The sequence below is a fragment of the Pimephales promelas genome, chromosome 3 (genome assembly GCF_988280905.1).
Source record: "Pimephales promelas chromosome 3, fPimPro1.hap1.1, whole genome shotgun sequence".
Taxonomy (NCBI): Eukaryota; Metazoa; Chordata; class Actinopteri; order Cypriniformes; family Leuciscidae; genus Pimephales; species Pimephales promelas.
In genome coordinates this window covers 10,982,501-11,198,596 of record NC_142771.1, presented here as the reverse complement: position 1 = coordinate 11,198,596, position 216,096 = coordinate 10,982,501, and the positions used below count along the sequence as shown (strand labels likewise).

General features: G+C 37.8%; 15 protein-coding genes across 29 annotated transcripts in view; 8 read left to right on the top strand and 7 right to left on the bottom strand.

Annotated features, from left to right (window-relative positions):
• Positions 1 to 327: 327 nt before the first annotated feature.
• Positions 328 to 2,837, bottom strand: LOC120473180 (GTPase IMAP family member 7). The gene is made up of 2 exons (XM_039662883.2): positions 2,822 to 2,837; positions 328 to 1,385 (listed from the first exon to the last, which is right to left on the bottom strand). The coding sequence occupies exons 1-2, from the start codon at positions 2,835 to 2,837 to the stop codon at positions 361 to 363; spliced, it is 1,041 nt and encodes a 346-aa protein (XP_039518817.2). The 3' UTR covers positions 328 to 360.
• Positions 2,838 to 4,804: 1,967 nt separating this feature from the next.
• Positions 4,805 to 13,886, top strand: rsad1 (radical S-adenosyl methionine domain containing 1). Of its 2 annotated transcripts, XM_039662876.2 has the most exons (10): positions 4,805 to 5,055; positions 5,155 to 5,285; positions 7,512 to 7,716; positions 7,791 to 8,087; positions 11,043 to 11,111; positions 11,281 to 11,344; positions 12,411 to 12,558; positions 12,650 to 12,704; positions 12,876 to 12,979; positions 13,418 to 13,886. In XM_039662876.2, exons 1-10 carry the CDS (start codon positions 4,918 to 4,920, stop codon positions 13,575 to 13,577), a joined length of 1,371 nt encoding a protein of 456 aa, XP_039518810.2. In that variant the 5' UTR covers positions 4,805 to 4,917; the 3' UTR covers positions 13,578 to 13,886. The 2 variants fall into 2 exon arrangements, with proteins under 2 accessions (XP_039518810.2, XP_088984361.1); XM_089128235.1 differs by lacking the exon at positions 11,043 to 11,111 and having other exon boundaries at positions 7,791 to 7,967.
• Positions 13,887 to 16,218: 2,332 nt separating this feature from the next.
• rasd2a (RASD family member 2a) lies at positions 16,219 to 18,123 on the bottom strand. Its single transcript, XM_039662877.2, has 2 exons — positions 17,301 to 18,123; positions 16,219 to 17,207 (listed from the first exon to the last, which is right to left on the bottom strand). The coding sequence occupies exons 1-2, from the start codon at positions 17,926 to 17,928 to the stop codon at positions 16,699 to 16,701; spliced, it is 1,137 nt and encodes a 378-aa protein (XP_039518811.2). The 5' UTR covers positions 17,929 to 18,123; the 3' UTR covers positions 16,219 to 16,698.
• A 13,246-nt stretch (positions 18,124 to 31,369) lies between these two features.
• Positions 31,370 to 40,252, top strand: LOC120473038 (tripartite motif-containing protein 16-like protein). Its single transcript, XM_089128232.1, has 6 exons — positions 31,370 to 32,400; positions 32,748 to 32,843; positions 32,924 to 33,160; positions 34,842 to 35,001; positions 35,390 to 35,437; positions 37,461 to 40,252. Exons 1-6 carry the CDS (start codon positions 31,822 to 31,824, stop codon positions 37,982 to 37,984), a joined length of 1,644 nt encoding a protein of 547 aa, XP_088984358.1. The 5' UTR covers positions 31,370 to 31,821; the 3' UTR covers positions 37,985 to 40,252.
• Positions 40,253 to 42,715: 2,463 nt separating this feature from the next.
• On the top strand, positions 42,716 to 64,386 carry epn3a (epsin 3a). Of its 4 annotated transcripts, XM_039675274.2 has the most exons (12): positions 42,716 to 43,114; positions 44,090 to 44,158; positions 47,718 to 48,418; positions 51,379 to 51,497; positions 55,041 to 55,115; positions 55,241 to 55,354; positions 56,944 to 57,027; positions 57,439 to 57,577; positions 59,071 to 59,238; positions 59,558 to 59,653; positions 60,370 to 60,597; positions 60,688 to 64,386. In XM_039675274.2, the coding sequence occupies exons 3-12, from the start codon at positions 47,830 to 47,832 to the stop codon at positions 60,975 to 60,977; spliced, it is 1,902 nt and encodes a 633-aa protein (XP_039531208.2). In that variant the 5' UTR covers positions 42,716 to 43,114; positions 44,090 to 44,158; positions 47,718 to 47,829; the 3' UTR covers positions 60,978 to 64,386. The 4 variants fall into 4 exon arrangements, with proteins under 4 accessions (XP_039531208.2, XP_088984357.1, XP_039531207.2 ...); XM_039675273.2 differs by lacking the exon at positions 44,090 to 44,158 and having other exon boundaries at positions 42,717 to 43,114; XM_039675276.2 differs by lacking the exons at positions 44,090 to 44,158; positions 59,558 to 59,653 and having other exon boundaries at positions 42,717 to 43,114.
• A 2,105-nt stretch (positions 64,387 to 66,491) lies between these two features.
• LOC120481552 (uncharacterized) lies at positions 66,492 to 69,461 on the top strand. Its single transcript, XM_089128237.1, has 4 exons — positions 66,492 to 67,043; positions 67,388 to 67,519; positions 67,767 to 67,904; positions 68,181 to 69,461. Exons 3-4 carry the CDS (start codon positions 67,858 to 67,860, stop codon positions 69,211 to 69,213), a joined length of 1,080 nt encoding a protein of 359 aa, XP_088984363.1. The 5' UTR covers positions 66,492 to 67,043; positions 67,388 to 67,519; positions 67,767 to 67,857; the 3' UTR covers positions 69,214 to 69,461.
• Positions 69,462 to 69,524: 63 nt separating this feature from the next.
• LOC120481568 (uncharacterized) lies at positions 69,525 to 73,683 on the bottom strand. 4 transcript variants are annotated; one of them, XM_039675281.2, is made up of 3 exons: positions 73,641 to 73,683; positions 70,960 to 71,184; positions 69,525 to 70,700 (listed from the first exon to the last, which is right to left on the bottom strand). In XM_039675281.2, exons 2-3 carry the CDS (start codon positions 70,981 to 70,983, stop codon positions 69,852 to 69,854), a joined length of 873 nt encoding a protein of 290 aa, XP_039531215.2. In that variant the 5' UTR covers positions 70,984 to 71,184; positions 73,641 to 73,683; the 3' UTR covers positions 69,525 to 69,851. The 4 variants fall into 4 exon arrangements, with proteins under 4 accessions (XP_039531215.2, XP_039531217.2, XP_039531216.2 ...); XM_039675283.2 differs by lacking the exon at positions 73,641 to 73,683 and adding an exon at positions 72,164 to 72,604; XM_039675282.2 differs by lacking the exon at positions 73,641 to 73,683 and adding an exon at positions 71,341 to 71,383.
• On the top strand, positions 72,660 to 77,215 carry LOC120481570 (uncharacterized). 2 transcript variants are annotated; one of them, XM_039675284.2, is made up of 4 exons: positions 72,660 to 72,816; positions 72,889 to 73,130; positions 75,947 to 76,159; positions 76,372 to 77,215. In XM_039675284.2, the coding sequence occupies exons 3-4, from the start codon at positions 76,075 to 76,077 to the stop codon at positions 77,139 to 77,141; spliced, it is 855 nt and encodes a 284-aa protein (XP_039531218.2). In that variant the 5' UTR covers positions 72,660 to 72,816; positions 72,889 to 73,130; positions 75,947 to 76,074; the 3' UTR covers positions 77,142 to 77,215. The 2 variants fall into 2 exon arrangements, with proteins under 2 accessions (XP_039531218.2, XP_039531219.2); XM_039675285.2 differs by adding an exon at positions 75,717 to 75,760 and having other exon boundaries at positions 72,660 to 73,130.
• Positions 77,216 to 78,748: 1,533 nt separating this feature from the next.
• Positions 78,749 to 81,393, bottom strand: arl16 (ARF like GTPase 16). Of its 2 annotated transcripts, none has more exons than XM_039675253.2 (5): positions 81,209 to 81,393; positions 81,036 to 81,094; positions 80,458 to 80,574; positions 79,902 to 80,017; positions 78,749 to 79,213 (listed from the first exon to the last, which is right to left on the bottom strand). In XM_039675253.2, exons 1-5 carry the CDS (start codon positions 81,267 to 81,269, stop codon positions 79,045 to 79,047), a joined length of 522 nt encoding a protein of 173 aa, XP_039531187.2. In that variant the 5' UTR covers positions 81,270 to 81,393; the 3' UTR covers positions 78,749 to 79,044. The 2 variants fall into 2 exon arrangements, with proteins under 2 accessions (XP_039531187.2, XP_088984372.1); XM_089128246.1 differs by having other exon boundaries at positions 81,036 to 81,092; positions 81,175 to 81,363.
• LOC120481555 (immunoglobulin lambda-1 light chain) lies at positions 81,376 to 90,511 on the top strand. 3 transcript variants are annotated; one of them, XM_089128242.1, is made up of 5 exons: positions 81,376 to 81,463; positions 81,856 to 82,068; positions 82,153 to 82,477; positions 83,947 to 84,026; positions 84,099 to 84,753. In XM_089128242.1, exons 2-5 carry the CDS (start codon positions 81,960 to 81,962, stop codon positions 84,431 to 84,433), a joined length of 849 nt encoding a protein of 282 aa, XP_088984368.1. In that variant the 5' UTR covers positions 81,376 to 81,463; positions 81,856 to 81,959; the 3' UTR covers positions 84,434 to 84,753. The 3 variants fall into 3 exon arrangements, with proteins under 3 accessions (XP_088984368.1, XP_088984369.1, XP_088984370.1); XM_089128243.1 differs by lacking the exons at positions 81,376 to 81,463; positions 83,947 to 84,026; positions 84,099 to 84,753 and adding exons at positions 89,163 to 89,192; positions 90,085 to 90,511 and having other exon boundaries at positions 81,860 to 82,068; positions 82,153 to 82,485; XM_089128244.1 differs by lacking the exons at positions 81,376 to 81,463; positions 81,856 to 82,068; positions 82,153 to 82,477; positions 83,947 to 84,026; positions 84,099 to 84,753 and adding exons at positions 86,077 to 86,238; positions 86,311 to 86,630; positions 89,159 to 89,192; positions 90,085 to 90,511.
• A 1,913-nt stretch (positions 90,512 to 92,424) lies between these two features.
• gsg1l2a (gsg1-like 2a) lies at positions 92,425 to 102,413 on the bottom strand. The gene is made up of 5 exons (XM_039675244.2): positions 101,954 to 102,413; positions 100,382 to 100,429; positions 98,923 to 99,075; positions 94,375 to 94,486; positions 92,425 to 93,964 (listed from the first exon to the last, which is right to left on the bottom strand). Exons 1-5 carry the CDS (start codon positions 102,252 to 102,254, stop codon positions 93,688 to 93,690), a joined length of 891 nt encoding a protein of 296 aa, XP_039531178.2. The 5' UTR covers positions 102,255 to 102,413; the 3' UTR covers positions 92,425 to 93,687.
• Positions 102,414 to 110,362: 7,949 nt separating this feature from the next.
• rcvrna (recoverin a) lies at positions 110,363 to 116,694 on the top strand. The gene is made up of 3 exons (XM_039675277.2): positions 110,363 to 111,509; positions 111,832 to 111,943; positions 112,044 to 116,694. Exons 1-3 carry the CDS (start codon positions 111,129 to 111,131, stop codon positions 112,160 to 112,162), a joined length of 612 nt encoding a protein of 203 aa, XP_039531211.1. The 5' UTR covers positions 110,363 to 111,128; the 3' UTR covers positions 112,163 to 116,694.
• A 289-nt stretch (positions 116,695 to 116,983) lies between these two features.
• gas7a (growth arrest specific 7a) lies at positions 116,984 to 155,332 on the bottom strand. 4 transcript variants are annotated; one of them, XM_089128214.1, is made up of 12 exons: positions 155,216 to 155,332; positions 150,292 to 150,377; positions 144,811 to 144,879; positions 135,004 to 135,093; positions 132,647 to 132,759; positions 131,803 to 131,877; positions 128,770 to 128,848; positions 128,127 to 128,258; positions 126,660 to 126,783; positions 123,473 to 123,552; positions 120,743 to 120,841; positions 116,984 to 118,300 (listed from the first exon to the last, which is right to left on the bottom strand). In XM_089128214.1, exons 1-12 carry the CDS (start codon positions 155,241 to 155,243, stop codon positions 118,187 to 118,189), a joined length of 1,089 nt encoding a protein of 362 aa, XP_088984340.1. In that variant the 5' UTR covers positions 155,244 to 155,332; the 3' UTR covers positions 116,984 to 118,186. The 4 variants fall into 4 exon arrangements, with proteins under 4 accessions (XP_088984340.1, XP_039531206.1, XP_088984341.1 ...); XM_039675272.2 differs by lacking the exons at positions 150,292 to 150,377; positions 155,216 to 155,332 and adding an exon at positions 149,804 to 150,032; XM_089128215.1 differs by lacking the exons at positions 144,811 to 144,879; positions 150,292 to 150,377; positions 155,216 to 155,332 and adding an exon at positions 149,804 to 150,031.
• A 36,117-nt stretch (positions 155,333 to 191,449) lies between these two features.
• sco1 (synthesis of cytochrome C oxidase 1) lies at positions 191,450 to 195,964 on the bottom strand. Its single transcript, XM_039675242.2, has 7 exons — positions 195,756 to 195,964; positions 194,351 to 194,464; positions 193,439 to 193,529; positions 193,124 to 193,321; positions 192,146 to 192,238; positions 191,940 to 192,055; positions 191,450 to 191,802 (listed from the first exon to the last, which is right to left on the bottom strand). The coding sequence occupies exons 1-7, from the start codon at positions 195,918 to 195,920 to the stop codon at positions 191,668 to 191,670; spliced, it is 912 nt and encodes a 303-aa protein (XP_039531176.2). The 5' UTR covers positions 195,921 to 195,964; the 3' UTR covers positions 191,450 to 191,667.
• A 566-nt stretch (positions 195,965 to 196,530) lies between these two features.
• tbl3 (transducin beta like 3) overlaps positions 196,531 to 216,096 on the top strand; it is a 37,372-nt gene continuing 17,806 nt past the window's right edge. The window contains exons 1-16 of the mRNA XM_039675268.2: positions 196,531 to 196,699; positions 196,827 to 196,878; positions 197,340 to 197,435; positions 198,063 to 198,110; positions 198,196 to 198,337; positions 200,450 to 200,534; positions 200,628 to 200,798; positions 200,874 to 200,949; positions 201,053 to 201,149; positions 204,058 to 204,269; positions 206,821 to 206,962; positions 209,499 to 209,557; positions 209,663 to 209,769; positions 213,425 to 213,560; positions 214,528 to 214,758; positions 215,200 to 215,270. Of these exons, the coding sequence (XP_039531202.2) occupies positions 196,668 to 196,699; positions 196,827 to 196,878; positions 197,340 to 197,435; positions 198,063 to 198,110; positions 198,196 to 198,337; positions 200,450 to 200,534; positions 200,628 to 200,798; positions 200,874 to 200,949; positions 201,053 to 201,149; positions 204,058 to 204,269; positions 206,821 to 206,962; positions 209,499 to 209,557; positions 209,663 to 209,769; positions 213,425 to 213,560; positions 214,528 to 214,758; positions 215,200 to 215,270 (1,757 nt within the window). The 5' untranslated portion in view covers positions 196,531 to 196,667. The remainder of the gene's footprint in view (positions 196,700 to 196,826; positions 196,879 to 197,339; positions 197,436 to 198,062; positions 198,111 to 198,195; positions 198,338 to 200,449; positions 200,535 to 200,627; positions 200,799 to 200,873; positions 200,950 to 201,052; positions 201,150 to 204,057; positions 204,270 to 206,820; positions 206,963 to 209,498; positions 209,558 to 209,662; positions 209,770 to 213,424; positions 213,561 to 214,527; positions 214,759 to 215,199; positions 215,271 to 216,096) is intronic.

Genomic DNA, 216,096 nt, shown 5'->3' with positions numbered 1-216,096 from the left:
CATTTGGTTCATTCAACGAACGAAACGAACAAACTGACTCGGTAAAAGATTTGTTCATTTTGATGAACGAGTTCGAACAGAAGAGTCACGAACGTGCATCGCAGTACTGCAGTCTGAAATCGTTTAAAGCCCTTTGAACAGTTTTGCAGTTTGCACTGAAACTGTCGTTTGGACCTTGAACCATTTGGTTCCCATTGAAGTCCATTATATGGAGAAAAATCCTGGAATGTTTTCATCAAAAACCTTAATTTCTTTTCGACTGAAGAAAGAAAGACATGGACATCTTGGATGACATGGGGGTGAGTAAATTATCAGCAAAAGTTTTTTAAAAAGTGAACTACTCCTATAATCTTTCTGTACTCAGACTGGAGGCGCCCGAAAGAAGCGGTTAATAAAAGCTGCATTAAAGTTGGCTGTTTGTGCGCCCACCCTGTCATCCAAGTGTTGAATGGCCAGCTGTGCAGCGGCACCCGATGCCCCGCCCACAACCCCTCCCACAGCCCCTCCCACTACCATTCCTGCCGGCCCTTCCACAGAGCCCACGATCATCCCCATGGCTGCTCCAGCAACAAACCCCAGCCCTAGTCCCACAGCCAGTGTAGTCCTGAGCCGGCTATTCTGCAGTTCGGCCATGTCCCTGATTTCTGCCCCGACACTTGCATTGTAGTTGTCCATCTGCCAGCGCAGCTCATCCCCCCGAAACTGCTCCTCCAGGTCCCGGCACGTCCTCTTGATCTCAGAGTTTCTCTTCTTGCGTAGCTTTCTCTCCTCGGTTCTGATGCTGTCCTCTGCCCTCTTGTAAGATCGGTTAATGTAATATTGTCCACCCATTGCCTGCAGCATCCGCTCGATCTTATGCAGGAGCTCCCTGTTCCCGCCGTGGCTCCTCCAGTTCTTACTGAAGACGTGATAGCGGCCGTTGCACTGCTCCACAAGCTCCCGCAGGTGCCAGTCGGTTCGCGTGACCTTGTCGTTAAGCTCTCCGCCTCTCAGATGCCCATCGTAAACCAAGAGGACCATCGTGTAATTCAGAACATTCTCCCCAAATTTATTGGTAACCAGCTTGGGCGTCTTCATGTCATTAGGGGAGATCTTCTCCAGGTCGAACGCGATGAGTACGGCGTGAGGTCCGGGAGACGACAAACACATTGATCTTCTCAGCTCTTTCCTCATTTTGGACTTGGACAGGTCTTTGTTGTACATGTTCGGTCCGTTGATTACCGCAACCCGTCTTCCTACAAACTCTCCCACATTTTTCTGGCTGGATGTAATGTTATAAACATCCCCGGAGAACTTCTCCCTTCCCAAAATGAAGTTGGTGAGAAGGAACTGGGATGTACCACTGCTCCCGATAACCAATATCCTTAGTTCCACATCACCAAACCCTAGGAGAAAAAAAAGTGATTTGAATGAACACAGGGAATTGAAAATGAAAATGGTGGCATAATTAATTCACCCTCACATTTTCTCAAACCCATTAGCTGTATTTCCCGCAGTGGAACTCAAAAACACCATGTCAAGATGGACGCAAACACCATAAAATAATGTCCATATGAGTCAGGCTAATGACAGAATTTATATATTTTAAATAGGGTTGTGCAAAAGTTACTTGCGATTAATCGCATCCAAAATAAAAGTCTGTGTTTACATAGTATATTTGTGTGTGCTGTATATAATTATTTTGTATATATAAATACACACACATGCATGTATATGTTTAAGAAAATGTGTTATTCCTATATAAAATATTTTTATTTATATAATATAGATTATGTATTTATATATATATATATATATACAGAATTTAAGCGCAAATAATTCTTAAATATATACATGCATGCATAGGTATTTATATATACAAAATAATTATATACAGCACACTCAAATATATTATGTAAAACAGACTTTTATTTTGGATGCGATTAATCGCAATTAACTTTTGCACAGCCCTAATTTTAAACTATTCCTTTAATATCAAAAAATACCTTATATTATTTAACAGTGATATGCCAACAAGTTGAATATTTTACATTAATCATTTTTCAAATATATGTTTCTGTTTTGTTATACATGTATATTTTGTAATAATATAACACTAGTTGTGAATTAGACTTATTGATAAAATAAGAAAAAAATAATATGCAGTGCATGTGTTCAATGTAATTACAGTCAGAAATACCCTGGTGAAAAAAGTAAACATTAAAAGCAGAACTTATTACAGAAATAATATACTTTAAATGAAAGTATAAAGAATTAATCATTCAATGTTTTCAGATTAATAATGAATCACATCTTATTTACAATTAAATTAAAAGTATTATACATGTATAAGCAATGCAGTTAGGGTTAGGGTTTGTAATTTTATTATTCTATAATTTCATAATTACTTCATTGTCTTTAAAACATGGTTAAAGTTGTACTAAATGTATTGACAATGGTAAACTAAAATATACTTTCATGTGATTTCTATTGAAAATCTTTATGTTTATGTATTATACATAAATATTAAGTTGCAAATTAGTGCATTTAAAATATCAACTTCACATGCAATATCAAACAACACACTACAGTTAGAATTATAATCAAGTACGTTTCATGTATGATAACACATCGAAATAAGTGCACTTTTCTAAAGCATGCCAAAATGATTTTAAATTTGACATTTTTACACATATCACTTTTAAAAAGTGTACTTAATTGCATTAAGAAACAGACATGAATGTACACACTCTTTAAATAATATTTCATAATCTGCAAGTACAGTACTGTTATATTTACAGTTAAGCACACAATGCATGTTGTGAAGTAATTTCAAACTCACCTGGTCTTTTAGGCATGTTTCCAGAGGCTGCTTTGGTTTATTGTTTTTGATGTTTTTGTTGTTCTTGATGCAAAGAGCTTCTTTCTTAGTTTTTAAAAATAATATTAGTCCGATGCCACTTTACATTAGGTTTCTCATCTCTGTTGATTATGGACAAGCTCTACATGGATGGAATAAGGCCTGGAGACATGGGGAATTGAATTCACTCATGCACTCACCCAAAACCCCCACCCCACACAAACACATGACTTCGATTTTGACTGCATGAGTTGCATCATATGGCATAGGAATCACAGTTTTGACTGACAGAAAATACATTTGTTTAAATGGGATTCATGCTGGTTATAGTTTTTGTGTATCTAATATTTATGTGTTGTATGAAATGCATGTATCTTATAATCTTAAACACTAACTGTCCTGTCCTTTTTTCAACTGATGACAGTATACCAAAAAAAAATGTATAGCCTAAATTAGGTTAACAAACACAACTAATCAGCTATAGGGCACAAGACAAGTTGATTGGTCACGTGTTTGGTTTAATAGTTGATATAAATTATTCACACCAACACTATACAAAACTAAAGTTTTTTTTTTTTGTTTGGTTGTATAGCCTACTAGGGGTTGTATATGGTTTGTGGTCCTCTCTGTGGTTTTTAATTGCCTGTCCCTTTAAAAATCATGATATTGGGTGATGTCTGGCACTAAGGGTTCATGTTCCTTTATATTTTATGTGACCCACTACTATCAATGTGTATTGATCAAAATATCCTCTACAACTGAACATAACGGTCCATTTCTAAGAGATGACTGTACAGCTTATTACATCATTCTTAAAAGTACAATAGATGTAAAAGTGGATTTAAAGACATGGAAAAAATAAGTAAATAAATAAATGGAATAACAAACAAACAAATAAATAAATAAGACATTGTGGGTGAATAAAAATCTTCACCCACAATGTCTTATTAAAGTCCCCTGAAGAAAAATCTTCACCCACAATGTCTTATTAAAGTCCCCTGTAGTCAATAATTGTATCCCTTAAAATTCATCTTTGATCACCAAAATTACATATTTAAATTAATTTTTTTCCCCCCCTTTCTACACCGTTGACTCATTTAGTATACACGTTTCTATGAATAGGGGAGAGCGGGGCACAACGTAACACTTTTTGACTTTGTTAATTTGTGTAAATCTACTTAGGGTTTAGAGAATGTTTTTCCCCCACATTAATTTCCCACATGTCTAGTACATTCAACATTCATATCAAAGATATTTAAAAAAAATCGATTCACACATTAAGGAAAAAGAAGAAAAAAGAAAAGAATACATATAAAGAGGTATACGTGTATAATCAAATTAAAGAAGTGGAATTTAATTCTTTGTAGATGTCCATAGTTCTGGTTGATTTGCGGTTTAATAGTCCTTGCAATGTATGTTTCAAAGTAAATCTTCATGTCAGCCTTAACATGGTAGATGTTGGGTATCCTTTCAGACCCTTTACATTTGTGTATAAAACTTACAAAGTAGGCTAGTATAATGAGATTTAACATAAAACCGTGACTCTTGTCAATATCTTTTTTTGTCATAAGAAAAAAAAATAACATATCTAATTAATTTTATCTAGTTAATTTTAATTGCACATAACATATTAAATAAGTATTCCACATCAAGCCAAAAGAATTTAACACTTAGGCCTATATTCAAAGAAAAGATGCAAAATAGTTTCAGAAATTAACAAGGTCATTTCTATATCTTTTTAGGAACTGGTTTGGTGGATACATTTTATGTATAATTTTATTTCATTTTTATTTCAATCCAAAAGTAGTTATTTCGAGGTGTTGCAGGGCAATGAATCAGGCATCTGAAAAATGTATTATTACTTTTACTATCTTTAATATCCACGCCGTAACACAAAACCACATCTCTGCACAAAACAAACAAAGCCTGAAGTTGAACTTTGTGACGCAGCGTGTGTTGCAGGGAAATAACGCCGTGTAGGAAACATGACAGAAGTAAGCGCAGCACACATCATGGAAGCGTTTGACTAGTACCTATTTTTTACTCTATGATTTTTTACAGTCTATGACTAGTACAGTATGTCGCGAGCTTTCCTCAGACAACATCAGGCTCTGCAGTGTTTGGGAACAGGGCTCGGTTGTTCTGTACTGTTGAGATCTATCGCTAGTACTCACGGGCTGCCTCCTCACGCAGATGAAGCGTCACTTTATGTCCATGTGAGTGTCTAAATCTGACTGTCAAAGCCACTCACTGGCAAAACGTAAAGAAGTGAAATATAGCCTATTATATCTGTCTGTATTTCTCCTTTTCTACAGTGGCCATACTGCCTGAAAAGATGCTCTTACTGCAACTTCAACAAGTATATTCATCGGGGTCAAAATGCAGTGATGACAGAATGTCTGCAAAAAGAGACAAAAACCTTACTACAACTCAGCCAAGTGTCCCGGTCAGTACAGACATCCATCTACCTCTAGAAAAAAAGTACAGATAAGCATACTTATAAAAGGAGAACTTGTTACGGAAAAGAATGTGCTTTTTAAGGAATATACATGTTATTTGCAAAATCATGGCTTTGGGGGGTTAATAAAGATCTTCTGAAGTGAAGCAAACCAAAGCGAACCATTTGTTTAAGAAAAATATCCATATTTAAAACTTTATCAACTAAAATATTTAGCTTCCAACATGTGAAAGAGAGGATTTAGGTTAATACTCGCTACTTACTTGAATTCTCTGACATCCAGCTCTCAAGCCCCGTTCACACCGCCAGCGACAAAGCGACAAAGCGACAAGATCCCATTCATTTCAATGGAGCGCTGGCGACTATGAGGCGCCGGACTGGACAAAAGCGAAGCGAACTGCGCTAGAGAGAACGAGCGTTTCAGTGCGCGCGAGAAAGGCCGAGTGTTTTGCGCGCGAGAGAGACCGAGCGTTTCAGTGCGCGCGAGAGAGACCGAGCGTTTCAGTGCGCGAGAGAGGCCGAGCATTTCAGCGCGCGAGAGAAAGAACCGCGTGTGTGCGGGCATTAGTACGTAGCCTAATTAATTGTACATTATATAATTACTAGGCATGGAAGTTCGATTTATGGACAACAATAATCAGTACAAACGTCTTTTTAAACTATTAACATAAATAATTCGAGCAGATAAACTTTCATAAGGAGGATTAAATAAGATTGAATTTATAGCCAGTAAGATTTCATAACTAATCACTGAACCATAACCAGATTTTTCGTTTCTTGGGCGTCAAATAAAATAACAATGACTTTGAATTGTATTCACCAAAATCGGGATGTTGTCTGCTATGTGCAAGTGTTTCCATGAGAGCACCAAATGGATAGGATAATGGCATCTGTGAGAAAGATGGTTAAATCTGCAAAGACTGCCTTTAAAGAGAATGCAGGAAAATATCTAACTGCCCTGACTTGTAGGCCTATAGCTACAGGAAATGTTAGTGTTGTTTTTTTTTTTCGTTGTTTTTTTTTTTTTTTTTGTCAAAGATGTTATAATCTTTAACAAAACGTTTAACATTATTTGACAAGCACGAATACACAAATACATGGACACAAAAGACACCGATGCACAGAAACACTACACCAGTTAATTTTAATTGGATTTTTAATTAAATATTCGTTAAAATTTCTATTTTATGAAATTGTTGTGTTGTTGCTATATCACACTAAAGACAACCGTGTCAATTTACTGTTAAAAAAATAAATACAGAATTACATCATCAAAGTATGGTAAAGTCAGCTAAAAAAAGCCACGTTTTCTATTACCAATAAGCCATGCATGACATCTAATGATAGGCTATTATTATAAACTAACGTTATAGTTCGAGTGTTGTAATTATATGATGCACGTTAGCACTGCTGCAGTTCATTTTACAATTTCCCCTGCATTACATTGACTATTAGGGACAAGAAAATTGATTATTTGTCAAATTCGAATGACGTTTTTATAATTTGTGACAGTATGAGCGAGTTTAATTTGTTCATTGATCGATCGTTGATCTAGTAAATGATTTAATCCACTGAACACAGCTGTGGAGATATAAAAACAACATCTCCCAACATCATATGGTTTCTTTTTAGCCTTAAAAGTCATTTATTCCCAGTCAAATTAAAATTATGTATCACTTGTGATGGTCTTTTGTATAGATATGGCCAGACGTGCAATCTACCAATAACACAAGAGCGACAGCACTACGAACGCCCACAAGCGACATCACAGTACAGAGCCTAGCGACACACAGCGACAAAGTCGCTGGCGGTGTGAACGGGGCTTCAGTGCGCGTTCTTCGGATGTCTGCACTCAGAAAACCATATATCATGATGATGAAGAATTGCAATGTCACGAGAGTGACTGCGATAGAGATTATAATCAAAACCAAACATGTTTTAGTTTTTGGCAGGGTATCCCAAGCACAAGCTGTTAAAAGCCCCGCCCTCTACTGCATTTAAAGATACATGCATACTTCCTCTCAAAAACTGGGCATTTACAACATGGTAAAAAAAAAAAAAAAATGATATGTAGGGTATTTTTAGCTGAAACTTCACAGATACATTCTAGGGACACCTGAGACTTATATTACATCTTGTAAAAAAGGGGCATACTAGGTCCCCTTTTATTTGTGGGTGAACTATCCCTTTAATTTGTGCTGTACTGTTCCAAAGGATCAGCTCAGTGTTTTTTGGAGGAGGAACACCTAGCTTAGCTCAGCCCTCCACAATCGCTGCTGTCTTGGAGGCTGTTTCCAAAAACGTCCATCTCTCAGATGATGCAGAGGTCACCCTTGAAGTGAATCCGACACCTGCGGGAAAAGCTAGTCTGAAGGACTTCATGTTAGCAGGAGTTAACCGGTTTTCTGTTGGTATTCAGGTACGCTGCTTTCACACAGGCCACCATCTGTCCGACGTTATGTAGCTTACTCACACTTGAGCTGTTTTCCACAGTCACTGAATGATGATCACCTGAGGACACTAGGGAGGGATCACAACTCCCAGCATGCTCTCCGGACAGTGTCAGAGGCCAGGACGCTCTGCCCGGGACGTGTGTCTGTAGATATCATGTTTGCTCTTCCGGGTCAAAGCGTAAAGTCATGGGAGAGTGAGCTGGAGAAATTGCTGCCGGTTTGTGACGATCATGTTTCACTGTATCAGCTGACTTTGGAAAGGGGGACACAGCTTTTTAAACAGGTTGAAACCGGGGAACTAAACGTGCCTGGTGACGATGTCACTGCTGATATGTACACTGTAAAAAATTTCTTGTCAAATTAACAGTAACTTACTGGCAACAATTATCCAGTACTTGCTGTATTTCATTTAACAGTAAAATTACCGTAACACTAACTACAGTACTGTTAAGCATACTGCAAATTAAATAACATTATTTTACTGTAATTTCTTACCATATTAAAGTACAGAATTACACTGTTAATTTTTAATAATACTGTATAGTATGAAATGTTATTGTATTTATTTTATAGTGCTACTGTGTAACCTGTAGAAAATCAGTAGAAATATTATTTTAACTGTTAATGGGAAATAGAAAAAAGAACAATTGAAGCTTTAACTGCACAAGGTTTATTGTGTATTTTCAAACACATTAGTACATTTACATAATATACATTTAAATACATTAATACAATTAAATACATTAATAATAAAAATGTAATATAATACAATAAAAATCATGCATGACAATCATGAACAATTATGCATAAATACATGCAAGAATTATCATGAACAGGTAAAATAGAAAAGATTAAAGGGGTGCTATCTGATCAATCTATTAGAAAGATAGTTCATAACAACTCATCCACCCACTCCCTGCTGGGGTAAAACAGCTTAAACTAGTCTAAGATTGTCTATTGGTTTGAGATAGACTGTCTAACTGGTCAGTTGCTGATTTTAAAGGGTTTTTGGCTGCTTTCTATCTAAGGGACCAGATTTGCAGGGCTGGGAGACACATATAAACTTATAAACTATAAAAGCTTTGACGAGTAAACCACCAATCCAGATGAGTATAACAAAATGACAAGTTATCCAGTGTCCTTTAAAAAAAATAAATAAATAAACACAAAACAACCTCATCATGCACATGTGCCATGAAAAACTTGCATTACGGATATCAATAATTCTTTATATGCAGACTTATGTTCTAACTTTTGCAATAGGAAGTTTTCTATCCAAGCTTTTATGCAATTAAACCTTAAACTGTACTGTAACGTTTATTTTCACACAACAATTCTAAACAACTTGCAGATAGACAAAATTCACAGATGGATAAAAATCCGTTTAAAATGTTCTCAGTGGTTCAGTACTGGACCAAGGTATAGTAGTAGTAGTTAGATAAATAGAATAATTAAATTAGATTAGATTTACAATTCATCGGTCGTCAAGATGGATAGGGGTCTTCTTAACATGCACAGCTCACACCTGTGAAAAAGGAGAACAGACAAGACAGTTAAAATATAGTACGTTTTTGTTGTTGTTTTGGCTAAACAGCAAAAACAGACAAAATGATGTCTAAAGTGTAATTCACTTAATACTAAAATCTTGTTTGGACTGTTGTTTAAAATCAATTCATTTACGATCACGTGAAAACGTAGGCTAAATCTTGCTTGTGTGATACTAAGTTACATGACTTAAAAAAAGATTGACAAGGCATCGTTCCCTTCAAATGAGTACATGTCAGTTTACACATAGTAAAAAAAAAAAAAAAATGATATTATAGCCGACAATACTGTAGTATATGCAGTGAATGGTTCCTACCGGAACACCCCCAGGCAGTTTGTGTAGTTGGTATGACCCGGGGTTTTTTTGTTGTTGTTGATTCTAAGTTCGCTACGCTAGTAAAGTGTTCAACACCAGGCTAACTCCCTCGTGTATGTGTCGTTAATGATAACCAAAGATTAACAAAGACCACAACAAATACTGTAAATGTCACACATACACCTTGGGCGCTTTCCGCGGTCCAACTTTATCACTGAGGTAACGTTATAATGGCAGAACGCCAGGTCAGGATTTACACGAAAATAAGCGTGAAAAAATCAATAAGAGGAATCGGCACTTTAATTTTATAACAATAAATCCGAATCCTAACCTTGGATGTCCGATTTCAGGATACATTTATCGATTATCAATTCCTAACCCCTGTAAGTCATAAAATAATGAACGTGCAGGCGCTTCCACCGACTTAACGTGGTAAATAACAAAATGATTAGACCATTTTGACCGTATAAGAGGTTACATATGAAATATATGTTAATAAAATCACATTTAATCAAGTAAGGCTATCAACATAAAAGAAATCCGCGTCTGACTTATACAGACGTTATCGAACATTCCGCGGCCACTTCTTTCTAACGGTAATCTGTTAACTCATATGGTTTGCATAAAAATATGAATTACTAACCAGATGTATGGCGAAAACGTTGCCGACCGACAGCGACGCGATGCACGGCCTGCGTGTTCTTACAGAGGGAAGGGAACTGAAGAGTTCTTCATAAAATGGCAGCTTGTTGTGGTTATTTTTCGCGGTCATTTCGTACTAATGTATTTGAATTTACAGTAACATCCCAAATGGCTACATTGAAGAGTAGCCTATCATATACATATTATATTAAAATGTCGAATATATTAAATTGAATATAGAAATCGTGGTCAGCTATTCTAAATAACTTTAAAGTTATTATTAGCTAGAATCCGTTTGCATACACATTATAAGAATTATTACTTACCAGATGAAGAAGTTGCAGGTCGGCAGAAAAGACAGCAGCACCACTGACACGACAGAGAAACTCTTCCAAAGTCAAATATGCTCTCATGCACACCCCACTGACATAAATTATGTCATAAATTATGACTGTTAATGGTCAACCAGTGCTACATTTTTATTTTAAATGTAAGAATAACATTAGTAGGCTAGCAATTTTACCCGTGGAACTGTGTGTGGTGTTTTTCGCGGTCAATTGCACTGCTGTATTTAGATTAACAGTAACTGATAATTTCCCAGAATGCATTACAATTCTACAGTAACATACTGTCAACTGTGTGCACAGTACATAACTGTTGAAAAAACAATTTAATACTGTGAAAAAAACTAAATCTACTGTAACTTACTGTACATAGATTATACAGTAAGAAACTGTTGAGAAAAACAGTATAATCCTGTGAAAACAACAGAAATCATTTACAGTGTACGAATCAGCACGCAGAGTCTTAAAGAAGGCTGGGTTTCAACAGTATGAGGTGTCCAACTTTGCCAAAAATGTAAGTTATAATTCCTTAAGTTCTTAAACCTATATACGGTATAAAAAGTATCAAAATAAGAAGTAGCACTAGCAACACTAAAGTCATGTGTTTGATTCTCAGGCATGCACTGTAATATGCTAATTATTTGAAATGTTTTCTTGGTTTATTGATTATGTACTCGTTGTAGAACGCTGTCAGTGAACACAATGTCGGGTACTGGAGGGGACATCAGTACATCGGTGTAGGCCCAGGTACATTCATGCAAGATTTTTTTTTTTTAAAGAAATGAATACCTTTATTTAGCAGGGAAGCACAAAATTGATCAAAAGTGAATTTCTAAGGAAAAAAATATCTAGTTCTATTGGCTTTTTAAAAATCTATCGGCTTTTTCAGAAATAAGCTTGCGCAATTTATAAATGATAGCAAACAGGAGACGACAGGAAAACACCGATCATTTTGATATGATGATTTGATGCTCAGAAAACACAAATTATTATTATCAATGTTAAAAACAGTTTTTGCTGCTTGCCATTCAAACATTTGTGGGAAAGATAAAAAAAGAGAGAAATGAATACTTTTATTCACCAAGAATGCATTGGATTGATTAAAAGTGACAGTGTATATGTTTAGATTTCTATGCAAATAAATGCGGTTCATTGAACTTTCTATTAAAAAAAGTATCACCATTTCCACATTAATGTTAACCAGCACACCTATTTTCAACATCGATAACAATAATACATGTATCTTGAGCACAAATCATCACAATAGAATTATTTCTTAAGGATCATGTGACACTGAAGACTGGAGTAATGATGCTGAAAACTCGGCTTTGATCACAGGAATAAATTACATTTTAAATTCTGATTGTTTAAAAATTACTGAATCTGTACAGATTTTTATATAGATTTTTTACTGAATTTTCGATTAATCAAATAAATGCAACCTTAGTGAGCAGAAGACTATATATATATATATATATATATATATATATATATATATATATGAAGAGTTCAGATGCAAAAGCCTCTAAATGCCATTTGAAATTTTCTTCTTTAATGATGATTTTTATCAAACTTGTATATTTAAGTTCAGTAATTTCACTTAAATAACAATTAGGTAATTATCATTGCCATTTAAGTGAAATCACTGAACTTAAATATACAAGCTTGATAAAAATGATCATTCTAGAAGAAAATTTCAAATGGTATTTTTTGCATCTGAACTCTTCATATATTACCATCCTCAAACTTTTGAATGTTAGTTTATAGACTGATCTTACAAAGACACACAGTAAGATTTCTCGTGATCTGTCAGGGGCTCATGGGCGCTTTGTGCCGCGTGCAGTGGGAGGAGTTCAGAGGGAAGCACGAACACAGACTTTAGAGCCAGATGTTTGGATACGAGAGGTTCAGCGTCACGGTCACGGGACGCGCCGTCAGATACAACTTGACCACCGTGGCCTGTAAGTGTATCTGACATGTAGTCCACACACAACGAGCTGTGTAAGCAATCTGTTGCTCAGTTATTTATTCAGATCATAATTGTATCTGCAGGCTGGAGGAGGTTTTGGTCATGGGTCTGCGTATGAATGAAGGAATCACCCGGCAGGTAAAATCAATGGACCCCGCTTCTTAACACAACATAGTGCAGGTCACATTTCGAACCAATTATGTTTTGCTTTTTTTTTTAAAAAAGGCATTATGTTAATATGCAACTAATGCTTTTTCTTATATGAACTGGCCAATGCATTTGACCTTTTTTTCTTATGAAATGGTGTAGCACTGGGAGTTATTCAGCCCAGAAGCTGACCTCCAACACATTTTTGGGATGTCAGAAAACGTTCAGGAATTGCAAGCAGGCGGGCTTCTAATGCTTGATGACAGGTAATGCTTATGACTTTATTTTACTTTTAAAGTAACCCAAGTGCAATTCACTTACATTTTAATTAGGGATGGGCAACGATTAATCGCGATTAATCGCATCCAAAATAAAAGTTTGTGTTTACATAATATGTGTGTGCAGTGTGTATAATTAATTTAAATACCCACACATGCATGTATATATTTATGAAAAATGTGTTATTAATATATCAAATATTTATATTTATATATAATATTAATTGTGAATAAATATATATAAAATATATACATGCACATATTTCTTAAATATATACATGCATGTGTGGGTATTTATATATACAAATTAATTATACACATTACACACACATATATTATATAAACACAAACTTTTATTTTGGATGCGATTAATCGTTGCCCATCCCTAATTTTAATTCCCCCCTGATGCTCACCTTTATGTTTTAGGGGTTTGCGCTGTTCCTGGGAAGGATTAGCGTTACTAGACAGCATCTTACCCACAATGCTGCTTGAATTAGAGACGTTTTTCCAAAGTAGGGTTTCTGCACATCAGCAGGAACACAGACTTTCACAGAGACGGATGACCGTTTATATCGGAGAAACATGACACAGAGATAATGCGTAATAAGGTAAACATGAAACAAATGCATCCATGATTGAAGTTGTTTACGTATGTGTCAATAACGTGACGTGTTTTTACCCTTATCTATTAATTTATTCACAAATAGAACATTAAAAAAGCATTGCATATATGACTTGAATGCACCTCTTCAATGTGAACATGCTTTTAATCTCTGAATTAGAATTCAGTGTAATTTGTTAAGGGAGTTCGGGGTGCATAAAGTAAAAAGTCAGGTTGATGTGTTTCTGCATCTGTTTCATCACCAATATAAAGAAAAACAAAGTTTTCAATGTTGCCTGTGTGTCTATACGTATTATTTTATCTATACACTTTTTTATATATGCTTTAACCCTCTGGGGTTGTTCGGCCCAAATGGACCCGAAGAATTTAAATAAATTTTTTTTAAAAATCACAGCTTCCTCGGAATGGTCCGAAATTTGGTGACTTTGTTGATATTTGGTATTTGAAGACCCCAAAAAATTGGGGACAGGATGTGAATAGTCTAAGTGGTTGTAAAAAAAAATAGTCACACTTGGGGTGTTCGGGTCCAAATGGACCCACATGGAAAATGAATGGGAAATTGGCAAAAATGTGAAAATACTGAGTTTTTTTGTGCGTACAATCTACAAATCAGCCACGATCTTGAAAAAAAGCACACCACAGTGAAGGGGTGAATCTATAAAACATCAAGAGTGCAAAACAGACACAGCCAGACAAAACACTTTTATACACAAACACACCAAAAAAATTCAGATGCTCAGTTTGTCCACCAGATGGCATCCATCTCATTTCAAAAATTGCTTTTATGAGGCCTAGGCTTGACTCTAAAATGAAATACAGCTTTAAAAAAATTTTAAAAATATATATATATTTTTTTATATTTTTTCTATTATGTTCAATGGAGGGAAATGTTGTCATAATTATTGCATTAATACTAATTATAGTTTTTTTTTATTTTTGAAATTTTCTCAAAACACCAAAAATGAAAAGAAAAAATATTATAAAAAACGAGTAAAAAAAAATCATGATTTTTGTTTTTTTAAATATGAATCCCTTTCCCACCCGAACACCCCGAGTGTGACTCTGAAACGAACAACCCCAGAGGGTTAAGACAAACCTTGTGCAAATTCAAAAGTCAACACCATTACTGAGTATTTCTCCTTACAAATGCAGTGAACCAAAGACAGTCTCAAAAATGCAGTTTGAAAACACCCTTAATTTCTACTCAACTCGTAACCAATCCCGTCAACGTGCGGGCAGGGCTTTTCCAGTGGGTGAGAGGTAGTACACATCCATGAACCAAGATCTAGAGAAAATAATAAAAAAAAAAAAAAAACACTCTACCTGTCACACATGCATGTGGTTGTCTGCTATTTTTACTTAAAATATAATTCAGAAATCTTTGAAACGATTAACACAATGATCTTGGATGATTTTTTGATCTATGAAATCTGAAGTGATTCTTTGGTGGTTTTTGATTCGACGTGCAGAAATGATTTATTGGATCTGCCATTTAAAGTTACTCCTCTTCAAGCCACCCACATGATTGCTCAGTCAGAGAAGGTCACGGAAGAATCATGAATTGTTCCTGTTGCTCCCTTTAGCCTATTTCATAATATATATTGCATCAATTTAGTTGAGACATTATCGTGTCAAAAAGCTGTTGTTATGATCCCTATAAATGTCTAGGATTCAAGGGACACAAAACATAAGAGATGGACAACCGATGAAGTATTTATTTACACACAAGCAATGACAGAACCCCCTTAGAACTAAGTCCGCTGTCCGTGGTGCTGATCGAGCGCCTTCTGAATATACAAATAATTATGCAAATATGAATGCGCTAAAACGTCAATGCGTCTTTGTCTTTAGGCTACTATTGATCGAGTTTTGTCATTTCTCTGTAGGCATATTAATCACTGCATTCATAAATATTCAAAGTCTAACGGGATTCAATGTCTTTCTGCATTATGTTGTGTAATTATGCACAGCGTGATTGTATTGTCAGGGATTCACACATTCTTACTAATGCGAGAGGATTTAACGCCAGCACAGCGACTATGACTAAGCCGCACTGCAGACGATGGGAAGTAAGGCTTCAACGCCCACAACTTTCTTCGTTCATCCATAAATGGACATATTGTGTGAGGTTTGTTCTAAAAGTAGACGCTGCTGCCAAAGTGAGGTGAGCTGGGGTACACCTTATAAATATGTACAGTATTATGACTCATGAATATCACTGAAGTGGCGTTACATTCTCTTGTTTGTCATACGGTTTGCTTTTTAACTTTTTAGCGGATAATGACCATGAACACACTCACGCAAAATGAGGGAAAACACGACGCATTATTTCTTAAGGACAATTTTATTGTTGTCTGTTATACATGACAAAGTGGAAACAAGTTTGAGGTAATGAAGGTTTATTCATTTCCAAGAAAAAAGAGACAACAGCGCGTGACTGCGTCTTTTATTGTTGTCTGCCTAAGAAACGTGCAAACAAATGTGAGGTATAATGTCAATACAAAGAAAACATGCATAACTCCCTTATACAACATTTTCCAGTTGGAAATACATGCGCGAATGTGTGCGTTTTGAAACTGGTCCAAACTTGTCATGAACTGCACTGAAAAATTGGTAACAAATAGCTTTATTCATATAATATAAGTCATTCATAAGTCAAAATATAATTTAACAGCACTGAATCATGCGACAAGACCCATTTTATTTGTTAAATTAGCTATAAATTGCTCCTTAAGGTCATTGGTTACCACACTTTACTGCGTGATAGGTTATATTAACTCTTAATAAGTTTACAAGAGCATTTTGGCAAGAAATGCCATAGAATAACCTAGAACATAGAACCACAGATTCCAATAAAGTACCTTTTAACAGTTTAGCTGGTCTACCAGTTAACACCAGCTAATAATGACCAGTTTAGACCAATAATACCAAGCCTGCTTTTCCTGCAGGTTTTTAAAGACATCGCACAAATACTTTGAAATCTGTCCTCTGGTCCAGCCAGGGACTTATAGAATTTAATAATTCTTACGTAGCTGAATAATTATTATTCATAGGTTTGAAACAGAGTCCCTATAGCGTTACTCTTTTACTGTATTTGGCACCTCTCAATAGGTGTACATCTTTTAGGGGTGCTCGGCCCCATCACGCGCCGCAGATCGCTACTGAAACTCGGTCTACGCGCGAGCGGTTGCACCGCCCCACACGGCTCATTCACGGCTCTTTTGTTTCTCTTTCTGCTGCTCAGCGCTTGATACGTGTGAATGGAGATGTCTCGATGGAGAGAGGGTCTGGTTTCTGTGGGGAGCCCTCCCAGCACCGCCAGGGCTTCGAACATCTCCTCGAGGTTAGTGGAGTCTTTAGCAGACACCTCAAAAGAGACGCTGTCCTCCCCGAGAAACCGGCAGATCTCTGCGTGTCGCACAGCTCTCGGGGAGTTTAAGTCAGATTTATTGCCACAGATTATGATTGGAAGCTGTCTGTTTTCTTTGGACTTGGTCAGTTTGGATTTGGCCGAGACGATCTCCTCGCGTAAAGAGCAGACCTCAGTGAAAGACTCTCGGTCAGTCACGCTGAACACCAGCAGGAACAAGTCACCTGTTGAGGACATAATAGCACATTAGAACTTAGTAAATCATAGATATTGTTATTCAAATGAACAAAAAAATGGTACAGGCTATGTATACTGACCGGTCAGAATAGTCAGTCTTCGCTTGGCAGGGAAGTCTCTCTCTTTGGACGCGTCCAGGATATCTAGCTGGTATCTCTCTCCTCGGATGTGGAACAGTTTGCTGTGAAAGTCTTCAGTCGTAGGCTCATAATGTTCCTCGAATCCATCATCGCCGAGGAAACGGCGTATAAGCGCCGTTTTTCCCACTCGGGGCGCGCCGAGCACAACTATGCGCCTGTAATGACTGGGTTTCACGCTGACCACCAGATCCTCGTTTTTACTGTCATATCTCATATACTTTGTTTTATGGAGCTGAGAAGCGGAGACGGGGTCCAGATATGTCCGTAGTTTGCGTTCAGAGGACGAGGGTCGCTTTCCGGTGCTGGAGGAGCGCACCACCCTTGGATGTCTCCAGTGCGATGCGCATTGCAAATGCTTTTCAACTGTTGCGGTGGCTTCAGAATGATAACTGGAGAGCGTCGCGGTGCCATCAACTGAAAGAAGAGCTTTATCAGTTGTGTTCACCTCCATGCTCCTTGGTGTTATCATCCAGAACGGCTCTTGGTGCAGTGTGTTGTACAGTACGCGCATCCCGCAGTGCTTTTTATATGCTGAGGGTGGATGGGTTGGTGTCGTGTGGTGCGTCATTCAACGCTTATAGATTTGGTTTCTTCTGGTGAATCTGAACAATGCTGCTGCCTATTTAAGGTATTGCCCACCGCAGAGTTACTTGGATCTGAGCCATTCTTATGCAGAGCTGCAGATTTTCAGTATTGTCAGTTAACATTGAAGAAGTCAAAAGTTTTTCAGTTTAAGTTGGATTGAAAATGCCCGAAAAGCTTAAGGATTGACATTAATACGCATTTGTAAAAAGTTGATTGTTAGATATTGTCTTTCACCATTAAAAAAAATGTCGGTAGATTTTTGTTTTGTTCTTGGAAGACGTTTCTTATATGCCCAATACTGCATTTATTTGATCAAAAAGAATACAATATTAATAACTGTTTTAAAATAAATGTAATTTATTCCTGTGATCAAAGCTGTATTTTCAGCATCGTTACTCCAGTCTTCCGTGTCAAAGGATCCTTCAGAAATAATTTGATGCTCAAGACACATTTATTATTATTATTCATAATTTTATTATTATTATCAATGCCGAAAAGAAAATGTGCTGCTTTATTTATATTTATTTTTTTATAACTGAAAACATGTTTTCAGGACTATCTGATGAAGGGAAAGTTCAGCATTTATTTGGAATAGAAATCTTTTGTAAACAGTGTTGGTGTAAGTAACCCATTGAAAGTAACATGTAATCAGATTACTTTTTTCAAGTAACTAGTAAAGTAACATATTACTTTTAAATTTACAACAAAATATCTTCTCTTTTTTTTTGAGTTACTTCAAATAAGCAAATGCAAGAAATGTAATTTATTTGTTTGTTATTAAAACAAACATGCCCGCCCAGCAGGGAGTAACGCAATATTGTAATACATTAAAAAAACGTAACTTTCCCCAACACTGAATATAAATATCTATCTTTATTGTCAATATTTAATATGTCCCTTCTCTATGAATAAAAGCAGCTCCCAAAATTATATTTCATTGAAAAAATGGCCAGTTAGTTCCTCTCTGCTAATGAAAGAAGTATCGATAGTTCCTACCCTATCTCAAGAACCAATTCGTACGAATTCGTACGAGTGATTCAAAAGTGGCTAATTCGTACTAATTACGACCTCACTCGTACGAATTTGTACGATTTGTCTAAACCCACGTGACGGTTATGTTTAGGGGCGGGGTCAGGGGTAGGCCATTCGTACGATTTCATACGAATTGGCTAATTCGTAAAATATGTACGATTTAGCAAAATCGTACGAATTACGAATTAGCCACCTCGTAAAATTCGTACGAATTCCCGTGAGATTGGGTTCATAGTTCCAGAGAAACCAAGATTTGCATGTCAGAGAGAAACTCAGTTAAAAGTCCCAGCACTGTATAACACAGCTCAAGCAATCAGCACAGACCTGAACCAAATGTTGTATAATTCTGTCTTCAGTTTGATGTGATGTATATCTGCGTGAGTAGCATGTGGGTGGACACATTTTAGTTTATTTCCCTCAGTCATCTGGATAATTGTTGGGTTGCTAATGACTGACTTTCCAGGAAAAAAAAATGCAAATTGCATAATTATTGAACACTAGCTTTATTTTTATTTTTCAATTGCCGGATGATTTTCAGATGAAAAGCTTGTGTTGTTTGTGTGTGGGCGCACGGAAACATTTGGTCAAAGAGGTGCAGGTTTATCCGTGTCTGTTTTTTTGTGTGTGTAGATGAGACGGGTATACCTTGGGAATTGCATCTATATGAATGATTTCACATTCCATTAATCCCTGTCTGCGTAATGATGTTGATGGCTCTCTTTTGATAGAAATAGAATAACAGCTGACATTAATAGTGCGTTGAAAATAATCGAAGCATCACGACAATGATAACAATAATATATATGATCACGACCACAATTCACATGTAGCGGAAACTTCTGAAGAGTACTAATGGAAATCATAAACTTTAAAGAAATATACTTCACGGTGACGTGTGAACTTAATTGCATTTTATTTACAGTTAAATGAAGATTTATGTTAAAGGCAATTGCTTGAACTTAAGTAATTTATTCATGTCATTTAATAATTTCTTCATAACTGTCTTTGAAATATGTAGTTAAAGTGCACTGCTGAATGTGTGGACAAACATTTATATCAACTTTAAATTGAATATCAAATAACAGACATCCAGTTATTTTTATAACAAAGTACTTATCTGCACAAAAATAGAGTCATAATGCAAAACATTGGTCAAAAAAAGCACTACACTGTAAAAAAAAATATTGTTGGTTTAACTTAAAAAAATAAGCGGTTGCCTTAAAATTTTAAGTTGATTAAAATGGAAAAAGTGAGTTAATACAATGAAGGAGATTGATTTAATCATCAAAAACTCTTGTTATCTGAACTAAATAAATTATTTAAGTTGATTTGACAAAAGAAAAAATGTTGTGATAACAAATCTTGAAAATAGTTTTTTACAGTGTATTTTGAGGAGGAATATGGCAATGTTCAAGAAATATCGAGAACATTCTGGCTATACGAGAGCATGTCTGCACATCTTTGTATTGGGCAAGACATCATTACTTAACAGAGAGGACAAATTGCCACCTTATTCAGCGTGAACACACATGAACATATCTGAGTTCAACCTCATTCTGTCAAGGCCACTCTGAATGGACTGAATTGGTGAATGTGCTTTGCCTTTCTTTTACAGTGCTTACCTTGGAGTGCTTGAGACTAAATGTTCTCTGCTGAGAATGAAATATTCATCACCATGGCAACTGTGCACTTTATAACACTGGTTTACAGAGTCTAATCTAAAAAGCTGAGGCTATCTCTATTGAGAGCCATCACAATTTTACTGGACTTTTATTGAAATTGTGTGTATACATTGTTGTGAGATGTTCTTATAGAACTTACAAGCTGAAGACACGTATGTCACGAATGCTTTTTGTTTTATTGAATTCACCTAAATGTAAGCTGTATATATGTATTCACTGTCTAAAATGTTCCATCATTGTAACAATTATTAAATTAAGTCTTAAAATAAGTAATTAGTTAATAAGTAATTAATAGCTGAAAGTACATGCTGGAATTTTAAAATGTAAGTACAATGTAAAAACATGTATGTACACAATAAGTCCATTGTATCAAATTATTAATTTCAATGTAAGTACATAGCACTTAAAGCCACTTAATATAAAGTGGGACCATAATAACTTAAATTGTATCAGCTTGAAAAAAGTTGCAAAATTGTCTCTGTTCTAAATTTCTCTTGATTTCTTTTTCTCACATCATTTTTTCTCATTTTAATGCTCAACATGGAAGAGTGGATCAGCTTGCTTTGTGCAAAATCAAATGTTTTTTATTGAAAACAACATTGTCATATAGCCTACTTTGTTCAATTTCACACTAACATTCTCACTTGGAGCAAATAATCTCTCACAAAATGTAACACTATCCATCAATAAAAAAGTGAAAGAAATACTGACAAGGTCCTGATATTGATGAGGGGGCGGAGAATTCGCATCAGCTGTGTGTGTGTGTGTGTGTGCTTTGCAATCAAGTGTGTTTCAGACTGGACGTGCTGCGATTGATGATAGCTTCACAACAACAAAACACACAGATCACTTTGGTCTTGTCAATTCAACCATTTAAAGGGGTGATGAACTGAGAAATCAAATTTTGGATTCTGGATCTACCGAGCAATACAGAATATTGTGCAGTGCCTGGTTGTGCAAGACAGTCGCTGCATAAGCTTCCTCTGGATTCCAATAGGACTGCATGGATAAAATTTATTTTTAATGACGTTCCAGCTGATGAGGTAAAACATCGTCGTCTGTTCGCTTCATTTCACTGAGGATTGTTTTGTCAACAAGACTGGATCTGCAGACCGATTAAGAGTAAAGAACGGTGCTGTGCCGTCTATATTGGATCTGACAAGAATATTGTGCAACACACGGACTCTGGGTTGAACATGTATGGGCAAATCCGGTTGCCATTTGACAACATAGGACGTTTTCCCCCACGTACACCGACGGGTGAGTTAAACTCATTATAATATGCAAAACTGTTATCCACTCACAGCAGTGGGCGTTTATTTCCAAGTCTTCAGTGCGAGACGCCCATAAAAACCGACTGTTTTTTAGGTAGGCTCACAACCAGGGTACAAAATAGCCTATTACTTGTTCATTTTGATGTTTTTGAATGCAAAAACCAAGCGAACGCTATAAGTTGACCTCAGACAACAATATAATAACATTTAAAAAGCCAGTTTATGACCCCTTTAACATTTTTTTAGTAAAGTAAAGTTTCCATTCAGAATCTTATTGGCATCCATTTCGCGCCGAAAGCGAAAACGTTTACCAACTTTGGCTGGCTCACAAGCCCAAATAAGTGTGTGCGCTGTGCCTGTTGTTTTGTTTCCAGTCAAGATCCGTTTGCGCTTTGGTCGACAAAGCAACAAAAAGTCCTCCTCGCGCGGGGCAAGCCATTGAAATTGATAGCGCCACTAGTCAGGGAGCCAAAGTCTCAAAAGCTCTATAAATGGGTTGAACCTGACATGGTCTGCCATACTTTTTATTTGTGTTTTTTCTGTTAACTTTGACCCTAAGAACAAATAATTGGAGGGTCTGCTCTGCCGGAAATATCGCGGAAAAAAAATTGTGGCCATTTTAGTGTACGCACCCTTTATTTTTTATCAGAAAAATGTGAAAAAAATTTTTTTCATCAAATCCTTAGTGGGTTGGGAAGGTTCTCAATAAATGCATTCCAGATACACAGAACACATGTGCGGACAACATACACTGACAAAATAATTCTTAAAACACATTTCTACATGATTTTGCATCAATTTAAATTAAAAAAAACAGGCGTTTTTTCACTTTTTTTCCACTATTTTCATCTTTACTTCATTGGCAATCAACTATTCCATTAAGTTATGACAACAGGCAATATGCCATTCTTTTCACCAAAACTATACTCATTCCACAGAAAAAATGATAAAAATCCAAACAAAATCAATGGATCTGTGATGATTTCACTACTAGTTGGCGATCAACAGGCTCAGAATTTCAATAGAATTTTAGACTACTCTCAAAATTCTTAAAAACATGCTGTATATTTAGCATCATGGCTCACTTACAAACACACAAACACACACACACACACACACACACACACACACACACGCGCGTGATCTTAGTAATTTTTATGAGTTTGGAACAACCAACCAACGGTTACCAAAGGTTACCAACAGACTTAGACCGGTAGGTCTGCCCCAGAGTTTTGGGAAAAGAATGGTAATATGGATATTGTAATGGTAATTAACTGAAATGACCACGCAGTCTTCAAACAATAATATTTCTGATGATTCCTCATCCCAAATGTATCCCTGCAGCAGCAGCATTCATTCTCTACTAGTTTACTTAGCTAGCTTTAGCCGTTTTAGCTAATTTCGGTGGTTTCTTTACACGGCATTACTCCTCACAGGTATGGGGTAGAGAGTAGAGACTTACTTTTTTTAAATGATCAGAATATTATGCTCTAAGAGAGGTATGTGTCCTATATGTTCAATAAGCTTCGACCAGAAGTTGAAAAATTGCCAAAATTTCAACTGGACTTGTTAGGTAAAGAAATAGATATGAGAATAAATGCTGCTACAGGGATACTTTTGGAGCGAGGAATCATTGGAAATAAACTTGTATGAAGCCTGGTGTGGTCCTTGAAGTGTTTTTCATGTCAGACAGATAGTAGGCTTGTAAGGATAGCTAAAGGCTACACCAAACGTTAACTGCCATTAGCAATTAGCTACATGGCTAGTTGTTACAGGTTTAGAAAGTTTAGCTAATTAGCTTGTGACATGAATGGCCACACAGACAAAAAAACAACAACTATATAGCTATATTGGATATCAGATGTACACAATACTGAACAATACAAATGTTCTGTAAAATGTAAACATACTATAAATTATGCATAGTTTGTTTTTGTTTGTACAGTATATAGAATGAGTGATTTGTCAAAAGCTAGTAGTAATAATAATAATTCATTTTATTTGTGGGCGTCTTTCAAGACACTCAAGAACACCTTACAATAAGCAATAAGTAAACCAATGAAGGTTCCCTAAAACTGGAGTAATATGCTCATTCAACAGTGTTTGTGTAATGATCCGAGCTGCTGAATTCTGAACCATCTGAAGTTTATGAATACAGGATGACACTCAGACTCTTAACCTGAGAAGAAAGAAAGATAACAGAGTCGGCGATAGTAAGTTTAAAACTTCCACAATTCCGCAGTTTTGATTTAGTACCTACTAGTAAAATTTTAGTTCCCTTTCAGTCGATTACATGCGGCGTAACATCGACGTGACAATGTAATCGGGACCACTTCAGGGATCGCATCACGTGCCCCGCTCCGCAGCGTGGGTATAAACAGGAAGCGGGTGCACGCACACATTGTCTTTCACTTAGGAGCCAAGCTTTCATCTGACTGAGTTCTGCAGACTGCTGCAATGTTTAAGATTCAAGAAAAGCAAGACTCTGTATTAGGGGTGCGCCAAAATATCGATATGGCGATATCTCGCGATATTTACCCCCGCGATCGATTCTCGATGTGCTCTTGCCAAGGATCGATCTTAAAAGCCGTTGTAAAATGCTCTATTAGTATCCATTACATTTTGCCTTGATGAGACCCATCTCCAGAAGTAGATAGGGGGCGCGCGTTGCGAGTTTGGCTGTTTTGAGCGTAAAAAAAAGCGCAGGCTACACTTGAAAATGGCGGAGTCAAGCGAGGTCAGCCGAAGCGAGAGCAGAAATTAAAAGACGCTCCAGCAACATTTAAATCCAAAGTGTGGACTCACTTTGGATTTTATAGCAGTGCGGACGGGGCAAAGATAAAAAAGGACTACGCAATATGTAAGAACTGCTTTGCAAAAGTCCGCTACACGGGAAACACGACAAACATGCACAGCCACCTGTCGCGGCATCACCCAGAGCTCTGTGAGAAAGCCGCGCATGGTGCTGGGTCAAAGTCGACACCCCCCGGCGTAAACACCTTTTTCCAGGCAAAGTTACCACCTTCTTCTGCGAGGGCAAAGTCAATCACAAATGGGATCGATGTTTACATGTGTAAAGGGTTTGTTCTGAAAAATGTCTATTTTTGGATGCACTTTAAGTTGGGTACAGTTTAGATGCACTTTATCCCTGATATTTTTATTTATTTTATTTTTTATTTGAAAGCAGTAGCCCAAAGGTTTATGTTTCTTGCACTTAATAGTGTCACTGTTCATATTTATGAAGGACAATCAGTATTGTTTACAGTTGCACTGAATCTGTCCTCAGCCTTACAACTATTTTGCACCCAAATGGTGTCACCAGTTGTCAAAGACTACTGATTGCAGCAATTTTACACTAAAATAGTGTCTGACTGTTTTGTTGCAACTGATAAGACACAAGTTGTATTTGTTATTGTGTTTTATCCAAAAAATAAATAAATGGAAATTCATTTTACTAATTAAAAAAATCTTTTTATTTCTTAAAACATGATATATTGTGAGTTATTACTGATAATATATCGATTATCGCAGTATCGCCATATCGTGATATTATCGGTATCGTGAACAATGTATCGCGTATTGTATCGTATCGGGAAGTAGCCAGTGATTCCCAGCCCAACTCTGTATCCAGTGCTGGTGTGACTGTGCGATCAGTGGTGGCCTCAAGGATTTTACAGCTCACAACTGCTGTTTTCACAGCATTGCTTGTGTGTGTGTCGGTCTTGGTGGGCGTTCCTCTTTGAGAGTGTACCCCGATTATACCGCGGCTATCCTTGGGTACTTTGGCACTGAAAGAATTTCTATTTTTTTGTTTTCACTAAAAGAGCAACACAAGCGTGACCCTGCGTTCTTTTCAGGATGTCTTTCCGCTCGTGCGTTTATGGATGCGGTCATTCTCTGGCGCCAGCAGATGGTCACAATAGTTCCTTTTCGTGTTGGGCATTCAGCACGCTGAGGCAACTTTTGTGAATAGTTCATGTTTTCATTGCGGGAATATGACTATGACTGTGCTGAGATTGAGACTTGCTTACCTCAAGGGAGGTGCAGTCCCCTCGCCTATGCCCTGATCTAGCTTTTATTTTGGACCTCAAAATAAACCTACTTCTGTGCATGAGCAGGGTGATCTGAGGATTGATGTGAAGACTTCCCCACTGAGGCAATCTCCTTGGGTCCCTCACACCTTACAAGCGCTGCAACTACCAGCCATGTCCTTTGGGGCTCCGCTTGATGATCAGATGTCTATCACAGCATCGTAGGGGGAGCTTCAGTCCTCTGGAGATGAGGATTCGGGTGTGTTGCCCCCTTCGAAGGAAACCGAACGTTCCATTGGTCAGGCGATGTCCACCTTGGTGGTCCAGGAGCACCACCTTTGGCTCAACCTGGCCGATATGAGAGACACCATTAAGAATCGGTTCCTGGATGCCCCTCGGTCCCAGGTTGGGTTATTCGGCGACGCGGTTGAGAGCTTTGCCCCACCCGTTCACTGGTCGCAGACCCTCCATCCGCTCGTCACTGAGGTCGACCTCCTGGGGCATCCTCTGCTCCTGTGAAGCCCCAGCAGCAGCCACCATCCAGGCCTCAGTGTGGACTCCACAGGTTTATCTGTTTGCCGCCCCGGACAAGTCTCACTATCAGTTGTTCTATTCTCTGACCGAGGGCACTCTCGCCACGGATGCTCTGGCACACAGCTGGTCCCCGGACCTACGCAAGTATCCGTTTCCCCCAGTGAGCCTTCTTGCACAGACATTGTGCAAGGTCAGGAAGGACGAGGAGCAGGTCTTGTTAGTTGCACTGTATTTGCCCAACCGGATCTGGTTCCCGGAACTGGTGCTCCTCGCGACAGCCCCTCCCTGACCCAGGATCTGCTCTCTCAGAGACGGGCCACCCTATGGCACCAGCATCCAGACCTGAATGCCATATTCTTCGTTACAGCTTTGAGGGATGAATTCCATAAATACTTGGAAAGCCATGGAGTTCACAATGTTACCTCATACATATCAGTCCTTTATTGCCCACCTTAGAAGGCACTATGAAGTAGGTGGTATTTTTAAAATAATGGTTGTGCCACAGAAAGTATGTTCTATTTGCTCAGCATAAATGAATGTTGGCTGCATGCTCTCAAAGTTGAAGGAACTTAAGGAGAAAACGGAAGAGGCAGAGTATTCATTTACAGTTATCTGACGCTTTTTTTCAAAAGCGACTTACAATTGCTATATATGTCAGAAGTCACACGCCTCTGGAGCAACGAGGGGTTAAGTGTCTTGTTCAGGTACACATTGGTATCTCGCAGTGGATTCAAACCCGGGTCTCTCACACCAAAGGCATGTGTCTTATCCACTGCGCCATCACCACCCTAATACTCTGCATACTTCTTGCAGAATATGAAGAAGAAAGTGAGTTGACACCATAGTCTCTTCCTACAACACAGCAACTAGAATACGTTAGGAACTCCAGGACCAACATAAGCAGGCCCTGAAGGAAGCAAGACAAGCCAGAACAGCTTAAGCCAGAGGGAGTCACCAGATCGCTGGTAGTATGACTGAAGACCCGACACTGCAGCAAGATATCATACCTGCAGGCATCCCAAAAATTGAGCTCTAACCTGTATAACCACCTGGAATGGATGATAACAGATGCATCTCCAGAGTTAGGTGAAGACGGCCGGGTGAAAGTTAGTCCTAAGCAGCAAGAACAAGTTCTCAACCTTGCCCAGGATGTCTGCCAAGCAGTTGCCAAGATCCCTGAAACACGTTGGGACAGCCGTTAAAGAAACCAGAAGCAAGTCAACTGTGTCACTCCTAAATAGATTTAGGAACAGCATCAGCTACACAGAAGTACATATATATATATATTTTAAAACAATGGCAATGGCAGTTCAAGAGCAGACAACTAGGGATGGTGCCTTCATACCAACGAACCTGAAGGTTGGGCGATTCACACAGTTTGATAACCTTGACTTCCCAGAGTACACAAAGGATGGACGAACACTGAATGGCAGTTCATTCCAAGCATTTACCATCCCAGATAGAAAACCACCCAGAACACCTTAACAACAACAAAGAATCACCCTAGAAACCACATAGAACACCTTAACAACTACATAAAAACAGCCTAGAAACCACCCAGAACACATTAAAAACTACATAGAAACAGCCTAGAAACCACCCAGAACACATTAAAAACTACATAGAAACAGCCTAGAAACCACCCAGAACACACTCTAGAAACCACCCAGAACACATTAACAACTACAAAGAAACAGCCGTGAAACCACCCAGAACACACTCTAGAAACCACCCAGAACACATTAACAACTACATAGAAACAGCCTAGAAACCACCCAGAACACACTCTAGAAACCACCCAGAACACATTAACAACTACATAGAAACAGCCTAGAAACCACCCAGAACACCTTAACAACTACATAGAAACACCATAGAAACCACCCAGAACACCATACAAACTACATAGAAACACCCCAGAAACCACCCAGAACACCACACCTTAATAACTACATATCCTCTTTTTTCATCTACTATTCTTCTCTCTTGTTCAGTCCACCCCTGTCCTCTTCACTCTACTCTCCTCATTCTACTCTTCCCTTCTGTTCAATCCTCCACTCCTCTTTACAGTCCTTTCCAATTGTCTGATGCCTTCTCTTCTCATTACCTTTTCCTCCACAGCAAACCCAATAAGATCAGAACCAAATCTGCCAATGGAAAATATTGTGCATTCAGGTGAAAGAAATGTAGATGTTTGACACTACTAGGTAACCAGCTTTTGACAAATCACTCACTCTATATACTGTACAGTACTATATACAAAAACAAACTATGCATAATATATAGTATGTTTACATTTTACAGAACATTTGAAATTGTTCAGTATTGTGTACAGTCTGATATCCAATATAGCTATATTTTTTTTGTCTGTGTGGCCATTCATGTCACAAGCTAACTAGCTAAACTTTCTAAACCTGAATGTAACAACTAGCCATGTAGCTAATTGCTAATGGCAGTTAAGGTTTGGTGTAGCCTTTAGTTATCCTTACTAGCCTACTATCTGTCTGACATGAAAAACACTTCAAGGACCACACCAGGCTTCATACAAGTTTATTTCCAATGATTCCTCGCTCCAAACGTATCCCTGTAGCAGCATTTATTCTCATATCTATTTCTTTACCTAACAAGGCCAGTTGAAATTTTGGCAATTTTTCAACTTCTGGTCGAAGCTTATTGAACATATAGGACACATACCTCTCTTAGAGCATAATATTCTGATCATTTAAAAAAAGTAAGTCTCTACTCTCTACCCCATACCTGTGAGGAGTAATGCCGTGTAAAGAAACCACCGAAATTAGCTAAAACGGCTAAAGCTAGCTAAGTAAACTAGTAGAGAATGAATGCTGCTGCTGCAGGGATACATTTGGGATGAGGAATCATCAGAAATATTATTGTTTGAAGACTGCGTGGTCATTTCAGTTAATTACCATTACAATATCCATATTACCATTCTTTTCCCAAAACTCTGGGGCAGACCTACCGGTCTAAGTCTGTTGGTAACTTTTGGTAACCGTTGGTTGGTTGTTCCAAACTCATAAAAATTACTAAGATCACGCGCGTGTGTGTGTGTGTTTGTGTGTTTGTAAGTGAGCCATGATGCTAAATATACAGCATGTTTTTAAGATTTTTGAGAGTAGTCTAAAATTCTATTGAAATTCTGAGCCTGTTGATCGCCAACTAGTAGTGAAATCATCACAGATCCATTGATTTTGTTTGGATTTTTATCATTTTTTCTGTGGATTGAGTATAGTGTTTGGTGAAAAGAATGGCATATTGCCTGATGTCATAACTTAATGGAATAGTTGATTGCCAATGAAGTAAAGCTGAAAATAGTGGAAAAAAAGTGAAAAAACGCCTGTTTTTTGCATTAAATTGATGGAAAATCATGTAGAAATGTGTTTTAAGAATTATTTTTTCAGTGTATGTTGTCCGCACATGTGTTCTGTGTATCTGGAATGCATTTATTGAGAACCTACCCAACCCACTAAGGATTTGATGAAAAATAATAATTTTTCACATTTTTCTGATAGAAAATAAAGGGTGCGTACACTAAAATGGCCACAATTTTTTTCCGCGATATTTCCGGCAGAGCAGACCCTCCAATTATTTGTTCTTAGGGTCAAAGTTAACAGAAAAAACACAAATAAAAAGTATGGCAGACCATGTCAGGTTCAACCCATTTTTGAGACTTTGGCTCCCTGACTACACGTATACCGTGTCCTGTTGCAAAAGCATATGAAAAAAAACCTACAAAGTCTGCCAGGCCAAAAAGACCGTTAATCGCACTATAAAAAATTTGATGGGGGTTTGTGTTAACGCCATTAGTAATGCATTTAACTGACAGCCCTAATAATAATACATCAAAAACTGTTCATAATATGTGTTTTTTAAATCAAGTGATCAAAGTGCTCGTTGCGATCACCGTATGGCACGGATACGGTGTTTTCTCGTGTGGCTCGCGCACACTGCACTGTCTTCACTTGATCCGTTGCGTATATCGCCGTGGATATTGTAGTTTTGTATTGCTAAATCCCCCGACCACTTTGTCGGTCTGAGAAAGCGAGACCAAGACAAGACCGAGAGGTCTGAGACCAAAACAAGACCAAAGACTGTCAAGGCCGTGACAAGACCGAGACGTAGAAGTGGTCTCGAGACCAAGACCGGTCTCGAGACATACATCACCACTAGCTGGCACAAGCAGAGGGGACGAGATCAGAAAACAGGATGGTACCGGCTGACATGAAGGAACTAGCATGCAGGGTGGGATCATCAAGGGAGGAAGGTGTCTGGATGCAACCAGCAGCCAAACGGGACAGGCAGAGGAGGAGAAAGTTCAGGGGTGGGGACATGGATAGGAACTAGCTTTATGACCATAAATAAATGAGCCTGTGATCTGATCCTGGCTCAGGCATGGATTGGGACCTTGCGACAGACATGGTGACTGACTCCATAGCGGGAGTGCGCTCTAGCAAGGGGTCTGTGGCGAATGTGGGCTCTGCATCCGTGGGCTGACAAACTCAACAGATTCAACAGGTCCCTAAAGGACATACACTGGGCAGGTATGCCTTGGACTGCTGAGGTTGGTATCAGGTCCAAAAAAATCCTTGTGTGGTCCTCGAGAGATCAATCATCTTGATTCTTCCTTCTGTCAGATGTGAGTGGCGTGCATGAAGACCAGCCGGCGCTCCAAAAATATATTGTCTTTTATTTACTTAATCAAAAAAACTTGAGGAAACATAAGTTGGAAACATAATATGGTCGTATGTTGTATAGAAAAAAAAGATATACATTATAACCCAAATGACTATCTACTCTCTTCCTAACATCATTCCTGCTATTCTGGATGCCCTTCCTGACACAACCCAACACTCAAATGATAATTTGGCATATCCAATCAACCTAACCTGCATACCTTTAGAGATTATATGACTTATTTATAAATGGTATCACAACATATTTATAAATGGAAACAAATCATGTAAGTTGAGTGATTTACACCATTCTCTACAGAGCGCTCACTGATCTCTATGCTAGCATAGATAACCTACCAACTCGTGTATCATCTAGAATTTAGTTTCTCATTAATAAATATGACTTTGCTCTGTTATTTATGAGCTCGAAATTCATAAGTACAATTTTTTATGACTCTAAATGAAGTTGAGCATGAATGAGGAAGTAAGCTGCATTACAGACACGCCTGTTTTACAAACGTCACTCACACACAGAATCAGGAAACTACTTCAACTCCTCAGTTCAGAGAAACAGAAACTGAAGTGTTGTTGAGCTGTTGTGTGTTTGTGTCTCTCTGTATCCACGCAGTAAAATGGCTGAAGCCAGAATTTCAGTGGATCAGAATGAGTTTGTGTGTCCAGTGTGTCTGGATCTCCTGAAGGATCCAGTGACTATCCTCTGCGGACACAGTTACTGTAAGATCTGTATTTCTGGCTGCTGGGATCAGGAGGATGAGAAGAGAGTCTACAGTTGCCCTCAGTGCAGACAGACCTTCAGTCCAAGACCTGCTTTAGCTAAAAACACCATGCTAGCTGAAGTGGTGGAGAAACTGAAGAAGACTAAACTTCCTGTGGACTGTTACGCTGGAGCTGGAGATGTGGAGTGTGACGTCTGTACTGGAAGAAAACACAAAGCCGTCAAGTCCTGTCTGGTGTGTCAGGAGTCTTACTGTCAAACTCATTTAGACCGTCATGAGGAATATCACTCTCGTAAACCACACAAAGTGATTGATGCCACTGGACGACTGCAGGACATGATCTGCCGCAAACATGATAAAGAGCTAGAAATATTCTGTGTCACTGATCAAGAATTACTCTGTGTGCGGTGTAAGGAGTATGAACATAAAAACCACAACACTGAATCAACTGCAGCACAGAGGACAGAGAAACAGGTATGAGCTGAGAGAGATTGATCACGCAGAAATGAAAGTGCTGTCTTTATTTACTCACTCATTTACTTATGTTGTCCAAAACCGCTTTGAAGAAGATATTTTGAAGAATGTCTCATCTATTTAAGCCTAAACATTGAAAGTACAAAAGTTTCAAGCTCTAAAAAGGAGACAAAGTTAAAAGTAATTTAATCAACTCCATTGGTTTAAAAAAGTAGTGCGCTTAATGGTATTGAATGCGCACCTGTAGTGTACTTCAGATCTTTAACCACTCCATCAATTCTGGATTTATGTGACTTTAACTTTCTTTTGTGGTAGTAGTTTGATGTCATTATTGGTGTGTCCTCCAGAAACAGCTGAAGGAGACGCAGATGAAGATCCGTCAGAGAATCCAGCAGAGACAGAAACATCTTCATCAGCTGAGAGAGGATGTGGAGTCTCATAAGGTGAGTCTGGAGAAGAAGAGAAGTGTGACACGTCTCAGTTTGGACTCACTGAACTCAATGTGTGTGTGTGTGTGTAACAGCGCTCTGCAAACACAGCAGTGGAGGACAGTGAGAAGAAGATCTTCACTGAGATCATCCGCTCCATTGAGAGAAGACGCTCTGAGGCGACACAGCGGATCAGAGATCAGGAAAAGACTGCAGTGAGTCGAGCTGAAGAACGACTGGAGCGACTGGAGCAGGAGATCAATGATCTGAAGAAGAGAGACGCTGAGCTGGAGCAGCTTTCACACACACAAGATCAAATTCAGTTCCTGCAGGTAACAGAGATCTAGGAGAACTGGATCATAGTGGACTTGAGCAAGAGACTCACAGAGAAACATTTCAGGAGAGCAGAATGAGACCAACTTAAACAGAGCGACAAAAAACACTCTAAAGTTCAGATATTTGCATTTATATTTCATATGCAATCAAGTTTCTGAAAACATTTGCACTTATATATTTATATTATTTCTGTTATAAGTACGGTGCTCTTTTTAAAAGTGATATTTAAGTGAGTGTAAGTGACAAATACTGGAGTTTGTAAGATTAACGTTATAATGAATAAGACAAGAAAGTTTCTGATTGTGTGAAAGTGCTGGACTGCAGGGGCGCAACTACCCAGTTTCAGAGGGGTATGCAGCAACAATTTTGCAAAATTGTCATTTATTAATACAAATAAACTATAGCTACTCCACCTTGATGAACCCCTCTAAGAAAACTATAGGCTCCATTGGAACAGCAATACAAGTGTTTCTCACAGGATTTTAAGTAAAACTGTGGTAGGTCGACCCTTTATTTCTCTAGGGGGGTTCGGGGGCATGCTCCCCCGTAAGAAAATTTTGTGTTCTGTAATGTTAAATTCAGCAGTCTGGTGCACTTTGAGAGTTCAAAATTAAAAGCTCCAACCCATATTCAGGGTGCAAATTAAACAAAGAAAAATTTGAACCTCTTTTAGTTAGTGTCTGTCTACATTACACAACTAATAATAGTTATAATATTAATCCCATAGTAATAGCCATAAAGGCTATTGTAAAACAAATGCACTGAAAAATAAAGGAAACTTTCATAATTAGTTTTGCACTAATTTCTATACTTGAAAGATATAAGCGCATAATGACATGTTTCATGGGCCGGGCCAGTGTGTCAGAAAAAAAAACTAAAGCTGACTTTTTTTGACCAATGCATTACACCAGCACAGCGCCGCCAATTAAGCAAAGAACAAAAAAAAACAACAAACAAACAAATGGGCCGCCGATGTATGAGTTTTGTGGGCCGTTAAGACAAATAAATAAAAAAAGATGAGATGTATCGGCTGAAAAAGCACGTCGGCCCAGCGGGAATCTCAGTTCCGATGGCCGCCGAGATATAGATAGCCTACATGCCTGGATGTCACATTTTAAATCCTACCTGTTGGCTTTCAGCAATGCATCCAGTTATTTAGCTGCTGTCGCATCAATTGACATGCCATCTCCTTTTCTCTCTTTCTTTTTCTATTTTTAGCCCCACAGCATTTTGTTTTATCCATCTTTTTCCACGACAACTCACTACTCGTACCTGCTCGTTCAGCGCTCACGGCGCCCCCGCCCGCTCGCGGTATTACCCGCCCCCCTTCTCCATGAGGGCGCCTACTCTAGCCTGGCTGTTAGTCCTCTAAAATTTGATATAACATTGAAGGAATGCAGAAATGATTTAGAAACGCACAACAGCAGCTACATATAGAATACAATATAGCCTATATATATTTTTTTTTTAATTTTTTTTTTTACCATCGCTTTGGCGCCCCCCATTGTGCTGCGCCCCTATGCGCCGCATATAGCGCATACCCACTTTTTGCGCCACTGCTGGACTGAAGCGAGTCACTGAAGAGAAGTCAAGTCTACAAGAGCCGACAGATCTGATATAGTGAAGGTGATTGGCTGAAGTGTGGAGATGATGAGTTTTGATTTCTGTTTTCTGTAGAGTTTCCAGTCTCTCTCAGCTCCTCCTGAATCTACAGACGAACTCGACGTTTCCTTCGGTTCTCTCTCCTCTTTTGATGGCGTGAGAGAATCTGTCCGTCAGCTGAGAGACAAACTGGAGGATTTCTGCAAAGAGGAGATCAAGAAGATCTCAGACGGAGGTGAAGTCCTGCTCCTCCTTTATAAAGACGTGTGGAGAATGATCCCAAATCTGAACATGCAACAGTTTCTGAAATCTTCCTATGATTTATAAAACATCCATACGCACAAATAATTTTCTTAAATGAATCCCACTTTATAAATCACAGTTCATCTTTAATTCAAGTGCATCAACTCTACAGAACAGCCACAAACATCCCTTGATAGTTTAGAAGTAATATATACATATTTAATGTAGAATTGAAATTTAGGATTGAATCTGATACGAGTGTTTTATAAATGAGGAATCTGGAGATTAATCTGTTCTCAGAAATGAGTTCTCCATCATCTAATATCAGATTAGAAATGGACGTATTTGATCCGTCATTTCTCTTCTGTTTATTTCCACAGTCACATTCACCAACATGAATCCCAAGACCAGGAACGACTTCCTACAATGTAAGTCACTAAGAAACAAGCAGAAAAACTCACTGAATGTGTTCATGTTCTTCCTGTAGAAGGAGAAATTAATCATGATTGTGATATTTCACATTTCAAAATGTATATTTTCATATTTTGTTGTGTAAATTTGATACAATCATTATTCACGTTAATTAGTATTTTCCTGTTGAATATACTTCTTTACTTTATATTTGTTCTCTCTGCGCATGTGCAGTAACGTTCATTTTGTAGCACATGGAAGAAAAGTTAGGAGCTCATGCAATAAGTGCAGAGGCTCGTTGGAAGAACACAAAGCTTTTGAACGTTTATTGTAGCATAATTTAGTAGCCTATTAAGTTGGCTATAGTTTCAGTTCAGTAATTTCACTTAAATGGCAATGAAGATTACCTATTAATTGACATTTAAGTGAAATTACTGAACTTAAATACACAAGCTTGATAAAAATGGGCATTCTAGAACAAAATTCCAAAGGCACCTAGAGGCATCTGAACTCTCTCTCTATATATATATATATATATATATATATATATAAATTACTTCACTTCCTTTGAAATCAAATAATTATGATTTCAAGTTGCATCACTGCAAACAATTGGAAGAGAACAATAATATAAATTAAGTTCCAAGTGCCCAACCAAAGGGAACATCAATCACAATAATGGTGAGAAAGGGAAATCAACAAGTCAACTAAAGAATTTTGATGTTCTCCCAAAAATATTTAGGTGTATTGACAATAAGGGCCAATCCCAATTCTACCCCTTACCCCTTCACTTTCCCCTTCCCCTCCATTTTGCGCGTCCACGTGAAGGGGTAGGGTTGTCCCAATTCTCTTTTGGTTGGAGGGGGAGGGCTAGGGGGAAGGGCCAGATAGCCCTTCAAACGAAGATTTTTCGGGAGCACACTTCAAACGAAGGGGTATGAGAAGTGTCACTGCTAACCCAGGCTGGCTGCCCAAGCGACAAAGGAGACCCATAAATTTAAGTATTTGTGGCTTTAATAAGTATTGTAACGACAAATAATGATTTGCTTTATGTTACATTCAATATTGTGTTCATATTTACGGTCAGTTTCTTCACAGAAACGTTTGTAAAAAAAAAAAAAATCGCTAAAATTACTGTAGTTTGCTAACGATAGTCCCGCAACATATTTTCGTCGTCTCCGTTGTTTCCTGCGAACTTCACAAGATAAATGCAAGAAAATAGCTGTAACCCACGCGACTGAGATAACTGCAGCTGTCGACGGCATCTTGGAAGTTGTGATAAACATCAGCGCATCTCCTGTGACGTAGGCGCTATAATATAATGACGTTTAACGGAGCTAGGCGTAGTGGTGTCCCATTTCTTAGGGGAATATTTTCACCCCTACGCTTTGCCACTCTGTTTCAAGGGTCAAGGGGAAGGCGAAGGGGTAGGGCTAGGGGAAAGTGAAGGGGTAAGGGGTAGAATTGGGATTGGCCCTTACACTCAAGATGACTGGAAAATGAGCGAATACAAATTACAAAAAAATGGTACTCAAACCAGTCAAGTAATGTTTACAAGGTTTTTCTGAGTAATGAAAGCACACATGCAAACAGTACAGATTACTAAGAAATTTTAAGTAAGTTCAACAAATTATTGCACTTTAAGTAAAGTTAACAAAAAATTCTTAGTAAGAACAATGTTAGATTTTACAGTGTTGAGAAGACATCGCTAAACAAGAGGATTATGCTGTATGTAAAAAACGTGACTTTGTTGATTTGGAATTATAAACAGTGATAAACGAACTACACGGATTTGGAGTGTGAGTAACGTTTCAAGGCAAGAAGAACGCGTCAACACTTGTGGAATAATTAAAGACATTCACATGTCCCGTATACAATGATAAAAGAGTTTAATAATTAAATGATGATTTGCACAGAATATCTGATCAGCTGTGATGAAACACTGATGATACATTGAACATTGAGTCATGAAGAGTTCAGAGACATTAAAATATCAGACAGATTCATAATTCCTGATTCTGATGTGTTTCTCTCCATCAGATTCCCATCAGCTCTCTCCGGATCTGAACACCGTGAATAAATACATCCATCTGTCTGAGAGGAACAGAGTTATTACTAACACTTTCCCACAGCTTCAGTCGTATCCTGATCATCCAGACAGATTTGATCAGTGGTCTCAGGTGTTATGTAGAGAGAGTGTGTGTGGACGCTGTTACTGGGAGATTGAGTGGAGTGGGGATGGTGTGTTTATATCAGTGTCATATAAGAGCATCAGCAGGAAGGGATTGGGTAATGAGTGTGGATTTGGATATAATGATCAGTCCTGGAGTTTGTTCTGCTCTTCCTCCAGTTACACATTCAGACACAATAACATAGAGTCTGTTCTCCCTGTAAAGTCCATCAGCAGAAGAGTAGGAGTGTATGTGGATCACAGTTCAGGAACTCTGTCCTTCTACAGCGTCTCTGACACAATGAGCCTCATCCACACAGTCCAGACCACATTCACTCAGCCGCTCTATCCTGGGTTTTACGTTGGTTATAAATCATCAGTGAAACTGTGTTGATGTTTCAGAATAGACTGAGAGATTTTACCCATAATACTTGAGCTGCATGATAAATCAGTAACAGTGAGATGTTTCAGTCTCTTATTTTCTCTTACATTTTCACATGCTTTTTGTAAACCTCAAGATGTGAGTAAACAATATGCAACAATGTTGGAATTGCATCATCTACTATCTTATTGGACTAGTAAGTGAATTGAAAATGATTGAATAATTGTTGAGAATCATTACACACCTTTATCAAGCCTTTCAAAGCATTTACACACCAGAGATGTTAGTGAGATTGGTAGTTAGTCATCAAGCTCTTGTGTTTGTTGATCTCAGGAACAGAATGATGTAAGTCTTTAAAAAATGTTAAAAAATAATAATAAATAAATAAATATAGAAATTTTAAAAAATACATAAATAAAAGTGTCATTAAATAACATGCATAAATAAAAATTACATAAAACATTTTAAAAATAAAATACATCTAACATAAAAGTGTCATTAAATAACATACATAAATAAAAATTACACAAAACATTTTAAAAATAAAATACATCTAACATTACATTAGTGAGTAGATAATATATAATAAATGTAACTTAATAGAAAGTAATTTTTATACTTATAATATTAAACTTTCAGTGTATAAAGTTCAGGATGGGGGTCCCTCACGTGAGGGTGATCATATTTGGGGGTATATGACTATAAAATAATAATAAAAAACTGTATCTGAAAACTTTTTGTTACACTGTCCCTGATTATATCTGAATTTGAAAAGCCTATACTGTTTTACAATTTTGATTAATTGTAATTAAGAATTAATAGCCTACCAGAACTGACAAACCAATTACACGAAAGTGTTCAACATTGCTATATAATTATTATTAGTAACACAACTCACTTAATTTGTAGTAAACTAGTGCAGTTTCTGCAGCTCGTCATCGCCCCCTGCTGGTCTGGAGGTCTGGGCAATGGGTGGTAGATCTGTTTCTTTATCCATCTATGATACAAACAAACCAATGATTCAAATAACAATCATCTCAAATAAGCAGAATTAATTCAGTCACACACTCATTTGTTCACTAATTTGAGCTACACAACGTGTAAATAAGATGCGCAACACAGCCGTTTTAACTTTTATTAATTTCCATGATATGAATTCTTGATATCAACAATTAAATTTGCACTATAGTTCAAATTATAGTTATTGATATCAGGAATTAGATTAATACTAGTAACAATGGCAATTATTGATCTCAACAATTACATTTTTACTAGTTAAAGCAGCACTATACAGTTGTTGTTGTTTTTTTTTACCTTAACTGAATGACTTCGGAGTTATTATTATTTGGTTATATGACTATTTTCGGGTTAAATGTTGGGCGTCTAATAAAATCTCCCCTTCCCCTTAAATCACTCCCTCTCCGAGAACATCTTTAGTATATTCCCCAGCAATAGGCTATTTCTTGCTTTGAAAATACGGCAATTTGATATTTGATTAAATTGTGATATTTTAGCAATAAAATAAATTATAGTAATTTATAAGGTTAAACAAAATTAAAAACAAAAGTAAACTGTCAAATGGTCACAATGCAACCTTATTAATAATTCATGTCCTCAGGGGTGAGAACAAATGGATATACCATAGGGGGAAAAAAAGAATCAGTGTATATGTCTGATAGAAGTAACAAAAAAAGGCCTTAATCCAAATCACCTGCGTTTTTGTTGGTTTGACTTAAAGATCATAGTATAATGTAACAGAAAATCTGGAGATCCTTTACTTTTGTTACTGAAAATAAAATGCATTTCTTGCTAGATAATTTAAGATTTAATGTTCACTGTAATAATACTTTTTGACAGCATATTATGTCCACGGACTACTAATGTGAGAATGTTGTTATTTTGGAACTAAAACATTTGATCACATAATAATAAACATGGGAGAGAAAAAAAACCTTGTACAAACCAAGTGTTGCCACGCGAGGGCAGCAAAGGCGTGATGGGATTATGGCCAACTTTCTTTTCCATATTTCCTCTCACGTTTGTCACAGGCAAAACATAGATGTACATTGTCTGTTTATATATTTTCTAGATATTTCAATCAGGGAATCGTAAAAATACGTGGCCTGTCATGAGTGTGTGCGTGTCGAGTGAAAGGAAACAAAGGGTTTGGCCAGGACAGGACTGTGTGTAATGATTGACAGGAGGAAGGGTTATGCTATGTTAAATGCAAAAATACGCCATCAAGCAACAATGTAAAAATAAAACATGAAAAGAAGTTCACCACGTGGAATGCATTCTGCTATAATTTGCTCAAAAGAAATTGTTGTAATGACACACCTAGATGCACTAATATCATTCCTGCTCTCATTGCACATCCATATTGTCTAAAAAGTATGGCTTGAAACTCGTTATGTAGTTTAACTTTTTTTCAGCAATGGTTAGTGAAAGGATGTTTTCGTACTTTGTAAAATGTTGTCATCCACGTGAGGTCAAACTAATATTAGTGCTGTTTATTGGACATTTACACTCTTCGGTGCACCAAGGCTGCATTTATGATCAAAAATACAGTAAAAACAGTAGTATTGTGAAAAATTATTGTAATTTAATATAACTGTTTTCTATTGTAGTGTATTTTAAACTGTAATTTATTCCTGTGATCAAATCAATCTCAAATCTTACTCAAATCTTCAGTGTCACATGATCCTACAGAAATCACTCTAATATGATGATTTGATGCTCAAGAAACATTTTTTTTCTTTATCAAATGTTAATATTTTTGTGGAAACCATGATATATTTTCAAGATTCTTTGATGAATGCTAAAAAAAGAAAAAAATATTATTTCAAAATTTCAGAAATCGTGTAAAGTTATGTGTTTAACAGAACAAGTAACGCAAGTAACATTAATGACTTTTTAAAGTAAAATTTACTTAAAAAAATACTTTTAAAATTTACAACAAAATAGTTCCTTTTCAAATTAGTTACATTGTTTTCCCATGTTTTGACTGACAGCTCTAAAATCATAAGTGCAGAGGCATATTGTTTTCATACTATGGAAGTCAATGCCAGTTGTTTCACTACCAACATTCTGCAAAATATATTTTGTGTTCGGCACAAGAAAGAAACTCATACAGGTTTGAAACATGTAAATGATGACCGAATTGTCATTTTTGGGTGCGCTGCCCGTTTAAGATTAATCTCTGTTTGTCTTCTGTCTATTTTTGATGAGAAGAAATGGTAAGAATTCTATTTTGGCAATCGTTCAGTCTATGTTGATCCACTAGAAAGAGAGTATCAGTTTGGCAAGATCAGAGCTGGTATTTCCAGAAACACTTGCTTGGCCAAAAACACTCGTCACAAGGAAGCTTTGAATAGGAATTCTCTTCTTTCTCCTGCCTTTGTTCCTTATACTTACTTACTTCCTCACTTTTTGTGCATTTATGACAAAGAGTCGGAGTGTTACCAACCAAGGATATGTGTGCACTTGGAGAGATTTTTGGTTTTCCTTCATTGAACCCATTAAATGCGCACACACAAACACACGATTAGGCCTATACTAAAATAGATTCGTTTAGTTCCAGTTCTTTGTGAAATGGAAGAAAATTGCATAGGCCTAATATAGGTGCAGTACACTTCTAATGTGTTGTACACAGTATCACTTTAATAATAGCCTATCAATCATAATGCTAATTTCTATTGCACATTGCAGTTTGATCGATGAGTGTTTTTGATGGGGTACAGGAGAGTACAGAAGACAAAAGTTATGGGAAACACTTTTCTATAGAGCAATCACACTTTACCCCTCTCACTAGAAAATCATGAATAAATCATGAACATAAGTGGTAGGAAGGTTTGTGGGAAGAGTCATAAGTAATTTAACACACACACACATTAGACAATTTCACATGGAGTTTTTTTTTTTTTTTTGCTAACAAAATACAGCCTCATGCTTGTTTTGAGACCAATTAGATATTTTAGATAAACTATTATCGAATATAAAATGAAGCTAGAGTGAAAAGTAGCTATTTTATACACATTAACCCCTTAACTGCCCCGCCTTTTAGCATAGACATGAAAAGGATGAAAGGCTAAAAGGATTTTTGTACTCTTAATGGAATATCCAATTTAAGTTTTTAAGCTTTCGAATGATATAATTTATGATGATTAGCCTACTAAAAAAGTGATAGGGAAAAAGGCAAGTGGTTACATGGTTTTATTTTTATTTTATTATTTCTTTGATGTGTTTAATCATTTTTGGACATTTACTTATATGTAGGCTATTGGTAGACAAATTGTAAGAGTTGTAAACATTACAATCTGTGTAGACCTATTGATGCTTTTCACATTTATGTTTCCCAGAAGCGGAAGTATCTGAATGAGAGAATACATATGATACATACATTATATATATATATATATATATATATATATATATATATATATATATGCTATATATATCGTTCAAGTAGCTGCATTGTAAAGTAATAGGCTAGTAAACACTAAAAAAACACTAACAACAACAACAACAACAACAACAACAACAAAAACACTATAAACATAAACTAGGCTAGCCTACTAATGTAGTGTATTTTTTGTCTTATTTAATCAATATTAAACACAACCTTTTCTGGATTTATGACACGGATGACCGTTAAAACGCGTCATCACTGTCCCTGAAAAGGGTCCATTAGTGGAAAGTGCCATGATTTTTCCATTTGAGAGCACATTCCCAGCCCAGGCAGAGCTGCATATCTGGTCTGTCAGGCTCGTGTGTGTCTCGTTTCGGAGCAGAACGGGTTAAAGACCGACTCTGTCTGTGCAGTCCTCCTTTCCCTCCCTCTCTCCCTCCATCAGCCTCTTCCCTCGGTTCACTTTACTAGCCTTTAACAAGAGGGGGGCTCTGTCGTCCGGGACTTTTTTCGGGATGTGTACCCGTAACTCCTAACCGGATAAGGCCTCCTCCACAAAGCGAAAACAACACAAACACAGAGGCAAAACTTTGAGGCGCTTGACTGAGTTGAACGTGTGTGTTTTTGAACCAGATTCTAGAAACTAGCAACACTGGAAATATGCGGAGATGTCGAGGGCAGGACAACTACCGATAGGATCCCACAGTTGGGACTTTTATGTCAAGCAATGAGAGGTAAGGACACAAAGGACGTGCAGACGACTACGATTTTGTCTCTCGCGAGTTAAAATAAGATTTCAAATCTTACTCTATTATTCCAGCTGAGTCACGCAACAAAATGTATTATGCCGCCTTTCAACATTCACCTCTCTCTCTATCTCTCTCTGTGTGTGTGTGTGTCTCTCTCTCTCTCCCCTGCCGCAATACCGCATTATGAAGGTGCGAACGCTGCGAAAGCCTCTTTATTCTCGTCCCACGACGTTGAAAATAATTAGGTTTTATTTACTTTCTCAATATTAAAACTATGATAGAGAAATGAAATGTGGGAGAGCTTGTTCTCCCCACTGATTGAAAGTTGATATTTATCTTGTGAAGTAGTACTAACGTTACGATAAAAACAAATGTATGAGGGAACATTTGGTTAATAAGGCTTATTGCTATATGATTTATCTGAAATATAACGTGAATATACGCTACGCTACTTTACAGACAAAAGTATATAGGCCTAAAAACTTTTTATGTGGAAATTCTGTAGGTTACAGGCATCCTTTTCATTTTATGATTATTTAGAAATATTATTAAAGATTATTTCTTTGATTGTGCCCTTTCAGTCTACGTTTTAATATAGTACTATGCAATACAGTTATGATCAAAATCAATGCTGATCTACAAACTTAAACTACAACAACAACAACGAATATACAATAAAAAACCTTGGTAACTGGATAAACCCTACGTATCACCCTATATCAAGTGATAAAACCGTGATATTCCTGAAAGTATGATGTCAAATCACAAACCTTTTCTAGTTTATGTAGTTAGTTCATCATAGTTACAACTTCATATCCAGATATACTTGTGTGTAAACAAATATATGAAAATGTAGGCTTATTTTATAAATATGCCCATTGCCTATATGATATCACGTTGTAAGTGTGATTGTAAGTGTAAAATGACAGAATTTTGTACGACGCCTCTTTTTTGACCTAGCCTTCATTAACCCCCCTGATGGGTTGGATATTCAGACCTGAGAAAGGCTTGCAGATGCAGATTCATGAGGTAAATCATTGTGTATTGTGCCCAAGTGCCAGCACAGGGCTTGTTTTTGAAATTCCACCCTCTTAGCGCAGCGCTGTGTGATCCAACAGACTCTCAGCAGAAATGTGATGTTAAGCAAACTGCTGTTATTGATTGTCGTCTAAAGCCAGTTCAGCGAGAGCTGAATGTGTCACCACCACGTCAAGGTCATGGCCTGTGCGCTAAATGTATGAGATTAGGTTCTCATTGCTGAATGATGCATGTGGCTTTGATGTGTGCGGTCCTTTTTTATTCAGGGTGTGGACTTTATATAAAATTATTAATAATTTTTCAGAGGAAACTATACTAACAATGACTAAAGTGTAGACTTCTGCAATAACGTGTAATCATCAATAACATAAAACAAGCAGTAATATTTCCAGTCTAATAAAAATGAGTAATTATACCGACTGTCATCATTTATTCACCTTCATCTCATTCCCAAGTATGACTTTCTTTCATCTATGCTCACAAAGTAAGACTACACCCAGTGGCATTTTTCACAATATCTTCTTTTGTATTCCACATTGTAACGACATAAGTGAGCAAATGATGAGAGAATCAACATTTTTGGATAAACTATCCATTTAAGCTTTCAACTAGGCTTTTTCAATCCAACATTTGAGTTTGTCTCGACAGACTTTCATTAGAGTGTAACTGAAGCTGTGTTGTTTTTTTTTCCATGAGTGAGTAATGGATTTCCTATTCCTAATGACTTTATGTACAATTTCTCACGTTCCAACATTGAGATGAAACGCACTGAGAGTTTAATCCCTTACAGTATGCTTTTAAAATGATATAAGCTCATGATATTTTTACTTATAGTTTATCACATAGAAAAATAACACCATTATTTGCATTGATTAAGACTACAAACGAAAGTACAAAAATGGTAGACTGGCCATTACACCAACAGTTTCTGTTCAAAAACCCATTAAATTTGTTATGGGCCTCACTCTTGTCATTTTCCTTTTGTTAAATGTAGGTTAGTGACTCCTGTTTCACGTCGTTTGGTTGACTTGGGATGTGTTGTTTGTACATTTTTGTGTTTGACTAAATGTGTCAGTGACCAGGAGGATGTTCCAAATGGCACTTAGATTTTTGTTATAGTTTGTTCGTGGTTACAGAAATGACAGTGTACATTATCTTGCGTCATTTGTTGTGATGTAAGTCAAGTCCACGTGGCTTTAACACTGATGTAAGCTTATCATGTGAATTTCAAGTTTTGCTGGTTCTAGTTTAACCAGTGAAGTTGGGTGTCGAAGGTTTTGCTGACATTTTCCCCCTTGAACTTTACACTCTTGAAAATAAAGGTTCTTTATTAGAGAAACAGCGGTTCCATGAAGAATCTTTAATATCCATGGAATATTTCCATTCAACAAAACATATTTATAGTGGAAGGTGGTTCTTTAAAGAAAAAACTGTTCTGAGGGGTTCTTTTGGGAACCAAAATGGTTCTTCTATATGGCGCCACTGTGAAAATCCTTTTGGCATCAAGCAGTTTTTCAAACAGACTCCTCTGTCTTCTACGGGGCAGACAGGTAGTTAGCCTGAGAAAACCCAGACAACTTCCGGCAAATTTAGATTTGCTCTGAAAGTTAGTCTGGCTCATTCAAGCCCATTTCCAATCCGTCGAAATCGCGGCACCAATCAGAAACGTTTGGGCGGGCTTTACACGATGATGAGAGCGCTGGGATTTTGAAGCAGATTTTGTAGCCTACAATACAAAGATGGATGCCGACAATACATCGAACATCACTCGTTCAAATCAGCTATCGTGTCTGTTTTAAGCAATTTGAACATTTCCTTTTTGTTAAAAACCGAGCAAAGAACAACACTCGGAGATGTTTGGAGATGCTCTGATTGGTTTTACGACTACCCGCAATGTCCGTTGGTGATGCCCCTCTGGAAATGATTTGCTTTTGACGCTTTGCCAGACCATAACTCAGTTACAACTGGGAATGGTCTGGTTTTAACCAGGCTAACAGGTAGTAAGATTAAAGTCCCTTTAAGACAAGTCATTTCATTTGGCGGCCATCTTTGAAACGTCTCTCGGGCATGCAAGTGCAGCTCCTATCTCTTTCAATAGGGAATCATCAAATTCTCCTAAACTACTTGCCAAGATTCCGATTAAATTTGATATTTGAAATCACCAATGAAATCTGACGACAACTGTCTCATAAATTTTGTTTCTAAACTTTCGAATCATGACCGAAAACAAATTTCTTTCTGGCTGGATCAAGCTAATGCTTCTGTACAGTGAAAGCGCGTGTTTCTAGGAACCGGAGCTTCTAACGGCAGCTGCAGTCATGCAGTGACAGTGACTTTACCAATCTGCGATTGGCTCTTATTTACAGTAGAAGGCGGGACTTATTCCACCAGATTAAGCGTTGTACTTTTCATTCAAAGCGATACAAGTGACGTTATTCTGTTTCTGTTATTCTGTAGTCTTTGGTTAGCCTATCTCCGCCCTCCTATGTACTTTCGCTCAATTTTTATTTTCCTTCAGTACTACGTCTGGGATTGTGGTGTATTCTTTGGGTTTCTCCTGTAAATTTTTTACCGGTCCAATAAGCGAACAGAGGGATTGACTGAGAATGATGACGTTGATGTTGTGCGCTAGTTTGAGTCGTCGTCCATCACGACCAAAATTTAGGCTCTGGGCAGATCCAATAGTTTTAAACTGCAACAGAGTAGCCGCTTGTCAATGGAGCGAGGCCAGACTCTCTGTACAAATGAAATGTATGAGAGTCTGGTGGGACCAGGCTAATCTTTGGTAAGACTCTACCCACACTGGTATCTACTGGGTACTGATAGTGTTATAGACACTACACACTTCAGCTGTTTTGACTGAATGGCACATCTTTGATACCCAAGATTATTGGCACAAAAAGACCCAAAGAGCAGGATGTTTCTTTCCTCAGCTGTTGCTCATTACTTTGAAGACATGTTGGATGCAGATGATTTATGTTCCTTTGATTTGCATTTACTATACATTTAAACTATAATACATTTTAATTCAATTGTAAAATGCAATGCAATTAAATGTCTGAAAACACTGCATTCAGTTCACTTCACACTTAAGTACAATCTTAATTAAGAGAATGTGTATTTGGCATGCCTTCCAGGGGACATGTGGCCTGAACCAGAGTACAAAACCCCCTACAATTCCTGGCTGGGATAGGAACTGTTGAGAATTTGAGTTGGGATGGAGGAGGGATGCTGGAAAACTGTTGTGGGATGGGGGTGATTCGGCCATTTATATATAGGCCTCTAGCTGATTGGGTAGATTATCTGAAGGTGCTTTGAAGTTTATTTTTTTCTGTAATAAGTAATTTTTTGTTTGTTTTTAAAGAAGTTTGCTAAAATCTACTTTTTCAGAACACAAGGGTAGGCTTTGCCAAAAAGCTACTGAATCTGAACTACTGAACTGAGGTATTTTTCCAAAGAAGTCGAGGGAATCTAAAGTATGTTTCATTGAGATGAGGCATGTTTCTTGTATGAAATGCAACATTTTTATTTTCACCTCTCTTTTCCTCAGGTTAACAAATCTGTAGCACAAGATTTCTGAACATTTCGTCTTTGTGGCGAAACATCACACTCATTATAAACAAAAGTGCATCCATCGGCATCACCCCACACCCAAAGTCATCATGGCGACCTCTTCGTTACGGCGCCAGATGAAGAACCTTGTGAACAACTACACGGACGCAGAGATTAAGGTCAGGGAGGCGACGTCCAATGATCCGTGGGGTCCTCCAACCTCGCTCTTGATGGAAATCGCTGACATGACGTTCAACGTGGTGGCGCTCACCGAGGTCATGGGCATTATCTGGAAGAGACTCAATGACCACGGCAAGAACTGGCGGCACGTGTACAAGGCCCTCACTCTGTTGGACTATCTGATCAAGTCCGGATCGGATCGAGTGGCCCAGCAGTGCAAGGAAAACATCTACGCCATCCAGACTTTGCGGGATTTCCAGTACATTGACCGGGATGGGCAGGACCAGGGAATGAGCGTCCGGGAAAAGTCCAAGCAGCTGGTGGCTCTGCTCAAGGACGACGAGAAGCTGAAGCAGGAGCGATCACAGTCACTCAAGACCCGTGAGCGAGTGACGGGAAACAGCGGTGCCATTGGTTATGGATCTTTACCGCCCCCCTACCCAGGACGTCAACCCAGCATAGATGCAGTGTATGTTGAGGAGCACAGCAGGCCGAGGGGCTCACCTTCCTCCTTCAACTGTGAGTATGACTGTTCATACTGTTCATGAATGCAGAGTCACACACTCATGGGGCGTCAATTTGTTTTTGAAAAGTCCTGGAGACAGTTGAATATTAGGTTATGTTTTTCTTTCATGTTGTTTGTAATAGAGCTGTTTCTGATTATGAAGGTCTGCATTTTTTCAAAGATCAAAGTGCAGATACATGGAGTTATTGCCTCCCAAAAGAAAGAACTGATTCTGATGTGCCTGAAACAAGTCATCAGTGATTTACAGTCTTAATTCCTGCACAAACCTACGTAGGTTTGTAAAACATTTGCATAATGGCAGTCTGTGTGGGTCTTCAATGGCTGCCTACGAAAAATGACTACTTTGACTCTCAAACACTGTAGTTGTAGCCGAGACTGGACAGACTGATCTCATGAAATGGCGTATCTTTGACGCGCCAATCAAATTTCCATTTTTGGCGTGCTATCAACACGCATAATCGCTTTTCAGCGTGTTTATGAACGCCGTTGACTTAATGTTAAATTACTGTATGTATAAATATAAGACCTGGGGTTAATACCATTTATGAGTCTTCCCCTTCCATCCTAGGAAAAATAAATATCGCTCCCCTGAAGTAGATCTACGTTTTGCTTCGTTTCGCTCGGACATTTAATGGCGTAGACATACACGCATACACGCGGATAGCTCAAAATGCGTATCGATAACATGCCACTTGACTTGAAAGTGGTGTGTATGTTTACGCAAAAGTCATGATGTCATGTTGCACTGGAAATGTGATAATACATGGGACAACTTTTTAAACAATGTTGCTGTCAACTGGACCAATTTAACCATTAAAATGGTGAACAGAAATAAATGGAATCCAGAAAAGTTTTAACAGAAATTGGGGAAAAAATAAAACAGAATTTGTGAAAAAAAAATTAAAACGATTTCATAGGGCCATATATTAACAATGGATATTCATCTTAACAGTGTTGAAATTACTTGGACTAGTAGTAGTATTACTACTGTTACTAGTGTTTTCAAAGATCAACTTTAAGTGAGCGTTAGATGACGTCAAAGGTAACCCAGTATTTTTTGAACGCTCAATACTTTCTAAGCATCAAAGTTTTGGTGTAATGGACTTCCAATGAAGGGGCAGAAATCTCTCATGTTTCATTAAAAAAATCTTCATTTGTGTTCTGAAAATGTACAGAAGTCACTTTGTTTTTCAATTGATTTCACTGGAACGGATGGTTCCTTCTTTGACTAGGGATTTCGAAAATAAATCAGCTACTGAAGTTAACTAAACCAATGATTAATCTATGTCAACATGGAAAAATGTGTTTACATAGAGAGGTATATCACACATGGCCTTGCGCTTTTAACCAATTGTAAACATGCTTCATTCTTTTGGAATTTTATACTTCCTCATTTTTGTGAGCATGTGATTTCTACAGTTTTAAAATGAAGTGCTTCATGAGAGTGTGGATGACTCCATATAGACTCCACTATAGATGATGCATGTATAACTGTGGACCTGAAACGCATCTACATTCTTCCCATATTCATTCATTTACTCAATAGTTTGAGGCGTACAGTATGTGATTTTTGGAGGCTTCAGGTTAATTTTTGTCGTAAACTGCATTGGTAGTGATTGTGTGATCACCCTTATGTCTTTTCAAGCTGTATATTTCACCTGTTGGATATAAAATGCTACCTGGCTTCTTTTGTTTGGTCCACTGTTTTGAAACTGACATTGATGAGTTGCGCTGCATGTCAAAACTATTGAAATGCATTGCGGCGATCAAAGATGTCCTTCCCCGGTCTGCATTTTACAGAGAAACGGAAAACATTTTCTGTTATGTATTCTTAGTATGTAATTCCTTACATACTCCAAAATATGCATCTGGGGAATGTGTCTCTACAGCACTACTAGATCAGCTGAAACTGTCAAATGCTTTCACTGGCTGATGTATAAGCCATAAAAATCTATTTAAAAGATTACTTTCTATGAGTTAATCAGCTTATAATGTAGTTGATTTGATAACTATTTGTAATTGACTGACAGTTCTAAATTTAATATAATTTTAATTGTAAAATTAAAATGTTAACAATATTTTTTTCTAGACTACAGTACCTCTCTCATATGGTACAATAGACCACATATTCAGTTTCCACAAGGAATTATTTTATAATGTTTAATCCACTGAAATCAAGCCTTTGGGTATGATGTAAGGTGCAATGCGGTTTCACTTTTACTGACAATAGACCAACATGTTTGTCATGATGCCAGGTATTTTGGGAAAGTACAGAAATTTCCCTGTGTTTCCGTGTACACTATTTGGTGTTTACAGGGTCAGATGGTCATGATCCTGAGTGGATGATGTAAAAGGTTGTGATTTGGGCCACAGAGGTGTCCATGGTAATGTTGAGGTATCCGTATCTCTTCACCAGTGCATTCCAGGCCAGACGCCGCCATTCAGAAGCGCTGTAGTGGAAGTGATCGCAACTGGAAAAGCGCAATGGCAGTTTCTGGTTCATCCGCCTCTTCTGGTCCTGGGATGTTTTCTCTGCGGGCACACTGCCTCTTTCAAACAATTCAGATGAGGAAATAGAGACATATGTAGCACCAGCATATGTTGTCATGTACAACAATGAAATAAATTGAATCATTATATCCCACTACTAAAACTAATACAAACAATTAGTGATGCATTTGAATGACATGCCACAGATGGTTGAAACGCCAGATGAAACCTGTATGGGGGGGTTATTATAATGTAAGACCCATCGCCTCGTCCCTCTTCTCCTGCCCCACACAGACACCCCATTGTTTCGATCGCAGAGTTAAACAGGCACAGGAAAGTGATTCCAGTCGGGGCATGGAACAACAGTGATTTGGGTGCTTGTTTAACATTCAGTGGTTGTGCCAGGACTTTCTCTTCCAAACCAAAAGGTTGAATGAGGCATTTTCTCTTTTCTTCCTCCCAGCCTCCTCTTCCTCGCCTCATTTGGCCCCAGATTTGGAGCGGGCCCGGCCGCAGACGAGCGGGGAGGAGGAACTTCAGCTGCAGCTGGCCTTGGCCATGAGCCGAGAAGAGAGCGAGAAGGTGAGGTTCATACACACACACACACACACACTGGGTCATCTGACCAATCAGAGCAGAGTAGACCAATCACAACAGACTGGGTCATCTGACCAATCAGAGGAGAGTAGACCAATCACAACAGACTTAGCCATCTGACCAATCAGAGCAGAGTAGACTAATCACAACTGACTGGGTCATCTGACCAATCAGAGCAGAGTAGACCAATCACAACAGATTGGGTCATCTGACCAATCAGAGCAGAGTAGACCAATCACAACAGACTAGGTCATCTGACCAATCAGAGCAGAGTAGACCAATCACAACAGACTAGGTCATCTGACCAATCAGAGCAGAGTAGACCAATCACAACAGACTGGGCCATCTGACCAATCAGAGCAGAGTAGACCAATCACAACAGACTGGGCCATCTGACCAATCAGAGCAGAGTAGACCAATCACAACAGACTAGGTCATCTAACCAATCAGAGCAGAGTAGACTAATCACAACAGACTGGGTCATCAGACCAATCAGAGCAGAGTAGACCAATCACAACAGACTGGGCCATCTGACCAATCAGAGCAGAGTAGACTAATCACAACAGACTGGGCCATCTGACCAATCAGAGCAGAGTAGACTAATCACAACAGACTGGGCCATCTGACCAATCAGAGCAGAGTAGACTAATCACAACAGACTGGGTCATCAGACCAATCAGAGCAGAGTAGACTAATCACAACAGACTGGGTCATCAGACCAATCAGAGCAGAGTAGACTAATCACAACAGACTGGGCCATCAGACAGATAAAAGTTTGTTACAACTCATTATTTTCCTGGAGGCTTTAGTACAGCACCGCATTTCCAATTACAGCTAGCATGTGGGCTAATGGTTAGCTTTTGGAGTGCACTGACATGTCGTTGTCTCCCATCAGCAAGAGCTCAGTCGTGATCCGACAGTGTTGTCAGTGTGTGAGGAGAGGACATTAGCATCCACACTTACTGATAATGCAGGTCTAAGTGAAGCTACTATGACACTTAGTGTTTTTCTAGACTGTAGCATTGATCCAATACTCATAAATCAGGCTAAGTGGAGCTGCTAATACTTCAGTCAAAGACCCATCAGCTCAGTGTTTTTAAAACACCACCTTTCAGAAGATTTTTTTATGCTTTTGAAAGAGCCAATTTCATTAAATTTCTCAATTGCATTTATTTGATGAAAAATACAGTAAAAACAGTGATACTGTGAAATACTGTATTATTACAATTTGAATCAACTGTTATATATATATATATATATATTAAAATGTAGTTGATTCAAGTGATGTAAAGCTGAATTTTCTGCATCATCTTCAATGTCTCACGACTTTATCTTCAAGAAACATTTCTGATTATTATCGATGTTGAAAACAGTTGCGCTGCTTCATATTTTGTGGAAATAGACAGATTGTTTTTTTCTTCAGGATTCTTTGTTAATAGAAAGTTTAAAAGACCAGCATTTATTTGAAATATAAATCTTTTGTAACATTATTATGTCTTTATTGTCGCTTTTGATCTGTTTAATTCATCCTTTCTGAATAAAAGTACTCAATTATTTTAAAAAAGTACAGTAGTGTACATAAATACGAACATGAATACAAATGTAAAAGATTAACTTATTGTGCTTTTAAAATTGTCAGCATCCATAAGTGTGTAAGTATGGAACCCCTAAAGGGACATGGTGCATTCCCCCAAGAAACTTTGCAATCGCCCGTGTAAGGGAAACAGGTTAATTATTTATTAATTTATTGGGAATAAACGCATAACACAATCCTGGTGGAAAAAAGAAAACATCTTAAGTATATTTGCAGCCAGACTAATTATCAGTACACTTCAGGTGTGTTAATGATTAGTTAACTTGAACTAATTTTGTATTTTAGTTGTAATTAAATTGTAGTAAAAGCATATTTTAAGTGCATTTAGTGTACTTTCATGTGCTAAATTGGAACAACTTCAAGTATACTTGGTACACTTTAAGTATATGCTTGTTTGGGACTAATTACATGTTTGATTAGAGATATTGAAGTGTACTTTATTTGTTATAAATCCTGTCAAACCTGGTTATTTGTCAAACCTGAAAAAGCACCGTGTTTGTTTTATTGTGTTTATTTCTGCTGTTGCTTGTATTTAATTATTTGTGCTTATTTGACAGATTGTTTACTTAACTTTTAATAGTGTTTGATGTGTATATTTTATATGTCGCTTTATTAACATTTGTATTGGCTTTATGCTCAGCTGCAATACTTCCTGAACTTAAGCCAGCTCCTTGTCTCCTGTCTGCCATTATTGGTCAAATTGATTAATTCAGGTGTGCCTGACCTCAGTAGTCACGGCAACAATAATCAGACACACCTGAATTAATCAAGTTTGGCCAATAATAGCAGACAGGAAACAAGGAGCTGGCTTAAAGGATTAGTTCACTTTTGAAAAAACTTTTGCTGATAATTTACTCACCCCCATGTCATCCAAGATGTCCATGTCTTTCTTTCCTCAGTCGAAAAGAAATTTAGGTTTTTGATGAAAACATTCCAGGATTTTTCTCCATATAATGGACTTCAATGGGAACCGGATGGTCCAAGGTCCAAAAGACAGTTAATAACAGTTTCAGATGCAGCTTCAAATGTCTTTAAACGACACCAGACGATGAATAAGGGTCTTATCATGCGAAACGATCGGTTATTTCAAAACTTATTCCAAAAATTTAACTTTTCTAAGGACAAATGCTAGCCTTGCTCTATTCTGTAAGGGCGCGTTTGCAACGTCACGTATTACGTAATTACGTTCAAAAGGTCACGGGCGACGTAGCCGAAAGTACAGAGTCAGTGTTTACAAGTTGAACGCATAGGTTGAACGTGCAAACTAACTCAAACGCTGTTTACAAAAAAAGGAATTAAAAGGAAAAACAACGATGTCGGACGATTTTGATTCTGTACTTTCGGCTACGTCGCCCGTGACCTTTTGAACGTAACTACGTATTACGTGACGTTACAAACGCGCCTCACAGAATAGAGCAAGGCTAGGATTTGTCCTTAGAAAAGTTACATTTTTGGAATAAGTTTTGAAATAACCGATCGTTTCGCATGATAAGACCCTTATTCATCGTCTGATATCGTTTAAAGACATTTGAAGCTGCATCTGAAACTGTTATTAACTGTCTTTTGGACCTTGGACCGTCTGGTTCCCATTGAAGTCCATTATATGGAGAAAAATCCTGGAATGTTTTCATCAAAAACCTAAATTTCTTTTCGACTGAGGAAAGAAAGACATGGACATCTTGGATGACATGGGGGTGAGTAAATTATCAGCAAAAGTTTTTTCAAAAGTGAACTAATCCTTTAAGTTCAGGATGTAGTGCAGCTGTGCATAAAGCCAATTGTTATTGCATTTTATGTAAAGAAATTTCTATGGAATTCTGCTTCCTGATTGGCTCTTCGATCCTACACACGCAAAATGTTTGCGTTCCCCCAAGAAACTCGATTGCACTCGAGTTGATTTGGTCTTCACTAACCCCAATCCTCTTCTCTTCCAGCCCGCTCCTGTTGTGGATATGGATGAACAGACACAGCTTCAGCTCGCAATGAGTCTCAGTAAGGAGGCGCACAAGGTACCGCATTACCAGGAGTCACAGCTACACCTGGCCTTCATTCATTCGCTGTAGTTTCAGTAACGCGCATGTACTGTGTGTTGTAAGTGACACTGCTTGTATATTGTGTGATTGTAAATCTGTAGCCAGTTCCTCTTCCTCCTCCTCCTCCTCCTGTTGCTGCTGCTGCTGCTTTGGACATGGATGAAGAGGCTCAACTTCAGCTGGCTCTGAGTCTCAGTAAAGAGGAACATCAGCAGGTAGGCATCTGGAGCACGATAGCTTCCCACATTAGAGCCCGACCGATAAAGGATTTTGAAGGCCGATACGATACAAATATTTTTTGGTTTTAAGATCCGATATTCCGATATATCGGCCGATATTTTTTTTTTATTAAATATTGTTGGATTTCACACACGTGTAAAAGAAAAGCTAACTTTTCTGCACAAGATACGTTTGATACTTTTTCTCCTTTGTCTAAATGTTCACTCCTCGCAAGTATAACTTACATTTTACAATGCAGGGACTGTAACTAGAGATATGCTAGTTATAAATACAGTAATCATTACTTTATTTAGGCAGAAAAAGTTCATTGTGGTTTCCAAGCTCATTAATGTTAACGTTAGCGGTCTTCCACTGATGATAGTGGCATTAGCTAGCTTTGTGGTTAGCTAGTCTTATGATGAGCCATAATTCAGCAATAGATAACATCATACTGCAAATTGTAAAACATACATTTTCAATATAACAGGCCAAGGAGAGATGATTGAAGCGTGTTTCGTCCGTTTTTATTTAATTTTTTAAATATTCATTTATCGGCCATTATAACTGCCGATACCGATATTTTGGAAAATGCCTAATATCGGCCGATAATATCGGTCTGGCTCTATCCCACATCTAAAACTATTTCAGCCATTGGAAGACCAACATGTGACATTGAAAATAGGTGAAATCCGTCTTGGAAAAGCACCAATACTTATTGAATGAGTTAAGTTCTTTACTGAGCTATTTTAAATCGTTAAACCCCAGTTTACATTGTGCATTTTCATAAACTCAAACTTCTATAACTTGTTTTCTGTTTCACTTTCTTAATTTGTTTCACTTCTACAAAAATCTGCCAAATGTCTTCTTTAAAACCAGACAAATCTTACGTCTGAATTCCAAAGCATTCTTGAATTACATCCATTTAGGTTTGAAATGTGCATTTTCATGTTTATAAAAAGAAAAGGGGGAAAAATATACTTTAAAAGAATACAAAGTTCTGTCATGAAACTATAAATGGTGCAGGCTGATTGGTCCTTAACTCAATTAGCTTGCAGTTACATAATTCTCTCTAGGGCACAGCTGATTGGTTCCTGCTGTGTCAGTAGCCAATGAGCTCGCTGCTAGGCCTTCAAATACCTGGTCAGCAGTTGCTTTTCTGAAACATCCAAACTTTTCTGAAGACAGTCGGTTTGCTTCAGACACAATAATATAAACCCCTCCAAAAAACAATATCTACGCTTTTCATCGTATATTTTCAGCATTGACGTGAACCGTGAGCTTGTTGTGCCTGGTTCAGGATTTTTTCCTGCTATCTGTTCTCCTCTTTGCGTCCGTCTTCACCGTTAACGTCCCGTTTACAGACTTCATAATATTTCAACAGAAATGACATTTTGGGAAATTATTGCAATACAGTTTGTGTGCGAGTCCGGAATAGAGATCGGCCAAAATAAAACATAAAAACGATTTATGGCCGGTGCATCGCTAGGAAAAAGTATGATAGGATGACTGTGCATGCATGTCATTTGTAGACTCTCTCTCTAAAGTTGTGTTCTTAAGGCTGTCTTCTGTGTCTGTTGTTCACTAGGAGCAGCGAAGTCGCCAGGGAGACGAGTCGTTGCTCCAGAAAGCACTCGAGGAGAGCAAACGAGAAATGGAGGCCAAAGGAGGAGTACGAGACACCTCTATTAACCTGTCGGCTGTTTAGAAGCTCTTCTGAATGACTCCTGTGATGCATTTATTTTGGAAGAGATAAACGGATTTAAATCTAGAGTTACTGCGATGAATCATTCCTATTGTAAACAAGAAGTCAAAGTTACAAATATACATTGAATCACAAACAGGTACAGTCAGGTATTGCTGTAATTGTAGGAAGGGTTATGTATTTGTGGTCAAGCACTTAATGGAGAGGTGGAAATTTCTGTGTCGGACTTATTGTTCTTCGGGCTTTTAGAAGCTTCGAGGTGCTGTACTGCAGTTAGATGTCCCCATTGCATTCGCTTGCGTATAGATACACACTGTATTGACCTAAAAACTCATTCTGAATGTGCTGAAAGTGCTTTTCTGTGCTTTCCTTTGGCAGTCTGCCATGTTGGATCTTGCAGATATTTTTGCTCCAGCTCCTGATGTGCCCTCTGCTGCCAAACTTTGGGATTCATCCGGAGGCCATAGCGGTTTAGCCCAGGCTGGTCCTCTGAGGTCCGACCCCTGGGATAGTCTGGGTAAGATCTGTGATTGAATGTAACTCTATCTCAGCTATGTCAACTCTCACACAGTAAAGGCACACCCAGTATTTTTTGACAGATATGTTTAAAATAATAAAGGTGCGTTTATTCTGTGTAGGGTGTGAGTGCACATGGTCAAAATTATGTTTTAGCCAATAATTGTTAGTTCAAGAAAATGTTTTGGCCATAAATGTGTCCTTACAGTACAAAATTGTATTTTGCATTTCTTTTATTTTCAGTGGAATTTTAAATTGAGGGTTTTTTTTGACAGAGCAGGGGATATGTGACAGGAAATAGGACAATAGGGAGATTGATTTGACCTAGGTTGCCCTAGGTTGCCCAAACACGCAAGCTCAAACAAGATAATGCAAAAAAATGTCCTGCCCAACTGGAGTTAGAAATGAGTTACTCACCATAGCCTGTTTTTACCTGCATTTGGTGCAGAAGGACTCTTTCAGGTTGCGAAATAAATGACAAATATGCCTGTGTGAATATTGACTAGAATAGGCGTTACTGTGACAATGGTTGACTACAAGGACTCCGTTTTTCAGACTTTCAACATAAACTAGAAGTGCCAGTCAGGGTTATTATAAAAAACATTTTCATTGTTTGAAATAAAATAAACATTAGCTGAAATCAATTTGTGTATGTATATATATATATATATATATATATATATATGCATATATATTTATATTTAAGTAGTTGCCAGGGCAACATTTGTCATTTTTTTTAATTAACTAAAAGTACTAAAACAACTGAAATAAAAATTAACAAGAACTCTGCAACAAAATTGCTAAAACCTTAAATAAAACTGAAATGAAAGAAAATATACAAATAAAAACTAATTCAACATATCAATACAAATTTAAGTATCTTAATGATACTTAAATAAAATGGGTAATATTATAAAATAATTAAAAACCTCCATAATTCTATTATCTGAATGTTTTTCATGGTTTATACTTTTTATTAGCAGTTAATGTACATGGCCTTCACTAGTTTGTGTATACAGTTTTTTTTATTTTATTTCTTAATAGCAATTTCTATCCAATAACATTTTAGAGCTTGACAATTTTCTTAGAAATTGAGTCATGGGTGACAAATACGCCTGTGAATAGGCGTTACTCGATGACAAACCTCCCCCAAAAAACAAAAACAAACATATTATTTCATCACGCTTGATGATGAGATGGTGAGAAACCTTGTTCTTAAATATAAACCGCAGTTGTTAAAAGACCAAATTAAAATCCGAAACATGATTTCAGCTTCCATCTTGTTTCTTGTTTTGTCTCATTTTAAATCATTTTAAGCCATCATCTGGTTGAGAACCACAGATTTCCCCTTGTATCTATCAGTATAAAAGCCCAAGACCACTGTTGGTTCAGCCAATGAAATTGGTGCACCTTTAAGCAAAATGAACGTAAACGTGCAGCAATACTGCTTTAATAATGTGAGCTCCACACACCTTTTGGATTGTGTTCAATCAGAGCCCAGTGGTCTAGTAGCCCGTGGCCATGGAAGCTCATGGATGGCACCGCCTGCATTAAGTGTTCGTTCCCAGCCTTGGCCACAGACACATCCTGACCCATGGGACGCCCCCCAGAACTCCTCAAGCCCTGTGTCCATCAATCAGACCTGGATCTCCCCGGCACATGGTACAAGCTTAACCACGTCATACCTTATGCAAATAATACATAACACTGTAACCCATTACTTGCTAAATATACTAATACTGAAGATGCCATTCAATTTTTTTTTTTTTTAAACTTTTCTTATAATTGTTCCGGTTCTTCTTACTGTGCACAATACTCTGGGTTCGTTTTCCCTTTAGTAGAAGACTGAATTTGAAATGTGTGTAACTGCTAATTCATCAACATGGATGTGTAGCATAGAGATGACCTCGAGTTATACGTGAACTACAAGTCACAAAACTCCAGTCAGTGTCTTCATTTCATGGGTCTTTAAATTCTCTAGGAACTGGAGTGGATCCCTTTTCTCCCTCAGTTTCTGACAAACACGGATCTATTGGGCCTCTCAAAACTCCATCGCCTCGTGCAGGAAGTCCCTCAGGCAATCACTGTTCTTCTCAAACTGAATTCTAATTTTTTACTTTATAATCATATTAATTATTAATATTAACAATTACTACTTTGCATTATAATATATTTCATTTACTCATTCCATTTTTGTACTTCTTTTTTGTGTCTGTGAATAGTGAATTTGTGAATTTTACGTTATATATCATATTTGCACTACCTTTAAAAATTTTGGGGTTTTGAAAGAAATTAATGCTTTAATTCAGCAAGGATTCATTACATTAATCAAAAATGACAGAAAATACATTTATAATGCTACAGAAGATTTTTTATTCAAATAAATGCTATTCTTTTGAACTTTCTGCTCAAAGAATTTTGAAAAAAATTGTTTCCTTAAAAATATAAAGCAGCACAACTGTTTTTAAAATTGATAATCAGAAATGTCTTATGAGCATTAAATCATATTAGAATGATTTCTGTAGTATCATGTGACACTGAAGACTGGAGTAATGATGCGGAAAATTCAGCTTTGATGACAGGAATAAATTAAATACAATTACATGTATTCACATGGAAAACACTTATTTAATTATTTTATTTAAAATGTGTTTATTTTTTCAAAGTATTACTGTGTTTGATGATTCTTTAAAAAATATTAAAGAAAATCGAACCAACCCCAAATTTGTGAATGGTAGTGTACATATATATATATAAATCTCAATTCCTTTTTTATGATTTATACTTGTATAGATGACGACCTCTTTGATGAGGCTATGGATGGAGGTCAGGCAAATATAAATGGCCACGGTAGTCTTGAGACTTTCGATATGTCTTCCTTTGGCGAAGGACTACCAAAACCAGCTCAAACCGGAAGTACTCCAGAGGCCTTTCTGGGTCCCACCGGAGCTTCACTCGTCAACTTGGATTCACTGATCCCCTCCAACCCTCCTTCCAAGAACTTCAACCCATTTTTATCAGGTTAGAATGAACCACTTGACCAAACTACTACTCGTCACGTGTGTCAAAATCCACATTATTTGAATTGATTTTGGACTTTATCCCATTTAGGGCCGAGCGCTCCATCGACATCTAATCCATTTCAGCACGAACCACAGCCCCGCCTCACACTTAATCAGATGCGTCCCAGCTCCACATCTCCTGTACCCACGTCCCTCCCATTTAATGCCTCTCTGCCCATGGCTGCCAGCAACCAGCCCAGCTCCCTTCCCAGTACCTTCACACAGTCTGCGCAGGTCCCGCCGCTGATCCCTGGACACCTGCCTCAACCGCTGCTACCCCTGTCAACCACATCCACGCTTGGAGATCCAGAACAACACAATCAGAACCCGTTCCTATGAAAGACAGTGTGAGCAGATCCAAACAAGCTTTTGAAATGACAATTTAACCACCGACTTGACTTAAAACTGGAACACACTTTTTGTAATGTCTTTGCTTCTTTCACAGCTTCCTGGTTTTGCTCTATGCAGTCGCTCTTAAGAGGCGTTCACACATACAGTGGTTTGCAGTGACGAAAACCATTCACGTTCAACAACAGCAACCGTTGGTAATTCAATGCGGCAGAGTTGAGAAATGTTCAAGATTATCCACGAGTCGCCATACAATGCGGATAATGTATCCATCTCCTGTCCTGTGAGATACTATAGTAAAGTGTCAGTAATGGCGCTTTTCCACTACACAGTACCGACTCGACTCGGCTCGACTCACCTTTGTTTGGTTTTCCTCTGTGTAAAAGTTGTACCTGTACCTGCTTTCGGGTAATTTTTTTTTGTACCACCTCCAGCGAGGTTCTGAGCGAGCTGAGGCGATACTAAAATGTCACGTGAAAACAATGCCGACTCCTAATTGGTCAGAGAGAATCGTCACCATTCACTGCGTCATCATTACACGCGCCAGATGGAGTATCCAGAATATCCCCGCCATTTTTAAATAGTTTGGCCAGAGATAGTTACTAAACTAACTACTATTACTACGGCAACTCGGAAGAATACGCCGTGGTCAAACGAGGAGGTGCAGACTTTCCTTTGTTTGGTTGCCGAAGAGAAGATCCAGCGAGAGCTTGATGGGGCAACAAGGAACGAAAGGCGTCGCTATGACGACCGGGTACTATTTGTGTCGGTACTGTCTGCAATGCAAAACGGAGCCGAGCCGAGGTGAGTCGAGTCCATCTGAGCTGGTATTGGTAATTGAAAAGCGCCAAAAGATGGAGAAAATTGATGTCGGTTTGGTGTGTCTTGGTCTTACCAAAGAACTAGTGGCAACAAAAAAAAAAACAACAACTGTGGGGTCGCATCTGGGCCAAAAAGTTGCGTTTGATCACACGCAAAGGCTACAGCCAACTAGCACATTCATTCTGCTTCAGCAAATAACTCTCCACACCAGCAGGTGGCAGTAGTCTGTGTTTGAATTGAAAAAAGGGAAACTTGAAGAGCTAGAACTGGAGATTGTTACAAAAAAAATATTTTCTGAAGACCTCATCCCTATGCCCTAATTCCTTCGAAGGGTTTACCCTCCAGAGTGAGAGCCTCGACGGGATGAAGGGTGTTGTGGAACAAAAAAACTATTCCTTTGAACGCCGAGCCAATTAAGAAACTGGCATCATCACACAATTGTGTACGCTGCTCACCTGCACAAATAATCATGGGAGCAAAGTGTTTAGCAGTTGTACCCTTCGGAATCTTTCATTTCGAAAGGGTCCTTTTAAGTGGCAAGTTATGAGCACTTCGGTTTGGAACGTCCCTTCGTTTGGGACTTTCAACCAGATAGTTCTAGGAACTCTGTTATAGGAACGAGCCACCAGGGTGTGTGTCCACCAAAGCATTTTTTCCACGCGCCTGGCGTATGTTTTCAATTGTTTTCAATGGTAGCGTCGCGTTTTTTAAACGCCATGAGCGTACCGAGGCGCTGAACGTTTTTTTCACGCTGAAGCGCCGAGCGCCCATCGTTTTTACTGGTCGCTGGGAGTTGAAAGATTTTCAACTTTGGATAAAACGCAGCGCTCATCACTGTCACTTTTTACCCAGCCGTCCAATCACAGTGGAGGAGGGGCGGGACTAATACCACACCGACCAACTGTCACAACATTCAAACTGCTGCAGATATTCTGTATCATAGCAACGAAACGTCTCAACAGAAAAAACGCTGCGCTGCCAAAACGCTCTCAAGCGCCCAAAGCACGGCGTCTTCAGCAGAGCGTCTGGCGTTTTCAGCTGGCTAAAAAGGCTTTGGTGGACACACGGCCTAAATGTTCCCCTTGGGCCATTTTCCTGGTTGCATTTGCACTGCAAGTAGGAATGTCACGTAAGCCATCACTAAATGGCTCAGGACTTTTATTTTGCATGGCTTAGCCAAAGCCTGAGCACACAGTGCTGACATTTTCCATCTTCATTAGTTTACGATCCTATCTTATACGTTATTGGGTAGAACCGTTACACATTGAAAGTAAACGGTGTAGGAAAAAGTATGTGAACTTACCGAAAAGTGGGTACTCTCGCCATTAGTTCTTGTAAAGGTTTGAAAGGTGCGAAAGCCCCCTATTATGGCGGACACGATCGTTCTCACTCCGAAGTTTCATTCGAAGGCGTTTGGAACGCAAATTAAACCCATTTGAAACGCAGCCTTCTATGTGCGCCCTTTTCACTTTGCCATTTGTTTGATTTCATCACTTTAGTTTTTCATCTTGTGCACTGGTTCGCTAAGCTGAACAGCCAATCAGATCAATCTCGATCACCGACAGACTCCGCCAGAAAATAGTCAAATTTATTACTGATTGTTTCAAAGCAACTTCACTATAATAAACGCCCAAATAGGAGTTAATGAAAAATGAATCAATAATGAAATGCATTCAATTGCAGCTTTACAGTTTCCAGCTCAACGCAATCTTGATTCAACACACACTGCAAAGACTAGCCGACTGCTGGCTTGGTGTGTGACGGCCTTTACTGTGACGGCCTTTACCCGTCTATGCAGACATACAGTACAAGGTTAAAATGAAAAGTTGTGTAGAAAATGGTTTACAGACACTGCGTCCCAGTTGTCATCATATTTTCAAAAGATTTTGACCAATAACATCAATCATTCACAACCAGCAATACAGCCACTCGTCGACCTCCAGTCATAAAACCCATGTATGTGTGAACGCCTTTAATTTATAATCATGTGTATGAATGTCAACTATGCATTACATGGCAATACAGATTGATGCTGGCTTTGTGGGAGATGACAAATAAATGACACAATTTAAAAGTTGAGAATGTTTAATCCAACTCCTGCAGCATCAATATCTCCTAAACACCTCATCCTTTAAGTATTATAATAGATTTGGGAAGGATAACGCACTGGTTACTTGTTCCATAAAACCCAGTACATAACTAAGCACAAGTCCAAAGACTCTTATACAGTTTTTTTTTCTATTTCTAGCTCTGCTTTAGTGTCTCCTTATTAGTCTGGAGTATCTGATGACTTTCAATGCTGTGCTTTAATTTGCTGGTATCCTGATGCCTCACTCTCACCAGTATGGCAGAAAAAAGGGACTACGATTTTGAGGCCAATAATTTAAGTTGCAAAATGTAAAGTATGATGATTTTGTAATATTGGGCATTGACTGTTGAATGAATAGACCTCCAGCAAGAGAATGTACTTACCGTGGTGTTCAGAATGAATTGATGCCACTTACTAACAGAATGTAAGATTGTGAGACTTGCACATGACATGTTGCTCATCAAATACAAGGATGGAGATGAAACTGAATGGCATGTCTGGTTTATGTTTGTTTATGGTTCATACATCATGCTCTCGACCTCTGGCTTGACATGCTTGCACAAACTGTATATGGTACTAGTCGAATGTTTGGACACACCTACTCATAAGTTATTCTATGTTTCACTTTTCAGAAAACTATAAAATATCAAATTAAAGGATGGAAATCATGGAGTGAGTAAAATGTCTCATATAGCCTTTAATATACAGTAGTCAACATTTGAAGTGGATCAAAATCACAAACCAAAATAAAATGTCAAAAGATTTATGTATTTTAATTGCATTAAATTTCCATCCATTTGCATTACATATTTTTTACATCGGAGTTGTTTAATCCTCCTCTGTAGAATATAACGACTAATACTGTCTTATATTATCGTCAGTTGATTTCATCTAAGGCTTTGGCTGCAGTCAATTGTAGGAGTTCTTGCTTTTCTCTTTGCTTCAGTGATTCTGCTTTTTAACAGCGGGTGTTCATAAGTAATGTTCAATCACCACTTAATCATCTCATTAACTTCAACGCTGCTTCAGTGGTTCTTTAAGGCTATGTTTACACGGAAACGATTCTGAAGAGAAAACGCAAAAGTGGCGTTGCGTAATAACTTTTTATTCTGTGTTTAGACGAGCGTTTTATGTGGGAAATCCGCGTGCAAATGGTGACGCAAAAGTGTATGAAATTCAATGTAGAATGCGCTTCAGGCGGCTAGGAGTGCATACTACAACAACACCATGTCCACGCGCCTGCGTACAACCTTCACTGTCAAGCAGACTTTTGCGTTTTTACCGTTTACACGGGAACGCGGCGGTGGAGCGTTTTTAAGATTTCCACTCTGGAGGGTGGTTTCACTTTTTTGCGTTTTTAAGCCTCAAAAACGCCGTCGCCGTGTAAACGAAAGGCACATCCGATAAAATATTTTTTACGTTTTCACCCGCGAGCGTTCTCGTGTAAACAGGGCCTAACTCTGTAGTGCGCACACATATGAACACTGAGCAGTGTTAATTTAACATGGGCGTTTGTCTATGTACTATTAGTCTACATAAACCTGTTTCATTTATATGACTGACAAATATGAATCTCATTCAGATAATTAATTGGTTTGTTAAAACTATGTTCTCCAAATGGATGGAAATTTGATATGCAATTCAAATACATAAATCTTATTTTTAGACAAATGTTTTTTTTTTTTTTGAGTGCACTTCAAATGTTGACTACTTTATAGACACGTCCTTCACACAGAATGCATTGTTGAGTTCCATGAGTTTTCAATGTAAACAATGCATCTTTTAAAAATGTCTTGACACCTTTCATTTTCTTACATTCCACTGATCAAGAATTGGAAAAACTGTTCCCATTCCACTTCCCTGTGTCTTGCGTTTTTTGCATTACACTGCATTGCTTTTCATTGTTTTCTATGTGAACATGCACTATAAGGACCCTTGCACTTACACCTCACATCTTTTGCAGCGTCTTGCACAAGACACGGCCTTCTAAAGATGTGGAGCTAAAATAAGTACTACTATAAAAATGAATACTTAGTTTTTACCCGGTCCACTGCCCATGTCTTACAAAACACGTTCGGTCTGAACGGCTCTTTATATGTTGTATTCTTTAACTTGTAATGTGTGTAAAGAGTCCCTGAAAATCATACTTGAGTAAAAGTACAGATCAATGAAAATGACTGCATTGCAAGTTAAAAAATCCAGGGTGGTGATTAAAAAGATGATTGGTCCAGTTCCACAGACAGGACTTAGATTAAGCCAGGATTAGGATGTCAATTAATACGTCAATGAGATGTGGTGGATATGACATTTGTTCATTGTTGGAAAAAAATGTAAAATATTAACAATTTCTCTTGTAATCTAAGTATGTCATGTTACAGACCTCAAAACTTATGAGACTGTGTTTCAAGACTTTTGAACAAGTTATTTTCAACTTCACAAAGCTAAAAGTGCCCCTAGTTGGCCCGACTAGGCCTACAGAACAGTCATGTATAGGCACACTATGTGTTTTTTTTTTTAATGCAAAGCATTGAAGATATAATAAATAAAAGCCCTGTAAATATTAGCATTTTTTTTTTTACAAGATTATAAGTGTGTCCTATCGTTGAGAAATCAAAAGTTCTAACGCCTACTTGAACACTTCTGCCAAGTAGACATGCAAGTAGACAAGTGGTCAAGTGCAAAGACCGCAAGTGTGGGTATTTGACAAGGTATTGATTCACAGCCTAATACTAATTAGTTTACGGCCATTACGAATTCTGTTGTGAACGAAGTGCTCTGCTCATCCAATCCTAATCAAACACACCTGAACAAGCTAATCAGGTCTGATTAGGCTACTAGAAAGCTACAGGCAGGTGAGTTTCATCAGGGTGGGAGTTACCCAGACCTATCAGTGTTTCATCAGTGTTGGAGTAATCCAGTTTCAGAAAACTTTTATGCAGCGATTTATTGTGCACGATTCAACAGCAGTACATGTTGTAGTTTTGTGTTCCTCACTGTCTGTCCTGACTGACTAATTCAGCGTGTTTTCCAGCAGAGCTCATTGTGAGTTCACAGGACGAGATGATGACGGCTCGAGTGTAGCTACTGCTCGTTGATTGTCGTTTTATTGTGCTTGTCTGCGTGTTTGTGCAAAACACAAGTCGCAGGTGAGAAGATCTTTTAGCTTCATTACACAGTCTGAAGAAAGATCAAAATGACTTATTTTGAACATGTAGTAATTACAGTACATTTAGTTGCAATAGTAAACTTATGAAAAAAACACGACCTGTCCATGTCTTCTATCTGCATTGTGCTTCTATTACACACAGGTTGAAACCCCACTCTGTCTTTAAAACGGATTGACAGTTTTTAGTGATTCATTTGAGTTTTTCTTGATTAAGCAGATATGCACATTTTCAAGTTTGAAACCTATATTTCAAAACCCTGACTTGTAAACCATTACAACACTCCCTGGTCCCTTTTAACAATCCTCTTGAATCCTCTTCTGTAGAGTACGGTCAGTGTCCGGTGATTCTGACAGTCGTGCCATCCAGTCGAGGATGTACTTCCGATGGAGACTGCGCTGGAGGACATAAATGCTGTCAATTTCCCTGTGGGCCCACATGTGTGCCACCTGTTTTCAGTGAGTTTCAATTAATGATGGATGCTGGAGGTCTCCCAAAAGAAGCACTGAAAGTTTTCGTTCAGATGTTGCTCGTGAACTTCACAAATAATTGCAAAGAAACCGCAAGTAACACATGGAACTAAACATGAAATTATTAAGTAGAACTACTGAACTCTCTCTAACTCTCTATACCGAACTCTCTCTCTAACTGTAAATGAGACCTTGAGCATTCAGTGATGTTTTCTGTCATGTGTCATCATAACAGCAAAGCCAGGAGAGTGTCCGAGCACCAAAAATGGAGGAGGAAATTGTGACCAGTTGTGTTCCTATGACAGTGACTGTGCAGACAATGACAAATGTTGCAGCAATGGATGTGGACGTCAGTGTATGGCTCCATACACAGGTAGTTGTATTATACTTTGTTATGGAGTGTGTGGGTCAGTTTCCCCAAGCCCCTCACCCCAGTGTGTCTTTAATAAGTCTGTTGACATATCCTACTTCATGAACAATAACTGAAATTTAGCACGGATAAGTTTCACAGATTAGCTTTATAAAATGAATAAAGATGATGAATATTTAAAATAAAGTTCACTCTGAAACACTTACTATTCCTGATTTGAGTTTTGTGCTGAATGCCACTGAAAGGACAGACTAAAGATGACTATCTGTATCCCTCCAGTGAACCCTGCGGCCGAGCCACCGAAGCCTGCCATGGAGCCTGCAGCCGAACCGCCGAAGCCTGCCGTGAAGCCTGCGGCCGAGCCACCAAAGCCTGTCATGAAGCCTGCGGCCGAGCCGCCGAAGCCTGCCGTGAAGCCTGCCGAGCCGCCGAAGCCTGCCGTAAAGCCTGCGGCCGAGCCACCAAAGCCTGTCATGAAGCCTGCGGCCAAGCCGCCGAAGCCTGCCGGGGACCCTGCGGCCGAGCCGCCGAAGCCTGCTGTGAAGCCTGCCGAGCCGCCGAAGCCTGCTGTGAAGCCTGCCGAGCTGCCGAAGCCTGCTGTGAAGCCTGCCGAGCTGCCGAGCTGCCGAAGCCTGCCGAGCCGCCGAAGCCTGCCGTGAAGCCTGCCGAGCCGCCGAAGCCTGCCGTGAAGCCTGCGGCCGAGCCACCAAAGCCTGTCATGAAGCCTGCGGCCAAGCCGCCGAAGCCTGCCGGGGACCCTGCGGCCGAGCCGCCGAAGCCTGCCGTGAAGCCTGCCGAGCTGCCGAAGCCTGCTGTGAAGCCTGCCGAGCTGCCGAAGCCTACCGAGCCGCCGAAGCCTGCCGTAAAGCCTGCGGCCGAGCCACCAAAGCCTGTCATGAAGCCTGCGGCCAAGCCGCCGAAGCCTGCCGGGGACCCTGCGGCCGAGCCGCCGAAGCCTGCCGTGAAGCCTGCCGAGCTGCCGAAGCCTGCTGTAAAGCCTGCCGAGCTGCCGAAGCCTACCGAGCCGCCGAAGCCTGCCGTAAAGCCTGCGGCCGAGCCACCAAAGCCTGTCATGAAGCCTGCGGCCAAGCCGCCGAAGCCTGCCGGGGACCCTGCGGCCGAGCCGCCGAAGCCTGCCGTGAAGCCTGCCGAGCTGCCGAAGCCTACCGAGCCGCCGAAGCCTGCCGTAAAGCCTGCGGCCGAGCCGCCGAAGCCTGCCGTAAAGCCTGCGGCCGAGCCGCCGAAGCCTGCCGTGAAGCCTGCCTGTGAAGCTCCAAATCCTGCTGCTGAACTGCCAAGGCACCCTGAGTAGGCCAGACACCTTGGCCACGGTGGTCACGATCACAACGGCCGCCACGACAGTCATGGCTTCCACAAATGTCACGGTGGTCACGATCACAAAGGCCGCCATGACGGTCACGATCACCATTATGGCCAATGTAAATCGTGACGTTGTTTTGTCGAACTCATGCTGAAGTTCTCTTACAGATCAATTCAGTGTTTAATTCGTATGGGATGTTCCTTGTTTATCACCAAATAAATCCTGTTTAATGAAATGTTTTTGCTTGATTTGAGTTTTGGAACAAAAATCTATTTCTGTGGGGAAATTGTGGGGCGTCATTTTTCTGCCTGTTTTCTTTAGACAAAAAAAAATTGGGTATATAACACATTTGCAAATATTACAATTAAAAAATGAATCAAATTCAGGGATTTTTTTTTTTTTTTAAATTAATGAACCTGATTGTTTTTTTTCTGCATTTCTTTCCAGTCTCTTTTCATTTTGGTATTTTTAATTTTCTTTGAGTAAGCGTTGAATGACAATAATTTTCAATCATTTTATTGTTCCCCAACATATGAAACACAAATCGTGTGGCATTTCACAGCAACACTAGTTTATTAGTGAACTAACTACACATTTACTAAATGTGAATCGAATGGCAAAACATTTGCTCACTGTGACGCAGAACAATGCTTTCTAATATGAGTCACTAGACTTCTTGAATATTTGAAACTGTTCCCACACTGAGTACAGTCGTACGGCTTCTCTCCAGTGTGAACTTGCATGTGTGATTTCAGGTTTCCAGACTGAGTGAAACTCTTGTCACAATATGAGCACTTGTAAGGTTTTTCTCCAGTGTGAACTCGCTCGTGAGATTTCAGGTTTCCAGACATAGTGAAACTCTTGTCACAATGTGAGCACTTGTAAGGTTTTTCTCCAGTATGAATTCTTTGGTGCCGTTTCAGATCACGAGATGTAGTATAACTCTTCCCACAGTCAAAGCACATATAATCTCTCACTTGATTGTGTGTTTTCTGGTGCTGTTTAAAATTGTAAAGCCATAAAAAACTCTTTCCACAGAGAGGACACACATAAGGCTTCTTGTCTGAATGAACTTTCAGGTGTGATTTTAGTTGTGGTGATGACATAAAATCTTTACCACACTGATCACAATTAAATGGCTTTTCTCCAGAGTGAATGAGCCGATGAACACTGAGACATGATGCATCTCTGAAACTCTTTCCACACTGAGTGCATGTATACGGTTTCTCTCCAGTGTGAATTCTCATGTGTTTGTTAAGGTCTCCTTTACTTGTGAAACACTTCCCACACTGAGTACATTCGTACGGTTTCTCTCCAGTGTGAGTTCTCATGTGTCTGTTACAGTGTCCTTTATGTATGAAACTCTTTCCACAATGAGTGCAGGTGTGTGTCTTTTTGGCTTTTGTTTTTTTAATTGTAACGTTACGATGTTCCTCCTGCATTTCATTCAGTTCTTGTCTTTGCCCTTTTACTCTCACCTAAAATACACAGAAATACAGTTAGAATCAGTTCAAGTGAACCTTTATTTAATAGCAGAAAACAACATAGATCAGATCTTTCACTTATTTATTCTGTCATTATTCTGATATTCTGTCATTCACTTGTTAATATAGTAAACTTTGACAACTGCTGTATACAAGGTTATGATCCTTTGGATGTATTTCTCTAACATCCATTTGCTTATTAATTCACATCTATCAAAGCATCAACAATGAAGAATGAAAAATGGACACCAACCTTTTTGTTCCTCAGTATCTTCATGTTTTATTCTGGATGGTTCTGGATCACTCGTGTCTTCAATCTCCTCTTTACCTTCAACAGTCACACAGATGTCAGCTGCTACTCCTGGAGTTTGTCCTTCTCTTGTAGGATGATGGAAATATTCCCTGTATTTATTGGTGAATTGTTGTGGGAGGGGCTTCACTGCAGGTGTGAACTGCGATCACTGTGTTTTTATCCAATCTGCATTTAAAAAGTACAGGGCCATCATGTTAAACTGGGCAGCTGAAAAACTCTTTTCAGCTCATTCATTATGGTGATGTATGCATCTTCAGTAAATTGGCACATTAAATCGTTTTATTGGTGTCAACAGGCTGAAACAAACTACAGCATCACCACCTTTCACTTCAGTTTTTGTCTTTGCTCTTTCACTTCCATCGAGACTGAAAACATTAAGTTGTTAGAATGAGTTCAAGGAGATATGGCTGTCAAACGAATTAAAAGTGTGTGTTTACATAATATATGTGGGTGCACTGTGTATAATTATTATATATATATAAATACACACACATGCTTGTATATATTTAAGAAATATTTTCATGTACTGTTTAGATTTAAATATAATAGGGGTGTGACAATTGATTTTTTTCATAGCAAATCTATGAATATTTTGAAATAAACAAATTATTTTATATACTCATAGGCCATTATAATATTATATAATTATATTATATCCATTACTAATTTGCTGTATACTTTTTTGTTTGTTTTTTATTTACTAAACTATTTAATATTGCTACTTCACTTTATCTTATATTTACTATTTGCATGCTTTGCACTGTTGTACAATTACTATAACGGATCCTACACCACGTACAACCCACTGAAATCGGTTGATAAATGTATATCTTATTTATCAGTCTTGCCCTTCGCAAAATGGCGGACGTTACGTATCGCGCGGGCCCATGTATAAATAATTCTATTGCTGCGTGACGTCCCAATTCGCTTACTTATACTACGCCCTAAAAGTATGTACTCTTTTTGTGAGGAAAAAGTACATACTTTTGAGTGTGTAGCAAAAGAGTAAGCAAGCTTTGGGACATTACGTCATCTTTAACGGACAGCTCTGTCGCGTGCTGCGTGCATCCATCCACCGTAAACTGCCCTGTCAATCATCTTGTCACAGTTAAAATCCTCCATTCTATCTAATTTTATTTCCTACCGTTTCGGAGAGCACGTTCATCTGCCAGTTGAGGGTCTTTCATGCTCTCCTCGTGTTTGCAATTTGATAATGATGCATTTAAAACGTAATGGCTAACGTGTCTTTACAAAAGATCAATGCTGCTGCAAATGCAATATAATGTGGACAACATTGAATAAATTCATTTTCGTCAGGTTAGATACTGATAATTAATCACTCAAAGCTCTTTATCTAAACCTCTCTACACAACCGCGGGGACTCGTGCGTCCTCCGTATCGACTACGAGTCTGTAGTTTTTTAAAACTTTTTACTCGTGTTTGTAGTTCTAACCATAGGGTTCTAACCGAATCCTCGTCCAACGCGCAATGGTTTGTGGGCAATATCAGCCGTAGGTGCGTTCCATTCGATAGGGTCCCTACACAAGTGTTCACTGCTCCCTACTCCCTGAACACGGTCAGTTGAAGTGGACTTCACTGACTTCCTGTGAAGTGATGTATCAATGTTCCCTTATTCCCTATGTTGTTTGCAGTGCCCTTCGAACTGAACATGTTCGTTCCCTTTGAATTGGAATCTCACTTAAGATGGCAAAATACCCTGTGAAGTCCACTTCGCACCTAGAAGAGTGTGCATCGATCAACACTTCGGATTCTGACCGGAAAAAGTAGACCATCCGGGTATCTTTGAAACACTCATTTCAACATACTACGGTTTGGGACGTACTAATTCTATTTTCGAATACTATTTAGGACGGATAGTATGCGAATTGGGACGCAGCATATGAGCCAGTCGCATCAGACAGGAAGTGCAATAATCGCTCCAGTCTTCTCCGTTGAAATCCATTTCTTTAACTGTCTTTCCCTGGTGAACTCTGAGTGTTCCTTCCTGTGGTTTTGTTTTCCCGTTTACGTGGATTACTCTTGGACTGTTTATTCTCTTCGGGATTATATGCTGACTGTCCTGGATTGATTTATACTGTGGACTGATTTATGTAAGTTTGCTGCCTGAATTTATGCCTGTTTTCAGATTACGAGTTGCTTTGTTTACTGTTGTGTTTGCTGATAATGATGCTTGTTTCCGCCACAGAATGAAAAAAATAAGGTAATTGCGACTTTTATCTCACAATTCTGACTTTTTCTTCTCACAATTGCGAGGTTACATCTCGCAATTCTGACTTTATTTCTCAGAATTTAGAGATAAAGTCAGAATGCGTGATTAATTCAAGTCGCGTGTTATAAAGTCACAATTGCGTGACTGATATAAAGTCAGATTTGCAAGATATAAAGTCAGAATTGCGTGATATAAAGACTTGGGTAAAGGTGATCTTATATTCACACATTAGCCTTTTTTGCTTAAGAACGTTCTCAATACGGGCAATAAAGCACATTTTTGCAAATTAGAAGCAGCTACATGATCTTATGACAACAAAGATGGTCAACTACAACATTTTCCACAATCGAAACAAAATGGGCAAGTATGTTTTAATGGCATAACTACTTACTTGCGAATGTCCACTGAATGTCCAATGTCGAATGGTAAGATAGGGACCGTCTAAAAAGTTGTATTTTTTTTCATTGTGTGCAAACAGACAACTGCATGTAATTCACCTAAAATATTTTTTATGGTCCTAGGGCTGTAGTGCTTTCCTAATGACCACTGTGACTAGCCTACAGGTGAAATTTTGACAATACCCTTACTGTACGTACCAAAATTTATTTAAAAAAATACTGCATTTCCCCTAAAGTATTCTTTTCGTGTTTCAAAGGCTGTAGTGCTTTCCCAGTGACCTGACTGACTTGCAAGTGAAATTTCCACAATAACTACCATTTAATTTCCATAATAACGTACCATTGTCAATTTTGTTTATGAAAAATTAACTGTAAATGAACGTAACTATTTTTCCGCGTTCCAAAGGGCTGTAGTGCTTTCCCAGCGACCACACGGACTTACTACAGGTGGAACTTTGACAATAATTCCCTTACTGTACGTACAATAAACTAATAAGTTCAAGGAATAAAAATACTGTAATACTGTAGCTATTTGTAATGACACGCCAGGCGGCTAATGCTGAACCTGTTGTTACGTGTAAATTAGTCTTCATTGCAAAAGTACCATTTTTATTGTCCTCCACACAGATGCACAGTACAACAAGGTCCACAAGCCCTCGAGGATTCCCAGAAATTAACACGACAACAGCATTTAACCAGAGAATGTGCAATTGAAGAGAATTGGTACTGGCTGGTTACTTCCGGTTTCTGGACTGGCTGCAGTAACACGTCTCTGTCCATGCGGTCAAATGCAGAATAAATGGGAGTCAATGGGGTTTCACCCCAGAAATCCACTTTTCTCAGGATGTAATTTTTTGTCAAGTAATTTTAAAGTTGCATTCAAAAGGGAGGGCTAAGATAATACTCTCAGCTGAAAATTGCATTTTTAAGTTCACTTATCTGTTCTAAAAATCCGTTCAAAACTGTGATGACGTCACACAATAGCAGAATGCTAGCGTGTTCCGGCCAACAACCGCCTAACCTGTTAGAAATCAAAAGGACATAAGTACTCGTTCATTCGACTTTTGACCTAGAATCTATATTGAACTTGCGGAATCAACAATAAAATCTATGTTGATTTAACGACAAGCAGGTGAAAGAGACACATTTAGCCGTTTAGCCCCATAGACTCCCATTCATTCTGCACTCGCCCGTGATCACCTCCAGTGGAATTCTAATGGAACTGCAACCAAGATGATGCATAATGGGGCTAATAGGAAGTGCCAAGGCTCTCCGTTAGACGGGCTCTGATTTAACAAACTGCCGTAGCGGTTGTATTGTTCAGGCAACAATAATAAAGATAAGAGAAATAACTGGCACAGGCTTCTTTTATTCCACGTGGTTGTACACACAGCATATCTCCATTACCACCCCACTCTTTAGCCAATGCACTTCATCTTATACAACACATTACTGCCATCTGCAGGAATCAATCATACAGCTGTACTCATTACATCTCTTTTCCTTTTTTTTTTTTTTTTTTTTTTTTTACTACATGTTACATGAACTTTCACATAATTACAAACACTTGACTATATAACACTCAATTCATTTTTTTACCAATTACAAGTCCATTCGAACAAGTGGTTTTCGAACTCGATTAGATCTCCGTAAGATAGGAATGTCAGTCTTTGGTACAGAGGAATCAAGTTCAGAATCAGGATCAAGTTGCTGATCAACAGAGGGCATTGAGGGCATTTCACAAGACTGCATTTCAGGGGACATCAGCTCCACAGTTGGCTCATCCAAAGGACATTTCTCTGCAGTCTTAAGCAAACTCTGTCGATTTCTCCGTAAGGTCTGCCCATCTTCTGTATGAACAAGATATGATCTCGGGTTTATCTCTTTTAGGACTGTAGCTTTCTTTCTCCATCCTGTAGGCTCCGCAACTCTAACGACATCTCGTTCAGAAAGAGGTTTAACAACATCCGGGTTTAAACCCCCCATCCACCAGCACCATCTAGTGGCCCAACAAAGATAAACACACATTTGGATCCTACACTAACAATTTAATGTTTTAATGTTTTCAGACCAGATGGAAGTGAAAGAGCAAAGACAAGAACTGAAGTGAAAGGTGATGATGCTGTAGTTTGTTTCAGCCTGTTGACACCTGTAATCGTTTTAAATGACACATTAAATCGTTTTACTGAAGATCTCAGACATCACCATAATGAATGAGCTGAAAACAGGGAACTTTTGGAGACAAAGAAGTTTTTCAGCTGCTCAGTTTAACATGATGGCCCTGTACTTTTAAATGCAGATTGGATAAAAACACAGTGATCACAGTTCACACCTGCAGTGAAGCCCCTCCCACAACAATTCACCAATAAAAACTGGGAATATTCCCAACTCCAGGAGTAGCAGCTGACACCTGTGTGACTGTTGAAGATGGAGTTTATTAAAGAGGAGATTGAAGACATGAGTGATCCAGAACCATCCAGAATACAACATGAAGATACTGAGGAACAAACAGGTTGGTGTCCATTCTTGATTCTTCATTGTTAATGCTTTGGTAGATATGAAATAAACATCAGTATTTGGATGATAAACGATAAAGATCATAGCCTTGTATATAACAGTTGTCAAACATTTTTATTAACAAGTGAATGACAAAACTCTGTTGTTTTCTGCTATTAAATAAAGGTTCACTTGAACTGATTCTAACTGTATTTCTATGTATTTTAGACCAGGTGAGAGTGAAAGAGCAAAGACAAGAACTGAATGAAGTGAAGGAGGAACATCGTAATGTTACAATTCAAAGAACAAAAGCCAAAAAGACACACACCTGCACTCAGTGTGGAAAGAGTTTCTCACGGAAAGGAAACCTTAAAACACACATGAGAACTCACACTGGAGAGAAACCGTATTCATGCACTCAGTGTGGAAAGAGTTTCACATTCAGAGGACACCTCAACATACACATGAGAATTCACACTGGTGAGAAACCGTATACATGCACTCAGTGTGGAAAGAGTTTTTCTCATTCATCATCTCTCAGTCTTCATCTGCTCATTCACTCTGGAGAAAAAACATTTAACTGTGATCAGTGTGGTAAAGATTTTATCTCACCATCACATCTAAAATCACACCTGAAAGTTCATTCAGATGAGAAGCCTTATGTGTGTCCTCTCTGTGGAAAGAGTTTTTCATGGATGAAGTATTTTAAACTGCACGAGAAAACACACAATGAAGTGAGAGATTATATGTGCTTTGACTGTGGGAAAAGCTATACTACATCTAGTGGTCTGAAACTGCATCAACGAGTTCACACTGGAGAAAAACCTTACAAGTGCTCACATTGTGACAAGAGTTTCACTATGTCTGGATCCCTGAAATTACACGAGCGAGTTCACACTGGAGAGAAGCCGTACGACTGTACTCAGTGTGGGAAGAGTTTCAAATATTCAGCAAGTCGATTGGTTCATATTAGAAAGCATTGTTCTGCGTCACAGTGAGCAAATGTTTTGCCATTCACATAAAGTAAATGTGTAGTTAACTAATAAACTAGTGTTGCTGTGAAATGCCACAAGATTTGTGTTTTTATATTTTAGATATTAAAACAAAAAGGGTGAATGGAAATAATTCTGGGATAACACAGTAACTTTCCACTGTAAGGTCATGTTTACATATGATTTTTTAAATTTTCCTCTTATTCTAGAGCATTTGATGTTTTTTGAACTTTTCGAAATTGTAGTAATACATTTACTTGACATAACAAATTGTTATATTTGATTACTCTAACAGATTGACTATTTTCATTAGAATATAAAGGAATAGTCAATAAACATATATAGCCTATATATAATGATATATAATTAATACATAAGATAAAATGTAAAATGAAAAAATCACTTTGCCAAGAGAAGAGACCAAACACGTGTGAGACCTTCGCCTAATCGAGTAGTACCGCCATTGGATCGAATTTAGATGGCCTTAGCTTTACCTTTCACTAAACATATTTAGATATATCGAAATCGAAGGTGGCCTTTAAGTTTTGCCTTTCACTAAACATATTTAGATATATCGAAATCGTCTAGCGATTTCCCGTACATCTAAATGCTGAAAGGTAAAACTTCCGAAATCTCAGTGTAAACAATGCGTGACAGCTCACTTCCGGCGTAAAGTCTGGAAACGGTTCAGTTCGGTTCAGAGGTAAAAACTATATAAATACTGTTTGTTTTCTCCCACAAACCACTTGTTTCGTGTCTTAGGCCATCAATATGTACTTACATTTACGAGTCATTAAATCACGTTTAATTTTAACTTCTTTGTGCATGCTCTTTGAGGTGGATCCCCTAAAACTGCATTATATGACTGACAGACAACACCGGTTTGACCGAAAAATGTAAAAATTGAAAATACTGTGGAAACAAAGACACCTACATCTTGGATGCCCTTGAGGTAAGCTAAAACATATCAAAAAATAATTTCAAAGTGAACTATCCCTTTTTAATGCCCTGTAGATGGCGATATTGCTGCATTTTTAGCAGAAATAGGCTGCAGAATGATGCTCATGCTAAATGTAAACATTACATCACAAATGTATTAATGTATAAGCAAAATGTATATATATATATATATATATAGATATATTTACTCAGTAAAACTACAAAGTAGCCAAAAAGATACTTAAAGATACTGAACCTGATATTTTTTTCTTCAATTTGGGCAAAATGGTTTAAACCCCAAATAATTTATTTTAAAAGCAATCGTCTGTGAAAAAAAAACTAGCTCAATGATGCCATCTAATGTTTATCATAGAGGACTATAGCAGATGCGAAGCTCGTTCCAGGGACGAAAAGTCTTGGCCAAGACCATGCTCAGGAAAAAGGGAATTGTGAATATTGAACTTAGGGACAAAACTTATAAAATGAGCGAGTCCATCATGAATCCATTTTTCAAGGAAATAAACTTTTAAATATAATTTTGGTGATTTTTGGAGTTTTAAAATGATTGACTACAGGGGGACTTTAAATAAGTCACACACCACTGATCCTAGGTTGCATTCACTACATTTCAAGTTATTTCTCCTGTGGAACACATTGGATTTGAGAGCTTACAGTGGAGGGAATAATCCAAGCGTTTAATAGTTGTGTTTTGACCACTTTGGATCATGGTTACAATATGCTTTCATTGTGTAGAAAAGAATCTATTCCACAGAGCACAGGACGTCACACGAGAGTCGTCAAAAGCCCACCGGTTCTACATTGAAGCTGTTCCTCAAATGAATGTTTGTGACAGACGTGGGACTTATTAGAGCAACTGTATCACAGCAGCACCCCGATGACTGGAAATCACAACTATTAACTGTGACCTGTGATATAATATTAGCCCCCCAGTTCTCTGCATCCACATCTCTCATGTCTCAGAGCGGTTTGGAAACAGCCAGGCGAGCACATCCTGAAGGCCCTGTCCCGAGCGCCCACTGATCTCTAGTGTTGTGATTGACTGAGGCGCAGTTCGAATGATGTCATCCATCCTGAACAACGACTTCAGCTCCACAAGAGACATGGTGCGCGGAAGATCCCTGAGGAAAGAAATTTATTAATGGAGTGAGGACGGAGCGATAGGCTTAGCATGACTTACTGGAATTACTGAATTAAATCAACAAGGGTGTTTTCATCCACCTATTTTGTGATATCTCATAAAAAAAAAAAGACTGGATGGAAACTGATGCGCATATATTCTAAAAATGTGCATTAAAAAAACATATGCGCTCAATTGAGGCGCATACAGTTTTTATTTGATTAGAAGACATGCGCATAAACTACAACGGAAACACATTTACCGAATAAATGTGACTTCAATAGAAGATTTGATTGGATAACTGGATTAACCAGCAGACCAATCGCATCACAGCATCTCAAATGTTGGTTTGATCGTTATGAAGTCTGCCATGAATGATTTGCTTTAATTCCCTAGCAGAAGCGTCTCACACGATTGCGTTTCCCAAACATAAGGCATCTGATCGCAAGACAACACGACCGCGTTTATTGAGTAAACATTCGCAGCGGCGTCGCCGATTTCAGCAACTTCCATTTATATTCGATATTTTGTGCCAAATTCCCAGGAAATAACGATTTTGCTTTCTTGAACACATGTGATGGAAACGCTGCCTTAATTTGCAAATGTTTTATGCGAAATTACAATTTTGCACATACATTAAAAGATTAAACTTTGGATGTAGAGGTAGCTAGTGTGTGACCTCTACTGACCTCTTGTTGAAGAGTATGAGCACAGCGGCAGCGTGAAGCGGCTCTGCAGAGAGAACAGACAGCAGCTGGACGCAGGACGATGAAATCTGGCCAATGTTGCCACAGTCCACCACAAACTACAAGGCATAAAGAACATATGCATATCAATAGTGATGGACAACATAATCATCCTGTATGGTCATACAGTCTCTCTCCAGGACTCTCAAAACAATGAAGAGAAAACCAGCAAACAATCTTCACGTCCAGTGGTTGATAATCGAGGGATTCAACAAACAAATCCATTACCTTCTGCCATCTGAGTTAATGAGATATTCACTACCAGTAATATGTTTGAAAACACTTCATTGTTCAATATGACAATCTGGTTTTCACACTTTTATTTACTAGTAAATTCATAATCAACTCACAACACATATGGGAATTACTGTGAGTAGTGACGAAAAATGATAAGCAAATCAAACCTCCCTTAAACCTAATAGTACAGAAGCCAAAATAGGGCTATAATATATTTAAACTTATTTCTCATTCTCTTATTTCTTGACTTGTTGATACTCACTATAACGGATGTACAATCTAAGTAGTATTTTGGCCAAATGGGCCCCATACAGCCTCCCAACTCTCGTATTGTTATTTTCTTCCTCCGAAATATGAGGTCCGTGAGGTTGGTACCGACCTTGAAAAAAAAAAGTAAAGATATTTAACACAATTAATTTTTCTAATCCCCTTTTTAACCAGTCCCCCATTTACTTCCAACACATGCACATTCAAAAAAATAAATAAATAAAAATAAAAAAATATTAAATATTAAACACGAATTTTTTATTTATTCTTTTTGTAAACATTTTATTTTTATTTCACTCCAATGCATTATTTAAAATATTTTATTGCGATTTAAAGAAACTATAAGAAAATATTAATAATAATAAGAAGAAGAAGAAACGTCAGACATCATCTTTATTTATGTTGTTCTAACTTTTGTAGTAGGTTACTTTAGTTTTAGATAGCAAGCATATATCAACTTAACGTTACTTCACTAAAACACACTGTTTACTTGACTAAACACAGTGTAAATTATTACAGAAAGCTTTATTTGACTAGCGGAACAGCATTAGTGTGAAGAGGAGAGCAGCTCACCGTGGGAAGAGTGACGGGCGCTTCACCCAAATCCGCATGCGCGTCCAACTGACACAACTGTTAGTCCAGATAAAGGAGTCATATTCATTGACAGTGGGTGAGAAATTATAACAAGAAACTATTATATTTATAGTAATACAGTCTGTCTTATGTAAAGAGCTGGCAAAGGATATTCTGTAGTCGTTTCAGTAAAAGCGTTTTTCCGACTCCAGTTGCACCGAGCAATAAACACATCGCCTCGACCTCTCAGCCTGCTAACAGTTAACGTTACTGTATCAGAATAAAAGCGATGTTTTAAAGATTTCTGTTCTACATACAGGCATTGCATGGAGAGATTTCCTGTGTCGCCACGGCAACGATGCTATTTACAAAATAAAAGTCTCCATGTTTCCTGTATAATTATTTTTGAGGATTCATCGCCCCCTCTGGTGAGCTGTAGCAGATATGCTCCCCAAGCCCCTGTGAAAGAGTGTTTTGTTGTACTAAATGTACATTTGTTGTGAAGTTTACTTCAAATTAAAAAAAAATATTTTTTTTAAACTGCAGGTACTTGCAGTTAATATAATATGAACGGAAAAGGGCCATCATAACTATGTTTCTTAACACACTTAAATAGACTACAAATAGGGCTACAAATAATTACAAATTTAGTTTGACTTTAAAGTACATATGTTGAATTATGTTGAATCCTTCATAATGACTCACATTTATAGCTGGATGGATATTTTGTGTTTTCTGTCTATTCCAATGTCTATTGTCAATGTCTATTCCATGTATCACTTCTTGGAGGATTGTCCTTAAACAAACATTTATTTAACAGGAATGGAGGAAACATGAATTTTTACCCATGCATGAAGTAACTGGATGAAATGATTGGCTGAACTCCAGTGATCGTCACTCTTTCAGAGTTTCTCTTCCTCATATATGAGTCTCTCAGTCTCTCTTATTCTCTTCATCTCTCCACTAAACTCAAACTGCTTCACAGGGAAGATGATGATCATTTTCTACTTCACTCTCCTCACTCTTCTGTCATGTAAGTTATTTCACTATAAACATGTTGTTCTCTCAGGGGTGTCAAAGTTGATTAAATTAATTATATTGATTATGATTTTTTCAGGTGTCAGATCTGTGAAAGTGCTCACACAGAAACCCTCTGTGCTGACAGAACAAAAAGGCAAATCTGTGACTCTGGATTGTAACATTGAAAGGGATGATGGTTATTATGTAAGCTGGTATAAACAGAATCCAAATGCAGCTCCTCAGTTTGTGTTGAAATTCTTTTATTCACACAACTCTCCTAACCAATATGGAGATGGTTTTACATCCAGCCGCTTCACATCTACAGCTCAGTCAAAGATTGACTATAGTCTGATCATCAGTAATGTGGATGTTGGTGATTCTGCAGTGTATTACTGTAAGACATGGGACAACTCTACTAAAGAGTACGTATCACAGTGATTGACAGCATGACAAAAACCTCCTCACTGCTCACATTCACTTCTGCTTTTACACACATCTCACTCGTTCTTGAATTCAACACACAATATGTGCAGTTACAGTTTACAGTTACATTAGTATATTTATATCATTTAAATCAAGTGTAACTCTAGAGCTGGACTGTCACCATAGAGGCATGTTGGACATTTATTTTTTAATAATTTATTTAGTGAAGAAAATTTAAAATGTATACATTCACTTTGGATATCTGTTTTCTATATTATATTTTAAGCAAATATACAGCATATATGACTAATTCAATCACGAGAAGTGTATTATTATTATAGACTTTTAAAAAAAGCCTAATACCATAATACATTTTCAAATATCACACATTTCAGAATATATATTAACATGTATAATAAAATATACGAACACTATATTCCAAAGAAAAGAAACCTAATTTATTTTAAAATTGTTGCATTACAGTTATTCTCAGTCGATTGGACACATTTCTCAGTTCATGAAGCTCTGTATTTTTAAAAAGTAAATATCATCAAACCTACAGGCATGTTATCTATTGATTTCAGAACATATTCAGCTATAGAAATATACTAGTGAAAATGCATTTTATCATAAAGTTCTTAAATGAGGAGTTTTGATTTCTGTTTTCCCCTAACTTTCTCAAAATTACAAATGTACACTATATAGTGTAGTAAATACTCATACAAGTGGAATGTCACATAAACACTTTAGATCTGTTTCAGTTTCTCTCATGAAGCTTTATTTATTACATGATGATTTAGGGTGATTTTCCATTACATGTGAAAGTCTGTACCTTCTACATCTCTTCACTCTTCTTTCGTCCCTTCCTTTAGTCTTTTTACAATTAATCCTCTTATTCTTTCAACTACGCAATGTCCTCTCCTCTCTTCTTCATCTGTTTCTACCCGTTTCACTCTTCCTCTCCCATTCCTCAACTCTCTTCCACTCCTCCACCTTTCTTTTCCCCTCTTATACTTATTTTGTTTGCTACTTTTGAAAATAGTTTTTATCATCAATACAATTGTGATAGCAGAGTAAACAATTAGAAAAAAACTGCATTTCCAGTGATGTGTGTTTTATTAACCATCAGATTGGCCTACTAGTTTAAGGCCAAATTAAATCATGCAATGTGCAATAGAGAATATGACAAACTTACAATCTGTTTATGACAATTATAAAGTGTTCAGATCACAGTGATAATTGTTAAGAGCTGAGATCTGAGTTTTGTGTCGAATAGATTAAGAAAAACTTCCTCAGTGATGAAGTGAGAAACTCATATTATGTAGTTGGTCAGATGTGGGCGTGTCTATTGTTTGATGTGGGCGTGTCTATTGTATGACGTGGGCGTGTCTTTCAGTGGCTCCTCCCTCTCAGAAATCTTGATTGTCTTAAAGTTTCTCTCTCTGATCATCTCAGCATTATTTTACAGCTCTGCTCATCTTTACACGTCACACGGACCAAATCACAAGATGATCTCAATAATCTGTGCTTTCTTCACTCTTCTGACCTGTAAGTTTTCATCATTTCTGATTTTTAAAGTGTTTTGGCACAATCTCATATAAGGATGTGTTTATTCTGCAGGTGTCAGTGGAGTGACTGTAGTGACTCAGAGTCCATTAATCACAGTCAATAAAGGAGAAACAGCCAAACTGGACTGTAATCTGGGGACAGTAACTAATGCTGGTGCTAGATGGTACAAACAGACTTCAGGAGGAGTTCCTCAATATGTGTTAAGATTTCATCATAGCTATAGTTCTCCATCATATGGATCTGGTTTCTCTGCTCCTAAATTCACATCAACACATTCATCTCAATCAGATTATAGTCTGATCATCAGTAATGTGGATGTTGGTGATTCTGCAGTGTATTACTGTCAAACATGGGACAGCTCAGTTAGTGAGTACGTATCACAGTGATTCACAGCATGACAAAAACCTCCTCACTGCTCACATTCACTTCTGCTTTTACACACATCTCACTCGTTCTTGAATTCAACACACAATATGTGCAGTTTACAGTTACATTAGTATATTTATGTCATTGAAATCAAGTGTAACTCTAGAGATGGACTGTCACCATAGAGGCATGTTGGACATTTATATATTTATTTTTGATTAATTTATTTAAAAGTGGGAAAATTAAAATGTATAGATAAGTTCACTTTGGATATCTGTTTTCTATATTATACACTGCTCAAAAAAATAAAGGGAACACTAAAATAACACATCATAGATCTGAATGAATGAAATAATCTTATTAAATAGTTTTTTCTTGTGTTTACTTTTTAAGTGTTGTTTAAGTGTTCCCTTTATTTTTTGAGCAGTGTATAGTAAACAAATATACAGCATATCTGAAAAAAGAAAACATGTGAAAGACATGAAGAAAAGAAACCTGATTATTTTTTAAATTGTTGTACAGTTTTTCTCAGTCGATTGGACCCATTTCTCTAAACTCAGTTCACTGCTCTCAAAACAATAAACACTGTCATCTAAACACACTCGTATCTCATAGCCCAACAGTTCATGAAGCTCTGTAGTTTAAAATGTAAATACTATCATCAAACCTACAGGCGTGTTCTCTGTTGATTTCAACATATTCAACACACAAATATACGAGTGAAAATGCATTTTATCATAAAATTCTTAAATGAGGAGTTTTGATTTGTTTGATGGTAATGTTTAAAAATGACTTGCTCTTATTGCATTCAAAACAAACTTGGTCATCCTCGATGTTCTTGAAACTAAATTCTGAAAAATGTTTACAGACATTCCTTTTCTTTCTTTGTCAAAATTACAAGTGTACATGTATAATACTCATAAAAGTGTAATGTAATATAAACACGTTGGATCTGTTTCAGCTTTCTTTAAGAAGCTTTATTTATTACATGGTCAATTAGAAGGATTTTCTATTACATGTGAAAGTGTGTACCTTCTACATCTCTTTCATCCCTTCCTTTCTGTTCATGTCTTTTTGCAATTTCTCCTCTTATTCTTTCCACTACACCGCTGTCCTCCACTTCACCCATCTCTTCATCCTCTCCTTTTCTTAAACTCTCTCCTCCTCTCTTCTTCATCTCTTTCTACCCGTTTCACTCTTCCTCTCCCATTCCTCAACTCTCTTCCACTCCTCCACCTTTCTTTTCCCCTTCTCATGCTTATTCTTATTTTATTATCATTATTTTTTTGTAATGTTTGCCACTTTAGAAAATAGTTTTTATCATAAATGCAATTGTGATAGCAGAGTAAACAATTAGAAAAGCTGCATTTCCAGTGATGTGTGTTTTATTAACCATCAGATTGGCCTACTAGTTTGGGGCCAAATTAAATCATGCAATGTGCAATAGAGAATATGACAAACTTACAATCTGTTTATGACAATTATAAAGTGTTCAGATCACGGTGTTAATTGTTAAGAGCTGAGATCTGAGTTTTGTGTCAAATTGTTTGAGAAAAACTTTAACCAATTCTCCTCAATGATGAAGTGAGAAGCTCATGTAGTTTGAATGATGTGTGGACATGTCTACTGAATGGGTGGGCGTGTCTATTGTATGAGGTGGGCGGGTCTTTCAGTGGCTCCTCCCTCTCAGAGATCTTGACTGTCTTAAAGTTTCTCTCTCTGATCATCTCAGCATTATTCTACAGCTCTGCTCATCTTTACACGTCACACGGACCAAATCACAAGATGATCTCTATAATCTGTGCTTTCTTTACTCTTCTGACCTGTAAGTTTTCAACATTTCTGATTTTTAAAGTGTTTTGCCACAATCTCATTTAAGGATGTGTTTATTCTGCAGGTGTGAGTGGAGTGACTGTAGTGACTCAGAGTCCATTAATCACAGTCAATAAAGGAGAAACAGCCAAACTGGACTGTAATCTGGGGACAGTAACTAATTATGCTGCTTGGTACAAACAGACTCCAGGAGGAGTTCCTCAATATGTGTTAAGGTTTTATCATAGCTCAAGCTCTCCATCATACGGATCTGGTTTCTCTGCTCCTAAATTCACATCAACACATTCATCTCAATCAGATTATAGTCTGATCATCAGTAATGTGGATGTTGGTGATTCTGCAGTGTATTACTGTCAAACATGGGACAGCTCAGTTAGTGAGTACGTATCACAGTGATTCACAGCATGACAAAAACCTCCTCACTGCTCACATTCACTTCTGCTTCGAGACAACAGATGATAAGAGCACTACTTCACTTCTCTGATCCACGATGTAAGTAACTCTTCAGAAAAATATGTTTATCAACATATACGTGAAGTTATTAACATAATTTCGGGAGGAGTACGCCCAACTAATCTTCTGATTAATAGCGAGGTATATAGACAGCCTCTTATCATTTCTCGTGGTCAGTTCTTTCGGCATCCCTCCTCCTCCTCCTCTTCTCCTTTTGTACCATATTTGCCAAATCCGAATATATGGGCACACAAACTCGTGAAATGTGCAGTATTCCAGGTCTTCTGAAGCCACAGCAGTTTCTCATCTCTGGTCCTCAGGTGTAAAGACACACTTTCTTGAAGTGACCATCACATGTTCCCTTCACTAACAGACTTACAGTATGTGATGGACTCAGTTGAAACGCCTGACAAACGGCATCTCTTTCCCAAAGTGAATTCACTCTCAGATTACTCTCATCATTGTCATCATGCAATCTCATCTACACATGAACAATCATAACAAAGCAAAGAATCAATGACAGCAATTGGTGAAAAACATGACACACAAACACTTTATCTCGTGTCTTAAAGCTAGAAATTCCTCATACTAATGAAACTGCATAGAAACCGCTGCTTATGAACGTGTTTCTTGACATCACAACACTTAATCACTGTAAGAGCTTTAATGACGAGAGTTGTGGTTGACTTTGAATTGTTTTGGAGGTTCGACAAGGTCCATCACAACATGTCATAAAATATTTTATTTTTTCTTCTCTTTGTATCTTTAGGTCCAGTGTTAAAATGACAGTGAGAATGCTAAGCGATTGTATTTTCTTTTTTTAATAACTGGACCGAAATAACCAGGAGAACTGAACTACAAGTGTGAACACACTGAGACAACAGCCGGATTCACTGCAGACACCTCAGAACAACAAAAGCCATATCAGATTGTGTTTAACAGCACTTTAATACTGTGATAACTCGTCACTCGAACAACAAACAGCCTGGAGACGTTATGGCTTTCAACACAACGCAGCAAGATTTATTATTTTACTATTGTTGCATACGGATAGCCTATATTTCTGTAAGTCACGCAGGACCTGTTTTATTGGATTATTCTTGAAACTGGAATATTAATACCACTGTCACAGTCTGCGTCTGCACAGTCCTGTCTGCGTCTACTGCACTCCACTTCCCAGGATCCTCTTGTCCCCTCATTTGAACTCACTATCTCATCAGCCACCTGTTCCTCGTCTTGTTCATCTGTTTCACCTGTTCTTCACATCATTATGTTTGATTCCTCCTTGTATTTAGTTCCCTCTGTTTGATTCATGCCGTGTTCCAGGCAACCTGTAACTCGTGTTTTTCCAACCTCATACCCGTGAAAGTGCACTGGAACGGCAGTCAAACCCGTGACTTTCCACCCGTGAACTCGTACTAGACCGATGTTACGAGTTCTGACGTCACATAGCCCGACAGCCCCTACAGATGCAGTGTTTCTGCAGGCGGTACTCGGTGAGAATACACTTTAGGACAATATAACGTTAACTAGTTTTCAGTCCATTGAGTGCAAGGATAAATTAATAGCAAATACATTTCCAAATATACAAATAAAGTAAAATAAAAGGTATAACAGCTTATTTTGCCTCATGCGCTGTTACCCCTCAGTTTCCCACAAATAAACAAGGAGTAAGCACCTTTGGCGTTAGAAATGCGCGTGAGCCCCGTGCTGGTTTGTTTACATCTAGGTAGTTTGGCGTGAATGACCTGGAATGCTACAAAGTCGTAAGCCGTGGTTTGAAGGGGGTGATTTACGTGTTCAAAAACCTGCCTGGAACGCAGCATCAGTCTTTGTCGGTCGTTGTCTAATGTTAGCCTGTATTGCACCCGTGTTCCTGTCTTCCTGCCTATCTTTGATATTAAAAGTATCCTTATCGTTACTCTGGAGTCCTCCGTTTCCTCAGCCTGCACCACACCCTGACAACCACGTGTCTACGCACTATTTTGCCAGCGCCGAGCATGACCGGGAACGAGAGAGGCCCGTCACCTTGGCATTGAACCCGATCCATTTGGGTCCATAACTAAAGTTCCTCATCCAAACAGCATCACCAACTTGAAAACTCCTAACTTGACATTTGCTGTCTTGATCCTGCTTTTGTTTAGTTTGTTTGTCTCGTACCTTCTGTTGCGAGTCTGGATGCGATGGCTCAAGAGTGGAACACAGTTTACATCCCAACAGCGTCTCTGCAGGACTCGTTCCTGTGGTGGACTGAGGTGATCCTGCAGCAGTCAAATACAGATGAGGACTAAAACAGCAACATACATGTGTTTGTGTGTGAATCTGAAACATTTCTCCATGAAATACATGTGTAAAGGACACAGTCCGCTGAGGTTGAGTGAGTGTTTCACTTCTGTTTGAGTCTCTTCACACACTGAGGAGGTTTTTGTACGACTGAACATATGAAATGCATCACTGTGGTATTCGGACAAGGAACAAAACTCATTGTGACTGGTAAGTGACACTGGATTTTCATTTTTTTTTGAATATTTTCACTGTATTACAGTAAATATAGTCTAAACTTCATTATAGATATATAAACTCATTATTAGTTAATTTAGTTCATTTTGTGAATTCAGTCAGAGACAGTTTTATCAACCGCCTCCAGTAAACAGAAATACACTGACAAGACTTTAACTTTCATCTGTGCTTTTATCTGGTTGTGCTTTCATTCAATTAATAATAACAATAATAATTATTATTATTATAGAACATAATTTTTCATCAATTCGTTCATCATTGTTCAAAAATTTACTTTGTGTTTAATTTGATGTATTTTTAAAATTCTCATTAAACTAATTACTGCATGTACAGTATCTGTGAAACAACATGAGAAGTTGACCTGCAGTGTGACGTGCTGTATCTCATCTAAAACTTTTTGCAAATAATTTTTTTAAAATAAAATTATTCATGAAGCTTTTAGTAACTCAATTTGCACCTATATGTCACGCTGTTGGACAGTTGAAAATGAGCTGAGAATGAGCTAAAAATGGTAGAAAAATAGTGTCAGCATCTAAAATATGCACTGTGTCATATAAACTCACATTTCAACCTAAAATCCTGATCTAGAAAATAAAAATCCTACAAACTACTCACATACATGCACTATTTGACTTTTGTGTTGCAAGTCAATAAAGACATTGAGACGCATGTATTACACATGAATAATAATGACATTAAATATTTATCAAATTATGTGAGAAAAGATGAATTGTTGACATGGTGATGTGTGAAATTTTTAAGTTTAAATGTAGTCAGAGGTCAATATGTCAAATGTGTGTCAGAGATTGTGTGTTGATGCTGATGCAGATGTTTGTCCATGTTAATGGTGTTGTTGATGATACAGATGCTGATGTTGATCCTCCTGTGCTGAACATCCTCCGTCCATCCAGAGAAGATCTGACCGGCTCCAGTAAAGTCACTCTGGTGTGTCTGATCAATCACATGTCTGTGGCTTTTGCTGATGTGCGCTGGCTTATGAACGGGAAGTCTGTTACTACAGGCGTCTTCACCAGCTCTGCTGAACAGCAGCCCGATCAGAAATTCAAGATGAGCAGTTATTTAACCCTCGAGAGCTCAGAGTGGGACAAAGACCCAGAACTGACATGTGAAGCGTCTGTTGCCTCAAAAACCACCAGAACAAACATCAAGAAATCTGAATGCAGCGACTAAACTCACACAATCTGATGTGTTGTTTGAGTAAGAATATCTTCGGATGTAGTGTAATAGAAATCATGAATATAGAAACTATTAAAAATAGTTCAAGAATGTAACCTGAACTGTGTCCTTTCCTACAATATTTGGGCTTTAATGATGATGTAAGATTTACAACCTGTTTAATAAAGTGCATGTTAAACAAACAGTTTTCTTACTGATTTTGCAGAGAAATTAAGCATTTAACATTCAAAAAGCATCAACTACTTCCTTACTAAGTCTACAATCTACAATCAATGGAAGAACAAATATAATAGAAATAGTATCATTATGTAAATACTCAAATAAACCATGAATTCAATACTCAAATAAATCAAATATCAGCTCATCAGTGGAAAGAGTGAATTAAACTAGAGTTACTGCTAAATATCATTTGTTTAGAGCACAGCAGAGACGAATGTCGTCTGAATATGGAGACGATCACATGACTGATCATGAACTTGTGTGACTCAATGATAGATGAAAAATGACTATTATTTGATACAGTAAAGTTTCGATCTAAACCATGAGAAACACAATGATGGCCTGACATTGATGTGATTCGACATCATGTGAATATGGATTGTAAGTGGGTCTTCTAGCAGATGCAGTGAGCTGTGGAGATTTACTTCAGGACAGGAAGTTCATTCTGACACACCGGAAACACCTGCAGTTATAATCGGCTCCATGTAAATCACCAGTTTCTCTGTTTCTCTCTTTTTATCTGTTCATTCAACCAGACAAGAGCATTAACCAGCAAATCATCAGGGAATCGTCATCTGCACATGAACAATAATAAAGGAGCAATACAATTAATTCAAAATTACAAATTGTTACTAAACAAATTTAGCATACAAAAGAAAGCAAAGTCAGTGCTCTTAAATTATGTTTCAGATTTTGATTATTTCAGAACATCAGATGCTTTTTTGTAAAACAATAAACTTGCAGTTGTTACTTGCATTTTATACTTCTTATTTTAATAAGAAAATACTATTGTTATTCCCCATTGCTTTAGCACACAGGCTCACAGTTTAACGGTATAAATACTGTTCGTTTTCTCACACAAACCTCTCGTTTCGTGTCTTAGGCCATCAATGTGTACTTACATTTACGAGTCATTAAATCATGTTTAATTTGGACTTCTCTGTGCATGCTCTTTGAGGTGGTGACCATAGACCTCCATTATATGACTGACAGACAAGAACGTTTTGACCTAAAAATATCAAAATTGAAAATACTGTGGAAACAAAGACACCTACATCTTTGATGCCCTTGAGGCAAGCTAAAAAGATTTTAAACATTAAATTCAATCCCTTTAATAGCACCACAGTGGCCCATAGGGGGTTCAAACCTGCTACCTTGGTGTTTTAAACAACTGCCTCACTCTGATAGTTTTTATCCCCAATTTACCAGAAATATACTCATAGCCCATGACCCCAATCAGGCTGAAGAGATTAAAAGCAAAGCCAAAGAATGGCCTCATCCGGGATTTGAACTCGGGACCCCTCGCCCCCTAAGTGAGAATCGTATTTGAATTATATGATGCCAATACGGGTATATATTTATATGGTTTTGGTTCTGCAATTAAAGAAATTTGGCAATGCATTTGTTTGCATTTTCTTTCATAGACATGCATGACTCTCTCTCAGGATACACCTGCACAATGTGCCTCATCATTTCAGCTTTATGTAAATCATGATGTTCCTCTGAGCTTTCGGAACTGAAACACAAAAACTGAGTCTGTTAAAAAGTCACCAGCTGCACAGAGAAAAAAAAATATTTCAAATACACAAAACCACATTGTAATTGTAACATGATTTTGTGATATCTAATCAATGCAATCACATCCATCACATTTCTAATAGGCTACTCATGCATACTATCAAAAATGTCTTTCTGTAAACAACAGACCAACGCATCATACATTTGACTTAGTTAATGATGACAGATGTCATTTTTATATTAATTAACCATTTAATATGCAGCGCTTCATCAACATGCACCAAGTAAAATTCAACCGTTTTCCGTGCCATCAAAGACAGAAGAACTAATCCAGAAACCCACGCTTACATCCATAAGAGATTGGGATTTCACTCATCCTACAACAAGTGCATATACAAGAGGGTTGGCATTGACACAAGTGTGTATTAAATGTGGCACTGGAGCATGTTTTATTAAAGGAGTCTTATTTCTGCCAGAGGCACTGAAATGTTGGTCCAGACGATGGCGTCCATAGCTCTCTGTGGTTTAAAGTTCATTTGAGAGATAATGACATTTCAAATGAATATATTATATATGGGTCTATATGCATTATTTTTTAAATGTTAATCTTACAGAACAAGTCTAATGACAGTAGGACAGGACCTAAATAATACCAACAAAATATTTTTGGTTTGTGCTTACATTTGAACTAACCTTGCTTTTTGATAAAAAAAACCATAATACATATAATAGTTTCCTTTTTAGCTTCACTCCCATATGCACTATATGTACAAAAGTATTGGGACACAAATCTTAATTATTTAATTCAATTCAATAATTTCAATCAAAGGAGGGACTCCATATTTGAATGTATTTATAATGCAATGTCAGTACAGTCCCGTTGGTGCAATGCTGGGTGTCCCAACACTTTTGTCCATATAGTGTATATTTATAAGAGGGACAATGAATTGAAGTAATTATCATCAAAGAGAGTGCATGTGAATTCTAATAATGATGTGCATTATAAATACTGCAATATCAACGCGTTCTCATCCCAAAGCGCCATATAAGACGCTTTTGCAAAAGCGTAAATATCCAACGCACATGGCACCCTTTAACGTCTAATGAGACGCTTCGGTTAATGGTTAAGTTTAGGTATGGTGTAGGGTAAGGGTTAGACCACTAGGGGGCGCCTTCTGCCCAAATATATCTGCGTCTCATTTCACGTTAAAGGGTGCCATGTGCGTTGGATATTTACGCTTGGAGAACGGGCTCGCAATATTCCATGAAAATAAAAACTGTCCATTAAGTCAAACTATAAATCAAACTATGTTTTTGTCAAGAATGTCAGTCTTGTTTCAGCATGAATTATCTACTAAAATCATTACTTTAAACCTCAGTTGTCAGCATATGAACAAGGTTCACGGTAGCACAGTGAGTTTTGTCCGAATAGTTGTGGCACTAAAGCCCACATCCTGCTCTGTTGACAGAAGCCCTGTGATATAAAAGCACACAAATGTCTGTGCTGAAGAGGAGCAGCGTCCTTCGTGAGTTTTCAGCAGTATGCTCTGCCCCAATTGTCCAGTATTGTGGAGTTGATGCAGGACGGTTCAGTGCCATTCACATACAGAGCAGCGTGTTGGTCTGCTTGCTCTTGTAATGAAGTGATGTACCATAAGTCTTCTGGTGCGTCCAGCTCCAGAATCTGCTTGATGCGCAGTTTCTTCTCAATGGTCCTCCGCTTGAACTTAAACTCAATGATGGTTTTGGTGTAGTGGTTTAATGCAGTGACCGCCGAGCCCATGCAGGTGCCGAACGAGCCCCATGCCAGACTGAGAAAAAGTGGAGATGAGATCAGATTTAATATTCTATTTTTCTAATTTTAGAAGCTTTAAAAACACAACTGGCACATACTGAATATGTACGGTAGTTTATGCATACCAATAAATACTGGTATATACAGTAAAACCAAAAATTATTCAGACACCAGATTAAAAACAAAAAAAGTCATATTTTTATTACCATTTTCTATTAGCGAATAACTGTGATAATGTCAGAAATGTTGAAGGCGTCTAAATACATCATATAATAATGAATACAAGTTCACATTAATTAGTGTATGTAGAGAACTAGATTTGTGCAAAAGACATTTTCAACTATCCTGATAGTGCATCTGGCTTGACAATTATTAATGTACGTCTGCTGGCAAATTAATTTCCAAAGTGTCATACATGAGACTCACAGATAGGACCAGCTGTAGTCCCATGTCTTAGGTCTCCAGTCTTCTGGACCCAGCTGAACAGCCAGCTGGAAAGCTGTGGTGAACATCATGTGTGCAACCATCCCGAAAAGGCCTGGGCAACAGAAAAATTACACCGCGTGTGCTGTCATTTTTGACTTTGTCCACAAGATGTCAGTATGAGTTTTAGTATAATGTCTATTCAAAGAATAAACTCTGCCCAGTTGCAAAACCATATTAATTAGTGTATATTAATAAGCGTAGTAGCAAGTACTTGACCAGCCGTGATAGGGTTCCGAGGAGGCAGCTTCTCCTCAAAGAACACTGGATGAGTAGAAAACTACAACGCAAATATTAAGAAATATTACATTAAAAATTGTGCACTGTATCTCCTCCCCTGGTCCTGGTCCCATTGAGTTTTAACAAATAAACAAATAAATAAATAAATAAAATAAAAACATGACGGCTTAAATTTGGAAAAGGTCACGTTAGAAGAGGAAAAGTCACGTGAGAGGAGGTAAAGTCTCCATCGCAATATGATTGGCTATTCCAATATTTGTGCGGGAAAAAAATCGTGCCTATCAATCTTGCTCATGCCACGTCGGAGAATATCAGTCTGAAGAAATATGTTAACGGAAGACCAAGTGAAAAGTAAGTAAACAACTCACCCACTCAGATATCAGCGCTTTGTCACGTCAAAAACGATCTGTAAGGGCTTTTTTTTTAGTGAGCAATCAGTTTTATATGGTGAAATTAAAAGTATGGGCTACATCTGCAGTGTTTACTGAGTCTTGATGACCGATGATCCGAAAATAAGTCAACTATTAAATAGAACAGGTGAACATCAGGCATAATAAAGTATCCATTATGGGATAATTATGATAATAAGCACTGTCTTTGTTTCATTAAATAGAACATCAACTGAATTCCTACTCTAAAAATACGAAATATAATTTTATTGGTTGTTGTTATCAATATATTTTTGTTTGATAGTGCGAGTAACTTTATTTATTTATTTATTTATTTTAAACCGTAGGGACTTTGCCCTGAACACCACAAATCACTCCTATTGAGATCAATGAGAATGTTAATGGATTGCTAACACAGTCACATCTGAATTAAATCTGTGAGTGAGCTCAGCAAAGTTAAAATAAAGTGCCTGCAACATTCATTACACCTAGAGTGATTACAGCGCCTGCGCGATCTGGTCTGAAAATAAGGTAGAAACACTTGATTATTGTGACAGAAATGTTATATTAGCCAATTGATTATAAAATGAAACCATTAAAGGGTGGTTTACTGCTTTTTTTTCTTTGCATGATTGTGTTTATGGGGTGCAATATAACATGTATTCGTGTTTTTTCTTTTTTTTAAAGTCTTATTTTTCATAAATTTGGTGTGTTGTGATTGGCTAAATTGTTGTGCACGTTGTCTGGAAATTTCACGCCCATTACCTTTACGGCGAAGTTGCATATGTTCCTGTCAAATGTAAATAATGGTACTGCAGTATCAGTATGAGCCAGAATCAGACACAGAAAGCGGCAATGAAGAGAGGCAAGCAGAACCTCCCTAAAGACAGCTCTTACTACAGTAAACCTTTCTGAATGGTAATTTGCCTATATTTTTAATTTCTAACTTTATACACGTTTGTGGCTAACTGACTGGCTACAGACAATGGTTTACGTTCTTGATCAAATTGAAAAATAACACCATAAAGTATACATGAATAAAACATTTGCAACATTAGTACATACGAAATTCAGTCCAAAATGTTTGTATGCGTTTGTAAATAGCATAATTAAGTGGCTATAAAGCCAGCGCTGGCATTTGATAAAACTAAAACATTACGTCTGAAATTGTACATATACATTTAAAATGATTAAGTCTTAGCCTACTTGCAGGTTGTGGCCCAATAACTGCTGTCTCTGGTTTTAAAGTTGGAACTGCTTCATCTTTTAGTAAAAGTGTCTTGTTGAGTTTGTGGAGATTCTGGAAGCTGTCTCTCGTAAAATGCGCAGCACAGAGAGCTAAATTACGATCGTCATTTTCAGGAACATAATCAGACATAAATTATATCCATTGTAGGCGAACTACAGCGTCCGTGGGAAGCCTGAACACAGAACACAGCTGGATGAACATAACACACTTTCGACGAACTGCAGAAATATGGCCATGACCTTTTTTGCATATTTCGGAGAGAGGGTTGATGTAAATGAATGGGTTAGTGACGGATAAAACCCGTTGTAGTCCCAATCGAGTTGTTTTTGTAGGCATTACACTTCCTGATTTTTAAAAGACGATATCTCTGCTTACGTTGAACCTTCAGCGCTGCAACTTTGCAGATCCTATTCATGCACCAACAGCAACATTACACACTATTTAAAATGAAAAAGTGAAATCGCAATCACCCCCCCTCCCCTTTAAAAATGGAACATTTATTTATAACTAAAAAACCCAAAAGCAAATATTTCAGAAGCCAACCACCGCTGCAATGTGATGAAGCTGCCATTTAGTTTTTTTTAAGTGTACTGTGTACTGTTTTTTCTAATGGCAGGTGCTGGTTGTGCATCAAGTGTGTTGTTGAGCATTCCTACAACTAGGATTATTGTGAAACAAATAGGGGGAGGGAGGATGGTCTCGGCTGGCCATGTCACGTACCAAAACCACTAACCCCCCACACCAATCCGATTACAGCACAAACCACCAAATCCCCCACACTGTTGGGACAGACCAGAGAGGCTTCCCGTCCAAAACAACCTCCCTCCACTGCCACATACACATTCACTGCAAGACAACTTTTTCTTAATCACAATCTTTTCTTGTTTTCAGTAAAATATTCAAATACTTTTCATTAAAAAACCTAATATATTAAAACTTTTCAGAGATTATTTATGCTTAAATTAAGATTTATTTCCTTATGCATTTTTTATTGTTGTTTTGAGTGTAAACCTCACGAAATTGTTACAACAATGCAAAGCTATATATATATATATATATATATATATATATGAAGAGTTCAGATGCAAAAGCCTCTAAATGCCATTTGAAATTTTCTTCTTTAATGATGATTTATGTCAAGCTTGTATATTTAAGTTCAGTAATTTCACTTAAATAACAATTAATAGGTAATTACCATTGCCATTTAAGTGAAATCACTGAACTTAAATATACAAGCTTGACATAAATCATCATTAAAGAAGAAAATTTCAAATGGCATTTAGAGGCTTTTGCATCTGAACTCTTCATATATATATATATGTAAGCAATAAGGTACGAGAGGCTGTGCTGTATTGTGAATAAGTGATGGCTGAAGGGCGTTGTTAGGCACGATGCAAACTTTCATTAAGTGAAAAAAGCCTTCCTTTCGCTAGAAAAAAATAGTCCCTGACCGTGAACCGTAACAACGTTGCAATGTGTAATAAAAACAACAGGGGAACAGCAATGTTGCGCATTGATAAGTATAGACCCCCCCCCCCCCATGCTGTGCTGTGCTGAAGTTGGCCATTTGGGGGCGCAATGATATTTTTTCCTTACTAAGTCCTGAAGTGCCTTAAAGGAGCTGTATGCAAGAAATTTAATTCAATTACTCATAAATTTTCCCTGATATGTAACTAGACATTAAGAAATTATGTTCTTTTCAAATACTTAAATCACTGACAACAGTAGTCCGGCCAGGAGACAGTAGTGTTGCGGCATTCGGGTTGCCAGCTCTTCTGTAGTTTCCACAGTGTCGGAATCGGATAAAAACAATGTCTAACGTTGCAAAACCAAAAAAAAAAAAAACTCGATATGAATACAAAATAATTCATGACAAAGTCCAAAATAAATAATTAACAGAAAAAAAACCTCAATGTGTAGGACTCGTCACTTGCCATTAGAAGCTTCTTGTAGCAGCCTATGTTGCGGCTGGAGTCAAGGGGGAATGGGGGATACACCCTAATTTGAAAGTGATTGCAGTACCAGTTTTGGCCACAATCTTGCATACAGCTCCTTTAATTCCTAAGTCTTTTTCTGCTGTGTAACATCAAAAAATGGCCACCAAATATTTTTTTTTTCTCAAAATAATTTTTCTTTTTTTATGTATGCCCCAATTTTTTTTGTCGCACACTGCAGGGTAAAAAAAAGCGAAATAATGTAGAATATAGACCCAGGGAGGTGATTTTTCACCCCTGTGATGAAGAGCAGTGCTCAGTCTCTGGGGCATCTCTGACCCATCACTGCTCTCTGTAAAGTGTCGGGAACACGGGAAGCGATTGGATTTGTGCTGTATAATCTCATCTGTTTCACAGCTGGGGATGACTGGCAGGAGTTGAGCTTGTAGGATTTTTTTTTTTACTTTTCTGGCTACTTTTCCTCAGTCTGTCTGTGCCAAAAATATGTGAAAGCATAAGATTTCCCATTCTCTCTCTCTCTTTCAGATTTATACATTTAAAACTAACAGCAGGCTATATTAAACTAAATGCAATTAATGGTTTATAAAAAAAAAAAAAAGATATGCCCTTAAATATGTACTGCCCCAACTGTTCTGATGCGTTTTATTTATTTTTTTACCTGAGAGAGCGGTGCACAGAGCTGCAAAGGCATTGAGCTTGAGTCTGTTTATCATGTTAAAGCATGAACTCATCTCTATGACCATCATAGCTCCACCGGTGAACAGCAGACCAATGTATAGACACTCAGCCACAATACACAGCCAGAGCACTCCTGAGAGAGAGAGAAGAGAGAGAGAGAGAGAGAGAGAGAGAGAGAGAGAGAATGGGAAATCTCTTCATGTGTGACATTAGCATTTACATTTATACATCATTGGCATACATTAAGAACATGCTCCTTTTCTACCATTGTAGACTTTTACACACACACACACACACACACACACACACACACACGCATATATATATATATATATATATATTTTTTTTTTTTTTTCAATCAAAAAAAGTTGTGATTTGTTCTCAGTAAAAAATAAATAAATAAACAAATATTTTTTGGGACTTTTTATACTTTAAAATGTAGCTATTTCCATCTCAGGTGACCACCACAAGGTTGTTTGTGTATTTGATCACCATTATTTGTGGTTTTTGGTCCACTCCAGAATGTTTTTTTTTTTGTTTATCTGTGTTACACCGATAAACTGATGCACCTTTAGGCTACTTAATTCTCAGTTACTGAACACTGTAACCTTTTCCAAGGAGGGCTGGGTACCGAATTCGGTACTTTTTAGGTACCGACCGAATTGCCTCGGTACTACAGAGTATCGAAGCATCTTGTTTTTCGGTACCAAATTTCAGTACCTAAGTGGTTAATCTCATCAACGTCAGTGAAACAATAAGCATGCAGCATGCTTGGCTGTGGCGGAAAACAATAGTTTACGCGGCTGTCCAGAGACGCAGCTCGTCGCATGTGAGGCTGTAGTGTGTGTGTGCGTGAAAGCGTCCCAACCCAGATAGATAGAAAATATGTGGAAAGGATCCAAAGTGTACCTATGTACCCGACTCGATGCCAGAAGCACGCGATGCAATATTTTCGACAAGATAATTGCCGCCAAGACCGGTAACATGGTAACATCTGATAAGCGCACATGGTAACCGGTAACATCTGATAAGCGCACAGACACTTGAGAGTTGAAAGTTTATTCGTCTTCAACTGCAAGAACTAGAGCGCGTCACAAATGAACCAAAACTCAGCATATAGGATACTTGCCTCATAGACATGAGAAATAGGCCTATAGACTGTTACATACTAATTAAATAAAATTGGCATTGAAAAAGGTATCGTTCAGGAACCGGTACCGAAGTCAAGGTATCATTTTGTTACGATACCCAGCCCTAATTCCAACCTCTCATGAGCATCAAAGCTTACATGCACAAAAATCTGATGACCTTGTCGATGGAATTATTTGGGTGGTTTTACTGTGTGAATTTAATGAACTAGCAGATATAACAGAATTTGTTTTAGGTAATTTGTGTTTATTGTTCATATAAATAACATGTAACACGTATTACTTACCCACCTCTTTCATGATCTGGTGCAATCTCTAAAAAGCTTCTACAGGTAAATCCTATAAAGAGACAATTCTGGTAAACATTGGCTTCTGGCTGCAAATGTGCATTAAACACATGGATTCACATTCCTTAAGAAGTTTTACAGAATTTATTTTAGGTTACTGTTATAAATAATAAATTCATTGTTAATTCACGCTTGTTCGTTATTCGTAAACTAATGTTCCTCTCCATAGGTTCACTTGATGCTACCAGAGAAGTGATGATTCTTTGAAGCCTGTTTAAATATGCTGTATTGTGTGCGATTGCTTTGTGTTGCTGCTGCTAAACAATCAGTTTGTATGATTGGTTGCTCATGACTGATTTTGCTTGTCAGCTCTGCTGTGTGGCATTACAGATGATAGCAGTTCGTTATTGTAGTTAGTTAGGCGATGTGGTCTGCCCTAGTCCAAAGGCACACTAGCACCCACATCAGTGCATTAAACTAAAGTCGGCAATCAAGTTAAACCCATTTTAAACTGTTCATTTCTCATGTAGTGGTTGGAGACGGTTCAGGCTCTCTCACTACGACACATTTTCTGGTGACCATGTCGCCTATGGTTAGCTCTATCACAACCTGCGTCTTTGACGAAAGCAGATCATGTGATACCCCATATGACAGTGTTTCTCCTGTTTTTTCCATGCTACAAGACTTTTGGAGTTCATGCTTTGCAGAGAGACTGATGTCTTTCTCCCCATCTTGCTAGGTGGAGACTTTTGCCAAATGGGATGGTTCTTCGAACCATTAAACTGGGGTACGTCGTCTAATTCCGCCGGTGTCCACTTTTTCAATGGACTGCTTCCTATAGCTGCTGGTTGGGAGGTTCTTATTTGGGGAGAGGAGCCGTAGAAGAAGCGTCTCCTCCTCAAAGGGGGTCTGGTTTTTATAGCATATACTGTGCCAGATTTACTAACAGCTTGCTCCAGCACAGTAGTTAATAAAACTACTGTCAGGATTTACTAAAGACGCAGTGAAAAAGGTGTAGACGGTCATTTTTGCAGCTGACCTTCTTGTGTATGCATTTGTAGGAGTTTCCCTTTCAGAGTATTTAAATGAATCAAGCAAGGTTATTTACTAGGGTTTGCGCAAGTCAGTTTACTGGTTTTTGCGCCAATATTTAACACCCCTGAAAAATCATGTCTTAAACCAAAGGCTAATTTGCGCTGCTCCTGGTTGTGTTGGTCGTTCTGAAAATTATGCAGTTCTGTCTGTGTTTTTTTATTGTTTTTTTTATTGTTTATTTTTATTTTTTATTGTAGCTTTTTTATTGTTAGTTCATGTTGGCTATTAACTAAAGTTAACATCTAAGCTATTCTTATGAAATGCATAGTATGCTATGCACAATCAAAGATTAATGCTGTATGCAGATTTTGACCATTGCTAATTTTAACAGTAAGGCGTATTGTAAAGTATTACCACATCCATTTCTCCATAGTCCAGAGTCAGGTTTGGAGAATGAACTCCTACACTTCACATTAAAACACCAGTGATTTTTTTTTGTAGGCAGTCCAACCATGAGAAAGAGCCAGTAATGCCGTCTTACCTTGTAGGTCCGTGGTTTGTTCGCAGGAGAACCAGATTCCTGCGTGAAACTTCCTCATGAGGAACTTCTCCTCTCCGGTCTCATATATGTACTGCACCAGCCGTGTGTCGTTGATGTCGGAGCTGTTAAAGCGGATGCAGTACGTCTGCTTGACTTTCATCGGCCCCATGCAGAAGGGCTTGACCACCTTTCTGGTCCCCTCACACCAGTAGCTGGTGGTGACGGCGGAGATCGCCATGGCTAACGCCACGTAGTTGAGCGTGAGAGCCAGAGATGCTCTCTGAGCACGCTGTATACCCATAGTGCTCCAGGAGGCACAAGGAGATGAGTAATCCTGGCTTCGAGGTCCTTGCTTCAGACATTCAAACTTTTGTTTTGCAGATGCGTGCAAAGGCGTCCCATCTGTACTTTCTTCAATTTGATAGACCAACTGGAGCTTTTACAAATGACAGCTGCTCTACTTCATGTCTAGCTCTAATGCTATCAGTCTCTTATGTTTCGCTCTAACTTATTCTACCCACCCCACCCACGGTTCCCTTCCCCCCATCCTTTTCACTGTTATCATTTCAAAGGGCAAATTGCATGAGACCTTGGTTTCGTTCTTCCATCTAAACCTGTAGCTTATTTTTGTGAGCATAGCAATAAAACAGATTATCAATCAGATTATTCTTCAATCTGATGCAGGGCTATCTGCCAAATCTCAGTGGGAACTTCCTCCGTTTTCAAGACTGCCTCAGTGAACATGTCAATGAAGTGCAACAATGGGTTTACGGTAAAGAAGATAAATCTGTAACACCTTTTATGCTGCGAAGAAGCTCTTACATCTGTTTGCACATGCAAAAATTCTTGCTATATACACACGCGCGCACACACACACAAACACAGCAAATCCTATCTGATTTGACAGCTGGATGATTAATGTGGGATATTTCATACAAATGGCTATGGGAAATATGTTTACAGGCTGACAGATGTCAGTAACACTGGACTAAGCCCACAAGGGCTTTTGCTGTATATTATTATTTAACATATATTATTCAGGAATTCATAAATTATCTTGGAGAGAATTAAAAGGGTTCAGCAGTTTTTGCGATGTTTAGAAAAATCTCCACACTGTTCTTTTAAAAAACTTTCACAATGTAAGTGAGTGGTTTCTGGGGGTGTCGTTCTGCAAAAACCATGAAAGTACCATAAACGTAGTCTAATTCACTACGCACTAGTATTTGGAAGTCGAAAGAAACTGAGGTATTGTGTTCTACGCAAGTCATTTCGGGTTTTGCATAACATAAGTTTTTACTTTTTTTAAGTGAACTAATCTCTGTAAGGCACTTCATATCACAAGCGTATTATAATACAGTAGGTTAAAATAATTGTCTATGTGATTTTTTTTTTTTTTTTTTTTTTTTTTCCCAAAAGTAATTTCATGAACTGGTGAAAAGAGATTTACAAGGATGGATCCTAGAGGATAAAAGGAGGGAAATGTAGGGGAAAACAGTAAATTACTTTCCCCCCTTGCTTTCCGAGGTGTTGTTCAACCGAACATACCAAGACTGGATTAAGGCTCATGATATCAAAGAACAGTGGAGGATGTTTATGTAATATGGAATCCAGAGGTTTATCTGTTTCCGGATATTTCATTCTATGTCACAGAGATATTTATTTCACAGAATGGCATTTTATTGCTTGTACCTACTTTTGTTAAAGGATTAGTTCACTTTTGAAAAAACTTTTGCTGATAATTTACTCACCCCCATGTCATCCAAGATGTCCATGTCTTTCTTTCCTCAGTCGAAAAGAAATGAAGGTTTTTGATGAAAACATTCCAGGATTTTTCTCCATATAATGGACTTACATGGGAACCAGACGGTCCAAGGTCCAAAAGACAGTTAATAACAGTTTCAGATGCAGCTTCAAATGTCTTTAAACGACACCAGACGATGAATAAGGGTCTTATCATGCGAAACGAACGGTTATTTCAAAACTTATTCCAAAAATGTAACTTTTCTAAGGACAAATGCTAGCCTTAGAAGTACAGAATCAAAATCGTCCGACATCGTTGTTTTACCTTTTAATTCCTTTTTTTGTAAACGGCGTTTGAGTTAGTTTGCACGTTCAACCTATGCGTTCAACTTGTAAACACTGACTCGGTACTTCCGGCTACGTCGCCCGTGACCTTTTAGTAAATACAGTCACAGTTACATTTGGAACAAAAAAAGGAAGATATTTCGAAGAGTACTGGTAACCAATCATATCACTATTTGGTCCATTGACATCCAAAAACAAACTGACCAAAAAAATCATTTAAATTCATTTAATTCGTTTTGTTAAAAAAATGTGCCGTAAAAAGTGCCGTTTGGATGACCAGGACGCCGCTTTTTACGCCGGCAAAAAGCGAAACGCCGTAAAAAGATAAAAAGATAAAAAAATATTTCAGTGAATCATATTTTTCATAGGCTTGAACAAAGTATTTTTTGACCGAAAGAATATGGCAGAAGTATTCAGTGTTTGTTGTAGGGGGTGAAATTATGTAACAAATAATCCATATGATTACCATTAGATTTCTGATGATTTTGATGATTTCTGAGAACATAATAAACACAGATTACAATAATATTCAACCTTTAGTGCATTCATATTTGTGTATATACTGTATAGTAAGTCTTCCATTGTCCTAGAAACTACAAACTCTAATGCAACATAGATTTAGGATAAGTTAAAATAATGATAAAAAATAATAAATTAAAAATTCTGGAATAAAACTTAGGTGATTTGTCTACAAACCTCATTTAAAAAGGAGTTTCAGATGCTTTGAGGATTATCTGCGCTGGCATTTGATGAGATACATGTCCTACATATATATACAAACTACATTCAGTGCCCTATATAATAGCAATTGCTCAAAGCTTGCTTGTTAGATACGTATTGAGTTGCATTTTTGCAAGTATTATAATTTAGTCTTTAAAACAACATGCGTATGAACTATGCAACGCAACCTAAAATAACGAATCAAAGTAATCAGAAATGTATAATTTTTAGAACCAAGCAAAATTATTTTGAGTCAAACACCCCAGTAGATTTAATTTAGTTAAATTTTTTTGCCAGTTTTGTGATGATTCAGTTTTACTTATACTGTATGTTGCACTTATACTGTACCTCAGACAACATTAATTTCAGAATTAATCCTTCAATATCTGTGCATGGTTAAATGTTGAAGTGCATGAACAGAGATTGTAATCATGACCACGCCGCCCACTTGATTGTGGTTTTGCGGTAACCTCCTGGAAAGGGGAAGCTAAAGCATGTAATCCTTACCTGCGTATCCTCCTATCCCAAACGTAATTGCTTTTTTTTTTTTGTTGTTGTTGTTGTTATGTATTCTATACTGTAAACGGCAGTATGGGTGTTAGCAACGTGATTAAGAAGTATTCCACGTATTTATCCACGTAAAGCGTCAAATTAATTCCGGAAAACATCAATTGTTTCTGAACAATTTTGAAATCACAATGTCACCATTAGATAATCCTGTTAAATGACTGAATCCATAAATCCGATTTGACCTCTCTCAGGCCAATCCCCAACAGCGGAGCTCATATGAAAAATAAAGACATCCCTCACCCCCCCCCCCCCCCCCCCCCCCAAAAAAAAAACATTTAAAGGATGCCTATCATTAAATTCTCGAGAAGGTTCTGGTGTGGATAGGAGGCTGGATACTGTTATGGTTTAACTGCGGAGTCTGTGTGGCCTAGATTTGACCAGTAGTCTGGGCTTCTTCAGTGCAACAGTCACATACGTATGCATATGGCGTCAGACATAAGCCCTGGCTGTTTATCAGTGTTAATGAAGCGTGTAATAGATCTGCTTGACATGATATAATGAAATAATCCCTGTGCACGCTTACTCACCACTACTGTCACAGTGTCAAACTGGTTGTAGCCAGTTCTATCTACCATGTGAAAAAAAATATATTTTTCAGGGCCTTGGTATTATTTATTTGACTTCCTGGAGAGCGTTAACACTACGACTATTTTGTGCTTTCAGCATTGCTTTTTTATAGTTAGGCCAATACTGACTGAACCCATATCGTAGGTTTGTGCTCAACTTGCTTACTGTATTTCAGTGATGGTAAATGGGGCGCAATGGCAGTGCTTGGAAAACATGTTTGTCATTGTTTTAGCAATTCCATGTGACGCAGTACTGTTAGTAATGTAAAAGACAGAAAAGAAAGAATGAAAACATTCAAGGAAGAAGGACAAAAAATGCTTCAGCTGCATCCAGGGGAACAAATGAGATTAAGGGACCTTTTACTCGATACCGTTTAGAAAATATAAAAGAAAAGCTTTTTATTCATCATCATCATCCAATTCTAAATTTGGTTTTACAGTGTGTGAGTAAACGAAAAGGCTTGGACTTGGAGCCGATTGCCTGGATGCCAGCCTGAACTCCGCCCACAACATTTTTTGGTCGGGAAGTTCGGTCAGGACTCGATCCATTGAGGAGTAATTATGACCAGACAAGAAACGTTCGGGCCAATCAAATTGCCAGGGCGGGCTTTATACGATGATGGACAGATGATCTTCAGGAACGTAATCATCACATTATCAAAGAGCGCTAACTGGTTTCCCTCAGAGATGACTGCAGCTGGAGAATTGAGATGTATAGATTCCGCTGTCGCGTCTGTTGTAAAATAAATCGACAGCGCATTCATTTTAATAGACAAACAGAGAACTGCAATCAAGGCATTTGTCGATCGGAAAGATATTTTTGGCGTCCTTCCTACATGATTCTGGAAAAGTGTAACTTATCAGCTGGCTCTGACGGTCGTTAAGAAGATGGTATGTAATGAAAAGCCTGTGGTCGTTGTGGTTTCTCCTTTGGTTGCACTCATGGAGAAATAAGTAAAAGAAGCAACACTCGTTATTTAACTTCTAAAATAAGTAAGTTCTGAAGTTGAAAACTGCGCTATGCAAAGGAGTTGACTTACTGCGTTGCTCTGATTGGTTGTAGGTCTACCGACTATCCAGGTTTTTTTTCCTGGTTCGGTTAAGACACGCCTCATAATCAAAGCCCTACGGAGCGGTTTCAGTCTCACATTCTCACTAGAATATGAGTATGACGAAGTCAGGCTACCAACGCACAGGACAATGGTGACAATTTAGACAAATATGCCAGACTGATCTCATGAAATGGTGTATACATGACACGCCAATTCGTATTTCTATTTTCGGTGTCCTATCAACACACATAATCGCTTTTCAGCGTGTTTATGAACACCGTTGACTGAACTTAACGGGACCCATGCAAACTCACAAACTTCAGATGTAATTTTGTTCCATTCTTGCTGCAAACAAGTCTTAAGGTGGGCAACAGTACAGGGTCTTCGTTGTTGCATTTTGCGCTTCAAAATGTGCCACGAATTCTCTATTGGAGACAGGTCAGGACTGCAGCCAGTCAAGTACCCATATCTTCTTCCTCCGCAGGCCAGGACTTTGTTTTGTGCGCAGAATGTGGTTTTGCATTATCTTGTTGAAATATGCATGGACGTCCCTGGAAAAGATAGGCAGCATATTGTGCTCAAATCTCTATGTCCTTTTCAGCATTAATGGTGCCATCACAGAAGTGCAAGTTACCTTTGCCAAGGGCACCAACACAACCCCACACTATGACAGACCCTGGCGTTTGGACTTGTTGCTGGTAACAGTCTGGATGATCCTTTTCTTCTTTGGTTCAGACCACACGGCGTCCATTTCTCCCAAAAAATACGGATTCATTTCACCACAGTACACGTTTCCATAGTGTGATGGTCCATCCCAAATGTCTCCGAGCACAGAGGAGTCGACGGCGCTTCTGGACACTGTTAACATAGGGCTTCCTTTTTGCACAGTACAGTTTTTACTAGGATGTGTGGATATAACTATGGCAAACCTTTGTCATGTACCACAATACAAAGTTGTCCTGAGCCCATGTGGTGATATCGCTTATAGATGAATGATGATATTTGATGGAGTGCCGCCTAAGGGATCACAGTTGTTCATCTTAGGCTTGCGCCCTTGTCTTTTACGCACTGAAATTCCTCCACATTCCTTGAATCTTTTAATTATGTTATGCACGGTTGAAGGTGAAATAATCAAATGTCTTCCTATCTTTCTTTGAGGAACATCGTTTTTAAACATTTCAATAATTTTCTCACGTATTTGTTGGCAAACTGGCGACCTTTTTTGGATGCTGCTTTTGCACCAAATCATAATTACAATCCCCTGTTGACAGCACCTTTTTCAAATCACATCATTTAACCAATTTACCTAAATGCTAGCACTAAATTGCTCCTATCCCAACCTTCTTTGGAATGTGTTGCAGGTCTGAGTGACAGGAAAGGATACATATTTACAAATGAAAGGATACATATTTACTAGGGGTGTAACGGTACATGTATTCGTATTGAACCGTTTCGGTTCGAGGCTTCCGGTTCGGTACGCATACAAACCGAACGATTGCTTGGACCATTTTTCTTGCCGGCAAAATTCGTGCTGACGCGGCCAACACAACGTTGCGCAACATCCAAATGGCAAGGGTAATGAAAGCAGAACGAAACTGCGCTCCTCGTTATGTGCTTCATGGATCGTTTATCAGTTCGGACCAGCAACATCTGTGCAGCGCGAGCCGATCTCGATCAAGCAACACTGTTACCACACCGCGCTAAGAGATCCGGTAAAGAAAACATTTGAATTCGCCACTGAGGTAATAACATCGCTGCGAGATCTAGTGAGATGCATTCACATTTCTCCGTTATTAACCGTAGATCTCTATTAGATCAAACAGCGCCGTCATGGAAACCAGGAGAAACATTGAGCCGTGAATGAACTAGTAATACTTTACGTCCACAGACCAGCAACATTCACCATGGATTTAATATAGTAACACTAACTGGAACCAGTTTGGCTGGAATGGTGAAATGCTTTCAAGTACTTCACACATCTTTTTCCAGCACTTCAAAATCTTCTTTTCTTTTTCTTTTTGCATTTCTTTCTTTTTGCTGTATCGAAAACGTACCGAACCGTGACTTTAAAACCGAGGTACGTACCGAACCGTGATTTTTGTGTACCGTTACACCCCTAATATTTACAAATGAAATTAAGTTGACCAGACAAAACACAAAAAAATCATGGAATCTCTGTTCTGTGATGCACGTTCGTGACTCTCCTGTACGAACTCATTCATCAAAATGAACAAATCTTTTTCTGAGTCAATTCGTTCATTTCGTTCGTTGAATGAACCAATTGACTCGAAAAAAGATTTGTTCAATTTGATGAACGAGTTCGAACAGGAGTGTCACAAACGCACATTACAGAATAGAGCAAAGCATTTGAGCTTATAAAACTTAAACTTTATTTTATTTATTTTTTAAATGAGCGATCATTTTGCTTGATAAGACCCTTATTCATCGTCTGGAATCGTTTAAAGCCCTTTGAACAGTTTGCAATGAAACTGTCTTTTTGACCTTGAACTGTTTTTGGTTACCAGTAAAGTGCATTATATGGAGAGAATCCTGGAATGTTTTCATCAAAAACTTAAATTTCTTTTCGACTGAAGAAAGAAAGACATGGACATCTTAGATGAAATGGGGGTGAGTAAATTATCAGCAAAAGTTTTTTTTGTTGTTTTTTTTTTAAGTGAACTACTCCTTTAAGTACTCTGTTTTGGTGAAAACAGACCATAAAAGCAAAGAATTAAAGCACAGCAGACACACTATATCAATAAGATCAGTTTCCGTATTTTGGCTGTCAGATCTGTCGTCAGTCATAATCTGGTTAGTAGAGCAGTACTGACCTCTATGACTTGAGGCAACACAAATAGGCAATGTGTGCTAATGAGTTTAGAGAGGTCAGTAGCTCAAGCCGTTCACCATCCAAAACACAGCACACCCACCCAGCAAAACCTTTTCGAGTGAATGGAACCAATCTACTATTATGATTGGGAAGCAAATCAAGTAAGGATCATTGACATGTCATGAGGGATGACAAACAAAACCTATGATTAAGGTCATTAGCCGTCCAACACTGGTCAGACAGAGAGAAAATGCAACAATCCTATTTAAAACACATGGGACATCTAAAAAAAAGTTTATGGGATGCAAAGATGTTGGAAGCAAGATGGATGCTAATGTCAGGCCCCATGACTTGATTAAATTCACTTGTTAAGACATGACATAAGGAATACTGGTTCTGGGTCAAAGCTTCTACTCATTTTAATTGAGAAAACAATTTCAACAGGTGTTGAAGAGGACTATTTATTCATATCAGACATTTAAGCTACGCTTTTAAAAACTTGTAGATTACAAATGGACTCAAGGCATCCTGGACACGAATATTTTAACAAGTCAAAAAAGATGAATCACTGACTGGCCATATGAAATTTCGGTATGGAAATGAAGGTTAGGATCACAATTTGGTTGTATAACAGCACACAAATGTGGATTTGCACCATTTGTTTTTTGATTTTGCCGTCTTATAGAGTGTTTGGAGCTGCAAAACAGTGATGTGTACTTCAGTAAATTGTTAGTAACTGCAAAGCAGCAAAATGATGCTTCCCGAAGATACCCATACCATACTTGCATAACATGAAAATTTACATTGTTCATATTTAAATAAAATAATGACAAAGCAGCTTGTGCAGTGTTTTCCTATTCATAAACGCACCTCTGGGATGTTTAAGGCGTTAAAGTAACCCAGAACCCTGTCTGTTACTGTAATTACCTAGTCCCATTAGAGTTATAGCAGATGGACTTGTAAGTTGGTGGGTCGTATAGGAAAATGAACCCCCACGTAGAAACTAATTCTCTAAGCAAAATAGCAGCCAAGTTGCTCAACACACTTGATGACACAAGTCATTCGATAGCAAAGTGCGGAGTTTTGTTCGTCATCCTTGTATTGTTAGACCATGTCGTAAAGGAGCAAATCAACATAATGCAGTACTCATCAGAAGTGGTGTTACGTAACTAACTAATCTTTCAGAAAGCCTGTCTGGATTTAAATAGAGATATATAATCCCATTCAGCACTTAGAGGAGTTGTCAGGGGGAGCCAAGCCCAAAGAGGGGCCAACGCTAGCACTCAGCACAACGCCATCCTGTCGTTCTGGTAGGAAAAAGGAGTTGGTAAGCAAATTTACAGCTTGAGAATATGGGGAACAGTAAGAGTGGTGCTTTGTCCAAAGAGATTCTGAATGATCTGAAGTTGAACACCAAATACACGGAGGAAGAGCTCTGCACGTGGTACGCCAGCTTCCTCAAAGAGTGTCCCACTGGACGCATCACCAAAGAACAGTTTGAGGGCATCTACGCCAGTTTCTTCCCAGATGCAGATCCTTCTGCCTATGCTAGGCATGTCTTCCGCAGCTTTGACACCAACGCAGACGGAACCTTGGACTTTAAGGAGTACATTGTGGCGCTGCACCTTACCTCGTCAGGCAAGACCACGCGCAAACTTGAATGGGCGTTTGCTCTGTATGATGTTGATGGCAACGGGACCATCAGTAAAAACGAGGTGCAGGAGATTGTACGGGTAAGTATTGGTCATATTTGTCTTTAACATACAATACTTTTTAAAGCATTTGGTGCAGACTGAGTATGGAAAGTGTGCAAGGTTTAGGGGGTTGTTTGCAGCTACTGCTCCTGGCATTTAGCAGCAAGTTGTAGTATGTAGGTAACAGTCCAACATTTGTGAACAGATGGCCCAAGAAGCTCAGGATAGATTACACCACCTGGTGTCATACAAGTTTCAATCACTTAAGCATATCCAATACTATTAGGTGTCAATGTGCCAGTTATTATTTTTATGTTAAAAGCGACATCATTTGAAATATTTTGTATTCTTATGGGAACAGTCAATATTCAACATGATTCCGGAAGAAGACCAAAAAAACCTTCCAGAAGATGAGGACTCGCCAGAAAAGCGAGCAGACAAAATTTGGACGTTTTTCGGAAAGAAAGATGATGGTAATAACTCCTAATAATGTGTGCTATTGCTGTAGATTACGTGAATCATGCCGTGTGCTCATAGTCCATGCATTTTCACAATGTCTCATTGTCTTCACAGATAAGATTGAAGAGGGGGAATTCATTCAGGGTGTCTTGGAAAACAAAGACATCTTGAGGTTGATACAGTTTGATGAGCCAAAGAAGATTCAGGAAAAACTCAAGGAAAAGAAGCATTAATGTCCACATTCCCATGAGACTAACCGGAACTTCGTTTCTATTCATTTGAAACCAAACCTACACAAACCAGACTGCTTTTCCAGGTCACATACTGGATGCATACAGATACCTATCCACAAACATGTCAGAGTTATAAGCCAGACAAACCTAGCTTTTCTCATAATACACACAGACTTCTGTTCTGGACCACCACCACATCTACCCGAAGGGCCTCTAAAAACAATGGAAAATTTCAGAGTCCAATCAATAAGAGCAATTAGGCTCATGTTAACAGTCCTATCTAGCGTATACAATCCTCTTAGGATCTGAAGGTCAGGTAAGACAAATCCGCAGGGTCCAGTTCTCCTCTTTTAGATCCCTTCAGGGTTAAGGTGGTTTAAGCGCTCAACATGCATTCATTTCACAGCCGACTTTTTGAAGAGCAAATTTCTTGTACTGTGTTTTTTAGGATGTACAGTGATGGTGATGACAATTTTAGAGAATTTTTACATGGAAAAGTTTAGGAATTCATATCTATTCTAAGTCCATTGCATTACTGATCAAGCCACCAATGCCAATTAGCCATATAAAAACTCAGTTTTACGGTGTCCTTGCTACATATGTTACATCTACTTACTGTAGTGATAAGTAACAGTAAATGATGCATAGTTTCAAGCTACTAACTCAACCTAACCCTACCCTATAGTAAGTGCATGTTGTTAATTGATATTACTCATAATGTGTAAGTACTCTGTAACAAGGACACCTTAAGTGTAATAAAACATCTTTTCTGTCCATTTTAAATCAAAGATTACTCTTGTAGTGTTGGAACAACGGTGTACATGACAGTCGCAATTGACTATGGTTTCTGTCCATGTGTTTGTAAAATAATAGAGCAGCCTAAAGTTTTAGAGTATTGTATTGTCCATGTAATTTTCTTTTCCAATCATTACAATTCAATATACTGTATATAATTATATTTTTAATTGATTTTAATGCAAATAATTGTTAATATCATGTAACCACTACTTGTTGTCAATGACCTACTTTTATACATGATATTATCACACAAAAACAAAGCTGTCTCAAACTGGGTTTTGAGCTTGAACCCAATTAACCGATTGAGTTTGGAGTGAGATTAGTGTCTCCAAACATGTTTAGACTTACTAAACTTGAATACTAGAAAAGGGCTCTCACCCCAAGTATCTTCATGTTGACACTGCTTACGGCCAAATCTCACAGGACAAGCCTGAAACGCAGGGGCTTACCTCTTTCTTTTCTTAAAGCCGTCTTTGGCTCAGGCTAATGCATGGCCTGGATTCAACACTAGGACACCGAGCTGCAAAACAATGAGCTCTAAAGCATTGTTGCTTTTGACTCGAAAAAGAACAGGCTCACATGCAAAAACACACAGAGGATCATTGTATCTAGTAGGATACAAGAGGATCTAGTTGAGTTGCATTAAACCTGAATTACCTGGTTTTGGATGTGGCCTGCCTTTGTTTTGAACCAGCGGGTCAAGGTTTGGCTGGTCAGTTAGATCAGTCAGCCTCTCCTCACTTTGCAGGCAAAAAAAAAAACGTCTTTCTCCATTGACAGCCATTCAAATGTTGGCATGCATTCTGAATAAATACTTTAATGTTGCATTATGTTATGGTAGATATTTCTTCAGTGAACATTTATTAGGATGGCTGCTCAAAAAAAAAAAAAAAGCAATTAAACATGGAAGCATGGAAGTGCAGGCCCATAAAACAAAGATGGCAGCATGTGCTAAACAGAAATGCAATGCTTATGTAGCTCAAAAGAAGAAACCTCAGTGATGATTAGAGTTGTTTTTATTATTATAATAGACAATGTAGTGATTTCGAGAGCAAATTCAACAAACATCAGATAAATGAATTTTATCAACAAAGACTATTAAGTTGAGAGCAAATAAATCAACATTTACAATATTATATATATACATATATATATTTATATTGTATATATAAAAGATCTAGTTAGGAACACAAGACATTCAACTGAACAGTTTTTCAGAATACACATAATACACACCATTGACATCAATTTTCAATACGACTTCTGCAACATGTAGTTCTAGAATAGCTTGGGCAATGCAGTACAGTAAACCTTGTTACATGCTAAACAGCAAATGTAAACCAGTCATACCCTATGTTAGGTGAAAAGAGAATGATTGTTAGTAACTCGATATAAAGGAAATAACAAAGTAAACGATAACCTGAATGCATTCCTTTCATGGTACACTAATCCATTTTAGATTTCATTTCACATTATCGGACATGCTTATGTGCGTTTTACAATGTTCTTATAGCTGAAGGCTTAAAATCCAATTAAATGTCCATCATGTATTCCTGGTGCGCATACTGTGAGTTTATCTCAGGCAACAAGTACTATAGCATTTTTGAATTTTTTAAAACAAATTCTATGCTTAATTTGTGTATTTATCTAACTCTAACCACTAATGTATTTCTTGTCATACTGACCAATAGTAAAAATAAATACAAATCTAAATAAAAGCACAGATATTTTTTTTCTTTTCCCAAAGTGTGCTTTGACTTCCTGTGCAATATAAATATATCAAATTTCTCAATATTACTGTATAAAGTTTGAAAATTGAAATGTGTCATATATCTTCCAGCATTATACGGTTTGAACAGTGTGATAATTAGCTGCCTATGACAATGTGCATTCAGCAGAAAACGGTGGCATCCATCAGTGAAATGTTTACGTATCAGATTATGACGAAGACTACAGAGAGAAGAGCATGATGTTAGATGATCCTGACGACAGTCACAGACAAAAAAACGCCACGCACGTATTCATATTTACAGTTATGTACAAACACATAACAGAATAGATTGTGAACATTCCAAGGCAATTTACCTTTAGGCACTAAAAGGTGTACATTATAACCCAAATCATTATAATTCACATATGATCCACCTTTGATTGACACCAGAATTCTACAGCCAAACCATATAATTTCACCATTAAGAAACAGTATCGTTTAGAAGTTGCTTTTGTGCGACTTACAGAAGATATTTGGATGCCATCAGAGTAAAACTGGCTGCATAAGAGGATTTCTTGGCTTTAACTGGGAAAAATTATATGACTTTGCTATCGAGTCCTGTCTAGTTCACACATCTTCCATGAACACAATCAATGGACTGACCAGCACCACTCAAATTACACATCAATTTTTTCATTAACCATACAAGAACTAGTCCTACATTTAGACAAAACATGCTTTTCTGTAAAATTAATCTGCAAAAATATGAAAATATATCAATTCCATACTTCGACAATGCAACCTGTCCCCTCTTTCATAAGGAAGGCTGTAGATTTGCCAGTAGTTTATGTGTAGTTTGTGAAAATAGCATTAAAAACTTTCCATTGCATTCCTTGTTGCAAAACAAAACTTTTTCTCAATACAATAAAAATTGAACAATATAACCACTGAACAATGATATGCTTTAGCATTTCTTCCCCATAACTTTGATGCTGGTTATGCTAAGGATGGATTGTTTTTAAAGTCTTTGAACATTGGCATGGCATTCAGAAGCTGTCTGTTCAGACTGAACAATCATCATAATGTTAAGCTGCGTTCTCACCACCAGCAACAAAGCGACGTGATCCCATTAATTTCAATGACGAGCTGGCGATTTCAGACGACATGAGCAACAGCGACCATTGACGACCGTTTCACCTGGTACAGTGACCATTACAGATGGTATTAAAATGCGCTTTGGTCGATTGGACCACAAGTAGACGAGGGAGACACAGTCCTGTTTACACCTGGGGCCTTATTTTAACGATCTAAAATGCAAGTATCAAGCGCGACGCGCAAGTAACTTTATGGGCGGGTCTTGCCATTTTACCGGCGGGATAAATTACTCCTGCACCCGACGCAAGTTTAAAAGGGGTTAGTCTGAAGTAGCTTCATTATTCATAGGTGTGGTTTGGGCGTAACATGAAATAAACCAATCAGAGCGTCATCCAACATACCCTTTAAGACCAGGTGCGCATGTTGCATTGCACATTGTTATTATTATGGCAAATTTACCAGGAGCGTTCACAGCTGAGGAGACGGGCAGTGAAAGATGTATTGGGATGGGTGATTTTGTTTTTTCCTGGTTCTTGACGAACAAACTAATTTGTCATGTGTCTTGTCACTATTGGGCAAACAGATCTGACCCGTCATTTAGGCCTATATTTTTTTACATCTTCATGGAGACCACAATGATTTCCCTCATGTGTTAATATTTTTCCTTGTTTCCTGTGTTGATGAGAGAATCAAAGTGTATGCGCGTTGTGCACCCGCTACATTATAGCCAAGCATGCGCACTAAAAATAGCATGTGAACAACACGTAACGCGCTACTGACTCTAGACTACGTTTTTTCTGGTCAGTGGCGCAACTGTTTTCTGGAACTGCAAAATAGCATTAGGGAATATTTGCACCAAAACATACCTCCTTTTTGCTCCGATCCGCCCAGGGAGCGCAAGTTCATTCCCTAGTTTACCGACGTGCGTCTGTGCAGGGAAAAGCCCGCTTTGCGCGGGTGCAAAATAGAAATGATACATGCGTCAGTGTACAAAGTCATTTGCGCCAGGTGCAAGATTGGGCCCCTGGTGTTTTAATCCGCCTCTTTTGTCCACTTTCAAACACTTCTGTACTGATATGGGCTTTTATCAGACCTTTTGAACTAATAGATGAAATAAACTCGTGCAATTTACATATGAACGCGCTTGGAGATGACGGAAAAACACACAGAGAACAGCTGCTTTTGTTCCTGCTCTGATAGCATACAGTCTTTTCGTATATTCGTCATTCGGTGGCTCTGAATTGTCATCTCGAAATGCTTGCTACGGAAAAAAAAGGCTGAAAATCAAACCCGATACAAATTTATTTATGACGGGCGAAGGTTTCGGAGGCAGTGTGTAAACGTGATTGACAGAACGTGAGGTCGTTTTCGGACTCAGTGTGCAAGGACCCTACGACCACGCCAAACGCTGTGAGTGTGTGTTAGAAATCAGGAATGGCGAGAGAACATTGGGCTTGGTACGTTTTTCATCTTCAAACCAAACTTGAATCTTCAGCCGTCGAGTAGGCGGTCTGTTGTGGCTGTTATGCATTCAACCACATGCGAGTTTACACAAGAAAGCAATTCAGTCGAATGCGTTTTCAACTTCTTCTGGAAGTGGTCAGAAGCGGACAAGCTCAAAACGTTTTAGACCCTGTTTACACCTGTATTTAGCGCCATTAACTGGTGATCCGATCGACCAAAAAACAGCACTCACCGTTTCTCGTTCGTCTTTAACATAAACATTTTATGTACCGATTCCATTTATATTTAGTCTTTTAATTCCCTCCAAAATGTTTGTTTTTAGTGGCAAGTAAACAGATTCGGTGTCTAAAACATGGAATAACACCTCTGAATGTCATTGCTACTGAGTCGCTGGCAGTGTGAACGCAGCTTTAGATCCACACTTTAATTGAAGGAACTATAAATGTCCACAACTAGCTGTGTACTGTAGTTCAATGTGTTTACACTATCACTTTAACACCAAAAAGATTGATAATATTGATTGAATGAAATTTGTTTAACAGGCATCCACCCCTACAATTAAACAAACAGGTGTTTTACTGTACAGTTTTTGTTCAGATCTTTTTCAATGGAGCCCTGACTATTTTTTTTTTATGTTCATGTAATAGACCTACTGGGAAGTCTTTAGTAGCAACTTAAAGTTATTCAAAGGACATGCAGGAATATATGGATGGCTACTCACTCAATATCATAATGCGTCTGCTGTCCTTTCCTCATACTCATTCCACATGACATTAAGAAAATCCTCTATAAAGCTTTGATTTTGTAATTATCTGATATTTTCAGTGGAAATCCACAAAACAAGCAGTGCTTCAAGGGGTGATACCTGTATGGCTTTGGCTGAGAGGTTGAAGTACTCAGGTAAACAGGCATGCAGGTAGATTCATAGATAATGTGTTTGTGTGTGTGTGGTCGGTCTAGATGTCCATGTCCACAGGTCTCATATCTCCTGTCTTGTGTTCCTTAACCCAGAGCTCTCTGTCTTTGGCTGGATCCACACTCTGCAGGAGCTGGTCCACCGGCTCCAGTGTCTAAGAAACAAGAGCAGTCAAAAAAGATGATGTTCAGCTACCAAGTACACTGCTAAAAAATGCACACTACAAAAGTTTGGGGTCAGGGTTTTTCTTTTTTTAAAGAAATTTTTACTTTTATTCAGCAAAAATAGATCAAAAGTACCAGAATAGACCGTACCATGAGTGCAGCAGGCGTAATGATATGACGCAGCGCCTGAAAATAGTCCCCAGCTCGGTAACTTCCAACGTGACCGGGACTAAGTTTGTGTAGTTATGTTGATATGTTGATGGCAGTGAAGTGTATAGATTATTGCGCAGGAATGAGAGTATAGTTCCTAGCTGTATCAGCCTAGAAAATCACAACTTTACATTATCCATCCATCTTAGTACACGATGTAACTACAGAAGTCAAGTTTTTAGGAAAAATATCGAAACTCTTTGGTCATTTTTTTTTTTTTTTAGAAATGCTAATGGTCTTGTCCACTTCAAGGATGCACAGTATGCTAAGCTATGCTAAAAGTGGTACCGCCAGAAACGGAGATCGGCTGAATGGATTCAAAAAAGGTAAAACTCAACAGTTTAACTCTGGGGGAGTTGTAAAATGAGCCTATATCCAAAAAGTGGAGTATCCCTTTAAAGTGATACAGTAGTTCACCCAAAAATGAAGAGTCTGTCATCATTCACTCATCCTCAAGTTGCTCTAAACCTGTATGAATTTCTTTCTTCTATTGAATACAAAAGAAGATATTTTGAAGAATGCCGGTGACTAAATATCTGCAGGTCCCCATTGACTTCCATCGTATGAATGGCGATGTAGAATGGGGACCAGAAACTGTTAGGTAAATGATGTACAGAATTAGCATTTTAACTTTTCCCGTAAGCCGACATCTGTGTTTTATATGGGACGTGGACAGGTGTACTATGGGAAAGGCTGCATGCTCTCAGCTATTCTCAGAGACAGACTTCAAATGTGCTCACTCGAACATCTTTATGTGTTTTCTAACCACTTCATGAAGTGTTACAGAAAACATGTCCATTAAGGCTGAGATCCTGTTTGGACGCATCTGTTGAAACACACTCAGACTGATGGAGTGTTACTCTGTTTGTACGGGTTTGTGAAGTTGAGAGCGCTGGCAGCGTCTCTTCTGTGAAGACAGCAGCTTTCTCTAACACAACCCCAAGGGCTCTGGAGCCGGTGTTTACACTCTGATTTGCCCTGAAACATGAACCCTGTTCATTTACAATGTGTCTAGTTTGCATGAACCTATCATTCAGCAAATCGTTTACTTTACTTTAACAGGCAGACAGAAAAATGAAGGCATCCGCATTTACAAGAGTTGCTTGCAGAGTTAACTGAGTTTCCATTTAATACTACACATTTATTTTATCGCACCACTGGTGTTCACTTGTTTTGAAGGATTTTAAAAGGAAATGTAGATGGTAAAACTTAAGTTCTATCATCATTTACTCATCCTCATGTTGTTCCAAACCTGTAAGACTTTTGTTCATTTTCGAAACCCAAATGAAGATGTTTTTGATGAAATCTGAGCAATTTCTTTCCCTCCATTGACAGTCTACGCAACTACCACTTTCGAGGCCCAGAAATGTAGTAAAGACATCATTAAATGTTTGTGCTTTGGCTTTGTTTGAGCAAAAAGCCTAATTTACCACTTTATTTAGAAAATATTAATCTCCAATGCACCAATGAAGATATTCACCAATGATCGCGTGCGTGAGACAACAATCGACTACTGTGGGCTATACGACCGGAAACAGGAACCAAATAGAGGTATGTGAGCTGGCTGAATTAACATAATTTTTATTCATATCTTTCGCATCTACTGCAGTCAGATTGACCGTGGTCACTCTTAATAACACCTCTCACATGGCTGTGCACTCGTAATGACAAATCAAGGATGTTAAGAGGTTAAAAGCAGGTTTAGAACATGCTCCATGAAGTCAACAGGGTGCGAATTTTAAAAAGACGATAACACGGTGTAGGTAACATCGATTTTTGTTGTTGACATCACTCCAAATGTACAAAAAAAATTAGCTCAATGTTAAAATTGACCAGAGTTCTCCTTTAAGTATCTGGATAATTTCTGGATGTCAAACGTTTGTGGACTATGTTGATAGTTACTGTATTGATGTGTCTTTGCTCTGCTAGAAGACTTGTGTGAACTTACTTCTACATCCATTAAAATGAAAAATCCCCAAAACACTAGTTGAGTAGAAGACATTAAAGCAAAAATATCTTGGATATTCTGAAATTGTAAGCTTATAAACTGCGTACATAAAGCTCATGTAATGAGATTTTCTGATCATATGAAAAAGCATTTGAAACCTGCTCTAATGAAATTCGAATGCACTACAGAGTACGATATGAATATGAAGCTTGGGTTTTGAAATGGCGCTGAGATGAGGGTTTGTTACCCAGAAGAACATTCTGCTTTTACTCACACTTTGGTTGAACATGTCGGTCTCATGCCGCAGCGTGGTGTACTGACGCAGATGCTGCTGGATCATCTCTATTCGCTCCACCTCCAGCCTCTCCAACTCCTTCAGAGCACAAACACAGACAAGCACAGGTCCAGCATCAGTCTGTGCACGGCCTTAGAAACAAAGTCTCAGTGTGGTTCTTGACTCAATCTTAAAGAACTTCTTATGCCCAAAAGGTTCTATATAAAAAGAAATGTCTTAAATGATTTTAAAAGATAAATAAATTAAGTTATTTCATTTTTTCTACTGATAATGAGATGTTTAATATTACAATTAAAACAAAATAAATTAAAATCCAATTTTAGGATAGGACCCCAACTGTGTAAAAGAACCCTTCTGTTTAGAACCGTCTCTTCTAAGAGTGCATCCTAGTCTTCTCAGTCAGGAACATCATGAGCTGATGGCTTAGACAAAAATACCATTCATTTCAGTGGTGGAAAGTAACTAATTACAAATACTTTCGTTACAGTACTTGAGTAGATTTTTTCATTTTTCTTGAGTATAATTAAATTGTGGTACTTTTACTCTTACTTGAGTAAAATAAAAATAAAGTATTCAACTTCTCTACATTTATATTTCATAAAAAGTAGAAAGTACTTTGACAAAGGTGGCGACCTATTTTTTACAGTCTATGGTGCCTGCCGACGGAGCAACAGCGCAAGCTGACATTTGACAGACACTTTTCAAAACCACTGCGGTGGAGCCCTGCGCTTCAGCCAATAACAGACATATCTGAAGCACTACAGCCAATAACAGACAGGTCTGACTCGGTTGCAAAACCAATCAAAACCTCCAGTTCGGGTGGGGGGCGGGGTGTTCAAACCGCGCTTTGACATTCAATCACTGGCGGCTGGCGCTCGTGTTTGAATCAGTAGCTCTAACGTTTCAATTTTTCAGTGAATGTAAAGTGAGTATTCTGCTCGTATTTAATTATGGCAACTACTACCATTGATAATACCCGAACACTGAGCAGTTGAAGACGAAGTAAATAAAAAAGCTCGGCTCATAACATGGACTCGGTTTGCAATGGACGGAGCAAGAATGTAAGTGTCTAAAATACATGCACACAGTTCAATTAATGGTAAAGCTCTTCCTGTTTAACAATACATTTAAACTAGATATACGAAGCAAACTTTGTACAAAGCTGAAAAAACAGTGAAATAAGATCGCATGATTAATCTGTCAATCAGGTGCATGTAAAGTGTAGTTCGTTCCTATAGCAACAGTGGTGAGCTCCCAGCACATTTTCGGTTGGCTACAATGAAAAAAGATCATTTAATTTAACATGTTAACCATACCCCACTTAATTTTTTTTTTTTTTACTGGGAATTTTTTATTCATACTGTTTTATTGTTTTTCTTACCTTTTTTATCGGACCTCTCAATTAACCTTCTTTGCTTTCAATTATGAATGATTCAAATCAAAACATTCAAATGATCATACCAACACTTACTTTTCAAAATTAGTAATAAAAAATTGCTCTTGACAACAGAGGAAGCTAGTAGTCTATATGTGGAGCACCTTTATCATTGATGGATGCACTTTTTTTGGGCTTCAAATTTTGGGCTTCAGTCATTCACTGCCATTATAAAGTTTGGAAGAGCCAGGCCATTTTTTAATATAACTATGATTGTATTCGAATGAGAGCAGAAGTCATATCTTCTAAAATGACTTGAGGGAGAGTAAATCGTGGGCTAATTTTAATTTTCGGGTGAACTTTCCCTTTAAAGTCATACATCATTCTTTTGAAAATACCTGAAAGTTTGATAAACTCAGATATATTATAGCTATTATGTGTTTGTCTTCATGTTTCATCAGTCAAAACATCACTATTTGCAAGTTATTATATCCATATGGGATTTCCTGAAATGTGTAAGTTTAATACTTCTATGCATCAGTACTGGGCCTTCAGTATGAATGAAACAGATGACATGAGAGTGTTTAGCGCTCCATTTCGCTATATCTCACCATTTTGGGTAAAAATAGAAAAATACTAAAGTACTTTGTAACGCAATTACTTGAGTAGTTTTTAAGCAAACTACTTATTTACTCTTACTTGAGTCATTTCAGTACTTCTACTTGTACTCAAGTAAATTTTTACTTAAGTAGCAATACTTTTACTTAAGTACAATTTGTCAGTACTCTTTTCTTTATGGTGAAATTAATTTTTCACTGTAATGTTTAAACCTTTTAGGATACCTGCCATACAGGACTTAAAGTCCCCCTTTAGTCAATTATCCCTTAAAACTTATTTCTGATCACCAAAATGGCATATTTAAACGTTTTTTTTTTTTTCTTGAAACATTTTTATGTCATGCCTTAAAATAGCTCGGATGTAACTCTACACTCTGCCTCATTTAATAAACGCTGTTCGGGGAATATGCAAATTAGCTCCGCCTCCACTCACTCACACCAGCTCAGAGATTCACTCGTTGGCGATCACACGTTGATCTGATTGGTTACAAGGTAGTTTGTGACGTCAGAAACACCAGCGATTACAAACGATTTTTTTTTTCAGCGATTTTTTTTGAGACTGTCTTTCCTTCACTGCAGTTTTTAGGAGGAAACACTCAGCAATGCTGTTTACTCCGCACATTGTTCGCCTCACAAAGAAGATTCAAATGTATCTGCATAAATAAGCATGATCATCTTGCTCAGGGAAACGAGAGAGAAACATCGTGAAATAATTACCAGGCTTGTGGTGACCATCTCCTCAAACCACTTTGACTGAGCCTGGTTGTAAAGGTCCACACAGCGCATCAGATCATCACCTGATAAAACACAGAGACAATCATTACAATCGTGCAGTTACGTTACAATAATAAATAAAAACGTAGAGTGGTTTATGCATGAAATAAAATGGAAGACAATTTAACTTCACCTAAGCATTTGATTTTTTCTTAAACTTGATTTCAAAATTATAAACATTGAAAATATGTAATAAAATACAATGCATCAAGCATACCTTGATCTTAATGTCTGTAACTTTTACCTAATAGCGATTTCGCTTTTCAACGGAATTAATCTAGTTTAAATGCAATTTGGATATTTTAACAGGTAAGACAAACAAAGATGCTAAATATTTTTCTTATCTGTGTGCAGGCACATTGCTTGCCACAAGATGGCAGCCACAAATTACTATTTGTATTGCCTTGCGTTCTGTAACAACAATCCCAGTTAGCATTCAAACTCCAAGCTGTTTACCCACAGCTGCTTTACACTTAACTGCATATAATTAAAGGTAAAAGGTAATTAAAGGCAGCAGATGTGTGCTAGAGAGACAGTGAGTATTGACATCTTGAAAAAACAACAAAAAAAAAAAAACAGATTGCTCCATCTACATGTAAATGAGCTGTAAAGGCTTTAAAGACATCTGCATTAGTGATTTGAACGGCCATGATTATTGAAGGAAAGCGGCGTTTGAGCCCTGCTTAATGTTTGGCCGTTGATTTATAGCGGGAAGGGAACTGTGACTCGCTCTGTGCGTGGGAGTTTGGGAAAGAGAGAGACGCAGATAACATCATACAGTTTTTTTTTTTTTTACTGAGCTCAGCTGCAGTGGAAAACACAGTAAAGCTCTTGGCAGCATCACAATTAAAAACAATCTCCTGCAGTCCGGCACTGGAAGAGATCTCCGCAAACAAAGGAAATCAAAGCTGACTTTCGATTTACACTATATCAAATGACTTATTGTAATTGGTGTAATTCTAATCAATAACAAATGAGTATGATAATATAAACTCGATTTTTACGTTGTAAGGCGAGGGTTAATTTTGCAGACATTTTGATGCCAGAGACCACCTTCCTCCTAAAATATATAGGCAATTCAATATGTATCTATATCGACATACTACAACATCACACAAGTGTGATATTATAAAGGCATGTTGCCCTTTACTGTATATTGTGACTGTACTAAAAAAAGCCATGGTTCTGATTGATCATCATAGTATGCCATGTTAGCCTAGAAATCTAGACGCACACTAGTGGCAGCAAAAATAATTTTGCAGCCAGTGTGTTCTAGCAACTCTCCGTTGGCTTTCGAAGTAGAAAAACCAAACTCTGTTCAGGCCAATCACATTGTGTATAGAGTTGGTGGGCGTGGCTTAACACAATGATGGCAGAGTTGTGACAGTTCTGCGCCGTGATTTTCCATAGGTGATTTCACTGCAACTTGAAAACAAACAAGATGCTGTTGGCGCACAGCGGTCTTTCGAATCGGCTTTGGCCGCGACTCTGGACGACTTGGAGTTGAGAGAACGTCACTTAAGTCATTCTTAAAAAAGGAAGATATGTTCGAAGTTTTGATGACCGAATACGGAAAAAGTTTAATACACCAACTAGCTCCGCTGGTGGGAAAACTCATGGGACTCACTCAGCCACAGCCGTTCATTGCACTGGTTGATTGTAGCGCTAACCTATTGTGTGCAGAGGGATACTGAAAGACAACCATTTATCCCGCCCCTCGGACTGAGGTATGCCAATTGTGAGTTCCCAGACCTAACATCTTGATGTAGGTCTGGCTTGCCAGGCTAGTGCCATGCACCATGGCATGGAATTCCATGATAACGTAGTGCTACCTAAATTAAAAGAAAACTGTGAAATTACCATTTCCGAACTTTTCAGTCACAAAACATGTCAATATAATGGTAGCCTACTTTTCATTAAAGTGAGTGCATGTTGTGTTTTGGAATTGAATGGTGAATCATGAACTTCTCTCACAGAAAACACTCAGTGTGGCTGTACAAGAGTCAGTCATGGTCATTTGGCCCTCTGTGCTAATAGGGACAGCCCATAAGAACTGAACAAGCCACCGTTAGAGTCCTCAATAATGCAGCCGTCACTCAGGCCAACAGGTTGTCCCGAACCTCGAAGGGTGAGTGTATTCTCCTCCGTGTGAACCTCCGGGCTGCCGTTAGGGATGTGTGAGTGTCCAACTCAGGACAAATCCGGCATTGATAGAGGGCATCTGAGGAATAAGACTCTTGGCATGCTGATCGTCCGCTCCCACAAACCCCCGTTTTCCCACTGCGAAAATAGATCATTACTCCATGCCTTTCCCAACTCCGTCTGGAACCGATACGGCCTGGCTCCCCTCAAACAGAGACTCCTGGGACTGAGCCACCGTCCTCTTCTATCCCCATCCTGTTTGTCATGCCTCTCTCCACAGCTCAAGAACACAGTCCCATCTCCACACGCTACAACACTGGCAGCCGAGTGGTGCCCTGCGCAACATTTCACCACAAAGAAAGCTCCTTACTCACTGATGCCTACGGGTTCGTTTAATTTGCAAAGCTATCTAAAGTGGAAGACAATGGTTGGAAGTTTTTAAACCGAGAAACTACTAAGGAAGTCAGAAAGTGTGTCTGCTACAGTGTTATGACAGCTGGAACAAATTGAGGGACTGATGACTTGAGGATTCCTATAGTTCTGATGGGCTTTTTAATGAACTTCTTAACCATATTGCATCACATTTGATATGCAAAATTATCAAGTTTGCTGAAAAACTCTTTATACAAGCTGTCAGAATTGTATGTTATTCTGGCCATTTAAATATCAGCAACTGCAGCAAATTGCACATTTTTGCTCAGTTTCCCTATGAATAAGGGCATGTACAATAGCTTTGTATAAAGACCAGACTGAAATTATCCGTTATTATGCCACTTTGAAACTTTCCCATCCGCTGCAGTTCTCAGATATATTCCTTACTGTAAATAATCCTGAATTCTGTGGACTATCACCCCACTTGAACTAGCATTGTAACTCCACTTATTTTCCCGGGTTTAGTAACATCTTACTTGGATCATAGAAACGTGTCTTCAGGTTTATTGTGTGTAATAAGATCACTAGTTCGGTCTTAATGAACTGATGCTCTGACCTGCTTGTGTGGATTTCCGTCGGGCTTTTTTAATATCCTCCTCTGTTTTGTTGCTCAATTTGATCTCAAGCTGCTGCGTTTTCACCTCAAGATCCTTCTGTCTGTCGGCGAGAGCCTTCCGCGCCTGCAAAACACAACAAAGAAGTCATGCGAAGACCAGATTATATGTGACAACTTTACACAAATAGGGCCCAAAATATACCATAATACTTTTCCTTCTTCAGCAAATGATCAGAGAAAGGAAGTGTCTGACCTTCAGAAAATAAGAAAACAAAGTACCGACAACCTCAAAAGGTCTAACTAAATCTTGAGAGAGATTTTCAAATCAATTGCGATGGACTTAGATTTTTTTTTAAACACTAAATCAAGACATTGAACAACGGTTGAAACCCTGATTTAGTAAGTAAATGAACGCAAATTAGATGGAATGTAAATAATTGATACTATGCCGCACTGGCTAACATAACTGCACATTTACTCTGAATTGGTTCACACAGCCATGTTGTCTGGAGGTTGTTAGATTATTAGTAGATGTTCTCTGCTGTATTCAATCATATCAAGCCATAGAGCTTCATTGTCTGCAATCGCATTGATAGCTGCCGCACTGCGACAGTTTAACTGTGCTAAACTTTAATGCATTGCCCATGGTTACTGTTGCTCATGTCTCCAGAAATGGCAAATTCTCACTAGAAATGAATGACGGATAAGAGGCCTGGGGTCACTGCTGATGTTTAATAAGAGGGATAAACAAGTGAATCGCTCAAGGCATCATTCTGATGTGTTTTCATTTCTCATCCAGCCATCTGCTGTCCATACACAAGTTGGAATAGACATGTCGACACACTGGCTTCAAGACATTTGAGAGCCATTTGTACCAGCGACTTGAAAAGAAGTCCTCTTACCGGCTCCCGCTTCCTCGCTCTCCCCCCTCCCTCTTATTTCCGTCAATGCAGCCAACGTGACATGCGACAAAGCGGGAGCCGGTAAGAGGACTTTTCACGAGTGAAGGTATTATTGCGCCAAGTTGAAGTGCTCTAAAGCACTTTTTTATGGTATTCCGCCATACAATATAGTCATCAATTTTAAACGCTTAGAAAAACACAACGTTTTATTTTGTGTCACCAGCCTAGGTCGAGTTACACTAATCGAGTAACTGTGTTTAAATAGGGAAAACGATCGAGGAAGTGTTTGGTCGCTTCTCTTTTTGGCCCATATTTAATGCACTGGGCTAAGCTAAGTGCTAACATAGTTTTGCGGCAATACAGAGCGATAGAGTGCACGCACTGAGACGAGAGAGGTATGCATCAGCTCGTCTTAGTTAAGGGAATAACATAGTTTAATTTGAAAACCCGGTGGAGTATCCCTTTAATGCAAATAGGTGGAGTGTCCCTTTAAGATTTGACAAGTGCACATTCAAAGGAATTATGCACACTTAGGGTTTAAAGAAAACATTTATAGAGTTTGCACCTTCTCCACTGCAGCATAACGGCTGACCAGCTGCTTCCTCAGGTCAGCGATGTGGTGGTCGTATTTCTTCATGTCTTTTTTAAAGTTGTCCCCTCTGAAGGTCAGGAAAGGCTTCTCGACTTCACTCTGGAGCTGGAGACAAAATCCTTGAAATCAGTTGAACAGCGTCTGAAATGTGTGTGTGTTTCTCTTTGATGACATTTACTTCATTTCAGCACATACAGTATATGGATCAAGCCCAAAGTTTCTGCTCCGGTAATGATGATGATGATGTTCTTTAAGAAAGAAGGCTTTTGTTTTCCCGTCTCCGTAAATCACGTGTGATCTGAGGGAATAAGACTGCAGAATCACCTCCATCTTTCTGCAATTAATCACCCACACTGGCACTAAATGGAGCACGCAAGTGTAAACTTGGGAAAGCACAGCGGTGGAAATAGACAAATCACAGCTGAGAAAAGCTGTGTAGCTCATTACATACAGGCAGCTAATAACATCTCTGAGGGGAGGCTGTTGAGTACGCCACAGAAATGAAATAAAGGCCGGATACTTCATCATACCTGACAATGCATCCAGTTTCTCAACTGGATCTTACATCACCTCTATTGAGAAATGTGATCATAAGAGAGAACTGAGAACTGCCCACCTTTGAGGAGAACTTGAGATGGACCTCGGCTTCATCAGCTAGACTCTTCTTGACTTGAGCCCAAGCCTCTCCAAGAGTCCTAACCAATCAAACCAAGTTAGTCTTCAGAGTTATCAAAATAAGTGTACTTAACAAATTGCAACATTGCAACATAACAAATTGACCATTATGCCTGCTGTTGCAGATTTGCAGAGACACCCCTCGCTGCAGCCTGTAGCACGATGACGTAGCTGGATGGTCCAATACGTGTTGGACCCTGTAACGCGCACATGCGCACTAGTCAAGTCAAGTCATCTTGATTTATATATCGCTTTTAACAATTTAGATTGTTTCAAAGCAGCTTTACATAGATACGCATACAATTTAATGTAACAGATTGTTTTTGCTTTATAGCGGTTCATGAATAATGTTATTTTACAGCTAAAGTTAGTTTTGATTCTGTCGAAATGATAATTTGTTATTAAATTAGGGGATGACACCGTTCTCTCTAAACAGACTTTAAACGCGATCCTGTGATAAACGCTGATAGCACATGCACATTAAGAATTCATAGGCTATAGTTAGTGTAGAGAGTTGGTGAATAATCGTTGATCTTCCAAGAATAGTACATTTAAATATGGTCACGAGCGAAGCTCTTATTTTCAGAGCAGAATAAAACTTTTTTTTTTTTTAAATAATAATAATAATTGCGACTTTTTCCTTACAATTGCAAGTATACTTTTCGCATACTGACTTATTTCTCAGAATTGTGAGATATAAAGTCAGAATTGCGTGAAATAAAGCCTCAATTGCATGTTATAAAGACATGATTGCTTGAAATAAAGCCTCAATCGCATGTCATAAAGACATAATTGCTTGAAATAAAGCCTCAATCGCATGTTATAAAGACAGAATTAGGTGAAATAAAGCCTCAATCGCATGTTATAAAGACAGAATTAGGTAAAATAAAGCATTAATCGCATGTTATAGAGACAAATAAAGCCTCAATCGCATGTTATAAAGACAGAATTGCGTGAAATAAAGTCGCAATTGTGTGCTATAAAGTCAGAATTCTGACCTTTTTTCTCGCAATTCTGAATGTATAACATAAATGCGAGTTTACAAGATTTATTTTCCCCATGCTGTTATTATTTAGCATTTTCCTTACTTATTCATCAATAATTACTTATAATTATTTAACAGTATTATACTATACAGTTTGAACATCATCTCAGTACAATATTGAGCTTACATATCACTTAAAACTAATGCATTCGAATTATAATTAGAGATCGGCACTGCGCATGCGTAAATGACGTCACCAAAACACACATCCATCCACTACGTATTGGACCATCCAGCTACGTCATCGTGCTACAGACTGCAGCGAGGACCTCTTGGATTTGCAACATACCAAACTGACCCCAAATTGACCATTATGCCCGCTGTTGCAGATTTGCAACATACCAAATTGACCCCAAATTGACCATTTGCAACATACCAAATTGACCAATGCCCGCTGTTGCAAATTTGCAACATAACAAAATTTCGATTTATTTGTTGTGCAAAAGTGAAATTGATAATCTCAACATTATTTACTATCTACTTAAAGGCAAAAACACATAAAACATTTTTTTATATATACAGCCAGTGGTGGAGGAAGTACTGAATCTCAGTACTTAAGTAAAAGTACAAATACCCAGATAAATATTTACTTTAGTAAAAGTAGAAGTAACACAAAGACAACCATACTTAAGTAAAAAGTAAAAAGTACTTTATTTTAAATGTACTTTAAGTATTAAAAGTAAAAGTACTTGCATAACAATTTATTATCTTAATGTCTATTTTCTAATGATTAATAAAACATTTAATTCTAACTCATTCAACCTAATAGCCTACTCCTATAATGATGTTCAATAATGATGGAAAAAAATTGTCACCATTTCTGAAACAAGCTTGCAATTAGGCAATATCATGCTTATCCTTACTAACTTATGTTAATAACTATGTTTGGCAGTAAACGAGATTAATTTATGGTGTAATTCTGAACCTCTTGGCTTGCCATAATCCTAACCAAACCAAACATATATTACACACGGTGTGTTTCCTATGCACGTAAAAACAAATTTTCGCGTATGAGTTGCACGATAAACACACTGCGTGCGAGACGCATTTAGTGTGACCGGGTTGATATACTGTATCTATGGCAACCAAACGTCACTGGTGAGACAAACGTGCAACGAACGGACGGTCAGATTACGTTTTGGCAGGGGAAAAACTGATCAGAAAATGTAACGAAAATGTAACAGAAGTTGTAGAAATGTAGTGGAGTAGAAAGTATAATAATTGCTGCAAAATGTAACGAAGTAAAAGTAAAAAGTATGCACTATTTATTCTACTTAAGTAAAGTAAAGATATGTGAAAAATGTACTTAAGTAAAGTAACGAAGTATTTGTACTTTGTTACATTCCACCACTGTATACAGCTATATAAATTCAGGCGTTAAGGGGTTAAATATAGTCACTTTCTATTAGTGCACTCAGTTGGCCTTTTATTTTACTAATATTATACATTTTCTGCAAGTACAGCTTTTTAAAATTATACTTTTAAGAAGTGCGTATTCAATAAAATATAGCTTGTGTAATCATGATTTTAAGTAAGTGTTCATTTATACTAGAATTCAATTTGTTTAATATATTTCATTCTTTTCAAATGGATCTTGTTTTATATAATAAATTATATAAAAAATGTAATCCTCAACTGGATGGAAAAACTATGGAAGCACGTTTCGGCCACTTTATAACACACAATTGCGAAATTGCGACTTTACTTTATAACTCACAATTGTGAGGGAAAAAAAGTCAGAATTGTAAGAAAAAAAAGGTCCAAATTGAAAGATATAATCTCACAATTGTCAAGAAAAAAAGGCAGAATTGTTAAATTAAAAGTCGCAATTAACTTTTTAATTGTTTTATTCCGTGTCGTTACAATTAAAAACAGTGTCCAGTACGCAAACACCTTCAATCCTACTTCTAAATCATCCTTGTGACGTACCCTTCCTCTTGTGCTGCCATTGGGAACATGGAGAGTTTGGAAAGGTTCTTGGCATATTCCTCTTCGATTTTTATCCTGAAACACAAAGCAAAGTTAATAAATAATTATTAATATACTCCATCAGTAATACCGCTCTAATCTACAGTAATTGTAATTCTAAGAAACACCTAAAATCAATCAGTAACTTGATTTTATTGAAGAACATAGTAAACTTCTGGAATCACAGAATGAATTTTGGTTAATTTACGCATTTAACAAATCAGTTGTGTTAATAAAAAAAGATAGGGAAAAAAAGCTGTTTTGACATGATTACAGCAGAAATACCGGCTTAATGGATTACAGTGGTTTGGTCCTTTAGATATTGTGGGCAACCTTAGAGTCCAAAAGGTTGAGAACCTGCGTTTTAAGGATGTTTAGACATTTTTTTACAAGGCAAAAACACTGAAATCTAAATTGATAATTCCTATTTTTTTTATGGAATAGTGCCATATTTATTAAATTATTTATCTGTGCCCATTTTGTTTTTTATTCATGGTCCCTCATAATCTTTAATCAAAATAACTTCCCCTCCCTCATGCAGCAACACCTCTCTCTTCTCGGATGATGTGTTTACTGGCGTGAGGGCGGGGCTTTAACCTGTCACTCACATGAGATCCACCAATAGCAAACCACAACCATCAAATCAATTGCCCAAGGACAAAATCAAGCATGTTTCTTCTTCGAGAGAAAAAAAGACTATCTCAAATTCTTTTTCATGCCGACTTCAAGAAAATGTTTGTTTTGCAGTGTAATACAGAGTGAGCAGTGTTACATAAGGAGTCAGTGTGAGAAAGAGGCTTCCCACCTTTCTCTGATGAACTCAGCCATCTCTTTCTGCATCTGCTTTCCTTTCAGCTGTTTCTGCAGCAGAACCTCGAACCCCGACACCGTGGCCCCCTGAGGGTCCCTCTTATCGGCCTGCCGAGGACAGAGAGACGTTACACACACTACCACATCATCAGAACCAGACTGTCAACAACACGTGAGCCGCAGTGTGTGTGAGTCACAGCGTAGGTTTGCATGAATCAGAGCACGTGGGAGGGGGCGTACGGCCTTGCGGGTGTAACTGTGAGTGTGTGTTTCGGTGAAGGGTGTGTATAGGTTGTTGAGGGCATACTAATATATGTGAGGGGTCCTGATGCAATGTGTGTATGCAGCATGGTAATGGGATATGCTTTTGTGTGTGTGTGTGTGTGTGTGTGGGGGGGGGGGGGTATTAGAGTCTGCTGTTGTGATGGAAGTTGATGTGCCAAGCCACACATGACAGATGTGTCATAACCTCTTCACACGCTTGACTTGAGAAACAGCTAGGAAGAATCCTCCCAACAAAACACTCATACTCTTAGCATTTGCCTGTGATTTTGCCAAGACATGTCTGTCTAAAAAAAAATGTGTCCTAACCCTATCCCTATCCCTACCCCGTAACCTAACCCTACCCATAAGTGAAATTATAGGTGAATAACAGATGCAGAATTTTTTCATTAAAAAAAACTCTACCCTCCGTAAATTTTGCGTCTGAAAGGGAAACTCCTAGAAATGCGTATGTAATAAGGACTGCCGCAAAAATAACCCTGTCCACGCCTTTTTAGCCTAATGCTTCACTGCGTGTCTTTAGGAAATCCTGGCATTAGTTTTTTTAAGACTAAAAAATGGTTTGTGCTGGCGCAATTGGTTAGAAAATCTGGCTCTAAAACAATTAAACTTTTTGTTCATTAAAATAAAATATTAAAAAAATGAAATTCTAAGGCAAAATTTTCTAAGGGATCATGTCTAATTTGTATTTAGTCCAACTGAAGGACTAAAAAACAAATAAAAATGTGTAGATTTACTCTCTAAATGCAATATTGATATCATAAAATATAAAAAAAAAATCCTCTAAATTCAATATAGATATCATAAAATATTAAAAAAAATCCTCTAAATTCGATATAGATATCATAAAATATTTAAAAAATCCTCTAAATTCGATATAGATATCATAAAATATGAAAAAAATCCTCTAAATTCGATATAGATATAATAAAATATTTTTAAAAAATCCTCTAAATTCGATATAGATATAATAAAAATTTTAAAAATCGTCTAAATTCGATATAGATATAATAAAATATAAAAAATCGTCTAAATTCGATATAGATATATATTAAAATATAAAAAAATCGTCTAAATTCGATATAGATATAATAAAATATAAAAAATCGTCTAAATTCGATATAGATATATATTAAAATATTTTTAAAAATCCTTTAAATACGATATAGATATAATAAAATATAAAAAATCCTCTAAATTCAATATAGATATCATAAAATATAAAACATCCTCTAAATTCGATATAGATATCATAAAATATAAAAATCCTCTAAATTCGATATAGATATAATAAAATATGTAAAAATCCTCTAAATTCAAAATAGATATCATAAAATATAAAAAATCCTCTAAATTCGATATAGATATCATAAAATATAAAAAATCCTCTAAATTCGATATAGATATCATAAAATATAAAAAATCCTCTAAATTCGATGTAGATATAATAAAATATGTAAAAATCCTCTAAATTCTATATAGATATCATAAAATATAAAAAATACTCTAAATTCGATATAGATATCATAAAATATACAAAATCCTCTAAATTCGATATAGATATAATAAAATATTTTTAAAAATCCTCTAAATTTGATATAGATATAATAAAATATAAAAAAATCCTCTAAATTCGATATAGATATAATAAAATATAAAAAAATCCTCTAAATTCGATACAGATATAATAAAATATAAAAAAATCCTCTAAATTCAATATAGATATAATAAAATATGAAAAAATTCTCTAAATTCGATATAGATATCAAATATAAAAAAAATCTCTCAATTCGATATAGATATAATAAAATATAAAAAAATCTCTAAATTCGATATAGATATAATAAAATATAAAAAAAATCAAATTGGATGGATGGATGGATGGATGGATGGATGGATTTTAATGCATCAGTCGAGCTATTTGTCACAATGCTTTTTTTTGTCCTTCTAATGGTTTTAGATGTGACCTGTTCGATACTAATACTAGCATGGTTTCAGCACTAATATAGCATGGTATCAGTCCACCATGGATGATTGTCCTCTCTCTCTCTCTCTGTGTGTGTCTCTCACCCAGAAATAGTCGCAGTAGCTCCATTCATTGGGCTTGAGAAGCTGCTGCTCCGGCGTAGACATGGGCACAGGGAAGGTGACGCAGTTGATCTGTGGTGAGATAAAACAGTTCACAGTGAGTGTGTGTGTGTTTGTCAGGATGGTTTTATTTTCAGAGGAGTGAGACAGAGCTGGCTTTTGTAAGTCTCAGAGGGGAGACATACGAAAGGTCACGGTTTAGAAGAGAAAGACTGGTCATATAGACTGTGACCTATTGCTGCCTGAGAATGAACAGAGTGATGGAGGAAGAGAGAGAAAGAAAGGGTATGTTTAGAATGGCAAACTATTTTTAAAAGCCTAGTTTTTTGAGCGTGCAGAGTCTGCACTTTTCTCTATACAGGCACATACATCAAAGCACATGAAACACTGTATCACATGTGAAGAATGAAAGCTCATTAATGCATGTTTATTAATGTTTCACACGTTTCTTTTTGTTAAAACTCTAGCACTTACCATTGTGCCAAAGGAGTACGCTTAGCATTCTCTTTACAGAAATTATTAACTTTACCCCCCTGTTTGAGAATAAAACAAAATGTTGACCACAAAAGAAGTTACTGTGAAGAATACTATATTATGGAAGTCAATGGGGTCCATCAACTTTGCTAACCCATAACCTTCAAAATATCTTCTCTTGTGTTCAGCAGAAGACATGAATTCATACAGGCTTGAAACAACTTGAGGGTGAGTAAATTATAACAAAATTTTCATTTTTGGGGTGAACTTTCTCTTTAAGTATGTTTATGTAATTTCATAATCGCTTCTATTGTCTTTGAAATATGTGTAAAGTTTGCTTGTCAGTGCATGGTTAATGTACTGAGAAGCATTTATGGTAAACTAAAACATACGTTAATGTCATATAGAAACTCATTTGTAATAATGACGTTGCATTTTTTAAAAAAATATATTAACTTTAAAAATATCTGACTTTGATTTTCTGAAAAAAAAATGTTTTGTAATATATATATATATATACACTATTAAAAAATGTTTTCAAGATTTGTTATCACAACATATTTTCTTTTGTCAAATCAACTTTATAATAATTTATTTAGTTGAGATACCTTATTATTTTGAGTTTCTGATGATGTTTTTGTGCATTTTTCATAACAATAAACTTCTATAAGTAAACTTTTCATTTCACCTCAGAAATAATCTGCCAAGCGCCCTCTTTAAAAAGAGTCCAAACTTCAGTCAGTTTATAAACTTCATAACAGTTTAAGTTGGAAATTTCATTTTCAGGTCTATGCTCAAAAAGTGCTTAACAAGTAACACATGTATTATATCTAGTGCATAAATCTAAAACATTACCATAAAAATGCTGGACCGCCACACGGTGAGCAAGATTATGCTTTTAAGATTTGAAGTAGGCCTACAAGTGCACGTTCAATACAATCAAGCGCACTTATTTAAAGTCATTTTCAAATAAACCAGGCAAGCAAGGACCCTTAACTTAAATAAGGCCCAACACAATTAGATTAAAATATTTTAATGATTACCTATGTAAATCTGACGCGTCTTAACATGTCCGATCCACCGCAAAATCTAAATCAATTCACGCTAGTATGTCATTGCACGCTACAGTAGTGCAATGTTGTCTGAGAGACAATAAAATGGCTGGACTCTAGCACAGTATGCAGGTATGCAAGTACACCGTTCCACTCAAAACACAGCCAGAGATCTGCTCACAACCACTAAACAAGTTGTTCAGAGTGAGATTACTGCAGTTATGTGCACTCATAAAGTGTTTGCGTATACACTCCAGGGTCCATGGCGTCTCCAATTAGCCTGTAAGCACTGCAATTATGTAATGCTCACCATCTGTACCGCCTCCCTGCCACTGCCAAACAGGATGTTCTCCCTACCGTAGCCCTTCAGTGCCTCACACACACACACATATTCATGCTCAAATACTCCACTGTAAACAAATTGGTCTTACCCTCTTGTAAGCAAGGTATTTTGCAAAGTTATGTAAATTTTTAAGATATTAAATGTTACTACAGAACTTTCAAGAATACCATAAACACTGGAGGACCACCGTTTTTCAATGGCAGATTCAAAAATGTTTACCCCAGTTCAATTAATTGTGGGGTAGGTAGAATTTTCTACAAAAAAAAAAACAAAAAACTTTCTCCCAAATTTGTATAAACTGTCTGTATATACCAATACATAATTAAAATGTAAGTATTCTGAAAAAGAAAGCATACAAATCGAGTGTCTGTAGTCCTCTCAGTGCTGCAATAAACACAGCTCATTATTTCATTCACTCCACCCCCTCCCATCTGGGATCCTTTCACAGCCCCGCCCCCTAAACGCATGAACACGCGCTGCTGACCGCGGTCAGCTGGAGGACGCGTTTAAACAAATTTGGGAAAAAGTTTTTTAGAAAATTTCTACCTACCCCACCTTTAATATGTGGTCTTGCAAAATACCAATAGTTACGTAGCCTATTGTTAACAGTCCTATTCGCTATAGTTACTTCAGCTCTGTTACAGTACATTCAATAATTTCATAGTTCCATAATTTCAATACATTTTTATAGTATCACACACTTTGTGTAATTAGGCACATTGTAATAAATGAAACAAATAATAAATGGCACGTTGTAATATATATATATATATGAAAAAAATATTATCATTATTAATGTAAAATTATTTACCATATTATTGTGCAAATGAAAAAAAGTACTCTAAAATGCATTTCTTTCCCCATGTAGGAAGAATTAAATAGATAGAATATAAATTAAATGATATATTAAATTAAACAATTAAATATTATATAATGGTGATAAATGGTGAAGACTACCAAATGAGCTAATATTCCAATGTAAAAAATCATTTAAAAATTATACATATATACAGTATATATATATATATATATATATATATATATATAATTGCAACTTTTTTATCTCACAATTCTGACTTTTTAATAAAATGCAATTGCTTGTTATACAGTCAGAATTGCAAATATATATCAAGCAATTCCAAGAAAATAGTCAGAATTGTGTGATAAAAATTATAGCGATTACACTGTTTATTCTATGACAGAAACAAGCTTCCATGCATTTCAAATAAATGCTGTTCTTCTAAACTACAAACTTTTGAAAATAATTTAATATGTTTCTAATTTGGAATACACACTAATATTGATATCTACCCATTCCCTGACAATGGCTTACAGCCACAGGGACAAAACGCGCAGAATGCTGCTGGATATTTATTTTTTATTTTTTTCAGATGACTACCAGGGCAAGCCTTGATGACTTTTCTATTTTGTCTCAGCAAAGCATCTCTGAATGCTAACTCCTCGACTGCATCAGCAGCGTTTAGGTCTACATCACTACAGCACAAAAGGAAAAGATGGCGCAATGCAAATTGAGTAAACCTGAGCACAAACACACACACACAAAAACGCAATTACGATCAAGACAGTCAATAGATGGACCACCAATCATTATGCACAGTGATAAGACCAATAGACCATATCTCTCACCCCAGACACTTCCTAATCTGATGCCGTTTGAGCTGATTTACTCAATCGTGCCTCGTCACTTTGTTCATTTCATGCCTGGAAGATCCCTCTGATTGTCATGGCCACTAGATTTTCCCTTACAGTGCCGCCACATCTATCATTCCTGTTGTTTATCATAGCCTCTCATCCTCCACCAAATGAGACCATTCATCAGATTCAGGTCCATCTCCTCTGCTTATAACTCCTCAGCGAGGTGATACGTCATTATCAGGAGCTTATTACACCCTCTGTCCACATTGAAATACACTTTTTTTTTTCATCTGGTCAGTTCACATCCACCGGGGAGGGCTGTTACTCTTGATATTGTAAACTAGTTTGGATGAGGGCCGCAGTTATTTCAATCACGGCTGTGAGAGGCAACGCTGGATTTTTCAGCAGGGTCACTCAAAATTTTATATTTTGTCATCATTTACTCAGTCTCGCATCATCTAAACAACATTTTACGCCACTGACTTTTTCGTTGGTTGAATAAAAACAAAGCAAAGCAAAGCAAAACGTACAAACAAAACACAAAACATAAGAGACAAAACAAAACACGAAGTGCAAAATGTAAAATATATAACAAAACTTGTAAAACTAAACATAAGAGACAAAACACAAAGTGCAAAATGTAAAATATATAACGAAACAAATGTAAAACTATACATAAGAGACAAAACAAAACACAAAGTGCAAAATGTAAAATATACAACAAAACCAATGTAAAACAAAACATAAGAGACAAAACACAAAGTGCAAAATGTAAAATATACAACAAAACCAATGTAAAACAAAACATAAGAGACAAAACACAAAGTGCAAAATGTAAAATATATAACGAAACAAATGTAAAACTAAACATAAGAGACAAAACAAAACACAAAGTGCAAAATGTAAAATATACAACAAAACCAATGTAAAACAAAACATAAGAGACAAAACACAAAGTGCAAAATGTAAAATATACAACAAAACCAATGTAAAACATAAGAGACAAAACAAAACACGAAGAGCAAAATGTAAAATATATAACAAAACATGTAAAACTAAACATAAGAGACAAAACACAAAGTGCAAAATGTAAAATATATAACAAAACATGTAAAACTAAACATAAGAGACAAAACACAAAGTGCAAAATGTAAAATATATAACAAAACATGTAAAACTAAACATAAGAGACAAAACACAAAGTGCAAAATGTAAAATATATAACGAAACAAATGTAAAACTAAACATAAGAGACAAAACAAAACACAAAGTGCAAAATGTAAAATATACAACAAAACCAATGTAAAACAAAACATAAGAGACAAAACAAAACACGAAGAGCAAAATGTAAAATATATAACAAAACTTGTAAAACTAAACATAAGAGACAAAACACAAAGTGCAAAATGTAAAATATATAACGAAACAAATGTAAAACTAAACATAAGAGACAAAACAAAACACAAAGTGCAAAATGTAAAATATACAACAAAACCAATGTAAAACAAAACATAAGAGACAAAACACAAAGTGCAAAATGTAAAATATATAACGAAACAAATGTAAAACTAAACATAAGAGACAAAACAAAACACAAAGTGCAAAATGTAAAATATACAACAAAACCAATGTAAAACAAAACATAAGAGACAAAACACAAAGTGCAAAATGTAAAATATACAACAAAACCAATGTAAAACATAAGAGACAAAACAAAACACGAAGAGCAAAATGTAAAATATATAACAAAACATGTAAAACTAAACATAAGAGACAAAACACAAAGTGCAAAATGTAAAATATATAACGAAACAAATGTAAAACTAAACATAAGAGACAAAACAAAACACAAAGTGCAAAATGTAAAATATACAACAAAACCAATGTAAAACAAAACATAAGAGACAAAACAAAACACGAAGAGCAAAATGTAAAATATATAACAAAACATGTAAAACTAAACATAAGAGACAAAACACAAAGTGCAAAATGTAAAATATACAACAAAACCAATGTAAAACAAAACATAAGAGACAAAACAAAACACGAAGAGCAAAATGTAAAATATATAACAAAACATGTAAAACTAAACATAAGAGACAAAACACAAAGTGCAAAATGTAAAATATACAACAAAACCAATGTAAAACAAAACATAAGAGACAAAACAAAACACGAAGAGCAAAATGTTAAATATATAACAAAACATGTAAAACTAAACATACGAGACAAAACACAAAGTGCAAAATGTAAAATATACAACAAAACAAATGTGAAACAAAACAAAATATAAAATGTAAACAAACTAACAAATCAAAAGAAACGAAACACAAAGCACATGTAAAACAAATGTAAAACAATATAACAAAAAGAACCAAAGCACAAAATGTATAACACAAAACAAAACAAAAACAAAGCACAAACTGTAAAATGTAAAACAAAACAAAACATAAAACAAAAAAATGAATGCTGCAAAGCAAACGGAAAATCTAAAACAGAAAATGAAACAAATGTAAAACAAAACAAAAAAACCCTTCAATCACTCAAATCATTCTTCAATGTCCTTAGAAGAAGGTAAGGTTTGGCCGACATTAGGGTGAGTAAATGATGAGATAATTTACATTTTGGGGTGAACTATCCCTTTAAGAGTTAAATATCTCTTTGTTGAATTCCATATAAAAACCCTCTAGACAGAGCAGTAATCACTGCCTTTAAGTCAAGAGTTTAGAAATAAACAACAACACTGGCAAGATGTGTGTGTATAACTGTGTGTGTGTGTGTGTGTGTGTGTGCTCGGCCCATGAACCCGCTGCCCTACTCCCTTTTAATGCAATAATGAACACGGCTTCTGGAAACCAAACATTTCTGCTTTACTGCCGCAAATATCACCGACCTAATGATAGCATGCAGCAGGCATGAGGGACACGAAACCAGCAGGCAAGCAAACAAATAAATCTACAAAACACAAATCCAGTCAGCTTCACTCCAACATCCATCCATAGATACATTCAGAGATCTCAACTGCTGCTCAGACTGTAGGGTCCTCGGCCTCTGTTGCTAAGCAACAAATTGTTTTTCCTGTAAGGGCATTTTTACCCCATTAAAAAACTATATTTGTGCAATACCAATAATAGATGACATCATTTCTGAGTGCAAACCATTTTCGCAAACAAACATATTTCAAACGGGGTCTCCAGATATTTCTAGTTCACAATATGTAGTTGTTTACAAGCTACAAGCAGCTATCGACAGCTACCTATTATTTCAAGCGCAGGAAAGTGCATTGAGGACCGAGCGCCAGCGTGGATCAATCAGCCAAACTGACATGCTTTTCATTCCACATTAGTGATGCTCAGAAGATACCGAAGGTGAGCAAAAGGTGAAAGCTTCTACGCCAGCTTTTTCAACAACCTCACGTTATTGATTCAACATGTCTCCAGTTCAGTGGTTGTCATGGATAATCGCTTGTGCGTTTCGACAGAACTAAACATACCTTGTAATATGTACAGAAATCGTCTCAGATAACGGCTGTAACCATAGTTCCCTGAGAGAGGGAACAAGACGATGCGTCAACACTTGGATCGGCGTTCGTAGACTATTTTTCAAAGATGGCTTCTTCCTGTATTCGCGAAGTTGACAGTGTGTATAAAATATCTTCTTATTAAACTGTATGGACACTGACAAAGTTCTCAATGCTTCGATTTGAATGTAGGGACCCTTGTTATGCTACCGTGTTAGTGTGGTGCTATTTTGAGCCTTGTTAGTGGTAATAACAAGCGATTTTTATTTGCCATTACTCTATGCCCTATATACTAGCGTTATACTAGCGTTATAGGCTAAACTGTTTTTAGAGATAAACCTATTTACATTCGCCAATCATGAAAACAAATCTCAGATAACGGTTGACTAGGTAACAATTAGACCAAAGGTTCATTTTGCGCCGGAGTTCTCCTTTAAGCTGGATTTTCAGCATCATTACTCCAGTATTCAGTATTGTGATCCTTCAGAAATCTTTCCCCAAACTTTTGAAGGGTAGTGTTTATTGTTACAAATATTATTTTAAATAAATGCTGTTTTATTCATCATAGAATCCTGAAAAAGTATCAAGTTCAACACAGTCTCATGTCATATAACTGACGTCTTGGGACTACTTTTGACTATACGTCAATATCCGCGTTTTTAGGGCCCCCTTAAACGTCGGTTATATGACAATCCTGGGACGTCATACAACTGACGCTTTCCCTTTAACGTCAGTTAGGTTTAGGGGTAGGTTTAGGTCTGGGGTAGAGTTGGATCCGATAACGTCATCTAACCGACGTTTAAGGGTACCCTAAAAAGGCGGTTATTGACGTTTGGTCAAAAGACGTCCCAAGACGTCATATAACTGATGAGACTAGGCTGCAACAAGCAGCATAATAATAACATTGGTAATAAATCATCATATTAGAGTGATTTCTGAAGGATCATGTGACACTGAAGACACTGAAATTCAGCTTTGATCACAGAAAAAAAAATACATTTTAAAGTACGCCTAAATTAAATAATTATTTTAAATTTTAATATTATTGTCTATATTTTTGATCAAATAAATGCAGCCTTGATGAGCATAAGATACTTCTTTCAAAAACACTAAAATAATAGTGTGTTTGATATCCATATCCATAATAACTGGAATTATGTACAGCCAGCTGGTCATTAAAAAAACCCTTGATCAAGACCCTTCTTATCACCCTATAGGGAATTATTTTGCGATAATAACCGTAGCTACATTATCCCTTCTGCTTCAAGAAGCGAACAGACTTCCTTTGTTAGAGGAAATGACACGTTTATTAACGCACACCACTATGAATACTAGAGCAGTCTTTACCTGCTGCTAAAACTGCAGCATACTAAACACATTTCATGCTGCCTCTCTGAACAAACAGTGACAGCTTGACTGACAGCTTTCTTTCATTCCTCCCATTTCGCTCTCTTTCTTTTTCTCTTTTTGTGTGTGTGTGTGTGTGTGTGTGTGTGTTTCTTTCTTTTTTTTCTAACACCCGTTAGTCAGTACTATTGCCTTTGTCACCATGGAAACTGGACTAGCCATGTCTTCCCCAGTTCTCTAGTTCCCTCTCTGGTGGGCGGTCTCTCTCTCATCTGACGGACACCTCACCTGCCCTATACACACACACACACAGAGAGAGAGAGAGAATATCTGTACATCTCTCACACTACAGGTTACATCACCCTAACCAACCCAAGCCTGCCATAAACACCCTCAATGAATGTTAATGTAAATACAGAGTCAGTGTTTTCATGAATGAGAGTTACCCATCAAAAATATCGCCCAACCAGCTACACACTCTCTAAGTGGATGTTAGGGCTTATTCAGAAGTGAAGCACTCCTGTTGTGAATACTAAATCAGTGTTGCGATTTGACCTTCCGTGCGCTGCTTTATGAACCACATCTGCATTTCTAAATGCACTACAACACAACTAGATTCTCGACGGCTTCGGTTTCCCATGAAACCCAAAGCACACCAGTAGTGTGACGTTTCCAGGTTAAGCTGGATCAAAGCCAGGTTCGAATACAGCTGCAAAGCTACGTCTCCGCACTCACACTGCATACATAATTTGAAAAGAAGTGGCGAGTCTTCGAGCGCGGCGTTCGTGCGCGAGATTGAGCATCAGCCATGTCACGGAATTCAAAATACTCTCTTCCTTGGTGCGGTTGAAGAACATTTTGAATATCAAGCGGTCTCTTGGGAAGTGGGAAAAATGTAACGCATGACAAACACAAGAGTGGTTTCTGAAAAGTGTTTTTTCCACTCGTTTGATTGCATTTGTCCCCATTCAGGGACTACTGAGGGGCAAATAACCTCGGAATGATTATTTCAATCAACACGACCGTGTTGGTGAATCCTTTACAACATGGTATTGCAAAACAGTGGTGATGTAATCCACTAGTCATAGTGCATCTTCAGACTCTCTGAAGCGCACACACAAACTTCCAGCAACATCACTCATGAAACACACACACACACACACGCAGGCGAAGCAGTGAAAAGAGAGAGTGGCACAAAACACTGAGCAGATGTTTCACATCTGTGAAGCACTTCAGGGAAACACTGATTTGAATTCCCAGTGGCCAGTTCTGCAAAAGACGCACATCATGACTCTTTCCGATCGACGTTATGATTAAAGCTAATAAAGTGAGTGACTGATGGAAGTAAGAGGATATAGAGACTTGACAGCAGTGTGTTATCGATTGTCGATACTCACCGTGATTTTGGTCTCCCTGATCTCCTTCTCCTTATTCTGCCTCCTGGACGGGGACGTGGACCCTGGGCTCTGGGGGGACAGACAGGAGGCATCATCAAAACTGCCCTCCGCGTCAAAGCTTTCCTCCATCTCCATTGATCCGTGCCTCCTCTCTTTCTTTCTCTCACTCTTTTTGCACTCTTCTCGCTCGACTCCCGCGTGCGGTCTGACTGCCTGGCTCTGTTGCTGTGGCAAGCGATGCAGAGTGGAGCGTGTGTGTGTGTGTGGAGGGGGGTGGGGGTCTCAGGGGGAGGGGGGTCGTGGAAGCGTGACGGAGTGAGAGGGAGTGAGAGACATAGGCAGAGAGAGTAGACTTCAATAACAGTTAAAAGGGCACACGGTCAACAGAAATGAGGGTGAATCTCATGAAGCCTGACAAGAACACGTCCAGGTCATATTTTACCACAAAAGTGAAATAATGGTTTTTTGTTTTTTTTTGGTTAACTATTTAATGTATGAATTATATTACAACACTCCGTCATAATTTATTATTATTATTATTATTATTACTCGTATGTTTTTATTTCTCTTCGTGCATGGAAAACAAGCTTTTTTATTCAATTATCAGATGTCCACCTGCACTGTAAAAAATATTGATGGTTTAACTTAAAAAAGTAAGTAACCTGGTTGCCTTAAAATTTTAAGTTCATTGAACTGGAAAAAATGAGTTAATACAATGAAGTAGATTAATTTAACCATCAGAAACTCAAAATTATATGTTATCTGAACTAAATAAATTATTTAAGTTGATTTGACAAAAGAAAAAATGTTGTGATTACTACACTGTAAAGAAATATTGTTGGTTTAACTTAAAAAAGTAAGTAACTTGGGTTGCCTTAAAATTTTAAGTTGATTTAACTAGAAAAAGTGAGTTAATACAATGAAGGAGATTAATTTAACCATCAGAAACTCAAAATAATAAGTTATCTCAACTAAATAAATTATTCTAAAGTTGATTTGACAAAGAAAATATGTTGTGATAACAAATCTTGAAAATATTTTTTACAGTGTGTGTGGACGGTATACGTTTTTGGTTTTAACTGAGGAGATACCATATTAAACATCATACAGTAGCAATAATGTGTGTGTTTAACAAAGCTATTAATAAAAGTGATATAAAATCATGTGTAAAATATATAATATATATATAAAAAACAGTTTCAATTATTGAGTTTGTTTCCTTTCGACCAGCAGACAAAGAATTTTGCATGTCTTTGATATCAGAATATGAGGATAATATCACGGTCCCCCCAGTCTACCCGAGTATGTAGATTTACCCTTATTAGCTGCTTATTATGATTATGTTCAAAATGGACATATTTCCACCATAGAAAACCTCAGACTGAAATCTCCATTGATCTATTGATGTTTTCGGACTATGGAAAAACTAGCAATCAGGTGTTTTCAATACTCATTTGAAATGAGCAGTGTTGGAGGTAACACATTACAAGTAACATGAATAACATAATCAGATTACTTTTTGATGTAACTGCAAAAAATGTGACCCTAGACCACAAAACACACAAGGGTCATTTAAAAAAAAAAGATTTTTACATGATCTGAAAGGTGAAAGCTGAATAAATAGGCTTTTCATTGATGTATGGAAATTATTGTTATGATAAGACAATATTTGACTGAGATACAACTATTTGAAAATCTGAAATCTGAGGGTGCAAAACATTGTGCATGTTTGCATTATTTGCAGATCACCTTTAAAGTTGTCCATTTATGTTAGCGATTGTGCTGCATTCACTCACAAAAATAAATGTTTTAAATATTTACTAAATATCTTCATGGAAGATGATCTTTACTTACTATCCTAAAGATCTTTAGCATAAAAGAAAAATAGATTATTTCGACCCATAAAATTTATTGTTGGGTATTTGCCACACATTTGTCCATGCTACTTGTGACTATTTTTGCGATCCAGAGTCACAAATACATGTATTTACAGCCAAAACAGTTTCTCCAGATGAAGTATTTTCAAAAATATCAGTCACAGTAATAGTACGAATTGTATCTGAAATTTAGCTAGTGATGACAAATTATTAATCAATCTAAAAATCAACACTGGGTAAATTTAACAATGATATGACTCCTTAGATGTTACTTGATGAAACAACATTTTGTTTTACCTTCAAGAGTCTCCTAGGATAGAAGGAATGGATTGATTTTCCAGAGATACTTGGCTGTCGGCCATCTTTTATTTTTAGTAATGAATGCTTGCCACTTGGTGGCAGTGTATAGGATGCACTAGAGTCCACTGTGGAAGTAGATGTGCAACTACACCATCAAAACCCATGCATATGAAAGTAAATGCTTTTTGAAAAGCTGTCCACTGTTGTGACATCTGTGTGTACAAGGGACATTTACATTTTTTATTTCTAAATAAAATGCACTAATCAATACCAATATTTATAGCACAATTTCTACTTAAAATTTTTTTTTGAAAAAAATCTTAATAATAAAAAAAAAAGCTAATCTGTTTTCCAAATGTAAGTTTAATTAAATTTTGTGGTGGGAAATATGATTAATTATCATGTAAACAAAGTCACAGTGGATAAATAATTAAATAAAAAATATAAACAACATTATGTATTATATTACATATTACAAATATTACATTATCTTAATTCTGGGCTAAAATATTGGCCGGACATTTCTTTTGTGAAATTCACTCGAGAAATTGTGTCCTTTAAAAAGAGCCGTATATAGGGCATTTCAGAATGTTTGTAAACAATAGGCACCGCGATACTTCCGGGTGGCAGAACGCGAGCGGCTTCGATTGACTAACTGAAGAGATCCAGCCGGCAACTGAACAGTTACATATTTAAAATCATTGTTGTTGATCAAAGTTGAAACGATGGCGAAATCGTGTTGTGTTGGAGGTTGCGCCGCCAGATATACAGCAAAAGGTGTAGGGTTTTTATCGATTTTCTTAAGAAAAAAGTAAATCTATCAAGCGGAACCTGTGGGTGAGGTGCTTAAAGCGAGTGGACGTCGTCAAAACTAGTGCATGTTTTGTCCCGCTGCCGCCCACAAATAGACTTTTTTTCTGTACCTCCAAATACTTTCAAGTTAGCCTACGTGTCGCCATTATACACATCAGCATAAATGCTCCCGATAAACTATTTGTTATTAAAGCATTAACACACAAACCACTGTTATTATGACATAAAAACAAGCAGGTTGCATGCATGGTTTGGGATGCTGACTGCACAATAAATCTTCCATAATAAAGTTGTTTGTTATAATTAGAGGATTTGCCAGCATGTAGAATTCAGCACTGAACAAAAAGTCAGTTTTGAGCGGTGAGTCTATCGTAAATGCTTCCGATTGGCCATTGCGTTCAATAAATCCACACATGTCTGTGATTATCTAACGTAGCCTACATCGCTCATCACTCCAGTCATGTTATAAAAACATCCTCTGCCATATTAATCATTTCTATTTTGTTTTAGTTGTTCGTGTTGCTTTTCTGCAACAGATGAATAAAAATGTATTAGTTTTTATTCATAGATATTTTTAGTTTGCGGGAGTCCGGCGAATCGTTTTATTCTCCCGCAATCCACACACACAGAGTGAATGCATTAAACACCGGCCGAGTGCCCGTGCTCGCACTCGGCCATCAGATCTAGTCCCGCGCCGCGGTCTAGTGCTTTGGGAGTGCACGTCTCTAGATCAAAAAATAAGCTCTAATGATCATGTTAACTATGTCTGAATTTCCACCACGTCTGTTTTTGAATCAACTGTTGAAATGTAGATTAGACTACTGCCGACGGTGTGTCTCCCTCCAAGCAATTTACTAGTGTTGCCATAGGGACGCTTCGGCTTTTGCCACCCGGAAGAAGGTCTATTATTGCTGTGACGTCATGGTGAATTGTCGTATAAGAGATGCATATCAAGCTGACGAAAAATTATCTTGGTTGTTAGTATGCTGTTATGCAGTTGCTAGAGAGTTCAGGGTGGTTGCTAGGCAGTTGCTTACTGGTCCAAGTCAAAAGTGTCCACCCCCAAGTCTCCATGATATTCTAGTCTTTAGAGATGACTCTGGTCTCTTTTCAGGGAAAATCTATGGGGGTTTTTTCACCAGTTTGATAGCATGCCAGCCAAAAAGATCATCATATGTCTTAGAAAAGTAATAACACACATCCCCTCGACAATCTACATAATTGAGGTATCATTCACACAGTACAATTGGCTTGAAGTGAGCAATGAACCAAAGTGAAATAAGCAACAGTAATATAGATGTGTCTTCGCAAACATCACTAATTTATATAATAATATTAATAACAAACAAAAAAAAGGTTAAACATAAGGTGAGAAAAATGATGGGAGGCAGATGATTTACTGAAACAGAACACACACACCCTCCCTCCTGTACAACACACGCGTGTTTGAGAAGAGAGGAGGGGAGGAGGGGGAAAAAGGCTAATTATCATTGGAGGTAAGCTTCAAACAACAGCATGCTGTCAGACGAAAAAAAAAACACACACATGACCTGCGAAAACAAAGAATTTCTCACTGCCCGCCCGTGTGTGTGTGTTAGTGTGAGCTTATCTTTCAGACTGGCTGATGCTTCAAGGTATCTGTATTCATTTTGCATCAGTATTAGTGCTTCGAGAGAGGTGTGTGTCCAAAGCTGGTGAGTGCAAGTGTGTGTATGTGCCCTATTTCAAGCTGCAGACGCTGCATCACCTTGTGTTAGCAGGTGTTAGAGACGTTGTGCTTAGCATGTGTATAAGAAAACATCTCCCAGCATGCATCAAACCCCACAGTGCTTAACTCTACTAGCATAGTGCAATGTTTGCATTATTTGTCCACACTTACTGTATGTACACACTCCATCTTTCTAATTAAAAACATGGCCGGTGTGGCCAAAGATCCAGCATGCACAGCACTCCGTATAACGAGAAGCTAATGAACGCGCACAACCACACACTTGATGTCTTACCGTCTTGCAGAACATGTCAGCGCATGCAGGCCCTCCGGTTCGGTTCCTCGCCGCTCGCCCAGTCCCGGTCGATAACTGTTCCGCACCCCAGACTCTCCCAGCATCTAACCCTCCCCAGCGCCGCTTAAAACCCAACACCTTCCCAATCCTGGCCTGAGATCAAACTCTAACAGAGTAAAAGGATCCAGAACTGGGCCGGCCATATGGCCCACTCTTTGCCGCTCCCGATTTGCTGATGGCATGAGATGCCCTTGTCTGGCTGTTAGTAGATCACGTGGGATAGGGAGGGTTTTACTTGGCACTGCCTCACCATCCTTTAACTGTTACTGTCCACAGATTGGCGCAGATGGCACCAGATCTACTGACTCGGAATCCAAGCGACCAAACCATTTGGTTTTTGTCAAGTTATTATTGGAATCATTCCACAGATACTCCACAGAAGTTCAGATTTATTCATGAGCAGGTGATATCTCAATATGGGACTGTACCTGGTTGCTTATGTTGGTCTTCCTGAGGGACACATCTGGACGTTCCAGCACATGACCAGAGGCTCCGGGAGACTGACGACCATTTACTGCAACGTAGAGGCAGAAAGTGAGTCTTCATTAACCTTGTAGATTTCCCAAACATATGTTTAAAACTTGGTGTGCAGTAGTGAATACATTTCAAGGCTGATAACCAGAATCTCATTGGCCCTGCTGGAGCCAATCACAAGGGGGATCTGTAGGGGGATGGTTCCTGTAATGCCGGGTTCAGATTACATGATTTTAGCCCGATTTTGGCTCGATGGGCGGCAGTGGCTTAGTGGTTCAGGTAGATTGTCTACAAACCGAAAGGTTGGTGGTTCAATCCCCGGTTCAAGTGTCAAGGTGTCCATGAGCAAGACACCTAACCCCAGCTGCTCCCGGCGAGCTGGATGGCACCTTGCATGGCTGACACCGCCGTCGGTGGGTCAATGTGAGGCAAATGTAAAGTGCTTTGGTGGCCATTGGGTCTATGAAAGTGCTATATAAATGCAGTCCATTTACCATTTTTACCGTTTACGATCCGTTCGTAAACGACAACGGGCGCCGGGACGCAAGATTTGATCGCGTCATCTCGTATAGTGTGTCATAGTGGGCGACAATCTACGTCGCGTCTGCGATCCTTCAAGACATCACGACAAAAAGACTAGCATGTTTAATTTTTTTAACGGTCGTCCACGACGCTTCCGTCACATGTATGAGGTTGACCAATAGGAGCACAGAAGCTTTTCCGTACACAACTTTCAAAAATGCCGAAACGAAAGAGAGATGATAGTGCTAACGTTAAAACTAAAAGTAAAAATATATAAGAAAACAGTATTTTACTGTTCTCTTTGGAGGATTGATAGCCCATACGGTCCTCTTCGAGCGATCCAGGAATGTGTCCATTGTCGGGTTTTCTTTTTTTACTTTTTTCTGAACACAGGACAGCTAATACAACACTCACCGCTTCATCCATTGTTTGTTTACATTCATTTCCGAAAGTCACTCGCTACTAGTTTCGCCTTCTCGATGACATCACGCGCGCCGTTAAAGACGGCAGGCGATGACTGGTCAGGAAGCAACGTGTAGTCTGACATGTTTCTTGTCCAAGACACGACAAGATATTAGGAGTCAAAATCGCTTAATCTGACACAGTGACGTACTTAACAGACAAAAAAAAATGTTAAATCTGAACCAGGCATAAGGGAACTCTAAGTGAGGGGTTTGCTAACATATATATGCTAGAATCTAAATAGAGAGGTATAAAAATCTGGGTTTATTTGTGCCATATTTTAATAGTGCACAATCCAGTCATTTGAAAAGTACGAAAGGAAAAGGAAAAATTGGTTCATAACGATGACCAACAGAAAGTTTCTTGATTTCAAAGTAACTTGACTGTTTAATTCATAAGGCCCCGTTTACACCTTGTGTAAGGATGCGTTTTAGTCGATCGGATCACAAGTGGATGGCACTAAATCCAGGTGTAAACGGGGTCTAAAACGTTTTGAGCTTGTCCAGTTTCGACCACTTCCAGAGGATGTTGAAAACGCATTCGACTGGATTGCTTTCCTAGAGCAAATTCTCATGTGGTCGAATGTGTTCTCACAGCCACAAAATACTGCCTACTCTCTGTCTACTGACTTAAGTAAACATTATGGGAAGCGTGCTAGCCAGACTGAAGACCCAAGTTTGGTTTGAAGACGAAAAACGTACCAAGCACAACGTTCTCTCAGAATTCCTGATTTCTAATCATTTCTAAATGCGTCTATCAGAGTAGAAATGAAAGTTGCTGCTCTCTTTGTGTTCTTCCGCCGTCTCCGGACGTAAATCGCAATGTTTAAATAAATAAATTGGATAGAAAGATCTGAAAAGAAAAAAAAACAATAACTTCCTCTCCTTTTGAAGAAATCAGGACAGAAGTGGTTGAAAGTGGACAAAAGAGACAAATTAAAACGTTACGTGTCCCTCACAAGGGGGTGATCCATCAACCGGAAGTTGAAGCCTCGCGGAAGCCGCCTTTGTAGCGGAACTTCACCTGCTGTTAGCATCCCATTGACTGCCATTCATTTTGGCGTCACTTTGACAGCGAATAACTTTACATCTGAGGCGTCCAAAGACTTCATTTGTCCATTATTTAATTCTAAAAAAACACGACAATGTATAAAATCCTCCATTACTTTGTATCTTACATTACGGCCATGTAGAAGCAGGTTTTTTTTGTAAAAATAGGCTAACGATTGCGTCATCACTACGCAACTTTATAGAGACATTACTGTATAGGCAGGAGGAGAAGCTCAGGAGAATAGAATATCGGGGGGACATGAAGGCACAAAGTCAAGGTAGAAGCCCATAAATAGAGTCCATAAAAGCAACGGGACAAAATATTTCAATGTTTTTGAGGAATTAGGTGATTCAGATTTGTTTTGCACTGCTACTAGAAGATTTTCAACTGTCAGACTGTCGTCACGCTCAGTTTGAGCCTGCGCATTCGCTCAAACATCAGACAGGAAGTGCAATAATTGGGCTTTTACTGGCTATGGTTCCTCATCTACTTGTGATCTAATCAACCAAAACGCACTTTCCTGTCAGCGACTTTCTAATAATTCTGAAGACATTGACTAGTTTGCTCAAGTGTGTTTAAGGTTGGAGCTCATGGACCCCTGTTTTAGACAGTAGTCTGCATTTTGGATTGGGGCTCGTTCTATTTTTCCATCAGCCTGTGCGAGCAGTGACGCGTACACACCAGTGATGCGCGGGTCAATGTATAAACAACCCGCAACCGACCGACGTTTTCAACTACCCGCCCGCAACTCGGACCGCAAAAAAAAGTAAAAAAAAAAATTGTACCCGACCCGCTTTTTTAAAGTAGTAAATGCTCATCGGAGCGTTATTGGGCCATATAGACGTGTAACAACACAGCATCGCAAGAAGACGTAGGCCTACACATAACAATTAAGGCAAAGCCAGCACTTTGGTCATCATCTTTCATTATTTCAGCAAATGTCTCCCACACTTTTACTCTTTCTATTTGTGTATTTGCGGAGCTTCCACTCCCCAGTCTTCACCTTTTCTCTTGCCGCCTCCATCTCTCTGCAGACTGTAGTGATCATCGTAGACACGGCCGGTTCGTGAACGAATCGTTCTTTTGAACCGGTTCTTTTTAGTGAACCGGTCGAACCAGTACACTCGAACTGAATCGTTCGAAACAGTTCGCGTCTTGCGTCAGTGCTGATCCACAAGTTACTAAAGTTACTCACTTTCAGACATGCCTGACAGTCGCCTCCGAATCGAAATAAATCAATATCCAGAATTATATTTTACTCCAGTAACTCCAACAGTTCACTGAACCGAGACATGTTGCTGCCACTGTTGAGAGAAGTGATGAGCATGAGCAGCTGATACTATACCGACCGCACAGTGACAGCGGTTCTCGAATCATAGAACCGAGAACTGTTTAGACTGAGCTTGTGTGTTATCTTCGTGCCAGTTATTCAGCCAATAATGTGTAGGGCTGTATATTTCATCAAAAACTGTGTCTAGTACTATATACAAATGTTTAATTGGCATCTTTTTTCAAACGACCCGACCGACCGCGACCCGAATATCATTAAAAACATTTTTGGATGACCCGTAACTGCGGGTAACCGCGGGTGACCGCAGGCACCCGCTCATTTCGGATCAACCCGCGCATCACTGGTACACACTAACTTAATAAACCCTTACTGACACTACACTGAAGCTAACACACCAACGCATTCTCATCCTTTAGCGTCATATAGAGCGCTATATGCAAAAACGGCGCTATACTACGCACATGGCACCCGTTATCGTTAATATAGCACGGGCTGTGAGGGCTAAGTTGGGTGTGCGTGTCATATTCACGCTAAAGGATTTATGACGTCTTGGGTTCGCGTGTTATATTAACGATAAAGGGTGCCATGTGCGTAGTATAGCGCCGTTTTTGCATATAGCGTTCTATATGACGTTAAAGGATGAGAACGGGCTGAACACACAAGATAATACATTATGTCCAAATGGTATTCATATCACTGAGTCTGGCCCCATGGCCCACAGATGGCTAACATTCAGCTCTGGCAAAGGCTGATCAGCCTGTGTGTGTGTTCAGTGACTGTGTCCAGTGGTGGGGAGTGATTATTATGATGGAGGCTGTGAGCTGTCCCTCTCCCTCCCTCAGGGCTGAAGAAACACACACAGTCAGAGCATTAATGAGCCAGCCTTCCCTGATATGCGCACTGACATCCAGCATTTGATAAACAGACACTCCCCTGAAATACTGGGACATTCTTTATCTTACTGCTGTTCCCATGTTATCTTCCAACACGTCTTCTATAATTTAACTATGTCACCTCTCCACCATGTCCATAATGTCCTCTCCCTTGATCTGTCAACATGTCCTCACCCACTCTGTCTTCTCCCAACATTTCTGTCCACCATGTATTATTCAATTGTCTCTGTTCATATTTTACTCTCTCCACACTCTCCCCTTCTATTTCTACCTCTGTCCACCATGACCTTTTCTAATATAATATTCTAATATGTTGGTGGCCCACAAAATGAATATTTGTCCCACCAAAAGCTTTATTTGATCATTAGATTTGATTTCTGAGATGACTGCTATGCTAATGGTGGCACGCTAGTTAATGACTGCAGTAGAGCTGTTATTTCTTTGATTAAACTTCATATTCTCTGTCTCTGTATCAAATGCCCTTCAATTAAAGAAACATTACAGTGATCTTAAGTGGTTTTACTCTTTAAAATTGGCCATAAAACATAATTGCTCCTAGCAACCGGAGCATAAGGGCTAGCTTGTTAACTTAGCATATTAGCATATAGCATCAAAACACAACAATCTATTACATTAATACCATGTTTGTTCCAAACTCACAACACAACGTCAGTCGAGTGTTTGACATTTCTTCCTTCTGTGACCTGATGTAGCTTCTTATCACAATGTAGCAGAAAATATGTTATTTTACAGATACAATAATAAAGGCTGTGCCAGTTAGCATTGCATTAAACATAGTTTACCCAGATAGCAAACTGACATTGAATCAACGTGGAAACATGACATCGAAACAACGTTGATCTGACATTGTTTTGCTCATCGAATTAACGCTGAACCAACGTCAGACGCGTCATTCTTTCAAAACGTACGGAAAATCAACTTGAAATCAACGCGCTGTTTCAACGTTATGAAAGCAAACCAATTTTCGATTTTCATTTAGCTTTGAAGAATGCCGCGTCTGACGTTGATTCAACGTTAATTCGATGAGCAAATCAACGTTGTTTCAATGTCATGAGAGACGTCGTTTCCACGTTGATTCAATGTCAGTTTGCTGTCTGGGTTATTTCTTTGATTAAACTTTTAACTTCATATTCTCTGTCTCTGTATCAAATGCCCTTCAATTAAAGAAACATTACAGTGATCTTAAGTGGTTTAAATTGGCCATAAAACATTGCTCCTAGCAACCGGAGCATAAGGGCTAGCTAGCATGTTAACTTAGCATATTAGCATATAGCATCAAAACACAACAATCTATTACATTAATACCGTTTGTTCCAAACTCACAACACAACGTCAGTCGAGTGTTTGACATTACTTCCTTCTGTGACCTGATGTAGCTTCTTATCACAATGTAGAAGAAAATATGTTATTTTACAGATACAATAATAAAGGCTGTGCCAGTTAGCATTGCATTAAACATAGTTTACTGTTATGAAATTGTGTGCTCTGTGATCACCGTGTTCCTTGTCCTAGGACCAGGAAAACCCCTGTTCTGTCCACCATGTTCTCTCCGTACATGCACTTTAAAATTAAAATGTTAATTTCCAAAGCAGGTAATGATAAAGTTATTAACCCATTTAGATAATCTTAAATTGGTAAGACCTGATTGATTTAGCAATAAATTGACTGTATTTTAGCAATAACATAATTGTGTTTGTCAAAATTTCATTAGGTTGTCTTGGATGAAACTGTAAAACTGGATGCAAATTCTATATCTATATAATAAAAGCTATTTTATTAGATTGAAAATCAATATTGTTTCCATGCTCTTGTGAAAATTACCTGAGTTTCGGTGAGACCCAGTAGCTTTTGCGATGGCGGTGGATGTGCTTGGCCGTTCCCACGTTGTCTCTAACACAAACACAGGCATGTTAATGCTATTTACAGATGCTTCACTCATATTGGTATTGCTTACTAGTTTTTAATTGCTCTACATTAGGTTTAGGATGGTTCACATAAATTGTCTTACTGATCATTTCTGATTAAATAAAACTAAAGCTCTTCTTCAATCAAGACTATCCCTCATAGTCGGCCCAAGTGGGGGGCAGATACTGAGTAACATTGCAAAAGCAATTTTTCTTTTACACAGCCGTGGCTGAAAATTGTTACCATGTTTTTCTTACATAGTCGCCCCATGTTTCCTGTGAGTCAAGATGGATTTTTTTATGCTAACTCTTGCAAAACAGCGTCCCTCATTCCAAGCACTCAGTCAAAAATGATTATCCCACACTAATTTTCTAATGAGCCTCAGATAGGCCATCCAGGGCTGTACATCCAGTGGTTCTCTGTCTGTTGTGATAGGGTCATGATCCACAGGAAAAAGCAATGCTACCTGCATTTTTTTTTAAAATTACGTTATATAATCGCAATAAGGATAACACGATTTAAAAAAGGCCGTGTGTCCACCAAAGCGTTTTTCCACGCGCCTGGCGTATGTTTTCAATTGTTTTCAATGGGAGCGCCGCGTTTTTTAAACGCCATGAGCGTAACGAGGCGCTGAACGTGTTTTTCACGCTGAAGTGCTCTGCGTTTTTTACTGGTCGCCGAGAGTTAAAATAATGTTCAACTTTGGATAAAACGCAGCGCTCATCACTGTCAGTTCTTACCCAGCCGTCCAATCACTAAACCACACCGACCAACAGTCACAACATTCAAACTGCTGCAGATATTCTGTATCATAGCAACGTATCAACGGAAAAAAAACGCTGCGCTGCCAAAACGCTCTCAAGCGCCCAAAGCACGGTGTCTTCTGCAGAGCGTGTAGCGTTTTCAGCTGGCAAAAAAACGCTTTGGTGGACACAGGCCTAAAAGTGAAAATAAACTGCTGACCATAGGTTTTGTTGTTGACCTTATTGGTTGTGTCTCCAATAATGCTATGGTATTATTCTGTACTTATAATGGGGTCCTTCTGTACTGGCATTCATAAATCTGCTAAATAAAGGGGGTGAGGCCTAGGCCTAACTGCCGGTTATGTTGACCAATCACAACACACTGATCCATCCAGCCAACCAATCACAATGCACTTTTCAGACTAGGGGAAAAAGGTGCTGCAACTATGTAAATATCTATTAAAAAATGTTGTTAAAATCTATTAAACTATTAAAATCTATTGTTTTTTTATTATTTCAAGCAAAATAAAAGCCCCAAAAACAAGACTCTAAAAAATGGCATAATGTCCCCTTTGAATTATTTCTAAAATAAATATGGCTCCTGAATCAAAACCAGCTTAGAAGAACCTGATATATTAACAGTTCTGAAATTTGATAACACAAATTGATCCCCAAAAGATACAGTGCATTTAGTTGATTAAATAAGAACCAGTCCTTAAAATGGATAGTTCACTTTAAAATTAATGTTTGATATGTTTTAGCTTACCTCAATGGCATCCAAGGTGTAGGTGTCTTTGTTTCCACAGTATTTTCAATTTTGATATTTTTAGGTCAAACCGTTGTTGTCTGTCAGTCATATAATGCAGGTCTATGGTCACCACCTCAAAGAACATGCACAGAGAAGTGCAAATTAAACATGATTTAATGACTCGTAAATGTAAGTACACAATGATGGCCTAAGACACGAAACGAGCGGCTTGTGTGAGAAAACGAACAGTATTTATATCGTTTTTACCTCGTGTAATCACAGCCACGTTCAAGTACTCTGAAGTCAAGGGCGCTCCTGCCTGCGCAAGCGCTGGAAAGCGCCGGAAGTGATCTCTCGCGCGTGTACATCGCTCATTGTTTACAGAGATTTTGGAGGTGTTACTTTAAACTGTGAAGATCTAAACATATTTAGATATACAGGAAATTGCAATGGAAGGCGATTTTGATATATATCAACAGACAAGACAACGTTGATTTTTTTTTTCCTCAACCGCGCGAGAGATCGCTTCCGGCGCTTTCCAGTGCTTGCGCAGACCGAAGCGCCCACGCACTCAGATCACTTGGACGTGGCTGTGGTTTACAAGAGGTAAAAACGATATAAATACTGTTCGTTTTCTCACACAAACCGCTCGTTTCGTGTCTTAGGCCATCAATGTGTACTTACATTTACGAGTCATTAAATCATGTTTAATTTGGACTTCTCTGTGCATGCTCTTTGAGGTGGTGACCATAGACCTCGATTATACAGTATGACTGACAGACAAGAACGGTTTGACCTAAAAATATCAAAATTGAAAATACTGTGGAAACAAAGACACCTACATCTTGGATGCCCTTGAGGTAAGCTAAAACATATCAAAAATTAATTTCAAAGTGAACTATCCCTTTAATAGACTACAGCATTATTTTAAAAACAAAGCATAATCATAGAGAGAAAGTGTTTACGGTGAAAGAACAGCAGCACATGGTTGCGGCGCTGTACAAACAGATCGCCTCTGGACAGTTCTGCCAGTGTTTACAGGGCAGTCATAGTTTAGTGCCAGACTGTTAGAGAATCATGCTGGGTGCCAGCTCAGAATGAACAGAAATACACAGCACATGTTTACAAAAGACCATTGAACAGCATGCTGTTTTAAAGCAAAGTTTAACCTTTACAGCAACCAGTTACCTGAAGAGCAAAAACAACATCAGGATATAATATTAAATCCTAAACTAAAGGGCTAGTCGCACCTAGGGATGCAACGATTACAGATTTTGTAAGTACGATTATTGTCTGAGAAATAATCACGGTTTTACTATTATCACGATTATTATGCATCAATTAATTTCACAACACTACTAATGTATATCACATGAACACTCAACACTAGATTTTAATGTGTTATTTATTGCTGCCACAACATTATAAATTATAAAATGACAAACAATAACAAAAACAAAACAAAATAAAACCACTTTAAAAGTAAAACACAGTCTTCTTTTCAATGAATGATATACAGTATGCTTTCTTTAACTACTTCTTTATTCTTTCAAGCAGACATATTTATTTGTATGAATAGGCTATAATTAATCCTTATTAAAGCTATTAACAAACAGTGAATGCTTTTTCTCTTTTCTTTTGTTGCTTGATCAATATTAAGGATACAGACCTTTTTTTACAGTCTATGATACAGACCGCATTAGGTTTAGCTACATTGTCGCTTTAAGAAGTCGAATCATGTCCAATGGTATGCGGATCCAATTGCACTGATGCACACGGTACGCTCACAACTGTTTAAAGGGTTAGTTCACCCAAAAATGAAAATTAAGTCATTAATTTCTCACCCCCATGCTGTACCAACCCCGTAAGACCTTCGTTCGTCTTCGGAACACAAATGAAGATATTTTTGATTAAATTTGAGAGCTGTATAACTACCACATTGGCTCCTAAAGGGACTGCCTCTTGACGGCCCAAAAAGTCAATGAAGAAAATGTTTAAATATCCCAAGTGACTACCGTGGCTCAACGTTTATCAAGCGACGCGAGAATTCCTTAGATTTCCACGACGCATGCGCGAGAATTGCGATCTGAAGTAGTGTAAGCTGGTGTAAGCAGATCGCAATTCTCGCGCATGCGTCGTGGAAATCTATAAGGAAGTCTCGTTCTGGCCTACAAGGAAGAAAAGAAATAGTCGAATAAACTCGTTATTTTTGTTTGTTTTTTCGCACAAAAAGTATTCGCGTCGCTTGATAAACATATAGTTGAGCCACGCTAGTCACTTGGGATATTTAAACATTTTCTTCATTGACTTTTTGGGCCGTCAAGAGGCAGTCCCTTTGGAGCCAATGTGGTAGTTATACAGCTCTCAAATTTAATCAAAAATATCTTTATTTGTGTTCCGAAGACGAACGAAGGTCTTACGGGGTTGGTACAGCATGGGGGTGAGTAATTAATGACTTAATTTTCATTTTTGGGTGAACTAACCCTTTAAGACATAACCGACATAGTTTACATGAATACTGTCCAAACCGGACATTTAGACATAATGTTGTGTGTATTTGTCTATTCATACACGAAAGAGAGCTCAGTTCAGGCGGGTCGGGTTTGTGCCCACAGAAAACCGTACCGAATACAGCTCTTTTTTTGCATCGTCACTCTTATTCAGATCTATAGACTATGTCTGTATGGGATCAAAATCCCGCCAGACGTTTACTTTTTTTAACATGTTTTGGCACCGCAGGGTAGACCAACAGTAATGTGCGCATCACACACGCAGGACATCCGTTCTGACTGGATCGCTCCAAAGATCATCACCATCTAACATTTGCGTCTAGTTTATATTAGTTTCTCGTCTCTTTTTTGTCTGTGAAAAAATGTTGTTAACGAAAATAATAAACGGAAACTTTTTTACGGCAAGTTTTGCAGACAGGCGATCCGTCATCTTCTATACATCCTTGTTATTCTTTGTGTACGCAGAATGCTCACACTGCTGACTTGAGGCGTTTTTTTTTTTCCCGGTGGAAATGGAGCGTCGTTGCTTAGTCCCTCTGCCATAGTGACTGATGAGCACTTTAAGCTGGTGCACCACTGGTGTAACTTTGTTTTCATTTTGTGTTAGTTGCCCGTGCAGAATACACGGTAGCAAAGTCTTTACGATTAATTAACCGTGACGTTTTAAATCGCGATTAATTGTGAAATCCGGTGTTGTGCCGAATTTCGACCCCCGCCAAATTATTACCCCCCTAGTATTGGTAGGTTTAGGATTAGTTGTGGGGGAGGGGTTAAGATGAGGGGCGGGGTTGGGATTAGGCAATCAGGTACTGACTTCAACGAGGGGGGTAATAATTTGGCAGGGGGTCGAAATTAGGCACAACACCTGTAATCGCTGCATATAGTCGCACCAAGGTGTCAATGTTCGGCTGGATATCTTTGTAACCACATTACAGTGGTTAAAATATTCGCTGAACATGCCTTCATACAGTTTGTGCGTCTTTCTATCTATCTGGTCTTCATCCTGCATAATCTTAAATGTCCTTTGGATTCTGAACTTCTAAATTGCTGCTAGTTAGCATGACTAAACCACCATGAATTCAAAATTCACTTCAATTACGCTTCTGTGGAAAACAAGAGGTCACTGGAGGTATACGTCCCAGGCAGCGTGCTGGGGCTTGTCAGAAAAGAGGAAGAAGAAGAAAGATGAAAACAGATTAATCCAGATCAACTAGATTTGTCCCTCTTCAGATGAATAGGCTATAAAGATGATGGAGAATGCTAATGAAGTTAATAATAATAATAAAAGGACGTTTTCCAGCCTGTGGCGCTGTACGATGATTACACAACAACATTCTGAGATACCTTATCAACGTTTCGCATTTTTATCAGGCAGCGCACACATGTGAAAAGGAGCCTGAGGGTATGTGAATGAATCACTGTGGTTGAGATAAATGTGGAAAGGGCAATGAAATTAGCTCTGAGCTTTTTTTTTTACTTTTATATACAGTATGACCATTCATGTCACGTGCACAGGTGTCAGAAATGCTGGTCTTTATTTATATATATATATATATATATATATATATATAAACACTGCATTAGTTTTTCAGACTAACTGAAATTCAGATATTTAGGATGCCATCACAGTACCATGCCACAAACCCTGACTGGGATTCTCAAAGCACAGAACATTAGTAGGGTTTTTATCTCTATGGCATCTCTATAATTTTTCCCTAAAGCATCAGTTTATCTGCAACATAAAAGATATGCTGGCAAAAGTTGCAGTGTTATCAGGAACTTCTTACTGTAAGGAACGCTGCTTCATTTTCTAAGCACTATAGACAATCCAAAAACAATAATCCAATTCAGAAAAATAAATAAATAAAAGTATTCAACTATTTCATAATAGAAAAGCCGCAAATGCCTTCCTCCAAACAGACAAATTGTTTCAAGAAAAATGATCTCACTAGAGCCGTTTCTTGTGAGAACGCATTTCTTGAGATATTATGTGTACTGTCTTTTTGAAATGTTATGTTATGAGCCATTGGAATATAGGCTTTTTAACCCTCTGGGGTTGTTCGGCCCAAATGGACCCGAAGAATTTCAATAAATTTTTTTTAAATCACAGCTTCCTCGGAATGGTCCGAAATTTGGTGACTTTGTTGGTATTTGGTATTTGAACACCCAAAAAAATTGGGGACAGGATGTGAATAGTCTAAGTGGTTGTAAAAAAAAAATAGTCACACTTGGGATGTTCATGGAAAATGAATGGGAAATTGGCAAAAACGTGAAAATACTGAGTTTTTTTGTGCGTACAATCTACAAATCAGCCACGATCTTGAAAAAAAGCACACCACAGTGAAAGGGTGAATCTATAAAACATCAAGAGTGCAAAACAGACACAACCAGACACACACACAAACACACTTTTATACACAAACACACCAAAAACTTCAGATTATACATGTTTTGCATTTTTAAAATGCTCAGTTTGTCCACCAGATGGCATCCATTTCATTTCAAAAATTACTTTTATGAGGCCTAGGCTTGACTCTAAAATGAAATACAGCTTTAAAAAAAATAAAAAATATATTTTTTTTTAAATTATTTTTTCTATTATGTTCAATGGGGGGAAATTTTGTCATAATTATTGCATTAATACTAATTATAATTTTTTTTTTTTTTTGAAATTTTCTCAAAACACCAAAAAAGAAAAGAAAAAATATTAAAAAAAAACGAGTAAATATGAATCCCGCCCTTTGGGTCCATTTGGACCCAAACACCCCGAGTGTGACTTTGAAACGAACAACTCCAGAGGGTTAATGTGTGTGTGTGTGTGTGTGTGTGTGTGTGTGTGTGTGTGTGTGTGTGTGTGTGTGTGTGTGTGTGTTGTTTTCCCATTGTTTTTTTAATTGTAATTTTTCTCTACAAAAGAGCACCTTGAATAAGAACGTCTTTGTTTTTGTTTGTCTAACCAGTCTCTTATCTCTTAACAATAGAGATTCAGCAAGCCTATTCCAATAAGTGCAGCTTATTATGTTTACATTTTGCACAGTAGATGTATATGAATCTGACTGCTAGATTGAACACTCACTGTCAGTAAAACTAAAAACATTTTGAGTAAATAAATAAATAAAAGCTTCCATACTGCTCAAACTCTAGACAGTCAAAACAAGCTTACTGAGTCCTGACATAAACAAAGACACAGAGGACATCAGTATAATACCTTTAGTGCTTGGGTTGACATAGTATTTCCGTCCCTCAGGTGATCTGTAGCTTTTCCAACCCACAGGAAGAGACGCATCCTCGATTTCCTCTGTTGGCACACAGCAAACTACTGGCTTCTGCTACAGAAACAGGCAGCAACAAGACGCATATAAATATAAACAGATATAAATAAATACAAGCTTGACATAAGCGCATATGACCTTTCTGAGCGCGTTCACCCGAAGTGCGTGCACAACAAAAACCACACAGCGCCACATCAATTGTGAAAAAGTAAAAAGTTATCTTTTGCGTCTTACAGTATATTGCGCTTAAGCTGTCAAATACACCCAACATAAACTCACTGATTCATACGTTAAAGGGTTAGTTCACCCAAAAATTAAGTCATTACTCACCCCCATGCTGTACCAAGTACCCCGTAAGACCTTCGTTCGTCTTCGGAACATAAAATGACGATATTTTTGATTAAATTTGAGAGGTGGATCACTACCACATAGGCACCCTAAGGAATTGAAACTTGACGGCCTAGAAAGTCATCGAAGAAAATGTTTAAATATCCCATGTGACGACAGTGGCTCAACTATACGTTTATCAAGCGTCGAGAATACTTTTTGTGCGAAAAAAACAACAACAACAAAAATAACGACTTTATTCGACTATTCCTTTTCTTCCTTCTGGGTCTGAGACATTTTAAAATATTATATTAATAATAGGGCTCTACTGAAGAAGCAGCCATATGTTTAAGTCTCCAACTGTGTTACTTGCATACTGTATAAATATGACCATATGGAAATGTTCAGGAAAGCTATTTGAAAAAATGAATTTAGCAACTTCATTTTTAGTGCAGCAATTAAACGGTGTTTCAAAAAAGAACCATCTCAGAGCAATACATAGAATGAAGCAAAAAGATATTAAGAGCTAATAACTGAATAGCATAGGTGATTGTGCATTTTACAGCAGTCAGTGAGGGACCATTGAGGTCTGACCCCTCGTTTGATGGAAAACATAAAAGAGATTCCACACCCACTTTTCTCTCAGTCTGAACCTCTCTACCTACATCTGTCCCTTTATCTATCTGCCTCATCTACCAAGTCGAGGTTTTTCTCCATGAAGCAGTTTTTGTTCTATGCCTCAAGCAGTCATTTTAGTGAAGCCCAGCAAAAGCATTCAACTGGCCACTATAGTTGACAGAATTTAATTACAAACATATGTGCTTTTTTTCAGTTGCTTATAAACCTATTTATGGCAAAGATGTCATCAAACTTTTCAGTACAAACAGGGCTACCATAATATGTGACCAACATGTATGTAAAGTGCTCAGCGTAAATGAGTACACCCCCCTTTGAAACGTAACATTTTATACAGCATCTCAATGAACACAAAAAACATTTCCAAAATGTTGACAAGACTAAGTTTTATATAACTTAAACATAACATGAAAGTTGGGTTAATGATAGGAACTATTTTTTTAAAAGTTTTAATCAAATTAGGGAGATGCAAAAATGAGTACATCCCACTGAAAGTGTCAGGAGCAGAGCTACATTGTATACTACAAATGTCTAATTTAACAAGAATTCAACCACATGTGGTTTCCAGCAGACAGTTGACTATAATGGGGTGTTACTTCGCATTTCATGCTGTCAGCAATGGCACCACATGGAAGAGAATTAATATATTTACACCAGAAAGGTGAGGGCTACAAGAAGATCAGCAAAGCTTTCCTTATCAGTCAGAATACTGTAGCAAAAGTGGTAAAAAAAAATGGAAGTGCAACAATCTAACAGAGACGTCCAGATCGTCAATGGAAGTTAGCACCTCGACAGGAGCGTCTTCTGATGAGAAGGGTTAAAGAAATCCGGCATGCAAGTTCACTGCAGTCATCTAAAGAAGTAGAGAGCCAAACTGGATTGACTCAATGGTATACACTGCAGATGAATGACATGTATGGGTGCCGTCCATGAAAGAGGCCTCTCCTAAATGTCAGGCACAAAAAAAGTTTGCCATGGCCCAAAGATGAAGACAACTGGGACTTTATACTCTGGAGTGAGGAGACCTGTATAACTGTAAAACTGTGATGTTGTGAAAGTGAGGAATACAAAGAAAAATGCATGCCTACTAGGGCTGGGTAATAAATATCGATTTCTCGATATTAATCGATTCTCATTTTTACGAACCGATATCGATTCTTAAATCTCAAGAATCGATTAGTCATCCTGTTTCATTTGAATGAATGGGACATTGTATCGCGGCTGCGCACATCCAAAAACTCACAATAATCTTTGTCCTTTGTTACTATTGATATGAAACAAAGTCTCAATTTTCAAATTACGTTCATTTTCTTTAGAAATTCGAAAACATAAATAACGTTTTGGCGCTGTGGCGTGAGATCGCTCTGGCGGAGCTTAAAAGAAGCAGCAGCGCTGATCTCTCTTCCGGGTTAATAATACCAGTCACAGCGCGAAATAAACATGAATGAGCGTCTGAAAGTGAGTTAAAATATAGAGTACAACTTATCGAAATCCATATCATGTCACATTGATTCGCTCAATCATGGAAAGACGTCAGTTAAACAGCTTGTAATTAATGTCATGTATCGTCATATATTTACCTCAGAAAACCCACATAAACTCGTTAGTCAGCTAGAAAAAATAACTCTAGAGAGGAGCATTTTGCTAAATATATACATCATATTACATATGCATTATAATCTTAATGTTCTTCGATATTTAATGCATATTTGAATAAATCTAGCAAGTTTTTATGACAGCCACCATTTAAATGTTTATATTTCATATAATCTTCTTATTATAAAAATAAATAAAAGTGTAAATTAAGTGTTTGTATGGCTACAAAACAGTTCATTATTACCTTCATTAGGCTAATGAAGCCTATAGGCTACAACTAGACTCCCTTTACAGCATTTAAGAGATTTGATTCCCTTGAGAAAAATGGCCATTTATTGTAACTGATATCCAAAATAATTGATATTGAATCGAATCGTAATCGAAATCGAATCGAATTGCAAGCTTGTGAATCGAAATCGAACCGAATTGTGAAATTTGTCTCAATACCCAGCCCTAATGCCTACAGTGAAACATGGTGGTGGCAGTGCAGTGTCCTTATGTGGGGCTGCATGAGTGCTCCCTGTGTTGGGGAGCTGCATTTCATTGATGGCATCATGATGCTACAATCACTCTGTGCCCTTGGTCGTTGTGCACTTTTCCAAAATAACAATGATCATAAACACACATCTAAGGCCACTGTTGGATTTCTGAAGAAAAACAGAGGGAAACGAAAAAAGAGGTCTTACGGGCTTCGGACGACATGAGAGTGAGTCATCCTTAATGACATTATTTTCATTTTTGGGTGACTAACCTTTTAAAGGAGTAGTTCACTTTTAAAAAAAAACATTTGCTGATGATTTACTCACCCCCATGTCATCCAAGATGTCCATGTCTTTCTTTCTTCAGTTGAAAAGAAATTAAGGTTTTTAATGAAAACATTCCAGGATTTTCTCCATATAATGGACTTCAATGGAAACCGAACGGTTCAAGGTCCAAATGAGAGTTTCAGTGCAGCTTTAAACGACACCAGACGATGAATCAGCAAAAGTTTTTTTTTAAAGCGAACTACTCCTTTAAGTCCCTTTAAGTGTTGTAATCAACATTATGCTACATATTCCATTGATTGAGCCTGAACCAGAATATTCCTTTAGAGAGGCAACTCTTCAGAAACATAACAAAGCTCTTACCATAATATTTCAGTCGAGCCTTTCCCAGCGATGTGAAAAGATGTTCACTTCAAGTAAATTCGGCCCTGTGCACGTCCAAGTGTTTCAAGAGCGGCAGCCAAACTTCTCACTCCTTCATGCATCAAATAGCCTATAGTCAGAGCTAAAGACACAGAAAGAATGAACTAGCCTGAATATCACTTAGCACTTTTTTTTTCTCTTTTCAAGTTTCACAAAAAAAGGGGTCAGACAAAAAATGTCTTGCTCTGGTTTCTGGGCTGGAGTGATTTCTGAAAGCCTTTGTTTTGGGACTTCCAGATGTAGGAGAACTAAGAGAGTCTAGTGCCGTAATCTGGCTGTTCTCTGATGGCTGAGCAGCAGGACAATGTCTGACACTGTATGGCACTCTCTTAAGCAACAAGGCCTGTTTTGTGCTGTCAAACTCTCCTTTTCTACTAAATCAAATTGAGCCTTGTGTGCGGCGCCTGCTGCCCATGTAGTCCCTCACTTCCTCCGTGAATGACACTCTCAAACAGAGCTAAGTGCTCTACTGTTCTTGCCCCTGACAAAACGAATCACTAAAAGGGAAGGAATGGCGGAAGACCAGAAGATAAAATGCTGTCTTGAGACTGCAGGCTAAATGGGGCATTTTGAAGGAAAGTTTTCCTGCACAAACTCAAGTCCACTAACTGGCAGGGAATCTGACACATCCTTGGATGTAACTGAAGTCTAGGTCTTTGTAATTGGGCGACCACAGACCACCAAATCAAACTTTCTCAAGGTTTCTTCTTGAAATAACATGTAGGAGCAGGCTAAACATCTAATTTAAAACAAACATGCTTTGCAATGCAGACCAAGTCAATCTTATAAGTCACCAGTTCTAATAGTTTTAAATCTAGAGGTTTTCCACCTTCAATGAATGTGTGTGTCAAAATGACTAGATGAATATTAATTTCATTTGCGTTGTTTGTGACATCAGAGATGGACAGTAAAAATTAAAACATAAAATACATATTTTCTTTTAATTTTAGGTTTATGATGTGGTTCTAGGAAACACATTATGGGGACATCAAAACATGACTCAAACATACATGGCAATATCTGAAATTCTTGTCCTTGGCACTTACGTGTTTTGAACTAATATCAACCCCAATCGTTTAGTTTGATATTTAAATGCATTGATGCTGTTGAATCTTTTTCTTTTAATATATGCATCCTCATTAACAGTCCAACAACTCCAGGGAAGCTTGCAATCCTCATAAAATCGGCTTGCTTTTGCTGCATGGTTTAAAGATCAATTGGCAAGTCAAAGAACTGCCAAACAGCAGTGGCCAAAAGTGAAGTCCAGCCTATATAGGAAAATTGACATATTCACCCTTTATCCAGACATCAATAAAATATTTAAAGATTTTGTAAGCATATAGCATAGATTGTGAGCCCAAATCCCATGCTTTTTTATTTCCAGATGCTGTTGTTAGGATATCGACCAGCGGGGGCTTGCTGGACCAAACTAATCACCCAAACCTTGACCCCTTGGTGTGCTCACAAACAAACAGGACTGCATTCATTCGTTTTCTGAATGGAGATGAACAAAACACTCTTTGGTGTATGACACATCAGAAACTCCTCTTTAGTTAAACCTATCTGTGGGCAGAAAACACCTACTGGTTGTGGGGGCACTGTGCACTGTACACCACATCATTAAGGGCTAAAAGCAGTGTCGACAAACACTGTACTGATCAGACTCACATGCAGAATTAAAGCAGTGCCTTTATAATACATGGTTCTAACAGCAGATGTGTTTTATGAAGATGTGGTGCTTACAGTTTATGATTTTAGTAGAAGCTAGAGAAGCAAACAAATATTGGTAACACTTTACAATACGGGTGCACTAATATGCATTAATTCATGCTTAACTAATGCACAGATAATCAGGAGTTAATGTATACCTAATGAAGAACTAAACCGTTGCATCAGCAACTAATAAAGATTCTATATGATTAAAAGATGAAGTAATACATGAATTGCTATTAATTCAATGTGTCATTGTGTATTAATTCCTTAATAACATATTTTATTAACTAAAAGTGTAAATTAATGTGTTAATTACCACAATTAGTCAAAGCTATGCACTTCAAACTTCCAGTTGTCTGCTTTAATTAATCATTAGCTATTGATTTGCAAAGGTATCATTATGTTATGACTTTACTTGTTGGGGCACATCATTATTAAGTCATTTAGTAATTTGCACATGAATTTGCACTAACAATGAAGTAAATAATCATATATTAATGTATATTAGTGTACCTGTCATATTATATGGAAGTTGAAATACAAGGCTTTGGCTCATTTTGGTAATTAACATATTAATTAACACTATTAGTTAAAAAATTTGTTATTATGGAATTAATCCACAATTGCATATTTAATTAAAATCCAATTCATTTATGAACTAATACATTAACCTTACAGACTCCTAATTAGTTCCTAATGTGGTAATCATCAACGAATAGCTTAGATAATCATTAGTTACACATTAATTCAGTATTATCTGTGCATTAGTTAAGCATTAGTGCACCCGTATTGTAAAGTGTTACCGAAATATTTAACACAAACAGGTCACAATGGAAACCTGAGGCCATATATGAAGAGTTCAGATGCAAAAGCCTCTAAATGCCATTTGAAATTTTCTTCTTTAATGATAATTTTTATCAAACTTGTATATTTAAGTTCAGTAATTTCACTTAAATGGCAATGATAATTACCTATTAATTGTTATTTAAGTGAAATTACTGAACTTAAATATACAAGTTTGATAAAAATCATCATTAAAGAAGAAAATTTCAAATGGCATTTAGAGGCTTTTGCATCTGAACTCTTCATATACAGTATAAAGCTGCTTAGAGTAAAATTGTTCTCTTAAGTGTGTTGAAATTTTAATGTGATTTTAGTCGTATTCCTGGACTTAAGTAAAAGTGTGATTCATTAAAGTTCCTGGTATTCTTCTGTCATTTGTGACCAAAAAATGTATAAAAATAAATAAATAAATCTATATCATAATGGTACGAAACTTGGTAAAGGTTTTGGCACTCGAATAAAATAGTCACACTTGTACCGCTCGTAGTCAAAAACGACCGCATTGGAAATTAATGTTACTGTAGCCAAATCTTACTGAAAGCTCAATTTATGGAACACAACTTGTTTAGATTTATTGATTATTCATTTTATTGATTATTGGCTCTGATTTTCTTGCAGTAAAAGGTGATTTTTAAAAAAATGTATATTCTATGTAAGAATTGAAAATAGTATTTTTGCACATTTTTCATAACAATAAACGTAAAATTCAGTAACCTTTTTTTTTACGTTTGTGTTTGGCTCGAGTTCATGGTGCAAAGGACCCTAGGTTGAAATTACTCCGAAAGATTCCTTTAAACCATCGTTCATGTCCTTTTTCACATATTTACAATTTATATGTGCATTTATTTATTTAGACAGAAGGTTTGGCTCATCATATTGCAACAGCTTATCAACCACAATGTGTGGAATGTGTTCTTGTGGATGCAACGAAACCCTGTAAATCTTGGCACTGACAAATGGTTGTGGGAAGTCTGAGACTCCACGCCTGTCAAGAGAAGTCAAGCGATTAATTAGCCTGAAACAAAAGCCTTCCTGTATCGTTTCCCGCCACCAAGCTTAACCAAAGCCCTGCTGCAAAATCACCTTATTGTGACATTGTAATGTATAGTCTGAAGTAAACTTGGCCAGTTTTAATTAACACAATCATCATTAAAGGTGAGAACAGCCGCACCACTGATTAAAGCTGGGTGTCTAAATATGGAGAGACGGTCTCAAGCACTGCTATCTATACTCGTGGGCTCCATTTTGGTGTAAAAAAAAAAAAGAAAAGCTGTCAAAGTGGGGATGTAAAGACACAGTAAACAATCCTCCGACACTCACCCATTTAGAGTCTTTTGTGTGTGCCAAATGAGTCTGCTAAAAGCTGATTGGTTATATTGTTCACTAAATGTTACATATTTTGTGACGCGTTTTTTACAGTTGGGAAACTAAATGTCCTAATAAGGAATTTCCGCGGACAAGTAATGCGAGTTACAAAATCTGATTATATTTTTCAAGTAACTAGCACATTACTAACGCATTACTTTTAAATTTACATCAAAATATCTGAGGCGCTTTTTAAAATGTGGGAATAAAGTTACTTTGTTAGCACATTTATTGAGAGAAATTGTAAGTGCAGAAGCGTTTGTGTGTGCTGTGAGTAAACATGATGCTTATTGTAGTTTTAGACTAAGGGCCCTTTTTTAACAATCTGAAACGCAAGTATCAAACGTGAAACACAATTAACTTTGTGGACGGATCTTGGGGGCTGTTACTATTATACCGAGTGGATAAATGACTCTTGCACCCGACGCCAATGGGTTGGTCTGAAGTAGCTACATTACTCATGGGTGTGGTTTGGGCGTCACGTGCAATGGGCTATATGCACGCATAAGTTCCGCATTTGACATAAGGATGCTCGTCCATTTCCGGTTGTGTAGATTAAAGCGGAGGAAAACCGGAGAAAACGGGATTATGGCAGAGTCTTCAATATTTACTGTCCTCCCGTCTTTGAAACGAAACGTACGTTTAGATGTAATTTTATATATAGTTATGTTTATTTAATATAATTTTAAAAAGAAGCATAAACACAACAAGGGGTGTCTGTTTTATCTGTTTTTGTGACTAACGTTTCATTAGTATAACCATGGAGTATAAAATTCAATATAAATTCTCGGTATTGCATTGGACTCTATGATCGGCGGAAGTTATCGAGCATCCTTAATCCTTCACCGGAAATAACGCCGTGCATAGAGCCCATAAACCCGCATCAGAGCGTCAACTCACATTCCCTTTAAAACCAAGCTCTTGTTTCATGGTGGATTGCTTTTGTAACCCTGTACAATTTAACAAATTAATTATAAAAGGGAATTAATTAATTCAAGATATTAAAATAATAAACTAACCAGAATTAGTGTAAAAGTGTAAGGAAAATTATAAATCCAAAAGAAATGCATGTCAGTGTGATGATTGACATTTGAGTGATTTGTCCAATTAAGTGAGGTTATGTTGAAGTCCCGCCCCACCACGTTAGTTGCTGTATGGGGGAATCCATTTTCTTTTCTCTGCGTGATTATGAGATGAGCAGCAGCATAACTTTGTATAAATCGTCAGAGATGACTGAATAAGAGACATTTATGATACATTTTCTTTGGATTTGGTGAGTACACATTTTAAAATGTGTAAACTTTCATGAATATGATTGTGTACTGGTGTGTTAATTTGAGAGTGAATGTATTTCTGTCAGTATGAAATGCTGATAAGATCTGATGTTAATGAGTAAAAAGTGTTGTAATGGTTAATGTGTGAGTTCGTAATGTTCATATTTCATTGTTGATCATATTGAACTAGTGATTTTGTTTGTATTGCATAATGTTATCTAAGCTGTTGAATTACGATGGAAATGTTGCTGTTAAATGCTAAACAGGATAACAAGTGTTACTGTTTTTTGTGCGTTAGACTAAAAATCGTGAATTTAATGTGTGTTTTGAACTAAATGCTGCCTGTTGCACATGCAGGTCAGGTCTTTATTCTACGCTGGAACTGCGTTCATTTCAGCGTTATGATCTACAGTAAGATGGCGAGCCTTCCCAGCGAGATGAAGTCGATTGATGTGTGATTTGAGTTGATCTAACACCGTGGAATTCGGTAGGAATGTTCTGATTGCCTGCTAGCTTTTTACTAAACGGGACTGAACTTTATTTTGGAAAGACTGCTCAAGAGTATTTTGTTTTCCGGTGAAAAAAGATCTCTGGAACTGTTGAATCACTTTTCCGCGGTTCAAAGGACCTTTGGACTTTTCGAATTGAATCAACGGATCGAATCTTTTGAATCAAATTCGCCTTGGCCGATTTGAGGTGAACTTTTCCAATTCAGCCTTTTTGAACTGAACAGGTCGAACGAGTCATTTTATTTGATTCAATTGAATTAATTTCTTCTGAGCTTTTGCTTTGCAATTTGTTCATTCTTTTGTTCATGAATGTGATTTAGTGAACTGTCCATTTTTCCAGTTGTGAACATTTATCATTGTTTGTGGGGTTGAATTTCGTGTAGTATTCAACTGAGTGAACTAACAAAAGAGCCAAGTGAAATTTTCCGCTAATGGTGAATTGAAGTGAATCCCTATAACTGGGTTTGCATTGAACAGATTTGTTTTGTTTTTTCTTGTTTTTTTTTTCCTTTTGAATATTAACAGACCTTCATTTAAATATAAAGATTTAAGGCGGGCGTACACGGTGCGATTTTCTGCTGTTTTACGAGCTCGCAGATGATTTTTTTCAATCGGGAGTAATCGCGTGGAAATCGGTTATGCTCGCATGTCGCAGCTCGTATCATGTGCGATGAAACTACGAGCCGAGCCGAGCACCTCTCGACCTCCCGATAATTTTTAAGCATGTCGAAAAAGTTCGGGAGCTGTCGGCTTGAATTCGTGGCGTGTGTGCGGTTGAATGAGCCGATTTGTCGATGTATCTGAATTGGACCAATCAGGAGCTGAGGAAAACCACAGAAGAAGAAAGACGAAAATGGCAGCGCCACGGCGAATGTGGACTATTGAAAAGGAAGACAAACTTGCTGAACTCTGGCAGGAACAGCGAGAACTGTATGATGTGTCATGCAGTTTGTACCATGACAGGGTCGTCCGAGATGATATTTTACAGCGGATCGCCCAAGAGTTACAGTTTACAGGTGAGATGTAATACTTAAAGGTAGCTACCCATAGTTAGCTATAGCTAGCTATAGTCACTTTTTAACTCTCTCTCTCACACACACACACACACACACACACACACACACACACACACACACACAAGGTTGACCAGACGTCCCTGTTTCTATAGGTGCTGAAAACGAGCCAGCATGTAGCAAAGTAGTCATGGCTTGTCTCAATATTTTACATGGATGCAGAAAACTATATATTTTTATATAGTTTATAAGGGAGAGAGAGCAGTTAACGTTATATTTAACTGTATTAAGTGACATACTATACAGATTATTAAACACTGCCTTCGAAGGGTTAAAAAAAATAATAATCTGGTCACCCTAAATAAATATAGAGCCTAAAGACAGAATAAGTTAATGTTGCTGTTTTGTTCTCTGGTATTGTTTATATAGTACACGATGTCCAAACAAGAATGGCCACTCTCAGGACACAGTTTGGGAAGCTAATCAAGGAAAAAGCAAGTGGTAGTGGCTTTAAACAGCCAACAGCAAGGCAGAAATGGATAGTACAACACTTGCAGTTCCTGAAGCCCTTTCTTTTGCAAAGACCAAGTCAAAGTAGTTTGGAAGTAAGTAGATTTATTAGGGAGAGAGAAAAAAATGGGAGGGATAAAGTAGCAAGGGATATATATATATATATATATATATATATATGTATGTATGTGTGTGTGTGTGTATATATATATATATATATATATATATATATATGTGTGTGTATTTATGTGTGTATATATATATATATGTGTGTGTGTGTGTGTATGTATATATGTGTGTGTGTGTATATATATATATATATATATATATACGTATGTAGAAGGGTAACAGGAGGACAAAGTGTGAAAAATGAAGATAGTGGGAAGGCAGTTGTCATTTTCCCAGTTTACATTCTTTGGCTAAATTTTTTGCATCTTTTACAGCTTGAAGAAAACACTGCTGCTCTAGGAGGAGAAGACAGTGAAATGGATAATGAAACTGATCTGTCACCTGGTTTAGAGCAGAGTTCTTGTGACACACCTTGTGAAAATGACCAACCTGCTTCTGGACCGCCTGCCCCTGGATATCCTTTGTGTCGGGCCAAGTACAGGAGTAAAAAAAATGAAAACATTGAGCAACAAAAAATAGCAATACTCAACAAGGTTGCAGACCGAATTTCTAATAGGGAGGACAAAGGGGAGTATTCCTTTGGGAAACAGGTAGGGGCGGAACTTGGGCGAATTAAAAATCCGGCCCTAGTATTGAGATTAAAAAGGGCAATAATGTCGCAGATTTATGATGCACAAGAAAGTGAAATTTCAGTGCCTCAAATGCAAACTCACCCAGGCTTCCCTATGTCTGGAAGTTACTATTCTTCACATCCAACATACATTCCACCACCCACACCAACACCACCCCCACGGCCTTTACTGTCCCAGCCGAATTACACTGTAGTGCATCATGTAGATGACACGGGGTGCAATCAGCTCCAAGAGCTTTAAAACCTTTTTTTTTTTTTTTTTACTATTTTGGCTGGTCGTTTAAAAAAGCTGTTAGTACTTTACATATTTTGAATGTTATGTTATTATATAGTTCTACTACTGGAATGAGCAATTAACATACTTTCAGGAAAAAACCAGAAACATACCAGTAAAGTATTAATACCAAAACAATGTTTTTCTGTATAAAATCACAGAATGCTTATTCTTTTATAAGAAACTGAAGTTTATTTTATTTGCCACAAAGTTTTATTTGGGTTTGAATTATTTTGATGTGAACTTTCATACAGTTTTGTTTAAAACGTTTGACGTTTTAATGTTTTGTAAAATGTTTGTTTTATACAACATGTTGCTAACAAAACATAAAATAAAAACAAATATTTGACAGTGAAGTGTTTTCAGTTTATCCATTAGACATACTGGTCTTGCCATGGTACACAGCCAGCTGGGGAAACAAAGTAACCTTTAAGACGGTCACGTTGCTCTTTGGCAGCTATTGTTGGGTTTCTTTGTGCTTCCAATCTCACAGACTGCAGGGTTCTCTCTTGTCTCCATGCCCCATCGTGAAGCTGATGGTTCTCATCCACCCAGTCAGTCAGGCCAGGTGGAAGGTAGGCATCTGATTGTTTGTTGCGCAAGAAATTGTGAAGGCACAGTGCTGCCAAGGTGATTGTCACTGCTTTGTCAGGATCAAGGCAGATGGTTGTGCGGAACACCCTGAGTCGGTTAGCAAGAATTCCGAAAGCATTTTCCACAACACGTCTTGCACGTGATAGCCTATAATTGAAAATGCGTTGTTCTGGCTGTAGCCGCCTGTGTGGGTATGGCTTCAGCAGGTCATTCCTCAGAGGGTAAGCTTCATCTCCCACAAAAGCATATGGCATGATGATGTCGGTGTTGGGTAGAGCCTCAGCAGCAGGAAGATTTAATTTTCTTTCATCTAAGGCAGCTCGCAAATCAGACTGCGCAAACAAACCTGCATCTGAAACTCTGCCTTGAACTCCTACATTTGTGTAAATAAATTTGTAGTTTGAATCCACTACAGCCATCAACAGGATGGAAAACCTGGACTTATAGTTGTAGAATGTGCTGCCGCTGGGGGCTGAATAAAGATGTGTTTTCCATCTATTGCGCCAAGGCAATGAGGGAATTGCCACTTCAGGTCAAACCCCTCAGCAATTTTCCTCCACTCGTCTTCAGAAGTTGGTGTCTGTAAACATGACATTATCAGATTATCAACACACAGCTACTTTGAGATGCAAGTTAAAAATTGCATAATCTGTATAATCCCAATTTCCAAAATCAATGCGAATGAGGATGCTTAAACTAATGTTTTGTTAACATTGAAGTATTTTTAACTACTGTCAACAAATGAAACTTTAATGTGAAAGTGTTACCCTTAAAAAAGTGTAATATTGTTTTATTTCATAGTCAAAATAATCTGACTTAGTCAAGTTTTATTTTACAAATATTAATATAATTTATCATATAATATAATATAATGTAATCATACGATTGCAAACCTTCAAATAATCCTTCTTCATAGTGCGGTGTAGTGCATCGCATGTTTCTTCTACAATTCTACCAATAGTCGTGCTTCCCATCCGAAACTGAAAGCCAAGAGACTTAAAGGTCTCTCCTAAAATAAATAAACAGGAGTAAAGAACATTTATTTGTATGGGGCAAAGCTAAGGTAATGCATTTGTACAACACATTTCATACACATACTGATAAAGAAAATAGTAAATTATTAAAAAATAAGAGTGTATTGATCTATGTACTATATATATATATATATATATATATATATATACATACATACATACATATAAAATATACTTTTTGTACAAGTTACAAACTTACCTGTGGCCAGAAACCTCAATGTCACTGACAATCTGTCTCTGGCACTAATACTCCTCCTCATGACTGTGTTTGTTTTCGTAATGAAAGGCTCAACCAGGGACAGTAACTCGTAGAAATCATCTACAGTCACCCGTAACATCTCCCTGAAGCCCTGCATGTCATTCATCTGTAGAATAAGTTATATAAAATAAATCAATTACAGATATTGCATTTTATGTGAGTCACATTGTAGTAATATAAGCATATTGCATATTATGCATGAATTATATATATATATATATATATAAATAAATGTGCGTGTGTGTGTGTGTGTGTGTGTGCGCGCGCGCGCGTGTCTCATATACTTATGCGGGCTGTTCCGTATAGAAACATTTGGCCTACAATTACAGCACGTATACAATAATACCCAACTATCAAGCATTTAAATTGGTTGAAATATGAAAATGAAGTTACAAATAGCCTTGCGTGACACACTATGCTTGTAGTCTATACTTTCCCGTAACTTCCACGAACACATCAGAGATGCATACACATAAATACACTCACCTCAAGTTGTTTTTGGAGAATAGAAAGTCCATGCTGTTCTCTGCTCTTCAACCAAACCCTTTGCCATTCCCTCCTTTTTCTTTTCTTTTTTGTTCCTTCAAGAAAGCAATCTCTTCCTCTGAATCCATTTTGGGCGCGCAACTTCGTGAGTTTTTTTTCGGAATTCGGCAGGTCGTAAAATCGTGTCGTATATCACTGCGTCCATACGATTTTCGGGTAAAATCGCACGTGAGGTGTGCGTGAACATACGATCTTCCGAACGTCAGAATTCGCACCGTGTACGCCCGCCTTTACTTTACTAGTTACCCAGTGTTGTCTTTATTACACCTCCATGGTCGAACCTACTGGCCTATAGTTAACATTAGTAACAAGTGCAATTATTTGACACGTGTGCTACACTTTTATAATGGCTTACACCAGGAGCAGTTCACAGCCGAGGAGACCGACGTTCTCGTCAGGGCCGTAAAAGACAGAGAAGTGACATTGTATGATGGGAGAAACCCACCCAAATTAGCTTCGGCTAAACAGGCGTATAAGAATTTGGGTAAATGTGTAAGATAGATTTATTCCACCAATGATGCCCATTTTTCATCACACATTTCCTCTAATGTCCCCAGTATAGGCCAGCTTTGAAAAACACCTGTTTGATGAATTAAGTGTCAGAATGTAATACGAATGTTTACAATAATATTTTAATTTTCAAGGATGATAGCAGAATAAGGCCAGTAAGAAGATAAATTAGTGTGACATTTGTGTGACAAAACTTATACTGTGTGTGATCAATATCAATTGATCCCAAGAGCTTCTCAGAGGCCTTCTTCCCATCGATGAACTGTCCTTCAGAGATCGCACTGGCATTATGAATTCTGTATCTGACCATGAAACAATAGACATTAGATCATAAATCTTAGACGTGTAAGGTTCTCCAAAGTGAACAGTAAAATGGTCATTATACAGTTTATTATTACACAGTTAAATTCCAAATAAAAGGGCATTAAATACTGATCTAAAATTATTATTACACTGTAAAAAAATATTGTTGGTTTAACTTAAAAAAGTAAGTAACCTGGTTGCCTTAATTTTAAGTTCATTGAACTGGAAAAAGTGAGTTAATACAATGAAGGAGATTAATTTAACCATCAGAAACTCAAAATGATATGTTATCTCAACTAAATAAATTATTTAAGTTGATTTGACAAAAGAAAAAATGTGATTACTACACTGTAAAAAAACATATTGTTGGTTTAACTTAAAAAAGTAAGTAAACTGGGTTGCCTTAAAATTTCAAGTTGATTGAACTGGAAAAAGTGAGTTAATACAATGAAGTAGATTAATTTAACCAACAGAAACTCAAAATAATAAGTTATCTCAACTAAATAAATTATTATGAAGTTGATTTGACAAAAGAAATGATGTTGTGATAACAAATCTTGAAAATATTTTTTACAGTGGGAGAGGAAAGAGTGTAGTGTTATGAGAAACGTTTAATGTTCAATTATATAGGTAAGTGGTCACTATGCAAAAACGTCTGACCACAAAATGCCATGATTGACCAATCAATAATGAGCCAAATGCAAATCAAGAGCCAAATGCAAATGCATTGGTTTTTCAAGTAAAATGTCCCCTGTTTGAAGTCGAAATAAAGGATAAAACCTTTCTACAGATCCTGATGCCTTCTAACACACCATTACAGTGTAACTGGCAGACAACCAGAAGGTTGTCCATTATCCCTGTAATAAGTCATTGGTTAAAATACAATTGAACTGTGTTATACTGACTAACAAAACATGTTCTATAATAATATTTTTTCCCAACATCTTAATGAATTGAATCTTATTTGTGTACCTGATGTTTTCAACTCATTAGGGATAAAGCAGCGCAACAATCCTTTTTCTTTTCTTTTCTTTTTTTTCCCCCTAAATGCTAAGAAGCAAAGTGGAAATAAAATACCCCTCAGTGGTTCAAATGAGTTTTAATAGTCTGAAAACAGCTGAGACTGTCTGGAAAAAGCCTCCCTTCTTCTTGGCGGTCTTTTTGACTCCTGCTCCTCCAGAACAAAAAAGTGATATATTAATGAATGAATCTTTTAGTTTTTTCCTCTAATGCTTCTGAATGGTTTACCTGCTTCAGAAGAGGCAAAGGATGAGCCAGCAACTTGACTGATGACTTCAGTTTTTGCCAGTAGCACCTCAATGCAGAACATGAGATCCACGGGGAGGAGTCGGATCACGATCCAAGGGGTGGAGATGGGTAGGATTAGGGTTGGGTTTAGGGATCAGGGGGCGGAGTTGGTTAGGTTTAGGTGTATGTAAGGTGGGAGGAGTTGGATCTGGATCCGACTCCTCCCCATGGATTTCATGTTCCGCAGTGAGGACCGTCTCGTATTTGCAGACAGCCGGATATGTTAATGTCCATAGTAACCGTAAGGAGAAGTTTGCCTTTAGTTGGTTTGGGTTTTTTGGAAGGTTCTTGCCCAAATGCTGATCATGTAGCTTGTTCTTGAAGCAGGTGTCTGTTGCCTTAGGAAACATACACTCCTCCTCAAGGATGGAAAAAATTCCCATTTGCTGGCAGACAAAATAATCAAAAGAGTACACTTGGAAAAACAGATGTGGTTCATGCTGTTTATGAATTTATGAAGGAAAGTTAAATTCTAGTGAAAGTGTGCAATAGTGCAATTTTCAACAAGTGCGACGTTTCGACCCGCTGGAAACTTGAGAAGTTGAAACTTTGGTAAATTAAAGGGATACTCCACTTTTTTTTTTGAAATAGGCTCATTTTACAACTCCCCCAGAGTTAAACAGTTGAGTTTCACCGTTTTCAAATGCATTCAGCCGATTTTCTGATATTTAGAAGAAATATTCAGAAATGTAATTTCTGATATTTATCAGTAAACAGACAGTTTCTGGTCTCATTGACTTCCATAGTATGTTTTTTTCCTACTATGGAAGTCGATGAGACCAGAAACTGTCTGGTTACTGATATTCTTCTAAATATCAGAAAATCGGCTGAATGGATTTGAAAACGGTAAAACTCAACTGTTTAACTCTGGGGGAGTGTCCTTTTAAACATATATCCGACCCTGGACCACAAAACCAGTCATAAGTCGCAAGGGTATATTTGTGGCAATAGCCAACAGTAAATATTTTTAATGGATGAGGATGTGAAGAGCCATTGGTTATTAAAGTGACCACAGCGATACAACAGCAGTATGACATTTTTATTTATTCTCAAATCTCAGTGAGGTCTAAATGGGATTTATAAAAAAACACAAATATAAATCAAATTTGTTCATTTCCAAAGGTGTTAAACATTCACATGTGGCTTTAGAGTGATGATGGCCTACCTTCTCAATAAGCTCAATACAGACAGCCAGGTCCATTAACCTGGCCATTAAGTCAAACTCTCAGTCTATCCCCTCCTTCTTGTAATCTTCTTGTTCAAGTGATGGTTGCAGAACTGCTGCAGTTTTTCATTGGTGAAGTTGATGCACAGATAGATTTCATGATTTATGAATATTCTAAATATCTTGTTTTGCATTATCACAAATTCATTATTTAATATTTCCAAAGGTTTTGTGTTAATACATCAAGTTTACTCACATGCGCCGCAAGAACTCGAGCACAGAAATGAAATAAAACATCCGGTAATTTCCAAAATAAAAATATAGTTTTCACTTTTCCAACAAGAACAATATAGTTAACTTTATTTACACAGCCTTTCCCAAACATTCAAAAAGACCCCAAATTAACATTTAGCATTTTATAAGTTGATTATATTTAATTATAAATATTGTACTAGAATCACAATAATCTCCACAAAAAAGGGAGATCGGCAGGTCAGCACATAGTTGTTTCCCCTGTAGGCTACTCCTCTGGATGGAAACAAACTTGCTGGTTTTGTGGTTCTCTTAAACTACATCCTGTTATATCAAACGTAAATTCGCGAGATATCGTGTGTCCTCGTGATTTCAGCTGTTTTTTTTTGTTGTGTTTTTATTGAAACAGTATCAATTTACAAACTCAAATAGGGAACAATACTATGCATACAAAAATAAACCATTCATATACGCCTATGCTTACATAGGTTACAAAAAAAAAAAATTGCATAATTAGTAGGCTACAATAATCAAAAGCAAAATTCAAACATTTAAGGGGGTTACAAAGTGCAAGGGAAAAAAAATACAATTTAGAACAAAAAAAAGCAAACAAACAAAAATTAGAAAGAAAGAGACTCATACATGTTTTTATACAGTTTACAGAGGGACTGGTTATCTTTGGATAAGTATTTAATGGATGCTAAATAAATCTTGAATTCATTTTTAAAACAAGTTATGTCAGTCATGGCCGCAGGCGTTCCGTAACAAATCAGTATCTGGTAGGTCTCAAAAGTCTATGGTTTCAAAGGACGGCAGAGCATGGATCCGACATGCAGCCGTTCTGCAGTTGGTTGAAATCCGGGGTTAGTGTTATTTATCAGTGGAGACAGTTTTTAAAAAAAATTCATCCAGTCGTTCCAGTTGCATAGTTCGCCGGTGCTAGGCTAGTTTTGAAACCAGTTACTTTTACACTTTTACTTGAGTAAAAAGCTTAAGTTGACACTTCAACTTCTACAGAAGTCTTTTTAAAACCTAGTATCTATGGGCTCGCACGGCGGTATTTCCGGTGAAGGTGTAAGGATGCTCGATAACTTCCGCCGATCATAGAGTCCAAAGCAATACCGAGAATTTATATTGAATATTATACTCCATGGTTATACTAAAGAAACGTTAGTAACAAAAACATATAAAACACCCCTCGTTGTGTTTATGCTTCTTTTTAAAATTATATTAAATAAACATAACTATATATAAAATTACATCTAAACGTATGTACGTTTCGTTTCAAAGACGGAAGGACAGTAAATTTTGAAGACTTTTCCTTGGTTTTCCTCCGCTTTAATCTCCACAACCGGAAATGGACGAGCATCCTTGCGTCAAATGCGGACTACTTGAGTAACGAATGTGAATACTTTTGATATTTTTCCAAGGCTGGAGAGGTTTTGTCCAAGAAGAGGAATTGTCTAAACCCCAACACACTTAAAAGAAATCATTTTCTCAATAAAAATCTATTGTAATCCTTTCCTTCATCCACCCCAAACTGCAGTGTTTACTGCAGTTTGCTTACTTTTATTTATTACACTCCCTCGAGTCACTCCACCATAAGCACTGCACTCAACACAGTCATTTTTGCTGTAACTATCCATTTTTTGAATAATTAATTAATTATGTGTTTGACAGTTGTCTCTGTACAAAATGCAGACAGAGTAAGATACACGTTTTATTTCATACCCAGGCAATGGACAAATGTTTGCACAGATCTCTTTATTATTGCAAATGAAAGGTATACAGAGACATTAACAGTGAGAAGAAGAAGATAAATAAAACAGAGCGGGAGGGGCAGGTCATTGGTTCAGAATGATTTAATTTGCCTGCTATTTCTATACACAGTCGCTAGGTGTCACTATTGAGCAATGCTGAATGAAGCTTCGAGTATTGAGCCTTTCCATGGCTGCGAGGTCTCAGGGTCTCAGTGGTTCAGGAAGCCTCATCTTGCCATCACTACTAGAAACGCTCAATCATCTCCAAGGTAGGCTACTGTAATTATTATGACATCTGGCATGGGCGCAGCGCTCCTCCAAACCTAACCAAACACACCTGAACAAGCTAATCAAGGTCTTGAAATTAGGCTACGAAAGTTAGAGGCAGGTTTTCATCAGGCAGGTTAGCCAGACTTCATTTTATCTTAAAAAAGCGTTTTCAAATAGCTTTTGTACAGCGATTTATTTGCGGGATTTAGCAGCACATGTTTGCTTTGTAGTTTTGTGTTCCTCACTGTCTTTCCTGACTGACTAATTCAGCACGTTTTCCGGCAGAGCTCATTGTGAGTTCACAGGTCGAGAGGATGACCGCTCGAGTGTACTGCTCGTTGAGTGTCATTTTATTGTTTGTGCCTGTCTGCATGGTTGTGCAAAACACATGCTGGAGTCACAAGTGAGAATCTTTTAGAAGGGCCTTACAACTCTGCATTTTTCAACACAATAGGCTACAAATGTAAACTCATGACATTAACTCTTCATTGTTAAAATTTACTACCCTTTCATTGTGTTCGTGACTGAAAACTAAAAATATATCGGATATATTTTTTTCTTCTCTTCCAACAGGGGGGGAAAATTGCTTGATTATGGTGTCTTGTCATTGCAATCAAAAAAAAAAGTGGTTATAATGGAAGTCAATGGGGCAAAAACAGTCACAAACAGAAAATGAGGGAGGAAAAAGTTCAAATCTGATGCTGCTCAAACTTGCAATGCATCAAAACCAATGTTGTTTGTTTCTAATCTTTGACATGTCCAAGACTGTGATGAAAGGTAAATAAAACCTTGTATTGGACATGTCAAAGATTAGAAATCCAGTCCACGTCTAAAAACATCCCCAACAGCATATGTTTTAATTTTATCAGCATTACTTACCCTAGTGGGTGTGGTAGGTACTCTGTCTTTGGAACTGATAGACACAATTTGTTGATGCATGGTAGATTTGAGCTTCTTTGTTTTGTAGTAGATAAAATGTGTGTGTTATGTATTAAAGTTTGAGACTCGTATTGCAAAACCAGTTATTTAAAACTGCTGAAACTATCACAGCACTCCCAGATCTCCCCTATCAAAATCTCTTGAATCCTCTTCTGTAGTGTCCAGTGAAGCTGACGGCCATGCCATCCCGTTGAGGATATAGCCTATACTTTTGATAGACTTCTCTAAAGCAAGAACAGAAGAAATGTTTGTGTTACTTTATCTCACAATTCTGAGAAAAATGGGTCAAATGTGAGTCAACTAGGCTTTCTTTTTTTTTTTTTTTGTTGGGCGGAAACATAGCCTGGCAAGACCTACATCAAGTTGTTAGGACTGGGAACTCATTTTCGAGAGGTGGGATAAACGGTTGTCTTTAAATATCCCTCTGCACGCAATAGGATGGCGCTACAACCAACCAGAGCAATGAACTGCTATGGCTGAGTGAGTCCCATGCGTTTTCCCACCAGCAGAGCATGTTAAACTCTTCCCGTATCCGCTCGTCAAAATTCCAAACAGATCTTCATTTATGAATGATGTAAGTGACGTTCTCTTAACTCCAAGTCCTCCAGAGTCCCAGCCAAAGCTGATTCGAAAGACCATTGTTCGCCAGTAGCATCTTGTTTGTTTTCAAGTAGCCGGGAAATCACCAATGGAAATCACGGCGCAGAACCGTCATAACTCTACCGTCATTGCTAAGCCCGCCCACCAACTCTATACATGATGTGACTAGCCTGACCAGAGTTGGATTTTTCCACTTCGAAAGCCAACAGAGTCGCTAGACTCCTCTGCCTGAAAAATAATTTTTTGCTGCTGCTAGGGTGCATCTAGATTTCTAGGTTAGAGGAAACAAGCTTCCATAGATTAGATTTTTTTTTTTTTTTTACCCAGGTGGCGCCCATTGGTGTGTTGTACCTCTGGTGGTACACTCTGGGTTTGTCAAAATTATTCAGCTGATAGTACGGTTTCATGAACAGCATGTTTTTTTCAAAATTAATATAGATTAATAAAATTCACTCTGTAAACGTTTCCATTCATGATCTGAGTGTTTTGTGCTTGTTATGAGACTGAATGCCGCTAAAAAGAACCAACTCAACTTGTCTATATTAATCCATGCTGTGAAGCCTGCCGCCGAGCCTCCCGAACCTCCATTGAAGCTTGTTGCCGAGCCTCCAGGGAAGCCTGCCGCCGAGCCTCTGGTGAAGCCTGCTGTCGAGCAGCCCGAGCCTCCGGTAAATCCAGCTGCCGAGCTGCTTGAGCCTCCAGCGAAGCCTGCAGTAGAGCAGCTTGAACCTCCGGTGAAGCCTGCCGCCGAGCCTCCGGTAAATCCTGCTGCCGAGCCGCCCGAGCCTCCTGTGAAGCCTGCCGCCGAGCCTCCTGTGAAGCCTGCCACCGAGCCTCCGGTAAATCCAGCTGCCGAGCTGCTTGAGCCTCCAGTGAAGCCTGCCGTAGAGCAGCTTGAACCTCCGGTGAAGCCTGCCACCGAGCCTCCGGTAAATCCTGCTGCCGAGCTGCTTGAGCCTCCAGTGAAGCCTGCCGTAGAGCAGCTTGAACCTCCGGTAAATCCTGCTGCCGAGCCGCCCGAGCCTCCTGTGAAGCCTGCCACCGAGCCTCCGGTAAATCCTGCTGCCGAGCCGCCCGAGCCTCCTGTGAAGCCTGCCACCGAGCCTCCGGTAAATCCAGCTGCCGAGCTGCTTGAGCCTCCAGTGAAGCCTGCAGTAGAGCAGCTTGAACCTCCGGTGAAGCCTGCCGCCGAGCCTCCGGTAAATCCTGCTGCCGAGCCGCCCCAGAGCCTCCGGTGAAGCCTGCCGCCGAGCCTCCGGTAAATCCTGCTGCTGAGCCGCCCGAGCCTCCTGTGAAGCCTGCCGCCGAGCCTCCGGTAAATCCTGCTGCCGAGCCGCCCGAGCCTCCTGTGAAGCCTGCCACCGAGCCTCTGGTAAATCCTGCTGCTGAGCCGCCCGAGCCTCCTGTGAAGCCTGCCACCGAGCCTCTGGTAAATCCTGCTGCCGAGCCGCCCCAGAGCCTCCGGTGAAGCCTGCCACCGAGCCTCCGGTAAATCCAGCTGCCGAGCTGCTTGAGCCTCCAGTGAAGCCTGCCGTAGAGCAGCTTGAACCTCCGGTGAAGCCTGCCGCCGAGCCTCCGGTAAATCCTGCTGCTGAGCCGCCCGAGCCTCCTGTGAAGCCTGCTGTCGAGCAGTCCGACCCTCCGGTGAAGCCTGCCAATGAGCCTATGGTCAAGCCTGCTGTCGAGCAGAATCAGGTTCGCCCGAGCCTCCAGTGAAGTCTGCAGCCGAGCCACCTGAGAATCCAGCGAAGCCTGCCGCCTAATTTTCCCCATCTCAAAAAATCTACTTGCTTTGGCACAAGTAATATATTTATAAAACCAAAAATAGCCCGCTTAGTACGCCAAATGGATTATGTCGAATTGTCAATATTAACCCTAAAACCGTATTCTGGACAAATGTGGGCAAAATAGTTTTGATTTATTTTAAAATAAAAAATACTTACCTTGATCTGAGTGGTACAAGACTTGGCTAGACTTGGCTACTAATTTTGCCTCCTGAACACACACAATTTTTTTGACTCGATTTTACAATGTTAAGTGGGTGAAAAAAAAAAACCTCAATCTTGTATTTGGATCAAAAATGGACACCCATAGAAATGAATGGGAAAAACTGTAATTTAGAGCATACTAAAATAAGCCAAAATAAGACGCCAGGTGACAGCAAAGTCACTTCATCTTTAGGTTTTAGCTCTAAGAACTTATTGGAATGATATTTTAATGTAGTTAAAACATTTTTTAAAATAAAACTACATAGTAATTCATTTACATAGAAAATATGGTATTTTTAAGTAAATAAATTAAAAATACCCCCAAAATAAAAGAAAACACCATAAATTGATGGACAAAACTTTTATCGAAGACAGTGATATAACATTTATAATTAATAAAAATAAGGATCACACCTGAGTCCCATGTGCCCACATTTGTCCACAATTACAGGATTAAGGGCTATAAGGTGAATACAGTTTGAGGGCTACAGTTATCTACATGAGAGCCAGTGGAAGATTCCTGAAGGACTGTTAGAGATGACTCTTCAGTTCTCTTCAGGTATGAGCGCTGACGGCCTGGAGCTTGGATTTGCGAAAGCGTCTACACGGTTGTAAAATAGGCTCTAAGATTATACATTAGTCAAATATTTGAAGTCTAAACTACATTTTCATTAAAAAAGACCACTTAAAACTATATTTCTTGACAACTGTAATATTTGTAAAAAAATATTGTGGATTTGCTCCACCATCATGACAGGTGCCACAAGTGGAGTAAGGGACCAAGAGCGTGTACTAGTAACGGACCTCCCTCACCAATGAGGGATAGCCCATTGCAACGGATCACAAAGAGTCACCCTGGTGAAGACGGAATGTCCATGGTGTGAACCAGATGATCAATACACCTGGAAGATGTGGACCAATTAATGATTCAAGTTTAGGAGAAATCTGCATTGTAGGTCTATATACAAGCTCACGTAATACAGGAATAGGCAAAGCAATTAAATAGGATCGCAACTTGAAATTTGGAAAAGGAACATTCCACATACAAACCCTCTGGCATTTTTTCAACGGTGCTACTTTGTGTGACAGCACATTTCTTTATTAAATCCAATCTGACTTGGTCGTTATTGATTCCATGTGTTGTCCTAACACTGATTTGAACCGATCACTTGCGGTCTCAGTGGTTGGGTATTAACACAGCATTTCTTTTAATGCTTGCGACATTTTCCTGACACAGGATAAACATGAACTGTAAAAGCAGTCAATCTTCTCTGATTGAGCAGAGGTTAAATCATCATTACTATACAGAGAAGTACTCTCTGACATTGCAGGGGAACATGTGAACACAACCTTCCCTGATTAGACAGGGATGGGTTTTAAAAAAAAAAAAAAAATTCCTTGAGTAAACGAAGGATGAAACACTTGTCGACACGGAGGACAACCACATGTACAGTTCTCCACAGACATGCATTTTTGTACCAAAACTCCAATCAAGCAGAAAGATTTAATTAAACAATATTTATTTGGTATTAAACAGTGAACATTCCATATGAATAAACGCACTGAAAAGATCTGTAAAAGAACTTCAGCATCGTGATCGTGACTTTCTTGGTGATCGTGACCGGGACTTTCTTGGTGATCGTGACCGGGACTTTCTTGGTGATCGTGACCGGGACTTTCTTGGTGATCGTGACCGGCATCGTGATCGTGACCGTGACCGGCATCGTGAACGTGACTTTTTTGGTGACCGTGACCGGCATCGTGAACGTGACCCTGACTGATCATGACGATCGTGGTCATTGTGGTTGCCGTGGTCACCATAGTCGTCGTGGTCATCATGGTCGTCGTGGTCATCGTGGTCATCGTGGTCGCCCCACTTAGGGTTCCTTGGCGGTTCTGCTGCAGGATTTGGCGGCTTAGCCACAGGCTTCACTGCGGGCTTCACGGCAGGCTTTGGCCGCTCGGCCGCAGGGTTCACTGGAGGGATACAAATAATCATCTTTAATCGGTCCTTTCAGTGGCATACAGCACAATTCAAATCATGAATAGCAAGTGTTTCAGAGTGAATTGCATTTTAAATATTCATCATCTGTATCCATTTAGTAAAGCTATTCTGTGAAACCGTGCTATGTGTGCTAAATTGCAGTTATTTGTCATGGTGCAGTTTTGGGGCTTGGAAACTCTCCTGGCTTTGCTGTTATGAAGACGAAAAAAAAAAAAAAAAAAAAGTCACTGAATGCTGAAGGTCTCATTTACGTTTTGAATAATATATATATATATATATATATATAGATATAGTTCAGCCTTTGTACTTCAAAGTCTCAGGTTTAGTTCAATGTGTTACTTGCAGCCTCACAGCAATTTTTTAAGTTCACTAGCAAAGTCCATTTGGGAGACCTCCATCATTAATTGAAACTCACTGAAAACAGGTGGCACACATGCGGGCCCACAGGGAAATTGACAGCATTTATGTCCTCCAGCGCAGTCTCTATCGGAAGTACATCCTCGACTGGATGGCTCGACTGTCAGCGTCACCGGACACTGACCGGACTCTACAGAAGAGGATTGTTAAAAGGGACAAGGGAGTGTTGTAATGGTTTACAAGTCAGGGTTTTGAAATATAGGTTTCAAACTTGAAAATATGTAGATCTGCTTAAGAATAAATTCCATTTAAATCACCAAACAGTCAATCAGTCTTAAAGACAAAGAGTGCAACCTACCCCACTACTGGTGGGGTGCGCTTAATAGAAGCACAATGCAGATAGAAGACATGGACAGTTCATGTGTTTTTCATATATGTAACTATTGCAACTAAATGTACTGTAGCTACATGATCAAAAGAAGTCTTATTTTCAAAGCCACTTATTTATGCACTTCTAAAAGATCTCCTCACCTGCGACCTGTGTTGTGCACAAACATGCAGACAGGCACAATAAAACGACAATCAACGAGCAGTACACTCGAGCTGTCATCCCTTGTCCTGTGAACTCACAATGAGCTCTGCTGGAAAACGCACTGAATTAGTCAGTCAGGAAAGACAGTGAGAACTACAACGCAAACAAATACTGCTGCTGAATCACACAAAATAAATCGCGATATAAAAGTTTTCTGAAACTGCGTTTTTAAAGATACAAGGAAGTCTGGGTAACTCCCACCCTGATGAAACTCACCTGCCTGTAGCTTTCTAGTAGCCTAATCTTGAAGACCTGATTAGCTTGTTCAGGTGTGTTTGATTAGGTTTGGAGGAGCAGAGCACTTCGTTCACGCCAGATGTCGTAATAACCTTAATATTACTGTGATTAATAGCCTACCTTGACGTCTATTTGGCGCAAGTAGTGGTCATATAATGCCATTTTTGTACAAGCTAATATGAATGTTTAGGGTCTAAATGAAAACTTTGTAATATACTTTTATTAAACATTCTCATTAGTATTTTAAGAAAACACCATTTCACACAAACTTTTTAAAGGGACATTACAGTGTTGTGGTGGAAATCACACCAATACTGTGGGACAGCTACATTTTGTATAAAGAAAATATATTAATAGTGGTCTCACATTAAATATTTTAATGTATTTTAATGATTTTACTGGTGCTTAATTTAGGTATATTCAGAGTTACCAGTTAAGTCATGAATTTGAATGAGTGTATGAATGGGTGAATGTGAGGCAAAATGTAAAGCACTTTGGTGGCCATTTGGGTCTATGAAAGCGCTATATAAGTGCAGTCCATTTACCATTTCATGTTTTTAAACTGGATTTTCATTGTTGAAGTTAATAAATATGTATGTGGGACAAGGAGAAAACAGTGATTTTGACACCTATAAGGATGTTGAAAAGTATGAGAAAAAAAAAAAAAAAAACAATAGTATGGTGGTAAAAAGTTTTTAATGTGTCTTTATAGTTAGACAAAGAAAGAAGAATTTGTCCAAAAATGATATGTATTTTTTTAAAAATATGACCAAGGTACATTAAAATGCCCATAGTCTAAGAATCACTAACAGAAAATTCTATTATTTATTTTTATTCTATTATAGACTATTCTAATATGACTATGACTAAATGGTTGTTTGAAAGTCTTCACCCTAGTAATTGATCAAGTTTATAGAATTTAGAATGTAAAGTTGATGTATTTTGTGATGCAACATTCATCAACAAAAATAGCAATCAAAACATAGTTTATTGAAGATGAATCCTTTGAATTACATTTCTGTGTACAGAAATGAACAACGAAGAACAACAAAACTTACAGTGTTGGGCTGCAGCAAAATGGGGAATGCCTCAGAAGAGTTTACTTCAAATAAATAGAACATTTCACACAATAACGCCAGTGAGAGAGAAATAAACACTCAGTGTGTGCTGAAGCCATGCACTTTGACTCATTTTCCATGTTTGTACTTTCTCATGTAGGATGCAATGGATGAGGAGATCTCAGAGGATTTCTTGTTCTGTCCAAAATATTCAAGAAACTGGCCATCAGGTCCCACCAGGTACATTATGATGGTGTGATCTACCTGCAATTACAATATTTGCATGCTGACTTCAGGCTTGTGAATTAAATTCATTAACATAAGGCAAGAGAAACCGATTTTATTGCGTCAAGTTTATTACACAAGCCAAACAACATTATTAAGGGCGACCAAAAACTCACAATGTAGTCGTTGTCTTCATCCTTTGGGCCCTGGCTGTAATACACTCTGTAGGCTCTGGACGCTTGCTCAACCTCGGCAGTTTCGCCTGTCAGACCGATCAGCTTTGGGGAAAACTCTGCATGTGAGATATCAAAAAGAATATAAATGATGAGGAAATCATTCCACGGCACATGGTGAGTGCAGAGTAATAGAGATCCCAGCTCACCTTTGACATACGCTGCCATTGCTTCAGGTGTGTCTCTATCAGGATCAATGGTGATGAGAATCGGTGTTAAGTCTGGAAGGGTTTTAATTTGATCTGTGACAGAAATGTAAGACACACAATTATAGTTCCTTAAAATGGGTCTTGTAATATTTTTCTTTAAAGGGGTGGGATAATGCCCTTTTCAGAAGATGTAAAACAAGTCTTGAGTGTGTATGTGAAGTTTTAGCTTAAAATACCCTCAGAAAAAAAATTAAGGTTTTTGATGAAAACATTCCAGGATTTTTCACCGTATAATGGACTTCAATGGGGTCCAAACGGTTCATGGTTCATTCAACGAAAAAAATGGCTCGAAAAAAAGATTCGTTCATTTTGATTAAACGGCCGATCGTTTCGCTAGATAAGACTCTTATTCATCATCTGGTGACTGGTGTCGTTTTAAAGCTGCACTGAAACTCTCATTTGGACTTTGAACCGTTTGGAGTCACGAACGCTCATCACAGAACAGAGCAAGGCGAGCATTTGTGCTTATAAAACTTAAACTTTTTTATTTATTTTTGAAATGGCCGATCGTTTCGCTAGACAAGACCCTTATTCATCGTCTGGTGTCGTTTAAATCCCTTTGAAGCTGCACTGAAACTCTCATTTGGACCTCGAACCGTTTGGACCCCATTGAAGTCCATTATATGGAGAAAATCCTGGAATGTTTTCATCAAAAACCTTAATTTCTTTTCGACTGAAGAAAGAATGTCATGGACATCTTGGATGACATGGGGGTGAGTAAATTATCAGCAAAAGTTTTATAAAAGTGAACTACTCCTTTAAGTGTCCAAATTCTTAGGGGACATAAAATACAACCCAGTTTTAAAGACATTTTAACATCATATTATGCAAATATCAAACCTGAGAGCTTTATAGTGTCAATACAAATCTAAACTGTGGCTTTACTATGTAGTAAAAAAAGATTAAGTGATACATTACCAATCTCATCAACGACCTCAATCATTTTCTCCAGTTCATCAGGACAGATGTCCGGACAGTGCGTGAAACCGAAATATATCAGCAGCCACTGGCCGAGGAAATCTTCGCTCTTGGTGGGTTTATTGTTGTGGTCGACAAGTGAGAATGGCCCTCCGAGAGCAGGTTTTCCAATTGACTTTGTTCTTTCTTTCTCAATCACTACAACAACAGAAAACACAATAATGATAAAGCTATCAATATGTTGTGGAGCATTGGCATAATATAAGGATGTGGTGTAGGTTAATCATTTATACATGCAAAGATCCGAGTCCTTACTTTCCTCTTTTTCTCTCTTGAAGTATTTCATCCCTAGAAGAAGACTTCCTCCCAGCGCAAATGTGATAGCAAGAGATTTCCATGTAACTGGCTGTGGAAAAGAGACATCAGCACCATTCATGTGTCTGATCAAAACACACCCAATCATTGGTAATCCACAAACAATGTCAAACACGTCTGTGTCCAATTAAAAAAGGGAAAACATTTAGATTTCTGGGAAGGATCAGCACTGCTGTCTAACTGAGATTATTGTGCACCGAAGCAAAGTTTCTTTTGAATACCGTATACTGTAAAAGATTTCAGTATATTTGCAATCAAAAATGTATATCAGATCATGAAATAAGGTTTATTACTGTAAATTTTAAGTTAAATATGTAAAACCAATAACGTGGCAACCACAGCTGCCGTTTTTTTACCGTAAAAATTACGGTTTTATGCAACAATCTTTCATTTAGCATTCCTGGGGCCTCATGTATAAAACTTTACGTACATTTCATCCAAAAAAAATTGTGTACGCACAAAAGATAGATTTTGCAAGATATGCAATATAAATGCCCTTACTAAAAATCATTTAGTATCCTTTTCCTTATTTTAGAATAAATATATGCAGAGTCGCATCATTATGGAAGCTTGTTTCCGCCACAAGAATAAAAAAAGTTGTTAAAAAATCGTCATATCTCAATAATCTTAAAATATATGAAAAGTTTAAATCAAGAGATATGAACTTGCACTTGTTGTGCACTTGTTTATCTTACTTAAGAGTCCAGACATGTTTACGCTAATTTATCTTTTATAAATCCTGATATGTGCGTGGATATTTGCGTACGCACATTTTCATACCTTTTTCTGTGCATTCGCAAGGTTTATACATCAGGCCCCTGATCTTTACATCTCGCAGTGAATGAGGCTTACACCAGTCTTCTTGTTGCTGGACTTGTCTCTGCTGGATGAGGGAGGCGGAGGCAGAGTGGACAGCGTCCGCGTGTTGAGAAGGGACACACATGGTCCTGTCCTACATGTCCTCAACTGAAGGAGAAAGTCACATACACATACAATAAAGGAACATGCTGGAGTTACACTACACTACATATGACCATCATTTATAAAACAGACACATTTCAGACCAGTGGTTCTCAACCAGCGGCCCACTAGGGGGCCTCGGCAAACTTTGAAGGGGTCCGCAGGATGATTTAAAGATTTTGCTCACCAAAAATTCACTAATTAATACTCGCCCTCATGCCGTTCCAAACCCGTAAGACATTCGTTCATATTCAAAACTCAAATGAAGATGTTTTTTGATGAAATCTGAGAGATTTCTGTTCGTCTATTCAGTCTATGCAACTACCACTTTCAAGACCCAGAAAGGTAGTAAAGACATCGTTAAAGTAAATCCATGTGACGCCAGTGGTTTAACCTCAACTTTATGAAGTGACTCGAGTGCTGGTTTGTTTGTGGAAAAAAACAACTTTTACCTTTTTTTTTTTTTTTTTTTTACAACATCTGCTCTCGCATCAACACAACATGCATGTGTTGTGTATTCATTTTGTAAGCGTTTAAATTATGGGTTTCTTTTGCACAAACAATATATAAACTTTACAAAATTGAGGTTAACCAGTCTCATCACATAGATTACTTTATTTATGTCTTAATAACATTACTATCTGGGTCTTGAAAGTGGTAGTTGTATATAGACTGTCAATAGAGAGTCAGAAATCTCAGAAATTTCATTTAAAATATCTTAAAGATAAACGAAAGTCGTACGGGTTTGGAACGACATGAGGATGAATAATATGAAAGAATTAAAACGTTTGGGTGAACTAGGCTATATGGTTTAATTTTTATTATAAAACAGTCAGTTCCAATCCTTGATTCTGATTGGTCGATAGCTGTGCTTTAATAATGATAAAACACGGGTATGACCGCTTCAGCCAACGGTTTTATTTATCACTGCACAACACAGTTCCTATGTTGTTTTTATTTGAGCTTTACACAAAGCTCGAGACCCACCAACTTCAATAATATATAACGTTACCAATGATGAGTACATACATACACATAAATACATACAGGATGATAGACAGCACTTTAATCACTCTAATTACCTGGCATGTGAAATATCAGGAGTATATTTATCATTTGTGAATGACAGAACGAATAAAATTAACAATTTAAAAATATATATGGTTATTTAAACCACGGTAACCACAAATTAATCACGGTTTATATCATGGCATTTATAGTAAAACTGTGGTTACACAAATGGTAAATCAGTCAAAAAACATGGTTACTACACATTTAAAGCCAGTGAGTGACCTACCAGTGTGTTGGTCTCTGACTGTGTTGATCTGGAGACACTGCAGAGACTCTGAACATTATAACATTTACTGACACAGACTGCTCTAAATATCTGACATCTTAAACTCTTTAACGTTAACCCTGAAACTGCTATTAAACCCATAGTAGTGCTGACAGTTATTAACATCACGCTTCCTCAACGCGGAAGTGACTGTCGGTTTACACAACCTAACGGCGTACATACGTCGCATACAAATGGCTGACCCTGAATCAGCTGTTAATATGAAAAACAACGAAATGAATGGAGAATGACAGCGATCCAACTGATCGGAGACCTGTTTGAGGATGTGTGACATAGAAACGCGGAGGTGACGTAAGAGGACTTCTTTGCTTCCATGGACGGAGAATACACGATAAAGTCAAAAAGGGAAAAATACTTTAAAGATTACTGGTCAATTTTAACACCACATTCTCCACAACATACCAAAAAAATAAATTATGGGAAGAATACAATAAAATAAGTAAGTTAAACAAAAGTAAAGTAAGTTAGAAGGTATCCAAATACATTGAACAACAGAGCTAGAGTGAAAACTTGCGCTTGTGAACATTTGAAAGATTATTTTACCATCGCTTATGCTCTCTACCAAATACTAAAATTATGGTGATATTATTATTTTGTTGTTATTGTTTTTAATATTACTATTAAACTCATTATTATCATTGTTATTTATTTATTTTGAAATTCGTGTGTCGCCCTATGGTGTCGCCACTAGAGGCCACCATAGCATGCGTTTTAATCTTGACGTCATATTCATGCGACATTGGAATGAACACATGCACCATGCGTGTGAAAAATAGAGGTGTATAATTAAATACATATGCTTAATAAAAGAACCGTATTGTTCTCGAGAAGTCGAAAACATCGTTTTTTGTCATGGCTGGACACACGCTGGTATTTAAATCAAAGTAAGTGTAGTTTATCGTCTGTCCTGACTGTTAATATTCGAAATGTGCTGTGACAAGTTGAGATTACTGTTAACCGTACCTTTTTGACAACTAAGTTAGTTTATTATAATCTCATTTGTTTCTTTAGTTATGCAGTCTCCAGTAAAATAGAGCCGTTCTATAAGGGAGGCAAAGTACAGGTATGTCCATATTTATTGTAACAGTTAGTTTTGGTAACACTTTATTTACTGTGTCTTTGTTACATATTTAGCATGTAGTTACTATACCTAATAACTGAAGAGTTCAGATGCAAAAGCCTCTAAATGCAATTTGAAATTTTCTTCTTTAATGATGATTTTTATCAAACTTGTATATTTAAGTTCAGTAATTTCACTTAAATAACAATTAATAGGTAATTATCATTGCCATTTAAGTGAAATTACTGAACTTAAATATACGAGCTTGATAAAAATTATCATTTTAGAAGAAAATTTCAAATGGCACTTAGAGGCTTTTGCATCTGAACTCTTCATATGTAAATGTATAATTTCATTGCAACAAAGACACCTTAAAATAAAGTGTTAACTTTTTAAAATAATCATATTATTGGACTAGTATTCCAGCTATTATACCCTCACGGTTGACTTATATCTCCATCCAGATAAGTCGTGATGAACAGCACATCTTCTGCACATGTGGATCAAGAGTCAACATTTTGCAGATCAATACAGGGAAAATCATACATAGTATTGAGCAGGTCAGTATCGTTTGTTATGATGTTCATCTGCACTATTTTGTGGTGGAAATTACATTTTAAGCTTTTTTTTTTTTTTTAAATAACTGACTGTATTGCCTCTTTCTAAGGTTAAATAATTTTCTCAACACAAATAGTGAAATTATTTATGCTTGTATAATGTGAGTTGCCTAAAACCTATCTTTAAATCTCTTCATCAGTAGCACTTGCATATGCCAGACTTTACCATTTTATGCACTGTAAAAATTATTGTTGGTTTAACTTAAAGTAAGTAGTCTGGTTGCCATACATTTTTCAGTTAGTTGAAACTACAAAAAAGTTTATACAAAGAAAGAAATAGATTGATTTAAAATATTATGCTATTTAAACATTGCATTAGTGATTAAATTGATTTGACGAAAGATAAAAGTAGTTAAATCATGATGTAAATCTCTATATTCTGACGATTTTGACAGAATCGTATATCATTGGCCTGATATCTATAACATTTTATTACTAATAATACGGTAAAACATTGACAACAAAATGAAAAAAATATTTTTGAACCTGCTTTATAAAATCTTTAGATTAAAAATCTGGAAAATTATTGTACAAATGACTGCATAATGGATTTTTGCTTTCTCTGAGCAGGATGATCAGGAGGACATCACCTCGTTCTCTCTCAGTCCTGATGATGAGGTGAGCTCATTCAGTGATCTGTTATTGGACTGTCTGGAGTTTCAGGATGTCTGAGACTGAGCTGGCGGCTGTTGTTTCTCTGCAGATGCTGGTGACCGCCAGCAGGGCTTTGCTCTTGAAGCAGTGGGACTGGAAGCAGGACAAGTGCACTCGGTCGTGGAGGGCCATCCACAATGTGCCTGTGGCCAGCATGACCTTTGACTGCACCTCCACCTTGTTGGCGACAGGTCAGACATAAGCCAGATGTTTGATGAGTAGCACTACACGTAGGGGTGTGCGATATGACGATTTTCAATCGTGGACGATTAAAATGTCTCCACGATCTGCTTTTGAAGAAATATCGTAGTATCGTGTTACAGTGCATTCTATCAGTTCAGTTCTGGCGCCTCCGTCTCTCAACTGTACAACGCGACGTAGCCTACACATGATCACACGTTAATGAACAGGTACGGTACACTGCAATTCACAAAAGTTCATTATTTGCATAAGCCTTGCCGGTTAAACATTGAATTCACGCGCTGATGCGCTGTTCTAACGTGCGCTTTCCTGACCGCATATACCCACGACAATCACAGGCACTAGAAGCCTGTCAAACAGCACCTGAATACTGGACTAAGTTATCTTTCGAGTCTTATAAAGCTAATACTGTTAAATACACACAATGTTTACATAAACAGGCTATGTCTAAAGTGAAAGCAAACATTTGAGAGAATATCTGGTGTAATATGCGTCTATATTAAACGCGTCGCGTGCTGGTCTAAAAGCGACAGGAATAAATAGTACTGCCGCAAGTCCTTAAAGGGATAGTTCACCAAAAAAAAAAAAAAATCTGTCATTATTTACTCACTCTAATGTTGTTACAAACCTGTATTAATTTCTTTCTTGTGCTGAACACAAAAGACGATTTTTTTTAATGTGGGTAACCAAACAGTTGCTGGTCCCCATTAACTTCCAGGAGAGAACCTATAAAAACTATAAGGAGACCAGCAACTGTTCGGTTACCCACATTATTCAAAATAACTTTTATTTTATTTATAATAATAAAGCACTATTTATTTAATTTGAATATTAATTTGTGTAATGCTTATCTTGTCTTATTTTTTTAATAACAAAGAAAATAATGACAAAGATTTTTATCTTCGCCACTGGCCTAAATGTATGCCTTTCTTTTTTATTTTGTTACCTAAGGCTTTGTTTTTAACATAAGGACATTAGTTTGGCTGTAATGAACAGCCACTTGCAAAATATTAAAACCAACTTGAAAAAGAATCGTGATAAAAAATCGTGATCGTGATTTTCCTAAAAAAATCGTGATATGATATTTTTTCCATATCGCCCACCCCTAACTACACGCCAGTTTTAATGTCAGCTGCAGTTGTGCTCAAAAGTTTACTCACAGAAAATGTGAATAATTTACAAACAAAATAAGAGGAGACATACAAAATGCATATTTTTTGTTTAGTACCATTCTAAAAATATATATTTTACATGAAGGATATATATATATATATATATATAAAGATTTATTTGGTTACTAAACATAGAACAGAATGTATGTACAGCAAATTCATATGAACAAAGAAGGTAACTGGATATAGGCTGGAGCATTGACGTATTACGCTTTTCAAGTATATACGCCTATATACTTGTACTGTATACATACATATATACCTCTGCACTTGATTACAAATATTTATTACTTGTGTAATTAAATTTGTAAACTTCTCACTTGTGTAAACAATTATACATAAACTGGACAATTTTTCTTAAAAATCCAAATGGAAAGGATTTAAAACTGTTTTTTTTAAGTAATAAATGGAATTGCTCCTCTTAAAGGAGTAGTTCACTTTAAAAAGAAAAAAAAAAACTTTTGCTGATAATTTACTCACCCCCATGTCATCCAAGATGTCCATGTCAATCTTCCTTCAGTCGAAAAGAAATTAAGGTTTTTGATGAAAACATTTTAGGATTTTCTCCATATAATGGACTTCAATGGGAACCAAACGGTTCAAGGTCCAAATGAGAGTTTCAGTGCAAACTGTTCAAAGGGCTTTAAACGATTCCAAGCGATGAATAAGGGTCTTATCAAGCGAAACGATTGGTCATTTAACAAAAAATAACAAAGTTTTAAGTTTTATACGCTCAAATGCTTGCCTTGCGATGAGCTGATTTCTGCGATGAGTGTGTGTGACTCTCCTGTTTTAAAAGTTATCTAATTCTTTACTGTATTATATCATCAGTTTAAAAACATACCATTTGTGTACTCTTCAAGTGCACATTGAAAAGAGTTAAGGGCGCTTCTTTTTCACAAAGGTAATGAATGCGTGTTGTGTTTGTAGGAGGTTGTGACGGCACCATCAAGCTGTGGGATGTTGTGAAGCAGTACTGCACACACAATCTGAAAGGGTCGTCTGGTGTTGTACAGTAAGTACTGAAGAAACTCAGCTTCCAAAATCTCTCATTTATCCTTTAATAGACCTTATAATGCCTTTCTGCAATGCCACGTCTCCCTCTCAGTTTGGTGGAGTTTCATCCGGACATCAGCCGGCTGCAGCTCTTCTCTTCCTCCGCGGACTGCGGGATCCGGATCTGGGACCTGCGGAGCAGCAAGTGCGTCTGTGTTCTGGAGAGCCACTACAGCGCCGTCACATCGCTGGCCTTCTCTCCTGATGGCCAAACCCTCGTCAGGTAAACGGGAATCCCATCAAGCATTGTCCTCATAATAGTCCAGCGTTACTAAAGTCGCGCTGTCTCCATTTTTAGTTCTGGCCGAGACAAAATCTGTTCGGTGTGGGACCTGAAGGACAATGCGGTGAAGAGGACAGTCCCCGTCTATGAGGTCGTGTCCCATTTACCTTCATAGCAGCTCAGTTATTGTCTTTGAAAAGAAGCAGGATACTCTTGTGGTTTTACATGGATTTCTCTTGTTTGTGGACGCTCAGGCTGTGGAAGGTGTTGTTCTTCTCCCTGGGACGAGCGATTACTCCCAGATGGGTGTGAAGAGTGAAGAGTTACACTTTGTCACGGCTGGCAGCAAAGGTAAACTCGTACCAGTTCAAATCAAAAGGGTTGAATTTAAAATGGATGAAAATTGGCAAACTTTAATCTGCTAACTAATCTTTAAAGCATTAGTATCTGCTTTGTTGCGTCTAATCGAGATAAAAAGATGCATGCAAACTCTTTAAATTAGGGCTGTGCAAAAGTTAATTGCGATTAATCGCATCCAAAATAAAAGTCTGTTTTACATAATATATTTGAGTGTGCTGTATATAATTATTTTGTATATATAAATACCTATGCATGCATGTATATATTTAAGAATTATTTGCACTTAAATTCTGTATATATATATAAATACATAATCTATATTATATAAATATAAATATTTTATATAGGAATAACACATTTTCTTAAACATATACATGCATGTGTGTGTATTTATATATACAAAATAATTATATTCAGCACACACAAATATACTATGTAAACACAGACTTTTATTTTGGATGCGATTAATCGCAATTAACTTTTGCACAGCCCTACTTTAAATATAAGATGAATGAGAAAACGTTGTTGTTTAAAGATACTCATTTTGCATTTGTAGTAGGGCTGTCAACTTTTAGTCGTTTAGTCGACTAATCAGTCGATGCCGTGACATTCTTATTGGTCGACCAGTTGCATTTTTATTTTTACCAATAGAAATACATTTTCAATGATTTACTCCTTGATATTTATTTCTTTATAAAGCAGTTATTTATTACTCTATTCTAAATATAATTATTAGAGGTGGGCATAGATTAATTTTTTTAATCTAGATTAATCTAGGTTAATTTTGGAATTAATCTAGATAAAAATGGCTCATTTGAATTCTACCAAAGGCGTGTGCTATACCCAAATAAATAACCTTGCAGGTAGTTTGTAAGTAGGCCTAAATATGTTTTATACAAGATTTAACACTGGAATGTTCATATTATTATAAATAATGAGAGTAATCATAATTATTTGATTCTATTGTCAACCCTAGTTTTAAACAGCACGAAATAATAACTAAATTGTTTTTTGTTTTTTTTTGTTGTTGGTTTTTTCATAAGGTTTTCTTGTGTAATTCTAAACCCATTTGATCTACTTTTCTTCTATGTAACACGAAATGAATTATTTTGTAGTGTCCGGGAAGCTCTTTTTTTCTTACAATACAAATAAATAGAGAGGGATGAAATATCTGATGAATGCATAGCCTAATACAGAAATCAGCTGCTTGAATGACAATTGCTGATGTTATTAGATTTTCAGATGAGATTCTCAATTAATTCAGTTAACGGATGCTCTGAAATCACTTCATAGGTTTTCTGTATCCGATCTTGAAAAGACCAGGGGCCTCGTTTATAAACGTTGCGTATGCACAAAATGGGCATAGAAATATGCGTACGCATTTTTTCACGCGCATATCGGGATTTATAAAAAATAAACTTGGTGTAAATAAGTGCGCACCGTAAGGATGCTCTTGACCGTGCGTACGCACTCTTTTAGAAGAGTATGGGTTTTGGCGACACCAATGGTGAACTGGAGTCAAATGTCTTTTTGCTTACTATTAGACAGAGAATCTAAAGAAAATTATACATCTACAGAAAGATAATACAAATAGAATTTCACAAACCTATCATTACTTGAAGCAAACATCCATCCCTTCTTAAATGACCGCGCCAGCACGCGGCGCGCGTTGGACCGTTTGGTGAAACTGACGCACATATAGCCTATAATCTAACGGCAGATCCGTAAATCTTCATTATGATTCCAAATCATAAATACAGTCCATATTCACAATAACAGAATGGTTTAAACTATGTTTTACTTCTGATATAAACATTTAGATTAAATATGCCATTCTCATTAATGGAGTTAAACTCTTAAACTACATGCAATCATTACTGAGAAGTTACAATATATATATATATATTCAATAAATAGAAATAGACCTATTTGTTGTGGATGCATTGCTTTTGAACACTTTTCTTCTGGCATGCTGTGTTTTAATGTTTTAACTAGAGATTGTCTGAGAAAACTGTTTCGTGCAAATAATGCACAACCATGTCTATCTCTTCCATTAAAATATAAATCAATTAAAAATACTATTTGGCCAGTGGAAAAGATTGAGAAAAACTTTCTCTGAAATGTATTTAACACTATTTGATTTATTCATTCAAAAACAAGGATATAGGCCATTAAAACAAAATGTTTGTAATAATGTGACGGCACATCCGCATTTCATATTTTCCTAACGTCTTGTAGCCTATGCATATGCAAATGAGATGCAGATTAGGATATGGATATTTAAACTAGGCGTTGTAATCTCCATATATGGTTATTTCGGGGAGGAGACGCACATGCGCATAATCTTCCGCTGACTGGGATTTATAAAGTGAATTCTGCGCAGGTTCTGGCGTACGAACGGTTTTATAAATCTGAAAACTTTTGTGCGTACGCAAATTCTGCCTTTTGTGCGTACGCAAATTCTGCCTTTTGTGCGTACGCACACTTTAAGGATGAAATCTACGCAAAGTTTTATACATGAAGCCCCAGGTGTAAATGCCCTCCGAAACTCCGGACAGAGCTCTTCACTTTTTGCAGTAAAAAAAAAATCACTTAATTTTCAAAGAATTTCATTATTATTATAGTTTTATTTATTTTTGATGTTGTTTTATAAATGCTCTATGACAATTGTCTAAAAAAAATTCCATCAAAACATCCGTTTTCTTTTTTTAGTCGACTAATCGTTGCGCAGGACAAGACCTTGGTCGACTAAGGATTTCTTAGGTTGACTACAGCCCTAATTTGTAGTGCATGCATTAAAAAAATGGAATGTGTTTTTGTGCCGTGTGGCGCTCCTGTGAAATGCTCACGTTGAATCCTCGTGTGCGGCTCTGAGTAAGTGTTGTGATGTTCTCCGCAGGCGTTCTTCGAGTGTGGGACTCCAGCTCAGCGCGCTGTGTGTTCACGCAGACTCTGCCGGATGCCCCAGCTCTCAGCACAGACGAGGCCGATTTGGACCCGCGATGTCTGGTGCACCTCCTGCCCATGCCTCAGTCCAACAGACTGGCCACAGTCACCGCAGAGCACAACATCCTCATCTATCAGATGCCCACGCTCACCGTGCAGCAGCAGGTACACCTCTCACGCCCGTTTCACACATACTCCGTTTGCAGTGCGTATGCGGTACAGGAGCCGCACGCGCTAAAGTGCTTTCACATATGCTGCGTTTGCAGTGCGTGAGCTGTACCACAAACACTCGCTATTTTTATTTCAAAATCAGAAGTTATGCAACAATAGCGTGACCAGTGACCAACAGTCCTGTTACCCCAGTCCTGTTTTCACGTCCTTCCTGGCCGTTTTTTATAAAGTGATGTCCTGGTTTTCAAAAAAAAAAAAAAAAACGCTGGAAAAGATCAGCTTTATAGCAAAATAGGAGATGAGCAGACAAGGAGGATGAGGAGGAAAAACAGGATAAAGAGGAAGGAAACTAGTTCGTTATTGTACGTTTGTGAGAGGTATTTTTGTTCAATTTGAAGGTATTTCTTTTAGTTTATTAATATTGATATATTTATTTTTCTAATACAGAAGAGACATTATTTTTTAATCATTATTTCATTCATTATTTTTTAAACCAACCTGTCATAATAAAACATGTTGAGTATCCTCTGAGAAGCCTGATTTTGTGTCTTAATACAACAATTTTCTATCCACAGAGGGGGCATAGCAGGGCTCCAGACTGCGACCAAATGGTCGCATTTTGCGACCAAAATTTGAGAGTGTGCGACTGAATTTTACATCCAGTCGCACATGTGCGACTAGTAAATTTGCCGCACGTTAAACGCATGGTAAAGCGTGGAAGGGGCGCGTCAACAATGAATCCGTGACAAGAATAGCGCGATTAAACGTCTGTGGGAAGGAGACGGAGACAAATATCACATCCTGATGTGCGTCTGAGCAATCAGCGATCTATCGACTCGTTAGTCGTTACCTAGCAGCGAATGCAAACAAAATGAAAGTGGAACGAAAATACGCCACTCATAGGACCGTGGAGCAGCAGCAGCGATCCGAACCATTGACGGTAAAATAAAGCCCCGAACTTGCCAGTCGCGGGCCGATCTCGCTCACGCAACACTGTTACTAGGAGATCCAGTGAAGAAATCCATTGAATTCGCCTCAGAATTAATAACATCAACACCACGAGATCCAGTGAGAAACACTCCGATTCGGCGCAGAGTTCTGTTATAAACCATATCAGATCAAACAGCGCTGACGTGGAAACCAGGAAAAATACTTATAGAAGGCTTTCAGTCCACAAATCAGCCTAACAGAACCATGCATTTAGGCTAATGTAGTAAGTTAACTCTAACCATAAATATGATAATGTGTAAGAAAATCAAATGCTTACAAGTAGCCTACACATCTTTTCCCAGCACTTCATTAATATCATATATAAATGTTTTATTTTTTTGTATTTTTAATGTGATTACCAACACATTTTTTGTTCATCCTTTAAAAATTGTCCTAAAAAGAAAAATTTTGAGATGTTGGAAAACTCTTATTTAAACACTTAAAAAAATAATAATACCATTGTAAACAGTAGGATGTTTATTGGCTATTTTCACTCCATATACATATTTTCACTACTTTTATTAATTAATATTAAGACATTATAAATGATAATAACTAAAGTTAATTTCATCTACACCCTAAATTAAGCTTAGTGATTTATTTTCAGCACCAGTGCTACCAGATTTTTTTTTTGTAGAACTCGCTGTGAGTTCTCATTTGAGGTGATGCTGCCCTCAACTTTGAGTCTGAAACCCTGTGAACTTAAAACAAAACAGCATATCATAATGTTAAGTCTATTTATTATTAAAGAATTTGTCAGTATTACAGTTATTTTGGGGGAAATTTGAAAAGTTTGCATTGCGAGCTGATTTAAGGTGTGTCCCTAAATTTTCAGCTTGCGCCCCTAAAATTTTCAGTTAGGGGCAACAGCGCTCCTAGTAAAAAAAGTTAGTCTGGAGCCCTGCATAGCCTATTTTAATTGTATTGAAATTAACAAGGCATCTTTGAGTAAACTTCGAGTATCATTTGTTTTCTGGGCCATGTGTCCTGGTTTTTGTTAATCAAAATATGTTCACCATATGCAGCAACTTTTTTTAAAAATAAAAGTTTTGCCATGGCTTTGCGATTCTCTTTTACAAACTTGAATGGACGCATGCTCGTTTAAACACGATTTAAACAACGAATGCATACAATTCCATGCATTACTTGTATATTAAGATGTCTTAAAGGAAAAAATATGAAACAATTAAATACCTTTATTGAATTAAATACATTTATGGTGAAACTACTACATTTCGAGGTCAATCTGAGTTCATTTTGACCACGAACCGTGCGCTGTCACTTTATTTCTGCGTTTGCAGCACAGCAGAAATAGACTCGGTACGGAAACGATCTCTGCACTGCTGTATACGCACCGCAACTGGAACGGATCGACGGACTATCCGTGTGCAGTGTGAAAGCTCTAACCTGTTAACATGGGTACGGAAAAAAAATACGGACCGCATACGCACTGCAAACGGAGTATGTGTGAAACGGGCGTCAGCTCACCTTGCGCCAGCATAGGCGTCCGCTGTTTCTGGAACGGTGAACCAATCGGCTTGTTTCTCTTTTGAAGTTCGTGGGCTACAATGATGACATCTTGGATGTGAAGTTCCTGGGGAAGGACGACACGCACATCGTTGTGGCCACTAACAGCGCTCAGCTGAAGGTGTTTGAGTTGGCCACTAACAGCTGTCAGATTCTGTATGGACACACAGGTCAGTGAGCCACTAGAGGGCAGCAGCGATCTACATACGCACAGTGACCTTACACTAAACACACACTATCTTAAACACTGCTTCGGAAGAGAAGCGCATCCAATCATGCTTCATGTTCGGGATCACGCCCCGAAATTGCGAGATATCGAGAAAAACATTCAATTTTTAAGTTTAAATTAATTTCAAAGAATTTGGTTGTAAAACAGTGTTGCACATTTTATCTGTTCTAAGATGTGTACGCTTTGCACAACGTAATTGGAAGCAATTTGAACAATTTTTAAATGACCCAAGTGTTCAATTAGGCTTGAAAGACTGCAAGAGTGTGTAGGACATTTGATTACCTGATGGGACCCACTTAGTCAAAGAGTTTAGAAGAACAAGAGGTTGAAACTCTGATGCTTTTTTGGTAACGGCCACCAGGTGGCGCTTCGGTAACGCGGCCGCCATTTCGGGGTGTAAATTCAAAACAACAGCACAGATAACCGTTTTTTGAGGTAGTTTTTTCTTGCATTAGTGAGTATTTCCATTTTATGCAACTTTACACCTTTACTACTATTATTAGTTACCAACTCCACTAGGCCTGAAATATATTTTGCATGTTTTAATCGCCTGGATCATGCTACAAACATGATGATCTTGACGTGATGCATTGCTGTGTCTGTTATCCTATAACTTTAATGTTAGTGTTTTTTTTATTTTTTTTAATTACATAGTCTTGCTTTAACGGTCATTAATATAAGATAATACTGCAAAAAAAAAAAAAAAGAGTTTACTATTGCTGTTATGTATTTATTGTCCAACATGTACATTTTAGTACAATTCAATTTATTTGCTGAATTCATTTATTTCATTGATAACTTATTTTTGTATGTATCGTTATGTGTATCTCTTGGAAACGGTATTATAACCGTATTATATTACCTGTCACACTTAATGTGGAGAGTAATAATTAATTAAATCCTTGAACTCCTTGAAAAAACTCTGGTTAAGTAGCAACTTCTTTTAAACTGCTATAACATTAACTGTTGTGAGTTAAAATAATCACCTAATTATTTCAACCTAAAAATGACCTCTGCACTGGACTAAATATATGTATAATATATAACTGCCGAGTTGCTTTCACCCCGAAATGGCAGAAGCGAACTGCGTTATAACGAGTCATTTATGTCTTCTAACTTAAATGTTTGAGGTTCTCGACTGAAAAACGTACAAAACTAAATTTCGTGACACAATAAAAGTAGTATTTTTAAATTCCACGCATACTATGAAAAGCGCTATACAAACAAATGTATTACTTGATGGCAACAAACTGCTTTTATCTGTTATCTTATCTTGCACATAGCAGCGGGATTTAGCATTCAAGCTACACATAACGCCAAAACGGCTCACGTTAGCTACAAGTTATCGCAAGAACAGATTTAGATAAGCTGAGACCCATCTCTTCAGTGGGACTCATCTCTTCACCACACCGGCTCTGCCCACTTTAGGCTTAAAAAATGCTCTTCAGAAACCTACAGGTGACATCATGGACACAGACTCCATGTTTCTTTTACAGTCTATGGGTCAAATACAGGAAATATGTCATGTAAATAGACAAGTGGTCAAGTGCAATATTTGGACGGACAACCACTTTAAGCATTAGTATTGCTATCACATGACCTCACTACTGAAGATTAATCACCGATTTGTCGCCGTAATGAAAATACATTTGAGAGCAGTGAAAAAAACATGAAACCAGGTTGATTATAGTTCAACAAAACTAAACATTTGTTACCTCAAATACAATTAGAAATGTAAATAATTTCTTTTTATTTTACATCAGCTAGTTGGCAAGGGGACATTTTTCATTTCGTTTTCACTTGATGTACTGAAAAAACGCAAATATAGACATTTTAAAAATGATAAACGAACTTTTTTACTAAAATTAAAATCAAGATGTGAAATATTAAAATATAAATCATTCAAAAATGTTACATTCAATTATATTACAATAACTGCATGGAACTTGGTTCAGTCAAAACAATATGATTAGTAATGAGTTTTGTGTGCGCTGTTAATGCACTTGCTTGTGACGTTACACAAGTTATTTTAAAGATAAATAGCACTGCGTGCAAGTAACGATTATTGGGTTAATGCAGCTAATCCGTTAAGATGCGCCACCCTAAACTAACAATAACCAGTTGCTATAAATGTAACATAACATTTCCTGATGCAAACCGAGAGCTATTGTTATCCTTCACTCATTGTTTTGAGGAAAACTGTGCCGTTAATTTATCATTTGATTTGGAAGTGAAATCTGTAAGTACTTTTTGTTTTTGTTTTTTTGTTTTTTTTTTCATTTAATCAAAAAATAGTTAATATATTTGCAGCCCTACATACTAGATTTGTAAACTGCATAAATGATGTAAAAACAACCGGCTTCAAATATTTCAAAGGGAATTAGTGTAGCCTACTTCATGCACCTCTTGAGTTATTAGTCTACATTGTTGACATTCTCGTCTTCTGCTGACGTATTGCTCTAATTATCTTTCTGCAGACACCATCTTATCTATTGATGTATTGCGCAAAGGCTCTATGTTCGCCAGCTGTGCAAAGGTGACTCTTTTACTTTTTCTTAGAAAGCTGCACCTGTGTCTTTTCACTATCATATATTTGCCCATACATTGAAAAAACAAGAGGTTTATGTAACCTTTTACACAGGATAGGTCCTTGCGGCTATGGAAGATGGATCCGAACAGCGGCTACGTGCAGTGCGTGGCTCAGGGCAGCGGACACTCCAACGCCGTGGGCTCGATCGCCTGCTCCAGGTCAGCCCTCAGCCGCCAGTGTATCACTGATTGTATCATGAGCTGTACAGCGTTATCATACAACTGTTGCTACAACTTGCTAAACTGATAACATGCTCTTTTACATTTAAATCAAAACCTGCTCATAATAACCCATTTTAATAAAGTTCATGAACTTTCTAGGGTCGTCGACTCATTTGCTCTTTTACAACACCGTAGAACATGATTTATTTGATCAGATTTGAAGGGATAGTTCACCCAAAAATGCATGTACGTGACTGTCTTTTTAGGAAAATAATCTATCGCTGCTAATCTATCGTTACCACTGTGCAGGCTGCTGGTGGTGGTGTAATGCTACGTTCACACCGGACGCGAATCGCGCGTCAAATTCGCGCCTGACGCGTCTAGTTTGACCCTTGACCACTTTGTGTTAATTCGCGTGTCAAGAGCGAAACTGGCGTGCGTAAAAACAAAAGTTTGAAGCGAAATTTACGCGCGTCAGAATCGAAATCCGTTGGCGGCCATTGTTTTTATGTCGACCGAGCATTCATCAAGAGAGTTACCGCTCTGTATTTACTCTGGAGAGCAGAACAGCGGCGTGGGGATCATCGTCGCCGTATATTTGTGTCCACCGGACCCTTCAGAGCCGAACCGTTTGGCGAGTTTCACCATTTGCTCGCTCCAGGAGCTGCGCCTGGATGACGGCCGCTGTCAGCGGTACTTCCGCCTGTCACGCGCCCCGTTTGATGACCTGTTGTCCCGCATCGGAGTGAGGATCACCCTCGCCCTCATCCATCTAATCTAGCTGTCATTTATTTTTTGTTTTGATGATAAATAGAGCCAGCCTTCAAAAGTTATTAACCTGTCCTGTGATTATTTTCTCTCTCACGTCCAGACACGAATTTATGCACATATGTTGATTGTCTTTACAACATAATACTATTTCATATGATCTAGCTATGGAATGAATAACATTCAATACAAAATGAACATGTCTCGTATATAGAAATAATGTTTTAAGTGATAAAATATTTGCTTTGTTGTGCATAATCCCACCATGCATTTAGTCATATTAACAAAATAATTTATTGAAGCATCCAGATACTTCACCACGTGAGCAAGCAGCTAGGCTCCTGATTGGTTAACACGGCGCGAATTCACGCCAAAGTTCAGATTTTTCAATTCGGGCGGCAGACGCGAATTCGCGTCAAACGCGTGAATGCACAAATGGCACTAACTGAATCATTCGCGCTTAACGCACCAGACGCTCAATTCGCGCGAACGAGGCGTATTCGCGTCTTCCGCGCCTCGCTCCACGCCTCATTCGCGCCGCAGGAATTTTTCACACGCGTAAAGCGTCTTTGCATTGACTTAACATTGAAATCATTCGCGCCTGACGCGCTATTTGCGTCCGGTGTGAACGTAGCATAATGGTGTGGGGGATGTTTTCTTTAGGCACACTTTAGGCCCTTTAGTGCCAATTGGGCATCGTTTAAATGCCACGGCCTTGTTTCTGACCATGTCCATCCATTTATGGCCACCATGTCCCCATCCTCTGATGGCTACTTCCAGCAGGATAATGCACCATGTCAAAAAGCTCGAATCATTTCAAATTGGCTTGAACATGACGATGAGTTCACTGTACCCCAAGGTCTTCTGAAGCCAAACGATTAGGTGTGTGTGAGAAAAATACCTTTATGGTCATAAAATCTTTATGACCGTAAATCATTGCTTTCGGTCTTCCACTGTCGTGTGAGTGTTCGTGAGAGGGAGGTTGTGAGGTACGCGTGTTGTGAAACTCACGTGAGAAGTGGCGATGCTTTGTTTTTTTCGTGCAAACTTCACAACACACTTAGTTCTCTCTTTGTTCTTTTAGTCCGGACCAACGATGAAAAACATTTGGTCTTGGTTTGCTTGGCGTTCACACTCGTGCTTCGGATGTTTGTGAGCAGAAAAGTTTCCTCATAGCGAAAACTGAGGTCCCTTTCGCATCTTCTTGCGCTTGAATATTTTAATTGGCAAGGCTTAACGTTTGTGACGATACAGCATTGGCCAGTCAACTGTTCTGTGCATCGTTCACGTTTGTTTACAGTCATGTTCTTATAACATTGCATTGCCCGAAGTCATAAAAATATTACCGGCCAACTGGCGAATGACACTTTTTCATGTACTCGCCAATAGGGCTGTGTATTGAGACAAATTTCACAATTTGATTCGATTTCGATTCACAAGCTTGCAATTCGATTCGATTTCGATTCAATATCGATTATTTTGGATATCAGTTACAATAAATGGCCGTTTTTCTCAAGCGAATCAAATCTCTTAAATGTAAACTATGGGAGTCTAGTTGTAGCCTGCTAGGCTTCATTAGACTAATATGAAGGTAATAATGAACTGTTTTGTAGCTATACAAACATATAAATTACACTTTTATTTATTTTTATAATAAGAAGATTATATGAAGTATAAACATTTAAATGGTGACTGTCATAAAAACTTGCCAGATTTATTCAAATATGCATTAAATATCGAAGAACATTAAGATTATAATGCATATGTAATATGGTGTATATATTTAGCAAAATGCTCCTCTCTAGAGTTATTTTTTCTAGCTGACTAACGAGTTTATGTGGTTTTTCTGAGGTAAATATATGACGATACATTGATTACAAGCTGTTTAACTGACATCTTTCCACGGTTGAAACGCTGATTGATGATACGGATTTGGATAAGTTGTACTCTGTCTTTTAACACACTTTCAGATGCTCATTCATGTTTATTTCGCGCTGTGACTGGTATTATTAACCCGGAAGAGAGATCAGCACTGCTGCTTCTCTAGAGCGATCTCACGCCACAGCGCCAAAACGTTATTTATGTTTTTGAATTTCTAAAGAAAATGGGCGTAATTTGAAATTTGAGACTTTGTTTCATATCAATAGTAACAAAGGACAAAGATTATTGCGATATTTTTTTATTTTATTTTTTGGGATGTGCGCAGCCGCGATACAATGTCCCATTCATTCAAATGAAACAGGATGACTAATCGATTCTTGAGAGTTAAGAATCGATATCGGTTCGTAAAAATGAGAATCGATTAATATCGAGAAATCGATATTTATTACCCAGCCCTACTCGCCAATGCGATTTTTACTCTCATTTGGTGCTTTTTTGGCCCGGCACCTGTCGTTTGGCTTCAGAAGACACTGATTCATCCGCCGGGGTCTTTGGATTACCGTCACCATCGCTGCGTGTGGTTTTTCAAGCTTCAACCGAGCGGCGGCCATTCACTTGCATTATATGGACTCACAGAGATTTATTATTTTCCTAAAAATCTTTGTGTTGATCTAATGAAAGAAAGCCATATACTGTATAACAGGGATGGCATCAGGGTGAGAATTTGATGAGAGAAATTTGAGTGAACTATCTCTTTAAAAAACAGAACTGTCCATTTCATTAAACCTGTGCGTGAATGCAATAGCCAATTCGATATGTGTTGAGCGTCCAATCAGAGGTGTTTAAGAAACCGTTCAACAGTGCTCAAAATGCTAGAGGGAAATGCTGGTATAGTCACATTTTTATAATTTAGTCTATACTTTTGGCAACACTACTGTGCAAATAAGTGTCCGTTTTTGAGTTGTTCTAACTCATACACCTGTTTCACTGTTTCTGTATGCAGGTTAAAGAAAGTCTTCCTGGTTTCGGGCAGTCAGGACTGCACTATTAAGGTGTGGGAACTGCCTGACCCTCTGTCCGCCGTGGGATGTGAACCGGCCTTGATGACGGCAAAACTCACAGAGAAAGCTCATGACAAGGTGGTTGTTTGCCCTCGTCACATTCAATCTCACTCAAGAAATGTGTTTTGCAAATCTGTCATCTTTCTTTTTTTTCTTTTGACATTTCTTGTGTCCATTTAGTGAAAACAAGGTGTTGAGATAAGAGTTGAATGCACATTCTTATTGTGTAACCATTATTTATGTATATATACACTACCGGTCAAAAGTTTTAGATCAGTTACATTTTTTATGTTTTTAAATGAAGTCTCTTCTGCTCACCAAGGCTGTTTTATTTGATGAAAAAATGACAAACAGTAATATTGTGAAATATTATGACAATTTAAAATGACTGTTTTCTATTTTAATATATTTTAAAATGTAATTTGAAAGCTGAATTTTCAACATCATTACTGTTGCTGATTACACATCAGTTTTCAGTGTCACGTGATCCTTCAGAAATCATTCTAATATGCTGATTTTATGCTAAAAAAAACATAAGAAAGTTCAAAAGAACAGCATTTATTTAAAATATAATCTTTTCTAACATTATAAATGTCTTTACTGTAACTTTAACTTTACTATCCTTGATGAATAAAAGTGTTTTCTAATTTCTTCCCCCCAAAAATAAAAAATAAATTCTTACTGACCCCAAACTTTTGAATTAATTTCTGTAGGATCGTGTGACACTGAAGACTGGAGTAATGATGCTGTAAATTCAACTTTGATCACAGGAATAAATTACACTTCACTATATATTCACATAGAAAACCGCTGTTTTAAATTGTAATAATATTTCACAATATTACTATTTTTTTTTTGTATTTTTTATCAAATAATTGCAGCCTTGGTGAGAAGAAGAGACTTCTTTTAAAAACATAAAAAATCTTACCTATGTAAAACTTTTGACCGGTTGTGTGTGTGTGTGTGTATATATATATATTTATATATAATATGCTTCACACGTAATTGTCATTTTGCGTTTTTGTCTCCTGTAATATTCCTGAAGGACGTGAACAGTGTGACCATCTCTCCCAATGACAAACTGCTGGCCTCCGGCTCTCAGGATCGCACTGCTAAACTCTGGTCCCTGGCTGATATGAGTCTGCTAGGCGTCTTCAGAGGTCATGCTCGAGGTATTTGGTGTGTTCAGTTCTCTCCGGTGGACCAGGTCCTGGCCACAGCCTCAGCCGACGGCTCCATCAAGATCTGGAGCCTCCAAGACTTCAGCTGCCTCAAGGTAACTTAAACTTTCAGGTTTAAAGTGTTGTTGAGTTTGATATGTGCAACAGTTCCTGACCACTTTTCTGTCAGCGGTCACAGTAGGAGACATTTCACAGGAGGCAATTGGTGATTTTTGGAGACAAAAAGATTATATATCACCTGGAAGTCACCTAAAGGGCCTTAACTATGCATTGGAGGGTTATATTAATAATTTTATTGTTGAGAAGGTCGATGAAAAGCTTCAGCTCCTGGCAAAAATGTACAGGTCACAGTGTAAACGTGATAAACCGCATATTGTTGCCATCACCGTTTGGTGCTACAGTATTTACATGAATCATTCAGCACAACATTAACACATCTTGGCTTTTATTTCAGTGATATTTTGTGATATCCCAAAATTCGCATACAAATCGGTGGATGGAAACATACATGTTGATGTTCTGTTTTATTTTTACAGACGTTTGAGGGACATGATGCATCTGTGCTAAAGATCATATTTGTCAGTCGAGGAACTCAAATGGTGTCTAGGTAGGTTATCTTCTGTCTCTTACATTTTCTGTCTCTGGTCCAAACATGCACTGTTCAACTATATAAACTTTCACGTTCATATTAAAGGATTAGTTCACTTTTGAAAACTTTTGCTGATAATTTACTCACCCCCATGTCATCCAAGATGTCCATGTCATTCTTTCCTCAGTCGAAAAGAAATTTAGGTTTTTGATGAAAGGATTTTTCTCCATATAATGGACTTCAATGGGAACCAGACGGTTCAAGGTCCAAAAGACAGTTAATAACAGTTTCAGATTCAGCTTCAAATGTCTTTAAACGACACCAGACGATGAATAAGGGTCTTATCATGCGAAACGAACGGTTATTTCAAAACTTATTCCAAAAATGTAACTTTTCTAAGGACAAATGCTAGCCTTGCTCTATTCTGTGAGGCGCGTTTGTAACGTTACGTAATACGTAATTACGTTCAAAAGGTCACGGGCGACGTAGCCAGAAGTACAGAGTCAGAGTGTTTACAAGTTGAACGTATAGGTTGAACGTGCAAACTAACTCAAACGCCGTTTACAAAAAATGAATTAAAAGGTAAAACAACGATGTCGGACGATTTTGATTCTGTACTTCCGGCTACGTGACCCGTGACCGTTTGAACGTAATTGCGTGACGTTACAAACGCGCCTCAGAGAATAGAGCAAGGCTAGCATTTGTCCTTAGAAAAGTTACATTTTTGGAATAAGTTTTGAAATAACCGTTCGTTTCGCATGATAAGAGCCTTATTCATCGTCTGGTGTCGTTTAAAGACATTTGAAGCTGCATCTGAAACTGTTATTAACACTATCTTTTGGAC

Coding starts and splice junctions, on each gene's coding strand:
- rsad1 (XM_039662876.2), top strand. CDS start 4,918: ATGTCGCGAGCTTTCCTCAGACAACATCAGGCTCTGCAGTGTTTGGGA. Junction 5,286..7,511: donor CAACTCAGCCAAGTGTCCCG/GTCAGTACAGAC, acceptor ACTGTTCCAAAG/GATCAGCTCAGTGTTTTTTG. Junction 12,559..12,649: donor CAACTTGACCACCGTGGCCT/GTAAGTGTATCT, acceptor TTGTATCTGCAG/GCTGGAGGAGGTTTTGGTCA.
- rasd2a (XM_039662877.2), bottom strand. CDS start 17,928: ATGACGCACCACACGACACCAACCCATCCACCCTCAGCATATAAAAAG. Junction 17,208..17,300: donor AAGACTGACTATTCTGACCG/GTCAGTATACAT, acceptor TGTCCTCAACAG/GTGACTTGTTCCTGCTGGTG.
- LOC120473038 (XM_089128232.1), top strand. CDS start 31,822: ATGGCTGAAGCCAGAATTTCAGTGGATCAGAATGAGTTTGTGTGTCCA. Junction 35,002..35,389: donor CAAGAAGATCTCAGACGGAG/GTGAAGTCCTGC, acceptor TTATTTCCACAG/TCACATTCACCAACATGAAT. Junction 35,438..37,460: donor CAGGAACGACTTCCTACAAT/GTAAGTCACTAA, acceptor TCTCTCCATCAG/ATTCCCATCAGCTCTCTCCG.
- epn3a (XM_039675274.2), top strand. CDS start 47,830: ATGGCGACCTCTTCGTTACGGCGCCAGATGAAGAACCTTGTGAACAAC. Junction 48,419..51,378: donor CTCACCTTCCTCCTTCAACT/GTGAGTATGACT, acceptor TCTTCCTCCCAG/CCTCCTCTTCCTCGCCTCAT. Junction 55,355..56,943: donor GTAAAGAGGAACATCAGCAG/GTAGGCATCTGG, acceptor GTTGTTCACTAG/GAGCAGCGAAGTCGCCAGGG.
- LOC120481552 (XM_089128237.1), top strand. CDS start 67,858: ATGTTGCAGCAATGGATGTGGACGTCAGTGTATGGCTCCATACACAG. Junction 67,905..68,180: donor GTGTATGGCTCCATACACAG/GTAGTTGTATTA, acceptor GTATCCCTCCAG/TGAACCCTGCGGCCGAGCCA.
- LOC120481568 (XM_039675281.2), bottom strand. CDS start 70,983: ATGAAGATACTGAGGAACAAAAAG. Junction 70,701..70,959: donor AGATACTGAGGAACAAAAAG/GTTGGTGTCCAT, acceptor TGTGTATTTTAG/GTGAGAGTAAAAGGGCAAAG.
- LOC120481570 (XM_039675284.2), top strand. CDS start 76,075: ATGGAGTTTATTAAAGAGGAGATTGAAGACATGAGTGATCCAGAACCA. Junction 76,160..76,371: donor AGATACTGAGGAACAAACAG/GTTGGTGTCCAT, acceptor TATGTATTTTAG/ACCAGGTGAGAGTGAAAGAG.
- arl16 (XM_089128246.1), bottom strand. CDS start 81,363: ATGCAATGCCTGTATGTAGAACAGAAATCTTTAAAACATCGCTTTTAT. Junction 80,575..81,035: donor CGCCCGTCACTCTTCCCACG/GTGAGCTGCTCT, acceptor TTTTTTTTCAAG/GTCGGTACCAACCTCACGGA. Junction 79,214..79,901: donor CTCATACTCTTCAACAAGAG/GTCAGTAGAGGT, acceptor TTCTTTCCTCAG/GGATCTTCCGCGCACCATGT.
- LOC120481555 (XM_089128242.1), top strand. CDS start 81,960: ATGAGTCTCTCAGTCTCTCTTATTCTCTTCATCTCTCCACTAAACTCA. Junction 82,069..82,152: donor TCTCCTCACTCTTCTGTCAT/GTAAGTTATTTC, acceptor TGATTTTTTCAG/GTGTCAGATCTGTGAAAGTG. Junction 84,027..84,098: donor TTTCTTCACTCTTCTGACCT/GTAAGTTTTCAT, acceptor TTTATTCTGCAG/GTGTCAGTGGAGTGACTGTA.
- gsg1l2a (XM_039675244.2), bottom strand. CDS start 102,254: ATGGGTATACAGCGTGCTCAGAGAGCATCTCTGGCTCTCACGCTCAAC. Junction 100,430..101,953: donor ACAAACCACGGACCTACAAG/GTAAGACGGCAT, acceptor GTCTCTTTATAG/GATTTACCTGTAGAAGCTTT. Junction 93,965..94,374: donor GACTACAGCTGGTCCTATCT/GTGAGTCTCATG, acceptor ACTTTTTCTCAG/TCTGGCATGGGGCTCGTTCG.
- rcvrna (XM_039675277.2), top strand. CDS start 111,129: ATGGGGAACAGTAAGAGTGGTGCTTTGTCCAAAGAGATTCTGAATGAT. Junction 111,510..111,831: donor AGGTGCAGGAGATTGTACGG/GTAAGTATTGGT, acceptor TTATGGGAACAG/TCAATATTCAACATGATTCC. Junction 111,944..112,043: donor TTTCGGAAAGAAAGATGATG/GTAATAACTCCT, acceptor TTGTCTTCACAG/ATAAGATTGAAGAGGGGGAA.
- gas7a (XM_089128214.1), bottom strand. CDS start 155,243: ATGTCAAACACTCGACTGACGTTGTGTT. Junction 128,849..131,802: donor ATGGCAGCACAAGAGGAAGG/GTACGTCACAAG, acceptor TTGATTGGTTAG/GACTCTTGGAGAGGCTTGGG. Junction 118,301..120,742: donor CCGACATGTTCAACCAAAGT/GTGAGTAAAAGC, acceptor CTTGTTTCTTAG/ACACTGGAGCCGGTGGACCA.
- sco1 (XM_039675242.2), bottom strand. CDS start 195,920: ATGTTAATAACTGTCAGCACTACTATGGGTTTAATAGCAGTTTCAGGG. Junction 193,530..194,350: donor CCAGCAACAAGAAGACTGGT/GTAAGCCTCATT, acceptor TCTTTTCCACAG/CCAGTTACATGGAAATCTCT. Junction 191,803..191,939: donor ATGAAGACAACGACTACATT/GTGAGTTTTTGG, acceptor TTGTAATTGCAG/GTAGATCACACCATCATAAT.